Below are 222677 nucleotides of genomic sequence, written 5' to 3' on the forward strand. Positions count from 1 at the left end.
ATTTTCTGTCACATTCCACGTGTCTGCGATGTTTCTTCAAGCAAGAGTTCTCGGTTTAAAATGAGTTGTAATTGGATTTTCTGTTTGTTTCTTTTAAGAGAATAATGTTCAGTTATTTATGTCATGCGTCGTTGTTGAAATTTTTATGACTTTCAATGACACTCAACACCTTGGAAAATTGGATAGATGGAAAACCTGGGGCTAATATCCTGGGACCAAAACCCACTCAAATGTACAAAATCCTGTTTGCAACTGTCTTCATGTTTGTCCAAAAAAAAAATTAAAGGCTCTCCCGGGGGTAACATTCTCATTATTCACATTCAGTATGCACGAACATTTTGGCCAATGATTTCATTCTCCTCTATCCATATAACTAGTTGTGTTCTGTACCAACAGCAATATATTCACATCAACAATCATGATGGAATAGCGGCTTACACGCTAGAGAGGGAGAGAGTATTCAGCGAGCACTTCAAACTTCAATATGACAGGAGAATGAGTAGGTAAATGATGGATGAGAAATCTCACAGAGAAGTATCAGCTGGTATATTTGCCTCGTGTATGGAGGGGAGGGGGAGGGGGGACAATGTGGGTTCAAAGTGCGCAGGAACCGAGGGACTTTAGGTTCATGAGCACACATCTGGCAAGGAAGAAAGATGTATCGCGAGTAGTGAGCAAAACCCGTGATATTTGATGGGTTGCAAAGAACGAAGTATCGAGTAGGCGGAGAGGTTAGTTCTCAAGCTGGTTAGACCGTAGCAGAATCAGAAAATTGTGAAAGGAGAATATTTTTATGCAGTGAAAGATTCCCCCTATTCGCTCCCTGCAAAGGTGAAGGAAGTGCAGGTAAGCAATGGTTTCAAACCAAAATCACATCACTACCAACGCAGAGGCCTGGACCACATATCCAGACATATTTCAACAGGGAAGGTGTGGAATTATGTTAAGTGTCTAGAATCTTTCAAAAGAAACATCATGGTGTATGATTGATTATTACAAAACAACTGGATCCCAAATATATCCTTCAAGGGGAAAATTGTTGCTGGTCTGGCCTGTACGCGAGCTTGAGCACATTATCGTAATATTGCTACAGTGATAATTGACCATTTGTCCTATCTCCGCAATAAATGAACATTATTTCATAAACGATGCAATGCTGCCACCTACTGTTGCAAGACTGTAGGGCACAGAGACGAACATTTGGGCAATACCAGCATTTACACATCAAGCAGTTTGCATTTGCCTCCCCATAAATGACAAGAACTGTAAATATCCCAAAGGTGCTGTAGATTATATCACTATTTTGGATTGGTTCAGCATCTAAGAGCAAGATAACGGCAGGGGCCACAAAAGATCGTCGAATGCAGCGCCACTTCATGCAGGATGAAAATTTACTCGAAGTTACATCTTGTGTTATTGTAAGCGACCAGACAACTTTATTTTACGATACAAAGATGAGTGTTCCTGTCCACCAGCCCCCGCATTCCTCTGCCAACTGGGCTTCCTTTTGTACAGGTCCCGATCATTTCTGCAGATCCGCTGTCAGCATGTATCACTTGGAGTTATTCAGTAGGGAAACAGCCCTTTGGCCCAACAAGTCCCACCAGCTCGCGGTTGGCGCGTATCCCTCTAAACCTTTCCTATCAATGTACCTGTCCAAGTGTCTTTTAAATGTGTTATAGTACTTGATTGAACTAGCTCTTGTGGCAGCTCGTTCCATACACTGACCAACCTCTATGCGAAAATGTTGCCCCACAGGTGCCTATTAAATCACTCCCCTCTCACCTTAAACTTATTTCCTTTACTCTTTTACCCAGAGTAGGAGAATCAAGAACCAGCGGTTGTGAACTGCGATCCATCCACTTGTGATCAGATAAACATAGGAATTGTTCCCAATTATATTGTTATTTACGAATGATCTGCATTCAAATAAATGCAATTTCATAAACTTTCCAATCATTTATTTACGTAATATTATGTGAGACTTGTACTACCATTTCTTGTGTGAAATTACATCTAACCGGGAATGAGAGATATTTCCCTCTGGGTTTTCTTCCGGAAGACAACCAAATTGCAGAACAAATGATAATTTTCACGAGAGCTCCCAGGTTGTTACACAGACTTATGAGTTGTAAATGCAGTATATGATGGATATAACAACCGGTGAAATTTACAAAAGTACAGCAATGCAATTGAATATATATCACAGTACCTTGCAGTCGAAGCACCTTTAAAAGATGTAGATCTATAAAATGATTCTCGCCTCATTTCATTGAAACCGCCATTATTCATTTCACCAGACTAACTACCTAAATAGGAGGACATTTGTAATAAATAGCTGATCAGACACAAAGAATACATCAAATGGAAAGAGCTGGAGGTCTCAGATTCTGGACCTAAAAGCATCCCTGGCTTTAACTATTTTCACTATTGGCGTCAGTCTTCACCTGGCAAACCCCAAACCTCTGGAAGTTCACCCCAACATATCTTCATCTCACTACTTTGTACTCCTCCTTATAGCTGACCTCAAAAGCCATCTCTGTTGACTAAATTTTAGACCCCTGCTCTTTTTTTTAATTAGGAAGTGACATTTCCTTCTGAAACTGTTGCAGTTTTATACATATATTTCAAATTTACTTATTTTAACGGTCATTTAAAAATGTAGATTATTGGATTCAGGTTTTAATTGGATTCAGGTTACATCATCTGACACCATTGGAAGTGGAACAATTTTAACGTGTAAATTGTCCTTCATGCCTGGTCTGACCAACCTACTTCCACAAACTGCATTGCAATTCCACTGTACCAGAACCAACATAATCTCACCAAATACAGCCGGAACGTAGAAGAGCCTACCATTGATGTGAAAATTAAAACCATTGAACAACGGGATGAGTTTCAGGATCCCGAGAAAGAACCATCGACGGATCTGCCACTGACCAGCACCAATGGTTCTAGAGTAGGGAAGAGATGTCGTTGGCGAGTAGGGGTTCGTGGGGAGGGACTCTCAGCAAGATTATCGTACCTTGTCATTTCTGAGTGTAAATACACCACGTGGCGCCGTGGAACCTGCTGGGCCAAATATCCAAGCTCGTATGGATGTTGAGGAATACTGCGTTGATGAAACACTAAACGCTGACCAGTATTTCCAAAATACCCGTCGCCCATCAAAAGCAAAGGAAGCCTCGCGGGGGTAGGAAAATGGGGACAAAGCATAGATATGTTCGACTTGCAACTGGGTGTAGGATATCAATGTAGATCATCGAAAAGTCTGACAAGAAGCGGATTGAAGAAGTAAATTCGACCAGAGAGGTGGTCATAATACCGGACAAATCCAGCAAAACAAGACTTCGCCATTGGACTCTACATGACTCGCCGGGTCAGGCAACATCTGATTAGAATGGCGAGGCATCATTTCAGGTCGCGACCCTGGAACAGAGGGGGTAAATCTGTATGCAGTGAAAGATTCCTCCTATTCGCTCCCTGCAAAGGTGAAGGAAGTGAAGATAAGCAATGGTTTCAAACCGAAATCACATCACGCAAAGGCCTTGACCACATATCCAGACATATTTCAACAGGGAAGGTGTGGAATCTAAATTATGTTAAGTGTCTGGAATATTTCAAAAGAAACATCAGTTTGTATGATTGATTATTACAAAACAACTGGATCCCAAATATATCCTTCAAGGGGAAAATAATCCAATTATTGCTGATCTGGCCTGTACGTGAGCTCAGACACAATATTGCGTTTGACCCATTTCAGAATTGGCCGTGTTGAGCTTCATCACAGATGTAAGGTACGGCAGTGCCATCTACCGTTATAATCGGAGACTGCATTGGTATATTCTGCCCACGCGGTCAAATGGTCAAATTTTATTTTTTGTCACTTAATTTTTTTGATTTTTAAGAGATATATACAAAACCGAATCAAAATAAAAAATTAGTAGATAGGGGAAAAAAAAGAAGTAAATAAATTAAAAAATTGGAATAAGACCGTGTGGTTCACTTACCAACTTAAAAAAAGAAAAAACATTACATTCAATAGTTATCTGGAGATAATTCAATATTCATACACACATACCATCTAGTTCTATATAACGCAATCTTCCCGTATCTAGCTCGCCATTTATCTCATTGGTGTCATGGCTCAAATAAATGGTCCATTATTGCCAGATCATCTCAAATGAATTCTCCTTGACTCTCAAAGAATATGTCAATTTCTCCATATTAAAGATGTCTCGCACAATTTCTAACCACTGTTCCTGTTTTGGACGTTTTTCATTAAGCCACTGCCTGGTAATGGCCTTCTTACTTGCTGCAAGCAAAACTTTAATCAAATATGTATCTTTTATTTTTACAATATCTTTAATATACCCCAGATACATCACATGGCAGGTATTTGGGATTTTATAACCCAAGATATTGTTTACAGCTGCATTAACATTTTCCCAGTATGGCCTTATCTTTACACAGTTCCAGAAAATATGCGAGTGGTCTGCCTCCGTACTCCCACACAGCCTCCAACTGTGTTGTTGGACAGCAAGTTGGCTGCTTATAAAAAAGCGAGATAGATTCTTCCAGCAAAATTCTTTCCATACTAGTGAGCTTGTGGAAGGACATAGTGTTTCACACATTTGATACCATTCTTCTTCTGTTATCTGAATCTTTAATTCTGCTTCCTATTTCGTTTTTATGTAGTGCGTTGATTCTCCCCCGCTTCCCATCAGAGCTTGGTAGAAAGCAGAGTTGACCCGAGACCCCTTCTATTTGTATGCATCCACAATCACCTTGATCACATTATTTGAAGTTTCATCTAGTTCTGGCCTTATCTCTTTTGTAAAGTAGTCTCTTAATTGCAAGTATCTAAAAAAATCTTTGTTTTCGAGACCAGACTTTGACTTTAAATCTTGGAAGCTCATAAACTCGCCATTTTCTGAAACTGTATACATTGCCATTATACCTTTTTGTGCCCATTCTTTGAATTTTCAATCATACACCCCTGGCTTAAACTTTGAGTCATATGCGAACCACTTCAATGCGTGAACCCCTCTTTTTAATTTGTATTTTTCCACTACAACATTCCATATTTCTAACGTAAATGCTACTATTGGGTCCATAGCATGTCTCAAAGCCCCTCTCATATATTAGTCTCCCACCAAAATCTGGATCTGGTAACCCTGTATCTCCCTTTCAATTTCTTTCCATCGAGATTCATAATCAGGTCTACACCAACATCATTTTATCCCAGGCTATGGATTTATCTTGGGGGACATTAATTGGGAGAGACTGGAATAAATATAGTAGCTTAGGTAGGATATTCATTTTTACCGTTTGTATTCTGGCACTGAAGTCTAGAGGAAGGGTCGACCACCTTTCAACATCCTTTTTGATGTTTTCTTCAATTTAGTTATAATTAGTTTCAAACAAGTTGGAAAGTGTTTTGGTTATAGTTACACCAAGATACTGCATCGTTTTAGAATTCCATTTCAGATTATATGCATCTCTGATTTGTTGGGATGGAGAATAATTGAATGAAATAATTTGTGTTTTTGTTATATTCAGTTTATACCCTGAGTAGTATCCATGTGTTTCAAATAGGTTCATTAGATTTGGGAGACATATATCTGGTCGTTCAAGAAAAATAATAATATCCTCAGCGAAAAGACCAATTATATGTTCTTTCCCCCCTATTTTGACCCCCTGCATGTCTTCTCTCTGCCTTATTGCTTGTGCTAAGGGTTCAATATACAAAACGAAGAGAGTAGGAGAAAGACAGCATCCTTGCCTTGTGCCGCTCTCTAACTGGATCCTTTTTGATATGTTTCCATTTACCTTAATCCTAGCTGTAGGCTCCTGATATATTGTTTTAATACACCGAATTGCATCTTGGGCAATACCAGCATTTTCACATCAAGCAGTTTACATTTGCCTCCCCATAAATGACAAGAACTGTAAATATACCAAAGGTGCTGCAGATTATGTCAATATTTTTGGATTGATTCAGCATCTAAGAGCAAGATAACTGCAGGGACCACAGAACATCGTCGAATGCAGCGCCAATTCATGCAGGATGAACATTTACTCGAAGCTACATCTTGTGTTATTGTGAGCAGCCAGACAACTTTATTTTACGGTACAGAGATGAGTGCTCCTGCCCACCAGCCCCCGCATTCCTCTGCCAACTGGGCTTCTTTTTCCACAGGTCCCGATTATTTCTGCAGATCCGCTGTAAGCATGTATCAGCCATGATCATATTGAATGGTGGTGCAGGCTCGAAGGGCCGAATGGCCTACTCCTGCACCTATTTTCATTGAAAAAAAGTATCACTAGGAGTTATTCAGTAGCGAAATGCCCTTCGGCCCAACAAGTCCCACCTGCCCGCGGTGGCCCGTATCCCTCTAAACCTTTCCTATCAATGTACCTGTCCAAATGTTTATTAAATGTTGTTATAGTACCTGTTTGAACTACCTCTTGTAAATAAACCACGTGGCGCCGTGGAACTTGCTGGGCCAAATATCCAAGCTCGTATGGAGGTTGAGGAATACTGCGTTGATGAAACACTAAACGCTGACCTGTATTTCCAAAATACCCGTCGCCCATCAAAAGCAAAGGAAGCCTCGCGGAGGTAGGAAAATGGGGACAAAGCATGGATATGTTCGACTTGCAACTGGGTGCAGGATATCAATGTAGATCATCGAAAAGTCTGACAAGAAGTGGATTGAACAGGTAAATTCGATCTGAGAGGTGGTCATAATCCCGGACAAATCCAGCAAAACAAGACTTCGCCATTGGACTCTACATGACTCGCCGGGTCAGGCAACATCTGATTAGAATGGCGAGGCATCATTTCAGGTCGAGCCCCTGGAACAGAGGGGGTAAATGTGTAAAATAGATATGAGGTGCGATACAGCTGGCCAAGTGATAGATCGTTGGATACATGTGAGAGGGGGTTGATTAGCAGCTGGGGGCGGGGGGTTAATTGGCAAAGGCTGTGGGTGAAAAGGAACAAGCAATGAAATCAGCCACAAAATAAGGGGGAAAGGGAGTGAATGATAACCGTGGAGGAAGGGATGGGGTAAAAATAGACAGCACACGTCCCCAACCTGTTATTGTACTACTGGAAATTGACATCGTAGTGGAGAATCTCTCCAGATTGGATTTACCCACATCGGAAGCAGATTTCCCCCAGATTTTCACAATTTATTCCCCCTGTTAAACATGTTTTTTTATTCCCAGAGAAGAACATCCAAGCAGTTGCCATATCCCGAAAGCTGTTTATCCCATTTCTGGGAATCGCGAAGTAACTACTTTTACTCCGGTTAATTGTTGTTGCGAATCCCCCCTTCAAGCCCCCCCTAGCGCTCACCCCTACGAGCCTGAAATGTATTCCTCTCGTTATACTGTTTAAATGTATGACCACTTCTGGTGATTAATGTTGAGCTGATTAAAGACCACGGTAATGCCGCGGTTAACTAATCCGTCAACCCACACTTTTCATCGCGTTTTTCATTGTATAAACACTGATATATTGCGATATTTAGTGCGGATCGATTGGACACATTTGGGTACTTCAAGCATATTAGTGTAATGCCAAGACTGCGCTTCCGTATTTCTGGGATATCCAAAATAGGAGACACGGGTCTGCACCTAATTTCTTCAATCTGGGGGGATACCTGCAAGCGGTCCCTTCAGCTGTCCTAACACATGGATCACCATCAATCATGAAAACGCAGTTTATTTGAAATATAACGAAGTTTCACAAAATGCCAGTTTATACACACTGGCATCATCGGACATTATTGTTTTCATTCTATTGAAGGCAAGGACATTTGCACAGAAAATTACAACGATGCATCGTAAATAGAATAATCTGTTTTATTGCATTAAATGTTACATTATTGTTTTTCAGTTCATCGTAAAATACCAACAGCGCATTCACGGCAACAAAATGCACACATGCTGCGTTTGAACAAATCCCCTGTTAAAGCGAACATTCCATATCTGAATATTGGATTAATATACAAAGAAATGGAGAAAATCGGGAATTTGATCCTGTGAATTAGAGGCAACTGGATCTGGCGATGTTGGCCTTAATCGGGGTTGCCTGGGTTTCGTGTTTAACCACACAGGAGTAAAGATCGTGTGAGTTCCAGTAGGCGGCTGGCAGAGTCAGGTAACTGCTCGCACTGAACGAGTTGTCCTTCTCCTGCTGGACCCGGCTGGTCGCAGCGCCGTCACTTCTCGCAGTGCCGTCCACGGTCCACTCAATGTCCACAGCGCCCGGGTTGAACCCGCTCACCAAACACACCAGGGTGGCTGTACTTTTTGCGGTGACTTCACCCATTGATGGCGCCAGAATGGAAACGGTGGGGGAACGCGGACCTGGAAATAAAGAATTGAAATAAAGACAAATGAATTATTTATCAGTTGATTTAAAAGTCAGAATCGATTCAGCTGGAATGACTCCAGGCAAGATATATGCCGACGATGCCAGGTTTCGAACGCCTGAACTATAGCCATAGATTGGATATGCGAGGACGTTAGTCCTTGGAGTGTAGAAGACCTTAGGGTGATCGCATAGCGGTGTACAAAATCGCGAGGGGAATACATAGGGTTAGCACACGGAGTTTTTTCCCCGTAGTAGGAGAATGAAGAATTAGTGGGTTTAGGTTCAGGGCAACATTTGTTCACATAATGCGTTGACTCCATGGAATGAGTTCCCCAGAGAAGTTGATGAGGCAGGTACAATAACACCATTTAAATAAACATTTGAATTAATACTTGGATAAGAAAGGTTCAAAGAGATATGGGCCTGGCACGCGCAAATAGGACCAGCTCAAGTAGGGCAACCCGGTCGGCATGAAATAGGTGGACTGACGGACTGTTCCACCGCTGCATAACTCCGTGGCTCTATGGCCGTGTACTGGACTGGCTTTACAATTACCGTTCATTTATAAACCTCATTTTATACAGCAGAATCATGATACGTTATTTTTTATGGGGGTATATCCGAGGTTTGGTAAAACATATAACATACGGTTTTCTACAGATCATGGAAACGGGCAGAAAAATGGAATTACAACTTATCCTGGCAGAATGAGCAGCATTTCCAAATTAATGCTTGTTTAAATAGTAATCCCAATTCTATCCCGGAATAGTCTTTAGAATGTTACTTATTAGTGAATCTTCCACATCGTCCAGAAAGTCCATGATTCAATGATGGTGGCGGTCAGAAAAATGAAAGGTAAAACTAAAGAAATGTTTTGGTCAGATTCAAATTCCTTCTGACACATGTCCAGACAGCTCTGGGTTTAACATTCAACATATTCGGACTTTAAAAAACATTTCAAGCTAATGCTGAATTTAAAGACGCTGTACTATTTCCTTCCAATCGTACGATTCAAAGCAATTCAGAAATAACCTCGTATACACGTGTGCCCATTTCTGCATTAATTTATCCGAAAATGGCAAAATGATGTCTCGCTCTTTTGAGCTTTGTGACATGTCGGTCTACCAACTGCCTGCCCATAAAAAAAATCAACAATCAGAGGGATCATGTTTAACAGCATAATGAACAGTCTGCGTTTTCTGCTACATCATACACTCGATGGCAATCGGAGAACCAGCATCAAAATCCCTTGTATGTTCTACAAGAGTCAAGGGTACAAAGAGTCTGACGGCATATCCACACAAATGTGATCAGCTACTGTGGCAGTGGCTCGCTGAACGAGAAATGAACCCGAATCCGGTTCTGCTCTTGTTTTTAATTTCGGAGCTGAATCAGACTTGCAACAATCCTCCACACTTTCGCGTAAAGGGAATTGAAATGCTGCCGTGCGAAGCTTTTAAATATTGTTTTTTTTACCTTTTCCCTGACAATTAGTTTTAGCGCTGTTGTAGGGAGCGCGTGTAAACCTGTCTAAACGCCACTTCAGCCTCATGGTATCATTAAAACGATCATAAATCAACTTCACGCAATTTGCCCTAATGGGTATTTGCAATTTCAAAACTATCCCATTTAAATTCACCGACATCCCTTGCCAAATGTTTATTAACTTTCCTTTGGATGCTTCCAATGATTCTATTTGGCCCACTCTCAGAGTTGGTATTCTCCGTGTCCACAATATACTGTAAGCTAATGAAACTTTGAAGCACAGCTGTCAGTCTGTGAAGGCGTTAAATTCCACGATGGTCAAGAAGCCACGGATAGATGAGCGCAGATTTCCCGGAGTGTTGTAGGGATGGAGGTAAAGAATTATATTTTAAAAAAACAAGTTCACGTAGGAGAAACAAGGAACCGCGAATGTTGGCATTTTGAGTACAACACAAAGTGCTAAAGTAATCCAGCGGATCAGACAGCATCTCTGGAGGACAAAGAAAGATGATATTTCCGTTCGGGAAAGTCTCGCAAAGGTTCCGACACAAACCATTGCCCATCTATACGCCTACCGGAGAAGCTGGCTGACCCGTTCTGTCTACTTTGGTTTAATAGGATCTTTCTATCGAGGATTAATGATGGAAAGCAAAACCCAAGTTCAACGATTTGTTGTTTCACACCGTGAATACTTTACTTACTGCTTAGATTCAGTTTGGTTCCTCTCCCGAAGGTGAATTTGTATGTACTAGTGTCACACACAGCACAGTAATAATCGGCCGCGTCCTCCGATTGCACGTTGGTGATGGTTAAATGCATTTGGTTCGTGGATGAGTCCACGGATCCCGTGAATCTGTCTGGAATTCCGGTGCCTCTGGTGGAGCCTTCATACCACACGAAGACAGGGCTGCTGTCCGGCTTCTGCCAGTACCAGCTCGTGTACCAGCTACCGATGCTGCCCCCTGACAATGTACAGGTAATTTTGACGGTTGTTCCCGGCGAGGTTGATATAGATGGGATCTGAGTCAAGGTAGTCTCCGCGTTTATAGCTGATAGAAATAACAGATAAATATACAGAACCATTAGGAAAAAACACAGCAGAATGTAAAACGATACAGCATTAATCATTCTGCGCTCTACTCACAGTGGAAACAGGTCACCAAGGCGAGAACCCAAACCCATTCAGCCATGTTGAAGGTGCTACAGGAATATTTTGCTGCACAAGCGCGGTTTTGAGCCCTTTCCAAGTTTCTCTTTTAAAGTCTTCAGTCACTAATTATTAATTATTCATGCAAATCTTTATCCACGTGACATCGATTCACTGAATTATTGGCTCGGGGTAAAATGATATTTCTGCAGCTCCAGCCCTTTGGGAGAAATAAATATTCATGTTGTATTAAGTGGGAGGAGAATAGCAGACAACGGTGAACTCAACGACGGCGGGGGGAGGGGGAGAGAAGCTTTGAGACTCAGACGGGAACTGTTGTGTGAGAGCAGGCTCTTAGTTACTGAGTAAACGGTGTCAGCTGTGTTAAATGGTGGGACTGTACAGACTTTGCACTAATCACCTTAAGTTCCCAAATAATTATAAAATTATACATTTGCCCTTTTCCTACAAATAATCCGCAGTCGTGTAATATCGCAAGGCACCATTCCACCACTAGCCCCTTCATTGGATTTAAAGTGTCCACTTTAATGGTGAAATTAAACGGCACAGGAGAGCCTGTTAATATGTCTTCATCGCAATGCGAGAGAACGAGTAGATGTTGATCCTTCAGACGGTCGAATTGAAGGACATGGGAAGAACAATACATCATTAATTAAAGTAGGAATGTGAGGGAGTGAGGGAATGCTGTATAGGGGTAAATGCATGCCATGGAACGGAGCCAGCTGAATGTATTGTGTTATTTTTACTTGGATGGCTGCACGGTAACTCAAATATCACTGTACCATAATTGGTGCGTGTATTTGACACTAAATGTGAACTTGAACTTGAAATCATCCAGCAAATTCAATTAAAATATCGGAAATGCCAGATGTAGACGGAAGCTTTCAACGTAATAATTCAAAAGACAGAAACTACACACGTGCCACAAAAAATAAAATCCAAGTGCATGACACATCCAGATTATCTAAACATGTTAAAGACAGCATTAAACTAAGAGCAAAACTAATTCTATGAGCAAAGATGAATGGAAATCAGAAAATTGAACAGCGAATTGTAAAAAAATATGACGAAGCGTTCAATGAGTATATTAAAGTATTGTTGGACGACAGCTAGAAGTGTTAATGCATGATAGTAAGAATTTATGTCATTTTTATTACAACCTACAGACTGGACAATGAAGTAGGGGATCTGGGGTAAAAGTAAAGGGGAATATGGAGATGACAGAAAATGTAAACTGAAAAATGTCCTCGGTCTGCGCTACTACAGAACACGGACAACATCCCAGAAACGGCTGCAGACATGGAAGTGGAAGCAAGGAACAAACTCACAAAAGTTGCAATCATTAGGAAGTTGATAGAGCCACGGGCTGACAGGGTGTTAAGATGTATTGTATTTCATTCTGGAATCTTAATTCATCCCATTGCAGCGCTGAATTAATTGCTTTGAGTTTTTATTTCAAAACTACCATGGACGTTTCTTGGTGAGCATTTACATTCAGAAAGGAGGAGAGACAGAAATATTGCAAGCTGTTACTAAAACGATATAAAGGGTACTGACAAAATGATCAAGAAGGTCATCTCGCAAAAGTCAAAATGTTGTTGAGAAAGAGAGAACATTCAGAAACGAGAGGTGCAAAGGGGCTTGGGAGTGCTGGTGCAGGATTCCCCAAAAGTTAATTTATAAGTCTGTAGTCTGGAAGGCGAATGCAATACTAGCATTTCTTTCGAGAGGGCCAGAACACAAAAACAAAATACAAAACCGGGGTTGTATTGCTGAGCCTTTATGAGGCACTGGTTGGAACGCATTTGGAGTGTTGTGAACGGTGTCGGGCTACAATCTGAGGAAGGGTGAGCTGGCGTTGGAGAGGGTCCAGAGGAGGTTTACGAGGGTGATCCCAGTGATCCCAGGGGCGACAGAACCCTGATTGGACTGATCCAGGTTGGGGAGGAATCTGCCTACAGACAGGAAGTAACACAACTGGCGTCCTGGTGCCTTCGTAACAATCTGGAGCTCAATGTTCTTAAGACGGTGGAATTGATAGTAGACTTAAGGAGAGCGCCTCCTCCCCTCCTGGATGGAGAGGATGTGGAGTAGATGTTTCGACGAGCGGGGGAGTCCAGGACCAAAGGTTATCGCCTCAGAATAAAAGGACGTACATTTACAAAAGGCAATGAGGAGGAATTTCTTTAGTCAGAGGGTGGTGAATCTGTGGAATTCATTGCCACAGAACGCTGTGGAAGCCAAGTCAATTGATATTTTTAAGGTGCAGATTGATTGGTTGTTGATTAGTAAGAGTGTTAAGGGTTATGGGGAGAAGTCAGGCGATTGGGGTTGAGAGGGAGATATAAATCAAGCATGATAGAATGGCCGGGTAGAATTAGTGAGCTGAAAGGCCAAATTCTGGTCCTACAATTTATGAATTTATGAAGGATGTTTCACCAATTTACCGAAAGGCTTTGAAGAAGTACCATGCCAGGCAGATATAATTTCGAGCAGGCATTTGATAAGGTAAGGAATCTTAGGTTGATATGGTAAATAATGTGGTCATATTGGAGGTAGGGTATTGACATGGATGGTGAACTATATGGCAGACAGGAAACAAAGAGTATGAATTAACGGGTCCTTTTCAGAATGGCAGGCAGTGACTAGTGCCGCAAGGCTCAGTGATGGGACCTCAGTTATTAACAATATATATTAACGATTAAGATGAAGGAATTAAATGTAACATCTCCACATTTGCTGCTCACACAAAGCTGAGTGGCAGTGTGAGCTGCGAGGAGGATGCTATGAGGTTGCAGGGTGACTTGGATAGGATGCGTGAGTGGGCAGGTGCATGGCAGATGCAGTATAACGTGGATAAATGTGAGGTTATCCACTTTGGTGGCAAAAACAGGAAGGCAGATTATTATCTGAATGGTGTCAAATTAGGGAAAGGGGAGGTGTAACGAGACCTGGGTGTCCTTGAACATCAGACACTGAAAGAAAGCTTGCAGGTGCAGTCGGCAGTGAAGAAAAGCGAATAGCCTTCATAGCGAAAGGATTTGAGTATAGGAGCAAGGTGGGCCTACGGCAGTTGTACAGGGCCCTAGTGAGACCACACCTGGAGTATTGTGTGCAGTTTTTGTCTCCAAATTTGAGAAAGGACATTCTTGCTATTGAGGGAGTGCAACGTAGGTTCACCAGATTAATTCCCGGGATGGTGGAACTGATATATGGTCGAGTGGGCTTATATGCACTGGAATTTTGAAGGATGAGAGAGGATCTTATAGAAGCATATAACATTCTTAAGGGATTGGATACGCTAGATGCAGGTTTTACTTCGGAGTCACGTGAGTGACTACGTGTAGAACCCTGCCAGGACGCATGCGTGCCATATCGTTACACGCATTGCGAAACGTCAGACGCGGTGGAAGGACGTTCCCCCGCAGCGGCAGTTTAAAAGCCGCAAATTGCAGGTAAGGGTTTACTCTACGATCTTTTTTGTTTCCTTTCCCAAATACAGGTAGGGAAATGGAGAAAACAAAGAAGACAAGGGCTGCGACAAAGCTGGTGAGGGAGGACCGCGGAGCAGCGGGCAGCCAGCAACAGCAGCCGAAGGCACTTGGATCACCCGTAGTGGGATCAGCTGTGCCCGATGTCGCCTCCGCACCGGCCAAATCCACGCGGCCGGGCGGCAAGGCTAGACGGAGGAGTCCGACTTTGAACCACCGTGGGCGGCCAGCGACCGAGAGCGCTGGAGCCGAATGGAGCGGTGTATGGAGCATTTTCTCCAACGTGACAGACTCCGGGAGATGGAGTCGGGTCACTGTGGGCCCTATGATAAACCCACAGCAGTACCTTTTCAAGGGCTGCACAGTGTTTCTACCTCATCGGAGGGGAGCACTGCGGGTCAGTTCTGGGCTGACCTGGAAGAGGGGTCCGCAGAAGAAAAGACAAGTGTGCATGGGGTGCGAGAAAAAGAGAACTTACTGGACATGGTGGCCAATTTTATACAGCCCGAACAGACTGGACAAAATCTGGAGCCAAAGCTTGCTGCCAGTATAGACTACATGTCTCTAAACCAGTTACAAGAGCAGGCTGTACTGGACACCACAGGAAGACACCTGGCACCGGGCAATTGCATATCTCTGAACGTTCCAATAATTAACAACTGTATATGGAAACATATTGGAACAGGAGTCAGGAGTATGGATGTAAAATTGCAAAAAGGACTGAAATTACTGACCGCGGGGATAACAGCATTTGCCCGTAAAGTGGATGACAGGGATATGTCCCAGGACCAACAAGATGCACTGGCACTATTCTGCAACACCCAGCATGAAATAAATAACATCAGGAAAAGTGCCATTCAACCCACACTGAACCCAAAATTCGTGGGACTGTGCAAACCTGGGACCACGAAACCACCCATACTCATGTTCGGAGGCAACCTATCGAAGCAGGTAAAAGAGCTCGATGAGGAAGCCAAAACCTTGGGATTAATAAAAGGAACACCAACAAAAACCCACTACAGCCAAAGACAGCATCCCTACGCACCCACCAGCAGAACTGGTGAAAGCTCGAAGGCACGGTATTTCAAACATGAGTCTTTTTTAGGCCATGGCCCAGGCCGGCCTTCTTGGAAGATGTGGGGAACCCCAACGCCAACCAAACCGAAAAACCAGACACCAGCGCAACAACAACAGCGGAAGAACTACAAAAAGAAGTAAACCTGCCACTGGTAACAATGGAGGTAGGTGGGTCTGGTTTGAATACCTTTATTTGTCATTCAGACCTTTCGGTCTGAACGAAATGCTGTTGCCTGCAGCCATACATGTAATAATAACAAAACACAATAAACACAAATTAACATCCACCACAGTGAGTTCACCAAACACCTCCTCACTGTGATGGAGGCAAAAGTCTTAGAGTTACTGTCTCTTCCCTCCTCTTCTCCCTCTGCGCCGAGGCGATACCCCACCGGGCGATGGCGGCCCGGGGGGTGGTCGAAGCTGCCCGCAGCTGTTGCAACGGGTGCTCCGGAAAACAGGCACCAGCCAGTGACCTGCGAGCTCCCGACATTGTCCTCCACCGGCCCGCGGCCGAGCCCAGGATCCAGGTCGCCGCCGCCTCAGCCGCCGTAGCACCGTCTCCGCTCCGCACCGGGCCGCCCACAAGGCAGCGTCTCAGCCCCGCACCAGGCTGCCCCCACGAGAGCACCTTCCAGCCGGGAGCCGGTCCGCCCACACGGCAGCGTCTCAGCCCCGCACCAGGCTGCCCCCACGGAAGCACCTTCCAGCCGGTAGCCGTGCCGGCCGCACAGGAGTGTCTCAGCTCCGCACCAGGCCGCTCGCTCGGGAGCGCCTTCCAGCCGGTAGCCGTGCCGGCCGCACAGGAGTGTCTCAGCCCCGCACCGTTCCCTAAAATATATGGAGAGCATGGAGGTTGGGTGGAGACTACACTGGTTTTTGAATGCATGGAGCATGTTAACAACCGATACTTACATCTTAAGCAGTATCCAGGGATATACAATAGAGTTTATACACAAGTACAGCCCTCCAGTTTAACATATACCGAACCGAGTGTTCGTGCTCTCTGATAAAGAAAAATCTGAGGCACAAGCTGAACTGGAGCGGTTTTACACAAAAGGTGTAATTGAGATAACTCAACACGAACCATTAGAATTCGTGTCCAATATTTTTACCAAAACCAAAAAAGATGGTGGTTGTCGCATCATCGTCGATCTGACAAAATTGAATACATTTGTACAATATATTCACTTTAAAATGGAAACCTTTGTTACTGCTAAACAATTAATTTCCAAAGGTTACTTCATGGCCAGCATCGATTTAAAAGATGCTTACTATACAGTACCTATACGAGGTGACCACAGATGTTACTTAAAATTCAACTAGAAGGGGCAACACTGGCAGTATAAAGCACTGCCAAATGAACTATCATCAGCCCCCAGGCTGTTCACAAAAATTTTTAAACCAGCCCTAGCATTTCTACGGAAACGTAAACACATGGTTATGGCATATTTAGATGACATACTCATTGTGGGCATAACTTTGGAATTGGCCATACAAACTGTAACAGCCACAAAACAGCTATTTGAAAAACTGGGATTTACCATCCATCCAGTTAAATCTAAACTAACACCGTCCACTACTATGGACTATTTGGGATTCACCATTGACTCAGTTCACATGACGGTGACAACACCTAAGGGAAAGGCTAGAGATTTAATAGAGGCTTGCAATAACCTAATTGACATCAGAAATCCATCCATCAGATTGGTAGCAAAAGTAATTGGTAAAATGGTGGCTGCTTTCCCAGCCACACAATTTGGACCTCTACATTACCAAAACTTACAGAGAGCAAAAATACAAGCGCTCAAAATTAATGAAGGCCACTTTGACAGACCTATGAGACTACCAATCCAAGCCAAAACGGAACTAAAATGGTGGATAGACAACATCTGGCTTTGTTCCAACCCAATCATTGTCAATAACCCTTCCATGGTACTACAAACTGATGCCAGTGCACTTGGGTGGGGAGCCACCAATACCATCACCAGCTGTGGAGGTAGATGGACTGCACAGGAGGCATCTTTCTTACTCACACTGGGCATAAACTACTTGGAAATGTTGGGTGCATTCCGTGGCCTTAAGTCATATTGTACTGGGACATGTCACCAGCATGTTAGACTACAAATAGACAATACCACCGTGGTAGCATACATCAACCACATGGGGGGAAACAAATCGATATCATGTGACAATCTGGCTAATTCAATTTGGCAATGGTGCATCCAGAGAGATATTTGGATATCAGCCACTTACCTACCAGGAAGACTAAATTTAGTGGCAGACACCAGGTCACGCACATTTAATGAAAACACCGAATGGATGTTGAACAAAATAGTATTTGCTGATATTACAGCAAAATATGGAACATCAGATATCGATCTATTCACATCCAGACTAAACAACCAGATACCAAACTATGTTTCATGGGAACCAGACCCTGGGGCAGCAGCGACAGATGCATTTTCGCTGCATTGGGGGAAATTGTTTATTTACGCATTCCCTCCTTTCTGCCTCATCAGTCGGGTATTAAGGAAAATACAACAAGACTCTGCATCTGGTATTTTGGTAGTACCCGATTGGCCTACACAACCATGGTTCCCAGTGGTACAAAACATGGTGTTAGAACCATGTATTACCATCCCACATAGACCAGACTTATTGCTACATCCCGTAACCGGGGATAGCCACCCATGCCATAAATGTTTGAACCTATTAATTTGTAGAGTTTAAAGACACCACTTCCACAACTGGGACTAACGGACCGAACAACGAACATGATCTCAGCGGCCCAAAGACAATCAACTAAAAAAACAGTATCTGGTCTACATCAGGAAGTGGGAAATGTACTGCCATAAGAACAACATCACCAACAGAAACATGAACATCCCGTCTGTTCTGGAATATCTGGCAGGCCTCCACAATGATGAGGGGCTCAGTTACAGTGCCTTCAACAGCGCCAGAAGTGCCCTGTCGACTAACATATGGCAAGGGACAGAGCGTTACACTGTAGGGACTCGCCCTCTGGTAACTAAGCTCATGAGGGGAATTTTTAATACTAATCCCCCAAAAACCAGGTACTCCCAAATTTGGGATGTAAGCATTGTCCTGAAGACGCTCAGGAACTGGTCTCCAGCATCAGCTCTGTCCCTACACAGACTAACTTTAAAAACAGTCATGTTAATGGCATTGGTCACGGCACAGAGGGTTCAGTCACTGCATAAACTTAGACTGGACAACATGACCTCCTCACCTGACAATATTACATTCCACATCTACGAGCTAGTTAAGCAGAACAGACAGGGATCAGCAGGCCTCAATATACAATTTAGGTCATACCCTTCAGATGACCGTCTCTGTATAGTTAGACACCTGTCATTATACATAGAGAAAACAAAAATCCAAAGAGGCAATGAGAAGGGACTTCTGATCAGCCACAAGCAATCTCACAAAAGAGTGACGGTCCAGACCATCTCGAGATGGCTGAAACAGGTGCTTACACAGGCTGGGGTGGATACTAACATTTTTAAATCTCATTCCACCAGGGCTGCAGCTACATCGGCAGCAGTACAATTGGATGTGCCCATGGACCAAGTCCTCGAACCAGCAGGATGGTCAGGGGAAAGAACATTCCAATTATTTTACAATAAACCAGTAATGAAATCTGGAACATTTGCAGAAAAAAATTTAAGTTCTGTAAATTAATTCAACCCATAAAAGGGTTATAATTTGTGTTAATAAATTTTATGATGTCAATGTCGAATTCATGTCCAAATTATGTTAACACTATTCCTCCTACAGTCAAGGCAGACGTGATGCATGGACTCGTTTCCACGGCATGATTTCACAGAGCTTTAAAATCTTCACGTAGTCACTCACGTGACTCCGAAGTAAAATCCTGTTTGCAACTGTCTTCACGTTTGTCCAAAAAAAAAATTAAAGGTTCTCCCGGAGGTAATATTCTCAATATTCACATTCAGTACCCACGGGCATTTTGGCCAATTATTTCATTCTCCTCTATCCCCATACCTAGTAGTGTTCTGTACCAACAGCAATATATTCACATCAACAATCGTGATAGAATAGGGACTTACACGCAGGAGAGGGAGAGAGTATTCAGCGAGCACTTCAAACTTCAATATGACAGTAGAATGAACAGATGAATGATGGATGAAAGTATGAGCTGGTATATTTTGCCTCGTGTGTAGAGGGGGGGGGGGGAGGGGGGGGGCAATGTGGGTTCATAGTGCGAAGGAACCGAGGGACTTTGGGTTCGTGAGCCCACATCTGCCAAGGTAGAAAGATATATCGTGAGAGCAGTGAGCAAAACCCGTGATATATGTGAGGTTTCAAAGAACGAAGTATTGAGTAAGCGGAGAGGTTAGTTCTCAAGCTTTGGTTAGACCGTAGCAGTATCAGAAAACTGTGAAATACGAATATTTTTATGCAGTGAAAGATTCCTCCAATTCGATCCCTGCAAAGGTGAAGGAAGCGCAGATAAGCAATGGTTTCAAACCGAAATCACATCACTACGAACGCAGAGGCCTTGACCACATATCCAGACATATTTCAACAGGGAAGGTGTGGAACTATGCTAAGTGTCTAGAATCTTTCAAAAGAAACATCAGTTTGTATGATTGATTATTACAAAACAACTGGATCCCAAATATATTCTTCAAGGGGGAAATAATCCAATTATTGCTGGTCTGGCCTGTACGTGAGCTCAGACACAATATTGCGTTTGACCCATTTCAGAATTGGCCGAGTTGCTTGGATGTTATTTTGTCCGAACTCTTTTTTTATGACAATGTCACTATGAATTGCACTTACGAGGAAAAATATTTTGTGTTTGTTTCTCCAAGTACATTTGAGCATTCAGTAAGTTTATTGCCTCCGTCTTTTTTTACTGTCATGTGTCAAAAGTTAAAGCCGGTCCACACTTAGTATATTCACATCCACACGCAAATGAGTAGGCATTAGATGGGTTTATGGGCTTGCACATTATCGTAATATTGCTACAGTGATAATTGACCATTTGTCCTATCTACGCAATAAATGAAGTTTATTTCATAACCGATGCGATGCTGCCACATACTGTTGCAAGACTGTACGGCACAGAGACGAACATTTGGGCAATACCAGCATTTTCACATCAAGCAATTTGCATTTGCCTCCCCCTAAATGACAAGAACTGTAAATATCCCAAAGGTGCTGCAGATGATGTCGCTATTTTTGGATTGGTTCAGCATCTAAGAGCAAGATAACTGCAGGGACCACAGAACATCGTCAAATGCAGCGCCACTTCATGCAAGTTGAAAATATACTCGAAGCTACATCTTGTGTTATTGTGAGCGGCCAGACAACTTTACTTTACGATACAGAGATGAGTTCTCCTGCCCACCAGCCCCCGCATTCCTCTGCCAACTGGGCTTATTTTTGTACAGGTCCCGATCATTTCTGCAGATCCGCTGTCAGCATGTATCACTTGGAGGAAATCTGTAGAGAAACAGCCCTTCGGCCCGACAAGTACCACCAGCCCGCGTTTGGCCCGTATCCCTCTAAACCTTTCCTATCAATGTACGTGTCCAAATGTCTTTTAAATGTGTTATAGTACTTGTTTGAACTAGCTCTTGTGGCAGCTCGTTCCATACACTCACCAACCTCTGTGCGAAAATGTTGCCCCTCAGGTGCCTATTAAATCACTCCCCTCTCGCCTTAAACATATTTCCTCTACTCTTTTACCCAGAGTAGCAGAATCAAGAACCAGCGGTTGTGAACTGCGATCCATCCACTTGTGATCGAAAAGCATAGGAATTGTTCCCAATTATATTGTTATTTACGAATGATCTGCATTCAAATAAATGTAATTTCATAAACTTTCCAATCATTTATTTACTTAATATTATGTGAGACTTGTACTACCATTTATTCTGTGAAATTAAATCTAACCGGGAATGAGAGATATTTCCCTCTGGGTTTTCTTCCGGAAAACAACCAAATTGGCGAACAAATGAGAATTTTCACGAGAGATTCCAGGTTGTTACACAGACTTATGAGTTGTAAATGCAGTATATGATGGATATAACAACTGGTGAAATGTACTAAAGTACAGTAATGCAATTGAATATATATCACAGTAGCTTGCAGTCGAAGCACCTTTAAAAGATATAGATCTATAAAATGATTCTCGCCTAATTTCATTGAAACCCCCATTATTCATTTCACCAGACTAACTACCTCAATAGGAGAAAAAATTGTAATAAATAGCTGATCAGACACAAATAATAACTCCCGGTGGCTCAGCATTTCAACTCCCCCTCCCATTCCCAATCCGACCTCTCTGTCCTGGGTCTCCTCCATTGCCAGAGTGAGCAACACCGGATATTGGAGGAACAGCACCTGATATTCCGCCTGGGTAGTTGCGTCCGGATGGCATGAACATTGAATTCTCCCAATTTTGCTAGCCCTTGCTGTCTCCTCCCCTTCCTTAACCCTCGAGCTGTCTCCTCCCCCCCCCCCCCCCCCCCCCCCCCCCTCCCCCCTTTTTCCTTCCTTCTCCCCCCCCCCCCCCCCCCCCCCACCCCCAATCTGAAAAAGGGGTTCGGCCCGAAACGTCACCTATTTCCTTCGCTCCATAGATGCTGCTGCACCCGCTGAGTTTCTCCAGCATTTTTATGTACCTTCGATTTTACAGCATCTGCAGTTCCTTCTTGAACACAAATAATATATCAACTGGAAAGACCATTCTGGACCTAAAAGCATCCATGGCTTTAACTATTTTCATTATTGGTGTCAGTCTTCACCTGGCAAATCCCAAATCTCTGTAATTTCACCCCAACATGTCTTCATCTCACTACTTTGTACTCCTCCTTGTAGCTGACCTCAAAAGCCATCTCTGTTGACCAAATTTTAGACCCCTACTCTTTTTTTTATTAGGAAGTGACATATCCTTCTGAAACTGTTGCAATTTTATACATATATTTCAAATTTATTTATTTTAAAGGTAATTTAAAAATGTGGATTATTGGATTCAGGTTTTCATTGGATTCACCATCTGACACAATTGAAAGTGGTACAATTTTAACATGTAAATTGTCCTTCTTGCCTGGTCTGACCAACCTACTGCCACAAACTGCATTGCAATTCCACTGTACCAGAACCAACATAATCTCACCAAATACAGCCGGAACGTAGAAGAGCCTACCATTGATGTGAACATTAAAACCATGAAACAACGGGATGAGTTTCAGGATCCCGGGTAGAACCATCGACGGATCTGCCACTGGCGAGCACCATTGGTTCTAGAGTAGGGAAGAGATGTCGTTGGCGAATATAGGTTCGTGGGGAGGGACTATCAGCAAGATTATTGTTCCTTGTTCCGTGGAACCTGCTGGGCCAAATATCCAAGCTCGTATGGAGGTTGAGGAATACCGCGTTGATGAAACACTAAACGCCGACCAGTATTTCCAAAATACCCGTCGCCCATCAAAAGCAAAGGAAGCCTCGCGGGGGTAGGAAAATGGGGACAAAGCATGCATATGTTCGACTTGCAACTGGGTGTAGGATATCAATGTAGATCATCGAAAAGTCTTACAAGAAGTGGATTGAAGAGGTAAATTCGATCAGAGAGGCGGTCATAATACCGGACAAATCGAACAAAACAAGACTTCGCCATTGGACTCTACATGACTCGCCGGGTCAGGCAACATCTGATTAGAATGTCGAGGCGTCATTTCAGGTCGCGACCCTGGAACAGAGGGGGTAAATCTGGAAAATAGATATGAGGTGTGATACAGCTGGCCAAGTGATAGATAGGCGGATACATGTGAGAGGGGGTTTGTTAGCAGATGGGGGTGGGGGTTAATTGGCAAAGGCTGGGGGTGAAAAGGAACAAGAAGTGAAATCAGCCACAAAATAAGGGGGAAAGGGAGTGAATGATAACCGTGCAGGAAGGGATGGGGTGAAAATAGAGAGCACACGTCCCCAACCTGTTATTGTACTACTGGAAATTGACATCGTACTGGAGGGTCTCTCCAGATAGGACTTACCCACATCGGATGCAGATTTTCTCCAGCCAGAGTACATCACTTTTCACAATTTATTCCCCCTGTTAAACATTTTTTTGAATTCCAAGATCCAAGCAGTAACCATATCCCGAAAGCTGTTTATCCCATTTCTGGGAATCGCGAAGTAACGACTTTTATTTCGGTTAATTGTTGTTGCGAAGCCCCCCTTCAAGATGTTGTTGCGAAGCCCCCCTAGCGCTCACCCCTACGAGCCTGAACTTTATTCCTCTCGTTATATTGTTTAAATGTATGACCACTTCTGGTGATTAATGTTGAGCTGATTTAAGACTACGGTAATGCCGCGGTTAAGGAATTCGTCAAACCACACTTTTCATCGCGTTTTTCATGGTATAAACACTGATATTTGTGATATTTTATGCGGATCGATTGGACACATTTGGGTACTTCAAGCATATTAGCGTAATGCCAAGACTGCACTTCCGTATTTCTGGGATATCCAAAATAGGAGACACGGATTGGCACCTAATTTCTTCAATCTGGGGTGGGGGGGGGGGGGGGGGGGGTATGTGCAAGCGGTCCCTTCAACTGTCCTAACACATGGATCACCGTCAATCATGAACACGCAGTTTATTTGAAATATAACGAAGTTTCACAAAATGCCAGTTTATACACACTGGCATTATCGGACATTATTGTTTTTATTCTATTGAAGGCAAGGACATTTGCACAGAAAATTACAACGATGCATCGTAAGTAGAATAATCTGTTTTATTGCATTAAATGTTACATTATTGTTTTTCAGTTCACCGTAAAATACGGACAGCGCATTCACGGCAACAAAATGCATACGTGCTGCGTTTGAACAACTACCCGGTTAAAGCGAACATTCCATATCTGAATATTGGATTAATTTACAAAGAAATGTAGCAAATCGGGAATTTGATCCTGTGAATTAGAGGCAACTGGATCTGGCGATGTTGGCCTTAATCGGGATTGCCTGGGTTTCGTGTTTAACCACACAGGAGTAAAGCTCGTGTGAGTTCCAGTAGGCGGCTGGCAGAGTCAGGTAACTGCTCGCACTGAACGAGTTGTCCTTCTCCTGCTGGACCCGGCTGGTCGCAGCGCCGTCACTTCTCCAACTGCCGTCCACGGCCCACTCAATGTCCACAGCGCCCGGATTGAACCCGCTCACCAAACACACAAGGGTGGCGGTACTTTTTGCGGTGACTTCACCCATTGATGGCGCCAGAATGGAAACGGTGGGGGGACGCGGACCTGGAAATAAAGAATTGAAATAAATACAAGTGAATTATTTATCAGTTAGTCCTTGAAGTGTAGAAGACCTTAGGGTGATCGCATAGCGGTGTACAAAATCGCGAGGGGAATACATAGGGTTAGCACACGGAGTCTTTTCCCCGTAGTAGGAGAATGAAGAATTAGTGGGTTTAGGTTCAGGGCAACATTTGTTCACATAATGCGTTGACTCCATGGAATGAGTTCCCCAGAGAAGTTGATGAGGCAGGTACAATAACACCATTTAAATAAACATTTGAATTAATACTTGGATAAGAAAGGTTCAAAGAGATATGGGCCTGGCACGCGCAAATAGGACCAGCTCAAGTAGGGCAACCCGGTCGGCATGAAATAGGTGGGCTGAAGGACTGTTCCACCGCTGCATAACTCCGTGGCTATATGGCCGTGTACTGGACTGGCTTTACAATTACCGTTCATTTATAAACCTCATTTTATACAGCAGAATCATGATACGTTATTTTTTATGGGGGTATATCCGAGGTTTGGTAAAACATATAACATACGATTTTCTACAGATCATGGAAACGGGCAGAAAAATGGAATTACAACTCATCCTGGCAGAATGAGCAGCATTTCCAAATTAATGCTTGTTTAAATAGTAATCCCAATTCTATCCCGGAATAGTCTTTAGAATGTTACTTGTTAGTGAAACTTCCACATCGTCCAGAAAGTCCATGATTCAATGATGGTGGCGGTCAGAAAAATGAAAGGTAAAACTAAAGAAATGTTTTGGTCAGATTCAAATTCCTTCTGACACATGTCCAGACAGCTCTGGGTTTAACATTCAACATATTCGGACTTTAAAAAACATTTCAAGCTAATGCTGAATTTAAAGACGCTGCACTATTTCCTTCCAATCGTACGATTCAAAGCAATTCAGCAATAACCTCGTATACACGTGTGCCCATTTCTGCATTATTTTATCCGAAAATGGCAAAATGATGTCTCGCTCTTTTGAGCTTTGTGACATGTCGGTCTACCAACTGCCTGCCCATAAAAAAAATCAACAATCAGAGGGATCATGTTTAACAGCATAATGAACAGTCTGCGTTTTCTGCTATATCATACACTCCATGGCAATCGGAGAACCAGCATCAAAATCCCTTGTATGTTCTACAAGAGTCAAGGGTACAAAGAGTCTGACGGCATATCCACACAAATGTGATCAGCTAAGGTGGCAATGGCTCGCTGAACGAGAAATGAACCCGAATCCGGTTCTGCTCTTGTTTTTAATTTCGGAGCTGAATCAGACTTGCAACAATCCTCCACACTTTCGCGTAAAGGGAATTGAAATGCTGCCGTGCGAAGCGTTTAAATATTATTTTTTTTACCTTTTCCCTGACAATTAGTTTTAGCGCTGTTGTAGGGAGCGCGTGTAAACCTGTCTAAACGCCACTTCAGCCTCATGGTATCATTAAAACGATCGTAAATCAACTTCACGCAATTTGCCCTAATGGGTATTTGCAATTTTAAAACCATCCCATTTAAATTCACCGACATCCCTTGTCAAATGTTTATTAACTTTCCTTTGGATGCTTCCAATGATTCTATTTGGCCCACTCTCAGAGTTGGTATTCTCCGTGTCCATAAAATACTGTAAGCTAATGAAACTTTGAAGAACCGCTGTCAGTCTGTGAAGGCGTTAAATTCCACGATGATCAAGAAGCCACGGATAGATGAGCGCAGATTTCCCGGAGTGTTGTAGGGATGGAGGTAAAGAATTATATTTAAAAAAACAAGTTCACGTAGGAGAAACAAGGAACCGCGAATGTTGGCAGCTTGAGTACAACACAAAGTGCTGAAGTAATCCAGCGGATCAGACAGCATCTCTGGAGGACAAAGATAGATTATATTTCCGTTCGGGAAAGTCTCGCAAAGGTTCCGACACAAACCATTGCCCATCTATAAGTCTACCGGAGATGCTGGCTGACCCGTTCTGTCTACTTTGGTTTAATAGGATCTTTCTACCGAGGATTTATGATGGAAAGCAAAACCCAAGTTCAACGATTTGTTGTTTCACACCGTGAATACTTTACTTACTGCTTAGATTCAGTTTGGTTCCTCTCCCGAAGGTGAATTTGTATTTACTGTTGTCCCACACACCACAGTAATAATCGGCCGCGTCCTCCGATTGCACGTTGGTGATGGTTAAATGCATTTGGTTCGTGGATGAGTCCACGGATCCCGTGAATCTGTCTGGAATACCGGTGCCTCTGGTGGAGCTTCCATACCACACGAGGACAGGGCTGCTGTCCGGCTTCTGCCAGTACCAGCTCGTGTAGCTACCGATGCTGCCCCCTGACCGTGTACAGGTGATTTTGACGGTTGTTCCCGGCGATTTTGATATAGACGGGATCTGAGTCAAGGTAGTCTCCGCGTTTATAGCTGATAGAAATAACAGATAAATATACAGAACCATTAGGAAAAAAAACACAGCAGAATGTAAAACGATACAGCATTAATCATTCTGCCCTCTACTCACAGTGGAAACAGGTCACCAAGGCGAGAACCCAAACTCCTTCAGCCATGTTGAAGGTGATACAGGAATATTTTGCTGCACAAGCGCGGTTTTGAGTCCTTTCCAAGTTTCTCTTTTAAAGTCTTCAATCACTAATTATTAATTATTCATGCAAATCTTTATCCACGTGACATCGATTCACTGAATTATTGGCTCGGGGTAAAATGATATTTCTGCAGCTCCAGCCCTTTGGGAGAAAGAAATATTCACGTTGTATTAAGTGGGAGGAGAATAGCAGACAACGGTGAACTCAACGGCGGCGGGGGGAGGGGGAGAGAAGCTTTGAGACTCAGACGGGAACTGTTGTGTGAGAGCAGGCTCTTATTTACTGAGTAAAAGGTGTCAGCTGTGTTGAATTATGAATGTAGAGACTTTACACTAATCCCCTTAAGCTCCCAAATAATTATAAAATAATACATTTGTCCTTTTCCTACAAATAATTCGCAGTCGTGTAATATCGCAAGGCACCATTCCATCACTAGCCCCTTCATTGGATTTAAAGTGTCCACTTTAATGGTGACATTAAACGGTACAGGAGAGTCTGTTAATATGACTTCATCGCAATGCGAGAGAACGAGTAGATGTTGACCCTTCAGACGGTCGAATTGAAGGGCATGGGAAGAACAATACATCATTAATTAAAGTAGAAATGTGAGGGTGAGGGAATGCTGTATAGGGGTAAATGCATGCCATGGAACGGAGCCAGCTGAATGTATTGTGTTATTTTTACTTGTATGGCAAGCACGGTAACTCAAATATCACTGTACCATAATCGGTGCGTGTATGTGACACTAAATGTGAACTTGAACTTGAAATCCTCCAGCAAATTCAATTAAAATATCAGAAATGCCAGATGTAGACGGAAGCTTTCAAAGTAATCATTCAAAAGACAGAAACTACACACGTACCACAAGAAATAAAAATCCAAGTGCATGACACATCCACGATTATCTAAACATGTTAAAGTAAACTAAGAGCAAAAAACATTTCTATGAGCAAAGTTGGATGAAAATCAGAAAATTGAACCGCGAATTGTAAAAAAATATGATGAATGATTCAATGAGTATATTAAAGCATTGTTGGACGTCAGCTAGAAGTGTTAATGCATGATAATAAGAATTTCTGTCATTTTTATTACACCCTACAGAGTGAAAATGAAGTAGGGGATCTGGGGTAAAAGTAAAGGGGAATATGGAGATGACAGATAATGTAGACTGTTATTTTTCATCGGTCTGCACTACTACAGAACACGGACAACATCCCAGAAACGGCTGCAGACATGGAAGTGGAAGCAAGGAACAAACTCACAAAAGTTGCAATCATTAGGAAGTTGATAGAGCCACGGGCTGACAGGGTGTTAAGATGTATTGTATTTCATTCTAGCATCTTAATTCATCTCATTGCAGCGTTGAATTCATTGCTTTGAGTTGTTATTTCAAAACTACCATGGACGTTCCTTGGTGATCATTTACATTCAGAAAGGAAGAGAGACAGAAATATTGCAAGCTGTTACTAAAACGATATAAAGGGTACTGACAAAATGATCAATAAGGTCATCTCGCAAAAATCAAAATGTTGTTGAGAAAGCGAGAACATTCAGAAACGAGAGGTGCAAAGGGGCTTGGGAGTGCTGGTGCAGGATTCCCCAAAAGTTAATTTACAAGTCTGTAGTCGGGAAGGCGAATGCAATGCTAGCATTTCTTTCGAGAGGGCCAGAACACAAAAACAAAATACAAAACCAGGGATGTAATGCTGAGCCTTTATCAGGCACTGGTCAGACCGCATTTGGAGTGTTGTGAACGGTGTCGGGCTCCAATCTGAGGAAGGGTGAGCTGGCGTTGGAGAGGGTCCAGAGGAGGTTTACGAGGGTGTTCCCAGGGATCCCAGGGGCGACACAACCCTGATTGGACTGATCCAGGTTGGGGAGGAATCTGCCTACAGACAGGAAGTAACACAGCTGGCGTCCTTCGTAACATTCTGGAGCTCAATGTTCTTAAGACGGTGGAATTGATACTTTAGGAGAGCGCCCCCTCCCCTCCTGGATGGAGAGAATGTGGAGTGGATGTTTCGACGAGCGGGGGAGTCAAAGACCAAAGGTTATAGCCTCAAAATAAAAGGACGTACATTTACAAAAGGTGATGAGGAGGAATTCCTTTAGTCAGAGGGTGGTGAATCTGTGGAATCCATTGCTTCAGAACGCTGTGGAAGCCAACTCAATGGATATTTTTAAGGTGCAGATTGATTGGTTGTTGATTAGTAAGAATGTTAAGGGTTACGGGGAGAAGTCAGGAGAATGGGGCTGAGAGGGAGAGATAAATCAAGCGTGATAGAATGGCCGGGTAGAATTAGTGAGCTGAAAGGCCTAATTCTGGTCCTACAATTTATGAATTGATGAAGGACGTTTCACCAATTTACCGAAAGGCTTTGAAAAGTACCATGCCAGGCAGATAGAATTTCGAGCAGGCATTTGATAAGTCAAGTAAAGTCAAGTCAAGTTTATTTGTCACATACACATACGAGATGTGCAGTGAAATGAAAGTGGCAATGCTCGCGGACTTTTGTGCAAAAGACAAACAACCAAACAACCAAACAAACTATAAACGCAATCATAACACACATATTCTTTTACATAATAAATAATGGAAGGAAAAACGTTCAGTAGAGTTAGTCCCTGGTGAGATAGGCGTTTACAGTCCGAATGGCCTCTGGGAAGAAACTCCTTCTCAACCTCTCCGTTCTCACCGCATGGCAACGGAGGCGTTTGCCTGATCGTAGCAGCTGGAACAGTCCGTTGCAGGGGTGGAAGGGGTCTCTCATGATATTGTTGGCTCTGGAGTTGCACCTCCTGGTGTAAAGTTCCTGCAGGGGGGCAAGTGAAGTTCCCATAGTGCGTTCGGCCGAACGCACTACTCTCTGCAGAGCCTTCTTGTCCTTGGCAGAGCAAGACTCCGAGGGAGGAGCGGCGCCCAGTCGGGGCGGCCCAGCCCGAGGGAGAAGTGGTGCCCAGTCGGGGCGGCCCAGCCCGAGGGAGGAGCGGCGCCCATGTCGGGGCTGCCCGGCCCAGCCCGAGGGAGAAGCGGTGCCCAGTCGGGGCGGCCCAGCCCGAGGGAGGAGCGGCGCCCGGTCGTGGCGGACCAGCCCGAGGGAGAAGCGGTGCCCAGTCGGGGCGGCCTGGCGCGAGGCTGAGACAGTAACGGCACTCACGTGAGGGCGATCCGGCTCGGGGCTGGAACGGTGCTCCGGTGGCTGGGACGGCAGTTCTGGTGGCGGTGACCTACGTCCGGGGTTCGGCCGCGAGCCAGCGGCTGCGTCGGCGGGACTGGTGGACGGCAGCTTCGACCACCCCGGGCCGCGGTGATTGAGCCGCGGGAATGTTTTTAACATCGCCCGGTGGGGTATCGCCTCAGCGCAGAGGGAGAAGAGGAGGGAAGAGACTGCAGCCCTAAGACTTTTGCCTCCATCACAGCGAGGAGGTGCTAGGTGGACTCGCTGTGGTGGATGTTAATATGTGTTTATTGCTGTTTTTTATTGTATTGCATATATGACTGCAGGCACGAAATTTCGTTCAGACTTCGGTCTGAATGACAATAAAGGAAACCCTGTAACCCTGTAATTCCCAAACCAGATGGTAATGTTCCCGGAGAAGATGCTTTCCACCGCCGCTGCGTAGAAGCACTGGAGGATCCTCAGAGACACTCTGAATTTCCTCAATTGCCTGTGGTGGCATAGGCGCTGCCTTGCCTTACTCACGAGTGCTGAGGCATGTGATGCCCATGTCATATCCTCGGAGATGTGGACTCCCAGATATTTAAAACAGTTCACCCTATCCACAGGATCCCCATTTATCCTCAATGGAGTGTACGTCCTCGGATGATGTGCCCTCCTAAAGTCCATGATCAGCTCCTTCGTTTTTTTGATGTTCAAGAGGAGGCTGTTATCCTGGCACCAGAGTGCTAGACCAGCCACCTCCTCCAAGTTGGCCTTCTCGTCGTTGTCTGAGATCAGGCCCACCACCACAGTGTCATCAGGTGAGGAATCTAAGGTTGATCTGGTAAATAATGTGGTAATATTGGGGGTAGGGTATTGACATGGATGGTGAACTATATGGCAGACAGGAAGCGAAGAGTAGGAATTAACGGGTCCTTTTCAGAATGGCAGGCAGTGACTAGTGCCGCAATGCTCAGTGTTGGGACCTCAGTTATTAACTATATATATTAACGATTAAGATGAAGGAATTAAATGCAACATCTCCAAGTTTGTTGATCACACAAAGCTGGGTGACAGTGTGAGCTGCATGGAGGATGCTATATGAGGCTGCAGGGTGACTAGGATAGGATGGGTGAGTGGGCAGTTGCATGGCAGATGCAGTATAACATGGATAAATGTGAGGTTATCCACTTTGGTGGCAAAAACAGGAAGGCAGATTATTATCTGAATGGTGTCAAATTTGGGAAAGGGGAGGAAATAGGCAAAATTCGGGTTGGAAAGATGCAAAAACTGATGTGCCTCATAGATCACTGCTGGAGCCACAATTTCCAAAAATGCTAAAAAAAATGTTGGCTGTTGAATTTGTTAATGACATGAAGAACGAAACAAGGCCACCGTGGATGTGGATGTGGATGGTTCCAGTGAATGGGCAAAGGCCTGGTAAATGCGGGATGTGGGAACATGTGAAATGTCACTTTTGGCAGGGTAAGTGATACAAAAGAATGTTCTTTACAATATAGACACAAAAAGTTGGGGTAACTCAGAGGGACAGGCAGCATCTCTGGAGAGAAGGTATGGTTAACGTTTCGGGTCGAGGCCCTTCATATTTACATTTTGACAATTTTCAGTGTTTTGAGATGCAGAATTATTTCGATTTGTTGGTGAGGATTCGCCACAGGCTAGAAAGAGGTACAACAACTACCTAGGAAAGGTAACAGTGTTAGCATCTAACGCCAGAAAAACCGAATACAAAAGAGAAAGGGTCTTAGTGTTTCAGTTATACTTCATCGCAGAATCGAGCAGAGTATTGAAATGTAAATGCCTTTGAAGCAATTCAGAAAATTATTACTAGTAGACCCATATCTGCTACGAGTGAGTTGTTTAATGAAGAATTGCTCGACGATTAGAAGCGTGAGCGGTGCTTTAATTGAAGCACATATGATTATGCGGGGTCTTAACAGCATGTGAAGGGAGAGGACAATTCGTCTGGGGTAATCTAAAACTAAACGTCACCGGTTACACAAAAATAAACGCCTACTTCAAAAAGTGAAGAAACAAAACACATCTCTCAGAATGGAGAAAGCCTCATCAATTACGTTTCTGAAAATGTGGTAGAAGCAGTCTTTATTATTTTCCAAATGTAGAAATATTGCTAATAAACAAGGTGGGGTAGTTACCAGAGTTACCATATGTTACCAGAGGTGCATGGGACTGCAGATCAGAGGTTACAATCAGAGAAGTCACCATTTTATTGTTTGGTGAAGTGTTCAAGTAACCGAGTGCGGATGTGGAACATCATCTCTTCTCCATTGACCAGCAACACAGTGCATTCCAATGCTGCGCGCTTTACACCCTGTTCTACTTCCTGTACAGACATGGAATGAAGCACAGCTCCAAAGTCATCTATTGATCCACCCCCAACTCCATTCTATTTGGATGAATCACTGATGGTGCTGCGTCAACATAGAGAAGAGAGACGGAACACTTGGTTGAGTGGTGTCAGAACAACAACCTTTCGCTCCAAAGCAACAAGACGGAACTGGTCGCTGACTTCAGAAAGAGGAAGTCCGGGGACCTCAGGCCAGTTAGTTTTTGATGGAGCAGTGGTGGAGAGAGTTATCAGCTTTAAATTCTAAGCATTAACATTGTGGATGACGTGTCCCGGGCCCAGCAAACAGCTGCATCCGCGAAGGAGCGTCAATGCCTCTACTTTCAAAGAATTTTAAAGAAATACCTTTTGTCTCCAAATACTCCAGCAAACTTTTACAGATTACTACAGAAAGTACATCACCCGGTACAAGAACAGTTACTTGCCTACAGCTATCCAGCTTTTGGAAGGATCTACATAACCCTAATCTTGCCTCGCCAGCGGGACACTATGCCCCAAAACTTGTACACTATCGACATGTTTTATTATTATTATGTTTTTGGCCGCAATCTTGTTTCTTTCTTTCTGATGTACATGTATAATGTATGTATCATTTATTCCTGTGTATTTTCTGTCACAGTCCACGTGTCTGCGATGTTTCCTCAAGCAAGAGTTCTCGGTTTAAAATGAGTTGTAATTGGATTTTCTGTTTGTTTCTTTTAAGAGAACAATGTTCAGTTATTTATGTCATGCGTCGTTGTTTAAATCTTTATGACTTTCATTGACACTCAACACCTTGGCAAATTGGATAGATGGAAAACCTGGGTAACATTCTCATTATTCACATTCAGTATGCATTTTGGCCAATGATTTAATTCTCCTCTATCCCCATAACTAGTTGTGTTCTGTACCAACAGCAATATATTCACATCAACAATCATGATGGAATAGCGGCTTACACGCGGGAGAGAGAGAGAGTACTCAGCGAGCACTTCAAACTTCAATATGACAGGAGAATGAGTAGGTAAATGATGGCTGAAATCTATCACAGAGAAGTATGAGCTTGTATAGTTTGCCTCGTGTGTGGAGGGGAGGGGGAGGGGGAGGCAATGTGGGTTCATAGTGCGCAGGAACCGAGGGACTTTGGGTTCGTGAGCACACATCTGCCAAGGTAAAAATATATATCGCGAGAGTAGACAATAGACTACAGACAATAGGTGCAGGAGGAGACCATTCGGCCCTTCGCGCCAGCACCGCCATTCAATGGCTGATCATCCCCAATCAGTGCCCCATTCCCGCCTTCTCCTCATATCCCCTGACTCCGCTATTTTTAAGAGCCCTATCTAACTCTCTCTTGAAAGCATCCAGAGAACCTGCCTCCATCGCCCTCTGAGGCAGAGAATTCCACAGACTCACCACTCTCTGTGAGAAAAAGTATTTCCTCGTCTCCGTTCTAAATGGCTTACTCCTTATTCTTAAACAGTGGTCCCTGGTTCTTGACTCCTCCAACATCGGGAACATGTTTCTTGCCTCTAGCGTGTCCAAACCCTTAATAATCTTATGTTTCAATGAGATACCCTTTCATCCGTCTAAACTACAGAGTGTACAAGCCCAGCTGCTCCATTCTCTCAGCATATGACAGAGTAGTGAGCAAAAACCTGTGATATATGTGGGGTTTCAAAGAACGAAGTATCGAGTAAGCGGAGAGGTTACCTCTCAAGCTTTGGTTAAACCGTGGCTGAATCGGAAAACTGTGAAAGAATAATATTTTTATGCAGTGAAAGATTCCTCGTATTCGCTCCCTGCAAAGGTGACGGAAGTGAAGATAAGCAATGGTTTCAAACCGAAATCACATCACGCAAAGGCCTTGACCACATATCCAGACATATTTCAACAGGGAAGGTGTGGAATCTAAATTCTGTTAAGTGTCTGGAATATTTCAAAAGAAACATCACGGTGTATGATTGATTATTACAAAACAACTGGATCCCAAATATATCCTTCAAGGGGAAAATAATCCAATTATTGCTGGTCTGGCCTGTACGTGAGCTCAGACACAATATTGCGTTTGACCCATTTCAGAATTGGCCGTGTTGAGCTTCAGCACAGATGTAAGGTACTGCAGCGCCATCTACCGTTATAATCGGAGACTGCATCAGTATCTTCTGCCCACGCGGTCAAATGGTCGATTTCTATTCCCGCCTTTACCCAGTGCGAGACGCTTGGATGTTATTTTGTCCGAACTATTTTTTTAAGACAATGTCACTATGAATTGCACTTACGAGGAAAAATATTTTGTGTTTGTTTCTCCAAGTACATTTGAGCATTCAGTAAGTTTATTGCCTCCGTCTTTTTTACTGTCATGTGTCAAAAGTTAAAGCCGGTCCACACTTAGTATATTCACATCCACACGCAAATGAGTAGGCATTAGATGGGTTTATGGGCTTGCACATTATCGTAATATTGCTACAGTGATAATTGACCATTTGTCCTATCAACGCAATAAATGAAGATTATTTCATAACCGATGCAATGCTGCCACCTACTGTTGCAAGACTGTACGGCACAGAGACGAACATTTGGGCAATACCAGCATTTACACATCAAGCAGTTTGCATTTGCCTCCCCATAAATGACAAGAACTGTAAATATCCCAAAGGTGCTGCAGATGATGTCACTATTTTTGGATTGGTTCAGCATCTAAGAGCAAGATAACGGCAGGGACCACAGAAGTTCGTCGAATGCAGCGCCACTCCATGCAGGATGAAAATTTACTCGAAGCTACATCTTGTGTTATTGTGAGCGGCCAGACAACTTTAATTTACGATACAGAGATGAGTGCTCCTGCCCACCAGCCCCCGCATTCCTCTGCCAACTGGGCTTCTTTTTGTACAGATCTCGGTCATTTCTGCAGATCCGCTGTCAGCATGTATCACTTGGAGTCATTCAGTAGGGAAACAGCCCTTCGGCCCAACAAGTCACACCAGCCCGCGTTTGGCGCGTATCCCTCTAAACCTTTCCTATCAATGTACCTGTCCAAATGTTTATTAAATATTGTTATAGTACCTGTTTGAACTACCTCTTGTGGCAGCTCGTTCAATACACTCACCAACCTCTGTGCGAAAATGTTGCCCCACAGGTGCCTATTAATTTATTCCCCTCTCACCTTGAACCTACGTCCTCTACTCTTTTACCCAGAGTAGCAGAATCAAGAACCAGCGGTTGTGAACTGCGATCCTTCCACTTGTGATCATATAAGCATAGGAATTGTTCCCAATAATATTGTTATTTACGAATGATCTGCATTCAAATAAATGCAATTTCATAAACTTTCCAATCATTTATTTACGTAATATTATGTGAGACTTGTACTACCATTTCTTATGTGAAATTAAGTCTAACCGGGAATGAGAGATATTTCCCTCTGGGATTTCTTCCGGAAGACAACCAAATTGCAGAACAAATGAGAAATTTCACGAGAGCTCCCAGGTTGTTACGCAGACTTATAAGTTATAAATACAGTATATGATGGATATAACAACTGGTGAAATGTACCATAATATAGTAATGGAATTGAATATATAGCACAGTGGCTTGCAGTCGAAGCAACTTTAAAAAATATAGTTGTATATATAATTTGATTCTCGCCTAATTTCATGGATACCCCCATTTTTCATTTCACCAGACTACCTACCTCAATAGGAGGAAAAATTGTAATAAATAGTTTATCAGACACAATAAATATATCAACTGGTATGTGCAGAAGGACTCAAATTCTTGACCTAAAAGCATCCCAGGCTTTAACTATTTTTTTTATTATTGGCGTCAGTCTTCACCTGGCAAATCCCAAATCTCTGGAATTTCACCCCAACATATCTTCATCTCATTACTTTGTATTTCTCCTTGTGGCTGACCTCAAAAGCCAGCTCTGTTGACCAAATTTTAGACTCCTGCTCTTTTTTTAAATTAGGAAGTGAAATTTCCTTCTCAAACTGTTGAAGTTTTCTACATGTGGATATGTACATAATTTAAAATGTGGATTATAGGACTCAGGTTACAGATTTAATTTGACACCATTGGAATTGGTGTTTTACATTTTTAACGTGTAAATTGTTTGGTCTGACCAACCTACTTCCACAAACCGCATTGCAATTTCACTGTACCAGAACCAACATAATCTCACCAAATACATCCGGAACGCAGAAGAGCCTATCATTGATGTGAACATTAAAACCATTGAACAACGGGATGAGTTTCAGGATTCCAGGAAAGAACCATCGACGGATCTGCCACTGGCGAGCACCAATGGCTCTAGAGTAGGGAAGAGATGTCGTTGGCAAATAGAGGTTTGTGGGGAGGGCATTTTAATTCAGAACAAATGACAGTTGATGAGGATATTTATAGGCAACGACGCATGCTGTATGTACAGGCAAATATTATTTTGGGTAAATTTGGTGCGTGTGCAGATGTGGTGAAGATGTCGCTAATTGGAGCATACTGCACACCACTCTGCACTGCGCATCTGTGGTCCAACTATGGAAAGACAAGTTTGCAGAGACTAAAGGTGGCATATAACGATGCCATGAGAACACTGCTAAGGAAACCTAGATGGTGTAGTGCCAGTAATATGTTTGTGGCTGCAGGAGTCAGTACTTTAGAAGCTATCCTAAGAAATCATATGTATAAATTCATTTGCAGGATAAATGAGTCTAAAAATGTAATTATTGTTGCCTTGTCAAACATAAGGGTTAGCACTACACGCTACGAATCCCAGCTGTGGAGACACTGGTATCGTTGTCTCGTTGTAGGACATTGATCATTCTTTTAATCTGGATTTTTAATTCATGTATTGTGGGGTTTTTTGGGGAGTTTTTAATATATAATTTATGATGCTTTTATAAGTGATATACTAAGATTTTATATGTACTGTATGATATTTTTTAATATGCAATGCATTTTTATGTAATGTTGCCCCTTGTCTGGACCTCGAGTCCGTAATAAAGTTTATTATTATTATTATTATTATTATTATTATTAGCAAGATTATTGTTCCTTGTCATTTCTGAGTGTACGTAAATAAACCACGTGGCGCCACGGAGATGTGACGGTAGGAGCTTGCTGGGCCAAATATCCAAGCTCGTCTGGAGGTTGAGGAATACCGCGTTGATGAAACACTAAACGCTGACCAGTATTTCCAAAATACCCGTCGCCCATCAAACGCAAACGAAGCCTCGCGGAGGAAGGGAAAATGGGGACAAAGCAAGGATATGTTCGACTTGCAACTGGGTGTAGGATATCAATGTAGATCTTCGAAACATCATATATTTTTCTCTTTATGGTAAATGGGACTGGTCTGGTTGTAGACCGGGAATTAATTCTGAGGTACTGACATGCATCAAGAAGACCACTATCACCTCGATGCCAAAGAAAATCGAAACCTCATGCCTTAATGACTACCGTCCACATGTCTTGACATCCACCGTTAGGCATTGCTTCTAGAGCAGCCAGATTAAGCCTACCAAGCAGCCTTGATCCAGTGCGGATGCCATCTCTCTTGTCCCTAGAACATCTGGATGAGACGAGCACCTACAGTGGCTTGCAAAAGTTTTCATACCCCTTGAACTTTTCCACATTTTGTCACGTTACAACCACAAACGTAAATGTATTTTATTGTGATTTTATGTGATAGACCAACACAAAGTGGCGCATAATTGTGAAGTGGAAGGAAAATTATACATGGTTTTCAAATTTTTTTACAAATAAAAAACTGAAAAGTGTGGCGTGCAAAAGTATTCAGCCCCCTTTACTCTGATACCCCTAAATAAAATCCAGTGCAACCAATTGCCTTCAGAAGTCACCTAATTAGTAAATAGAGTCCACTTGTGTGTAATCTAATCTCAGTATAAATACAACTGTTCTGTGAAGGCCTCAGAGGTTTGTTAGAGAACATTAGTGAACAAACAGCATCATGAAGCCCAAGGAACACACCAGACAGGTCAGGGATAAAGTTGTGGAGAAGTTTAAAGCAGGGTTAGGTTATAAAAAAATATCCCAAGCTTTGAACATCTCACGGAGCACTGTTCAATCCATCATCCGAAAATGGAAAGAGTATGGCACAACTGCAAACCTACCAAGACATGGCCGTCCACCTATACTGACAGACCGGGCAAGGAGAGCATTGATCAGAGAAACAGCCAAAAGGCCCATGGTAACTCTGGAGGAGCTGCAGAGATCCACCGCTCAGGTGGGAGAATCTGTCCACAGGACAACTATTAGTCGTGCACTTCACAAATCGGGCCTTTATGGAAGAGTGGCAAGAAGAAAGCCATTGTTGAAAAAAAGCCATAAGAAGTCCCGTTTGCAGTTTGCCACAAGCCATGTGGGGGACACAACAAACACGTGGAGGAAGGTGCTCTGGTCAGATGAGACCAAAATTGAAGTTTTTGGCCTAAATGCAAAACGCTGTGTGTGGCGGAAAACTAACACTGCACATCACCCTGAACACACCATCCCCACTGTGAAACATGGTGGTGGCAGCATCATGATGTGAGGATGCTTTTCTTCAGGGAAGCTGGGTCAGAGTTGATGGGAAGATGGATGGAGCCAAATACAGGGCAATCTTGGAAGAAAACCTGTTAGAGTCTGCAAAAAACTTGAGACTGGGGCAGAGGTTCACCTTCCAGCAGGGCAACTACCCTAAACATACAGCCAGAGCTACAATGGAATGGTTTAGATCAAAGCATATTCATGTGTTAGAATGGCCCAGTCAAAGTCCAGACCTAAATCCAATTGAGAATCTCTGGCAAGACTTGAAAATTGCTGTTCACAGAAGCTCTCCATCCAATCTGACTGACCTTGAGCTATTTTGCAAAGAAGAATGGGCAAAAATTTAAGTCTCTAGATGTGCAAAGCTGGTAGAGACATACCACAAAAGACTTGCAGCTGTAATTGCAGCGAAAGGTGGTTCTACAAAGTATTGACTCAGGGGGGCTGAATATTTTTGCACGCCACACTTTTCAGTTTTTTATTTGTAAAAAAATTTGAAAACCATGTATCATTTTCTTTCCACTTCACAATTATGCATCAATTTGTGTTGGTCTATCACATAAAATCCCAATAACCATTTACGATTGTGGTTGTAACGTGACAAAATGTGGAAAAGTTCAAGGGGTATGAAAACTTTTGCAAGCCACTGTACATCAGACTCCTATTCATATACTAGATCCCTACTTTCAATACCATTATCATAAGCAAGCTCATCTCCAAACTATTGGAACGGAATAAGCACTCCCCACTTCAATCGGGTCTTCGACTTCCTGACCAACAGACCACAATCTGTGAGGATAGGTGACCAATCATCCACTACCATAATCCTCAACACAGATGCCCCATAAGGATGCGTTCTCAGCCCCCTACAACACTACACTACACTACACCACACTACACTACACTGCACAGCCAAACACAAATCTAACTCAATTTACAATTGCGCTGTCATTACCACCATAGTGGACCGGATATCAAATAATGACCAGACGGAGTACAGGAAGGAGATTGAGAACATTGTAACCTGGTGCCAAGGCAATAATGTTTCCCTCGATGTCAGCAAGATAAAGGAGATTGTGATTGACTTTAGGAAGCGAAGAAGCACACACACACACCAGTATACACTGACAGCGCCGAAGTAGAGATGGTTCCAAGCTTCAAGTTTATAGGAATAAATATCACCAGCAATGTGTGCTGGACCAGTCACATCGAAGCTATGCCCACGAAAGCACGCCAACGCTTCAACTTCCTTAGAAGGCTTTAGGAGGTTCGGCATGTCCCCAACCACCCCAAAGACCAGTCTCACCCCGGACAACCCCTCTTCCCGTCTCTCTCATCAGGCAAGACGTACACACGTGTGAAAACGCATACCTCCAGATGCAGGGACTGTTTCTTCCTGGAACACCGGGATCAGAAGGACACTACTTCAGAGAGACACAAAATGCTGGAGTAACTCAGCGGAACAGGCAGCATCTCTGCCCCGCTGAGTTACTCCAGCAGTTTCTGTCTATCTTCTGTTTAAACCAGCAATGCAGTTCCCTCCGACACTACGACTGAATTGGATTTGATCAAATTAAGATTTGTTCGCTGATCACTGGTAGCCTTTGTTTCGCTGAATTCATTTTACACATTTAACTTATTAGATTTTCTCCTCTTATTTTCAGCGTAGGCTGGTTTGAAGAAAATCACACCTTAAATGTCAAGCGCAGCAATGCTCGAGTTAAGGTATTGGTTTTCGGCGCAGAGGCGAGGCGTTCTGATAACACTTGGTTCTGCGTTTCTGCTTCTATTGGGCGACAGCTATTTTCAGAACCCACAGCGGCATGGCTCTGCAGAGCGTCGAGTTCTGCACACCCCACATCCGGCCGAACTGTGAAAGGGGAACAGTAACCGGTCGCTTCAACCTCTTGTCCTCCAGAGATGTTGCCTGACCCACTGAGTTACTCCAACACTCTGTGACTTTTTTTGTAAACTAGCATCTTCAGTTCCTTGTGTCTGCAAAAAACTATGGTAGGTACACAAAAATGCTGGAGAAACTCAGCGGGTGCAGCAGCATCTATGGAACGAAGGAAATAGGCAACGTTTCGGGCCGGAACCCTTCTTCAGACTTCAGTCTTCAAACTCTGGTAGCTCTGGCAAACCACTGCTAATGCAAACCTGTCTGCCCGCAGTAGCGTCTCGTAAACATGAAAATCGAAACATTTATATATTTTTATATGTGGACTTTCTGCACTGCCTGGTCACTGATTGTTACTGACGAAATGCTGGTTTACCAGACTCCTAGTAAACTCACAGTGTCTGAAGGAGGAACAGCGAAGCTGAACTGTGCCGTTTCAATTGATAAAATCTACGACTTGGTAATCAATTGGTTTCGTGAATCAAGCAATGCAAGTAATGAGACCTACGTAATTTACATGAACAAATCCAAAGTACTCCGTTCCTTCGGGCTAGAATTTACTAGGGGCCAACATTTATACAGAAGCCAATTATCGATAAATAATCTTCAGCAAGAAGACAGCGGAACATATTACTGTGAATTGATTACCTTGAATCCGCCCTCCACTCGAGGTTTCAACGGCAACGGAAGCCTATTGATGGTAACAGGTAGGATTATGCAATTATTCATAATTAAATTCAAATTAAATCAATTGAACAGCAGCCTTCAGTTCCGGATCCTAGCAAAAGAAACTGGACAGGGATGCCACTGGGCAACAGCAGCGGCTCGCGATTTAGTGTGGGGGGGGGGGGGGGGGGGGGGGGGTTGAGTGTCAGCGGGATTGTTGCTCCCGAATTACCTAGTTACTGAATTTCGTGAAATTAACTCTCTTGGGCGTTGTGAGTCCCGAATGTGGGAAGGTGTAGGTGGGATTGTCCTGGGCCAAAAACAAAACGGGGATTCCTCGAGGGTGAAATGTACTGGTGCACATTAAACACTAAGCAGCATTTGCAAAATAGATGTCCCCACAAAAAGAAATATAGGCTTCGAAGGAGATGGAAAGAAAAAATTGGAAACAACATGTGGAAATGTTCGACTTGCAACTGGTTTAGTAGATCAATGTAGATAATCTCAAAATATTCTGCTTCACGTCGACTTCATTTGATAGTTGGCATTTGTGTAATTGTACACCTGAGTATGGTTAAACGCATCATTTTGTAACCTAAATATTGTTACCTGATCGGTAGATATACAAACGGGTGAGCAACGTCTCTATGATAGTTATATTGAATTAGAGTTTGGCATCATCTTTTTGATCAGTGTGAGAATTCAGAAGTATTAAAGCTGCTCTGTTTGTGCTGTGAGAGGGGAAAGTTTAAAGTTGATGTGAGCGGTAAAAAAAAAGTTACAGGGGGCGGGGAGTGCCTGGAACCACGGGTGCCGGAGGCAGATACGATAACGGCATTTACAAATTGTGCGGAAAGGCACAAGGATAAGCATGGAAAGGAGGGATATGGATTATGTGCAAGCAAATAAGGGTCGGTGTCATGTTCGGCACATACGATGTAGGCCGAGGGGGCTGTTCAGGTCCTGTATTGTCCTGTTTTAAATAAAATTAACGATGTTGGTGATTGCAGATCAGACCACATCTATATATCTGTAACTTGGATTAACATGGTTCCCGACCCGAGATCATTTGTTATCGTGAATGAGAATCTTCAATTCTCTATAAAAAAAATAAAACACAGTATAGTTGAACCATTTTGATTTTACTCGGATTGTTGCAATTGAATTTTTGATTTTCAGAAAGTCACTGCACAGTTTATTCAAGAAAAGTAATGCAACCGCAAAAGTTATGCCCCTGTCCCACTTAGGAATCCTGAACGGAAACCTCTGGAGACTTTGTGCCCACGCAAGGTTTCCGTGCGGTTCCCGGAGGTTGCAGGTGGTTGCCGGAGGTTGCAGGTAGTGGAAGCAGTTAGGGAGACTGACAAAAACCTCCGGGAACCGTTCCGTTCAGGTTTCCTAAGTGGGACAGGGGCATTAGTAATTACACAAATCGGGTGATCTTGCCCTATGATAATTTTGTGCAAAATATTGCAGATGCAGAAAATCTGAAATATGTTGGAAATGCTCAGCAGGTCAGGAAGCAACTTTGGCTAAATTCTACACGTTTTGATTCACAATTCACCTGAATTCCATAACTGGTGCATTGTAAAATATTGTCAACTTCTAGTTCCACGTGAAGACTCCGAACCTTCGGCAGCCAATTTTACATCGGCGAGAACTCCTAGTTTTAAACACTGACGGCCAAACGTGTTTTGCGATATCAGTTGATCAGTTTTCTACTTCAGGAGATTCATCTTTCCGCTGTCTTTAAAAAATATATTAACTTTTGTAATTTAAACGGAAAGCACCCGCCGAGAAGCGAAATTCGGCCGAATATAACGAGAAAAGACTAAACCTCGGCATTTAAAGTTTTTACATATATAATATTGTAAAGGATATCAAAACGATGCAGGTGTAGTGGGTCAACTCTCCGCGAGCGCACAATGATACATAGTACTCCTTTACTTTTCAGTAAAACGTGCCAATTATAGTTTCCTATAAATATTAACCTTGATATTTGCACACTTCTTTCAAAGGTCCTGTTAACCGGAAGGAACTACATCCGTGGCTTTATCCGCTGATTTGCCTCCTGATATTTGTCATTATTTTCATAGCGGTAAGCTGTTGGAAGGTAAAACGTGAGTATTAAGCTTTCACCGCCAACGTGAGAGGCATACGTCAATTTTCCGCTGTAAATAACGAATATGCTCTGAATATATAATATTCATCAACAAATTATTAAGGTAAAATTGACAGTGTTGGCGATCAATTTCAAACAGGGAAAATGAATCATAGAATCATACAGCAAAAAGTTGTACACAATGTGCTCAAATATGGCAACTAAAATGCGTGAAAGTGTGTATAATGCCCCTGTTCCACTTAGGAAACCGGAACGGAAACCTCTGGACACTTTTCGCCCCACCCAGGTTTCCGTGCGGTTCCCGGAGGTTGCAGGTGGTTGCCGGAGGTTGCAGGTAGTGGAAGCAAATAGGGAGACTGATAAAAACCTCCGGGAACCGCACGGCAACCTTGGGTGGGACACAAAATCTCCAGAGGTTTCCGTTCAGGTTTTCTAAGTGGGACAGGGGCATTCCTGTTGCAAAGATTTCAAAGTAGCAAAAACAAAAATAAGTTCTCAGAAAATCTCAGTTTACTCTCCCTTCCACATCTTACTAATCCTAAAACAAACTGTTATAATAATTCCTTTATGTATTTATATCGCAGGACTTAATGTCTTCACTCCAATAATCAAGTCGTCCCCTCCTCTGCAATATTTGCAATCTATATAAAATAATCAGATGTTTGTGCTAAAAGGGCACAACGTGATGGAGTAACTCAGTGGATCAAAGCAGCATCTCTGAAGAACATGGATAGGTGACGTTTCGGGTTGGGACCTTTCTTCACACTGACTGTAGGAGAGGGGGAAGCAGGAAGAGAGGGGAGACGGGGCAAAGCATTGCAGGTAATCAGTGGAGGCACGGTTTGATACTTGGTAGGAACAAAGGCCGGGGATTAGATTAGAAAGTGTGAGTAGAACAGATTGAAGAGTTGCGAATTGTGAAGACAGAGGAAATAATGTACAACAAGGGGAAGGGGGAGGAGAAAAATAGATGTGGGACCAGGTGGGGTACAGTTGAGGTGTGGGAAGAGAAGGGGGGAGGCGGCTCTGACCTCCCTACCATCGAGGGGATCTATCGCAGTCGCTGCCTCAAAAAGGCTGGCAGCATCATCAAGGACCCACGTCATCCTGGCCACACACTCATCTCCCCGCTACCGTCGGGTAGAAGGTACAGGAGTCTGAAGACTGCAACGTCCAGATTCAGAAACAGCTCCTACCCACATCCAACAGGCTATTGAAATCAACTCAAACAAAACTCTGAACATTCATAGCCCATTATCTGTTTATTTGCACTTTATCGGTTTTATTTATTCATGTGTGTATATATTTATACAATGGTATAGGGACACACTGATCTGTTCTGTATTCATGCCTTCTATATTCTGTTGTGCTGAAGCAAAGCAAGAATTTCATTGTCCTATCTGGGACACATGACAATAAACTATATTGAATCTTGAAAGGGTAATTACATTGGATAATTCTATGTTCATTGTGTTCTCCAGGGATGTTGCTTGACCCGCTGAATTAGTCCAGCAGTTTGTGTCATTTTGTGTAAAACAGCACCTGTAGTTCCTTGTGATTATATTTACAGCCTTGACACAATGATAACATGTCACTTGAAATAATGCTTGGTTATTTTGTAATTATAGAAAAACGGTTAATGGTGCACAGTGATTCGACTCCTGGAACAGTACTGGAGGTAGTGTAACTGCACAATTTACGTCCCTTTACGCACCATATGTTATTAGTGCAAACAAATTACGTATTTTCCAAAAGGTGTTTAATCGTTGTTTTTCCCCCCACTGTTTTAGTTGTTCTCCATAATTTTTAGGAACATGACACTATGATTCAAAGTAGTGTCATGTTCAAGTCAAATTCAAAGCATCCACTGCTTATCGCTGCGCCTTGCGAAGTTCCATGGTCAGCGATCACATCTGATTAGAGAAAAGGCCATTGAAAAATCAGACAAGCAACTAGACTGGGCAAGCCATATTAGCGACATTAGTATTGGAAAAAATAAATGTTGAGGATCCAACGAGGTGTTAGAATATATTCGACCTAGATTAGTGCAAAGAGAAAAGAGTAATTGATATTCTGGTAATTAAGGTATTTAGGGGAAAGCAGCGATAAAATGGCAGAAATTTACATACGGATTGAAAATAATTGTTCCTTTTGATATCATGATATTATATTTAAACAAAGAAAACTGCGAAGGTACGAGTTGTAACTTTTCCCTCATAGATTGTGGACAATTTATCTTGATTCAGCATTTATCTTGGTTCTCCAGAACAAGGGGGTCACGGTTTAAGGATAAGGGGGAAATCTTTTAGGACCGAGATGAGAAAAACATTTTTCACACAGAGTGGTGAATCTCTGGAATTCTCTGCCACAGAAGGTAGTTCATTGGCTATATTTAAGAGGGAGTTAGATGTGGCCCTTGTGGCTAAAGGGATCAGGGGGTATGGAGATCAGCCATGATCATATTGAATGGCGGTGCAGGCTCGAAGGGCCGAATGACCTATTCCTGCACCTATTTTCTATGTTTCTATGTAGTTATTGAGTTTCGTGAAGTTAACTCTCTTGTTTCCCAAAGGATATTTCAGGACCTGGTGTATGTACGAATACGTCTTCTAGAACACACGCGGAAACCCGTCAGATTGCAGATTCACAGGTCGTTTATTCCGATCTTGCGATGGTAAAGGCCACCAATAATTCTACAGAGCAGGTATGCTGTAAAAACAAAACAAAAAAAGTGCATTTCAAACTACATGACAATGTATTCAGGCAGACATCCAACGACACGGGCTTTACTTGAAAACAAACAATTAAAGATAATTGTCCCAAGGGAAGTCCTAGTCCAACCCAGTGGCTCCATTCAAGAGAGTCGCTGCCTCGCGGCTCCAGCAACTCCGGTGCAACTGCAGAAGGGTCTCGACGCGAAACGTCACCCATTCCTTCTCTCCAGAGATGCTGTCTGTCCCGCTGAGTTACTCCAGCTTTTTGTGTCTAACTCCTGAGCAACACTGCTGTCCACGCTGTATGTGAGGACTTTTCCCCATTCTCCCCAAGAAGGCACGGGATTCCCCCAGGTGCTCCCACCCAGATCCCAAGGATTCCAGTGCCGCTGTAGATTCCCCCCAGTTTGCAGGTGAGTGGTAGAATCTGGGAGGGAGGGATGTTGATTGGAATGTGGGAAGCAAATGCCACTGAGAAATTAGCGGTGGGATGGGTTTCCTCAGTGAGCCCCCATCTTCTCGATGAACTGAAATATGTCGTTGTGAAATATGATATATAATGAATGAGGAAAGGGCAGACCTATTTTAAAGCTAACATTGACATAAAGTTAACATTGTTTGAAATCATGCTTACCGCAACATTACAGGTTAAAGTCACGTGAATTTACTGCAAATTGTAATGACTAATATAATAAATGTAAACATTCTTCTCGCAAAATATCGTATATAATACGGCAAAATAAAGACAAGTAACAGCTATCTACGTTTCCTATATTTCCAGGTACAATATTCAATTCTGAAATTTTGCAAAGCCAGCCCCCAAACACAGAGTTGCGATGGAGAGCAAGTATCTGTCGTTTATTCTCAGCCGCAGCTTAAAGGAAAAATCTAGGCGGGTTGTGACAACCTGCATCCAGTAACTGTAAATCGCAGTCACTGTGACTGTTGGTCACTGTCTCCGACAAAACTTTCACCACCGAAGCAAAATAGTATGGATGCCGAAATCTGCAGTTAGAAATAGCTGAAGGCGGGTAGCGGATTAGTTGGAACCTGTGGGTTTAGAAATTGAACCTCGCTGTCAGTTACCTTGCTGTGTGCGCCGTCATGTTCAGGACATCCTCAGCCAATCTCTGCGAATATTTTGCTGTTTCCCGTCGCCGTTATTTTGATCTGTAATTCTTAAATCTGCCTTTCAGTTTGATAAAAGATCAAAAGCTTCAGTTTTCCTGTTGTGTGTCTCATTCTGCAAATATTGTGATTGACTTGGAACATGTCCAGTATTTTCTGTTATTTTTTTATTAAATCTGTAACGTGGCTCACATTGGTCCGGGAAACCACTGATCAGGTTTGCACGACCAGTTCTCAGCGACATGACTGGCGCTCAAACGTTGGAACGAACATAGAAACATAGAAAATAGGTGCAGGATTAAGCCATTCGGCCCTTCGAGCCTGCACCGCCATTCAATATGATCATGGCTAATCATCCTACCCAGTATGCCTTCTCTCCATACCCCCTGATCCCTTTAGCCACAATGGCCACATCTAACACCCTCTTAAATATAGCCAATGAACTGGCCTCAACGACATTCTGTGGCAGAGAATTCCAGAGATTCACCACTCTCTGTGTTAAAAATGTTTTTCTCATCTCGGTCGGTCCTAAAAGATTTCCCCCTTATCCTTAAACTGTGACCCCTTGTTCTGGACTTCCCCAACACCGGGAACGATTTTCCTGCATCTAGTCTGTCCAACATCTGAGGAACTTGAGGTGCCGAGACTAAAGTTCCGCTGAGAGAGAGACTTCTATCGACTGTGGCCGCGCTTCTACACGGAGGCATTGCTGTCTTGTAATTGACCCCATGGCTTCACGTTAACTTGGCCCGAATCAAAGAGCAACAACATTAGTGTAAATTAAACATCACCTTGCCCTTCGGAGAGTAAGCTCTGAGCTGACGCTATAGTTGAGCTCCCAATTGAGAGATAATTTTTTTTTTAAACACCTGCAGATGCTGCCAATCTGAAACAAAAACAGAATCTCGTGCGGGGTAAAAAAATCGTAGTCTGTAGAAAGAAAAATCTTCCAGGTTTGCGATCCTTCGCCAGAACTAGGGAAGAGGGAGATGCAAGTTAGTTTTCACTAGAAGAGCAGCCGAGGGGATGGGGAGTAGGGGGGGTCCAGACCCGAAATATCACCCATCCTTTATCTCCAGAGATGCTGCTTGACCCGCTGAGTTAATGCAGCAGGAGGATAGCGAGTCCTTCTGAAGGCTGGTCTGGAAATGCAGTCTACTCCAAAGATCCTATAGCGATAGGATCCTCCGCTATGGGATCTTTGGTCTACTCCCCGCCTTAAATGGTAAAATGAAAGGGCGCGTACCATTGCCATCCTCTCCTGATGACTGACCCACACATCCACCAACGTTACAGTTTTAGCCTCAGCAGGACCAACAACCCGAGACAGAAATGCGCCGGCACCTACTGAGACAGATGAAGCCCAACGAGCCGCGACACCTCTTTCGCCGTGAAACTGCTGCAGGATCACCGTCAGTTTGAACACTATTCGCGTCTCCACCACTCCTAGCTTTTCAGACGCCGATGCCCTCCGATTACTTTCACATTAACACCACACTCTCACGCTGGCACGCCTGCAGAAAGGAACATTCAAGGAGTAATTTAAGTGATGATGCATATTCAGCCTCTGTGTTGTTGGCGTACAGACAACAACACTTGTAATTGGGCTTCTTCTGTCTCAGTAGGTGCATCATCCTCCGTTACAGGCCACACAGCTGCCCACACAGTCTACCGCGCAACGCCTACGAATGGTTTCTCACTGCACGGTTATAGCGCCTCTCGTCTCTGACGCTGAATAAATCAATTGTTTTCCTTATGCACGGCGGAATTGGCTCCACTCCTGATCTTGGATCGTGTGAGTATCCTCCGGGTGCTCGGGTTCCCTCCCACATTCCCAAAGACGTGTAAATTGGTGGATTAATTTGGCTACTCTAAATGGTCCCTAGTGAGCATATGGAATCTGGGAGGGGTGTGGTCGGTGATATGAGAATGTAGGGAAAACAAAAAAAGTTGTCTTATTATAGGACCAGGGGAAGACTATTAACTGGACATTATCACGTTGCACACAAAGGAGAGTGTAAAGGACGTTCTCTCAGATTATTATCTAAGTGGTGTCAAATTGGGAAAAGGGGAAGTACAACGGGATCTGGGTGTCCTTGTTCATCAGTCAATGAAAGTAAGCATGCATGTACAGGAGGCAGTGAAGAAAGCGAATGGCATGTTGGCCTTCATAACAAGAGAAGTTGAGGATAGGAGCAAAGAGGTCCTTCTGCAGTTGTACAGGACCCTAGTGAGACCACACCTGGAGTATTGTGTGCAGTTTTGGTCCCCTAATTTGAGGAAGGACATTCTTGCTATTGAGGGAGTGCCGCGTAGATGTACAAGGTTAATTCCAGGGGTGGCGGGACTGTCATCTGCTGAGAGAATGGAACGGCTTGGCATGTATACTCCGAATTCCAAATTTAAATACCAAAAAGGTTGAGAGGGGATCTCATTAAACCATATAAGATTATTAAGGGTTTGGACACGCTAGAGGCAGGAAACATGTTCCCGATGTTGGGGGAGTCCAGAACCAGGGGCCACAGTTTAAGAATAAGGGGTAAGGCAATTAGAACGGAAATGAGGAAACACTTTTTTCACACAGAAACTTGTGAGTGTGGAATTCTCTGCCTGTGGAGCCGGTTCTCTGGATACTTTCAAGAGAGAGCTTGATCGGGCTCTTAAAGATGGCGGAGCCTGGGGATATGGGGAGAAGGCAGAAACGGGGTACTGATTGTGGATGATCAGCCATGATCACATTCAATGGCGGTGCTGGCTCGAAGGGCCGAATGGCCTACTCCTGCACCTATTGTCTATTGTCAGCATCAACTATTTTCAGCTGATTCAACTTACTCTTCTCCACCAAAATGTCAGCTGTGGATATGTTTACTGATTACCCTGCAATGTTCAGTTTCATTCACAGCTTGTCAGAAAATATAGGATACTGTTCCCATGTGTGGCAAGAACTCAACGGCTTTCAGTTTACACAGACAAGTGTTCATGTCATATCAGTACTAGTCAGTAACCAAATCCATCAACAGAGATTCTAATCACCTCTTCTTCAAATTTATTTCCTGTATCATTGCTTAGCTCACCTCGCCCCATCATAAAATTTCCTGTCTGTCACCATTTACAAGAAAAATAAGCTATTCTCAGGAAAACAATGTAGCTGCTTCTGGGTTGTTATGTAGGCCATAGGCTGGATATGCTGTGGGAAGTAACTTATCTTCTGACTCATCAAAACATTCACATCATATACAAATCGCAAAATTCACATCATATACAGACCGCTATGTGATTCTATTATATTTTTCCATTGCTGATGAGTCCAACTCCATGAGATCTGAAGTGGGGGGGGGGGGTGGTGGCAAAGGAACAACTTCACAGACTGGGAAATGTTCAGGGACCTGAATGAATACGCCACAGTCGCTACAGACTTCATAAAGAAATTTGTGGAAGACTGCATCCTAACAAAAACTTTCCGAGTGTTTCCTAACCAGAAGCCTTGGATGAACCATGAGATCCGCACTCTTCTGAAGACCAGATCCCGGGCATTCAGGTTAGGAGATACAGAGGTCTACAAGAAGTCCAGATACGATCTTGGTAAGGCCATCAAAAGGGCCAAAAGGGACTTCTGCTCCAAGCTGGGGGATGAGGTGGATGTTCGGTAACTGTGGCAGGGCTTGAATGCAATCACCTCCTACAAGGCGAAATCAGGAGGCAGCTCAAATGTCAGCGAAGGATCACTCCCTGACGAGCTCAATGCATTTTACGCACGCTTTGATAGGGAGACCACTGATGTGCCTTCCCGAGCCCCCATTCGCCGTGATGGTATTTCAGTCAGTCACAGAGGCCAACGTCAGAAGATCCTTCAGAGGAGTGAACCCTCGGAAAGTGCCTGGACCAGATGGTATACCCGGGCATGTTTTAAAAACCTGTGCAGACCAACTGGCTGGAGTTTTTACGGATATTTTCACCCCTCACTTCTGAGGTCTGAGGTTCCCACCTGCTTTAAAAGGGCATCAATAATACTGGTGCCCAAGAAGAGCAAGGTGAGGTGCCTCAATGACTGTCGACCAATTGTTCAAGCGCTTTTGATTGCAACATGCGCCTTAATTTAGTTCAACAAAGAAACTGACAAGTTACTAAAGAACCTAACATCTGTGGTGATGAAGTGCTTTGAGAGGCTGATCATGGTGCAAATCAACTCATACCTCAACAATAACCTGGACCCACTTATGCTTACCGCCACAACAGGTAGAAGGTACAGGAGCCTGAAATCTGCAACATCCAGGTTCAGGAACAGCTTCTTCCCACAGCTATCAGACTATTAAACACAACTTCAAACAAACTCTGAGCAGCCTATTGCACTTTATCTGTTTATTTATGTGTGTGTATTTATGTATTCTATGCTATATGTACACACTGATCTGATCTGTATTTATGCCTACAATATTCAGTTGTGGTGCAGCAAGCATGAATTTAATTGTCCTATCTGGGACACATGACAATAAACTCTCTTGACTTGACTAGCCTCCCACCCCTCAATTCTCCCCAGTCTCTCTTTTGCATCTTCCAACACTGCCTGGAGCAAATTTGAGGTTTATATATTAATTGGTTGTGTTAAATCATTCCCAGTGATTTTATCAGACAAATTAATATAAAAACTGCTGGCGTCAAGGCGGAGGATTTGAGATAGAAGCTACCGGCGACACAAAAGGGAACAAGTTGTACCTGCGGCGACCGAGAGCGATTAGCCAGCGACCCCTCTGATCCGACTATCCTCTGAGCGGCTGTTGGGCCAGACTTTTCAACCAATGTATGTGTCCAGGTTGGCAAGTAAATTATTATTGATCAGAAAAAGACTGAAAAAAATAGAAAATAGAATTTATTAAATGGGCAAAATGCCGAACGGTGGAGGGGATGATTGAATGAGACGTGAGATCAATGCAAGGAATAAATCTCATTATTATTCATGTAATGTCAGAACAACTCTTAAACGTATATGCATAGCAATCTGTGGTGTGAATTTGTGGAATGGTCTGGAACAGGAGATAAAACTTAGCACAAGCATAATTCAGTTTAAAAAGATGTACAAAAACACTTGTTTAAAAGGATCTTGGGATAAGGATAGGTGATTGTGAGTGGGATATTTGTTATACTGATTATATTGGGAAGGGTGATTATAGGGCGATGGGTTGTATATATGACTAAGATACTGTATAGTATATGAGGGTTTTTTCTTTTCCTTTTCTTTTTTTGTATGGCTTTGTAAATATTTGTTTAGTATATAAATGTAAAGAATTTGGTGTACATAGCTGCTGGTGTTCATATGGTGTACATATAGCTGCTAACTTTGTATAAGATAATTACAAGCAGTTGAATAAGGGGTGGGAATTAATAAGCTTTGGCTTCTTCCTGCTCCTTTTCGGACACATACGATTTCATTTATTTATAGATATTGTTTATGACACTTTATAAATATTCTTTTGTTTTTTGTATGCTGTTTCACACTTGCTTTTTATTCTTTTATTCTGTTCGTAATAAATAATGAAATAAAATTAAATTAAAATAAAATATAGAAGCACAATAGCTTTTGGCTCATTGTTAAGTAACTGGTGTGTATGTTTCAAAGGTGCGAATTTAACAAGTTTGGTGAAATTTTAGTTTTGTCTTGCGTAGGTGTTACATCAAAGGGGTCTTTGCAATAGCAAAACAAGATAAAGGTCATAATCGTTAAACTGTTTTACACCACCTCTGACTGCAAATATTCTCACCACAGAATACAATACTGTCTGACAACCTGTGAGGCTAGTTTACACCATAGCTAAAATGTGTGAATTTTGCAAACGTAATTGATGGTCATCAACCATCACTTATATATAGATAGATGTTTTTCTCATGCAATAGTACATTTTTGTAATCAACCCAGAGAAATGCTTCAAATCCCATTCAATTCCGCAATTATAAAGTTGCCACTTCCAGCTCTTTTCTCAAACCATCGGATACCAATTCTCTCAGTATTTACTTTATTAATGAAGATAGAAACAAAGTGCTGGTGTAATTCAGCAAGTCAGGCAGCATCTCTGGAGAAAAAGGATTGGCGAGTTTCAGGTCGAGACCCTGTCATCTTTAATATATACCAGCATCTGCAGTTCCTTTCTACACCCTTGATTTTATTATTTCCCAATTCGATAGTTCTGTTGACTGTCTGGTCAGATTCCCACCTTCCTACACTTAGTTAAAAAGACTGAAAAAAATAGGAAATAGAAGTGGGCAAAATGGCGAACGAGCACGCGTGGGTTAACGGTAGGGGAATGATTGAAAGATATGTGAGATCAATGCAAGGAATAAATCTCATTATTATTCATGCAATATAGAAGCAGAATAACTTTAGGCTCGTTGTTAGGAACTGGTGTATGTTTCAAAGGTGTGAATTTAACAAATTTGGTTCAGCACGTGCTTTGAGTACCAATGCTTGAACTCTGATCATTTGCAGCAGTCCCATTCCTCAATTTATTGGTAAATGGGATGCAAAATAAGGTTGCTGATAGGGTATGGAAGGTAATGGTCAAGGATTGCTTTTTCCATTGGAGCCTGTGACCAGTATGTATGAAGTAATTGGTGCTCAGGCCCTTGATGTTAATTATATACATTACTAATTTGAATGTAAATGTAGGATATGATCAGTAAGTGCACAGTTGACACAAATCATGAAACTGTTGTTGGTCGCGTGAATAGTCTTCATTTACAGAACATTGATATGGTAAGGTAGGCCGTGTAATGATGGGTGTTAATTCTGAAAATTGCAGAGTTCTGCATTTTGGGTACAGTGATAATGTTTATACATAATGACAGTAGGGTCCAAGGAAGCACTGAACAAAGGCATCTTAGTATACTCAAGGCAGCAACAGTTCGATAAGGTGGTTATCATGGTATGTCCTTCCCACCCTCTTGCAAACTGTCCTGCTCCCAATTCCTCCGTCTGTTCCACATGACCAACAAAAAGTCAGGTATAGCTGGGGCCCATGCCAGTTTGCATGGCTGCACCTTTAACTTGGAGAAAGTGAGAGGAATCAAAGTGGTTGTTGAGGACAACTTCCACCAGGCAGAACAGTGAGTTAACAGAAGGAAATTGATTGGGTCTCGGGTTCAGAACCAGACAGCCTTGTGACCTTCCTGGTAGGGGATTGAGGTGCAAGAGGACTGGACATTCATGATAAAGATGCAATCTGAGAGAAACTAGGAAACATATTCACAACTCTGCAATTTCTTGCAGATCTGGGCAGAACTTTTGCTAAACCAAGTTGTGATGCTTTCGACTGAGCATCCGTAGAAGCTGGAAAGTATTTGGAGATATAGAAACATAGAAAATAGGTGCAGGAGTAGGCCATTCGGCCCTTCGAGCCAGCACCACCATTCAATATGATCATGGCTGATCATCCAACTCAGTATCCTGTACCTGCCTTCTCTCCATACCCCCTGATCCCTTTAGCCACAAGGGCCACATCTAACTCCCTCTTAAATATAGCCAATGAACTGGCCTCAATTACCTTCTGTGGCAGAGAATGTCAGAGATTCACCACTCTGTGTGAAAAATGTTTTCCTCATCTCGGTCCTAAAAGATTTCCCCCTTATCCTTAAACTGTGACCCCTTGTTCTGGACTTCCCCAACATCAGGAACAATCTTCCTGCATCTAGCCTGTCCAACCACTTAAGAATATGCCAAACCTCTTGTTTTTTGAGGAAGTAGATGTTGGCTTGCTTTCTTGGCTGTAGCTTGAACGGGTTTTACAACCTCATTCTCCAGTCGGGCCTCGGGAAGAGTAGTGACTTACAGCTACAGAGCATTTAATTAGGCACAGAACCACTCTGTTTAGTCAATATATTATTAATATCAGAGACAATAAGCCTGATGCCATTGAACGTGTTCTCTATTGCGTTTTAATTTTCATTACCCTGGTTAGTACAACCTCCCTCCATTACCCTGGATAAAGAATTAACTCAGTCAATATTTCAGATAAACATCTAATTATGGCTGTGTCCCACATTACCATTTATTTTACATTGATGTACTTCAATTCTGATAGAACATAATTCATATGAAGTATATTTTCGGCATTGTTTACTTTTATCTAGAAGTTATATCACACCCTAGCCAAATTCCATGTTAATATTTACCTACTCACAAGAGTCTGCAGATGCTAGAATCTTGAGCAAAAAACAGTGCTGGAGAAATTTTGCAGGCCAGGCAGCATTTGTGGAGGGAAATGGAAAGATTTTTCAGGTCAGGACCGTTCCCCAGACTCAAAGGTCTGGACCTGAAACATGCCTATCAATTTCCCTCCACAGATGCTGCCTGGCTTGTTGAATATTTTTGTAGTATTATTTATTTCCAAATTGAACACTAAATGCATTCTGCATTGTACAGCCAGCTTTCATAGAAACATAGTACATAGAAATTAGGTGCAGGAGTAGGCCATTCGGCCCTTCGAGCTTGAAATGCAAACTGGTTATACATCCACATTACTGCTGGGGAAACTCCTGTTCTGAGCACTCAAGCTGAACAGCCTGAGTTTACTGTCAGCAGTGATCACCGCTGCCCGTCACTGATCGACATTTACACCATGTGACAGAAACTGTGATTAAGCAGCTACTTACTAACCAGCTCCCACAAAATAGACTCAAATTGCATAAAAGCCACAAGTTAAAAACAGACCTGAATAAACTAAAAAATGAACACACAAGCTACAGGTTTCCGTAAATAAAATGTTTTATTTTGGTTAGGCTGATCGATTAGCCGTGCTACAATGGGTAGCTGCTTTTTTTTCAGTCAAACAGACCAAAGCCCATGTCGTCATCAGATGCCTCAGACTCTTCCTTCACCGCCTCTTTCACTTCCTCCTTGACAGGAACTGGAGCAGCCTCAACAACAGGAGCAACAAAAGCTGATGGGTCAGCCAAGAAAGCTTTTACCTTAAGGACAAAAACAGATGTGTTACATCTTAAATTAAGTTTTGCCTTAATTGCAGAACAATTCCCGTTATTTCAATCTCAGAGTATTAGCTGCTGACTTGCATTTAGGAAACAGCTTATAATTAGATTACAGTTTGAAGAGAAAGCTTCCCAGGACCACACACGGGATAATGCTCAACACTGAACAAGATATTAATATGACAATTTAAGGTATAGACAAATAGAGGGGTGACATTAAACCGGGGGTGGGGTGAACATTTCCAGAGATTAGAATGTCAGCATTTGAAAGGAATCAGGAAAAGAAACTCAATAGCTACAGCAACAAATCACATCCATTCGAACATCAAACTGCAATCTGTTACGCATAATTTTTAAAAAGGACTCAAGTGTTTTTGCAAATTGCAGAAGTTGAAAATAATAAAAATGCCACCTTCATAAGATTCTACTTCATTACACAGGCTCAAATGAAAACACTGCCCATCATTCAGAACTTAAGAATGCTCTTACTGTTCTCACTTCTATCTGATTTTTAAAAAAATATGTAATTCACAGGCTATGATCACTGGCAGATCCAACTATTACTGAATTGAAGAGGCAATTGTCAAACACATTGGCAGGTCTGATGTCACACTCTAAAACAAGGTTGGCAGACAGTGGTGGCACTAGCTTTAAAATATTCCAGATACTTTTAATTATTTTAATTCATCGGCTACTAATATGGGATGTGAACTATGTCTCTGCACCAATTTTTCAGGGCATTACAAGATAGTCATTTAAGTCAGCTGCGCTAAAGAATTCATCGATTTTTTTTGTAAGACGGAACTGCAGATGCTGGTTTAGACCGAAGATAGACACAAAAAGCTGGAGTAACTCAGCAGGTCAGTCAGTATCGCTGGAGAAAATAAATAGGTGACGTTTCTGGTTGAGACCTTTCTTCAGACTGAGAGACAGAGGAGAGGGAACCGAGCGATATGACAAGGTACATTGGTGCAAAAAAACAGATCAAAGTCTGCAAAGACGATCCAGGAAAGGTGGAGCCCACAATGGTCCATTGTTGGACGTGGCAGGTGATAACGAGTAATGCAAACGGATTGCATAGATAGGCTAATATTTCAGTCATCATCTAGTTCAGGTGTCACCTCGCATAAAAATTCAACTCTCCTACCCCATCAATCTAGTCATGATGAACTATGGGCCATGGTTAAAGTGAAAACAAGATCAAGGAGTGTTATGTTCAGTGGTGAACATCTTCAAATAATGAAGCAGAATGGTGTCAAACAGTAGAGCTCATCTGACAAATGACAATCAGCCCTGTTCAAACATGCAGATAAATATCATGGGCTCAGGACACTAAAATGCAGGTGTCTAATCAACAATCTTACATTCAAAAGCGTTGCCATAACTAGATTCACCAACACCAAAACAGAGGTCATATAATTAATGAGAAACTTGGCAATACACAATTGAACCTGGTAACCTGAAGAGCAAGTAAAGGTCACATGCCAACTATAATGCAGTGAGCCTCTCCACCACTCTCCCCTCCCCCCGTGATGATACCAAAAATAAAGAACTATTTGACAAGTGCCCAGATTCATGTAGCTCAAACACTAAAGAAATATAGAGTGCAGGGCAAAGGACAAAGTAGCCGGTTGGATTAACATTACATTCATTCTCTGCAGCAGTAGCACACTGTAGCTGCAATTTGTATGATATACGAGAGCTGGAGGTTTAGAGATGGAGGAGTGACCCGATCGAAGTATCCAAAATCTTGAAAGCTAGAGATAAAACCAGGGTGCAAACGTCAAATACTAGAGGGCATAGGTTCAAGGTGAGCGAGGGGAAGTTTAAAATATGGGTGTGCCGCAACTTGAGTAAAACACAAAGAGCCAGAAGAACTCAGCAAGCTAGGCAGTATCTGTGGAGGAAATGTACAGGTGACGTTTAGGTTTGAGACTTGTGCTTTAAAATTAAAGAGTTGGTGGTGGCCTGGATCAAGGTGACGGAAGCAGGCAAATTTGTAATATTTAAGAAACATATAGACAGACATACAAACAGGCAGGGAACCACATGGACAGGCAGGCCACAAAGTGATGGATTTGTTTAGATTGGCATAGTGATGAGCAGATATGGTGACCGAAGGGCTTGTTTCCATGCTCTATTTGCCTAAAAAGTTCTGAAAGTACCTACCTAATCCACAAGTTCTACCCAGGGGCACTATAGTCAGAGGTACAAGAGGATAGCATTTGCAAGGTCCCCTTTGAGTCAGAGGGAAACATAAATGCTTTTCATGGTCACCAAGTCTAAATACTGGAATATGTCGGAGTGGCTACAACCGAGGGTCTATTACACCACGACTGCAGCAGCTCTTCATTTTCCACAGGCAATTAATTATAAGGCAAGAAATGTTGACTTCTGCAGCAACATCCACATAAAAGTTATATTCAGAATGGACTGAACAGAACTCCAATTACCACGGTGGTGGCATAAAGAAAAATAGTAACCAATTATGTGCAGCATGGGGGAAATTGCAGTATCACAGAACACAATACCTACAGTGGCTTGCAAAAGTATTCATACCCCTTGTACTTTTCCACATTTTGTCATGTTACAACCACAAACGTAAATGTATTTTATTGGGATTTTATGTGATAGACCAACACAAAGTGGTGCATAATTGTGAAGTGGAAGGAAAATGATACATGGTTTTCAAATTTTTTTACAAATAAAAAACTGAAAAGTGTGGCGTGCAAATGTATTCAGCCCCCCCTGAGTCAATACTTCGTAGAACCACCTTTCGCTGCAATTACAGCTGCAAGTCTTTTGGTGTATGTCTCTACCAGCTTTGCACATCTAGAGACTGAATTGGATTTAGGTCTGGACTTTGACTGGGCCATTCTAACACATGAATATGCTTTGATCTAAACCATTCCACTGTAGCTCTGGCTGTATGTTTAGGGCCGTTGTCCTGCTGGAAGGTGAACCTCCGCCCCAGTCTCAAGTCTTTTGCAGACTCTAACAGGTTTTCTTCCAAGATTGCCCTGTATTTGGCTCCATCCATCTTCCCATCAACTCTGACCAGCTTCCCTGTCCCTGCTGAAGAAAAGCATCCCCACAGCATGATGCTGCCACCACCATGTTTCACAGTGGGGATGGTGTGTTCAGGGTGATGTGCAGTTAGTTTTCCACCACACATAGCGTTTTGCATTTAGGCCAAAAACTTCAATTTTGGTCTCATCTGACCAGAGCACCTTCCTCCACATGTTTGCTGTGTCCCCCACATGGCTTGTGGCAAACAGACTTCTTATAGCTTTTTTTCAACAATGGCTTTCTTCTTGCCACTCTTCCATAAAGGCCCGATTTGTGGAGTGCACGACTAATAGTTGTCCTATGGACAGATTCTCCCACCTGAGCTGTGGATCTCTGCAGCTCCTCCAGAGTTACCATGGGCTTCTTGGCTGCTTCTCTGATCAATGCTCTCCTTGCCCGACCTGTCAGTTTAGGTGGACGGCCATGTCTTGGTAGGTTTGCAGTTGTGCCATACTCTTTCCATTTTCGGATGATGGATTGAACAGTGCTCCGTGAGATGTTCAAAGCTTGGGATATTTTTTTATAACCTAACCCTGCTTTAAACTTCTCCACAACTTTATCCCTGACCTGTCTGGTGTGTTCCTTGGGCTTCATGATGCTGTTTGGTCACTAATGTTCTCTAACAAACCTCTGAGGCCTTCACAGAACAGCTGTATTTATACTGAGATTAGATTACACACAAGTGGACTCTATTTACTAATTAGGTGACTTCTGAAGGCAATTGGTTGCACTGGATTTTATTTAGGGGTATCAGAGTAAAGGGGGCTGAATACTTTTGCACGCCACACTTTTCAGTTTTTTATTTGTAAAAAAATTTGAAAACCATGTATAATTTTCCTTCCACTTCACAATTATGCGCCACTTTGTGTTGGTCTATCACATAAAATCCCAATAAAATACGTTTGTGGTTGTAACGTGACAAAATGTGGAAAAGTTCAAGGGTTTTGAATACTTTTGCAAGCCACTGTATATTGGGTTGAATGAGCTTACTCATCCATAATAATCCATAATCAAGAATCAGCAACATCCAAATCAATTCATCTCTTTACATTTGAACAGCTGGAATTCAACACAAAGACTTGTCCACCATTACCTTATCAGCTAATGGGAAGGAGTAGTCTGTCTCCACAGCGATGGCCAGCACCCTCTTGTAACCATTAATGATAGAATGTGGTATCGAGGCTATGGTTGGATAACCAATTTGCAGACACACACTGGCCACATTGCGGACTCCCTGTGAAAACATTTGAGGTCAAGAATGTTTAATTGCCATAGGCACTGTCAACAGAACAATTACATTCTTACTTGCGACAACATAACATGCCTGTGACACAATACACAAATATCTAATGCACAACATTCAGTAAACTAACAACCCAAATACTAGTGTGTAAAAGAAAAATCCCAAGTACTTAGTGCAAGCAAAGATAGTCCATTGATTAGTGTTGTGCAGTGTTCAAGAGCTGGATTGTTGTTGGGGAGAAGCTATTCATGAACCTTGTGGTCATGGCTTTCAGACTCCTATACCTTTTTCCAATGGTAGAAGTGAGAGAGCACGGCCTGGGTTTTTGATGATACTAGTACCCTTTTTGGCAACAATTACTTTGATGTTAACCAAAAGACTGTATTTATCAACAAGTATAATCACAGTAAGCATGAGGAAACCAAGCTTCAACCTTCTGAAAGAGTACAAAATAAAGCTCCAGTGCAAAATTCCAGGCAGTCCATTTCCTGCTTGTTCAAGGTCCTACATTGCCATTTGAACATTTAAAAAAAAAGTCCATGACAAATTCAAACAATGTTATAGCATTTAACAGTACAATAGGAACCAGCATTTTGCAATGTCAGCTCACAAGACCCTAAATTTGTTTATAAAACAGCCAAATCCTTTAAGGCTGAGACCGTCATAACGTTACAAAATCTCTAGCAAGAAGCCCGAGCAATGTAATTTGGCATACCTCCAGGAAACATTTCTGCAGAGTTTCTTCTGTGATGTCCAGGACCTCAGGCTCATATACACTGCCATTGTCATAAACCTGCCTGATCACCAAGCCGTAGGAGAAGGGAGAGATATTCAACATGTTCAGCAGAGTGGCTTCACTGGCTCCCACCTTGTCACCAATCTTGATGAGATATACATCGTTCTAAGGGAAGATAATTAGTTGTCAGGGAAGAACAGCAACTTTACACCATACTAAGGTTATAACAAGTGAGGACAATTATTTCAAGGATAATTACACAGTGACAATTTTATAAGCACCATTTAGAAAGCGTCAAAATATCACCATAAAATGAATCCCAGCCTGCAGTTAAGGTCACAGAACTTTAATTTTTCGTGTAAAACAATGTAATAATTCAGTGAGAGCAATTACAAAACTGCACAAGGCTTCAGAAAAATCATACGATTAATCCTACTAATTTAAGGGAAGTTGAATTTAAGTGGAGTCACTGCCTCTGTGACAGAGATCCAGGTTTAATCTTGAGCTCAGTTGCTTCCTGTGTAAACTTTGCATATTCTGACAATGTATGGATTTCCTCCAGTCGGCTCGGTTTCCTCCCATGTCCCAAAGACGTGCCAAATGTTTGGTTAATCAGCTACTGTACATTGCCCCTAATAAGCAAATGGTAAAATGGGGTGCTGAGGAGAATGTGCAGAGAATAATAAAAATGGGATTAATGTAGGATTAGCATAAATGGAAGGGCCTGTTTCTGTGCAACATCTCAATGACACCTTAAATAAAGCAGGGCAGCTCTTATGTGCATACTTACTAGAATTTCAATGGTACCTCTGGAGATCTTGGTGGTGATTCCCAAAGCTTGGAAGAAAGATGTCTTCTCAGGTCCCAAACCAGTGTTTTGACCGAACACAGTGACCTCACATGGAGCAATAGCACCAGCACGAGCAGCAGCTGGGACCTGTGGAGATAATTAAAGTAATTCAGCACCGGTGGAACAAAGACAGGCGAGCAGAGCAACATGAGTTGACACTAAACAACAGAAAGCACTCTTAATTAATACAAATACATATCAACCTGAATGCATCTTAACATAAAGACCAGTCAGACTGAGCCAACATTAAAGATGTGCCAATTATTCTCCTCTCATCACCAGCAGTGCAGAGATACTTCATTAAACTAAAGATGTCATATCATAATTGGCAATGAAGATCCCATGCTAAAGTTAATAATCGACTCAAACTTAAACAAACACGAATGGCAATTAATGTCATTGTAGATCAGTGGTTCCCAACCTTTTTTTGGCCATGCCCCACCTAATCACCTCTAAAATCCTGATGCCCCCCCCCCCCCCCCCCCCCATGTGGTGATATATAATTCTTATCATTTAAAAAGTGAACTCCGTTTCAGCTGAAGAAGCTTAAAACGCCAATACCTTGGTTTAAACAAGCTCCAAAAAAATAAAAATCAAAAATTTGGACCCAGACCTCCTCAGTCGCGCTCAATTGCCCCCCTTAAAAATCGTACGTCCCACGTTGGGAACCACTGTTGTAGATGGACATTAGAGTTGGAGATCAAAGCCTTTTACCTTGTTGGACAGCAGCATGTCACGAACTTCACATAAATCCTCCTTGGTGAACACAAAGCCAACGTTGCCACGAATATGTGGTAAGAGCCTGAAGAGAAACAGTAGAAGTAAATAAGTGCATCAATTACATACCGTGATAAACACTTGTAGCTGTACTGCTTTATCATCTCACTCACTTTTCCAAAGCAGGGTTGTTTTCCAGATGACCACGGATAGCCTTGCGCATCATGGTATTCTTGCCCATCAACACGACAGCCTTGCCACGCAGCGATATACGGATCTGCTGCATTTGCTTTGATCCAACATTGTCTGCTCCAACGATGAAGCATTTTGGATAGTCATCCAAAAGTTGCTAAAGAAATTACAGGAATACTTTATGTACAAGAGGACCCAGTTTCATATCTGAAACTAAAACAAACTTATCAAATGTGCACCTGTTGAATCCAGTCTTACACTTAAACATCTTGCAGAACAATCTTTCCACTTTTGAAGCCATGTACATTTTTGTAACACCAGTGCTACTCAGGTCCTAATACAGTTTGGAAGAAATGAACTGAAATGTTGAAGCTGCTTCTCTTCCCATAGATGCAGCCTAATCTGCTGAGTATTTCCAGCATTTGTAGTTGTTTTACTTTCCCTAAGATTTTGTGCCTCACCCCACTTGCTGAGTCTAGTTAAAGGCTTAGTTCAAGGCAAATTACATTCTAACCAACTTTGAACCTTTTGATGAAGTAAGAGAGTAGTCACATGTTATATATGATCTTCCATAAGGTTTGGGATAAAGTGCCACAGAGTACTTTTTTTTCAAATGGGCCTCAATTTTAATAAGAGGTTGAAAACATGGACAGCAAATTTACAAACAGTAACAAAGGTCAATTTTCCAGAACATTAGGGGGACAATGGAGTTTTGCAGGGCTTGATTCTTTACAAGGGCATGATTCCCAAATCAGCATTTGAACACAGTTTGGAGGCATAGTGAACCTACAGGTGGATCGTAAGTGAGCCAGTACCTTCAGCAGTCATGCCCAGGCCATAACACCCCCACCACTGTGTTTCACAGATGAGGTGGTATGTTTTAGACCTTCTCTCCTGCATACTTTGCTCTTGCCATCACTCTGATATAAGTTAATCTTCATCTCATCTGTCCACAAGACCTTTTTCCAGAACTGTGGCTGCTCTTTTAAGTACTTCTTGGCAAACTGTAACCGGGCCATCTTATTTTTGCAGCTAACCAGTGGTATGCATCTTGCAGTGTAGCCTCTGTTTTTCTGATCATGAAGTCTTCTGCAGACAGTGGTCATTGACAAATCCACACCTGACTCCTGAATGTTTCTGTGTTCAAAAGGGAACTGCAGATGCTGGAATATCGAAGGTACACAAAATTGCTGGGGAAACTCAGCGGAATGATAACCTACCTGACCTCCCGGTGGCTCAGCACTTCAACTCCCCCTCCCATTCCCAATCCGACCTCTCTGTCCTGGGTCTCCTCCATTGCCAGAGTGAGCAACAGCGGAAATTGGAGGAACAGCACCTCGTATTCCGTCTGGGGTCCTTGCGTCCTTATGGCATCAACATTGAATTCCCCCAATTTGGCTAGCCCGTGCTGTCTCCTCCCCTTCCTTCACCCTCTAGCTGTCTCCTCCCACCCTCCCATCCGCCCGCCCTCGGGCTCCTCCTCCTCCTCCCTTTTTCCTTCTTTCTTTCCCCACCCCCATCAGTCTGAAGAAGGGTTTCGGCCCGAAACGTCGCCTATTTCCTTCGCTCCATAGATGCTGCTGCACCCGCTGAGTTTCCCCAGCAATTTTGTGTACCTCCTGAATGTTTCTGATCTGTCGGACAGGTGTTTGGGGATTTTTCTTTATTATAGAGAAATCTTCTGTCATCAGCTGTGGAAGTCTTCCTTGGCCTGCCAGTCCCTTTGCGATTAATAAGCTCACCAGTGCTCTCTTTCTTCTTAATGATGTTCCAAACAGTTCATTTTGGTAAGCCTAAGGTTTGGCTGATGTCTCTAACAGTGTTATTCTTGTTTCGCAGTCTCAAAATGGCTTATTTGACTTTCATTGGCACAACTTTGGTCCTTTGATAAACACCAATTACAGTTTCTAAAGGTGATGGAAAGACTGGAGGAAAGACTAGATGCTGAGAGCTCTCTTATACCCCACTTGCTGGGGGGGGGGGGACTATCTATAAACACAGCTGTAAATTCTACATGGTTAAACCAAAATGTATAAAATCTGACAATGTGCACTTTATCCACAGGTGATTTTTTTCTATTACAAATCTTAAATTGTGTGGTACAAAGGCAAATAAATCAATTATGGGTCTTTGTCCCAAACATTAAGGAGAGCACTGTATGCCTTTCCTCCCAAACACCAAACACTGTAATTTAAATGTTAGGTTTATTGCAATTAATGGTTCACATTAGTCCATTATTCAGTCCCAATTGTATCAGGCCGAGACCCATCATGTTAAAAGTCATTCTTTAGTGTGATTAATTATCAGAACCCTTGAGCCGGAAATGATCTAAAAATGACATATTTCCAACATTTTCTTTCTTTTCAACATATTTTGACGTAAACTTGGTTATCTTAAATCGTCTTTCAAATACTTGGGGCAAATCTTAAAGTATTAAAAGTGTGCAGATCCTGACAGCCTGGACTACCAAGAGTGAAGAAGGTCATACTCACGATAATTTTAATAAAATAATTGGACTTCCACGCTGCTCTGTCTTCCCTGGGCATCTTTATGTGCTTCCAAGGATTGCCACAAACTGGTTTAAAGACACGATTTTGCTGCAAGGCAATGAGAAAAAGTGAAATGAGGCTTCCACAATTAAACTAGGAATAGATGTTTCATATAAACAAAAGCACAATTGATAAATACTATCCACCCACTTTTAAAATAATCCCTCTTTCACACAAGTATTTCCTACCTTAAATGCCCAAGGTTACATTTGGTACTCCAGGTGAGGCCTCATCAAAACCATTTCCCATATTTGCATTCAATTCCTCTTGCGATAAAGTCTAACAACCTATTTGCCTTCATAATGACTTGCTACTTCATAAATATTCCCAGATTCTTCAATACAGGATGCTGATCCTCTAGTTTTGTCCATTTAAACCATATTTTATCTTTTATTCTTCCCAGAGTAAGCAAATCCATATCTTAAAATTAAACTAACTTTATTTTACCCACTCTAACTCTTTACTGACCCTGTAATTTCATCTTACTTTACTGATCCATTTTGTACAGCAAATGCGGTTATTGTGGATCAGGAGTTTCCAGATGTCACATTTCCATACCGTCAATTGAGAACTTATATACTTAAAAATCGAAGACAAAGTGTATCTTTCAGCCCAACATGCTAGAGGTTGATGATTTGACTGATAATCTCAGAGACAAGATATTTTAAACTCACTCGTTATTATGGCTTTAGCATGGTTGCACAAAAATAGTGCATGTCTTGGACCATGTAACTGATCTAAAAACTAAAACGAAATAGGGAGCTGCTTTCAACAAGAGGGAAGGTAATAAACATTGAAATGATATTGGCAAAGATACAGGCAAAACAATAATCTCAAAATTAATCCGTATTTGGGCAATGCCATTTGAACATTAGGCATCATCAAATAGGAAATTCAATTAGGTCACAGCAAATCAGTTTAATTTGATCCGTACAATGAAAATTTTGTTGCAGGTTGACAGTATAACGAAAAAGGCTTTTTGCATGCTAGACTTCAGTCACGGAAGTATGTATAGAAGTCGAGACGTTATGTTATAGTTGTACAAGACAATAGTTAGGAATTTTCTTGGTCACCCATTTTGGGGAAAGAAGCCATGGGTGCAGAGAAGTTTGATGAGGATGCTGATAGGAGGGCCTGAGTTATAGGGCAAGATTGTGCAGGCTCAGACTTTATTCTTTGGAACACAGGAGGCTGAGAGGTGATCTTAGAGAAACGAGAAAGGATGCTGGAATTTCAGGTAAAACACCAAGTGCTCAAGCAACACAAAGGGTAGGTAGCATCTGGAGAAACATAGAAATTAGGTGTGGGAGTAGGCCATTCGGCCCTTCAAGCCAGCATCGCCATTCTATATGATCATCCAAAATCAGTATCCCGTTCCTGATTTCTCCCCATATCCCTTGATTCTGTTAGCCCTAAGAGCTAAATCTAACTCTCTCTTGAATACATCCAGTGAATTAGCCTCCAGTGCCTTTGTGGCAGAGAATTCCCCAGATTTACAACTCTCTGGCTGAAAAAGTGTTTCCTCATCAGTCCTAAAAGGCCTACCCATTTAGGATAATGGACTAACAGCATTTCAGTTTGGGACCATTTTTCAGACGAATCTTAGAGGTTTATAAACTCATAATGGGAATAGTTAGGAAATTACACCTTTCCCCCCCCAAAGTTAGAGGAATCACGAACCCGGGGGCATCGGTTTAAGGTGAATGGGGAAAGATTTAATAAGAACCCGAGGGACAACCTTTTCAGAGGGTGGTGGGTATGTGGAACAAGTTGCGAGGTGGCAAGTTAGAAAGTAATAAGAAGGAACTGCAGATGTCGGTTTATATCAAAGATGCTGGAGTAACTCAGCGGGTCAGGCAGCATCTTCAAAGCCAAACCGATAATTCACCTATCCATTTCCTTCAGAGATGCTGCCTGACCAGCTGAGTTACTCCAGGATTTTGTGTGTCCTTCATTGGGCAAGTTAGAAATCCGTGCTGGACTTCAGGCGTGGCACACCATGACAGTCAGATGGGGTGGGGACCAGCAAGGAGCGGGACACGTGTATGAGGCCTGAGGCGGGCACCGCGATCTGAGGCGCCCAGCGGTGCTGAGTCCCAACCACTTGCCGCAGACCGACTCCCACTAAAGTCTGGGTCGCGTGGTGACCTGGCCGCTCGGTTTAATGCCGGGCCCCACATTGGGAGAGCAGCCGCCCGGCCCACACCGCCGCCACAACAACAACAAGCAGCTGCACGGTCCGTCCACTCGCTCACCTCAGAGCCACGGCAAGAAAGAGAGAGAGCGGAAGCTGCGTCTAACCCATAACGCACCGCGCCGCCGGCGAGCCACCAATCACCGGGCTCATTAACATTGTCCAATCAGCTCACACACCCACGGAAATCTGACCAATCCAAACTAAAGCTGTGTCGCAGCCAATCAGAAGGAGGGTTACATAATACATCACTGTGGGCCAATCTTATTGTGGGAAAGGGAATGCAACGTCCCAATGAACGAATCGCTAGGCTAACGTCCAATCACAGCAATGAAGCATAGGTCCACCACCAGTGTTTGGCCAGTGGTTGGTGGCGTATGTAACCAAAGATCCTATAGCGAGCAAGATCAAAGAGATCTTTGAGCAAGATAGTCCACTCCTGCTTAATGCAATTCTGTTCATTCATAATTCTGTTAAATGTTCTTAAAGATTAATATGTTAACAAATTATGATTCTGTTAATTGTATTTTTTAAGGTTTTTTTGAAAAAAAAATCTTTTGAAATGGCTCATGTGCTGTGTTTGAGTTGATTTTTAAAATTACACTTGCACTCTGTAATTCATCTAATCACACTGTTCACAACTGCGGTATTTGGAAAAATAACAGCAATATGAAGATACACAAAAATGCTGGAGAAACTCAGCGGGTGCAGCAGCATCTATGGAGCGAAGGAAATAGGTAACGGTTCGGGCCGAAACCTTTTCTTGAACACTTGAACAATATGAAGATTCCGGTTGCTCTACTCTTGGAATGCTCCTTAATGTTTTTTTGTGTCTATGGAATTGTTTTTCAACAATAAAATGGGTCTGGTGTTCCCAATAGCCAGAGAGTGGAATGAGATCTGTCTGTTATGGTGGGGTCATCTAAATGAAGTATTTAACAAAATAAAAATTGTTTTGAACGAGATTAAAAAACGATGTATAGGGTGGTTGCACGAAAGGTCACTGGGTCATAGGGCTCGACGCACGGAGCCGCTAAATCCAACTGGAAGACATCCGTCCCTTCCGGTATATATTATTAATGCTAGAAACGCGTACTTTCCTACCTGTTAAAAACCGCCAAAATGTTGAAATTTTGCGCTGAAAATTTTTGTGGGAGTCGGGGTAAGTGTGAGAGACATGTACCCAACTTCAGAATTCCAAACGTGAAGCGAAATGAAGATATAGAGAAGCGAGAACTCAAGGGACTACAGCAGCTAAAGTGCTTGGTAAACATTGAAAATATTGGGAATTATCGCGTTTGCTCACTGCATTTCATCAAGTAAGGCATTATTTGTGTTTTTTCTTGATTCCTTTGGCATCTAAAAATTCTCAGAAGTGATAAATCTGGCTGTAAATTTTTCTTCAGATGCGTTTTCATTTTGTATGTAAAAACCCACGAGAACCATGGGCGATTAAAAAAAATTACAGCCAGATTTATCACTTCTGAAACTTTTTAGATGCCAAAGGAATCAAGAAAAAACACAAATAATGCCTTACTGTTGATGAAATGCAGTGAGCAAACGGCCAAAGTTCGCCAAGCACTCTGTCTGTTGTTGTCCCTTCAGCTCTCGCTTCTATCTCCCGTCATTTCTCCTCACTTTTGGAATTCTGAAGTATGCTAAATGTCTCACACGCTTATCCCGATTTCCATAATTATTTACAGCGCAAAAATTGACAATCTCAGCGGGTTTTAACGGGCCTGCTACGCTGGAAACAATGGTAAGTGCCTACCTGCAGTTCATCGCGTGTAATCCATTTGGAGTAGCGTAGCAACGGTACGGGTCATGGGTCGTGACCCGACTGCCGTGAAACCTCCCTATACAAAAATGCTGGAGAAACTCAGCGGGTGAGGCAGCATCTGCGGAGAGAAGGAAGAGGCGACTATTCCTTCTCTCCAATAGATGCTGCCTCACCCGCTTAGATACACACTTGGGTACATTTCACCTGCTTAGCAAAATAAAGCAACTGGAAAGACACCAACTAAGCTACTAGAGGATCTTTGGACACCAACAAAGATACAAAGATACATTTCATTGCTTGTATCTTTGTTGGTGTCCAAAGATCCTCTAGTAGCGCAATCCTCTAGATACAAGCAATGAAAGATACATTTCATTGCTTGTATCTTTGTTGGTGTCCAAAGATCCTCTAGTAGCTTAGTTGGTGTCTTTCCAGTTGCTTTATTTTGCTAAGCAGGTGAAATGTACCCAAGTATGTATCTAAGCGGGTGAGGCAGCATCTATTGGAGAGAAGGAATAGTCGCCTCTTCCTTCTCTCCGCAGATGCTGCCTCACCCGCTGAGTTTCTCCAGCATTTTTGTCTACCTTCGATTTTTCCAGCATCTGCAGTTCTTTCTTAAACGAGGATGTATCTTGTGACTTGTAGAACACCTCTCAATCTACAGACCATCTCAATTTACAAACCATCTCAATTAATCCTTTCTCAAGTAGATTTCAAGGCCACAGTTGAGAGAAATATTAATTCTTGATTAGTAAGGCTGTCAACGGTTACGGGACAAATGCAGGAGAATGGGGTTGAGAACCATGAATGAATGGTGGAGTAGAATTAATGGGACAAATGTCCTAATTCTGATCGTATAATTTATGAATTTAATGACCAGAGGATAGAGATTAGAAAAGGTGAAACAATAAGGCTATTAAAACACACAGATGTGAGTTTATGCGTAGAAGGATCAAATTCTCGTAAAAGAGCATGAGGACATGATGGTATTGGTTTATTATTATCATGAGTTCCGAAATGTTGTGCCAAATTTTGTTTTGCTTGCTATACAAACAGATCAAACAATGCATGAGCGCAATCACCTATTGTTTCTGATGCTGCATTGTTCAAGTTGATAAAACATCTTGGGCAAAAGAAACCACCCGAATAACACGAACTTCACTACAACATCACAACAAAAATAGGAAGGATTATGACGGGCATGCTAGGAAATAACAGCTGCTGTATGTGCTAGACGTGTAACTCCACAATCCGGATGGAAAAAAATCAGCCATATCTAATGCTGGAACAAATCTCTTACTCTACAGCTCCATGGGTTTAACCTTTTTTGACAGTTCTACAGGATCCACACAGATTATGGACTGTGCAGTCCCATTCTAGGACACATCACATACACCTCCCCCTTATAATATGTTGTAAGATATCCTCTAATCGCCCCATTACAGGAAAGATGTGAAGCCTTTGGCGAGGGTACAGTAGAGGTTTACCAGAATGCTGCAAGGATTAGTGTGTATTAGCAAAAAGTGGTTGGACAAACTTGGATAGTTTTCTCTGAAGCGTTGGAGGCTGATGGGAGACCTGATGGAAGAAAATTATGATGAATAGACAGGGTAGATAGTCAGAACCTTCTCCCATGGTGATAAAAGTAAAAGACGAGAAGGCATTAAGATGAGAGGGGTAAAGTTTAAAAGGAAATGACGGGGGAAGGGTTTTTTTTACACAGTGGCTCTCGGCTGCCTGTAATGCTTGCCAGGGTGGTGGTGGAAGCAGATATGATAATGGCAATTAAGAGGCTTTTAGATTGGCATATAGATATGCAGGGAAGGGAGAGGTGGATAAATATGGATCACATGCAGGCAGAGGAGATTAGTTTATCTTGGCATCATGTTCGGCATGGATATTGTGGGGCAAAGGTCCTGCTCCTATGCTGTACAGTTCTATGTTCTACGAATCCTTAAAAGTGTGACATAATTAAAGCATCTTTTATGGTAAATATTACATAATAACGTTATAGTGAAGGGGAAACTGCAGACTGTTTCAGTCCTCATGACAAAGAAATATTGCTATCATTTCATGGTCATCCATATTCCTCATTATATTTTGCTATCCAGGGAACCTTTGAAGTTTGTTTCTCAATGTCAACTCCAGAAAATGCCTTTAATATGTTGCTCACTTCAAAATCCTTCAGTGTTTCAAAACATAATTTATAATATAGAATGATATAGGACTAGAACTGGCCCAATGGCTATAGTGTCTGTGTCGAACATGATATCAAGATAACCTTATCTCATTTGGCTGTACACAATCCAAATCCCTCCATATCCATGTGCTTATCTGGAAATCTCTTAAATGTTCTTCTTGTATTTGTCTTCACCACAACCCCTGGTAGCACATTCCAGGCACCCACCAACTTCTGTGCAAAAACGTTGCCCCGCACATCTCCTTGCCCATCTCACCTTAAAGCTATGCCCTCTAGTCCTTTCCATCCTGGGAACAACATTCTGACAGTTTACTCTATCCTTGCCTCTTATAAAATTACACACTTCTATCAGGTCTCCCCTCAACCTCCAGTGTTCCACAGAAAACATTACAATTTTGTACTGCTCCTTGTAGCTGTAACCCACCAATCCAGGTAACATTATGGTTAACCTCTTTTGCACCCTCTCTAAAGCCTCCACACCCTTCCTGTAACAGGGCGACCTGAACTGCACACGATACTCCAAATACTGCATCATGACTTCCTGACAATGTTCAAAACGGCAACCAATGAAGGCAAGCATACCATATTCATTTACCACTTTCTACTTGTGTTGCCACTTTCAATAAGCTACTGGCCCTGTCCCCAAGATCTCTCTGCACATCAGTGCTGTTAGGTGTTTTGCCATCAACCAGTTTCCCTTTATATCCGATTTCCGAAGGGATACTTTGTCGCACTAGCTCAGATTAAGCTTCATTAACTATTCTGTAGTTGATCTACTGCACATGCCACTGTATACTTCCACAGCCGTATTCACTCTCCGTGATGCCAGCAATCTTGATGTGGCCTGCAAACTTACCAGCCCATCCACATTTATCTCTAAGTCATTTATATCCGTCACCAACAACGGAGGTTTGCAAAAAATGTATTTGTCCTGCCTACAATTGTCATAAAATAATCTGAAATGCATTTGCCTGCTCAATATACATACCTTCCTTGTCCAAAAAATCAATTGTTCTTTAAAACACGCACCTGAGATTGCCATTTGGAAATCATTTGAGCAAGTAATACAAGATTGTTATTAAAATGTTATAATTACAAAGAGTATTACATTTCTATAAAAAATTCCATAAATATCAAATTCATATCAGCTTTCCAAAAAGCATATGAGGTCAATCACAAATATTGGATCCGATTTGCCATGGTGTTGCTGTTATTCATGTGTTACCTTTTTGTATATTCAAATTGATTTTCAAATATTGGAGAAACATTTTATTGCAAATTGCTTAAAATATTATGTATCTTTACATTTCCAACCATTCTGATGCAGAGTATCACGATACCAGGATATGAGCATATGTTTGAAATTATTTATACAACAAGAGACTGTCAAAACAAACTATCTAATCTCCTCATTATCCTCAGATTTGTTCACAGCACTGGCAAACATCACTAATTGCAAAGCATTGTGAGCACTATGGGTAGAAAAATTATGGTGCTCTCCTGATTTTCTGTTATATCTTTCTTCGGCACTAAAATAAAAAAATCTGTAGAAATTCCTGGTGCACTTAGTCTAGAAATGTCTCGTCATTTTGTAGATGGTGGTAAAATAATCAGTTACTCAAGAACTATAAAAGCAGGTAAGATACATTTCAATACCATTAAGTGCAGCGTGGTACAAATTGGAAAATACTCATTTAATAATTGGGAGGTGCCAAACTAGGGATTGGTAACATACACAGCAATTCCGAAAGGCAAATGCCTTTACCCAACCCTTCATTAATCTCCAGATTAATGGCTTGCTCTATCATAATTCAACCCCATCAATACTTTGTTGATGATTTGGCTGATGTCCATTGACTTAATTCAAATTCTGTATCATCCAATGAATGAATCACGATTTCTTGATTTTCATTCCTTTTGATGGGATGCCAGAAATTTTGGTTTTCTTTATTGAAAGCTTCCACAATTAAAACCAACAGTGAAAAATTATAGTGCCCTCCTGATTTTCTGTTATAGTCTTCTTTGGCACTAAAATGTTCAAAAAAATCTGTAGACGTTTCTGGTGCAGTTAGTCTAGAAATGTCTTGTCACTTCGTTGGTAGTGGTAAAATAATCAGCCACTCAAGAACTGCAAAAGCAGGCAAGATACATTTCAATGCCATTAAGTGCAGGGTGCTACAAATTGGAAAATACTCATTTTTAATCATTGGGAATGCTGTAATTAATAAGTGATAATTTCTTACCTTTGATATGGAATTCTGTCAGTTACAGCACAGGAAACTACCATTTATCCTATTGAGTCCATACTATTTATACTTTTAGGTTCCTACCGCTACTCTGCCTTGATGCAAACCCAGTAGCCTGCATCTTGTTAAGTGCTCATCCTGGTACTTTGTAAATCTGTTGAGGATTTCTGCCTCTGCTAAATGTTCGAGGAATTAATTCAAAGGCACCCACCATTCGCTGAATACTATTTTCCCCCCCTCAACTCCCCTCTAATCCTTCTACCAATTCAACTTCTGCTTCTATAGTTAGTGACTTCTTCACCACGTGAAATAGATTCTTCGTTTACCCCATCTGGGTCACAAAACAGTACAGTACAAGAACAGGCATTTCAGCCCACAATATCCATACCAAACATAATACCAAGACCAACACCTATCTGTCTTCACTTAATCCCTCCAAATCCATATACCTATTAAAAATTCTCTTATATGCCACTATCGTTTCAGACTCAACCACCATCCCTGGCAGTGCATTCCAGGCACTCACCATTGTCTGTGTAAAAACCTCCCCGCACATCTCCCTTAAACTTTGTCCCTCTCACTTTAAAGCTACGACATCTAGTATTTGATTTTTTCCATCCTGGGAAAAAGGTTCTGTCTACTCTTACATAATTTTTATACACTTCTATCAGGTTTGCCCGCAACCTCTAGTGTACCAGAAGCCAATTCAAGTCTCCAACCTTTCCCTGTAGCTATTCCAGGCATCATTCTGGCAAACCTCCTCTATACCCTTTCCAAAGACTCCACAGGAGTCCAAAGGAGGATGAGGAGTGATTCTTAGAGAGGTGTATAAAATCATGAGAGGAATAGATCGGGTAGATGCACAGAATCTTTTGCCCAGAATAGGGGAATCATGGACCAGAGGACATAAGTTCAAGGTGAAGGGGAAAAGATTTAATAGGAATCTGAGGGGTAACTTTTTCACACAAAGGGTGGTGGGCGTATGGAACAAGCTACCAGAGGAGGTAGTTGAGGTGGGGACTATCCCAACGTTTAAGAAACAGTGTGACAGGTTCATGGATAGGACAGGCTAGGAGGGATATGGACCAAGTGCAGGCAGGTGGGACTAGTGTAACTGGGACATGTTGGATGGTGTGGGCCAAAGGTCCTGTTTCCACGCTGTATCAATCTATGCACTGGTTCTTTCACTATGTTCCAATACTCTGCAATTCTTCTTTTCATAATTCATCTTTTTTTAGGCATTGCTGGCAACACCAGCATTTATTGCCCAATTACAATTACTCAGGAACTATTGCAGTTCTTCTGGTGAAAGTGATCCCACTGCACTCTTTGGAAAGAAGTACCAGGATCTCATTGTCTCTGTCCAGTCACTTTAGTTTCTATTTTGCAAACTTTTTTTGACAACCATGAATATAACCTTCTCACACTTATTCATTTTCTAACTTGATTCCATTCCCAGGTGTAAAATGTTTTGAGACACTTCACTTACAGCAATGGGCATTCCACAGATGTCTTCGAATAGCTTGGTCCACTTTTTAATGGCAAACATTCCTTTCGTCTCGACATACCTCAGCATTCTAGTATTTCCAAGTGAGTAACAGATCACTGCTCTTCGCTGCGGGGCTGTCTTGCACCGATTTGCATTCATGGGCGAAGATATGAGAAAATGCAAGTGGATTGATTGTTGACCTATATCCCCCTTCCATCCTTCCCTACTCTTTATTACAATTGATTCCAAATTATGCTGCGGTTGATGAACAGTTGATCCTCAGTTATTCTTTTAAGGGCCGTAATACGAAATTAAATGTACTCTTTATATTCTGTATAACATTGATGGCTACATGAACTGCCTCTCATATGATTTCATCAAATCCGATTTGCATAGTGTTTCAATCATTTAGCTCCTTTCTCCCTCATGTACCTACCTACATTATTTTAAATGATCTATGATAAAATATGTATATTCCATTTAGTAGCATGTTCTAAAGCCATCTTTTAGATTAAAATAGTTATTTCTGGATTTGAAATGTCTTTGTTGATAACGGGCTTCATTGCATAGTCTCCCATTGATGTACATTATTAATTATTTTACTTTGCCAAGTTTTTTCTTTTTCAAGCTTGGCCTCGAGATTTACCTCATATTTTCACTGACTTCAAATTTAGTTTAGTTTAGTTTAATTCAGAGATACAGCATGGAAGCAGGCTCTTCGGCTCACCGAATCTGCGCTGACCAGTGCTCCTCGCACATTAACATTAATCCCCACAAACTAGGGACAATTTACAATTATACCACACCCATTAACCTACAAACCTGTATGTCTTTGGAGTGTGGGAAGAAACCGGAGATCCAGGAGAAAACCCACACAGGTCACGGGGAGAACTTACAAACTCCATACCCGTACTCAGGATCTAACCCGGGTCTTTGGCGCAGTAAGGCAGCCACTCTACCGCTGCGCTACCGCGCCGCCCATAATTTGGTAATATCTTACATTACAACCAAATCTTCTTCATCTGGTTCACTCAGTTAAAAAAAGAAAATAATCCATTAGCACCCAGCTGGAGAATTTTAAAATAACATTTGGAAAAACATGGCTAATTTAGATCTTTCAAAAGAAAAAGTCAACCGAAGTCTTAAAATAAAATGAAAAGCACTTTTATTGGCAAAAACCCATGAGATTATATATGAGATTGTATAAGCCATGATTAAAAGATGTACAAAGATGTAGTCAAACACAAGTGATTATTATTGATCAGAGGAAAGAATCAGGACTATTTCCTTAAAACAATTTATCTCATTCTTGAGGAATTCCCTTTGGTTTAATGGCTGACTGGATTCAATGCATTGTAAACACTAGTGAGGCTTCAATTTATCAGAATGTGACCAGTTAAAATGGCACTAAAAAGCTTCTGACCTCAGCTGTTACCACTGTTTTTTCTAAAAACTGAATTACTCTTAGGATGACAGACAAAATATGGCAACACATTATGTGGGAAGACCCAAAAGCTCAACAGCAGGAATTAAGACATATCATATAAAGATAAATTATTGGCAAATTAGGCAAGAGAGTTGATAAAAATACAGCAGGCTCACAATTAAAAATGTTCTGTTCACAGACATTAGGTTAGGACGTGCTCCAAAGATTAAAACCGTTCTTGTGCTATAAAAGTGAACAGGCAGTGTCCCATCTAACAGTCCTTTAAATTTCCATGTAAGAATTAGTCATTAATTTTGTAAGAAAGCACAAAAATTACTTGCATCACCTACATGTGATGTGTGGCTTACAAAAAGTGGTTGTCATGATTTTAAAATCACATAATTCTGACATGAAAGCTCAGAATTATGAACTCTTCAGGTAACTGAAAGTAGAGGATAAAAAGGTTACAGATATGTAAAAGTTCTATCAAATCTACCAAAGGAAACTTCCCTGTGTACCAAACAGGAAGTGCGATTGTGACCATTGCTAAGAAATATTATTGCTTCAGTTAGTCAAAGGCTTTACTAACATCAAGGAGACACTGGTGTGCAACAGAGACATTTCTCATAAAAAATACTTTTGCTTTCCAGCAACATCATCTATGTTTCATATAGTTCTCTGTAGATTTATTGTCAGTTCGACTGTGTTCCTTTAGAGGATTGTTCTGTTGTAGTTTTACCAAGTTAGTTTTACCAAGCCATTCAGGGAATTGTTTAACTGCAATTATATATTCATTGTTTTGTTTACCTCTTCGACAAGGAAAAAGCCTCAATATATATGTACTCTTGGGGTTGGTGTCTGTGAGGTTGCAATATTAAAATGGTCTTTGCAGTTTAAAAAAATATATAATGAAACAAGAACTGAGCTGGATAGAAACCACTGGTAATTTTTCACTGCTGATTTGGGTTCAAGTCATTGAATCTGACAGCTCCTCAACCAGCCTGCCACAGATGGCTATTAGCATGAAGTTAATCACCTGGAGGTTGTGGGGTTGGGATTGAGGAAAATATGGCACTTTCAACACCTCATCTAGAGGAATTTCTCTTTTCGCAGTGACTGTAAGTAAGAGGAGATACACAAATAAATTGTTTGTTATTTAAGTCCAAGATCTGTATTACCCCTAAAAACTGGATAATTTCTGTTCCATTGGGATCATGTGCCTGAATGTGAATTTGTGGAAGTAGAGGAATGATTGAACTGGAGGGGTGGCTGGTGGGATGAATCTAACAGAAGAGCTTGATAAAGCAGTTGTGACAATAGGGCTTGTCATTCTGCTCTTTGAAGGTGCCCTTGTTGAGCTGTTTCAAGCAGAAGGCACAGACAAAATGCTCTGGGTGGAACTTCTTTCCCATAGCAGTGATACAGCGGCCTGTGATAGGCTTCTGACATCCAGAGCACAGTGAGTTGCGACGCTCATGATAATGCATCTCGCAATACGGCTGACCCTCATGTTCAAAAAAGCTGCCATTTATGAATGGGGTGAAACATTCCTGTAAATGAAACAGAAAAAGTAGACTTTACCAAGAAGGATTTATAAATAAATTTCAGATATGCATATCCTCAGTTCATCAGCAATGTCATGTACAAAGTAAGTATACACATGGCAATATTGAGGGTTAGGATATGATTATGTATGAACTGGTCTGAAACTGTCTAACAATTGATCTCCTGGTGTTAGGTGGAGGGAAATCTCACAAATCTTAAAATCTTGTCTCGAGGAGTTTCACTTTTTTCAGTCAGTGTCAGAAATAAACGCTGCAAATGTTTTTATTTCAGTTCAACATCTGTGTCATTTCAAAATGCTTAGAATATAAATTGACATCACAATTCCATGAACAGATTAATACTGCTATGGATGTCTCTTCTCAAAATATTTCTACAAGATATTATGCAACTTGAACATCAGACGTCCACAATATTTATTTAAGTTAAGTTGTCAGAAATCACAACCCAAGTTATTTTTTCCCCCTCCCATTTAGTTTACCCGTAAAAATCAAAGGTTATGTAGATATCAGAGGTTGGATAAAAAAAAAAATGACGAGAATCACTGGTGTTAAATATTGCTCATATTAATACATAAGGAAAACAATATTTTGCATGTACACAAAATGTGATGAAAACCCATCGCGCAGAATAAAATCACAATTAAAACAGCTCACGACTTAGTCACATTGCACAAAAAATTTGAAAATTGGGTAGTCAGCTTGGGAACAACATTCTATAAAATACTTTTCTAAAAGGACCGGACTATTTATGAGCTGCAGTCTCCTTTTGTTGAACTCTTTTGTTGTACTGTATTGTGACAAACTGTGTCTGTTTCTGATTACAAGTACTAATTCTAGTTCTATTTCTAGTAGTAAGGGCATAATATCAGTTCTGGTTTTGTGACTGTTATGTTGGGGAAGATCAGAAATAAAACAAAGTTGAAGCTGCGGAGAGTTTTCAAAGCTTAGGACCAAGACAGGTGGGCATAAGCAATAATGATAGAGCAATGAAATAGATAAAACTTGAGGTATAGAGATTCGCAGGTGGAGGTGTAGCCAAAGGATTTGAAAAACAGACATTAAAATGAATTGTAACCAATTCAGTAATAACATAGGTCATCAACATGTGGGTGGGTAAGTGAAATGAGGTGCAAATTATTATGGGTATAGCGAGGTTAAGTATGCAAAGGTATAAGGCAGGCTTATCAACAGTCCCATAATCAAAAGAAAATTGCCTGCTCAGTATGATTTTCATGTAGATGACAATTTTCCTGGTGAGCCAATAAAGAGGTTAGGGGACAAGGCTGAGCATTTCCAGGCTAGTCCCAACATGCACAAAATAAATATCTAATGGCATAAACAGTTAATTTATGGCAGAGCCAGAAGTGGTGACCAGGACAGCGTGTGGAATGAAGCTGTGACAACATAGTGGAGGTGGAACAAAACAGATTTTGTTATTATTCCTGCCCTATCAGCTGAGGGGATTGTCACATTAGCTCAGATCCTGCTACATCGTAGATGGTACAGGCTTATTTGTCCAAAGTGAGACACCAGGGATAAGTAATCTTTAGCCAGGGCAGGGAAAAATTAACAGATGTGAGGGTATCTTATATACCGGTTCTGTTTTGCAGGAGTCAGATGAGAACAATAATAGGTTAGCCTGCAGATTAAGGCTGATGAATATGCACGTGCATATTCTGGGGGAAAGACCTAACCTGTTTGAACACCCGCCCAAGATATCTAGGAGCATGTGATCTTGAGCTTTTGATGTTAAATATTCTATAACTACAAAATGAATTTCCAACCATGCTCACTGCTTTTTGCAAGATCTGGAGCCTGTTCTTTCCAGCATGCAAGTGGTGATCCGTTCCATGCCAATGCTCACACAATTAATGACGCAGCACCCAGCAGCAGAGATTGTACCCTCCGTTGCAATACAGGCTCAAGCCACCCAATATATGCACAGCAGTGGAAGCTCTAAACTCTGCCACAACAGTTAAGTCAACAATCATTACAGCTCTGGTGTAATGGTGAAAGATGCTTTGAGTTTTCACAGCCTAGCTGATGCTCCATCTCATGAGAATAGGAGTTGCTCGCAAGAGCTAGAACTGTCTCTCTTCTCTCAGAAGAGTTCTGCATTCCTACAATTTTACAGAGTAATATTGTTATTTATAATAACTCATCTCCCTGCTACCTTCAGGTAGAAGGTACAGGAGCCTGAAGACTGCAACAACCAGGTTCAGGAATATCTACTTCCCCACAGCCATCAGGCTATTAAACCTAGCTCGGACAAAACTTTGATTATTAATAACCAATTATCTGTTATTTGCACTTTATCATTTTATTTATTCATGTGTGTATATATTTATATTATAGTATATGGACACATTGATCTGTTTTGTAGCAAATGCCTACTATGTTCTGTGTGCTGAAGCAAAGCAAAAAATTCATTGTCCTATCAGGGACAAATGACAATAAACTCACTTGAACTTGAACTAAGGAGATGACATTTGGTTCTGCAATTTATTTAAATTTTCCCATAGAGAATACCAGTGTTTTTATTTGGCAAGTCTCATGGAACAAGAATATTCATGTAACAGGTAGCTTCCATTTCCCATCGATACTGGATGACTAAGAGTACATTGTAATCTATCTTTGCTCTTGATTGATCATACACATATTTATCATGTTGATTTGTTTGGTTCCAGCTGTTAAGATATGTACAAATGTGGGCACATAGGTCATCAGTAGTCAAGGCATAGTAACAAAGCAGTTTTGGCATCATTGTAATCCAGGTTCCCCTTTACTTGCCCCTTGAGATTAGCAAGCTTTGTTGGCAGACCATAGTAACAAAGAACTGCAGATGCTGGTTTAAACCAATGATGGACACAAAGTGCCTGAGCAACTCAGTGGGTCAGGCAGCATTTCTGAAGGAAAAGGATAGGTGACGTTTCGGGTCCCCTGCTTTCAGTCTTAAGAAAGGCACAACCCAAAATGTCACCTATCCTTTTCCTCCAGAGATGCTGCTTGTCCCGTTGAGTTACTCCAGCACTTTGTATCTATCTCTGGTTGGCAGATCAATGTTTGCGAATTCAATCGTGCAACAATTGGTGGGACTGAGGAGTCACCTTTCTGACCTGCTGTAATGTTTTCCCGAGATAATTCCAAAGATTGTGCTGGCACACACGAGAAAGTGATGAATTTAATATTCCATGTCTAGCTATGGAGCTTTAGAATTCACCTGATGATGAGTTTTTGTTGCTACCCAAATTTGTACCAGCTTTGATGTCAAGTGCTGTCGTGGATTTAAACTACTCTGCAGATTCAATAAACCTCCACACTTTAACAGAATGCATCATCATTCCTGCTATCCTATTAAATACTTAATCTCGGTTCTAACACAACATGATGCTCTATTTCATTGAAAATCTAACATATTTATTAACATATAACATTAAGGACTTAATTACTTTAATGTTTAACAACAATTTCTGAAGCAAACACAGATTAATTGCTTCTCTTACCCGGCACACAAAGCACTCTGGGTGCCACAGTGAATTGAGGGCTGAGATATAGTTTTCTAGAATCGCTCGCGCACAGCCACCGCACTTTGGAGCGAACATGTCAAAGTAATCTTTGCGACAGTAGGCTTTCCCGTCTTTTTCATGGAATCCTGCAAAAGAAGTATGTTACTGTAGTGTGTCCACATCAGCCTAACTTACCATAACCTAGCAAAACATTTGGTGAAATTATCATTATTCCTGAAGACACGCCAACATACACCACGTTGAAAATAAAACTAAGAACGATGATAAAAAATATTATTGTTGGCTGGGACTTACAGAACATGCCAGTGTTATAAGCTGCCATTGTTATGTGCAGAGTTGTGCAAATATGATGCAAAATTACTGCAACTACAGAAGATAAATAATTTTAGTTAATAACAACTAGAGTGACAGTGGACAGTGCAGTCATCGGATGCCAAGGTTCACGCTCATCATTAATACAATATTAATGGTGCAGCTTCAACCAATGTACAGAATGATCTTCATTAGGATAGGTATTGTGGTTGTTACGTTTATTTCCAAAGGACTCAAGTGATGCCTAAGAGCAAGAGAAAGTTGCTACAGTACAGTGTAAACTGTGACGAGCTAATTCTGGGACGATTTTTATTAAGGAAGAAACAATTATATCTTCATTAAATGTCACTTGCGAAAATGTTGCATCAGTTAGATTAGATCAAGTAAAATGAATAAATTCCTTTGGTATTTTATTAGCAGCAATATTGTGAAGTGAAAATAATGAGGAAAATCTCCAACCATGTTGTGAAAACAAAAAAAACATACTTCACGTTCATGGAAAAAATAGGCATTCAGGATTCTCTTATTCCACACGTGCTAAGGAATTGTTAAGCACAAGCTGTTTTAAAATTCTCTTAATTTCTACAATGAATAAAAATATAGCAGCGTTGAGGTAAAGAATAAAAAGATCACTCAAAATCTTTGGCTTGAGATTACAGTAAGGAAGGGAAGTCATAAAGTAATGTTTATTAAACAGTCCAACAATGTTATTATAGTCACCCAATGACCCAGGCCTTTTAATCGAGTGCGTCTAAGAAATGAATTGAAAGTTTCAGAACAATTGTCATAATTTCCCTGTCAAGATTGTCTTTAGTGATTGAGGTAGTTGGCATATGTAGTAATGGACAAATGACCTTTTCCTCGGCTTGATTTACTTTATTGTGTATATTGAGCCTGCAGTGGCAACATCTTCTGCACACAGCATCCTGACCTTGTCTCCAATTTACACTAAGCATATTTGAGATTTTGATGACTTAGAAAGTTTTTTTTTCACATTAAAAATAACTGACATAGAATGAGAACAAACAAAAGTTATACATAAAGGTACAAATGCTCACTTGCTGAAACTATACTTCATTCTTTATTCAGCAACTCTTACCTGTTGATGTGCTTGAATAACGTCAATCTCAATGAAAATCAAGAATTTAAACTGACATAATGCTTAATAGTGGGTAATGATTCTATTCAGCTAAATCTACTTAGGACTCATAACACGCAAGATTAAATATCACAACACGGAACAGAAAATAAGGAGATAATATAATAAAGTGATTGAAATACTTGGCCGTAATGAACAAATAACTATATTGTGCATGGCCCACATACAAGTTCAATATATGTTTCATAGTATATGAGCAGTACCTATTTTTTTTTGTTCCAGTCACACAGAACGTAAAAATGCTGAAAATTGACTAATCAAGATGGCCAAACAACTGCAATGATTTAATGGTATTCTTAGTGCAACACTCTTTAACTATTTCCATTGTATTAAAGGCATTACATGCTGCCTGGCTTGGCCATAACAGGATAAGTCAACACTGGAATCTGGAATACATTGCTAAGTAGTAATTTTATTGAACAATTCGAAAACATAAAATCTGGAATGGCCCAACTATATAAAACATCACACAACAGAGAGAGTATCATACCATCTGGCCCAAAGAAAGCACCACACTGAGCACAGAAGAAGTGTTCCGGATGCCATGTTCGATCCAGTGCAGTCACCACTTTCTGCAAGAAAAGGCAAAAATAAAGAAACCATTAGTGAAAAATGAAGCACTGCAGTTCAGAGTTGACCAGGGACACAATACTATCAATGCTGTATCTAGGTAGCCCAAACATAATTCCACAATATTTGTCTTCAACAAATCTTAAAATCTCATTCCCAGTATCTTCAGGTCTTAATTTACCCTACTCAGTAAAGAAATAATCTTAGAAAGAAATATTTCCAGGACGTACAAAGCTTTATTGTACAGTAAACCCCCATTTTAACGGACCCCTTTATAATGGATTTTGGTTGTAACGGATGGACCTGATGATCCATCCCCGGCCGTTTAGAGCCCCTGCTTCCGACGCCACTCTCGATTTGCAAGGTGCACCAGCGAACCCTTCTTGACCCATCGTACGGTTCGGTGACACGGCTGGTGTTGCGGCTCATGTCGTAGCCCCTGGGGACAGCGGTTTCTTCAGGCCGTCGCCACTAACATGACGTGCTCGGTCACTGTGGACCTCTCTCCCCCTCGCCTGCTGCTGCTTCCACTCCCCACTCGACCATCACCGTCTCTTCTTTCTCCCGTTGCTCTGTCCACTCGGCTTCTTCCCCCCCCTCCACCCACCTCCACCGCCACCTCTTCCCCGGGAGCTGCCAACATACTCCACCTTGGAAGCAGCAGCAGGTGAGAGGGTAGGGAGTCTCAGAGTGATCAAACACGTCTTATTGGCAACAGCCTGAAGAAAGCGCTGCTGACCCAGGGGTACACCCAGGGACACAGGACCTAACAGCCCTCTCACCCGAACCTGCTGTAAGTCATCATAAACGGCTTGCTGGTGCAGACCAGCAACATCGGCGCCTAGTTTCAAGGTGAAACAACACAATGTGCTGAAGTAACTAAGCAAACTGAATCAGTCTGAAGAATGGTCCCGAAGTCACCTATCCACATTCTCCAACAATGCAACCTGACCTGCTGAGTTACTCCAGCTTTTTGTGTCCTTTTGTGTATTAACCACCATCTGTAGTAGTTTGTTTATATACCTTACTCGGTTATAACGGACAAAAATTGGCAATCATGGATCCCCCCCCCCCCCCCCACCCCAATGGCCGGTTAGAGTGAGGTTTTACTGTATATACAAGCTTTGTTTATTCTTATCATTTACATAATTAGTAACCTGTTTTTATCCAACACTGCGGACATCAGAGATACTCACATCCAAAATGGGTCCATTACAATAGTAACAACGGGGTGAGAATAGATTGTGATAGTCCTTCTCACAGTATGGCTGTCCATCTCGCTCAAAGAAATTCCGAGAGCCAATCTCTTCTTGACAATGGGTACACACAAAGTGCTCGGGGTGCCAGGTACGACCCATGGCAGTAACAACCTGACAGAAAATAAGAGTCAAGAGTGTTTTATTGTCATCTGTTCTGTAACGGAACAATGAAATTCTTACTTGCAACAGCACAACTGATATGTGTATATCCATTGGAATAAACACTCTTTTAACGTCTTTCCAAGTGAGAAAAGCAACACACAATCCAACTTCATTAAATATTAACTTAATCACACAATAAGCCTTGTTAATCAAGAGATTATCATGTTTCTAGTAATGATACAACCTGTGCTTTGTACAATTGGATGTTTGAGGTATATAACTCAGACAAGTGGGAAGTGTTGCATTTTGGCAAGTTAAACCAGGGGAGAACTTACACAGTATATGGCACGGCACTGGAGAGTGTTGTAGAACAGGGAGACCTAGGATTACAAGTACAAAGTTCCTTGAAAGTAGCAACACAGTAGACAGGGTACTGAAAAAAAGCATTTGCATGCTTGCCTTTCCTTAGTCAGGGCATTGAGTGCAATGGTCGGGATGTCAAATTATATTGGTAAAGCCATACTTGAAATATTGTATGCAGTTCTGGTCATACTGCTATAGGAAGAATGGCATTAAGCTGGAAAGTATGCAGAGAAGATTCACATTGATATGACCAGGACTGGAGGGCTTGAGTTATAAGATAAACTGAATTGGCTAGGGCCTTTTTTCTCTTGCGCATTGGAGGCTGAGGGGTAGCCTTATGGAGATATATGAAATTACGAGGAGCACTGATAAGATGAATAGTCAATCTTTTCTCAGGGTAGGGGAGTCTAAAACTAGAGAACTTAGGTTTAGGGAAAGTGGGGAAAGATTTCTATGAGACTTATGGGGCAACATTTTCACATAGGGAGGTGGTGGGTATATGGCACGTTGTCGAGTTGAAGTGGTTGGATCAGGTACAATTACAATGTTAAAAAGATATTGGACATGTACATGGATAGGAAAGGTTTAGAGCGATTTGGGCCAAACACAGATAGGCAACTTGGTTGTAATGTACAAGTTGGCCTGAAGGACCTATTTGCCTGCTGTATAACTATGACTCCACGTTTTGTTTTCATAAGGAAATGTGAAAAATACAGTACAAACCTTTCTGATGAAAGGAACAGATATCAAGGTGTCAATAATATGTCTTCTTAACAGCAGGGATACGCTGCATTGTATTTGCATCAATACCCATTAAACATGTTAGAAACATTTATTGTCTTTCATACCCTTCTTTCAATAAAAAAGTATTTCACTATACAAATAGTCTTTATTGAACAGTATTGTTCCATGGAAAAAAATTGGCCCATGAAAATCTATAACATCCAACAAAAACGAGTATCTCAGAAAATTAATAAAGATCACTTTTATTCCTGATAGTTCTCACCTGTCCGGCTATAGGTTTCTTGCAAGCAGCACATACTCCTTTTGCTACAGTCGCAACTCCCAATTTATTCAGCCCAACGTGCAATTCATCCAACATATTATCCAGTTGGCTTCCGGCTTTTTGTGGACCTGCTACAGTGGAAGGCCCTCCTTGCTTTCCTTTGGACCCTGACTGGGTCATCATCTATCAATCAACAAAGAGAGTCGGATTAAATACTCCGCAGCTTGCAGTTCTAACACTAAATGGAGCGTACATCGATAATATTCAGAATTATTTTCTCCCTAGGATATTTAAGTTACTGAATTACAATGCCTTGAGATATATTATTTAGCTTATAATAAGTGGGTTTTTTGTAGACAAAAAGATGCAGAGATGCATATCATTCCATGCTGTGATGTCTATGTCATCCTCGAAGCTACTGTCATCCGAGAAGCTATTTAAGCTGTTGCCTGACCACCAACTTTAATTAATAACATATATTCTTTATACTTTGGTAATCTTGAAATAATATTAAACATTCTTAATTTTGAAAATCTAGTTTAACTTGTTAGGAGGTGCTGGTATGCCTACTGTCACAAAAAACCCCACTAATACCCGTAGACATAACAATATCTGCAAAAACCATTTACGACACAAACTATGATTAACATCTTACCTTTCGTTATTTCATTTTTCATTATACATGGTTAACATGCACATACAAATATATGTTGTCATTTTTTCTAACATTTATATAATAACCACATTTGTTACAAACGTATACTTGGGATAGTTATTGTGCGTGCAGCTTTACAGATCCATAAAATATCGTCTGATATTGAATAAAAAAGTGCTACACAATACCATTGCATCATTAGAGACAACCTATCAAGCTATATCTACTAATGAAGTCTCCCTGTCAATGGGACATGAATCAATTATGATGGACCTTTGCCATCTTGGTCTATCGGTTAACTACCCAGCAGTCATAATTAAATAACGATGGACCTATATACATTTGAAATGTCACTGTACAACAGAGATTGCATCCTCTCATAAATAGCTAATCTATTTAGAATGCGTGGGAATGTGAAGTGTGTGTCTTCTTCCCATCAAATTCTACTGCAACCCCTATCTCGTGATTGCATTGGAATGAATGACCTGAAAGCTGGTGTGAATATTCAATTAATGGCAGCGAAAGGAATACCAAAGCAGTATTTATTTTCACACACCTGCAGGAGACAATTTAATATATATTGTTTCACTCATGTTAGTGAATTGTTAGCAAGTTCTCTAAATAGCAGATAGGCCCTCTGGCTGTGAAATGGCGTTACAGCAGAGAAGCGCCACAATTAATTTGTCAAACACTAAACACAACCAAAAGAGAATGTTGCAAATATTGATGACAAACGCAGCAGATTTTACAAAACTTAGAACAGAAAAGTCACAAGAGTTCCAATTAAAAAAAATACATGCATCAAAAATAGACAAATGTTGTGGTTGTGGATGACAATGACCGAATGAGTATTTGGACACCGTATTGATGTAAAATGCCAGATAAATAAATAAATAAAGGAGATACTTGTACCTTTCTAGTTTAGTAAATGATAACTTCAGTTGTTCAAGTTTTAAACTACTAAAAAATAGTTGTTGGTGCATTATTTTTAATGGTACCAATCATTATAGGCCAGTGAGTCTCACATCACAGTTGCAAAGCCATTGAAGAGGATGCTTTGAGATAGGATTTATTCACACTTGGAAGAGAATGGGATAGTTAGGAACAGTCAGCAAAACTTTATCTGGATCAGATCATGTCTGAGAAACTTGATGAATTTTTTGAGCAGGTAAACAAAGTTAATAATGGATCATATTCTCTACATGTATTTCAGTACATGTAATTCAGTCAAGCATTTGACAGAGGTCCCTCATGGTAGACTGATCCAGATGACGTTGGTTTTGATTCAGTGCTGGCGTAGTCATAGAAAATAGAGGGTGCGGCACGGCAGGTACTTTAAAACTTTGACCGCCGGCCTGCGGCCTTCACCAGCCTGAAGCCGCGGTCTCTGGTTGGGAAGAGCCGATCCTGGACTCACCTTGACTTTGACTTTGTCCCTTACCATCTGGACGCCCGCAGCAACGGCTGTGGAGGGTGGTGGTCCCGACCACGGGGGAAAATGGAGGAGGACTGGCCAAGCTCTGTGCCTTCCACCACAGTGATGAATGCTGTGGATGTTTGTGTAAAATTTTTATTGTGGTTGTGTTCTTTATTATTGTACTGCTGCTGGCAACCCAAATACCACCGACCTTGGTTGTGTGGCAATTAAATTATATCAATTATCAATTAGTGGTGGAAAGAGATAGAAATTATTTTGGTTAGGTGCATTTGAAATATTGTGTGCAGTTCTGGATGTCCCATTGCAGATAGGATGTGGAGGCTTAATCGAGGGTGCAGAAGAGGTTCAGCAGAATGCTGTCTGGATTGATATTAGCTATAAAGAGAAGATAGATTTCTCTGGAGGGACAAAAACCGAGAGGAGACTTCACAGAAGCTTATAAATTAACGAGGGGTTTAGCTGGGGTAGACAGTCAGAATCTTTTTTATCCAGGGTAGAATATCAAATACTAAAGGGCATATACTTGTCAGAGGGAGAAATTTAAAGGATGTTTTTGTGCAGAATGTTATTTTTTGTTTTACACAGAAAGTGGCAGGTGCCAGGAATGCCCTGCCAGGATTGGTGATGGAAGTAGCTAGAAGTGACATTTAAGAAGTTTTTAGGCATGAATGTGCAGGGAAAGGAGTGATATAGATCATGTGCAGGCATAAGGGATTACTTAATTTGACATCACATTCGGCAGAGACATCATGGACTGGGGGACATGTTCCCATGCTGTTCTAGGTTCAAGTAATTGACCCGAGGAGAGGGTGAATCTTGGAAACCAATAAAAGAAAAATTGCCACAACATAAATTAAGAGGAAGAAAACGAAGTGGCAAGAACTACAAAAACAGATTGTAAGAGCTTCAACATAAAAAATAAGAGAATGGCAAAGTCAAATTGATTGGTTAGGGAAATTAATAATGGGGAATAAGGAAATGGCTGAGATTTAAACAAATCTTGGGTCTGCCTTCACAGTGGGAGACATCAAAATCATACTATTAATCATACGTAGTCAAAGACAAAAGGGAGTTATGAACTTAAATTAATTCACATCAGCAAAGATAAGAAGCAATGATGAAGCACTAAAGCCTGACAAATCCTCTGGACCTGATGCGTTCTCTGGACACTGCTTCAAAACAAAAAAGAACTGTAGAAATTATGGACACACTGATTGTAATCTTCCAATATTCCAAGCATTCTGAAAAGATTACAGCAGAGGGATAACAACAAATGTAACAATGCTATTCATGAGTGGGAGAGATAAAATATGGAACTAGATGCTAGTTAATTAAAACCAGTTGATGAGCAAATACTGGAATCTATCTTTTAAGTAGTAATAACAAAGTACTTCTAAAAGCACATGTTTTTATGAAGGATAAATAATATTTTATATATTCATTCAATTTATTTGAGAATGTAACCAGCAGGATAAATAAAGAGCAATCAGTGAATGCCCTTTAGTTGAGTTTCCAATGGGTATTCATGGTATCATTTACAAGATTATATGGGGCTTGCAGGATTCAGGGTAAAGTTAGGGAGGGTATCTTCAAGCTTGCGAGCTTTGGATAGTTATGAAGCCTCGGGAATCACCCGCCAGAGCTATATCTTAAATAAACAATTGGAATTTTTCACTTTGAGGAATTACCCAGTTTTCAAAAGGAATATAGATAGGCAAGTGACCAGGCAGAATAATGGCAAATGGAGTGAACATGTGCCCGTGTGAAGTAACGCACTTTGGTAATATGAATGAAAAAGTATGGTATTATTTAAGTGTGCAAGCTTATTAAATGTTGGTGTTCAGAGAAATCTGGGGTTATTTTGCTTGCTAGAAGAATAAGCAGCGATTTCATAAAACAAATGATTCTGAGGAAACTATTTAGGATAGGAATTGTGGGGATGTTCTCATGGTGAGGGTACTTCAGAACCAATTTGTGCAACCTCAGAGTTACGGTGTTGATTCTCAAAGGGCTGCACATCTTTGTAATTCTCTGCTCTAGAGAGTTGTGGATGCCAAATTATTATGTACATTCAAGGGGTAAAAATATTTCTGGTCTACTGGGAGAATTGAATATTGAGAGAATGGGACAGCAAAGTGGAATTGAGGGTAAAGGTCAGATGCTGACCTCATTAAATGGTGGAGTAGGTTTGACAGGCTGCCTTGGTTTACTCCTGCTTTCTTTGTTTTGCTTCATTTTGTTAGAAATAAATTAAGAAACTATTATATAATAGAAAAATTCAAGCTATCCTACTGCAACCAAACAAAATACTTGTAATGAGATTACTGCAGGGCAAAATAATAAAAACTTAATTGTGATTCATTTACTTGACATCCAAATATCGAACCCAATTTTTTTTCTCCTAAAATCACACAGTATTAACAATTGAGAACAAAGAAAATTGACAGATTATTACACCACACTTATGTAATTACTGTTATTATCAGTCTATTACATAAAAAAGGCAATCGTAGAGAACATATGAAATATTAAACTATGTGGATAACAGCTTTCATTTACTGTTTCAATTTGAAAGATTGGTTCATTCATATACACACATTTGCTTTTAGTTTTTGTTGTTGTCCATAAAATGAAGGAGGGAGTGGGCACGGCAGTGGGGGAAGGGCAAATGGATCTACCAGTCCCAGATGATCGCCTTTATGCAATGAGGAACCCAGCAGTTTGGTAGCACGACCTGGGCTGATTGGCTAAAAATAATTCAACAGGAGAGACAAATGTAATAAACAGAATGAAAAAAAGTTTGAGAAAAGTATAGAAACAGGTAGAGTAAAAAAAAAATCAAACATGCAAAACATATTGAAGGGAACAGGAGCACATCTATAATACAAGGAATGTGTAAGAAGGAACTGCAGATGCTGGTTTAAACTGAAGATAGATACAAAAAACTGGAGTAACAGGCAGCATATCTGGAGAGAAGGAATGTGTGACGTTTCGGGTCGAGACTATCTACAATACAAGGAAATTGTATAACATACTCCCATGTAGCTCCGAATTAACTGAAAATTAGTTTTTATATGTTACCCAAGATTGTCAAAGTAAAGGTAATTAGTTCTTTGGTGGTAGTATTTAACATTTCCAATTGCAGTTAGTGACAAAGTTCTGCCCTAACATTTTTAAAAACGGCATTCTCTTTGCTTGGGCTTACGACGGATAAATTAACGAGCATCCCACACCGGTTAACATTCAGCACATTTTAATGATAAATCCTTTGGTTGAACAGACATGTCATTAGCACTCGTGGGCTATATGTCCAACCACCAGCTGTACAGTCACGTGACCTCACTGAAATGGAACTTAAGACCGAGTTTGTTCCATGCTGATGACTTTGCCAGTTCGGTACTTAAAACACACAAATTTGATTCACAGAGAATTAAATACCAAGCAGTGTACATAATTCAACATGGTTCATTCTTACTGTGGCTGGAATCAGAAAGAAACAAACCCCACAATATAATGATCAAATTCTCATCTTCTTGTTAGGTTTTGTACATCCTACTTCTCCTACTCAGCTACCACCATCTTTCCCAACTTTAATCTTCTAACCTCTGCTCATTTGAAATTTGTCATTCACACAGGTTGCTACTCATTCCATTCCTAATCATTCCCTTTCCCCCAATAATATTCAAAAGCTTTCAACTAATTTGATGCAACCAATATGATACTTCAAAGTTAACATTAATTTACCTTTAAATCTTTTACGGATTTTTTGCTGTTGGTAAAAAAATTACCATAGCTTCTGAAGTAGTACACATTTAATTTCTGGCTGATCTCAAATCAACCTACAAGAAAAGCAATATAATTTTCTCAATATCTTTCAATAATTCAAGTATAATATATAAATACAAAACAAAACCCAAAATAACAACTTCATGCATCGGATAAAACTGTAAAAAATCTGCATCCAATACTTGCTGCTCTTAGGAATTTGATCACCTCTTTCCCTCTGCCCTTCAGAATTATTTAATCAATGAGTGGTCTCCCAGACTATTACCTAGATGTACCAAATTATCATGTAATGACTTAGACACAAAATGCTGGAATAACTCAGCGGGACAGGCAGCATCTCTGGAAAGAAAGAATGGGTGATTTCGGGTCGCGCCCTTTTTTAGGCTGGAGCGACTGAAGATTGGTCTCGACCAGAAACGTCACCCATTTCTTCTCTCCAGAGATGCTGCCTGTCCTGCTGAGTTACTCCAGCATTTCTGTCTATCTTCAATTTAAACCAGCAACTGCAGGTCTTTCCTGCACATGTAATTACTTATTTTTGATACTTATTTGATTGTGTAGGTAGTTATGATATAGTAACTCAAAACAAATCAGTAACCATTGTAATCTTCATTCCAAGCAACATCTGCATTGCATCTTTTTGCAGATAAATCTGCAAGGGCATTCTATGGCATATACAGGCTTCCAAAACTTGAAGCACGTTCCATTTCAAGTTCATTTTTAATATTAAATAGGAAAGATTATGGTTTTCAAGCAATAAACAGAATGAATGAAGAAAGATTTGAGACTGCGAATGGTCCATTCTATTGATCGCCAGGTCCACATCCAAGAAATTAAGTTCTGTACTGTACAAGGTCCACTTCCAAGAAATTAAGTAATAGTACAGCTATTACTGTACTAATCGCTGACTCTAGTTTGACAACTGAAGCAGCATGCAGAGAACAATGAGTACCTGACTTCTTGAAAGACGGATAAGCACCGCACATACCTCAAGAGAAAATGGAAATTGCAACAAACGCGCAACTTCTGTGTACAAACAGACATATGATCTTTTAAGAAGAAAACTATGCGCCCATTTACAGAAATCTACAGTATTAAATATCAACATGCAGCAGTTAAATTGTGAGGAAAGTACTTGATAAAACAAATAGCTTGATAATGTAATTTTAAATCAAACAAAATAATACTAAGTGTACCCTACTAAGTGTATTTAATGCATTTAACAATTTTTTAATGTAATTGTTCCATGCACAAAATCATTAATTTCAGATGCTGGGTACTTTTTTCCTCAGGAATGGCAAACATAAAAATGTGTTATTAAAAAATGATTATATTGATCCTTATATCTGATAACTACCAGCAGCTGTGCCTTTACTAACTGACACTTGTAGTTAAAGATTATTAGAGCCAATATGTACCTTCATGTAACATCTTAAATGAATACCTAGTGAAATAACTTCAAAGTTGACTAACATTTGAATCTAATATATAGATGTAAATCAGAAACTCAAGAATCAGCCTGGGCCTCTCATTGTTGCGAGTATATTACTATGTAATACGATGCAATTTATTGGGCAATCAAGGAATCCAACTCAAGCAAATTCTATTCTGACCTTCAAAAATATATATAACTATATTCTTTATTGGCATATTTAGACTGAAAGCAGCCAGCTCCCTTTTACACATAAGCAATATGTAAATTTCCTGCCAACAAGTGAACATCAAAATAGGTCAATAGTTTCATGCTGCAATTATAGTTAAACATAGAGAAATGTCCTTCTGCAACAATTTTACATGTCAGGATACTTACAAGTATTTTCTTATTAAAAAAGATTATGCAGTTCCAAACTGCACAAAGTACACAAAGGATATGAAAGTGAAGATGAAACTTCAGGATTATTTTATAAATGAAATAGATTTCAAAAATTATAAATATTAAAGATAGAATACTCCATGCCTGTGATCGAACAAGTTGAGTGCCTTCATCACAGACTTCACCATCGGTTTGACAAGCTATTGACATCATGACTCTGGGAGATGCAGATAGAGATGGCAGAGGTACGACAGGTAGAGAGGAGGAACGTGGATGGTGTTCTCGGAGCGAAGTGTATTCTAATGGGGTCACAGGGGCAAGAACTGCTGTTGGAAGGACGGGCAGTTTTTCATTTTTATCAGATGAAATATTCCACCGAGGTGCAGAATGAGATCCTAGGCGAATGGAAGATAATGGGGAGGAAGCAGTTGATGAGGAGGGCAGAAGTAGAGGTGGTGGGGAAGGTAGAGAGGGAGGAGGGAGGGAAGGCTCAGGGAGAGGCGGCAGAGAAGGCTTAGAGAGAGGGGCTGGGGAAGGTCCGGGGAGAGGAGGTGGGAAAGGCACAGGAAGGGGAGGTGGAGAAGGTACAGCAAGTGAGGGTGGGAAACGCTCAGGTGGAGGTGGTGTGAGCGTGACTTCTATCAGTCCATTTTTTTTTTGTTCATGGCACTGTTTTATAGGGGGAGAGGGTGAAGGAGGACAGGGTGATGGAGTAGAACCCTTTGAAGAAGGAGGTTCTGGAGTGATTATTATCTGGAGAGAAACATACAGCAGCTTTAGTTTTAAGAAGCTAACATATTTAAGGGATTTTAAAAAATTTATACAGGCCAAAGTGCATCATGCTTTAAGCTTTTGGGCAAACGGTTTGATGGGGGGGGGGGGGGGGAATCATAGCTCAGCAACACTCAAGGAATGTGCAATGTACAATCAGAGAAATCTTAAAGCTTACTGCAATCTTCAAACACAAGTTATAATTGATAGCGCAAGGGCAGTCAGTTCTTACGGACCATTTAGCTGCGTCATTTGCAAACAAAGGTTAGTTTTAGCTTTCCAGCCAATGGCAAAACCTTGGCATGTCATAGATTGACAGAACAAAACGTAAAATCTAATTATTGCTATGGAAAATGATGGATGCATAATCACCAATTTAATGCCACATATATCCAATATGTGGACATTAGCTGCAAACAATTACGCAGAGCTAATGTCTCCAAAATAACAAAATAATTGAGATATGCATGCAGACCACGCAACAATACAAATAAACTGGACAACCTTTAAGCAAACCCACAAAATATCACAAAGTGTCACAATCCCCTAAAAACATGCTCCAAAACTTGTTATGCACTATTGCAAAATGAGAAACTTAAACTCGTGAGAGCAATGAGTAGCACATAGTGACGAGAAACATCTGCAATTCGCCCCAACTGCAGTCTACATACATCCATGGGTGAGCACAACTACACAATCCAAGTGTAGCTACAAAGACACAGCACGATTACCATCAAATCAAGCACAACATTCTCTACTTTCTATCTTTCTGAAGCAAATAATCACATAGTAGCCATTATCTCAGCTCAATTGCAATGGGCTCATTCCTGTTCAAGCTAGAGCATTGCCAACTGAACCTAAAGATCAGATTCATAAAAAAGTGTTAAACAATCCATGCCGTAGTTATTAAGATAGGTTTTCTTTTTGCATCAAATCTTCATGCAATTCTTTGTAACAACAGTTCATGCTTTCCCCTAGCTACCTTCTCAACAATATGACCTCCTTCCTGATGTTTCCTGACAGGCATTGAGGTGATGATCAACCCCTCTGTCAGCCAGTCATCTACTTTTTTATTCTTTGGCTCCTTCTTCTCAATTCCTAGCTTGCTGTGCAGCTCTTCAATAAGTCTATCTTGTGACACGTTTTTGTTAAATATGACAGGTCCAAACGTTCGGCGTGGTAGGTCCTCACGGTACATCGGGTGCACGTTCATAGAATGCTTTGTCCTCTTAATAAGAGATTTCATCTGCACCACAGGGAAGATTGCATAGTGAAACCACAGATCTGAGAGCAAACAAGAAGCACTTACACCGATACACCTTTCACATGCAGTAATTTCACTCAACAAATCAGTTATCATGCAGTCTCAAGTTAAATTGGAAAATTTCCATGTACGATGCTGTACAAGTGTCACAAAAAGGTGCACATTTTTTTGTGTTAATGCACATAAACGTGAGGCAGCTATGAAGGTATTAAGGCCCAGGCAAAAAGGCTCTTATGGTGTAACTCTTCCAATTCTCTTAATATAATGACAACCCTTCTAATCAAGAAAGGTCTGAAGAAGTTCCTGACCCAAAACGCCGTCTGTCCATTCCCTCCGTAGGTGCTGCCTGACCCACTGAACTCCTCCAGCACTTTGTGTTTTACCCTTCTAATCAAATCCTGTTAAAGGCTAGGATGTTATCCACAACATACTGGCTTGGAAACAAATCCAAAAGATGCAATTTGAGTGGAGCCAATGGCATATCAAAGTGATCTCTGGCATGATGTCAATGGGCCTCCTGAGGTCAGATCTTGTGCATTATACAAGGTTTATTATTTGCCTGCTTCCCATAAAGTGCATAATTACAGTCAAATGGTGCCAAATAATTTAACTTGCACTGAGAAATGCTTTTTCCGCCTTTTGAACCATATGTCCTGGTGCCAAGAATATATAAAAGTGTCAGTGTCAAGAGACTTTGCGTTATTAATGAGATTAGAAAGTACTGCAATCACTTCAGTGTTCATCACACCGCAACTTCCACAAAATATCTACCAATAATGCCATTAAAATGGGTATTGTTAGATGTATGAAGCTGGCAACAGTATTTTAAACGTAGTATTTATTGCTCTCCTGACCATGCAAAGGTGTTCATGCAGCAAATCTCTACAAAACATTCAACATTCAAGCTTTCTGCCTGCCTGACGAGAGGCAGAAATCCGTTCCACTGTGAGTATTTGAACTGGAGGCAGATCAAACTTCTCTTCTTCTGCTTTCTCGTTTGTTTGATGATACTTGTAACAACTGTTCACTTTATTTTGTTCCACTGCCATTTCCCTGCCTTGTTCTTGCTGCTGCTGTGTTGTTAGTTGCGCTGCTTTTTCATGCATCTTCTTCGGACTAGATAATTCTGTTGAATTTTCTCCCCGAGGCTTGGCTGCTTGTTTAATATTCTGTTTCTCATTTGTTTCCAATTGCAAGGAGGAAAGCTCTGTCGTAGGAAAACACACTGATGGTTTCTCCACAGATGCCACTTTCGATTCAAGGACATGTTGCTTGGTGTCCAGGTGCTCAACTAGCTCAGCCTCAGGGTAAAAGGACAGCAGCTTATCTAAGGCTTCATTGATCCCAGAAAAGTCTGTAATCAGGGATTTATCAACATCCTCCAATTCACGACTTGAGGTCAGTGTGGATTTAGAATCTTTTTTTGCGGTATTTAAAGCATTTGACAGCATTTCACTGTCAATAGATTCTTTTTTATTTCCAGTTTTCTGCACGTCCCTGTGCATGGTGAAATATGGCTCTGGAGATTTAAAATAGGGTGACATTCCTGCCAGAGGAACATTGGTGTCTAGTTTTGAATTTACATTGACAGATGGATGCACCACTGGATGGTGAAGTGATGAATTTGCAAGGTTAGATAATGCAGATAGATATGGTTGTGCTGTACCAGGCTCTTCGTCAATGTGCAGCAGTTCCAGAGGACTGGGGGTTCTTGGTAGTGGAGAGGGCAAGCCTGTACCTTTAGGAATAATCTGGGAATTGTAAGGCACAGATAAGAGCATCTGAGATGTTGGTGGAGATATGGGAGATTGGGTAAAAACAGACACTAGCAGAGTATTTGGAGTAGATGTTTTCTGCTTTTCATCTGATTCAAAACTTATAGGACTTATAGTACCAGCCTAAATTGAGGAAGGGAAAGTGACAGAAAGAATAGAAAAAATGATAAAAACAAATAAGGTAGGAAATAAATAAAGATTTATATTATTTATTTCAGTTTCATACCAATGCCATTTATCTTATTATTCAATATCCTTGCCTTGCCTGACCAACAACCAAATTTCTCTAATATTCATCATCCATCCTGCACAGGATTCTCAGCTACTCTCACGTATTCATTCCTCCAACACCCAACGCTATCCCATTCCATCCAAACTGGCAATAACATGTGGTTAATCAATATCTCATACATGATCACTGTATGTCTGTTTTCCCCACAGCTCACATCCCATGCTACAACACACAACTCCAATGTCACAAGTATATTTATCTCACCTCAAGTTTACACCTCTTGATATGCATTTTCCATCCAATCTGTATTTGCATTATTGGTATCCCTCTATACTATTTGCTCACCTGTGTTACCCCCGTTATCTAAAAAAGTGATCTGTACAAAAAGTACAGCACAATTTCCCATACAAATACTTTTAATAGTTCATCTGATTTCAAGCCAGATAGTAATCTTGAAAAGCACTGATATAAAGATAGTAACCAAAACCCAATACATTGACTACTTTTCCAATGCGAACTCCAGATATAACACAATGAGTAATTGTATGAAGCTTCTGCTTCCAACATATTCTCTTCATAGCAAGGTAAAATATTCCTGACTATTTTCCAACAGGGAGATCTAGATGGTGCATTTTTCGTATGGTATTTTAGTAACACTTTGCTTCAGTAAATAACCACACAAGACTAATTTCAGATATTTTCTCCAAGATTATTTTCCTGACCACTTTTCCATTTCTTTGACAAGAAGCATTTCCTGCTTGTTACACCACCTTAGCAGCATAGATAAATTCACAGGAGTGGCCAATGAGGCAAATGCTTTCATCGGGCTCGTGATTTCAATTAATGGGCTCAGAAAAAGGCAAAAATCTGATTGCACTCACATTGCCGTGAACCTTGAACTCAGAGAGTGATTCCATTAATTCATCAAGTTCACGAGTTGCTGAGGATGCAGATATGCGCGCCTGTTGTTGGTTTGGAGTACTGCGCTGAGAGGTAAGCCCACACACTGGAGACGCAGCAGATGCAGGACTGAAAAGGAGACCAAACTGGTCAGCATTACACAGGACTGCAACAAACCACAAAACACTCGAAACAGAGTTCAATGCCCACAATCAAATTTAGAATGTAACTACTTTAAAATTAAAGTTCACAAACAAGTCCTGTAGCGCTGATACATTTCAAGTCATAACAGTGCGAGATTTACCCATACATTTGCTCCTGAGGCAAGTTGTAATGAGGATATCATAACTTTTCAATGAGATATGGTTATAGCGGACCCAGTTGGTGGACCCAGTTCTTTGTGGTGGACCCAGTTCTTTGTTTCACGCAGTGACCACTAGGTGGATGGAGCGATCCTTGGTTTAGTATAGTTGTAGAGATACAGGTGCTGTACATTGATGCTCCTCTGTTTCTTCTACTGTCCTTATTACTGTACTAATAAAAGCATTTTGAATACTTTGGAGAATTATACATTTCAATAGTGTTTTGTGATCTATTTTAGCTTAGAGATACAGAATGGAAACACTGAGTCAACGGCGACCAGCAATCACCCCGTATATTAACTCTATCCTACACACTAGGAACAATTCAGTGTGTATTATAGAACTACAGCAGTGGTTCTAGCAGTGATCTCCAATGCACTAGTTCTATGCTACACACCCGGGTGTGTAGGTTAAAACTACCACTGTGTGTAGGTTAGAACTACAACAGTGCTTCTATCTTTCCTCCCACATTTTGAACACAAAGACATTTGAACAGCATGGTTTTCCCCCGAATGTTGGGCCATGCCCCCATCCCACTACAAAAATGCGCAGACCTGCAGCCCAATTGGCCTCTGAGAACCGTCAGCAGAGCCGCCCCCCACAGCACCAGAGACTCGGGCCCGAAAGTGCACACACACTATCATCAAATACCGCATATCTGAAAAATCATATGCAATCCCATTGATTGCAGTTATTGGCCAGAAGGAAAATTACAGAATGACAAGCAAAGCTATGTACGTGGCAAATTATTATTTTTCAGCATTAGAGAACAGTCCTGATTCTGCTGACTACTGACGTGCTGACTACTGACACCACATGCAAGAATTGATTAAAATAGCAACACGTGCATACCTTGGACTGGGAACTGAGCTCTCCAGTTCATCTAATAAGCTTTCCACACTTGGCCGTACATCGTCAATTCCTCGGCCTCCATTTCTTTTCGGTTTTTCTTTCGTTGGGGGAGGCACTTTTTTCCCCATCTGAGTTCCATTTTCTTGACCTGTGTACTGGGAGCCACTGCCAGGAGCAGAATGGGGGCTGCGGTTGGACTCATCTGAGGAAGGACAGCAGTGAGGTTCGTCACAAAAAAAAGTTTGAATACTTTACATTTTTGAATCAAAATTTACCAATGCTCCGTTAATCATAATTCAGTTATTCCCCTTGGAGTTCTTGCTTATTTGTCATGTAACACAGGAACTTGCAGATGGAGCAGGTCGCTTATCAAATGGTACATTGGACTTAATGCAGGGGGTTTGGAATTCAGAAATTGGAAGATTTTGTTGCAATTATATAGAATTTCAGAATTCTATCCACAGTGTTGGCCCCTTACAAACGAAATGCTGCAATGGGATTAGAGGCAATTCAAAAGAAATCACCAGGTAATTCCTGGGGTGAAGGGATTTCCATCAACAAACATGTTGGGCTTGTATTCTTCGGAGTTTAGAAGAATGAGAAGTGATGTTATTAAAACATATAACATCCTAAGGAGTGTGGCAAGGTAGATGTTAAAATGTTTTCAGTAATGGATTAATTTTAAACAAAGAATATAATTTCAAGTCAAGCGGCCAGCAAGGGAAAAATATCGAGTGCAATTTTCTATTAAGATTGACTATAGATAAGCTCCTGGTCTAGTATCCAGATCCAAAGCCATGAGCTCAAATCCCACCATACACCTGGGGAAAAAATAGATAATTAATCAATATTAAAAAGCTTGTAATGATGGCCAACGGACACCAGATTGCTGTATGCCCCACAGAGACATCTCCTGCCCTGGCCTAATCTCATCTACATGTCACTCCAGACCAACAAAGATGCTTGACTCTTAATTGCCCTCTGCAGTGGTCCAGCAAGCCTCTTGGCTCCAGCATGAGCTTGAAACACTGATTCAACCAACGACACCCACATAGTGGAAGGGAATATATATATTTTTTTTTAAACTCCCAAATGCAGAGCAGGACACTGGTGGAAAAAAACTAGTTTTCTGATGCAGTGTGTAAAAGTGTAGATCCTCATCAACTCAGTTACTCACATGTCAACTTCTGCTCTGTTTGAGAGGAAATTTCAATCTGAAGCAAGACATTTCCTTTTTGATAGCTTTTATGTTTCATTCAGTCATTAAATCTGTTCAGCACTGGGAGAATTCTGGAAACCAGCTATCTGACCTATCCCTTTCACATGAGGAGGATAAGCAAGGAAGAAAACAAATCTGATGTGTTGACATGTTCATTTCAGAAATATTATCTTATAAGTTTTAGATCCATATTGCTTCAGCAATGCCCAAAAACAAATAACGAGATTAAATCCAAACACAGACTGGGGGCTACACTAAATTTTCGAACATTTATTTCAATTCCTCATGGATTTCAGAAGGTTCAGTCCCACAAGTAAATCACACAAGAATATAAATGTACCTGTTAAATTCTAAAAGTGGCCTTTTAAATCTGCACTCTCTCCATTCTTAGTTTAGAGGAATGGAGAAAATGCAAATGAAAAAAATTACTTCCTTTCCTACTGCATTAAAACATGGTTTTTGGAAAGAATTGGATTCTGTTTTGTGGAAGACCGTGTTATATGAAGTACTTGCCTGTTGCAAAGCTGCTAGATGGATTGTGTTGCACCTCATTCAGTTCCAACAAGAGACGATCCAATTCAGAGAGATTACTGCCGAGTGAGGCCGTCATGACGATCGGTGAAGGTTCTGAGGACTTTGTTTTATTGGGGAAGCTGCAGATGTGGCAGAATAAGAGCACATTGTTATCAAAAAGCTCAGCCGTTTGAACCACACCTAGCAGCGGTGGATACCTCACTTAAACATTAACACTGTCCAACTATGCCATCATCATTAGTAAACATAACAGAGATTAATATTGACTGTAATTTGTCCACTAAACCCAGACATTATCATTTGTCCACTAAACCCAGACATCACACTTCCATCAGGCACACAATCATGCACTGTTTTAAAACAACTTCATAAAAACAACCTCATATTTCGCTTGGGCAGTTTGCACCCCAGCAGTATGAACATTGACCTCTAATTTCAGGTAGTCCCTACTTTCTCCTCCCCTTCTCAGCTCTCCCTCAGCCCACTGGCTCCACCTCTTCCTTTCTTCTTCCCGCCCCTCCCCACCCTCACATCAGTCTGAAGAAAGGTTTTGACCTGAAACGTTGCCTATTTCCTTCGCTCCATAGATGCTGCCTCACCCGCTGAGTTTCTCCAGGATTTTTGTCTACCTTCATAAAATCAACACATGGTTACTGATGACATTGAAAGGAGGGCAACTATTGTTCTTGGTGAGGATGAATGTCCCTTAACCTTAAACAATGAAGATATCATTTACTAACCAGCAATCTTCGAATATCAAAGGCAACCATGAGTAAAACCAATGTCTTACTGGGTTGTGTATCATTGCATTGTATTTACACCTTCCTTCTGCTCTAATGTGCAGACTGTCCTGTGCATTTTCCCCAGTCCCATGGTTGACCTCAGGATTTTCAATCCTGACAGTTGTCAATCCTGCTCTTCAAAACGAAAAACACAAAACCTTATCCAACTGTGCCTTTAATCACCCCTGCTAATTTGCTAATGACACATTGTCTTCTTACTATCCTCAGCAGATCACTTTAGAATTTTATTACATTGTTCCTGTCAAATAAATGGAAGTTAAGGCTACACAGCTGCATTGATAAGAACATTTTAATAACCTCATATGGTCAGTCAGTAATTATTTACAAATGGTACAATATGTTTAACGTTAGAAATTGAGCAAGGCAATGTTCGTAAAGTAGTATGATAAATATTTCCATTTACGAGACGGAGGCTATCGACAAATCTATAAAGACCGACTGCTCATCCATTATGTACTCAGCTCCATTTTAGGAGACATTATCTGGGAAAGGATCTGTTTTAGCTGTCACCGTCACTCAGTTTAAAAAGGCAGTCTTTGTTCAGCTGTCAATGAAACTTCTTTCAAGGCAGTCATAAATTATCACATTCATTCATTCAAACAACCACTACTTGTTCAAGAAAATCAGTCTATTGCGTTAACAAAGAGAGCAGCCTCAAGATACCATAATACCAAATACCATAATTTTACTTATGATGGTGGGTCATGTTTGTATCTTCCTTGGAGAAGAGACCATAATCATTATTCCACCTACAATATGATTCATCTGAATTAAGCACTTATTCACTCACTGAAGAGTTACATCAAAGGAAATTACTCTCTGCCACCCCATCTAAAAGAGCAACTTGCCCCGGTGAGTACCTGTAAACATGGTCTTCCTCAGAAGAACGTGGAGCAGGAGGACTGATGGAATCTTGAGAGAAGGAACTTTTCACATTTGTGGAGTAAGTCTGCTGCTGTGGCTGAAATAAGGAACATCTGATACTCAGCAATGGGAAAGGTAATAATGATCTTCAGATCTTGAATATAAACCGTGAGAACTAAAAACAAACCACAACACTAAATTGGCTACAGTTTAGTGTTGCTACTTTAGAGAACTAGTAACATCCAGCTTCTGCCAAGTACTGTAAAAATGATATTTCAAGTTATTTTTTACTCTTAAATTAAGAAATTAATTTAGAAGAATGAATCAGTGATTTAATCTGAATACTGCCGCTCCTTCCAAACAAACTGCACCAAGGTCATTATTTATTCATCCTGCACATCTACTGGCAAGGTGTGGCTTAAAATCACAGCCAAAGAATTTCAATCTGTATGGAACAGCAAGCCTCAATTTTAAACCAGAACATCCTAAGACTTTAACCCTGGAATTAACTAATTTCTGCTCGATTTCACTTTTGGATTGGAACTACTTTTAATTAGCTTCCTTTCAGCAGTTATTTAAGATACAAATGCCCTGAATATTGAAGGGTATAAATCAGACTTAAAATTCTGACTAAAGAAATTAATTAAGTAGCTTTTTATGATCCTGCAGCTGCAGTTATTGTCTCGCTAGGGTGGAGACAACAGTGACCGTTTAAATATATTTTTTGTGGGGGGGAGGGGGAATTAAGAAAATTTAATCGACTCAAATAGACAGAAAATCTTAGTTGTGGGATTAGGTCATAAGTGATAGGAGCAGAATTAGGTCATTCGGCCCATCAAGACTACTCCACCATTCAATCGTGTCTGATCTATCTCTCTCTCCGAACCCCATTCTACTGCCTTCTCCCCATAATGGACATGAATGGAGAGAGAGGACAGAGCAGCAAAAGTTTAGATGGAGAACAGTGCCGGGAAGAAGCAGTGAATTGTCACCACTCTAGAAATAAAAAACAAATAATTTTAATGGTCAGAAAATCTCAGTTCTCTCATGGATACATGACATTCAAAGCTGTACCTGGGGAGAGCTGGTGATTCCAACTGAAGGCGAGATCTCCTCTTGGTGACCCTACACAACCAAGGGGAAAAAAGTGTTAATTATGCATGTCTATATGTTCATTGATTTAAAAAAAATTAAATACAATAGTAAGCAATTCTAACTTCACTAATGCTAGAGCTAATTACTCGCCTGTAGTTATCCACTGTAATCCAAAGTCTCTGTACCTATTTTACCATAAAAGTACTTATTCCTCCTCCTCTTAAATGCAATGACAGGCTTGACTTCAACAGGCACCATCCTAAAATACTCCAGTTCTAGTTATCATACATACATGAAAAATCTGCAAGTTCCAGATTTTTCCAAGAACTTGGAACAAACAAAAACTAGGAAACATACTGAAGAAGGACCTCGACCCTAAACGTCACCCATTCCTTGTATCCAGAGACGCTGCCTGTCCCGCTGAGTTACTCCAACATTTTGTGTCTATCTTTGGTGTAAACCAACATCTGCAGTTCCTTCTAACATAGGATTTTACCTGGCATCTTTACAGAGGTGATAAGTTTTCACTTTTCTGGAGAATGGCTACTCTGAAAATGTCAATGTATCTATTTTCACTCATGCTGAAGATCTTTCTGCTCTCATTCCACGTTCTAATAACCCACCATGCAAAAAATAGCCCCTAAATTGCTTCTCTGCTCTTGTCATCTAATTGTGTTTCAATGTTAACAGCCTTTTTTCCCCTCACATTTTCCCTCTCAGCTGCGTTGATGGCATTAAAAATATAAATAGACCCATCCTAAAGAGTATCATAACAATTTTTCAAACTTTCTCAAGTAACCCAAAGTCTATGAAAATTTGCTGCTGTGCTGTTTCTATGATTATATTATTCTTCTCAGAGGATTTAAGGAAAATAAACCTGTACTATTCAATCTTGTGGCTGCAAACATACTTAAATACTTCCCATTATATATTCCTTTTGTGTGTGTCTTAAACAGAGAAGTTTAATTGTTATTGTTTTATCACCATCACTTCTATGTTTAAAAGTCTGTCTGAAATCCCAGATTTTTTTGCCTTTGTACTCAGTAAGAACATTATTGTTTATGCGTATTTATTTTAGCCAATAGACAATAGGTGCAGGAGTAGGCCATTCGGACCATCAAGCCAGCACCACCATTCAATGTGATCATGGCTGATCATCCACAATCAGTACCCCATTCCTGCCTTCTCCCCGTATCCCCTGACTCTGCTATCTTCAAGAGCCCTATCTAGCTTTCTCTTGAAAGTATCCAGAGAACTGGCCTCCACCGCCCTCTGAGGCAGAGAATTTCACAGACTCACAACTCTCTGTGTGAAAAAGTGTTTCCTCATCTCCGTTCTAAATGGCTTACCCCTTATTCTTAAACTGTGGCACCTGGTTCTGGACTCCCCCAACATTGGGAACATGTTTCCTGCCTCTAGCGTGTCCAATCCTTAATAATTTTATATGTTTCAATTTTGTGCTCTTTTACACTATAATATTGCATAAGGAACCTATCCATACCCATGTGAATTCTATAATTCTATCTAACCTCCTATACATTGAAAACTGCTATCAAAAAGCTTCAACATCTCACTGTATTCAAATCGATTACATGAACAACGAACAAACAGTCACAGTTCACTGCAGGGCATATATCATTGCCTACTCCAGGGGTCGGCAACCTTGTTCTGCATAGGGGCCAGTACGCATGTCTGTGAGCGGATGGTGGGCCACATCTATCACCTGTACACATGGATCCCGCCCCCATCCCGCCTCGGATGGCAGGCATCAAATCATGTGTTCACAGAAGGTACGCGGCAGTGCCGGCGGCTTTGCGCAGGATGCGGTACAGCCAGAGCTCGGCCGCACTCGGCGGGCATGATGATTACGGGGGAAAAAATCCACCTGCGGGCCGGATGAGTTCGGGTAATGGGCCGCATTAGAATATACTCCTTTAGAATATGAAAAAAATATTCTCACAGCCTCAAGATTATGTTCTTTTGTCCGAAGGGCCTCGACCCGAAACGTCACCCATTCTTTCTCTCCATAGATGCTGCCTGTCCCGCTGAGTTACTCCAGCATTTTGAGTCTATTGACGTTCTTTTAAATGTTATTTGCCTCAACTTTTTATAATGTCTTATTTGCCGCCCTTATCAACTACCTTCTAGGAATTAATCCACATAATATTCACTGTCTTCTCTTTATTACTGAAAAAAAAGATTTCAGAGGCATCTCTCAAGATTTTAGAAGCCAGACTAATCAGCAAAAAAATCCCCTTCGACTCTTGGCAGTACTTTCACGTTCGATTTTGCTTACATCCCTTCCCCCATTCACAAAGACTCAAGTTGACACACGGTTCAGAAGATCCAAAAACTTATCACTGCTTTCAATTACAATGGAAGTTGTGCTCAAAATCCCTCTGCTGCAAATTATTTCATTTCAGGGAATTTAGTTGGAGATCACTCATTCATTGTAGCAATGCATCAATTTATTTATTTCGTTTGCCAACAAAATATATTCTTGGGTGCATCACATGCCCAGAAGGAAACATTTGACAGCCCTGCCAGAATTCCACTCTAGGGAATTAAAGTATAATTTCAAAGGAGGAATGTTCTTCCTGGATACTGGCAATAATGCCAAGTTGTTTTGAGTTCAACTCTGTTCTATAATGGAACTAAGCTGTTCTGAATGACTCAGTGGAAAATAATACTAAATTCAGAGATACAAACTGGCAGATGATTCAGTATATTCAGCATGCTTTCAATCTGTTAAGATTCTGTTCAGAATTCAAAGTCTCTTAAATGCCATTTATGGCCAAATGAGCCATGATTAGCCCTATAACACACTAAGTCATATTCCCAGATGCGTCATAGTGGGACCACAATAATTTAAAATTGCACAACATTCAATGTACTCCCATTATTTTGTGTGCAAAATATCAGTTACGTTTTATCATGACTGCAAGACATTAAAGAAAAAATCTCCACCTCATGACCCAATTTAAGAAATACTTCTAGATGACACAAAAGAGCATATGTGCCAAAAACATTTTTTTTTTTAATTTTACAGAAACTAAGGGAACCTCAGCTACATCAAGAAAAGTTTCAAGAAACACTTTCAAATAAATTGTGGTAGATAGTAGCTCTTGACTAATACCTATTTTGAGAATGAAATCTACCCACCAGTACGCTTCATGCTCTGGAAGGAATAAGAAACATTAGAATCTGGTATTGACAGACAGTGGAGAGGGAAGGGAAAATGGCAAGATTGGCAGTGTTTAGGAAGGGTCAGGAAGCTAACATATTGTGGGGGGGGGGGGGGGGGGGGGGGGGGGGGAAGAGTAAAGAGGGTGAGCTTCTGGGCGGGGATTGCAATAGTGTTGGAGGTCTGGAGATTCATAGGTGCAGCATAAATTCGGAAGCACGTGGGCAAGTTTTCACTTATCTGGCCTACATGTTATGCTGAGAAGCACAAGCTGCCCCAGCTGTGCTCACTAATGGGTACTCCTGTTACAATATACTCTGATTTTTTTACAATGCTTCTACAATAGCATTGCAATGGGAATGAAGTCATCCCATGCGTCCCATGGGTTAAAATCACATCATTGGCACAAAGGTGACTCATGCCTGGTCAAATCCAATCCAAGGGAAAAGTGTTCAATTTCAAAATGTTGAAGAAAAATAACGTACTGTGCAACTAACTTTCTAGACAACTGTTTTTCCATTATACTGTCATAAACTGTTTATTGAAGAATGAGAGCTGAACTTAATTACTTGATGAGAGAGGTCAATGGGAACGGGGCAATCTGAGTTTGTGATAACTTTATTATGTTAATTCCATTAATAGTCTAAAAGTGGAAGAAATAAAGCAGCATCAAGAAATGTGGACTGTTCAAATTTGGTGTAGAAAATCACTTTAGTGTCATAAGGAATTAAAATGGGGGAGAAATTGAGGGGGGGGGGCAAGGAGGAGCCATAGAACAATAATTGCATGGACAAAGGATAGCTCACACCTACCTTCTGGTGCTGATATCGTGAAACAGAGGGTTGCCTTTGTTCAACTGAGTCGATGATTACCCCATTCAAAGCATCAGCTGAGGGAGGTGGTGGCACTGGTGGGGGAATGGATACTTCCTGGCTAACATGGCTTCCTGTTGGATAGGAGTACGGGGTTTCCTCTGGGATAAAAATGGGTCTTTTTGAAATCTGTGAAGTTGTTGATTCTAGGTCAGCTAGCAGAGCATCTAAAAGAAAAAGTAAGGATAAATATGTTATAGAGATGTAATTGTTATTACATTGCAATGTTGTGCAAAACAAAATGCCCTTTATCCTATTAATCATATCAGCTCTCTGAAACAGCTATCTGTAGTCTTATTTTCCACAGAATCTTTAAGATACATTATTTTTTCAAACATTTACCACTTCACATAATAACATTGTGAATCCATGCCTCAGAGGGCATTAATACTCTAATAAGCCACTGCATGAAATAAAGATGAAAATGCTGGAAACACTGATGAATTAATTTATTACAACCACTCAATCGAAAAATGTTGATATTTCATTTTAACTTATTTTCCCGATAGAAAGAATCTTATTATAATAAAGTTCCTCATCCTAATTAGAATATTAGTGAATATCCTCTCCAAAACTTTAAATTGCTTTTCGAAGAAAAGCATCCAAAACTAAATATAACATTCCACTGTTTTAACTTGTACTCTCTCTCTTTAATAAGAAACTTTAGGATGCATAAGCGTTTTGTTTCACAGATCCTACATCTCTCTGGTCCATTAATCCCATTAAAATGTCAGTTATTTAATAACAAATAAATATTCTCATTTGATGACACCTTACAAATAAAATTCTCACGCCTTTTTTTTGCCTAAAACTCTTCTTTTTTTTCATGACACCAGGCCTAAGAAGGGTGAATAATTAGTTTTTGGAAAATATGCCACTCGTCAGAACAGAAATGCAGCAACTCACTACAAATATTCATCATACCACCTAACCTGAATTTACTGCAGCCTTCAGCAAGCAATTAACACTCTGTTATTACTTCAACATTTATGTGGGGATCCAATGGAAATTCTAAATTCAATGTAACAGTAGAATCCTTAATCCCAGTGAGAAAATCTATCTAGAATGCGAGTATTAATAATTATCATCGGTCCGAAGGATGAATCTTGCCCTTTCTTGTGTCATAGCACACAAGGAACAGCTTTGACCAATCTACTAACGTTCATTAATACCTCCCACGTAATTATATTATTCCCAATGCAAAATAAGCAGGCATGAGGCAAGCAATGGTCATTATAAACTTAAATTAACTCAACCTATTGTGAAATCTCGCAGTGCTGCCATGGTATAGAAACTCTCAATATATTCCTTCGCCGCTCCTCTATTCCCATAATTTCAATTCATTTAGGTAATAAAACGTGATAAAACAACATAAATGAACTGGAAAAAAGATGTGATTAGAGAGACATTAGACAATTCAATTCGACCTCTCGAAATGGAAATAATATATTAAACTCAGAATGGAGAAACAAGGAACTGCAGGTGCTGGTTTATTTTTTAAAAAGGCACAAAAATGCTGGAGTAACTCCGTGAGTCAAGCAGCATCTCTGGAGCATCTTCGACAGAAATGCTGCCAGACTCTCTGAGTTACTGCAGCACTTTGTCTTTTTTTTATATTAAATTTTGTACTCTGGCCAACTATTGACTATTTTAACTAAAAGATCTCTTGGAATTTTCCAGGTATATTATATATAGTAATTTGCATAAATAAGCATGGCCTTTTGCAGTATATCCGTGATGGCCCATTACAGAACTCCTCTTGGGTAAAACTTTCTTGTTTTGCTGTATAACTATACTGGGCTCGATCTCACTAAACAAGTTCAAGAAATAAAGTGGAATTAGAAATACAAAAGGAAGCTTGACTGATTTCCTAAATGCTTTCAGCTCAAATTGTGCTGAGATGGAATGTGCTGATGCAGAGTAACCTAGGGTATTCCAAATTAGTTAGATGTGTTTCTGCACCTTTGGCTGAAATATATTTTGCTTTGCAACTGCTGAAACTGCAAACTGCTAATTGCAGAGAGGACAACAAAGCATCTGGATCCTCAGTGAACAGTGAGACCAAGAATGTATCCTATGTGGTACAAAGATGGAAAAATATACCAGAACTCCCAAGGAGGGTGATAAAAGAGGCATATTTCAACAATCATGCCTCTCGTCAGCAGCGGCCTCTGCAGTCCGTCTGTGTTTTATTATTTTTTGTCTCGTTTTTATGTAGTTTTTGTTATTTTTTTTGTTGGGGTATGTGTGTGGGGGGGGGGTGGGGGTGGTGTGGGGGGGAGGGGGTAACTTTAAAATCTTTCCCCTGCACGGGAGACCCGACCTTTTCTTTGTCGGGTCTCCGTTGTCGTTGGGGCTGCAACGTGGAGCGGCCTCCAACAGGAACGACCTGGGGTTCCAGCTACGGAGCTGCCGACTACTCACCGTCACGGGGCTGGCCGAGTCCAGAGCGGGTGGAGCTGTGGTGAGCACTGCTGCCACCCGACCTCCGGAGCTTCGGAGGCTGCAACTGCGGGTTTGGCGGACGGCGGCACCGGGAGCCCGCGGGTCCCTGCTGGGAGACCGCTTTTCGGGGCTTCCGCAACGGCGACTTCTCCCGCCCGAGTTGCGGGGTTGAAGATTACCTGAGCGGGGCCTTACACCATCGCCCCGCGCGGCTTGGAATGGCCGCGGGACTCTGCGAGCGTATGCCGGGGGCTCTAACACCAAGACCTGGTGCGCGACCTTGCATCACCCGGCGTGGCTTTAATGGCCGCGGGACAATCGCCATCGCCAGCCGGGGGCTTTGACTTTGACTCTGACTCTGACATGGGGGGGAGAGTGCAGTGGAGAGATAAGTTTTTTTTTGCCTTCCATCACAACGATGTGATGGATGTTTGTGTAAACTGTGTTGTGTCTCGGGTCTTTTTGTTTTGTAATGTATGGCTGCAGAAACGACATTTCGTTTGGACCTCAAGGGGTCCAAATGACAATAAATTGAATTGTATTGTATTGTTTAAAAACACGAAATCCTTTTTAAAAACATTTTAAACATTGTACTTTAAAAAAAAACTCCGGCAGATTCTGAATTAATAAGACCCAAGGCTTTTAATTCCTTTACTGGACCAGAGGTTGAGTGATAGTCATTGACAATAAATCACAACTTTAAGAAGGTGCATACAACATCAACCTCTAGACAAAAATGTCTGTAAAGAGATTAAAGGGCAATTCACTGTGAGGATCTGGGCAAGTTGCCATCTTCCCAAAATAGCTGACATACTGTCAAGCAGCCTGTGGTAATTCACAATTCACGAGGTATTTTTTTACATTGATGTAGGTTGCTGGCTCACTTGCACATTATCAAGTATAAGATAATCCTCGACATTTTCGCCATCTCCAACGGGATCTCACCACTGGCCACATTTTCCCATCTCCTCCCCTTTCGGCTTTCTGCAGAGACCGCTCCCTCTGTAACTCCCTGGTCAATTCGTCCCTTCCCACCCCCTCCCCGGTACTTTCCCTTGCTACACTTGTCGCTTTACCTCCCCCCTCGACCCCATCCAAGGACCCAAGTAGTCTTTCCAGGTGAGGCAGAGGTTCACCTGCACCTCCTCCAACCTCATCTATTGCATCCGCTGTTCTAGGTGTCCACTGCTCTACAGCTGTGAGACCAAGCGCAGGCTTGGCGATCGCTTCACCCAACACCTCCCCTCAGTTCGCATTAGCCAACCTGATCTCCCGGTGGCTCAGCACTTCAACTCCTCCTCCCATTCCGAATCCAACCTTTCTGCCCTGGGCCTCCTCCATGGTCAGAGTGAGTCCCACCGCGAATTGGAGGAGCAGCATCTCATATTTCACTTGGGCAGTTTACACCCCAGTGGTATGAACATTGACTTCTCCAATTTCAGGTAGCCCTTGCTTTCAAAGATCTTAGAGCAGAGCAAGATGGGCTACTCCTGCAAAATACAATGGGCTGACGTGTAGTACGCTACGGAGGGGATCCTGGGCATTTTCCCCCGCCCATTTTAGTAACCGGAGCCTACCTGACCTGACCCGACTCGCAGTGTATGTTTTTTAAATCATTTCTTTTTAAATGGCTCACAAGCAGTGTTTGAGTTGATTTTGTAGTAACCGGAACCGACCCGACTCGCAGGGTAATTGACATTGCGGGGGAAGTTTTTGTGTGTGATATAGGGTTAGATTCATAATTCTGTTAGTTCATAATTCTGTTAATGTTTATAAACACACATACATGAATGTGATATAAATGTATATAATCATATAACACACACAATTATATTTCTTCTGATCCAATGATGAACTTTATTTCAGACTAGACAAGGGACATTAAATAAGAAACATTGTAAACCTCCCCGCAACTTCACACACACTAGGCCTTATCCACACCCCTCAACTCTCTCCCCCCCCGCGACACTCCCTCGCCTGCCCCCACACTACAATGTCTCCCCCCCTCCTATGCCCCTCTCCCCGCTGCCCCGGGCCGCTCACTCCCTCACCCCGCTGCCCCGGGCCGCTCACCCCCTCACCCCGCTGCCCCGGGCCGCTCACCCCCTCTCCCCGCTGCCCCGTACCCCCTCTCCCCGCTGCCCCGCACCCCCTCTCCCCGCTGCCCCGGGCCGCGCACCCCCTCTCCCCGCTGCCCCGGGCCGCGCACCCCCTCTCCCCGCTGCCCCGGGCCCCACACTCCCTCTCCCCGCTGCCCCGGGCCCCACACTCCCTCTCCCCGCTGCCCCGGGCCGCTCACTCCCTCTCCCCGCTGCCCCGGGCCGCGCACTCCCTCTCCCCGCTGCCCCGGGCCGCGCACTCCCTCTCCCCGCTGCCCCGGGCGCCTCACTCACTTCCCGTGCCCTGGGCAGCGCACACCCTCTCCCGCTGCCCCGGGCCGCGCACCCAATCCCCCACTGCCCCCCCCGGGCCCCCACTCCCTCTCCCGCTGCCCCGGGCCCCACACTCCTCTCCCCGCTGACCCCGGGCCGCGCACTCCCTCTCCCCGCTGCCGCGGCCGCTCACTCCCTCTCCCCCGTACCCCTCTCCCCGCTTTTGCCCCCGGGCCGCGGCAACCCCATTCCCCCGCTGCCCCGGGCCCCACACTCCCTCTCCCCGCTGCCCCGGGCCGCTCACTCCCTCTCCCCGCTGTCCCGGGCCGCGCATTCCCTCTCCCCGCTGCCCCGGGCCGCTCACTCCTTCTCCACGCTGCGGAAACAAAGATCCGATCTTTGGCCGGAAGCAAGATGGCGGAGCAAGATGGCGGAACAAGATGGCGGGGACTGGTCGCTAAAATGGGTCCTATAATCACCCATGAATCCGCCCATGAGCGTACTACACGTTTGCGTGAGAGTAACCCATCTTGCTCTGCTCTAAGATCTTTGCACATCAGTCTGAAGAAGGGTCTCGATCTGAAACGTCACCTATTCCTTCGCTCCATAGATGCTGCCTCACCCGCTGAGTTTCTCCAGCATTTTTGTCTACCATCAAGTATGCACTGTTCGCATCACATTAACTTTCCAGCAAAATCTGGCATGTTATTACAACACACAACCTGAGAAACAATTGACAATAAACCACATGACGAGAGATTAGGAAGACACCCTGGTCATAAAGGTAGTGTCAATGAGGGAGAGAGATTTTTAGACTGGAAATTGCAGAGCTTAGTGACATGCTAGTTGAAGATAGACAAAAATGCTGGAGAAACTCAATGGTTGAGGCAGCATCTATGGAGCGAAGGAATAGGTGATGTTTCGGGTCGAGACCCTTCTTAGATGTGGAGGTGGGGGCGGGGGGTAAGAAGAGGCGGAGACAGTAGGCTGTGGGAGAGCTGGGAAGGGGAGGGGAAGGAGGGAGAAAGCAAGGACTACCTGAAATTGGAGAAGTCAATTGCTAGTTGAAGATACAGTAAAACAATAAAAATCAGGGAATGCAAGAAAATTGGTAATGCAAAGATATCTGGAAGGTTTAAAAGGTTGAAAGAAGTTGTAAGAACTGTTCTGAGGGATGGCAGGGTCAAATCTACTGAGGTAACACATTGATCAGAATTTAAAAAATCAAGGCATTCTTGGAATGCAGCTCAATTTAGGCTTGCTGACACAAGCATTATGGGTGAATGAGAGACAACAACAAAACAAAGGCTGCCGTGTTTTGGATCAATACATGTCAATGTAGGCTAACGGGAGATTGGCGAGGACAACTTTGGAACAGTGGTAACAAAGGCATGGATGAAGGTCTCAGCAGCACGAGTTGAGGCAATGGCAGAACTGAAAATGTTGAAAACCAGTGTACACAGTTTTAGTGTAATTTGTATAAATAAACATAGTAGTGTACACAGTTAACAACTCAGTTCCATTAAATAATATCTAGCCTCTAAACCACCTGGCTAAGTTTCAGATGGTGTCCAATGATATGGTGAAGGAAATGGAGTTTGTGCAAGGGTTCAAAGACTAAGGACATTTTATATTTATTGGTATCGGTTAGATTAAAATCTGCAACAAGTCTGAGATAGTGGAGCTGTAAAGCTATCACCTGCATACAATTGGAACATGATCTGTCCAGGAAAGATTGCTCAGCGTAGCAATGTAGATGAGAACTAAAAGGGTTGGAGAGTGACGGAGTGAAGAAATTGACCGTGGGAATGTCGCAGAGATCTTTTCCTAGAAGTGAGAATAGAAACAAAAGTAGACCATTTTTTTACTACAAATATATGAACACTGGAATGGGAATTTTTTACTCTAGCACTCCCCAGCAACCTCTTCCTACTCTACAGTATGTCCATTGTATCCTGAGACTGTGAGTAGGCACGTTCGGTTAAATTAAATTCAACTCTTTCTGTGGTATTATTCTTCTCACCTTTGACTCTTAAAGTGAGTTGGCATCTCTCTGTAAAAGTTCAAGCATGAAATTTCAGTGACACAATGCAGTACGGAGGGACTGCTGCACCGTTGACTATGGAGTCTTTCAGAGAGACGTTAAGCTAGGACCCTTCTGATATCTCAGGTGGATGTAAAAAGTATTTTACACGGTAATATGGATAATATCCCTGGTATCCTTGCCAAAATAGCTCCCATAACCAACATCATTAAAACCAACATCATTAAACCTGATCGTTATCACTTTGCCGGTTGTTGTATCTTGCTAAATGATTGCCACAAAGCTTAAATTACCGTACCAAATAGGCAAGGTTTTTGAGCTAGCAGCTTCTGTTCCATTCTGCTGCTAAAATATACTAATGGCCCATCCATTAACCTTGCTTAATATCTTCCTTCTTATCCTTCCACTTAACCAAGCATGATCAATTTCGCTATTCCATGGTTTATATCATCTCCAAACTATGTCAGTATCTTCCTTTTGCACCTGCAAACGAAAAAGAGGGCTTTATCTTGCCTATTACTCCTTGCTTTCTGTAAGATTTTGAGCAATCTTCTCTATCACACTATCATTTGGACAAATCATCGTCACCTCAAATCTACACACCACGGTAACATTTTGCTTTTCTCATTTCAGCTGCAAGAGACCTTGAACATGCAGCACAGAAACAGGCCCTTCAGCCCAACTTGCCCATGTCGACAATGATGCCTATCTATACTAGTCCCACGTGCCCATATAACTCTAAACCTTTGCTGTCCATGTATCTGTCTAAATGATTTCGAATTTTTTTAATTGTACCTGTGTCAACTACTTCCACTGGTAGTTCATTCCATGTACCAACATCCTCTGTGTGAAAAAGGTTGCCCCTCAGGTTTCTATTAAATCTATCCCTCTCTCACTTTAATCTTATGTCCTCTGGTTCTTGATTCCTACTCTGGGTTAATGACTATGGATCCACCCTATCTATTCCTCTTATGATCTTATACACCTCTACACTGTATCCCTCATCTCCTGTGCGCCAAAGAATAGAGTCCAAACTCCCTCTATATATAGCTCAGGCCTCCCAAGTTCTGGCAACATCATCCTAAAACTTCTCTGCACTCTTTCCACCTTAACAACATCCTTCCTCAGGTATTTCCCAAGGCTATATTTCCAAAACACCCTGCCCTGGTAACAGTTCATTGGGTATTCAAGGCTGAGATACAGATTCTACTTTTTAAAATGTCTCTGGTAGTCAGATACAAAAAAGCATGTAATTTCTAAAATCAAGCTTCTTTCAAAAATGTTCAAACATTTTATGGTATTCAAAACATAGTAAAATGCCAATAAATAATTACAACTTTTTAAATAATTCACCTGCACTTCCTTTTGCCCACTGGGTCTACAAAGCCATCATTTGCATTTATCTGAAAGCCTGCCCAGATGAAAAGCTGAGAGTAGATGTACTGCATTCAGATGCACACTTTAGCAAATCAGTGTGTCATCAGGTTCACTGGCATCTAACCTTCAGGGCGTCTCAGATTTAACTTAGAAAGACACCCTCGGGCACAAATGGCTCAAAGCCAGCAATTCCTTTTGGATTCACTGGCTGCCTGTCAAAGTGATTCAGCTGGCAGAGGTTTCATCTGATTTAAGCATTTGCTGACAAGAATCGAGACTCCATTTTGTGGTTATTATTTTTATGCGGACGTTTGTTTATAACATTACATTAATAATAGCACAGCTTGAAGTACATCCCTCAGATATGATGAAGGGCAGATGTCAATCTGATCTATTAACAAGCATACAAACGCAGCAGTTATTTTGCACACACCACAAACCAAATTTCTTGTGATCTTGGGCTTATCTTTTCTTAACTTCAGCTCCACATTTATGCATGCTCCCCATAACCTCAAAAAAGAGGTCACAAAATATCTTATTCCAGCAAGGAATAAATTCAATGATGCAGCTCCTGCTGCTCTTTATGGTGTAAAACTGGAGATTCATGATATACTGAAAGTAGCACGTCCTTTTCATTTCAATCTTACAACAGTAACCTTTTATTCTTAAACTATGCCCAGGGCCTAGATTCTCCCCTGAGGGTAAACTCCTTGTCAAGATCGCTCAAAATCTTACATTTTCAATAAAAATCAACATTCATTCTTCTAAACTCCACTGAGCAAGAGCCCAATCTGCTCAAGCTTTCTGTCTAAAACAACACCTTCTTCTGAACCACAATAAATATTTTCTGAACTGCCTTCATTGAAAGTCTGTCCTTCCATCAATAGAAAACAGAATTGTATGAAATAAGTGTTTAAGAAGGAAATGCATTTCGTTGTCTCTGTACTGTACACTGACAATGACAATTAAAATTGAATCTGAATCTGAATCTGAGATGCTGGAAAATCGAAGGTACACAAAAATGCTGGAGAAACTCAGCGGGTGCAGCAGCATCTATGGAGCGAAGGAAATAGGCAACGTTTCGGGCCGAAACGTTGCCTATCTCCTTCGCTCCATAGATGCTGCTGCACCCGCTGAGTTTCTCCAGCATTTTTGTGTACCTTTGAATGAAATAACACGGAATGGCTTCACGAGTGTTCTGTAATGTTGCAGCAAGGCTCCCCCACTTTCAGACTCCATCCCCATTGCAATAAAAGCTAACATTCCATTTGTTTTTATAGTTATTTACTGAACCTGCATGCTAAGCTTTTCTTTCATATTGGAGGACACCAAGATCCTTCTGTACAGTAGTATTCTGCAGGTTCTCTTAATTTAAATAATACAGTAAACATCGTCAGATAAGACTCTCTACCAACCCTCACTTAACCTATCTATATCCCTTTGCAGACTCTTTGCATCTGAATTTGTTTTTCTACCTATGTTTGTACCAGAAGCAAATCAAGCTGTATTTACATTCAATCATTTTATCTGTGTTGTAAATAATGATTGGAAATAGTTAAGGTCCATCATTCACCTCAGTGTACCCTGCTGAACACAGCTTATAAATCTAAAAATATTATCCATTTATTCTGTTTTATGCTAGTTACCTAAACCTCTAATTATGTTAATTATTAACTCAAAGCCACAAGTAATTAATTTTTGATAACCTTGTGTACATCTTCTGGAAATTCAAATGCATCCATTGAAACGTAGACACAAAATGCACAGAAATAGCTCCTTTCAGCTCAACACGTCCATGCAAACCACGATTCCTAACTACACTAATCCCATTTTTCCCACATTAGGTTCCTCTTCACCTGTCCAAACTTTTTTTAAACATTGTAACTATCTGGCTTCATCACCTCCTCTCAGATTTTTTTCAGATATTAATCATCCTATGTGTTTAAACCCTATTTAACAGATCTCATTTTAATTTCACCCTTCTCACCTTAAAGCAGTGCCCACTAGTTCTCGACTCTCTTGGACTGAGCAAAAGATTCTGACCATGTATACTATCTTTATCCTTGATAATTTGATAAACCTCTGTTAGGTCCCTCCACACTTTGCCCCAGAGAGAATAAACCGAGCTTATTCAAGCTCACATTTAACCAAGAAATATATTATCATTGAAAGAACTGCAAATTATGGTTAATACTCAAAAGGACACAAAGTGCTGGAGTAACTCAGCGGGTCAGACAGCATCTCTGGAAAACATGGATAGGCGATAACGGGACGCGTCTTCAGACTGATTCAGTCTGCAGAGTTATTCCAGCACTTTGTGCCATTTCATCTTAAAACTCTGCACCAGCGAGCCCTCCCTCACCAGACGCTGTGGCTGTCGTTGTGATTCATGTTGTAGCCACAGTTGGGCAGCACTTTCCTAAGACTGCTGCCAACATCAGGATGTGCTCGGTCACCGTGGGGCTCCTTCCCCTCTCACCAACTGCCGCTCTTCCTTCGCTTTGTCCGCACCCCATCCCATCGCCTTCTCCTCTCCCACAGTTGCCGAGTACTTCCAAGGTGGAGTATGTTGCAAGTCCGGGGGAGTTGGAGTGGCGGTGGTGGATGGGGTGTGGGGGAAAGAGGCCGAGTGGACAGAAAATGAGAGAAATTGAAAGCGGACAAAGCAAAGGAAGCATCAGCAGTTGGTGAGAGGGGAGGGAGTCCCACAGTAACCGAGTGCATCCGGGTTGTGGCAGTGGCCTAAAGAAAGTGCTCTCTCCATAGGGCTACAATGTTAGCCACAACAATAGCCACTACGATTTGTTTTCTCCTCTCAGAGTAGCAATTGGACTGAAGTTCTCCGAGGGTGGAAAAGTCCTTATTAATGAAATCTTATTTCATTTACTAGGTGCCTGTTAGATTACCTGAAATATTGTAACCAATAAAGCTATTAATGGACACCTGGGAAGTAGGAACAATACAATGAGCACATTTTTGCTGGCACAGAAAAAGGCCCAATGTTCATGTCTACTCCATAATATTTTACAGTTCAATTGTTCTAACCTTGCTAATTCTGGTGGCAGAGGAGTGGGGTGAAGGGATGGAATTTCAAAGAGATTATAAAGCATTTAATTTCTGCACAACCAAATCTTAATTGTTTTGACAGCCAATCTTATTTGTTTTAATCTATGTCTACAGCCACAGAAAAACAGTTTTGAGTTGGCTGAATTGCTTTCAAGACTGGATATTCTTCATACATAAAGCAATGGAATGAGCCCCCAGCATGTCTGCTCAGACAGACTGTGGTGTTTAACAGCGACTCATCCATCGATTCACGGGAAGAAACAATCTAGTTTCAAACCCTCACAAGTACAATTCAAATTAATTGTAAATATCTTGGGAGCAGCAGCTCTGGATAAAATACCACTGCTTTCGTAAGATTTACCACGGTTTTAAAAGACCAACCAGTCTGGACAACTAGTTCATTGACAATTATTTGATTTTCTAATTTATAAAGAAAGTACCGTAGTTCAGAAAGCTTTGTATTGATGTCTGAACTTTATTTTTCCTTTTAAAACACTTAATTGTTTAAAATTGTATATGTCTATTTGAAATGCTGATGCTTTCCAAAAGATTTGGTCTCCATTTGTCGACTTATTACAAGTATAGGGTGCAACATAACTTTGAAAATAAATGGTTTCAGGACCTGGTGAGGGGTGTGTAAAGATACGAAGTAGGTATATCCCTTTTATCTTATTTTACTTTCTTATATCTTCTGTTCTCTATTTTTCTCTTTCTTTTTCTTTGGTTTTCTTTTTAACTCTTTTTCGTGTTTTACGTTTCTATGGGTCTCTCTTGATCACTCTTTCACGCACTTACTATCCTATCTAACTCTCTTTACTTTCCTTCTTTTTAAAGTTTAAAACAAGAAGTGGTACAGGAAATGTATTATGTTATTTTTGGCTTATATCACTGTAATGTACATTACTTCTAATAAATAAAATATTTAAATAAATAAATAAAAAATGCTGATGCTTTCCCAGATCAGGTGGACATCATAGAAGGTTTTGTCATAGGCAATACAATTCATTTCAGAATTGAGAGTAAAAGCATTGCAATATTTGAACTATTCAACCATAATGGGGCTACACATCGAAGAGTTCCACAGCTAATAAACAAACCAGCAACCGCAATGTGAAATACAGTAACTTGAAATATTGCAAAGATAGACACAAAATGCTGGAGTAACTCAGCGGGACAGGCAGCAACGCTGGATCGAGACCCTTCTCCAGACTCTGAAATATTGCAATACCTCCTACCACCATGTGAAGGAGCTCCATTTTTACATACCTAATATGCTTGGTTCCTCTTTTGGACAAAAGCCAAGTACAGCAGCAGGCCAGTTGAAAGACTTGAAGATCACTTCTGATTTTGCAACCAGAAACTGCTGTATTGTTATTTTATGATTGCTGAGCATATTTCAACTAAAGCTGGTTAAGTACCAAGTAAAGTCTCTGAACCAAGTTTTAACCAAATCCTAACATTAATATCAATACTGCTTCCTTGAGATAGGAAGTGAGGGTTGACACTGATCTCCACAATAGAGATCACATTCATGTGAATTGAAAACATCTGTTGATGAATTTCAAAAAAGTGCAGCATAGACGCTCGACCACTTTAGTCAATTTTTATCCTCGCCAACATAATAAAACAATCCATACTTGATCCAGAACATTTGACCACATTACCCATTGTTGCTTGCGGCAGATAGCATGCAGTCCATAAATTAGTTACATGTTTTTCCATTTACAAAAAAGTGATAACACTTTAAAAAAGTACCACTTTGATGGTAAGATGGCTTGGGATTTAACTAGTTTGAACCTTTCTTACTCTTAAAACTTGTACTGCAATCAAATTAGCTATTCTCGTTTTTTTTTTGACATAGCTGTGGAATCCAGACTTCAAAAGTGATTCAGAATCTTGAAACATTTTGAGCAAACGGATACTGGACAAAACCAAGTTATTTGCTTATCAATCAAAAACAGAACTTCCTCTGGCCAACTGCCTGCTACTTAACACCCTCAGTTTTGACACTTTTCTTATTTAAGTGTACAGTACAGACCCAAGCTTAACACACAGTATTTCCATGTCAGGGCAAATGAAGTATAAACCACGTCATAATTTCTAAATAACAATGAAATTATTACATTTCATCTCTTTTACTCAGCAAAAGCACTTGGCTAAAACGGTTACCACACAATTGTGCAAGTAGATAGCTTTCATCAAGCAGTCTATGAGTTACAACATCAGTACTTTACAGTAAAATTGGCCAACATTAACAAAGCCAAATAGAAGCCATTCTCAACATGTCTTTTGAAAAACATACATTCTTGAATGTAAGCAATTGCATTAGATGGTTAGGATGAATGTAAACCTTGTATCACCAGAGATCCCGCCTCAGATATGGATCAATAGTAAATTGAGAGAAACTAAATACCAATGCAATGATGATGGAATCTCTTGTCGAAGCAGTGGAGGATTCAATATGGGGTGCACCAATGAGTGACAAGTCCAGCTCCTAATTTTTCAGGTATAGCTTCACACACAGAATTTGTGTTGAAGCATGTTGTTTCATGTGCCACATCTCATGATCGCTGAAAGTCACCATGCAAATATTCTCCCATTGTCAGCTATTCAGATTCAGATTATTTAATGACCACAGTCAAGCTGGTGGAATTCATGTTCAGTACAGGATGTTACACAATAGGCTGATTCCCGTCAAACATAACATAAAACACAACAACATACAGTATACAGTACATGCACGAGGTGGCTATGTGATGTTGTCATAGAGTGTTCAGAGTTCGAATTGCATGTGGGTAGAAACTGTTTTTAAATCGTGATGTTTAGGCGGGCAGTGAGCTGTAGCGCCTTCCTGACGGCAGCAGGTGGAAGATGTGGTGAGCTGGGTGGGAGGGATCAGAAATGATTTTCTTCACCCTTGACACGGACCGTTTGAGATTGAGTGATTCTATTGATGGGAGGGGAGTGCTGATGATTTTGGATGCTTTGTTGACAATGCGCTGTAGTTTATTACGGGAGTGAGTGTCTAAACTGCTGTACCAAACTGTTATTGATAAAGTGAGCATGCTTTGGATGATGGCTGTGTAAAATCGGATTAGGAGATGTTTCCTCACTCTGAACTTCTTGAGCTGACGGAGAAAGAAAAGTCTTTGGTTGGCTTTTTTATAAATGTGATCTGAATTGATTTTCCATTTGAGGTTATTGCTTATGTGAGTGCCAAGAAATTTGAATGAGTCAGTGGTGGATATGGGTTCGCCTGAGATGAGTAGGGGGGTCTTGGGTTGTGCCTTACGTCTGAGATCAATGATAAGTTCATGTGTTTTTGATGTGTTGAGTAGGAGGTTATTATCTGTGCACCAAGTGACTGCTTTGTGTGTTTGAGTGCGGTATTCTGTTTCGTTGTTGTTAGAGATGAGACCTATGATGGTTGTGTCATCTGCGTATTTATATATTTTAACTGAACTATACTGGGATGTGAGTTGATTTGTGATCCTTCCAACCTAGCTGTTGAGTTCATACGGGAACCTTTTAGGAAGGCCTTTACTCTGTCTTTAAAGAGTCTCATCTGCCTACCCTTATTACATCCAGTCTTAGTGTGACCAATCTCAGGGGGGAAATTACATAAACGTATCACACAACTGGACCTTTATGATAGTACCTGAATTCTAGTAATTTTGCTGTAAATTGGATAAGGATAGATATCTTGCATACCTCCTGGAATGCCAAATTGGTCTCCATACGTGCAGTTGCAGGCTCCTAGCTCCTGTTCATATGGTTCAGTTTAGTTCATTGTCAAGTGTACCAAGGAACAGTAAAATGCTTGTTGTTGTGTACTAACCATTCACAGTGTGCAGATAAATGGAATAACGTTTAGTGCAAGTCCAGTAAAGTCTAATTAAAGATAGTCTGAGGTAGTTAGTAGTTCAATACCGCTCTCTAGTTGTTGATAGGATGGTTCAGTTGCTTGATAACAGCTGGGAAGAAATTGTCCCTGAATCTGGAGGTATGCATTTTCACACTCCTGTACCTCTTGCCTAATGGGACGTGGGAGCAAAGGGTGTGACCATGGTGAGACTCTGTTTGTAAGAGAACCATTACAAAGTCTAGAGTGAACCATCAGTCTTTTATTACGATTTCAAGAAGAGAGCATCAAACACAGCCGTGCATATCAGATCAGCTTGCGTTCTAAACTGCAGTAAATAACGACAGGCTGTCAAGGGTACAGTACTCATGATGCCCAAAACCCGGACTGGATTACTAAGGTGGAATGTGCGGCATGCATAATATGTGTAGTGGAGATTATATAGGCATGGATTAATATGGTTAATCTACATCCTTCCTCTTAAAGAAGCAATGCATAATAAAAAAACACGGCAGAATATAATGTAAAACACCAGTATAAGGTGAGTGCACTTTACTTATACGTCGTGCAAGAGCGTAAAAGCAGGTCGTGCACAGTTCAGACATAGCCGGTGAATTTTCCAATTCACGTCCTGCATGTGTACGGTAGTACCCTCATCTTCCTTCACTGGGGATTGAACAGGAGAAGGTATTGGTCTCGCCGGCGTTGGGGGCGAAAGCAGGGACTGTAATGGCAGCGGCTGGAGTAGTGAGGCATAGCCGACAGGTCACGGACCCTTATCGTCTTGTAGGCAGGCAGCACCCAGCCTGGGAGGCATCGCAAGACAGGCTACACGACTTTGAAGCATGTGAGGGTGGGAGCGCAAGACATTTGTTGTTTGAGGGTGTCGAACGCTCTCTGTTGGTGCTCGTGCCAGGACCAGTGCGCGTCCTTGTGAGTTAGCTGCCGCAGCGGGTCTGAGAGTTTGCTGAAGTTGGGATGAACTTTCCCATGTAGTTTGCCATGCCCAGAAATCATTGCAGAGCAGTTAAGTCTGTGGGTGTTGGCATCTCGCTGATGCAATGGTCTTGGAAGGGTCCTTGTACTGTGAGAGTAGTTGTTGAGTAGGACTCTGGATGGTGGACAGCTGGTGCACAGCTTTACCGAAGGTGACCGGGCCCATATCATGGCATGCACCGATGCCCAGGAGGGCACTTCCCCTCGGACAATGAAAAAATCCAGGTTGTAGACCTGGGACGCTAGGGCAAGGACGCTACAGCAAGCTCCAATTGGCCTCCAATTGGAGGCGTGGGTTCGAATCCCACTTCTATCCCCATGTTTGTAAGAGATCCATTACAGTCGAGAGTGAACCATCAGCCTTTTATTACGATTTCAAGGAGAGAGCCTCATACACAGCATATCAGATCAGCTTACGTTCTAAACTGAAGTAACATAACATAGAAACATAGAAAATAGGTGCAGGAGTAGGCCATTCGGCCCTTCGAGCCTGCACCGCCATTCAATATGATCATGGCTGATCATCCAACTCAGTATCCTGTACCTGCCTTCTCTCCATACCCCCTGCTCCCTTTAGCCACAAGGGCCACATCTAATTCCCTCTTAATTATAGCCAATGAACTGGCCTCAACTACCTTCTGCGGGAGAGAATTCCACAGATTCACCACTCTCTGTGTGAAAAAAAGTTTTCCTCATCTCGGTCCTAAAAGATTTCCCCTTTATCCTTAAACTGTGACCCCTTGTTCTGTACTTCCCCAACATCGGGAACAATCTTCCTGCATCTAGCCTGTCCAACCCCTTAAGAATTTTGTACGTTTCTATAAGATCCCCCCTCAATCTTCTAAATTCTAGCGAGTACAAACCGAGTCTATCCAATCTTTCTTCATATGAAAGTCCTGACATCCCAGGAATCAGTCTGGTGAACCTTCTCTGTACTCCCTCTATGGCAAGAATGTCTTTCCTCAGATTAGGAGACCAAAACTGTACGCAATACTCCAGGTGTGGTCTCACCAAGACCCTGTACAACTGCAGTAGAACCTCCCTGCTCCTATACTCAAATCCTTTTGCTATGAACAACATAACAACAGGCTATCAAGGGTAAGGTACTCATGATGCCCAAAACCCAGACTGGATTACTAGGTAGAATGTGTGGCATGCATGCAGGGGACTGTAATGGCACCTTCTGCAGCTTGTAGTCAGCAAACCAACTTATTTGTGTGGCATGACAAATGGGACAGATGAGGATAAATGCCAATGTTTTAAAATGCAGTGCTTTGAGGTTCTGCAGACCATCAGCTGGAATGTACATCATCACAATATGTAACCTCTATTGCACTTCACTCTTTTGCTATAATCAAGCCAAGGGGTTAACCCTGGTTCAATGAGGAATGGGCAATAACAAGCATGCACAAACTGAGATGCAAATCGAGTGAAGCTTAAACACAGGGCTAAATAGCTAAGCAATCCTACAATTGACAAATCAAATCTTCCTGAATCGTGGTGAACATTTAGACAGCTTTGGAACAGCTTCACCGTAAACATTCCTTTTCTCAACAATGGCAGAGCATCCAAATGTTAAAGACGTAGCTGAAGCATTCATAATTATGCTCAGCGACAAGTGCAAAGTAGATGACTACCTCAGCTTCCTTTTGAGAGCTTTTCAAAAGACTGGCTGAAGCCAGCCTGTTGTACTCCACATGATATCAGTCAGCAACCCTGTTGTACTCCACATGATATCAACGAACGACTGAGCAATAGATACAGCTAAACTATAGTTACCCACTCTGAATCATCAACCAAGTGTTGGAAAATATCAACAGCTCTCTAAGCAGTTCTTATCATAACCTGCTCAGTGATGCCAAGTTTGTACTTCACCAAGACCACTTCTCCTCAGACGCCATCAAAGCCTTTGTCCAAACAAATAAATAATTATTTATGAAAGTATTATGAATCAAATAATACTTTGAAAGTGGTACATTTAGATAGCCCAGATGATATACATGCCAAAATGTTAAATGTGCCTGGTAGAATCCTGAAACTTCATGACTGAAAATATTAGAGATGTTACCTTTCATCTCATTTAAAAAGAACGTGTACTTGATGGCCTGTGACCTGATGCTGGAAGGTGGCATTAATCTGGGTAGCAATATTTCAACAGACATAAACATGATCCAGTGAATAACCTCTTTCCGTGTCATTTTACAAATGTTACTATGCTCCTGTGAAGGTTGAAATGTGCAGCCTCAAGCTAGTTGAGTAATGATGAAGAATTGGAATTTGTGCCCAGAGGAGCAGGCAAAATTAACATGGAAATTTGACTAAACAGGTCAATAGTGGAGAACTAGCCATATCAAACAGGATCTTAGGCAAGGAGCTGATAGGAAAATATGTAAATGCATTCCAAGCTTCTAACTGCAAGCGACTGACTTTAATCACAGAGTGAAGCAGAAACCGATAACAATGATAGGTTTAATGATTAGCAAAAAGTTGTCCAAGAGATAAATATCAGAGGTAGCCATTCAACACTAACCAGACTCCAGAGTTCAAAGTCATGCATAAAGTACTTTCATCATGAAAGCCAGATCTCCTGTATCAATTACAGCCTGAAACATGTAGGCTGCCATTTATTATTATTATATCTGGTTCACTCAGAAGACCAAAGGGCAACGCCTTACTGCTAAAATAAAAGGGTTACACAGTCTCATTTGATTGCTGATTCCCCTTTGATGTTCATAAAAATATAAAAACTGATTGAGCAGAGTTAAGTTACACGTTGTCCATTCCCCAGTTTTATTATGATTAATAAAATAAAGCACAATGTTTCAGAATACAAGAATCAGCAAACTGTCAAAAACGACCGGACACAAAGCTTTAAATTCCACTGCCCACGGCCTAGTTGCCACCCACCAGCCACCTGCAATTCACGCAAGGGTCACAGACTGCAAACTCCATCACAGGCCAACCTACGCACTTCAGCAGGCAAGTGAAGCCTTGGGATTATTGCTGGGGGATCTGGTTACTGCTGCAACCAGAGTTCTGCAAGGATGAACCTTTGTCCCATTCCTCTTCCTTACTATATGTCGCACTTTGTTGACCTTCTCTTTCGTTTGTACTCAGTGGCGGCGCTGCCTTAGCAGCTGCGGCTCGCCTGCAGTCTGTCTGTTTTTTCTTTTTTTTGTTGCTTTCTTGTCCTGTTTTGGTTAGTTAATTTTAGTTATTAGGTTGTGTATGTGTGAGGGGGGTGGGAGAAACGTGTTTTAGTCTCTTCCTTCTGGGGAATGCGACCTTTTCTTGTCGTATCCCCCGTCTTCGCTGAGGCCTAATGGTGGAGCTGGCGGCCTCCAACTGGGACCGACCTCGAGGCTCCGGAGGCAGAGCCAGCCAGGACATGCCAGTGCGAGGCTGGCCGACTCCGGGGCTGTGGCGGCGTTCCGGCGGCCTGTCTTCGGGGCTGTGGCGGCGTTCCGGCGGCGGCGGCCCGACTTCGGGGCTGGGGCAGCGTTCCGGCGATGGCGGCCCAACTTCGGGGCTGGGGCAGCGTTCCGGCGGCGGCGGCCCGACTTCGGGGCTGGGGTGGCGCTCCGGTGGCGACCCGACTTCGGAGCCTCAGCCGCGGGCCAGTGGACGACATCGTCGGGAGCTCGCAGGTCACAGGTTGGTGACCTGTTTTTCCGGAGCTCCCGCAACAACAGCTGCATCCACTGGACTGGAGGGCGGCAGCTTCGACCAACCCGGGAGAGTTTTTGACGAACAAGATTAGTATTCACTTTTTTTCACCAATACACTGTTCTTAACAAAAATCTACCCATCATGTGAAACCTTACAAATAGCAGATATAACTTAGATAACTCCAAGACCGAAATGCATAAACTTTTTTCATAATATACAAATTTTGATCGTTTTCCCACCATTCCCACCAAAAGTGTGATATTAAAAACTCGGCCACATTTTGTCATGAATAATTAATTCATAAATAAACTTCATGTGACCCCTCATACATTTACGTTTTGATAATGGTCTGGGGAAATATCTTCATCAATACTAGGAGAAAAATACAGTAACATAAAGGTAATACAGTACAGTAAAGATCCCGTAACGGTTGTTGCACTTGGTGTCCATTGCCACAACGTCCGTTATTGGGGTCGGTACCTCCGTAAGTTAAACCACAGAGGCTCCAAACCTCTAATGCTTTTCAAACACCCAACAAGATATCATGTGACAGCAGCGATCTTCGGGTGAGTTATTTAAAAACGGAAATTTTTTAAATTAAAAAAAAAAAACATTTTTTTGACATAAATTGGTCATCAAAACTAAGAAACTGAACCAATCTTCAATTTGGCAACACACTGTCTCTTGTTTACCTTTTGTATGGACTAAGTCACTAACTTAATTTCTTCATGTCAACTTCGAGACATTTTACTTACCAAAAAAAATCAGCCTAAATCAAACGATCTGACGAATCATGCTTGGTTTTGCTGGGACACCAAAACAAATGTTTTTTTTAGTATCCGTCGCAACGTGCATTTGTGTGTATGATGTGTAACGCGCGTTGCGGTGTCCACTCAGGTGGATGCAGTATTCTACTACATGATCAGGTAAATGAAGTGGAAGTGTTTGCAATTTTATTGTTCCATGTGATATTCATAAACTTAGAAAGGAATAAGAAATATATGTACTTACTGTGCCAACCAGGTCACTGGTGGACACCACGCAACAACCGTTACACTAAAGGTATTTGTGTATCCTGATGCCATTTTCAGAAACTTGCCATCAATATGCTTTCTTTTCTTATATTTGTTGTTGATACTATGTTAGTCATGAACCCAATAAAATGCTTGTCAACTTTTTTGAAGGAATTTGAAATTTGACCCCATTTGTCACATTTTTGTGTGCTGTATTGTAAAAAGACACACAGATAAACACACACACACACACACACACAACTTTTTTTCTTGTTTAATATACTGTTCAGAGAGTACTATGTTTATATGTATAGGAAGGAACTGCAGATGCTGGTTTAGACCGAAGATAGCCACAGAAAGCTGGAGTAACAGCGGGACATTTCCAGAGATGCTGCCTGTCCCGCTGAGTTACTCCAGCTTTTTGTGATTTTTTAAATATTCTGTCATGCTGCTGCAAGTAAGAATGTCATTGTTCATTGCCAGTAAGATTGTCATCTGGGACATATGATAATAAAATATTCTTGACTTTTGATAAACTATGATTTTATTGAATGGCAAGCATGGACTAGACCCCAAATGGCCAACTCCTGCTTCAACTGTTTGTGTTACATTTTTATTACATCATTCAACAGCATTCCTTTGCTTATCAAAAATCAAATTGTGCCAAGTGAGCCACACCCACAACAGATTCCATAGCTGTACTGTGGCTGAGTTCTCAACATAAAATGCTAGTCAATACATGCAGGACAAATGAATGTGTCCAAAGGCCCTGAGGGTACAGGAGCAAGACAGGGTGAATCACCAGAGGTCCCAAAACAAACATATGTACACATTCCAGTCTAGAAAAAGAGACATAAATGAGTGGGGAAAAATGTCTTGCCGACCAAAGCAGAATATATTTTACTATATCTGTGTGGGCACGCCTCACACCCACAGAACCTGCAATTTGTCCTAAATTTGCCCGTTCTTAACTCAGCTCTTTTGACAGTACCTTAGTAGATTTTATTTTAAAAAGCTACGAACGAAGGTCATCGATTTAATGCATAGCACGGTTTTTGCCAAACCCTGGAAACAATGAGTTGAAAGACAAAAGCTTCCAAGTTTAAGAACCCGAGACACATCACCCACCCAGAGTTCAAGTTTGTGGTATGCTTGCATGTTGATAACAAAGGCCACAATCAAAAATAACAAGTACAAAGTGTTTTCAGAAAAAAAAGCATGAAACTTCCTGTGATCATAACTTAAATGCTCAACACTAGGTTTCAGTTCAATTCTATTAAGTTGTCAAATTCATAAGCAGCCATTAGATTTGATATTTAATCATGTGGTAGAATCAAAATCAAACTGCAAGGCATTACGCTCCTGCTCAGAAATAGTTAAGATTATGCATTTTCTAGCAGTGGAATGAATGTTAAACCTCAGTAAAAGTTCCACTGATCACGTCCAGGCACGACCTGAAATGCTCACGTCCAGGCAGGCCAATCCTCTAAACATACATAGGCTGAGAAAATCAAAATCTCGGAAAAAACCCAGAGAACTGCAGAAAAAAAGCAGATAGATATTAATTCACAACAGCCAATACAGAGCTGCCAAGTTTTGTAAGAACATTTCAGTATTCTAGTACCTGAAAGTCAGTATTTTGCTGATGAAATCAGTATTTTTACACTGTGCCATTTTGCTGAAAAAAATGTTTTTTTTAAAGTGTGGTCATACCCATGTAAGAGTACAAGAATGCATAACTTTGCTATCAATTCACATGTCTTCTATGCACCTTACTCGACAGTGCATACATTGCCATCTCTTTGTATAGGGTGATTTCACGAAAGGTCACTGGAGCGTAGATCTTCACCCACGTGACCGCAAAATGTAACTGGGGTACAAGCGTCACTTCCGGTACATGTTAGTGATGCTGAAAACACGCACTTTCACACCCGTTAAAAACCGCGAAAACGGCCAGTTTTTGACCTGTAAATTACTGTGCCAGTCGGGGTGACCGTGAGGCACAGCTACCTAACTTTACAGTCCAGAAGAAAGATAAAAACTAAGGTAAATTCAAGAGGGAGCTGAAGCTGCAAAAAACAGCGGAAGTGGTCAGCGGACATTTGCCGTGGAGATATAAAGATCGAAAATATCGGGAATTATCGCGTTTGCTCGTTGCATTTCATCAAAAGTAAGGCATTATTGACTTTTTATCTTTGTACCCCAGTTAAATTTTGCGGTCACGTGGGTGAGGATCTACGCTCCAGTGACCTTTCGTGAAATCACCCTATACTGCTGTTTGAACGGTTGCTTCCTGCTTTTAGCACCAGATGATGATGTAGAAGCTATTTTGGAAGCCTCCCTCTCCCTCTCTCCCTTCCTCTTTCCCTCCCTCTCCTTCACACCCCCTCTCTCCCTCTTCCTCGCTCTCCCTCCCTTTCCCACTCACCCTCCCTCTCTCCCCCTCCCTCCCCTAACAGTCTGTGACCCATAGCACTGTGGCCTTAGCGCTATGTGTAAAGCCCATAGCTCTATGTGTAAAGGCAATAGGGCTCCAGCTGGGAGCGCTATTTTTAGAACCCATAGCACTGTTCGTTTAAATTCCCACACGTTAAACTGGCAACGCTGTTTAAACCTGGAGCGGGACAGGCAGATCAAAGCTTCCAGATCTTGAAATTTAAAATACTAATAGATATTAGTTCTGCTATAATTTTTAGAGGTACAGTATGACCATTTTATACCCATGCATTTTTTAAACAAGATGAAATAGGAAGTCGGGCTGATTTTTTAAAAGTCCGTATTTTACAAAGCAAATCCGCACATCCGTATTCTGATCGCATTTCCGTACAAAATACGGAAAATCCGTACTACTTGGCAGCTCTGCCAATAGAGTGAAGCTGTTCACATTTCAGACCATCCATGGCTAATGGAATGACAGTTGGGTCAGATAAAATATCACATCGAATAAAAATTCGAGTCCAGAACCAGGGGCCAGTCTTAGAAGAAAGGGGCGGTCATTTAAGACTGAGGTGAGAAAAAACTTTTTCGCCCAGAGTTGTGAATTTATGGAATTCCCTGCCACAGAGGGCAGTGGAGGCCAAGTCACTGGATGGATTTAAGAGAGAGTTAGATAGAGCTCTAGGGGCTAGTGGAGTCAAGGGATATGGGGAGAAGGCAGTCACGAGTTATTGATAGGGGACGATCAGCCATGATCACAATGAATGGCGGTGCTGGCTCGAAGGGCCGAATGGCCTCCTCCTGCACCTATTTTCTATGTTTCTAAAATGTGCATATCAGGGAAACAAGAAAGATGTTTTCACATATAATGACAAATATAAGGGAAGTAAATCACACATTTATGAGAATTGAAAACAACATTTAACTCCACGGTAGAAGATTTAGAAGAGTGCCTCTGCAGTTTACTCTTGTGCTTTAACATCCATCCTCTGCAGTCCCTTGCGTCTCCAAGTAAATGTCTGTCCCTTGCAGTAATTAATGAGTACAATTATATTATATCTGTTTTCACATTATTTGCCACGGACACAGGCAGTAACCTTAAGGACATCAAGGAGCAAATTGGAGAAAGGAACTTAAAACACGCATTTTTATCATATGATTGTATTGGACAAATTATCACACTAATGGGCCAGAAGTTCCTTGGACAATCGATTGTCTACATCCTTAGATGCTAAAAGTAGTAATTCCAGAGATGCAGTTGTGATAACAACACTTAAGAAACATGTAGATGGCAACAACATGAGAGGATTCTAGATGGACACATAAACTAGCAGGGAATTGAGAGATGCAAGCCATGTATAGGGAGATGGTATTAGTTAGATTTGTTTACTGGTCAGCACAGACACAGTAGGCTGTCGGGGCTTGTTCCTGTGATGTATTGTTTGTTCTCTCTTCTCAATAAAACACGCTACATTTTTAATTACTTTTCTCAACCAGCCTAAGCAATAAAGCACTGGGAAGTAACCAGTTGGGAGATGTGGACTTTAGAGATACAGAAAATCGGCCCTCTGCGTCTGCGCCGACCAGTGATTACCCCATGCACTAGCGCTGTCCTACACACGTGGGACAATTTACAGCTTTACTGAAGCCAATTAAACTACCTATGCGTCTTTGGATTGTGGGAGGATAATGGAGCACCAGGAGAAAACCCATCACGGTCACAGGGAGAACATACAAACTCTGTACAGACAGTAGTCAGGATCGGACCCGGATCTCTAGCGTTGTAAGGCATCAGCGTTGTGCTACTGTGCCTCCCTCTAGGTAGACTGAGACTGACTCTCCTCCCCCCCCTCCCCAATCTTTGCACATCCCCCATCCTTTCCACTCGTCTCTTAATATCATGTATTTTGTGTTTTAAGACTGTTGACAGATCAATTTCCCTCCTGGGAAAAATAAAGTTCTATCATATGTACTTTGACCTTTTTAGGCGTTAGGAATCTCTGCCAGCATCAGACAAGTAGTAACAATGATTGTTATAGCTATTACAACACTTACAGTACAATAAATTCCAGATGGCATATGTAAGCCGGCATTTATGTCTCCCATCTTTTATTGGTTGCAGTGACGCGACTGAAATGTATTGTACATTGCACAGTCGGTATTCATTCAAAACCTGCTGTCTTTATTATTTTATTTGACCAGTAATAGCAAGTACTCATTGTAAGGCCTGCTTGTCTTCTTGACTCATATTTTATGCTGTTACGGAAATAGAAAATTAGTCTTGTTTTCATAGTGAATAACTTATTTTAATGAACCTTCCCAAGACACCCCAAGGAAACTATCTGGTCAACGGCTTTGAAATTCAAGTGCCCAATTTTGAGAAATATACTTGATTTAATTAATAGATTAATTTATAACATCAAACCCAGAACTTTATTTTCAATTGGTACATACCAGAGGAGGATATTTCATGGTATTTTGTCAGAAGGAATCATGCCAAGAGAGGAGTAACTCTCAAAATCACTGCTACTCAAAAAACAGAAAAAAAAATTGCACGTCTAAACCTGAAAGAAATAGTGGCAGACTCAGTATGGCAACAAGAAATTGAGTATTGAACTCAAATATATATGTTGTCATCAGCGAGCTGCACACAATCTGTTTTGTGGGGAGAGGTGCGGGTAGAAACAGCAAGATATCAGCAGAATACAATGCCTCATAATGGTTTGGATTTATAAGTACCTGTACTACTGACAGTCATGAAGAAACATTACAAAAAAAATAAGGGGGTGGAAAATAAAGGCATTTATCATATTCAAAAAAGGTTTGGTGCTTTATGGCACAACAAATAGTGAACAACATCAAACATTTTTGGGGAATAATTAGTTGAATATTTCATACTATTGGTTTATTATTGCCATTATCACGAGATAGTGAAAAGCTTTGCTTGTGTATTATCAAATCATACAATACACCAGTACAATTAAAACATACACAAGTAGAAGAGGTAATGCAGAGAAAAATGCCAGAGTGCAGAATATGGTGTTACAGCATAATAGCGTTAGTTACAGAAAAAGTGCAGATAAAATAAAGTTCAACGTTCACAATGAGAGAGGTTGGAGGATTGGGACTGCACCCTAGTTAGTGAGAGCACTGTTCGGTTGACTGATAACAGCAGGAAGAAGTTGTTCGTGAATCTGATGGTACGGTGCTGCGTGCTTCCAAGCTTTTGTATCTTCTGCCTAATGGAAGAGGGGATAGAGGGAATGACAGGGGTGAAAATGCTCCTGCATTATGTTCTCTGCAGCATAAAGTGTAGGTTGTTGACGGGGGGGGAAGATGACTGGTCTGTATGATGGACTGAGTTACATCGACAACTCACTTTGCAATTTCTTACTTCCTGGTTGTAATGCATCCTGATAGGATGCTTTTTACTCTGCATCTGTAGAAGTTGGTAAGAGTCATGGTGTACATGCTGAATTTCCTTAGTCTTCTGAGCAATTAGAGGCAAAGGTGTGCTTTCTTGGCCGTAGATTCAAAGTGCCTGGACCAGTACAAATTATTGGCTATATTTATGCCTAGAAACTTGACGCTCTCGACCATCTCCACTTCGGTACCACTGATGCTGATTTTCCTAGGGGATGTACACCACCTGGTTTCTTGAGGACAATGACTAGATCCTTCATCTGGCTGACATTGGGAGAGAGGCTGTCCTGATACTAAGTGACTAAGAACTCTACCTCCTTCCTGTACTCCATCTCTGCATTGTTCAAGATCTGGCCCAATGCAGTAGTGCAACCTGACATCAGTCTGAAGAAGGGTCTCGACCCGAAATGTCGCCAATTCCTTCTCTCCATAGATGCTGCCTCGCCCGCTGAGTTACTCCAGCATTTGGTGTCTGCCTACAAACTTGTAAATTGAGTTAGAATAGCTTTGGCTGCACAGTAATGAGTTTATAAGGATTATGTTATGAGGCTGAGAATGCATGGTTGTGGGGCATTGATATGTTGAATTATTGTGGAAGATATATTGTCACCTATTATCCTCAGCGTTTGTGGGCTATGAGTCATGAAGTCAAGGATTCAGTTGCTGAGGGAAATGCTGACTTTTGGAACCAGGGGTTTAGAAATAGGTTTGGTTGGGATTATAGTGTTGAAAGTAGGGGCATGGTCAATAAATAAGAGTTTGACGTAAACATATACTGGGATTATATATAGGTAACTCTCAAATAGTAGTTGAAATGGACCACTGAAGCAGAAAGTTTATGTATTGCACAGACCTTTTATCCTGTTTCTAAACAAATTTACCATCCTTTTAAGAGTTTCCCTTTTAATTTAATTACAAGAATAGTGGCAGAGAGCCAAAAGGTGTACATTCCTGCAAGCTGCCTATTATTGTCTTACAACATATCAACGCACAGGAACTTTTTTTTAAAGGAATGTGCACATCTTCAATTTGAGGCAAGAAAATGCCTACACTTCTGATATGCGGCACAACAAAAATGGAACACAGAAATATAAAGAATTCAGCAATCTAACTTGTTTCTGATTTTTAATCTTCCAGTGTTCAAAAAGCAAACTGCCTGCATTAAAAATCAGGAACTCAGAGTAACATTTATATCAGATCCTCCCATGCAGTCTTAATGCAGCAAGATGACAGATGGTGATTGGTAGCCATGACGAAACAGACCTTTGTTGAAGAGGGAATACCATAAAAGGGAAAGTGGGCATCATCCAACTTTAAATACAGCCTACACATCAGATGAAGACATTTTATGCTGTGTCAGATTCCTGATTTCCTGAAGAAATATCCAAGACAGCAGCAGACTTGGATTTCGTCCAAGTTCACCATCCTTAAGACAGTTAGATAAAGCACATCTGTGATTAGTTGAGGCTTGCTGGTCAGTATATTCTCTCCAAATCACTTTACTACTGACACAAATCTTAATGTGTTCATTCCATGTACATTCCAGCACTCGGGGCCAGTACCAACTCGATGACACTCAATGTTTCATTTACAGCCAGTAAGATCCAGCTGGCTCCACTTCCATTCTGGTAAAGCTTCATAACTACCCTGTTGTTTTCTAATGCCTGACTCTGCTGAAACTTTGAGTATAGAAGTTGGGAGGTCATGTTGAAGTTTTATAAGACGTTGGTGAGACCACATTTGGAATATTGTGTGGAGTTCTGGGCACCCTGTTGTAGGAAAGATATCGTCAAGCTTGAAAGGGTTCAGAAAAGATTTACGAGGATGTAGCCAGGACTAGAGGGTGTGAGCTATAGGGAGAGGTTGAGTAGGCTGGGCCTCTATTCCACGGAGCGTAGGAGGATGAGGGGAGATCTTATACAGGTATACAAAACCATGAGAGGAATAGATCGGGTAGATGCACAGAGTAGGGGAATCAAGGACCAGAGAACATACACTGTAGGTTCAAGGTGAAGGGGAAAAGATTTAATAGGAATCCGAGGGGTAGCTTTTTCACACAGAGGGTGGTGGGTGTATGGAACAAGCTGCCAGAGGAGGTAGTTGAGGCTGGGACTATCCCATCGTTTAAGAAACAGTTGGACAGGTACATGTATAGGGCAGGTTTGGAGGGTTATGGACCAAGCGCAGGCAAGTGGGACTAGGGTAGATGGGACATTGTTGGCCGGTGTGGGCGAGTTGGGCCGACGGGCCTGTTTCCACACTGTATTACTCTATGACTCTCCATCTCCCAAGAGCAAAACTAATAGCATTAAATACTAACATTTCTCACAGTAATGACATTAAAGAACTAAATTCAGGAACAGATAAAAGACTAAATAAAAAATAGAGTAGACAGTAAAACATGCGTAGCATTACTGATATAAGCCTGCGCCGGCAATATTCCTTGCCCAACAATATGCTGATATCATTTAACACTGCAACTAAAATGAAATCAATAAATCTGTGGCTCAGTAACACATCAACATAAATTGCTTGAATGCCCATAGTTAGTGGATATAATGCAAATTTTTCTTGAAGACAGTGAGAAAGTACATTGGGAAAAATTCTTCATAGAATTAGCCTTATCTACACAGTGTACAAATTCCCAATCCAAACCAGCTCCTAATCTGGGCACAGCAAGGTCCCAATGCAATGTGTTGATGTCCAACTAAACTATTAATGACATTAAGATGAACACTGGACACATTGCTCTTCTTCAAAATGTTTTACGATTTACTTGGTATATTACTTATAATGTTACCTATTTATAAAATGTGTTTGCTTCTAATATCTCATCCTAAATATGAAAACCTTGTCAGTGCAGCAGCTGGTGCATCACGCTTGTTTGTCCCAGGGTGAGACTTCAACCATCAAACTCCGATTCAGGAGATACGGTGTTACTAAGTTGTGTCTTGACAAACCTGTTTATTACTGGTTAATTTAAAAAGGTCCAGCTGAATATTACTTCACAGCTTTCCAAAGTTAAATAAATCATATGAAGTTTAGCAAGATCCCAATAAGCCAAAATGCTATTGGTTTGATATCTGGGCTTCTGAGAATCTTTTAAATAATTGGCATACACAGTCCACACAAGATTACTGATAACAACATCTTTCTCACAGGCTCTTTGTTCTTTGCTACTGGATCCAAAGAAAATATTGGACAAAGTAAAAATACAAAAGGAACATCTGAATTAACAGAAGGTACACAAAAATGCTGGAGAAACTCAGCGGGTGCAGCAGCATCTATGGAGCGAAGGAAATAGGTGACGGTTCGGGCCGAAACCCTTCTTCAGACACATCACCTATCAGACACGTCACCTCAGCCCGAAACGTCACCTATTTCCTTCGCTCCATAGATGCTGCTGCACCCGCTGAGTTTCTCCAGCATTTTTGTGTACCTTCGATTTTCCAGCATCTGCAGTTCCTTCTTGAACACATCTGAATTAACAGATTAGCTCATACTCTACTTGAAGAAATAAAAATCTCTACATCTACAATTAACATTTCTTCTGTCTAAAATCTACCTTTCTTCTGTCTAAAATGTATCTGCATTCAGATCCTATTTCCACAAGATGGGTTTTCAAGATTCCTTTGAGTGATATCAAGATTTACCAGATAATGTTCTTTGCCAGCAGAAGAAAATTAAATGTTATTGGTATTCTCTTACGTGAAAATTGTCGTTTAAATAGTAGGAAAATCAGCAGAGATATCTGTCGAATTTAAAATCACTCCCTGCACTCAACTTGCTTAATATCAGCTCCTGCAATCTTTTGACAAATCAGGTTCAAAACATAATTAAAACTGCCTAATTGCTTTCTTTCAGATTCTTCTATAGAATCATGTGAAATAGCCCTGAATATCTAAACTATACACAGTAAATCTCTCATCCACTGATGTAAATTATATCCTAAAGAAATGGTAGTACATCTGTAAAGGGTTTCCTATTGCTTCTAAATTAGCCATGTTGCTACTTTAAATATTTTATGTTTACTCCTATCCTATAATGGCTTGCCATCTTATTTCTTCTGTGGCATAACATGATGGATTTAAGCACACAATTCCAATTGGGATTCACTTCCTCTAAGATCAGGTGGATGCAGATTTCAAGATGATCTGTGCCTTCTGCTACTTATGCAGGGCCTCTGTGTGTTCCTCGTGCGTGTACATTGCCTTCCACACCATCCTGAATATTCCTTTTCCACACTGAGATATTATGGATCAGTGATTCTCAGGAGTCAATGGGATGATACATTTCCTCAAGGAAATTTTAAGCACATCCTTGAATCATTTCCTCTCTCCACCCAGTAACCTCTTCCGGTGGCAGAGCTCAGAAAACAGCTTCTGATTCAGTAGTCAAGCATGCAGCTGACAACCTGCCCAACATAGCTGACTGTGATTAGGATTTGAATGTCGGGTATGTTGGCCTGGGAGAGTTCATTATTGCTGGTTTGCTTATCCATTCAGTGAATTTTGAAGATCTTGTAGACACTGTCAGAGGGGGAGGGGGGGGGGGGATTATTCTGGTGCTTTGAGGTGCCAACTGTGTATAACCTGGATGCTATATGTATATGAGGACAGAGTTTTTATTGAGAACTTTGACTTCATATGGGGCACATAGAAATGCATCAACTCACAAACCACCCACTGGCACACTTCTTCTGTGTTCGAGTGAGTGGATTGGATGAAGGAAGGCTTTCACCTAGGTGACTAAAGTTCGGGAGGTTTAAAAAGAGCACCAAGAGTCAGCCCAGGGGAATTACCTGGAAGATCACCGAGCAGCAGCAGCCAGATCAGTGAGTGAGTGCATTGGCTGAAGGAAGGCTTTCTTCCAGGATGTGGGAAGTCAGGGGCACTGCTGGTGTCACTGACCACTACACCTGTGGGAACTGTGTCCAGATGCAGCTCCTCAAAGACAGAGTTAGGGAACTGGAGCAGCAGCTAGATGGCCTGCGGTCAATCCGGGACGACAAAAGCTTCTTGAACAGGACCTACAGTCAGTTCATCAGTCCAAGAGTGCAGGATGCGATGGTAGAGACGGAAAGAAAGGGGATGAAGCAAGTGTAGGAGACCTCGGTGGAGAACAGGTACACCATCTTGGGAGCTGTTTGGGCAGATGACGCTTCCAGTCTGATCGGCGGACAGGTTTGTTACTCGAATCCTAGCACTGAGACACGACCGGCGAGACCGACGTCAGGCAGAGCCATAATGGTGGGTGACTCCATTGCCCGAGGTGCGGACAGGAGATTCTGTGGTGACAGGCGAGATTCGAGGATGGTGTGTTGCCTCCCTGGTGCCAGGGTCAAAGACGTCTCAGACTGACTTCAGAATATCCTCGAGAGGGAAGGTGAGCAGCCGGACGTAGTTATGTATGTAGCCACAAATGGCGTGGGTGAGAAGAGGAAGGAGGCTCTGCAACGTGAGTATAGAGAACTAGGTAGGAGCCTGAAAATCAGGACTTCTAGGGTGGTTATCTCTGGGTTGTTCCAGTGCATCATGCTAGTGAGGGCAGGTACAGGAAGATAGGGGATCTGAATGTGTGGCTGAGAAGTTGGTGCAGGGGGCAGGGATTTAGATTTCTAGATCACTGGAATCTCTTCTGGGGCAGGGGTGGCCTGTACAAAAGAGATGGGTTGCACCTTAATGGGAAGGGGACCGACATTCTGGCAGGCAGGTTTGCTAGTGCTACAAGGATGGGTTTAAACTAAAAAGTGGGGGGGGGGGGGGGGGGGGGGGGGGGAGTCAACAACGTGGACACGTATCCGTACAGCTAACGGGAAAGAGAGTGTAGGAAAGTTCACGTTTACATGAACAGGGAAGGAGGGTGGGACCCAATGCAAGGAGACAGAGGGCCATAAAAGGGGGACAGAAGAAAAAGGTAGAAAGGAGATAAGAAAAACTAATGAGACTTAATGAGAAGAGCATTCGAAATAAGGTGGATGAAATGAATGCGCAGTTAGTAGGGATATGATATAGTTGGAAATGCGGAGACATGGCTCCAGGGAGACCAAGGTTGGGAGCTAAATATGCAAGGGTATTCGATATCCAGGAAGGATAGACAGAAAGGAAGAGGAGGTGGGGTGGCATTGCTGGTTAAAGAGGAGATTAATGCAATAGCAAGGAGAGACATTAGCTTGGATGCTGTAGAATCGGTATGGGTAGAACTGCGAAATAGCCAAGGGCAAAACAGCTTGTGGAGTGGTATACAGACCACCAAACAAACAGCAGTACAGAGGTTGGGGATAGCATCAAGCAGGAAATTAGGGATGCAAAGGTACAGTAGTTATCATGGGTGACTTTAATCTACATATAGATTGGGCCAATCAAATTGTTAACAGTGCTGAGGAGGATTTCCTGGAATGTATACGGAATGTGTTTTTAAACCAATATGACAGGAACCGACTAGAGGGCAGGCCATCCAAGACTGGGTATTGTGTAATGAGGAAGGATTAGTAAGTGATCTTGTTGTGCAAAACCCCTTGGGCAACAGTGAGCATAATATGGTGGAATTCTGCATTAGGATGAAGAATGACACAGTTAATTCAGAGACTAGGGTCCTGAACTTGAATAAAGGAGATTTTGAAGGTATGAGATGGGAATTGGTTAGGATAGACTGGAATATTATACTTAAAGGGTTGACAGTGGAGATGCAATGGCAAAGATTGAAAGACCGCATGGATGAACTCCAGAAATTGTTCATCCCTGTCTGGCAAAAAAATAAAACTGGGAAGGCAGCTCCATCGTGGCAGAAGAGGGAATTCAAGGATAGTGTTAGTTAAGGAAAAGGCATATAAATTGGCCAGAAGAAGCGGCAAACCAGAGGACTGGGAGAAATTTAGAACAACAGAAGAGGACAAAGGAGTTAATTAAGGGGGGGGGGGGGGGGGGGGGGGGGGGAAAGAGCATGAAAGAAAGCTTGCGGGGATTATAAAAACTGACTGTAAAGGTTTCTGTAGGTATGTAAAAAGGAAAAAATTAGTGAAGACGAAAGTAGGTCCCTTACAGTCAGCGGGAGGTGAATTTGTAAGAGGAAACAAGGAAATGGCAGAACAGTTAAACGAGTACTTTGATTCTGTTTAAGAAAGAATTGCAAATGCTGGAAAAATCGAAGGGAGACAATAATGCTGGAGAAACTCAGCGGGTGAGGCAGCACCTATGGAGAGAAGGAATAGGTGACGTTTCAGGTCGAGACTCTTCTCTTAGTGATTCTGTCTTCACTAAGGAAGACACAAACAATCTCCCGGAAATACTAGGGGACCAAGGATCTAGGGAGGGAGGAACTGGAATCCACATTTGTCAAAAAATGGTGTTAGATAAATGAGACGAGGAAAAACTTTTCCACCCAGAGATTGTGAATCTGTGGAATTCTCTGCCACAGGAGGCAGTGGAGGCCAATTCACTGAATGTTTTCAAGAAAGAGTTAGATTTAGCTCTTAGGGCTAAGGGAATCAACCATTATCATATTGAATGGTGCTGGCTCGAACGGCCGAATGGCCTACTCCTGCACCTGTTTTCTATGTTTTTATGTCCCATCAGGGAAAGAGTCTGCAATTTTCACATTATTGTCATCTGTCAACTCGGAACACAGGATAAAGTCATCCCCAATCCTGTTGACTGCCTGAGAAAGTTTTGGCAAAAGTCTGAACTGAAGGCCAAACTGAACTGACAGAAAATTGGTAGTTCTGTAGAGAACTGCCTGCAGTAAGATTTCAGCAGGTACATTTGACTCTCAATCTGCTCTGGGTTCACACCCCCCATAACCTACTGATCCCAGGGATAGATACATCATATCTGTCCCTCTGCTTTACCCCAAGTAAAGTTGGCATGCCAACCATGGTCCCATTAATTTAAATGTGTTGTTTACCTTCATCAAAAATGCAAGGCAGGCTATGTTTGTGTCTGTTATTTCTTTATGTCGCTTTACATTCCATTTTTCTTTCTATTTATTCCATTTATAGCGCACAATGCCCCGGCAAGGATAGCAGCATAATCAAGGACTACTTGCACCCTGACCACTCTGTTCCCCTCTCCCATCAGGCAAAAGGTATAGAAGTTTGAAAATGCACAACTCCAGGTTCATGGACAGTTTCTTCCCAGCTGTTATCAGGCAACTGAATCATCCTACTTCAATTAGAGAGTAGTGCTCAGCGGGACAGGCAGCATCTCCGGAGAGAAGGAATGGGTAACGTTTCAGGTCGAGACCCTTCTTCAGATTCTTCTTCTTTCCTACACACAGTGCTGAACTACTCTCTACCTCATTGCTGATGCTCGAACTATCCTTGATCAGACTTTGCTGGCTTTACCTTGCACTAAACGTTTTCCCATATCATGGATTTATACACATATAATGACTCGATTGTAATTATGTTTTGTCTTTCTGCTGACAGGTTCGCACGCAACAAAAGCTTTTCACTGTAGCTCAGTACGTGTGACAATAAACTGAACTGAACTCATATTCCTTTTGTTTTAATTAATTGATTAACATGCCCTTTCAATAAATAATTCTGTATTTTATTTTTAAGGCTTATTTTATTTTTTGTGCATCAATTACAACTGTTTACAAATATCTGATGACCATTCAAAGACAGCCTTTGACAGCACACATTATTGAAGGTCATCGGTGTGACGGTGAAGGGGGTGGGGAATGGTCTCAGAACATATTATCCAGGTGCCTAGTCAGATAACAATTAGCCTAACCACAGGGTGATTATTGCAAATCAAGTGTGTGTGGTGGGTTGGCTGGAGCACAACCAAGTACATAAAATATTTCTTGGCAGGGAAAGGGAGCATTTAACATCTCCTGACTAATTTTATCAGTAGTAGCAAATACTGGCAGTGCAGCTCAATGCCATTTATACAAACCTAGCTAAATGTGGCTGTGTTTGCCTTTACTACATTTTTTCTATCTGTATCTGATTTTCATCTCAAGATTTTCCTCAGTGTCAGAGTTCAATTGGTAATTCCCTCAATTCACAATGCATTCATTCCCTGAAAGTTGTACCAATAGTGGGCACAATCTTTCAATTCATGCATGCTCATTAAAAAAAAAAAATCTTCTTTATCTTGATATGTTTAAACAGTCCTTTTCTTGCATTCATTTCTGTACTTGGTATGGGTCTATGACTCCATAAACAACGTTAAGTTGTTGAAAATTTGTTTGCCTTACTCATTGATAAAGACCAATGTAAACAATTACATTTATCAAAACTACTGCATTTCAAGCCATAATACTAATAATTAAAATATTGTTTTCCAATTACTCTGGATATTAGGAAACTTTTGATCTCTCTAACTCAACTGCTTTGTCTTATCTTTCAAATGTTTATTTTAATTACTGATTTAGCTATTACTTTATATTCCAATGTATTTTTATTCATAATTACATGGATATTACAACACAGAAACGGCCCATTGATCCTAATCAGCCCACACTGCTATTTAACCTCCATGAATAGTGATGTCTTTCTCATTTGTCAGACTGCCTATATTTGTTTCTTCATTTTTACCTCACCATCAATCACTCTTATAGCTGTTAAATAATGGCATGATCTCCAATTGAATTACTAACCCAGATGGTTCATTCAACAGTTTCATATCCTTCACTGTAAGTATTTTGCCTGGTGAATCTCCTGTGCTTATTATTGCATCCAAATTCCTTCTTTTCACTCTTTTCCCCCCAGTCATTTAAAAGAGTCTTGGGTTCTGTTCCATTCACTACAAATTTTAATATAATTATCCTCAAATCTTCTCCCCCTTGAAAACAGCCTCTGGAACAGATCCTGTTCACATTTCTCATTGATTACATTCTTCTACCCATACCGATTCTACAGCATCCAAGCTAATGTCTCTCCTTGCTATTGCATTAATCTCCTCTCATTGATTGCATCCAACTATTCCATTTGATTTGCTCTGTATCTTTTCTATTACCGCAATTTTCTTAAAATTATCAAGTCCACTTGTGTACAAAGAACATAAACAGTACAGTTGCTACGGACATGGTCTTGTGATAGGAGAAGAATTAGGCCATTCAGCCCATTAAGTCTACTGCACCATTCAATCATGGCTGATCTATTTCATGTCGATTCACATTTAATTCATAGCTTTAATTCATATGAACAACTCAATTTTATCTTGACTAAGAATTTGACTTGAACAGTATTCAAGGTTGAATACAGTACACACCCAAAATAAAATGATTAATATTCACATCAGTCTCATCTCAGATCAGCTAAAAACAGTAAACGGTAGAAAAATCTGAAATCCACAACTTTACACCTTTCCATCTCAAATGAGATTATAATTCAGTGATCTGATCTAATAATACGTATTGGGTGAAGATTAGATTAGACCCGGCTGCAGTTTCTTCCACTGTAAATACCCTGCTGACACCTGCCTGTGTGAGGAAGGGAAGTGGAAATTTTCAATTTATAGCCATCAAAGCCTGGTCCTTGATGTGTAAGATATTATCCTATTTTCACTTCTCCTAATAGTTATTTTAAGCTTTTCAAGTTTGTTACCTAGAAAAGTTTGGTTGTCTCATTGGTGGTAAAATAATAAACATAGTAACTCAAGACAGGGCAAACGTAGCCATCGGTTTTCCTAAGACTACTATGGCATGCAGATAAAAGTTTGAACTCTCTGACCTAGGTTTTCAAATGGAACATGGTTAACCTGAGCAAAGCACCAGGAGAATGCCAGCACCCACAGAATCATAGCATTACATAGATTATCTCTACAGTACAAGGAAGATTGTGTGTTATAACATTAAGGTAGACCATTCCCACACCTGTAACTCAGTCGGTGTTAAGATTAGTGCTTGAATTGAGTGACAAGAGTGCATATATTTGCATAAAGATATAATATGAAGGTTTCGAAGACCTACATGCTATATGTTATTATTAACCTTTGCAAAAAATGTATTCTTGCTATTTCATCAGATGTTGAATTTTCCTCAGCCAATTTTACGATATGAATCAAATCTCATTCCTGCTTGCCCAGACTCTTGATTTCCCTCCCTAACTCCACCAGTGCCTCAGTGCTAGTTTAAAAACTAAAATATATTTCCATTATAAACAAGACGTTTTATAATTAACAATATGTGAAGAAACACAATGGGGTAGACTCTTTTAAACTAGGCACCCACCAAGATTCATTGCCAATGGGAGACCCATGCTCCAACTTAAACCAATCTAACAACACTTTCCTCAAAGTAGCACTGTGATCCCATAGTGACTGGGCCTCCGATAATGAAATGTGGGCTCCAATCCAACAAAATTAACAACAGCTGGCTGGTTGCAAAACTGAGGAATCCATTTGCCAGCTGTGAACGATGTCATTGCTTTAAATTGAGTGATAACGTCAGAAATTTGTAGTATGGAGCACGGAAGCAGTCCTTTCGGCCCACAAAGTCTGTACTGATGATTTACTCAGATTCAGCATTAATCCCGCTTATTACAAAAATCTCCCCATTTCCTCATCAACTCTCCCCAGATTATATAATTCACCGACACACTAGGGGCCATTAAGAGCGGCCAATTAACCTACCAACCTGCACATTTTCGGTACACGTTTATTTAGCTTATTCTAGTTAGTTTAAAGATATAGCATAGAAATAGGCCCTTCGGCCCACAGCGTCTATGCAAGCAATCGATCACTCGTTCACACCAGTTCTATTATCAAACTTTCTCATCGACTACCTACACATTGCATGAGGCGATTTACAGCAGCTAATTAACTCACACATCTTTGGGATGTGAGGGAAAACAGGAACACCCAGAGGAATCCCATCCGGTCACAAGGAGAACATGCATACTCCACACAGGCAGCACTCGGGGTCAGGATCAAACCCGGGCATTTGGCACTGTGCTCCACCAGCTGCGTCCCTGTGCTGCCGTCTCCCAAACACTCCACGTAGTCACAGGAAGAATATGCAAGTTAAATAGTCAGCACCCAAAGAATGATTGAAGCTCGTCTCTGGCGCTGGAGGGCAGCATTCAACTAGCTGCTTCACTGAGCTACCCCTCAAAGTAGAGATATTTTAAAATTTCTATGTGAAGTAAAGTCAAATAAATAAAATAAATGGACAGATGTAATCTATTAATTGCAAATATTAGATGTTATTTGTGCTTTAATAAAAGGATAAAATGAACCAAAAAACGCACAAAAGCACAAAATAGTTAAAAATATTATGGAAGAGCCATTGGGGTATGTTTAAATGGAGTTGGCAGCTGAAAGGGGATCGGAGTAGATGGAGAGGTACATTTTCTGGAGGAGAACAAGTTAGTAAGTCCTGTAGGAAGCGAGGAAGGTAAATACACCCGAGGGGAATACCAATGCTAAATTACATCTGTTTTAATGCATGGAGCCTAACTAACTACGGAGGTAATTGAATTTAAGGCTTTAATTGACACGTGGGACTATGATATTGTTGTCATTACTGAGGCATGGTTGAAGGATGAATGACTGGCAATTCAGTACACAAGGGTATAGCATTTTCAGGCAATACAGAAGGGGATGCAAAATAGGAAGTGGCATTGCACTGTTAGTCAAATAAGGCATTTCTTCAATATTTAGGGAAGATGTCTCCAAAGGCTCCTCCGTTATGGGCAGAGATTAGAGATTATTAATCTGCTAGAAATGTTTTACAGACCACCTAACGGTCAACAAGAGATAGAGACACAGATAGATTTGGAAATAGCAGATAGATGTGTTATTAGGTTATTTAAATTTCCCAAATCTCAACTGGAATTGCCTTACCAGAAAAGGCTCAGAGAGGGTGGAATATTTGAGGCGTGTGCAGGAGAGCTCGTTGACATATTTTGGAGATAAATCAATGAGAAACTGAGCATTACTGGACTTTGTCTTGGGGGATGTAACCAAGCAGGCATAGAAGTGGTAGTGGGAGAGCATTTAGGGATGGTAACCATAACTCAATATATTTCAAAGTGGTTACGGGAAAAATACGGAGAGGCTAGAATTAAAAGCATTAAATTAAGGGAAGGCTAATTCCTTTGGAAAGGCAAGGACAAATCAAAGATAATGGTAAGAATGGTTTTGTCAAGGATAGATTCTGTCTGACCGATCTGACATTTTGTGAGGAGTTAAAGTGTATTGGCATGGACAATACAGTAGATGTGGTTAACATAGACTTCAGTAAGCTCCTACATGGGAGACTAGTCCAAATGGCTAGGGCCCATGGAATCCAGGACGTTGGCAAACTGTATCCAAAATTGGCGTGGTAACAGGGGACAGATATTTCTAGTAAAAGTTGTTTCTGTGATTTGATGCCAGTGATGTTCCACAGGGATCAATACTGGGATTCTTTTTTTTATAATATATGCGAATGATTTGGATGTGTGCATAGGGGGGGGCATGATCAATACTTTTGCAGGGGACATGAAGATTGGTGGAGTAGTTGAGTAGAGTACTCAGGAGTACGGAGAGTAGTCTTGGACTCCAGGATATTGCTGTGTTGGTGAAATGGAATGAGACATGGCCATTGGTATTTAATCCTGATAAATGCACTATAGAAAGCACACTGTCAGATTGTGTCACATCTTGGTTTGAGAACAGCTCTGCCCAAGACCACAAGAAATTGCAGAGAGTTGTGGATGTAGCTCGGTCAAACACGCAGCCCAGAGAGAGGTTAGACTCCAACTTCATAAAACTTTGGTCAAACCTCAGCTGCAGTGCTACATGTAGTTCTTGTCATCACAATATAGGAAGGATGTGATTAGAACTGAAGATAGCGCAGAAAAGATTCACCAGATGTTTCTTGGGACTGAAGAGGCCAGATCTGGTTTCCCTGGACTGAAGGTGATTAGTAAGGAAAATGATCAAGGTGTATAAACCTATGAGGGGTACAGATGGGAGTACATGAATCTTTTCCCCTCAGAAAGAATAAAATGAAAGACATAGATTTAGGGTAAGGAATAGGAGTTTTAGAGGGGTCTGAGGGAGATTTTTTTTTTTTTTTACCCAGAGTGTGCCGGAGAGAGTGGTAAAAGCAAAGTTCCTATTAGAATTTAAGATGTTTTGAGACAAGCTCTTGAATCACTTCAGCAGTGAAGGCTGTAGGCCAAATGCTGAAAGATTGGATTAACACACAGGGGTGCCCCTGATGAGTATGGACATACAATACAATACAATTTATTGTCATTTGAGCCTCAGTGAGGCTCAAACGAAATTCCGTTTCCACAGCCATACAAACAAAGACAATTCCTAGACATACACACAATTTAGTTCACACAAACATCCATCACAGTGAACCTACTGTGATGGAAGGCAAAGTCTTTTCTCTCCCCTGTCCTCCATGTCTCTCCCGATGTCCAAGCCCCAGGCGGGCGATGATAAGTCCCACGGCCATTTTAGTCCGTGCCGGGCGATGATAAGTCCCACGGCCATTTTAGGCCGTGCCGGGCGATTTACGGCCCCGCTCCCGGTCTAAAAGTCACAAAGTTGGAGCCCCCGGCGGGCGCTGGAATGTCCCACGGCCATTAAGCCGTGCTGGGCGATGTACGACCCCGCTCCAGGTCGTTCCAACCCCGCGACACAGGCTGGAGAAGTCGCGTTGCGGGAGCTCCGGGAAGCGGTCTCTCTCTCCCCCCGGACCCGTGAGCTCCCGATGTCCCAGTCCACCGGACCTGCGGCTGCGTTGCTGGAGCCTCCGAGCCCCAGGAGTCGAGTCGAGTCGCAGCAGCGAGTCACCACCGCTCCCCACGTTCCGAGGCCGGCCAGCCCCACGATGGTGAGTAGTCCGCAGCGCAGTCTCCCGAGCCCCCGGGTCGTTCAGGTTGGAGGCCGCTCCACGGTGCTAGGCCCCAACGACAACGGAGACCCGACAGGGAAAAGGTCGGGTCTCCCGGACAGGGAAGAGATTTTAAACAGTTTCCCCCGCCCCCCACATATACACATTTAAAACCAATATTAAAAAACACCAACACTACATTTAACTAGACAAAAAAAAAAAAAAAGGCAGACAGGCTGCAACGGGTGAGTCGCGCCGCCAATAATGCTGGGCCAAATGGCCTGCTTTCATGCTGTGTGGCTTTATAGCAAAATAATTTGTAATGACTTACTTTCTTTCCCTTTTACTTCTCAAGATGTAGACTTACAATTCCTATTGAAATCAAAGTTACATGGAGTTGGGACGGAACAATATGTGACCCGAAATTGAGACGCCAAGAGCAGAACTGATCAAATAATGTTAACACAGCACATGAACTTTTTCTCACTTTTAGACATTGTATTCTGTCAACTTCTTTATTGAAAGACACAAAAAGCTGGAGTAAATCAGCGGGACAGGCAGCATCTCTGGAGAGAAGGAAAAGGGTGACGTTTCATGTCGAGACCCTTCTTCAGACTCTCCGGAGAGAAGGAATGGGTGACATTTCGGGTCAAGACCTTTCTTCAGACTCTTTTGAAGCAGTAAAATGTCCCAAAGCACCTTGTGCCGCACCAGTACGTTCAATTGTGGATATCAAATAATCATAATGAAATCTAAAATGTATTCAAGACATTTTCTGCAGAACTCTATATTGTGTGAATCAATGTCTGCTAGACAACATGAGCCATCATGGTAAAGGTAGATAAGTGGTTAAAAAAAGATGCTACTCAATGGTGGAACCCAAGCCATAAGGAAGGGGAAAATGGTAAACCAGCATAATTGGGTAGAGTTAGTGAAGCAAGAGCAGATAGCTTAAGTCACCTTATTCTGAACAGATATGAGTATTTCTCCAAGCCTTATGACTCACATCCGCTATTCATAATACTGAAATTCCAAAGATTGAAAACATGATGCATGCATGAACTAGTTATACTTTAAAGCTCATACAAAAGCACATTAATTTTGCCTGCTCCATGCATGAACAGCGGGCCATTGCTACACAGAGTTCTTTACCTTCCCTATTAATTCTGATCACTCAATCATCTATGTGTAGGAAAGAGCTACAGTTGCTGGTTTAAATCGGAGGTAGGCACAAAATGCTGGAGTAACTCAACGGGACAGGCAGCATCTCTGGAAAGAAGGAATGGGTGGCGTTGTCACGACTTCATTGCAATGGATATCAGTTTACTGATTTTTGCCTATAGTGGTCAGCATTGACTCTTTAGCCATATTTATGCCATAGAGTCAAACGCTTGTATAATTAGATTTACTCCATAAATGTGAGTGCAAAAATCAAGGCCAGTGTCCTTTGCAGCACTGTCGGAAAATGGATTATGCAGGGATGCAGTCTGCAGAACAGAGAATTAAAGGGAATGCCATCTGCTTCAAAGTAGTTATAAATTAAAACAGATGCATTTTCCTGATTGTTTTGCCAATTTGTATACCATATTCACATAGCTAAAATACATTATGTAGTCATTGTCACATGGAAAAGTTTCTGAAAAACAGCTGTGAAAAAATTGCCCAAAATATTTCCTATGATACAAAATAATTTAATTGACTGGAAAACTTTATAATATTGAAGCCATTGAAAGAATGTTTACCACTTTAGTTTTTCTCTTTGATTTCCCACTCTGACACTGTAATTTTCAAACTTTTCAAATTTTACAGGATATTTTAATTAAATATTATAATTCAACTGTTAAAATACATTAGTTTTCCATTGGTTGAATAATCTGATGTTCACATACACCATTTTCCTCAAAATATTGTGCTTAAGAGCATGATTCAATTTAATTGTATAATCATACAACTCATAACACTCTGATCTTGGATGTGTGTGTGTCTTTTCATATGTGATTCACATCTCCTCGAAAACCCGACATGGTAACGGTGAAATCTTTACATGTTCCAGTAGAGATTTACCTCATGATTTCAAAAATCCCCTCATCCGAATTAGCAGTTCTCTCCTGAAACTTGTCTGCATCTTAGAAATAATGGGCCTGTCCCACTTAAGCAACGTTTTAGATGGCTGCAGGAGACTATGCAGTCGCCACATGTTCGCAGGTGGCTGCCGGGGAGTCGCCTTCATGGTCGTGAGGAGTTCTCGCATTCTAGGAACTAGTAGCGGCCACATTATGGTCGCTGTGAATTTTTCAACATGTGTGTGTCTGTGTGCGCATCTGTCTGTCTGTGCATGCGTGCCTGTGTGCGTCTCTGTGCCTGTAAGTCAGCACGCATTTTTTTGTGCAGAAATTAAATTGACCTTTTCCAGTAGGTCACTATCTATTTCAATTTCAATAGCACCAACTTCTATTTTTGATGTAAAAACCTAATGCACAACCAACATTATTAGCAAGAAGCTATTAACTGTTGTGCTGAGACTTTTAGTGCAAAAGGAAAGGCAGGGACATATCCTATAAATTACTCTTTCCACTTAATTCCATAACAAATAGTTGAGCTTAATATTACAGATTGTCAAATTCAGGAAATGCTGCACAGTCAAAGGTGTTATTTGTGGCTGAGATGTTAAACTACGGACATTCATTTGGTTCAGAAATGCAGAGTTTATTGAAATGCAGGGGATTTAACCCCCCACCAAAAAAGTCCTTGCTCTATCTCTAAACTAAACCTAAAATCAAATGAAAACAAAGCGCTGCCAAGGAAGAAACGAAAGAAAAACTGCTTGAAAAACTCAGCATATCCTGTTGCATCTGGAGAGAGAATAGATGAGTTAATGCTTCATTGATTAGAAATTTTAATTGTTTTTCTCCCCAGATACTGCTGAACCTCCTAATATTTCCAGCATTTTCTACCATAAATAACACTGGTCATCACAGCACAAACTAATACATTGACTGTAATATGCTTTACATATCCTGGGGTCATAAAAGATGATGTTTTCATATGGAAGGAAACGCCCTGAAAATCCTCCACCAAGAAAGAAGATGAACCTGCTTTCCCACAAATATACTGCCCATTAAATAAATAATATCTTGGAGCTGGCTTCACTAAATAAAATGCTGCCAATGTTGCTTTGAAAAAGCAATTTGTGATATTGAGCAGTAACAGAAAGTGCGAGTGAAATTAAAAATCCTTTTAAGCAACAGTTTTTTTTCTCTTTAGTTTCATTTAAAATAATTGAAGTTACTCAAAAGGTTGGCATTCAGAGAAGTAGAAAGGTAAGCACGGTCGCAAGGTCTGAAGAAGGGTCTCGACCAGAGACGTCGCCAATTCCATTTCTCCAGAGATGATGCTTCATCCCGCTGAGTTACTGCAGCATTTTGTTTCTACCTTAGAAAAGTTAGCAGATCGATTGGCATCTATCAAAGGAAACTGTGGTTGAAAAATGCAGAAGTTCTGGTCACCCCTCTTAGATATGAAGAACGAAACAAATGCTATACCGTCTAAAAAAAGCGGCTGGGAGATAAAGCCAGCAACTATACACCAGCCAGCCATACGTGGTTGAGAAACCTAGAGAGATAATAATCCATGCCAAAATTACCAGCATGGGCCAATAAAGGAATGCCAGCATGGATTTATTGAAGGAAAATCCTGCTTGGTTAACTTAAGCAAGTTTTTTGTTGAAGTAATATAGAAGGTTAATGTTAATGTGGCTGATGCAGTTAACAAAAGTGACAACTTGCAATTAGAGGAACTCTGCTGCATGTAAACTGCTAAAATACGAGTTGATATGCTTAAATCATTGTAATGATTGAAATTAAGGAAATAAAAAATAAGTATGTGGACTTTCAGAGTACTGGTACCTGTGTTACATAGAGGTTTCATTAAATGGAAGCCATCTGTATCTTGATTTTCTGCAATGCCATTAGATCCCATTTTATAAATGGAAATGCATCTCTGCTGGAAGTTTTTCTCCATGGAAGTGCAAGGGAATACTGATTGTATATTCAATTCTGATTGTATTGTACTTTTCCTGAGGAGAAAGGGTTGCTGTTTTAATTAAGTAGAAATGGATGTTACATTGTTTGATAAATTATCAAAGCACGTGTTTCAATTGAAGAGTTTGCCATGTCAGTTTCCAAAACAAGTCTCTTCAGTGACCTTCTTCAGCTAACCGGCAGCTGACAATCGCTGTCCTTGGTGAACTAGTTTAGTTCTCTGTATACATTTTGCATTTATTTGTTTTCCATATTGTTTCCCGTCGTAACCCGGGACTACACTGTATTTGACACTGCATCTCAATGAACATCATAGCAAAATTAAATCCCTGAAGTTAAAGAAACAGCAGCAGTTGATTTAAATCAGCTGAGGATGAAAAACAAATTGGTTTATCATCAGTAAGGTGTCCTTTTACTATGTAAGGTGTCCTTGAGATGTATGAAAGGCGCCCATTAAATAAAATTTATTATTATTATTATTAACAAACAATCTGCTGGAGGAACTCAGAGGTCAAACAGCATCTATGGGACTAAATGAATTGTCAACATTTCAAGTCAAAATCTTGCATCAGGACAGAAACCCTGCACAAATCTTGGTGCAATGTTTTGACCTGAAACATTGATAATTAATTTCCCTCTGCAGATGCTGCTCGATCTGATAAATTCCTCCAGTAGATTGTTTTTTTAACCCCAGAATTCTGTCTGCAGATTCTTGGGTCTCTGGTTTATTATCCAAATAAGGTGGCAGTGTAGAAGGTTGTTCCCAAAGTTTGTGTACAAAACAAAACTTAGAAATTAGGTAAAATGGGGGGGATGATGATTAACTATAGTCTTAGGTTAACTTGAGAAATCAGCAGACATGTTGCAGATGAAGTTCCATATAGACAAAGGTGAAATAATGCATATTGGTCAGGTGGTCAAGGAAAGACAAAATAATCTAAATGATACAACATTAAATGGCATCAAATTCATAATCCAGAGTAACTGACAATGTTTTTAAGTTATACAAATCTAATCATAGAAAGAGCAAGCATAAAGCTTCCTGATTATTGTAAAATCTCACCCAACTTCGAGTGCCTCTCTTGGAAGTAAAACTCTGCCTTAGTTGGAGAGGACACTATGGTTTGTTTCCACAGCTCTGCTTCAGTTTAATTGAAAACATATTTTCAGACTCAAGCTAACAACAGTTAAATGCTCAATAAATAACTCCCCTGTTACTAACAATATTAATAGACAATAGACAATAGGTGCAGGAGTAGGCCATTCGGCCCTTCGAGCCAGCACCGCCATTCAATGTGATCATGGCTGATCATCCCCAATCAGTACCCCGTTCCTGCCTTCTCCCCATATCCCCTGATTCCGCTATTTTTAAGAGCCCTATCTAGCTCTCTCTTGAAAGCATCCAGAGAACCTGCCTCCACCGCCCTCTGAGGCAGAGAATTCCACAGACTCACCACTCTCAGTGAGAAAAAGTGTTTCCTCATCTCCGTTCTAAATGGCTTACTCCTTATTTTTAAACTGTGGCCCCTGGTTCTGGACTCCCCAACATCAGAAACATGTTTCCTGCCTCTAGTGTGTCCAAGCCCTTAACAATCTTATATGTTTCAATGAGATACCCTCTCATCCTTCTAAACTCCAGAGTGTACAAGCCCAGCTGCTCCATTCTCTCAGCATATGACAGTCCCGCCATCCCGGGAATTAACCTTGTAAACCTACGCTGCACACCCTCAATAGCAAGAATGTCCTTCCTCAAATTAGGGGACCAAAACTGCACACAATACTCCAGGTGTGGTCTCACTAGGGCTCTGTACAACTGCAGAAGGACCTCTATCTTCACACAAGAAACTATTAGTTTAGCTCAATGAACCCTCTGCCCGCATAACAGCAAGCTGTATTTAGGGAACTTGGTGCCCAATCAAGCCTGGATATACAGACTGATTAAAACAATTTCCAGAATGTAACATAAGTAGTTGATTTCAACAAAACCACTTAAGATTGAATTTAACACAAAAAAACAGATATGGGGAGAATTTGTCATTAGATTTGTCCGATTTCTAACTCCCTATCCCACCCCTGAGACAACAGTAGGAGATAACTTAATTCTATACACTTTGAGATTCACTATCTGAAGTTTCTGCTTCAAAATTGCACTGGACACAGCCCATTGTACTCTCAAATAGTGAGACTGACCAGTTGTGCTATTTCGACAAACAGCATTGATTCAATGTGTGATGCAGCTATTGACTTTCCTTCAAAAGTCTCACATCTTAAGAGGTGAAAAATGTTTAGCATTAGCCCTCCAGCTCCCTTTTGTAAGAGTCTCAGATGGATAGTAAGACATCTGCACAAGCTATTTGCACAGAGATAGAGTAACAGATATCCAGTAGTCAATTATAGAGATTGAATGAAAGATACACAAGACCTGGTCATACAGTGACAGTAATAGCTATCCAGAAGCTAGTTATAGAGATGCAAAATAATAAATACTGAAAACCAGTTACCCTTGAAAGAAACACCTCCCCTGGATCCAGTGACAAAGAAGAAATGTGCTGTTATTTATACCAGAACTCGTTGAGATTCAAATCTGATGACTTATGGGCCTGTCCCACTTAGGCGATTTTTTAGGCAACTGCCAGCGACTAGGGCAATGGAATTCACTGAAGTCAGCACCGCCGACAACCTACGTTAACCTGCCGTCAATCTACGTTAACCTGGCGACAACCTACGACAGCACCTACGAAAGCCCAAATTGTCGCCACTGTCGCTGCAAATTTTTCAACATGTTGAAAATTTTTCAGCTGTCGCCTGTAGTCGCCTAAATATCGCCTAAGTGGGACAGGCCCATTAGTGTTTAGCAGATCCTGGCATTGTTATTCCAATAGGCTCACTTAATTAAGCAGCAGGATAGGTTTCATTGAATTTAGTTCAGACATACAGCACAAAATCAGCCCACTGAGTCCACACAACCATCGATCAGCTGTTCACACGTGTTCTCTGTAATTCCACTTTCTCATCCACCCCCTAAACATTAGGGGCAATTTTAGAAGCCAAAATAACCAACAATTCCACATATCTTTGGGATGTGGGAGGAAACTGGAGCATCACCACTCTCAGGGAGAACATGCAAACTGCACATGGACACCACCCAAGTTTGATCCTGACCCATGGTCTCTGGCCCTGTGGGACGGCAGCTCTAAGAGTTGGGCTGCTGTGTCATCCTTGAGGAATTAAGTTGTTTGTAAATCTGGAATTCTACGTACAGGAAAGGGGTGAGTTTTAGTACAGACTTGAGCTGCAACAAATTCCAATATTTTTCATGCCATAAAGCAGCAATGTAAAAATGAATTAGCATTCATATAAAAGCAATGCACAGAAACATGTAGCCAATACAATGGAGTACAGAGGTAACAGTAGATACTTGAGAACTAATTATACAGGCAGTTGAAAAGAGTAACGCAGAGACCGTTAAAGAAACAGATAAGTGAACATTCAGGTATTAATTAACAGTGACAATTAGTGAGTGCAACCACAGTTAGGACATCAATTTCTTCACTGAAGGACTAGGTTCAAATCTCATCTAGCTTTGTTCGGGAAATTAAAAAACATCAGCCAGCTGAAACGACCCTTTGATACCAACTTGACAATGAAAAATCATAATGACAGCCTATGAAGTTGAAAGAATAGTGCTGTATTGAAGTAATACTGAAGCAGTGCTTAAGGAACAATATGAGAATAAATAGTAGGCATGTAGTCTCTTGAGCTTTCTCCAGCATGGAATGACATCATGGCTAATTTGACCTTGGCTTCAACTCCACTCTCTTGCCTGTTCTCCATAAGTTGCCAATGCCCCCATAGACTGAAAACCTTTCATCCCTCAAAATACACAATGATTCAGCCACCAGAGATCTCCGGGCAAAACCCTTTGAGAAAGGAAATTCATCCTTATCTTTGTCTTAAAAGTACAATCTCTTATTGTAAAAAAATTGTCTTTTGATCTAGACCCCCCCCCCCCCCACTCCCCAACTAGGGGAAGCAAGAGGAATACCCTTGCAAATCCCTTGGAATTCTATATCTCTGAAATATTATCTTTCCTTCCTCTCAATTACCAACCTGTGAGCATATCGGAGTTAAATCCAAATTTAATTTCACAATGATCTTGACTACAGGAATCAATATGAGCATACTTTCATTTAATTGGATAGCACGCAAACACAAGCTTTTCACTGTATCTCGGTACACGTGACAATAATAAACCAATACCAATTCTAGCACGAGTCAACCAATCACCTATGCTGAGACTTAATTTACAACAGCCAATTTACCTACCAATTTATCTTTGCAAGGCAAGGAACTGCAGTTGCTAGTTTCCAAAAAAAAATCAAAGTGCTGGAGTAACTCAGCAGGTCAAGCAGCATCTCTGGAAGATATGGATAGGGTTTGTTTCAGAATAGGATATGGGAAGAAACTGAAGCACCTGGGGGAAGGGCTCACTTAATTGTATGTGGTCCACACAGTTGCCACCCAAAGCATTAGTATACTATGTTATTGATGTACAGAATTAATGGCTGTACAGTTAGTCAATTTTTAACTTTACCCAACTCTGCTGAGCAGGCCGAATGCAGCTTGCCAATTACAAGATGCAATAAATGAAAATGACATCAAACTGTAAAATCAATGAACACGGCACAAAGCCCTTCGGCCAAGAATGGATCACCTTCCCACTATTAGTGTTTTTTATCGCAACCTGCAAAGTCCTATATACAGAAATCTATTCATTCTGCCCAATTGCAAATTCACTGTACTTGTACAACATCCTGTACCGCATCCTGTACTGCATTAGTGAGAAGCACTTCCCACTGAGTAAATAACAAAATAAGTGGCAATTAGAAACAGTTTTGAGACTATGTTCATGTTTGTCAGGAGCAGGGTGTAAGTTGGATCTTTGTAACCTTGGAAGCTTTCATGCCAAGAACCAAGGATTTCATTATTGATTTAACAAACTCCTGACTACTTTTGTGTTTTCCTCATTCTCTTCCAATGAACTGCTTTGCATCATCTTGCGATGAACAATTAATAAAAACGTAAAAAATAGAGTGGTGTATTTATTATAGGCATGAGCATCACGGTGGCACAGCAGTTGTGCTGCTGCCTCGCGATTCCAATAACCCAGGTTCAATCCCGACTTCTGGTGCTACCATATGGGTTAAGTGAGCTGTCCCCCGGGTGCTCTGGTTTCCTCCCACATCGCAAAGACATGTTGGTAGGTCAATTTACTATTTTAAATTTTGCCTTAGCATTGTTGAATGGTAGAATTATAAGAGAGTGTTAATAGATAAATGAGAAATAATGGATAACGGGTATAACTTGTAATAATCATAATGGACTGAATGGATTATAAGAAACTTTATTATATTTGAAGCCACAGAGGAAAGTCTAACCCCCACACCTTCTATCCATTTCTCAATTAGTGACATTTTTTTTCACCATCTAGATATTTTTGGTCTTATCAGATCAGTTTTTGATCTCCCAGTGAAACGAGCTGCAACAATGGGTGCAATGTAAACCAGCTTGTCTACTCCAGAAACCATATGATCACATGCAGGTGCATATAACAGCACCACTACTTTTAACACAAATGCAGTGTCCGAAGTCAAGTTGTTTTTCTTCTATCCTTCAACCCAAACAGTTCCTTTAAAGCCAATGAGAATAACACAAGCAGTCAGGAGTTGGTTAAATCAACAAATGAAATACCATACAGTCAATTGATTGCTCATACGGTGCAAAACATATTCAGCGGATGTTCTGGACAAAAGCATATTCCCATCACGGCCACTGTTTTCCTGTGCTTTGTACATCCATCCTATAAAAGGTCAAGGGTGATTGTGCACCAATTCCAAAAACAATGGAAAGGCTGAACTGCATGATTGTTGTTAGTCTGATAACTCTACATTAGCAACTTGCAGTATAATATGCCCGTCCCACTTAGGAAACCTGAACGGAAACCTCTGGACTTTGTGCCCATCCAAGGTTTTCGTGCGGTTCCCGGAGGTTGCAGGTGGTTGCCGGAGGTTGCAGGTAGGGAGACTGACAAAAACCTCCGGGAACATCCGGGAACCGCACGGAAACCTTGGGTGGGGCGTAAATCTCCAGAGGTTTCCGCTCAGGTTTCCTAAGTGGGACAGTAGGAACTGCCATACTTTGGAGCCAAAAGTGGCTATGATTTTGGGGTTCTCTTCCAGAGCTTCAAAAGAAAAAGAGCACTTTTTCATTATTCATTGTTTAATGAAGTGTGCCCTATAAGCACTAATTACTGGCATTTGTGCCTCAGCAGTTTTCATTTACAGAGTACTTTTACTTTTAAAACATTCAAACCGCTTGTTGGAGAAGAGTAATATTGATTTTAAAAAACATTAATCATTTCAATTGAGAATCATCAAAAGATAAGTTTTGGAAAAAGTTTTCAAGATTGAGCCATAAATGGAGAGGTAATTGAGTTAGCTGAAGTTCCTGTTGGCAAAGATTGACAAAGAGAGAGCATATACACAACATGCCTTTTAAGGAAGAATGCGCACTAATCATAACACACTAGACGAGGAAATAAAAACAGGTTGAGATGTAACTATAGTGGGTAAGAAAAGGGATTTGAATTTAGTAAATTCTGGGACACAGAACTGTAAGCTGAGTGAAGTGGGAATTAACTCGGGGTAGGATATTATCCATGATTTTTAGACATACAAGTTTATGGAGGGTAGTTGATTGGAAGGTAGCAAGAAGAGTGTCGTAGATATTGTCTCATGTAAACTCAAGGTAAGAGATTCCCCAGTGATGCTGATGAGAAAGACGGCAGACAACAGGTATAAGTGGTTTTGGCAATAGGGATCAAATCTAAGCTCTTGGTTCAATAAGTCTTCACAGATTCAACTGAAAGTTATTAGGGAGGAGCATACAAGCAAAGGCAAAACTATTACACTTTACAAACAAGGAATAAACAATAGCTTCTTGTTCAATTTGTCATTATTTTCTAAAAGGCAGGTAACATGATGAAACTTGGTCCAGGGAAATGGTTAAGACATACTACAAAATAATTATGGACACTGACCCATAGGTTTGGGATGTAGGTGACAGAAAGATTTGTGTGTGGGGGGGTGGGGGGGGGGGGGGGGGGGGGGTGGGGGGGGCTAAGTAAGCATAACTTGTGATTCTATGAAGTAAAGAAAATGAGCCATTGCTGGTCACATTCAAAAAGGAGTCGAACCTCCTGTGAGTGGACAGTAGAACTGCAGGAAGCTGCCATGACCAACAATGTCAAATGTAGATGTCAAGCAACAGAAACACGGAAAACACCATTAGAACAGGGAACTGCAATTAAAAATCTACAATTAACCCTATGGCTAGAATGGCATTGTGCATTGTAATATGAACAAGTTTTTGATACTTTGACCTACACACCAGTCGCTCATTTTTAAGCACTTATCGCTACACTGTCTGTTCCAGGAGTCTGTTCCAGGAAACGGGTAGCATTATTCATGCTGAGTTACATTGTAGGTATTTAGGTGAAGCAACTGGTACAGGAGATAGCATTGCAGCAACCAATAAATCGTGCCAATCTCAACAAATCTAACAACGAACAGCAGCAAAATGTATTCTCTTACTTTCCAAGAGTTAAACCCCTGTCCCATTTTCACGACCTAATTGGCGACCTCTGCCGAGTTTGCCCTTGACTCATACGCGCAGCATGGTCGCCACGAGGTCGTAGGAGGTCTTCGTAACTCTTCCTCATTCCCGTGAGTGGTCTCTGCGTACTCGTGACCTCAAGTAGGTCGCGCCGTTTTTTTCAGCCTGATAAAAAGTGTCCACGAGTAAAAAAAAGGTTGGCATGGAAAAAATTGATACCTTTTACTCGTAGGTAAGTCGTAGTGGGTCGTGATGGTAGTCGTAGGTAGCCGTAGATAGTCGTAGGTCGGTAACTAGCCCGAGAAAAATAATGCAAACATGACATCATTTTATCATGTGATCATTTTCCACTCGTAGCTAGTCGTAGTTGGTCTTAGGTGTGGAAGACTGAGGTCAAGGGGGGTCGTAGACATAGTCGTAGGCGGTCGTAGATATAGTCATAGGAGGTCTTTTACTTTGGCAAGTCAACACGACCTTGACATTTTTTTCAACTCGTGGTCCTCTAAACTCGTGGATTAGGTCGTCCAAGTGGAACAGGCCCTTTAGGGGTTAATTTATCATGGTTATGCAGTTCTGGCACATGCACTGTTATTAATGCTCTCCACCTTACTAAACCACAAGAGTACGTTAAACATTCAAACACATAATTGTTACAATGAAATTCTATAGCCACAGTGGTTCAGCATGTAGATTGCTGTTTCTTTTGCAATGTTATTCAAAGTTTAGGCGGTTTCATGCAATACACAGCCATCATCAGGAGTCAAGGCAAAGGCCTAAGTATAACAGTACGTAAATCACATTATTGCATCTGATCACATTTGATCTCTGCCTCGCTGCTTTTAATACATGAGATGAAGGATGATCAACTGAGAGACCAAGCAGGAGAGCAGAGAATCTGATTGTCATTCTAGTACATGCCTCAACTTGCTCCTCTGGCACTTTTTTCCCCATATACCCACCACCCTCTGTCTGAAAAAGTTGCCCCTCAGTTTACTATTAAATCTTTCCCCTCTCACTTTAAACCTACGTCCTCTAGTTTTCGATTCCCCTACTCTGGGTAAAAGATTCTGTGCATCTTCTCTGTTTATAATCTTATACACCTCCACAAGATCTCCACTCATCCACACTCATAAAGTCCTTGCCTACTCAACCTCTCCCTATAGCTCAAGCCCTAACAACATCCTTGTAAATCTTCTCCGCACTCTTTCCAACTTACTGTAACTACAGCCTTCCCATAGCAGAATGATGAAACTAACACAATACTCCAAATGTGGCCTCACCAATGTCTTGAACAACTGTAACATAACATTCCAACTTCTATATTCAATAAGCTGACTGATGAAGGCCAGTGTACCAAAAGCTTTCTTGACCACCCTGTCTACATGTGACGCTACTTTCAAGGAATCGTGTTCTAGCACTCTTACATTCCTCTGCTCTACAAAACTCCCCTAAGCTCTGCCATTCACTATAAAGGTCCAATGACAGAACTTTGACTTCCCAAAATGCAATACCTTGCACTTATTAGCATTAAACACCATTAACCATTCCACAGCCACTTGCCCAGCTGATTAAGATCCTGCTCTAATATTTTATAACTATCTTCACTATCTACACCACCAACTTTAGTGTCATCTGCAAATTTTTTAATCCTGCCTTGTACATTCTCACCAAATCATTAATCGTCCAAATCTTAAGCTCTTTTCTCAATTTAACGTCACCTTTCAGTTTTTTTTTCTGCTCCATTTCTGTCGACCAAGATTCTAATTTTACCTGCTCCTCGAGCATCATCTGACTTAGCTATTATATTCCATTGTTTTATATCAGAAATTAGCCTGAATCCACAGTCACCTTGAAAATTCCTTTGTGGAGCTAATCTCTACACAAAGAAGGTGGCAACATTCGTAGGAAATCAATGCAGCATATTGTAATACTTGCTTAACCAGAGAGTGTGGTGATAATACATTCTTGTTTAGAGGTACATTATATTGCTATTGCAATATATTGATCAGATTGATGTCACTTCTTTACATAATACTTAGGAACACAGGAAGACAGGTAGATAAAGAAGTTAACCCTTAAATTCAATTGTAATTCAATCATCACTTTTTATTATATTTTATAGGAAATGGTGTCGTAAATGCAAAGCCAGAACCGTCTTTTCTCAAAAAATATTATGCATAAAACTTGTTTGGTTGGATTTTCTTTGTAAAGTACACTAGTGAAGTGCCCTTACTTGAATATAATAGGTAAGCCCAAGAGAGTCATATTTTCAATCCTTTGCTTCAGCTGCACATCTATTTTCAGATTAAAAAGGAAAGAAAAATTGAAATGCTGGAAAAAACATGTCAAGCAACGCAACATCTGTGAAAAAAGAGATGGTCGACATTTCAGGTTGAACCTTGCCTCAGGATTAAGAGCGTAGAGGGAAGATAGCCAGAACGTAGAAGTGGGAGTAAGGGTTGAGATAGAGGATGGTGGAGGATAAGTGAAGCCAGATGAGGAGAGGATGATTGGCAACAGGAGCAAGGCGAGCGAGGGGAGTGCGGAGACAAAGGTTGGTCGTTGATAGGTGGAAACAGTTAAGAGATGATGGGCAGATGGAACGAGATGGGCCATGGAATAGGAAAGAGGAACCAAGGGAGAAGAAACTTGGGTAGTCAGGTTTGTGAATGATGAGCAGATAAAACCAGGCAGAGAAAGGTGATGTGTAGATGATGCAAGAGGAGGGTTAGAAAAGGTGAAGAATGAGAGAGAGACCTGAATAGACCAGAAGGAATAGGGTAACTGAAATTTTTTAAGATTTAGTATTCATAGGAGGCCTCTCAAATTCCACTTGAGTATCCCTTAGCCCAATAGTATGAACATTGAATTTCTCAATATCAGACAACCAACTTGTCACACACTTGCCAGGGTCCTTCTTGCTTTGTTCACCTTTCCCATTCCAGATCCCTCAATTCCTCAGCATCCTCCCCACCCAGCTCCATCTGTCCATCAACCCTCCATTATTATCTGCTTCCACCTATAATCTACAAGCCTCTACCCTTCCCCTCTGTCCTTTACTTCAGTCTAATTTTTTCTTATGTTTCCACCTATCAGCTACCAACCTGTTTCAGTATTTCCCTTCACAGTTCCACCAACCCATCGTCCCTTCACAGCCCCGCCTGTCTATCTTCCCCCTGCCTCATCTGTTTCTACCTATCACCTACCAGCCTTTCTCACCTCTGCCTTTCACTTCAATATACCATTTCCCCCCCTTCATTCCCAATCCTAATTCTGTGTCTCAATCCAAAAATGTTGACCATTCCTTTGACACCACTTGACCTGCTGAGTTCTTCCAGCAAATATTTTTTTGCTCTAGATTTCGGCATCTGCAGTCCCTTGTGTCTCCAGGTTGCTTTGGTAACCTAGTTAAATAGATAAGTAAGAAAGGATTATTGCTCCTTTCACCCTGCAAACTTCATTTATTCTGCAAAAATGTGCTTGATGCCAACATTGGAAGGGATTGCTAAATGTTACAAAATTAAATCTTTTTCTTTTAACACAAAGAATGGCATTGGTTTGGAATGCACTGCCAGCAGTAGTAGAGGAGGCAGGTTCAAATAAAGCTTTCAAACGGGGGTTGAACAAGTATCTGCTGGGGTAGAATTCACAAGGTTACATGAGAAGATACAAGATACATTTATTTGTCACATGTACCAATTGGTACAGTGAAATGTGTGGTCGCCATACAGCCATACGAATAATAAAGCACAGAACACGATCGTCTTTAACACAGACATCCCCACTCAGCGGGATCAAAGTTTCCCACTGTGAGGGAAGGCTCCAGTGAGACTAGAAAGCTCATTGGTATCGGCAGTAGGGACTCGATAGGGTGATTAGGCCTCCTCCTGTCTGTAACCATTGAGTAATTCTATGAATGCAAAGCACTGAGGATGCTAGCAATGCAAAATTTAAAAAACGAAAATGCAAGAAATACTGCGCATGTCAGCTGAGAACTGTGGTGAAATATTGGACATTTCCAATCAATGACCCTTACTCTCCCTCCCAGAACCACAATAGGATTCTTCTTTGTCCTTGCATTCCACCCACAGCCATTACATAAAACAGATTACCCATCTGTATTTCTAAACCCCCAACATTATGCCAACACTAAACACATCTTCCTTTACAGAATTTCAAATGGAATGTTCCTTCCATGATATTCTGGCTAACTCCTCCACTTCCGCCATTACCTTCCCCACTTCCCATCGCAGCTTCACATGCAACCCAGGAGATGCAAAAATACTTATTTTACGCCATCCAAGCCTCCAAACACATTTTCCAGGTGAAAGTAAGATTTTTTGTGCTATTTTTAATTTACTGTGCCATTTTCCCTCTTCACAATATACTTTCATCTACAATGGAGTAACCAAACATAGATCAGTGAACATTTTGCAGAAACATATCTGAAAATTTTGCAAGTCTAACTGAGCTTTTGCCACATTGTCACATGTGACTAAGCACAGTAGTATTCTATGCTTGCATACACAATGTATACAAATAGCAGCCACCGACAGCGTTGACAAAGTTACAAAGCACGCCGGCTCCTCCTTTTGTCCCCCCACCACCACAGCAGTTCCCCCACACCAGGTCCCCATTGCCCTTTGCCCCCCCCCTCCCCCCATTGTCCAATGTTCTTGAAGTGATTATTCATCCCCTCCGACCTTCTGTCTTCACCTTCCTACACTTCCAATGACACTCGATGTAAGCTTGAGGCACAGCACCTCATTGAGTTGACTGCCATTTGCATTCAGCATTGAGTTCAACAATTTCAAATTATTAGGATTTATAAACATTTAAGCTATTTTTACTGGAGTTTTAATTCCACACAGAACAGCTGGCATTTTCCTACGTGATTATTGGAAAGTTTGAGACTCGTGCACAAACAACTACGATTACCATCAATTTCCCTCCTGCACTGCAATTTTGGCAACTCAATACTGAAGTGCAGTTTTCTATCCAGTGGTAGAAAACCTCCAGCAAATCTTCATGCTGGGATATCTGCCCACTGAACCCAACCCATTTCGACCAGGTTCATTCAGCAAACATGTAATTCAGTGGAAAGGAGTGGTTGCAAGGAAAATAATCAAGCTTCAAATAATTACTTTTGAATTAATCAAGTTCAAAAGTATGTGTTGTCTTAGGTTTTTTTTTTAAGTAACATGTTTTTTAAATTAGTTTTAAATATTTTCAAATGTCACAAAATTCCAAATACAATCAATTGTTTAATAGTTTTGACGACTAGAGGTGTAACATAGCTGGTTATCAAAGACCCTTTTAGCATTAGAGGAGTAATGGTCCTTCAAGCAACACGTCAAGAAGGTGGAGCCAGGCACTTAAAATTCCATTCATAATATATGTGGATGTAACAACAACAAAATTCCATGTCCATGATTATGTTCTCCTATTTAGGCTTTAAGTCCAATCTTTTCTTTCTATATTTGATCCAGAACCATTCTTTTTCATCATTATTCTGTCACTTTATCTCTTCATCCAGTCTACCACAGACCACCTCTTTCTCATTTCCCCATTCCCTTTTCTCTGCACCGTAAAACCTTTCTGACCTGAAATGTTAACTTTTTTTTCCCCTCCACATATACTGACTGACATTTGCTGAATGCTTCCAACATTTTATAAAGGTCAACACAAAATACTGGAGTAACTCAGCGGGACAGACATCATCTCTGGAGAGAAGGAATGGGTGACGTTTCCTGATCATTACCCTGAAATGTTAACTCCATACAGATGCTGTCTCATCTGCTGAGTATGTCTAGTACTTTCTATTTATACTCACCTTGGCAATTAAGGCATCTCCAAAATTGAATACAATTTTTTTTTTAAACTTTAATTTGGCTTGTATAAACAAAGGCCAAGTCAAAGATTAAAAATTAAATCAAAAGTGTCTCTCTCCTGCATTCCATGCTATGAGGTTTTATTTCAGTAGGCTAATGTCACACAAGACCAAACACTGATAACCACATGCAGAATTTGTCCAACGTAAGCCAAAGTTTAACTCGGTTAACATTGAACAATTGTAGTTTTGTGAAAACCAAAAACTTACTTAGACAGACCCATTCTAAGCAGGGTAGTAATTGTATAGCAGTGACTTTTAAAGTGAGTGGAATGCAATTGATTCTGTACCTTTGTCACTAAAATGATCTTAGTATGGGTAACATTCACTAATGGGGAGAAAAAAGCATTTTTGAATTATATAATGTAATTTTGACCTCTCAGTGACACAACAGGCTGCCATCACACAGCCAGTGACGTAGATTCAACCCTGATCTTGGGTGCCATTTGTGAGCAATTTGCATGTATTCTTTATGACCAGGTGGGTTTCCCATGGGTGCTCTGGCTTTCTTCCACATTCAAGAGATGCAGGTAGATCAAGTGGTTACTGTACATTGCTCCGAGTATTCATGGGTGGCAGAAGAATTGGGAGTCAACAGGCAAGAGAGAATATATTTCTGGGAGGTAAGAAGGGAATGGGACTGAGGGGAATTCTCAGACCCGGTACAGATCTTATGAGCTAAACAACATCCTTAAAGCTGCAAGAAAATACGAAAAATGTTGAAATGTGAGAAAAGTCCATTTTAGTTTCCTTCCATATAGCAAGCACCAAAGGCATATTAACAAAATGGCAGCACAAGATTAATCAGTAAATTCTAAATGGGAATTAGATGCATGATTTCTTTTTAGTTTCAGGCTTACTGGGGCAGGCCAATAAAGTGGAATTAATTGTATGGGTTTGTCAAGAAACAGTAAACACTCTGGGCCATATCTCTGTGCGAATTTAGAACTGTTCTGAACAATTTAATAAGTGTCAGTAACAAAAGCCGATGATAAGAACGAACACGTTTCCTTTAAAACAGCAATCCTGCAATAAAACAGCAACCCTTCAATACAAGCTAAACATTTTACTCTCAATACCAAACGCATAAAAACATAACCACTGCAACTGATGGTGATCTAAAAATCCAATGTACTTTTGATTTGATTCGACAATTTGAATGTTTATAATAAATAATTTCACAGAGACAGTCCATTCAAAAGGACACGAAAACTCTTTGAAATCAAGAGTTTTGAAAAAACAGCTTAAGAATTTACACAAATTTGATATGGGACCTAAATCTGAATCATCACTATTGGTACCAAGTAGGTGGATTTCAAATCTCAATTTGCAAAATGCTCAGTTTGTTGCATACATCATCTTGCTAATATGTGGAAGAGGAAGCTGGAAAATAGTATCTTCTGCCATCTCTCTCAAGTCTCATGGGAAATGAAAGAAGAAATTAGGGTGGTACCATCCTATACTAAATTAACCAAAATGTACAAATAGTGGGTGAAATATAAAAAATGGACGAATAAAGTACTATTCTTATACAAACCAATGCACCTTGTGCACAATACAACAGCTTTTATCACTGATCATTTTATGGAGTTAGACAGACAAGTATCTTGCGCTGGTTCAAAATGCTATTCTATTTGAAATTAAAAGAGATGAATAACTGCAGATTGAAAGGGATACAAGCTAAATGAAACAGTGGCCATTTCGTCGTATCTTAAGTATCTATGTTAATTATTTAATTTTAATTATTTTACTTGCACTGAAAAATGTAAAAAAGTTTCCAGTCTGTACTTCAATCTCCCATAGCTCAATCCATACTTTGAGGTGGCAGTTAACAGTCTTTTATTGCCAGAACATAAATATCTTAGCCCTTGGTGTAAAATTAAGAGGTCTATGAACAGCAACATGAGGCAGCTATTAAAGCTTTTAATAAGGATAGTTTTGTCTCGGGAAAGAGAGATTTATGACCTTACAACTATGTGGCATTTGAATTTATAAATAACTTATGTCATACAATTCCAAGATGTGCAGACAATTCTAAACAGCATTGAGCAAAGCAATCTGATAACAAGGAGCAGTTAATCTGTTCACAATAATCAATAGCTGTTCTCATCAAATGGAAATTGTCCAATTTTAAAGTTTTTATTCAATTTTGGAAATAAACAGCAGAGCTTAATTAACAACACGCAGTTCTGCTGTGGATTAAACAATTGCTTAGAATACAGTAGCCTCTCTTAAGTAACCTGCACTTTATAACAAACAGTACAGAACAAATTAACATAAGTAACTGATTAACTTGATGTTGTGGAGTTGTAAGAAATTAATAATAGGTGGATCTTGATTACCTAAATGAATTTGAGTTTTGAGGACAACTATTAACAGTATCAAAAAAAGGTTTCCTCAATTTGCAATGCTTTGGAATTTATGCGTGATTAAGTACAGGAAGGTTCCTAGCCTTCTTTGGCAGGCTGTCAGATTACAATCTGTGGAGTAATTCACTGAGAATTTAAAGATTGAAATTGCAATAAATTTGTCCTGTGAGCTTTTGTTTTTAACTGGAACAAGTAATTGCTAAACAGGACTTAGCTTTTTGCATACCCTGAAAGGCAAGGACAGCTGAAAGCGCCTTAACATGAGGCATACATTAGATACAGCTTTGTTTCAATGTGATAACATATGATTGAATAGCTTTAGAGAAATGATGATATATTGCATTTGATTCATTTAAACATGTCCTTCATTGTAACATTTCAAAATGACAATGTTTAAAAATTATATAAACTGTGGGAAGTCAATGTTTATTTCCAATCATGAATTAGCTAACTTATATTTTGATAGCCAGCGGCTATGGAAGGAGAAATTCATTTGGCCGGGATTAATTAGCATTAAAAACATAAATATTGCTATTATCTTTATTACTCCATTGAAACAAAGTGTTTCAAAATTCAATTTTATAAATGTACATAACTAGAAATTAAAAACTAACCCAGTTTAAATAGGTTATTTCTCTTAGGGTTAGTACAGATTGGTGATGCATAACTCCCTCAGATAGACCAAAATGAACCACAATTTGCTGCAATCTTAAGTCTTCTGGGCATGCACCACATTAAGTTTGCTGGCTTGGAAAGTAAACTAATACTACAAATCTATCGGATTTGTCCCTTGCTTAATACCAATCCTTGTGCAGGAATCAACAACCATTCCAGTTCTAAATGTTGATCTCAGCATTGAAGCATTAACACAAGGAGCATTTTCAGATGTCATCAAACCTGATATTTAACATAGTGATCTAATACTCTTCTGATGGAATATTTTGTCCTTCTGCACTATTTCATTTTCTTTGACTTCATCAATATAGCAGCAGATGCCACTAGAAACTTGAATTAGGTAGTACGAAGCAATGCCATCTGGGTCAGAAGATGAAAAATGTGCTCCAGTATAAGTACAGAGCAGGTTCATCCTCATTAAGAGATATATATATAAATCTAAACTCTGAGTAATCTCATCCTAATTTGCAGCACTGTGTTCACAGCTAAATTCAGAGCTTTCACGAAAGGTGCCGTTAGTCCCAACTGTACAATTAGACAGAGGGCACTCAAGATTTATTTTTACCTATAAATACTAATGAAACCAATTAATTTTAAATGGAAATCCTAATAACATTCATATATGTATGATAAAAGTTTCAAAAGGGCATTCAAAGAATATCTAATTCCATTTGTTACACTTGAACGACCTCACCATACAAATATGCACTGCATTAATTTTGGGTTCCAAACTGATAAAATAAATCAGCACCTTCCCTGCAAGCCCATTTATAAAGAAATCAGTTTTTCTTCCCACCAACAAATCTCAATGGTGGCAATATAGAATCTACATTTTCATTCATTTTACTTTGCAAACATTTTTTGGTTAAATGCATATACAGGCTACCAATTGATCCCATTTTTTTTTATCAGATATGATAATCAATGGCATTACGGTGGTAACGATGGCAGTAAATTTTAAGCAATAATTTATTTGAATATCCGTGCTTTGTTATAATTTCTAATTTCAATTTAGTTGCACTTTAGAAGCCAAAGTCAGTACAATTCTTGACTGTTATTTCATATAACCTAAAAATGCTCATTTTGCTAAACAGCAAAAAAAGCCTGTAGTCAAATCAAAAGTAAAAGCTGAAAAATTAAAGCCATACAGAGCAACATATTTTCAGGGTAGTAGATATCTGCAAAACTATGGAATGTGACCCTTTGTGTGGGGTTTTGCAAATAATTCCAGGAATACAAGGAGGTTTATGTTCCTCACTAATGATGCCAGTGATTAATTTCTAAACCACCTTTATCTCTTTCCCAATTAGAAATATGTGAATAAGCACAACATGGAAAACACACTTCCATTTTTTTTTTGTTCTTGTAGGACCTCTTTTATCCAAGAGAACAATATTATAAATGCATACTGCTGAAGATGTGATACGTTAAAGAGGGAGAGAAACAGTTGGTGACACTTATTCTTTTGATCCAGAGGACCAGGAGAGCTGGTGCCTCACAGTGCCTGTGATTTGAATTCAATCCTGCACTCTGGTGCTGTTTGTGTGGTTACAATTTGACATTTGAAATTTACTTGAACAAATACCTAGATATCTAGGTTTAGAGGGATATAGGCCAGGCAAGTGGGAGTAACCTGGTTAGACAGGTTGGTCAGCATGGACAGGTTAGGCTTATGAATCTGTTTCTGTGTTGTATTCCATGTGTGAAATTGTCTCCCCTTGACCACATAGGTTTCCTCCAATTCCTCCTATTCTCACAAAGAGCTAGTTGGTAGGCTTTTGTAAATTATCCCTGGTGCAAGTCGCTGTTGGGAGAATCAGGGAAGTTCAGCAAGAGAGAAATGGTTACTGGAAATTAAGTAGGGGAAAGGGAATTGTTCCATGAGCCAGCATAAAAGCCAGCACCGGAAGTGGCGGCGCTGGGAACGGCTGCGGCTCGCCTGCAGTCCGTTTGTCTTTTACTTTTTTGTGTTGTTTTTTCGTTTTGTCTAGTTACGTTTTTGGTTTTTAGGTCGTGTTTAAATGGGGGGGGGGGAGGGTGGGCGGTGAAACGGGGCTTGCTGTCTCTCCCTTCGGGGGAATACGACCTTTTTGTCGTATCCCCCTTCTCTGCCTCCGTCTACGCTGAGGCCTAATGGCAGAGCTGGCGACCTTGGGACTCTGGAGGCAGCTGACAGGACTCGCCCTGAGCTCCCGTGAGGGTGGCCCAGCCCGGGGCTGGAACTGCGCTCTCGTGAGAGCGGCCTGGCGAGGGGCTGAGAGACTTTCCCGTGAGGGGCTGTGGCCCGTCGGAGATGGCCCAGCCCGAGGGTGGAACGGCACTCCCGTCGGAGTGGCCCAGCCCGAGGGTGGAACGGCACTCCCGTCGGAGTGGCCCAGCCCGAGGGTGGAACGGCACTCCCGTCGGAGTGGCCCAGCCCAAGGGAGAACGGTACTCCCGTCGGAGTGGCCCAGCCCGAGGGTGGAACGGCACTCCCGTCGGAGTGGCCCAGCCCGAGGGTGGAACGGCACTCCCGTCGGAGTGGCCCAGCCCGAGGGTGGAACGGCACGCCCGTCGGAGTGGCCCAGCCCGAGGGTGGAGCGGCACTCCCGTTGGAGTGGCCCAGCCCGAGGGTGGAACGGCACTCCCGTCGGAGTCGCCCAGCCCAAGGGAGAACGGTACTCACGTGAGGGCGATCCGGCTCGGGGCTGGAACGGTGCTCCGGTGGCTGGGACGGCGTTCTGAGGCGGTGACCTGAGTCTGGGGTTGAGCCGCGGGCCAGCGGCTGTGTGTGCTGGACTGGAGGGCGGCAGCTTCGACCACCCCCGGGCCGCGGTGTTTGAACCGGCCCGTTTGCGGGGTTCGGTGAGCCGCGGGACTGTTGTGCCATCGCCCGGTGGGGAATCGCCTCAGCGCAGAGGGAGAAGAGGAGGGAAGAGACAGTAACCCTAAGATTTTTGCCTCCACCACAGTGAGGAGGTGCTTGGAGGATACACTGTGGTGGATGTTAATTTGTGTTTATTGTTGTTTATTATTGTATGATTGTATGTATGACTGCAGGCACGAAATTTCGTTCAGACCGTAAGGTCTGAATGACAATAAAGGTATTCAATTCAATTATTCAATTCAATAAATGTGGTGGGTTACATATCTCCTTTTATGTTCAAAGAAAATATGAAATAAAGGAATAGTGGTTAGCATGTTTTTATTTGCTGCCTTTGAACTGGTCAAACAGATGTCTCAATCAATGCAGTGTCATATATAGGATGAGGTCGGGCAGCCAGAGATGCTTCATCATGAATGGACACATTTTATGATGGTTCCCAATGTAGAACTAGACATTCAACCTTTTATCATTTATCACATGGAGGTGGTGTAGTGGCAGATGATAAATATTCTGTTTTTTGCTTATGCTTTGCTTACCAAGTCTTGATGCCACATTAAAACATCTGCTGTGGCTTATGAATGCCAGCCATGCCCCCCGGAAAAGACCCAATGGTTAGTCTTTGGCCTTCATTGCTGTTTTGATAACTAGATCCCAAATTGAGTTTCATTAGTGCAAACGCCCAATTCACAAACTGTTTAGGTCTGTCTATCTATACAATGCACCAAAGGTCAAGTACTGATTCCAGGGGAAGGCAAGGTCTTTGTCCAGGATGTTGTTTTTCCATTAAGATCTCCATTGTTCCTTTGCTATTAATCAATATCTATCTAAAGTGGTGGTTCCTTGATTTGAGCTTCCATCTTATCTTCCCTTCCACTCAGTTGGCAATTCGAAATAGCAGGCTCACCAAGATCAATCAGTAAAGCCGCTACAGAAAAATCCCCGAATATTTTGAAGTAACGTTCACCATTGTTGAGAACAGGTTAACAACCTCTCATTTATTATTGGAATCATACATATTCCTCTGTGTAATTCTACATCCATTGCCCTTATACGGCACCTCATAACACAGAGTAATACGTAACACACAGTAGAATATACCAGGGCCAAGCTAGATATTTATAAACTCATTGCACCTTCACCACATGATTTCCATGTTTCTGCTGAATGCTTTTATTTCTGATATGTTCTGGGAAGCTGCAAGTTGAAAAAGCATTAGAACAGCTTACCATAACTAGGTGAGGGAGAATTTTTCAGAAATAGCCACTTGTGCATGTATGCAGAAGTCATGCAAGACATCTCATTTGTGGGTGTGAGAACAGTTTAAAAAAAATAGAAAACCATCTCATCAGTACTAAGTTACAATGTCCACTCAAGACTGCAAAAAAATTGCAGAGTTGCGGACATAGTCCAAACCATCACGCAAACCAACCTCCCTTCCATTGACTCCATCTACACTTCACGCTGCCTTGGCAAGGCCATCAGCATAATCAAGGACCAGCCTTACCCTGGTCGCTCCCTCTTCTCCCCCCATCCCATCAGGCAACGTATGAAAACGCATTCTTCTAGGTTATGGGACAGTTTCTTCCCAGCTGTTATCAGGCAACTGAACATTCATCTCACCAGCTGGAGTGCGGTCCTGACCTCCCATCTACCTCATTCCAAACCTTTGAACTATCTTTAATCGGACTATCAGACTTTATCAACATTATCAACGTAATGTTGTACCCTTTACCTGTACACAGTGGACGGTTTGATCATATATAGTCTTTTCTTTAACTAGTTAGCAAGCCACAAAAAGCTTTTCACTGTACCTTGGTACATGTGGCAATAATAAACTAAACAAAAATAGTAGTTGATAATAGTATCAAAAGTCTTCTCAGAAAGAGATTTGGCAAAATATGCTGTTGAGGGATAAGGAAAATAGGTCAGTCAGAAGGATCTATTCCCAGCACTACATTCATTTTAATCTACAGGACTCTTTCCCTGATTTCAATCATCAGCTAACCACCTAATCACATTCCAGACACCTTCTAAGCTAAATTTCCTTTAGTGAAAATTAACATTATTGCCATTTCATCTAGTCGAACAATCCATATGCTAGATGCAAGAACAATCCATATGCAATAACCCACAATGAGATATCAAATAAAAGTTGGAACGAAAAATGTAAGTATAACCAAACTAGACATGAATAATGAGATGAAGCACATTTTCATGTTTGCTATCAAGAGTTGATACTAAAATAATTCTATAGCATTTTGAAAACAAATAATTGAATAGTGCATCAAACACAAAGCATAAACAGGGGGATAGCCAAGAACAGATTCTGTCTCGCTCAATGTTATAATTTTAAAGATGCGTTTGAGAACAAAATAAAAAACAGTAAATTCCTTATGCAAAAAATAAACTGCTGTAAGAACTTGGAGGATCAAGCAACCTATATATGACGCAAAAGGAGATCAACAGTCAGGTGAAGGCCTTGCATTCTGATTGAGAATGTAGTGGGAAGGTAGCCTGTATTTAGCAGCGAGAGGCAGTGGCGAGACAGAGGCTGGCAACCAAAGTGTTGAGAATGAGGTTTGTAAGTAATAGGTGGAAGCAGACAAGGAGGTCCTTTCAGCTTTCTGCAGATAACCATTCTCTCCATGACTCCCTGGACTGAACCGAGCTAGTTATGTGAATCAACATGTTTTCCTACATCATAACATTGACAATATTACTTGTAAAGTGACAGAGGGCATCTTAAATTTATAAAAGGTGATTTAAAAATACAACATATTTTTAAACACATTTTTTTCAACGTACATTTAGCACTAAATCCTAAGAACAGGCATTAACCTTTACCCCAATTTTTCTAGATCATGCTAAGAGGATTCCCAATCCAAGATGTTTTAATTATCTTTTCTACTGATGTCACAATAGCCGAACACCTTCATGACTGCAGGTCATAAAATCTGCTATTTTGTACCATCGTTTGCAGAGTAAGTACAGGAGTGATCAGAAGCCAAATTGGTCACCTTCATAAAACAAGTAACCAATCATATTTAAAAAGGAAACAATGTCCCTTTGCCTTTCGATTTAACCTGGGTTGTTTTATGTTGTTAAAATCATTTTCAACTGTGCTTTCCATTTACTTTTGTTTCCATCTTCTCTTTGTCGGGAAGTCCTCTTGCATCTTAATACAAAGATTCCTTCACCATCAACAAACTAAATAGGGCACACAGCTCTCTGTTAAATCAACAAAGAACTACTCATATTCACTGGGTTCCGGTGTAGAATTCATGTTCGTGAATCAAAGAAATGGCTGTAAATATGAATGAAGAGAAATGTGGCATCCAATCTATAAGTGGAAAGTGGTTACTAAGTGCTCTGGAAAGAGAATATGCTTTTTTTAAATATAAAGAGTGGAAAGGGCTGTCACTGCAAATGTTTCTGCTATAAACAGACGGGTATCTGCTGCACCCAGAAATCAATCTTTAGCCCACGACATTTTGCTTTCTATCCCTTACATCAAAGTCACGAAAATAGATTGGTGAAGGAATATCATCCTGCACATTCTGCTCTGAGGTACGGTCCACTCATCCATAATGTACTACTGTGGAAAATGTTCACTGAGAGCTTGATATATTCTACTGCACTGTTCTCCATTGCTTCCTTCCTTCCTTCATCTCTCGCTTCATTGATCATCCTTCATTCCCTCTGACTAGAAATACCACTTTATTGACCCTTCATGAATCCAGAAGTGGCTTTGCTAGCCAATCAATTGTTACAAACCAGCAGGTTTTCAGAAGAACACCATTAAAACTTATGATAATAAATGTAGTCTTGTGGAGGCGTGTCAAGGCACAGATTGAAAGATGGCTGCCCATTACTAAATGCATTTTGTTTTACTGGGACCTGTAAAGTTTGTTTATTTATGCTTTCTATTAAAATACACAGCAGAAGGGCCATTTGAGCCCCTGAGACTGCTCTACCCTCTGGAGTAAAGCATGCCAAAAATACACCATCTCCTAAGCTTAAATGAAGAATTTCTCCTCATCTAATCCTTCAATGACCTAACTCTTATTCTGAGATTGTGATCCTTGGAGTCCTAGACTTCTCAGCTAGGGGCAACATCCTCCCTGTAAGAATTTTGAGAGTTTTACTGCGATCTCCTCTCATAAAGTTAGTCGAGACAATCTCTCTTTGTAGAACAAACCCACCCGTCCTTGGCACCAATCTTGTAAAGTATTGTGCACTCCTCCTATAAAAGGCCGGTTATCTCTTGGGTAAGGAATCATAATACTTAAGGTGTGGTCTCACCAAGGCCCTATACAATTGCAGAATGACATCTTTACCTCTACATTTACATAATCTCATATAAAAGTTCAACATACTATTTGCCTTATTGTTTGAATATCAGCTTTGCCCAATGTCTTACCATTAAAAATAAACATTTGTTTTATGTTTGTGCATGGATAACTTTACATTTTTCCACAGTATATTCCTTTCTCATTCTATCGAAGCCCCAATTCTTAATTTGGGTCAGTATATTAGCCACAAATTAATGTGCTTTAATGCCAGTGACAAACCTCTTGCATAGAGACCTCAACAAAAAGTCCAAATTTTCCACGCACTGATAATATCATCTGATGGGCTGAGCCACAAATACACAGACCTAAAATAACTTCACTATAGTACATATACGATAAGTTTTAGTGAAAAGCCAATTGATAAATTAGTTAAGTTGTCATACAAGGCCAAACGAAAGCCTTCTCAATGAGCCTTTTCAAGGGAACTGTTACTATCTTCAAATTTAATTGTGACATCAATGAACACAGTAACAGGGCCCATTTTAAAAATAGTACCAACAACGACAAATCTTGGATTAAACAGATCAGTTATAGTCTGTTGGTTTTTATTAATTAGAAGGTCAACAATTAGATTATATCCTAAGCATTCCAGTAGCAATTTCCACAATTTTCCATTTTCTCTCTCCTTTATTAAATAGCAAGGCCACATTTGCTTTTCCCTAATTCAGCTAAGAGCATGTCCAGAATGTATAGAATTTTGGCTGATGCTAACTGGAGCTTTGACCATTTCTCATGGCACTTCTTTCAAAACTCCTGGATGCAGATCATAGGTTTCTTGGGGTCTATCAACTTTTAGTCTTGTCAACTTCTCATGTACTTTGTTTTTTTTTAAAGTAACAATTAATTCTTTCCTTCAGCATTTCATTCTCAATAGACACCTGATTCTGTGGTATTTCTGGCAATTTTTTTAGCCTCTTCCATGGCAAACACATAATCGATGTCACCAAAACTGATTATCCAGTTACAAATTCACTAAGCAACAATTGTGCATAAATGTTTTCTCTTTATTGCACGAGTAATCAACTTCCATAATTGGCTGCAAAGCATTTTCAATGCTGTGCACTTTTATATTAAAAAGGTAAATAATTTTGTGTTTAGCTCATGATAAAATTATTGTTTTTCCCATAAAAGTTGAACCAAGCTGTGAACTTTGAATGAAAGGCCTGTATCAAACCTGTGCCACTGCAGCTTCAAATAAGATTGGACCAGAAAAAGGAACTGAAAATCAGATAAGGTTTGGAATCTGACCATTGCTGCTTTTTGGAAGGAAATTATGAAGTCAACATTAGGCAGAGAAAGCATTTCCATCTGCACACATCCATAACAAAAATGTTTGTTGACTTAATCCCAAGGGAATGCATACATGAAATTAACTCTTTCTAAATAAATTCCAATTCAGGGTCTCTTTTCAGTACATTTTAGATATCACTGATTGAAGTTCAGAAGATCACTCGAGCGACTCAAAAGGCTTCACTGAACTCAAAATGTTCCCTTACTCAGTTGTCCATGCCATTGCCATTAAATTCACAAAAGAACAATACCATTATTACATTGCAATTATTGTAAGCTGATTTCAGAACCGAACTCCACATTCAGTTGATGTCTGTGCTGAACAGATCAACGGGTTATCAAACTAACCGTGACATGCCACAAAATAGATTTTGTAGAACCACAAAGTGGTTACTGGACAATAGGAGGCAATTTAGCTGATCACACTGATGTCAGCAATCTGCAAGAGCAAACAATTTAATTCCACGCTCCCCCCAAAGTTCTGCATTTTTCCTCCTCCATCAAGCACTTATCCAGTTCTCCTTTGAACACAATGATTCAATCTTCCTGCACTCCTACTCCTAGCAGTGCAGTTCAGACACCATCTACTCATTTTGGGGTCTTATACCAATTATCTTTGTTTTATATCCACTGTCTCTCTTGGCTCTTCCTCCAGTGGGAATAAATAGTTTTATGCTATCTATGACCATTCATGATTTCAAGTATCTTTATCAGATTATCCTTCAAATAAAACAACACCACATTGTCCATATACTTGAAGTCTGCCATGTGTAGAAACATTCCAGTATTTTGTGTACTTAAGATTCCATTGGTGTCTTGCACATTGTCTGATTTGGAGGTTCTAATGTATTATGTACACCACAAAAACTATACTTTGCATTTCTCTTTCTGGGCTGCACTCTAAAGTAAAATTATCTGTTCCTATCTTTAAAACATCTCCTTCCAGGAGGCAAAAGGAATGGCTGGTATGAAATAGCAATAAATTTGATGCCTGGAGACATGTGTAATAATCACCATAGCTGGTTACACATTAATCAAGTGTGCTGTACACCCTAATACTAACATATATCCCAAAACAAATACTGGCTTGTCACATGGAGAGTTGTACACATTAAGGAAATAAACTGTCTGTGGAAATGTAGACACCAAAGGAATCTGCCCACGCCTTTCTGAAAAAAATGAGATTATGGAAAAATTACACCAGCGGCTATGGATACTGCTTATCTTTGAAAACTATGCCGTTTTGCATTGCTTCATTCCTCCCGAACTGAAATATCAAAATTCACATATATCAAATCAAACGGCTAAACCTCACGATTATCGATGAAATCGAATCGTTACTAGCAACCCCCAACTATCAAATCCCCACTGATTAGTCACCATATAAAATCTCTATTTCTTCTGATTTGCGCCCCTCTCGCAACCACGAAATCAACCCAGTCGTTTCCTGGTGGTCCTGGGGATAGTTATTCAAAGTGTGTTTGTAGTGGGCAAGTAATCAAATTATGACTCCCCGATAAAGCAGAGAGCAACAAATCATACTGCTAATCCCAACAACACCACGGACACCACGGGACTGACAACTTTACCACGAGCCCCCACAGCCCGAAAGGATTGCCTTTCCTCGCAGGGATCTCTAGTCCATACTTATTTCCATGTTGCTGCACGAATCCCCATCCTAAAAAGGGATAATTATCCCCACAATCCAGGAGTTAATCGGATCACCACAGCCCGCCCGGGCGGAGCTTCTGAGACTGGGAAAGTTTGTTGCCCAGACTCCGGGTCCCTTGTGATCAAACAAATCCTTTCAGCTCCAGTGGTTCCGAACAAACAGGAAACTTTTCAGATCTTTCACACAAACTTCCAGCGGCACTGCCCCGGGACGAGGAGCGGTGGCTGAGCCCGGCGAGCTCGCCGCCGCCGCCCGTCCCCTGTCTGTCTCCCGGCAGAGCCCCTCACGCACAGACCGCAGCCACTCGCCGGCCTCCTCTGCCCGACAGGCCGGCCTGCCAGGCACCGGTAACCAGGGCCACCTTCGCGGCCTGCCCGCCCGCCTGCCCGTCTGCCGTTGCTGGTGCTCGAGTGGGTATCCGGCCCGGTTCGTTTGGGTCCGGTCCCGGTCCCGGCCCCCCTCCTCTCTCTCTCCGTGTCGGCATCTCTTACCCAAGTCGTCCATGTTCCGGCTGCGAGTGGCAGAGCCCCAGCAGCCGACGAGCTGGTGAGACCGGCGAGGACACTCCGACAGCCAGCGGCCGAGTGAGGCGGCCCGGAGCTCGTGCTGGTGGGGGGGGTGGTGATTGAGGGGGGACTTGCAGCCACGCGCGGGCACGGCCGGGGCGGGGAGCGCACGCGCCAATAACCGCCCCCTCCCGGCTGGGGGGGATGGATTAGGCGGGGAGAGAGGGCAGCTCGCAATATGTTCTCCTCACCTCCCTTCCCCGGCCCGTGGCCTCGACGTTTCTCCTCCCATCTTCCAAAGGCCGGGACACCGGGCACCCTCGCTCTACTTCACCGCATGGCCACGGCAGCTTTGGCGTTAAATAACCGATCGCTTGGAGCATCGCCGAATCCATCGTCCCGTCTCAGGGAACACATCGATCTACTCTTCACTGTGGGCATCTGAGCCACCATTTCCCTCGGGCATCAATCACATCGTTCACTGACCAAGGGCTTCATAGGCACCAGTCAGTAAATTATCATAGACACATCACAAAAAACATGCCCTTTGGCTCTTTTCACTTGGACCATCTCGCTCCTTTCTTGATCTCTGAGTCTCCATCACTGGAGATAGACTACAGACTGACGTCTATTACAAACCCACTGACTCCCACAACTATCTTGACTACATCTCTTCCCACCCTGCTTCCTGCAAAGACTCTATCACCTACTACCAATTCCTCCGTCTACGCCGCAACTGCGCCCAAGATGAGTTGTTCCATACCAGGACATTCGAGATGTCCTCATCTACCATCATAGATGGGGTCATCACACGTGGCTCCTCAGTACCCCGTAGTTCCGCCCTTGCTCCCTCTCGCCGCAACAAGGACAGAGTCCCCCTAGTCCTTATCTTTCACCCCATCAGCCGTTGCATACAACACATAATCCTCTTACATTTTTGCCACCTCCAACGGGATCCCACTGCTAGTCATATCTTCCCATCTCCACCCCTTCATGCCTTCCGCAGAGACGGTTCCCTCCACTACTCCCTGATTAGCTCATCCCTTCCCATTCAAACCACCCCCTCCTCAGGTACCATGCCCTGTAACCGCAGATACAACACCTGTCCCTATACCGCCTCCATAGACTGTCCAGGGACCCCACCAGTTCTTTCAGGTTAGGCAGAGGTTCACTTGCACCTCCTCCAAACTCATCTACTGCATCCGTTGTTCAAGATGTGGACATATATTGGTGAGACCAAACGTAGACTGGGCGATCGTTTTGCTGAACACCTTCGCTCTGTCTGTCTGGACCTACCTAATCTCTGTGTTGCCAAATACTTTAATTCCCCTTCCCATTCCCACACTGACCTTTCTGTCCTAGGCCTCTTTCATTGTCAGAGTGATGCTAAACGCAAATTGGAGGAACAGCATCTCTTATTTCACTTGGCCAACTTACAACCCAGTGGTATGAATATTGATTTCTCTAACTTCATGTAATCCCTGCATTCCCTCTCCACCCAAGTCGCATCAGCTTCTCGTTCTAACTTAGCAAACAGCTAATGGCCTGTTTAATTTATCGTCGTTACTTTTTTGCATATCTTTCATTAATTTGTTCTATATCTCTCAACATCACTCATTTCCCTTTCCCGTGAGTCTCAGTCTGAAGAAGGGTCTTGCTATGAAATGTCACCCATTCCTTCGCTCCAGAGCTGCTTCCTGTACTGCTGAGTTACTCCAGCATTTTAAGTCCTTTTTCGGTTTAAACCAGTATCCTCAGTTCCTTCCGATACACGCCCTTTGGCCCATCGGGTCTGTACCCATCATCAACGGCCCATTTTACAGTCACATTAATCCTACCTTAGTCCCATTTTTAAATTGTCCACCCATTCTAATCAACTCTTCCCAGATCCCACCACTCACCTACACACTGGAGACACAGGGGATTAACCAACCAACCTGCACATGCTTGTGAGAATGTGCAAAACTCCACACAGTTTAACACCCTTTGACATCAACATCACAGAGACAGCTCACCACAGGATTCAAATCCATCAGTCACTAAGGCACTATTTGTACACCTTACACCTCCAGTAAAGGAATCATATCTATCAAGGTTTGGAGGGATATGGACCAAACGCAGGTAGGTGGGACTAGTGTAGCTGGGTGTGGGCAAGTTGGGCCGAAGAGCCTGTTTCCATGCTATATCACTCTATGACTCTGACCAAGTACCAGATGTATTACATCCACTTCATTGTGGTCATCACATCCGTCATACACAATCATCCTTCGCATCAATAATTCATCATGTACATTCACAATGGTATCAGACCGGGTACATCATCTAGTTACTTGAACAGACACTGAACATCAGTAATTAGCAATGTAAATCATCAGTACTTTTAGCAAAGTGCATATCACTTCCTCCATTCAGTGTGCTTTAAACTTCGCAACGGCATTACATTTGTATTCAGAATGGACTTTATATAAACCCTTCACCAATTTGCAGATTAATTAGCCTCTGTAAAATGCTGTTAATTTGTACCCAAACAGTAATGTATCAACATTTCACGATATGCATTACGTAGACCATTCTCTGCAGGCATATATCCACCATTTCCCTCAAGAATCCACTTACCAAATCTCGTGTGCTCCTCTGCACCTTGTAGACCCGGAAAATTGGACTTACTTTGCTTTTTTCTTATGCATCTTGTCCCTGTGTTCTCGACTCAGGTCTATTCAGATCTCTGGCCTGGGCACATGGCATTGAAAGAATTCTGGGTTAGGCTTGGTGACAGAGGACAATGGCAAAAAAGATACTGGTTCCAGACTCACATGTACCTCAGGGCCCTGGCGGACATCTGGACGTGGGGTTTAGGGCAAAGGTGGATTGGGGTTTGGGTTCTACTTTGCATCTTCAGACATAACCTTACTGATTTCCCGGTATTTCCCCTGAGGATGCCCTGGAATCCTCAGGGTCTTGTCAACAAGCCTAGAACAGGTCAGGGCTAGTATTTACAAACAGTGGGAGAGGACAGAAATGGGATAACGAAAACAGCGAGATGGATCCATCCCTCAAACCAGATGTGTCCTACAGACCATGTGTTACATATCACAGCATTAAATAGATATCAGGATCTCATTAATTTTGCCAGTAAAAGCAGCTTTACTTACATTTGCAAAACAACTTATTATGAGCTCTGTCATTAATTTCCCCTTAATGCTGATCCAAATTGGAGTATTCCCCTAGCCTCTGCTAAAAGCTGAGCATCATAAATAATTCTTCTGCATATCGCATTTAAAGTTGCATAGCTATAGAATACCTTTAAACTAGGATTAGATTTTCAATAATAGCATTGATAATAAAGTGAATGTGGAGTAAGGAGATTGGAATTTAACCATATGGGCCATATAGAGAAAACACATTTAATGAGCCAAATGTACTGTTTCTATGTGTTAACATTTTATGACTTTTTTGATCTGGAAGAGAACCGGGCAACATATTATTTGTTTCCCTGCAAACCACTTGGTTTCCATTGTTGAATACATTGCATGATTCAATGCATTATTGGTGTCCTCTCATACACCAATCTGAGTAGCACTCTGCACAGTCAGTATGCATTCCGCAGTCCCAATGCGTTGCCAGTAATCTCCGCATCTTACTTCACTGGAATGTCCTTGTATGATACTGGTTCATGGGATATCAAATTCTCTTATGCACACCTTTTCCCTCACATTCAAGATTCTCTGGTTCCATTCACTCTGTGGCTCAGCAGGTAAGTTTAGTTTAGTTTATTATTGTCATATATACCAAGGTAATTGAAAATCTTTTGTTGGCGGCTATCCAGTCAAAGAAATGAATACATGCTTACAATCAAGCTGTCCGCAGTGTAGATAAAGGGTAAAGGGTACAACATTTAGTGCAATATAAAATCTGATTAAATATGGTTCAAACGTTTCCAATTAGATAGATGGGAGGTCAGGATTGCAATCTAGCTGACGAGAGGACCGTTCAATTACCTGTTAACAGCTGCAAAGAAACTGTTGCTGAATCCTGAAGTATGCGTTTTTAAACTTCTGTACCTCTTGCCTGATGGGAGAGGGGAGAAGAGGGAGTGATTGAGGTGAGACTAGTCCTTGATTATGCTGGTGGCCTTGACAAGGCGTGAAGTGTGGATGGAGTCAATGGAATGGGGGATGGTTTGCATGATGATCTGGTCTCTGCAATTATCTTGCGGTCTTGGATGGTGCTGCTCCCAAACCAGGATGTGATGCATCTCAATAAAATGCTTCCTACGGCGCATCTGTAGAAGTTGGTGAGAATTGTTGGTCAATGTATACATACTGTAGGTGTATGTATACGTTAGTGTCTGTGTACTGCTTCAGTTCCTAAAGTCAATCACCGTCTCCTTTGCTTGCTGACATTGATGGAGAGGTTCTCGTCTTGGCAACAGGTTTCAAGGTTTTCAATCTCCTTTCTGTACTCCATCTCGTCATTAAAATAAACCCTCATTTTAACAGACCTCTTCATTTAAGTTATAGCGGATTGACCTACCAATAGCTGCCGCCCCACACCTGGCTCGCACCACCTTCCCGGCATCTTAAGTTGCTGAGTCGCTGACATCCTCCACAAGGTGCACCAACGGGCCCTTCCTCAACAGCTGCCGCACTGTGCGGTTGACATGGCATTTGTTGCGGCTCACATTGTAGGCCCTGGTCGACAGCGCTTTCTTCAGGCCACTGCCACCGACTAGGATGTGCTAGGTCACCGTGAGGCTCCCCCTCCCTCTCACCAGCTACCGCTTCTTCCAGCCTGTCATCACTTTGTCTTCGCCCCTCCCCCCCCACCCCACCAACGTCGCCTCCTCCTCTGGAGTCACCCACATACTCTCCTTTGGAGATATGGTGCAGAGAAGCAGCACGGCACCTATTTTTTAAGATGAAACAACACAGTGCAGGAGTAACTCAGCACACTGAATCAGTCTGAAGAAAATTCCCGACCTGAGAGGTCACCTATCCATGTTCTCCCGAGATGCTGCCTGACCCACTGAGTTACTCCAGCACATTGTGTTCCTTTGTGTATTAACCAGCATCTACGGTTCCTTGTTTCTACTACATACAATGATAATCCCTTACTTGATTATGGCGGACAATCGGCAACAACAGACACCATTCACCCCCACTATGGCCCGTTAAAACAAGGGTTTACTGTATTTGATATCCAGCCCACTATGGTCGTGTTGTCTGTGAATTTGTAAATTGAGTTAGATTGGTATTTGGTTGCACAGTCGAGTGTATAAGTAAGTTGATTGTTTAACATTATCACAGAGAAACAGGTAAATTGCTCATGAAGCCTTTCTTGCTACATGAGTCACCTCATCAAATATGAAGAAATTTGTATGCAGGAAACTCCCAAGTGCATCAGAGTGATTATTGCAAACAATTTGTTGTAGTGATTTTGATTGAGAAATAAACATTGGCTCGGCATCCTTCCTGAAAAAGATGCCATTAGACCTCTTCCGTTCAAGTGTAATGATTGATCTAAAAATTGTCAGCAGGGCCTGGATATTTAACAATTGTTTGAAATAGTAACGTGTCAGTTTGATTAAGACCCTTACCTTGAGATGTTTCCAATTAGGACATCTCTAAGTTGGTTTGTCAGTGACTGCAGGATATTGTTGTGGGTTCTTACTGAGAAAGTACTGCAGTGACTACATAATGTTAGGAATAATCAGTGAAGCCATCTCCCTTCGCATTTAATAGAGTTAGACATCTTTCATATAAGTAGCCATGACAGACTATTTGTTCAGGGTGATGCCTATGCAAATAATTGAAGCATTGAGAAAGAGGAAGTAGTATAATGGGTTAATAGCTGCAGTGACATGACCTGCTTCTGGGAAAACAGTGTTAGTGATAAGAATTTATTTTTGAAACACCGCAGATCATGATAAATTCCAAACAACAACTGTCGACCGAGCCAGTTAGAATGAGAGAATGCTGCATGCCTATTTGAAATACGCACCTTCAGCATTCTTCTCAGGAGTTTATGTCCATTTATCCACCACTGCAAAGTCTGCCAAATGAATTTTCACAGAAACATGTATCCAACTCAGATTCGGATTAGATTGTCGTATCGAGTTGGGTGCAGTGAAACACCTTGTTCCCATGAAAATCACCGAGTAAACAGCATACATATGGTATTGATAAACACAACAATAAATATTCGGACAAATGCAAAACAGCAGCATGATTATCGTGCAAAATCCGACAAGTACAAAATAATAATAAACTGCAACAACAGAATAAACGAATGAGATTATTCTGTAAGCAATTCTACAGTATTTGGATATAAAACACAGAACAATAGAACATATGAATAGGCCCATTGGCACATAATGTTTGTGCCAAAATAAACCAATCTCATATGCCTGCATATGATCTATGTCCCTCTATTCACTGCAAATCCATGTGCCATTCTAAAAACCTCTTAAATGCCACCATCCTATCTGCCTCTACCATCTGACAGCATGATCCAGACACTCACCACCCCGTGTGTAAAAAAAAACAACTTGCCCTGGACATTTTCTTGTTGCTCTCATCTTAAAACTATGCCCTCCAGTCTTAACATTTCCACCCTGGGAAAGTTTTGACTTTATAGCCCATCGATGCCTTTCATAATTTTACATACTTGTATAAGGTCTCCTCTCAACCTCCAGAGAAAACAAACCAAGTTTGTCCAACCTCTCTTTGAAGCTAAGACCCCCTTAAGCAGGCAGCTTTCTGGTAAACCTCTTCTGCACCCTCTCCAAAGCCACTGCTCCTTCTTGTAATGGGGCAACCAGAACTGTATGTCATAAGAAAAAAAAGTTAACTTTGGATCATTAATTTCAATTTATAGTCATCTTTGGATCATTAATTCCAATCTGGATTTGGTGAATGCATTCTTTTCCGTCCTTTACATTAAATAAACCCACAATTCTTCCCGCATTCAATCCTCTTGTTTCATTCATGCAATAACCTATCATTTGCTTTCTTACTTTGATTGCACATCCTCCAACAACACAAATATAGAAACATGATCATATTGAATGGCGGTGCAGGCTCGAAGGGCCGAATGGCCTACTCCTGCACCTATTTTCTATGTTTCTATGTTTCAAAGAAATTAGAGTAGACTCAGTGGCTACGAGTTCATTTTGCCAAACACATACTCCGTCTGTCAAGGCCTGCTGGATCTCCTAGTTGCTAACTATTTTAAATCCTCGTCCCATTCCCATACTGACATTTCTTTCCTTGGCCTCCTCCATTGCCGGAGTGAGGCCACATGCAAACTGGGGGAACACCTCATATTCCGCTTGGTTGGCTTACAACCCAATGATAAAAAAACATTGAATTCTCTCATTTTAAACTACATAATCCTCCCCCTCCTTCCCCCATATAAACCTTTCCCCTTCCCTTCCTCCCTGCCCTCTCCACTGTGCCCCACCTGAACTTGCACCTATTTCTCCCCTCCGCCTCTCATTCTTTCCTCCAGTTTAACAATTTGCAACACTTCAATCGTTTGTCTCACACCTTCTGTCTTTTCATTTCGGGCCTTTATCCAACCATCTGCTTATCAAAAACCCTCTTCACATATATCAACCTATTACCTGCCAGTCTTTGTACTGCCTCTCTTCCATGATCACTTCACTATAGGAACCCTTGATCTCGGGAGTTAGTCAGCCAGGCCAGGGTGAGGCAACTACAATCAGCAACAGAGATTCAGGACTGGAAAGGTCTGGATGGGCTGTACTGGTTTTTGACCCAACTGTTGTTAAATAAGGTCAACATATCTGCCTGCATATTTGTTTGAATATCCAGTATAAATTGTGACTGAAGCAGACTACAATGCTTCACGTTCGCACATCAAAACAGCTTGTTCAACAAAATACCAGTTCACAACCAGCAATCTTAGAGCTATTCCACAATGAGTCTTCATCTTCCAAAGGATTACTGAAAACAAAAGTCATTCCTTTTTGGCCATAAGGATCTTGTATGAAAGACATTGAGCTCATTTCAAGTTTTTCACAAATACCAATAGAATTCTATTGAAATTTCGAATTATTTTCTTACAAGAAGCATCCACTGTTACCGAGTCTTGATCCAAGTAGCCACTGCACTGATGGGGGATGGAATAATTCTAAACTGTTTTCTTTTAGATTGCCCAGCTTTAGAAATATTCTATCATGCTACAGACTCGGTTTAAGCCATATACCCTGTTGTAGTCTACTTTTTTTCAAATGTTAATCTGATGCATAGTGCATTAGGGTATTTACATTTGTTCTTGTTACTAGAACTGTCAGTAGTCTGTGAACCATCTGCAATACAATAATCATAATCATACTTTATTAGCCAAGTATGTTTTGCAACATACGAGGAATTTAATTTGCCATAGTCATACCATTAAAAAGCAAGACACACAAAATACATTTTAACATGAACATCCACCACAGTGACTCCTCCACATTCCTCACTGTGATGGAAGACGAAAAAAAGTTCAATCTCTTCCCTTCTTTGTTCTCCCACGGTCGGGGGCTTCGAGCCTTGACGGGACGATCTTGGCTCCCGTAGCCGGCAGTCGGGCTCTCCGCGATCAGGGCGATCAAGCTCCTGCATTGGGGAGATGTCAGCTCCCCGCACCGGCCGATCTGACCCCGGGTCGGGGCTGGTTGAACCTTCTGCATCGTTGGAGCTTCCCGACATCGGTCTCTACCCGAGACTGCAAGCTCATCGATGGTGAAATCCGCAGGCAAGGAATCAGCTCCATTAATAATGCTTTGAAAGCAACATGCCCATAATTCCATACCACATAAAAAACCTGGCCTCACCTGTGACTTAAAGGCTTAACGTACCTGTCTTGACTTGTTATCAAATCACCTGGAGATGCATTCCAGAACTAGATGCATCTTGCAAACAATTACTTTATATTTAAAATATTTGAATCTACTCCAAATTTTTTTTTTCCAGCTTTTTTAAAGATGTTAAATCATCATGTAAATAGGTTTCTTGGTTGCAGTACAATGTATCTAGCCTTGTAATGTTTCAATTCAATCTAAGCTGGCCAATTCATATTGAGCATTTACGTTTTCTCTGCCTTGTTTTCAGGATATAATCGTGTAATTAATAAAAGAACAATCATTCTTGAAACACCCCATTCCATATTATGAACAGTAAAGTTCCAAAATATTGCACCAAGCATTACCTGTCAAAGAGTCTAGTATATTTTTTTAATGAATTCTAAATCAATATGCATTTGACATCAGTTTAAACATTTTAAATATGAGAATATTAATATAGAACATTAGAAAATAACTTCTAACTAGCCTACCACATATAGGTTATCCGCTCCCGACATCAAATACTTGTTAAGTGAGGTCAACGTATCTGTCTGAATATCCAGTGTCGGTGGCGCAGCGGTAGAGTTGCTGCCTTACAACACCAGAGACCTGGGTTCGATCCTGACTACGGGTGCTGATTGTATGGAGATTTCATTTTCACCAATGTTATAATCCAATGAATAATGGCAGATCGTTTTTTTTAGATAGCAGGATTACAAGGGTATTGCAGAATATTAGAGTGCAAACCTATTACTTATACTTGTTGAAGCCTTGCCCATTTCCTGAATAACTATGAATTAAATGAAGTATATTGTGTTGTTCAAAGCCCTTTAGTCACAATGCTTCTGACTAAGTGACGAGTCATTCGGTCATTATGGAACTAAAGGAACTCTATTTTTAAGAAACTCATTTTTCAGCAATGTCAAATGAAAATTTTGACCAATGGCTATTGTAACACGACCCACTTGAAATGTGAATTGATATGACTGAAGAGGGGCTTTGTATATTGCCACTCATGAATAATCAGACTATGGAGGATTCAATGTTCTGATATAATCTGACACAAAACTCCTGATAATTTTGTAAAAGTCATTATCAGCCATGACAAGTATTGCTTGCTGTGAATTTGGCTGATATTTATTTTTGAGCCAGGCTCAGACCTTTCCATCAACTAATTATGATGAAAGGATTTTGCACAGGGAAAGTGTTTCCATAGTCTTTCCTGAATATCCAACTGCTATCAACAGTTTGTGTTTTTTTGTAGCAAGTACACAAAGTTAACTATGCATCTCACAAACACATCAACAGTTAACCACGTGCAATCCCATGCTCTTCATTCAAGACGGTCCCTTTTTACACTTACAACTAAACATCTAAGATTTCAAGTTCTGCTCAGGTTTCACGTGCATTCACATGACCAAGCTGCTGCCCGTCTGAATCATAACAGTCTTGCCTAACTGAAAGCTGTGCATACGACTGGACACAGACAGAGCCCTCTGCTAACAGTTGAAAATATAAATCTTTCAGAGAGCTTTGAAGACTTGTCGTGTGCCTGGGGGTAAAGTGGATTTGCACACAATGTTAAACAATGTGAGATCTGTTTTTGTGAGGACTTTCAACATTCACCCTGGAGTGAGCTCAGCCCCTTTACAAATTTGGTATCACAGAGCATCTGAAATTGGTTTATCATGTTATGAATGCCCCTTTAAACACTATCCCGAGGCAATCTATTTAAAGCGTCATAATAAGAAAGAGGCCATTTGGCCCACCGAGTCAGTTTACCATCAAAAACCCATTTACATTAATCCTACATGAACACCATTTCATTCGGCCCATTCTCCTCGGATTCTACTACTCAGCTATAGACACTAGGGCCAATTAACCTCAGGCTATGTGGGAGGAAACTGGAGAAACCCACATAGTCTTGCAGAATCTCACATAGTAACAGGAAGAACACGCAAACTCCACACCGACAGCAACAGTGTTGGAAATCGGGATTAAATCTGGGTCACTGGAACTGTGTAACAGCAGCTCTATTAGTTGTGCGGCCATGCTGCTCAAGGTTCCAGTTTCGGTCACAGAAATGGGATGATGGTTGTATATTTATCCTTCTCTTTGTGCCAAGACATTTGGCTTTTGATCTAGTGTAAAGCAATATATTTCTTCACTGCCAACCTCTTCCACCTACCTCGCCCCACCGCCTCCTTCCTTATCTTTCTTCTGGCTCCCTTGCCAAGGTTAATTTATAACATCCTCTCTAATCCTGCTTGTCCTAAATATTTCCCTGTATCTCAATTTCAAATATGTCATGTCATAGGTGAATAACAGTTATTTCTGATAATAAAGTCACCCTATGAACACGGGCATGCCAAAATTTGAGAGACTGTAGAGATACATACATACAAGGTCAGACTGGCTGTCTAATTGTTTTTATAGATATAACATATTCAATTTGGTTCATAGATTCTAAACAATGCACAGACCTGTATTATCCATGTATCCACCATCATCAGCATTTCCCAACACTGAATGTTTTCTTATGTACTGAGAAGTTTGGAAACAAAAGAATAACATGAGAAGGCAGTCGAGCAGACCACTTTTCGGGGCTTCTGCAACTGCGACTTCTTCCGCCCGAGTTGTGGGGTTGAAAATTACCTGGAGCAGGGCCTTACATCGCCCGGCACGGCTTTAAATGGCCGCGGGACTTGTTAGCGCCCGCCGGGGGCTCCAACACCAAGACCCGGAGCGTGGCCTTGCATCACCCGGCGCGGGTTTAATGGCCGCGGGACACTTACCATCGCCCGCCGGGGGCTTTGACTCTGACATCGGGAGAATGAGGAGTGCAGGGGAGAGATAAGACTTTGCCTTCCATCACAGTGAGGAGGAGATTCACTGTGATGGATGTTTGTGTAAATTGTGTTGTGTCTTCGTTCTTTTTCTTGTGTGTATGACTGCAGAAACCAAATTTCGTTTGAACCTCAATGAGGTTCAAATGACACAAATAAATTGTATTGTATTGAGCAGTGAACAACTTCATTGAAAAAGGCATTTTGTTTTTCTCCTCAATAGAAATTGAAAGTTAGACCTGATCACGAGTTCCATTCTGGCTGATGGGACTTGGAACCTACATTGGTTTATCACACTTTGTACTGCACCGAGAGTGAAGTTACACCACATAACAAGCTTGGGCTCAATCTAAATATGACACTAAACCTCAAAGTCTTATTTAGGCAGTCAAACTATTCTTACTATTCCACTAAGAGTTAAGCAGAAAAAGTTTGAGTGAAGTACAAATGGCAGCATAGACTAGTTGAGCCAAGAAGCCTAATTTTGTGCTAAGTATTCCAGATATAATTCAAGGAATCTCACCAAATGGTGTACAGATAGACGTGTTATGCATCATACTGCCCCCTGCTGATCATGGCAGAAAAGTTCAGAAAAGGAAAGTACTGTACACAAAGTTGATCCACTAGCTCCTGACCATATTATTATTCAACCCACCATGTCTGGAGGGCAGCTAATTGCAATTCAGTTGTTTTTGACATGTGAATTTAGTTTACCAGTCATTTATAAACCTCAGACTTTGGGAGGAGAGCAGAAGCACTTAACTGCAATGCAGACAGAAACAAGGAACTACTGTACACTTGCCATGGCAGGCAGAAGCCAAACAGGTCAGGACTTCCCAATGTTAAGGCAGCGGAAAATATGAAGAAAACTACAAGTTGGCATGCAACAACTGACTGAGACCAGAATCAAGTTACTGAACAGGCTGTGGTGTAATACAAGAAACTTCATTCCTTCTACATTCCACCTGAAATTAGCACCTCATGTGCAGTATGGCATGTCTAAATATGGCATATCAGTAAAGATCTCATATTCATACCCTTCATATTCTGCTTGACTAGCTTACAATCCAGTGGTATGAACATTGCATTTCTCAATTTCAGGTAATAATCCCCCTACCCCAGTGCACACACATTTCTCCCATCACCTCAGTCATCCTGAAGGTAGACATGTAGCGCTGCAGTAGCTCAGCGGGTCAGGCATTTGGAGAAAAGGGATGGGTGATGTTTCGACTCGTAACATGTTCCAGAGATACTGCCTAACCCATTGGGTTACTCCAGCACCATATGTCTATTTTTGGTATAAACCAGCATCTGCAATTCCTTTCTACACTACTCAGTCATCCTGATCCTCTCCCCATACACTCCATACACTCATTTCCCAGCCCGTGTCATATTTCCATTTTATCCCCCCTCATCCATGTACCCTTCGACCCACATCCCTCCCTGTGGCTTGACATTTCACTCCTCTTAGCTGACACACTTTTTGTCTTCTTTCCACCTCTAACCTTTGTCAATCATTTGATAATCACTCATCTCCACTGTATCCACCTATCACTTGCCAGGCTTTGCCCCATCCCTACCTCTCCTTTTCAGCTTTCACCCTCTTATGCAATCAGACTGAAGAGGGACCCGACCCAAAACGTTGTCCATCCATTCCCTCCGAAGATGCTGCCTGAAGCGCCAAGTTCCTCAAGCATTTTGCTTTTTGCTCAAGTTCAGACAGGAGCTGGTTCCCCTTTCTCTAAACCTGGCATCTATTCTAATTGCACTGAAAGTGTTGATAATTAGTACAGAACAACAGCCTTGAACACAGTTTGACTTTCACGCTGCCTAAGGCGCTAATTACTGTAGCAGTATCAGTTTGCAAACATTGATGGTTCTGCAAAATTCCAGAAAGACTTCATGAAAGTGAATTTCTTTGTAAACACACATTATGGTATAGAAAAAGCATTATATCACAGTACTGTGAGTAGTTTTATATTTTAATGCAAACTGGGAATTAATAATTAAATGAAAATAAATATTTTTGGAGAATGTAAAACAGCAAAAGGGGATAATAAAGTATGATATTAAAATATGAGGTACAAGGTAGACCGGAACAGTGCAGAAAGAGAACACAAGCCAAAAGAGACTGTGAAGAAACAAAAAAACTCAAATGCGAACAAGGCAGATAAAATGTGAGATATAATGCACATTGTACAATCCCTGTGAGCATCTTTCATTTTGCTCCTCTTTCCTACATTTTCCAACGACATTGGTCCCTCCAATTTACAGTACAAATCATAAGAAGTTTTTATATGCTGCAAGGCAATCTTAAATTTTCTGCACCAACAAACCATTTACGACAGCTGCCTAGCCCACGACGGAAGATTCCAATTGACTGTAGAACAGGAACTCATCTGGAGGGGGAAGCTGCCGAGAGCGGCTCCTGCTCTTCCCATAAACTGGAGGAGGGTGGAGGGCGCTATAACAAACGGCTTGTAAGAAACCAGGGTTTTATCTTCTTGAGGTCCTGCCCTCAATGTTGGCCGTAGGAGGCGCCCACAGGGCACACAGGCTGAAGGTGGCCGGGCGAGGAGAGGGTCAACGGTTCGCTGGACAATGTGGATGGAGGCCTTTATGGCCAGCTGCAGCTTGGACTTTGAAAATGGCACCAAAACCTGATGGGTCTCGCAAAATTGAAAGGCTACCCGCCGGGCCGCGTGGCAGAAGGCTTTCCGCCAGGCCGTGGACTGGGAATGCGGGCGGCCTTTATTGTGCTCCGTGGTCTCGATGCATCCCAGATGGTCGTGGAGACGACCGGGTCGGAGGATCCTTGCGGGTCAGAGCCCGGATCGGCAAGCGGCCGACAGAGCCTGTGGCTGGCACCTGGGAGCTGATGCAGTGGGGGTGGGGTGGAATTTGTGACTTTGTAAGCGCCCTTCATGGGCGACCACTGCATACCTTGGCACACAAAGAATTTCATTGTGACTTGTCACATGTGACAATAAAGTATTCATTCATATGGACTCTGGGCTGCTTCTACACATTTTGTACTTAATCTGGGATTGCATTTATGTATGGCAATAATCTTACTGAACTGTGCATAAAAATAACTTCTTTGTACCTTGGTACATGTAAAATAAACTATTGATATTATCCTTTATATTAACTAATTATTACCCAGCAAATGGCAACCATGTTGGTGAGGCATAAGACTAAACTTAAGTTCCAGTTGGGATTTCAGCACAAAACTAGAAGTAGAAATTCAAGTGCAGTCCAATGGCAGGGGTACTGTTGGGCAAGGTCCTGCCTACTGTACAGGTGGATGCAAAATAAACACAGATAGCAACACATGTACATGGAGTGGAAAAGAAATAATTGGCATAGAAAGGATAGACAGTCAAAGCCTTTTTATTAAGTTGGAAATGTCAAAGACGAGAGGGCATAGCTTTTAGGTGAGAGTGGCAAACTTTAAAGAAAATGTGCGGGGCAAGTTAGTTACACAGATTTGTGGATGCCTGGAACGCACTGTCCGGGCTGGTGGTGGAGGCAGAAACAAGAGTGGTATTGAAGAGGATTTTGGATAGCCATGTGGATATGTGAGGAATGGAGAGATATGAATGTAGGCAACAATTTATTTAACGTGCTATCATGTTCGGTATGTATATTACTTAGAAAGTGCCTAGCAGCATCGTCTGAGGAGCTAAATACCAAGGTATTTGAAAGGTATATTCTGGACAAGAGGAGAACAGAAAGAGTAAACGCAAAAGGGGCAATATTTGCATTAAGCCACAGCACGTGGGTAAGATTCTTAGTTGAGAACTAGTGCTACTAAAGATATTGTAGTTGGAGGTTTCAGTTGGGATAGTGAAATTCTAGAACACTTTAAAATTAAAAAGTAGTTATCTTAGCAGGCATACGCATGAATAAATCCCCAGGGCATAATGAGGTGTATTCCGGGGGACAAGGGAAGTTATGACTTTCTTTCGACAGGTGAAAGCTGCGCTGAATGCACTTAAATCATCAAGGCATCAAAAACTCTGACCCAATGTGGGTAAATGGGATTAGTTTAGATGGATGCAATAATGGGCAAGGATAATTTGGTACAACATAATTTAAAAAAACCTGCAAAAAAAACCAGAATAAATCTATTCCATCTCAATTGTAAATCATCTTCCATTTCCCATCCATCTCTACTGCTGAACTTTCTGAAGGAGCTTGTAATTTATATACCAAGCAGTGCAGAAATATTATGGGAAAATAAGCTATAGGGCTTTATACCATTATGGCAAGTAATATGTTTGCTGAAATTGCAATTGTAGCTCTAGTTGTAGTATCAGCTGATTAGTTAGTACAGTATAGCTTTGATGTTGATGTATGTGTAGTACAGTTTGAAATACCGTGCATAAATATAGGACGCACACAACGCCATTTATTAAATTACTTTTTATTAAAATAAGTCCAGATGTTAATGTGTATAAATATAAAACTAAATAGATTGACTCTGTACCAAGTTAAACATGTTTAATGTATAACCACACCAGGCTGCATTGCCAAAGCAGTACAGCGCAGACATCATTGTAAACCATTTACCTCAATCATCACAAAACCCTCAAATATCTTTTAGACTGAGAGGCTAAAATATTGTAAATAAATTATTTTTACTAAAACAGATACTATTTTAAAATCATTGGACTTACTTATCTGGTCAAGAACATGGTTCTGACCTTACGTTTGTGGGTATGTTCAAGTATGGATGGACTGGAGAATTAACTGAAGAAACTCCTCCATACTCATTTCTGCCAAGTACAATTCCCAGTGTTTAAAAACAGAAAGAGCCAGAATGAATACATGTTATTGAAAGTTATGAGTACTTTTAGGTACCAAGTAGGTAGAACAGCCACCAATGTGCTAAGCTGTGTAGCCTAAAATAAAAACAGCAGAAACAGTTATCATGTTAGGCAGCATTGTTAGAAATGAATAAAATAATATTTGAAGTCAAAGATCTTTTTATCAGAACTGGAAAAGTGCAAAAATAATTCAGTTTAAATTTGCAGAGCGTAGGAAAGGGATTAATAGCTGATTGGACAAGGACACTGTTGCGCTGGAGATAGTCTTGGTTAAATCTGTTTCTGTTTTCCCACAAGTTGCCTGACCTGCATCATTTTTTTCAACATTTTACTATTTCAGATTTTCAGCAACTGCTGGGTTTTTTTAAATTTTCAGTAAATAGTCTGGGCTGACTAGAACTCAGATTTATGTGTCTCCCACACACAGCAGCCGTATCCAAATCAATTAAAAACATACCATAGGAAGGATATCACTGAATCATACAGCATGGAAACAGGCCCTTTGGCCCAACTTGCCCACATCGGCCAACATGTCCCACCTACACTAGTCCCATCTGCCTGCGTTTGGCCCATATCCCTCTAAACAGATTCTAGCATGAAGCACTCCAGATAACAGCAATTTGTTGCTCTTTTTCTCTGGGCATTCTTTCCCCGTCCAACTACAAAGTTTATATTTCCAATTATGAGAAAATCTGACGAACTCTGCCTAATTGAGCCAAATTAGTTGTGTTCTTTCACAAAATGGGAAGAATACAGAAATATCAAGGTTATAATGCACTCTTCCTCTCGAAGAAGAAATTTCATCACATTTGCTGTGTTTGTTTTTGCTTCCTATAATTACATTAAAGCTTGTGAATATAAAGACATGATAAACTCTTTTAAATAACATGGTGCAAATTATAAATTACCCATCTTTAACTATTGTACATGACCTTCATCTAATATACTCAAAAATCTTAGTGCTTTCCCAAAAAAATCAGTATTATAATTCTATAGAAAAGAAACAACCAGAATGGTGCTGGACCCTCACCTCCAGATTCCATCTGTTAAATATGAATCCAAATGTTGCAATGACAAGAGGATATCCTTTCCATTTTACTTAAACATTTGGAATTTTACTTCATGGTATTGCTTCGTTGGCAGAAGTCAACATGATAAAAGGATTGTTTGAGCAATACGATACAGTTTAATCAAAGCACCTTAGTCTTAAATTGGCCAGTTGATATGTTAAAGCAGCTTCAGTCAGATACACATTCAGAAATCAACTGCTCTTAATTTCTTCATCTCTGCCTCAGTGAGTGGTTCCTTATTTAGCAATCGATTATGGAATTTTGCATTCTTGCCGATACCGAGTTTAGGAAGTCCACGGTTCAGTCCCTCCAACAAAACGCAAGCCTTGCAGAGTCCTTGGCTAGAAATGTAACCACACCGTGTGCACGTGCCTTGTGTGGGCATCTTCACATCCTCCTTCACAGAGAGGTTTTCACCAGAGTGAATCACATCCATAATAGCACTTGGTCGTATTGACTCCAAGTCTTTCAGGAAAGCACGCGCATAGCCCCTGTATGCATTAGGGGAATACACACATTCAGTGGAGAAGTAGTCCAGCTTTTTGAAGTAAGCATACAGCACTATTTCTTTCTCATAAGCATACTTGAGAGGTTTGCAACGAGGAATTGCCCCTTCACTATCCGTGGTAATTGCTGTACAGCGGCGCAGTCGAGCAATGTCTCCACGCAGGAAATTCATCAAGACTGTCTCAGCAATATCATCTGCATTGTGACCTGAGCATGAAAGGAATAAAAGGAAGGTGCAGTTAATCGTTTGAACACACTGGTACACTTGTTCCTGGATGGATGCATTTCATCTACACGGCAGTTCACCTCTAGCTGGTCTTCAAAGTAAAAATAGTCAGATTATTAAGCCATCAGAGTACATAGAATTTTGGGAAAGCAGTGTTGGTGTGAAGTACTGGATTAGTTGAGGTTCAGCCATATAATATGATCCCTGCCAGATTAAGACTACACAACTAACATAATTTTAAAAAAATCTCAAAAGCCTATCTGCACAAATATTTTTGGTGCCCATGTCTAAAATTAATTGTGAAAACAAGCTTTGAGCATTCCATTATTTGATTATTTTCTATTTCTGTCCTTTAATGCAGAAATATTTCCAAAGCTTTATTTTATCCCATTTATGCCAATGACATTTTACATTATTTAATCCAGATTTAACTGTAATTTAATGTAATGAATGATTCTGGGAAGATTCCCCAATGTTAAAGCAACTGCAAAATACTGTTGCTAAAACAGTGTAATTATCACAAAGTGGATCTATACCAGTAAATTTCCAGTTAGCCGGTTTGCTTCCATGTTTGTGGGGGAAATAACAAGTAAAGTGGACGACAAAGGATGAGAAAGATTAACATATTCCAATGGGTTTGATTTGGGGAGGGGAGGGTGGAGATATCAAATAATTCTACACATTTAATAGCTAGCATAATATGGAAACTGGCATAAATATAGAATCAAATGACATTTAGAAAAGAGAGAAGAAAATGTTACAGTAAGACAACTATTCTTAAATTGAATCTACTCAAATAAAAGAGATGGGGTTGTTCAAAATCTCATTAAAAAGATTAGAGGGGTAGATAGGAGAAATATATTTATTCAATGGAACTGGATCAAAGTCCCAGCGAATATTTTGAAACCGCTCAAAATGCATGCTTGTAGGAATGTAGGAAGTTATCAATGCCTTACCTGTGCAGACCTTGTCTACTTTCAGCATCATGGCCCCACGATCAAGAGCTTGCCGTCTGAAGACACCACAAAATGTGCAATTGTTCTTCAAACCAACTTTCCTCACAATCTGGTCCATTGTCCAGCCGTATAACTCTTCATAGGAAATAATCTTCAGTGGCAGATCATACTGTTGCTGGTTTCTCTTTACTGTCTCCAAGGAATCATCACGATAACCACTGATGCCTTCGTCCACAGAAAGCAGCATCAGATTCAAGCCATAATTATATCGATCATTTAAGACTTTCAAAACATGAGCTAGAACAGTTGAGTCTTTCCCACCAGAAGCCCCAATTCCAATGGTCTCTCCCTTCTGGAAAAGCTTGGCAGATACGATCATCTGATGCGTCTCCTCTTCGAAAGCCCAGAAAAAGCACTCTTTGCAGAGGGTGTGCCCTGTTTTGGGACGCCTGAGAACTGCTGCATTCTTGTCACAGCAGCTGCAGTGAACCGGCATGTCGAAGATAATCTGGAAAGACAATCAAAATGACTTGTTATGCGAGGCACAACAAAGTAAAACGGAGCTCAATTGGAAATACAAACACTTGGACTTTGTTCATCTTATTAGGAGCTGCACTGCCATGACAACTAGAGTCACAAATCTAGACAGATTGCTATTGTTTTGATGTAATTAGGAGGCAGCCAAGACCCAGGGTGGAAGATTGCAACCTTCACGTGGTCCGCCCTGTTTCGACTAATGCAATCAACTCGACATGCACAAAACGGAAGACAAATAGAACAAGTTGTCCAACAACTTTAGGCTGTGCACGCCACACGAAAGAAGAAGAAGCCAAGATCCCAGGGTCCTCGCTGCCGAGCGACCATAAAACAAAGCGCGCGATTGAGGTCGGATGCCAATTGACCAATGTCAAACGTGCATTGCTTGGAAAATTTGAGGATTTTCTCATATGTTTAAAAAATGTGCAGGTTTTGGTCTTGATGCGTTTCAGGTATAATTTATAATAATTTTACACAATATGTTAAAAATTCCGGTAGTTCCGTGAGTTGGGTCACGAACTTGAACAAAAATGCTCCTCGGTCCACAGCCTATATAGTGGTGTTTTACATAAGCACATAGAAATTCAGGAAATGGAAGGATCTGGATTACATGCAGGCAGAGGAGATTAGTTCAACTTGGCATAAGGCACAGACATTGTGGGGCGAAGGGCCGGTGCCTGTTCTGCTCTCTGTTACGCAATCACAAAGCAAAAAATCTTCAGGTACTGCAGTCTTCTCATGCTCTAAACTAAGCATTTAATCTATGACCCATGAAAGTCTCACGATCATTTGTACATTGTACCTCCACCCTTGCCAAGCACTGCAACCACATGACAATGCACACAAATAGCACAGAAATCCGGTGCCATTCTGCAGTCAGACCAATAATGATCTGGTTGACATTTAACTGCCCTTCAAAATGGCCACTTATTTAAAAAGCTAAAATAAAACTGCACAGACATCTCCATACAAGCCTAGACACCAAATTTGGAAAAGGTGTAGATACTTCTAGCTCAATTTAGACTGACATCTAAATTGGGAGAGCTGTCTCAGTCTGCAAAGGAAGCAGCTTCAAGGCAGCTCTATTATGACCTTTGCGGATATCCTGTCCAACTGCTTGTCAGAATCAAATAAAAGGTGATCATACTGTGTTACATAGTCACAATCAGTAATTTGAGGAATTCTCAACATCAACCATCATGGCTCTCAACCAATGAAGGAGCATTTGATTATGTCAGTCACAGTTAAGGGAATCTTTGCTGATTACCACTGACTGTCATTCCTTAGATGAGACATCAGTACTCCTTCGTGTTATAGGCGGTACTCAAAGTAGCAAAGACAGAATTGACTTTGGGTGTGAGCCTTCAGGTAGTTCAGAGGCACCACCAATGACAACCCTGGCTTGGACCTGACGAACATAGCTGCCTGACATTCACAGGCAGGCAATTTAAAGAAATTGGATGTGTCAGTATTGCAGCTGAGCAAAGGGGGCTACAGAGGCATGAGCTGGCCAACGTTTACTGGAAAGGAACCATAGCAGGGGTGATGGTGGAACAGCTATGGCAGGAATTTCTGGAAATAATCTGCAGGATCTTTTCATTCCAAAGATGAAGAAAGATTCTAGGGGGAGAAAGAGTTGACTGTGGCTGACAAGGGAAGTCAAGGACAGTATAAAACTAAAAGGAAGAGAAGCAAAGATTAGTGGGAAGCTAAAGGATTGGGAAGCTTTTAAAGAACAGAAGGGAACTAAAAAGGCAATACAGAGAGAAAAGATGAAATACGAAATAGCCAGTAATATAAAAGTGGATTGCAAGAGTTTCTTCAGTTACATAAAGAGTAAGAAATAGGCAAGAGTGGAAGCTGGGTCACTGGAGAATGATGCAGGAGAAATGATAATGGGGAATAAAGAAATGGCAGAGGGGTTGAATAACTTGAATAGCATCAGTCTTCATGGTGGAAGACATTTGCAACCTGCCCGAAATTCAAGAGTCAGGGGTGGAAGTTAATGGAGTTGCTATTACTGGGGAGAAGGTGCTTGGGAAGCTGAAAGGGCTGAAGGTGGATAAGTCACCTGGACCAGATGGAATGCACCCTAGGGTTCTGAAAGAGGTGGTTTTAGAGATTGGGATATTTCAAGAAACACTAGAGACAGGAGTGGTCCAAGATGATTGGAAAAAAAAAGGTGGTTTACAAAAATGATCCCAGAAATTAGTAGGTTAACCTGTGATGAGCATTTGTCTGCACTGAACCTGTGCTCCCTGGAGATTGAGGGGAGACCTAATTGAAATATACAGAATTGTGAAAGGCTTGGATAGCGTGGATGTGGAGCGTATGTTTCCACTAGTGGGAGAGTTTAGGACCAGAGGTCATACATGTGACAATAACTAGTGGGAAATTGTTGCCATTACATTGCGGAGGTCCTTCACACTGTACTGTGTTGAATTACTATGATATTAAAGGGAAATGATTCAGAACAGACTTGGCATTTACAAGTCGGTATGGGCCATCAACAGGATAAATATAATCTCAGGGCCTAGCAAAATCCTCAATCTAATATTACTATGTCTTGGTTGAATGTGCAGTGTAAAAGAACACACCAGCAAGGGAAAAGAAGATCAAAAATTTAAGTGACAATCTGGTGGAGCTTCCGCACAAGACCACATGTTCCAAAAAGCAGAACCTGCATGCAGTCAACTGTCATAAAGGATAGATAACTAACGAGTAGATACTTTAGGAACATTTCCACTTCCAGAAGTGATGACCAGCTGATCCATATGCATCTCCTCCTGTGTCACTTCCAACCTCAGACAATTTGATTTCATATCAAGAAACCATTGAGAGCAACAAATATAATGAAATTCATGGACCAGGGAGATATTACAGCTGTAATACTTACCACTTGCACCCAAGATTACCAATCTGTTATATACAGCTATAAAACCAGCATTGATTTGAATGTGCAAAATTGTCCAATTATGTGCTTCTCACCAAAATAAGTTTTAAGAACATATTGCATGGATGAGGAATAAGTCAATCAACTATTTAAATCTGGTCTATCAATCAATAAGTTCATGGCTAATTCATCACGACATCAAGATTATTATGCTGCTCTCCACAGACAAATGCAGATTGGCAAATTACTGTCCCCTCTATTCAGAAATGTTAATAGGGTAGGTCTCTATTGACAGCAATATCAAGCAGTGCTCTCTCACAAGTAACCTGCCCACTGATGCTCTGGCTATCATTGCAGCCTTAGTTCTTATTTATTCATTCACAGAATTTGAATAGTTGTTGCTCAAAATGCTAACATTTGTTCCAAAATGCTCCTAAACTCAAAAAGCAGTTAAAAGTTATACAGGGTTCAGACAAACTAAGAATGGAAGATTTTCTTCCGAGAAGAATGTGAGTGAATCAGGTGTGATTTTATTATAAAATACTCTTCTTTAGGCCACATTGAACCAGACTAGAACACAAATATTCTCTGAATGCAAGAGCAGGACAGAGACTATTTATTCTCCAGAAAACAACTTGCCAGCCGATTCACTGGAATCTTTCCAGACTTCCCAAAAGCACAAGTCTTTGTGATGCAATACTCTCTACTTAAATGAGTAAAATAGTTCCAACAATAGGATTCACCTTACACCATTCATGGCAATCTTTGATAATGTTGGCTGCTTTACAGAAGCAGCATGAAGTACTGCCTGGTAGGTCTCATGAGGTTTGTGCCAAATTTGAGTTTGTGAGCTTCAACCATTATTTTCTTCAACCAGTCATCAACATTTACCTTTGCTATGAGTTGGCACCGAAGATATAGCAAATATCTACAATCTGATCTGGACCTTTATTGTTGGAGGGTGATGCCCCACAGCATGGATACATTGATGGAGGACATTAGTTTTATTAATGTTTGTAACACTCATCCTCTCTTATGCTTCATTGAGTCAAAGATAGAAACATAGAAATTAGGTGCAGGAGTAGGCCATTCAATATGATCATGGCTGATCATCCAACTCAGTATCCCGTACCTGCCTTCTCTCCATACCCTCTGATCCCCTTAGCCACAAGGGCCACATCTAACTCCCTCTTAAATATAGCCAATGAACTGGCCTCGACTACCCTCTGTGGCAGAGAGTTCCAGAGATTCACCACTCCCTGTGTGAAAAAAGTTCTTCTCATCTCGGTTTTAAAGGATTTCCCCCTTATCCTTAAGCTGTGACCCCTTGTCCTGGACTTCCCCAACATCGGGAGCAATCTTCCTGCATCTAGCCTGTCCAACCCCTTAAGAATTTTATAAGTTTCTATAAGATCCCCTCTCAATCTCCTAAATTCTAGAGAGTATAAACCAAGTCTATCCAGTCTTTCTTCATAAGACAGTCCTGACATCCCAGCAATCAGTCTGGTGAACCTTCTCTGCACTCCCTCTATGGCAATAATGTCCTTCCTCAGATTTGGAGACCAAAACTGTACGCAATACTCCAGGTGTGGTCTCACCAAGACCCTGTACAACTGCAATAGAACCTCCCTGCTCCTATACTCAAATCCTTTTGCTATGAAAGCTAACATACCATTCGCTTTCTTCACTGCCTGCTGCACCTGCATGCCTACTTTCAATGACTGGTGTACCATGACACCCAGGTCTCGCTGCATCTCCCCTTTTCCTAGTCGGCCACCATTTAGATAATAGTCTGCTTTCCTGTTTTTGCCACCAAAATGGATAACCTCACATTTATCCACATTATACTGCATCTGCCAAACATTTGCCCACTCACCCAGCCTATCCAAGTCACCTAGCAGTCTCCTAGCATCCTCCTCACAGCTAACACTGCCCCCCAGCTTAGTGTCATCCGCAAACTTGGAGATATTGCCTTCAATTCCCTCATCCAGATCATTAATATATATTGTAAATAGCTGGGGTCCCAGCACTGAACCTTGCGGTACCCCACTAGTCACTGCCTGCCATTGTGAAAAGGACCCGTTTACTCCTACTCTTTGCTTCCTGTTTGCCAGCCAGTTCTCTATCCACATCAATACTGAACCCCCAATGCCGTGTGCTTTAAGTTTGTATACTCATCTCTTATGTGGGACCTTGTCGAAAGCCTTCTGGAAGTCCAGATACACCACATCCACTGGTTCTCCCCTATCCACGCTACTAGTTACATCCTCGAAAAATTCTATAAGATTCGTCTGACATGATTTACCTTTCGTAAATCCATGCTGAGTTTGTCCAATGATTTCACCACTTTCCAAATGTGCTGCTATCCCATCTTTAATAACTGACTCTAGCAGTTTCCCCACTACCGATGTTAGACTAACTGGTCTGTAATTCCCCGTTTTCTCTCTCCCTCCCTTCTTAAAAAGTGGGGTTACGTTTGCTACCCCCCAATCCTCAGGAACTACTCCAGAATCTAAAGAGTTTTGAAAGATTATTACTAATGCATCCACTATTTCTGGAGCTACTTCCTTAAGTACTCTGGGATGCAGCCTATCTGGCCCTGGGGATTTATCGGCCTTTAATCCATTCAATTTACCCAACACCACTTCCCGGCTAACCTGGATTTCACTCAATTCCTCCAACTCCTTTGACCCGCGGTCCCCTGCTATTTCCGGCAGATTATTTATGTCTTCCTTAGTGAAGACGGAACCAAAGTAGTTATTCAATTGGTCCGCCATATCCTTGTTCCCCATGATCAACTCACCTGTTTCTGACTGCAAGGGACCTACATTTGTTTTAACTAATCTCTTTCTTTTCACATATCTATTAAAACTTTTGCAGTCAGTTTTTATGTTCCCTGCCAGTTTTCTTTCATAATCTATTTTTCCTTTCCTAATTAAGCCCTTTGTCCTCCTCTGCTGGTCTCTGAATTTCTCCCAGTCCTGCAAGATGACCTGCAACAAAGATGACCTGCAACAGTCTCAAAATAGATGTATATGCAAGCATCACCTCTGTATATTGCATATGGAGTGTATTTTATACTGGAGAGGATGTTTTGCAAGTTGAGCAGTTTGCTTCAGTCATACAATTAGCTCCATTCTATTCTATAAAATAATTTCGCAGAGGATAGTTACAGGGAGATTATTTTCCCTAGACAAGGAGTTAAGAACGAAAGATCACAGTTTCAAAGGTAAGGGATGGATGAAAAAACATCCTCACTCTATGCTTGGTGAATCTTTGTAATTCTCTACCCCATAATGTTGTCAAGGCCCAAACATAATTACATACAAAGCAAAGTGCAGTCGATTACTGGACACTAAACTCGTTATAGTCAACTAACCTGGATCCCCTCATCATTCTGCTTAAACCCCATTCCCAACTCTTTCTGAAACCATGACTCTCATCACGGGTGTTAATAATGGTCCACTACAGACCGGGCCGGGAGTACACACGTTATCTGCGAGGCGCTCTAGGGGCATCTGCAGGACCGTTTATTAATCGTACTAACATATATAAGCCTTTTCACTGGGTGTTACATCTCCCTTTTAACATTCGCAGTACTTCATAAAGCCAAGTTGACCGAGGTAAAAGGAGGAAGCTTAAAGAGCATCACTTCATAAATATAAACATAAGCCTTCACACACACTTTAACTCACCCAGTGCCGTGTTCCACACGTTATCGTGCCAGGCCCGCGTGGTCAAATGTGCTAAACAGATGCGATCTCTCGCTTCTCCTTTAACCGAAGAGCCACGCCATGCAAGATTGACAAAACCCGACGGCAGATGAACACCTTCACCGGCGATGGCCGACTCTGATCGCCGCCATGCTTGACCGGAACTGATCATCCGTTGGTCGGCGATGCCGCCGACGCCTGATCACGTGGGCCGGGCGGATGGTGGTTTCCGGGCGAGCCGTCCGATAGCGCGGTGCGCGCCGGGAATTGTAGTGTTTGCTCTGTGGCGCCAGTCACCTGTCAGAGGCGGTTGGCGGCGGTGGCGGCGGCTCTGGAAGGTGAGTTGCCGACGGCGGTGGAGAAGGGTCGCGCAACCCCTCGATCTCCAAGCCTTAATTACCGAGATGTTGCGTTTTGGGAAGTCTAACAGTGAATGGTAAGGTTCTGGGGAGTGTTGTAGAGCAGAGGGATCAAGAGGTGCTGGTAGATAGATCCTTTAAAATGGTGTGACAGGTAGATAAGGTGGTCAAAAAAAGGCTTTTGGCACATTTGCCTTCATCAGACAGAGTAATGAGTATAGAAGTTGGGAGGTCATGTTGAGACATTCGTGAGCCCACAACTGAGTATTGTGTTCAGTTTTGGTCACCATGTTGTAGCAATGTTACAAAATTTTGAGATTTTAAAAATCAAGTCTGTAATTTATCCCATCAGATAAAGCATAAAAATAAGTTTAATTTGACATCTAATTCACTTTCATATCTCAAGTATTTAAAAAGTTATGGCCATTTTCATACTCGGAAATGAGCATCTTGTTCCCTATTGATTTTCTATGGACATAACAAAAAAGTTGTGATCGTGAACAGTCAAAAGCCCATAACTTTCTTAAAAATTAAGAGAACTGAATGAAATTTTCAGTTATCATAGATTGAAGCATTCTGAAACAAATATAAAATAATCTTACTTGGATGACCTGAAATTAAAGCATATAATTAGTTAGTTACCTAATTGCAGCTAATTTCAGACTTCAATTACTAGATCTCAACATCTATCCATTTCTTAATAAATGATTAACATTTTTAAATAGCCTAAATGTCCAAATAATATTCACAAATAATTCACAATAAAACATGATTTTAAAATCTCATTTACATTAATTTATAGGCCAAATGGAAGGAATTCAGTGTTCAATTGCTGTAAATAAATGCCCATTTAAATCAGCTTTCTAGCGGGATCCTGTGGAACGCGCTGGTTTAGAACGTTCACATTGCGGTAGATTTGTGCCTCAAATGCCGAGAAAAATACTGCGCGATATAATGGGCCCAAATTGAGCTACTCGCAATATTAAATTTTGTATAAAAGGATCTTTAGAAGCCCTTTTGAATGTAAAAATATACAACCTACCTTCTGCTATTTTCTTTATGAGACTCTGCGGTTGCTGACGGTCGCGGGTTTAAAGATTGATTTTTAAACTACTATAACTATTATTCAAGGCCTTTAAACCTAATAATAGCTTTTGCGACGGGGTCTATCAGCGATTTTTCGTTAATAATTAACTAGGCTGAACATTTTCGATTGGAACAGCTTAGAGAAAATCGCGTTTTAAACCCGCCCCCTCTAAACGGCGCCAAAATCGCGCACAACCTCAGCGGCAGATCTTCAACGACGCTTCAGGTAGGCTTTGCAACATACCTACATGTTGTAGGAAAGATGGTGTCAAGCTGGAGGGGGTTGTGTGGGAGAGGGGGTTGTGGGAGAGGGTTATGTGTGGGAGAGGGGGGCGTGTGGGGGAGGGGGGGGTGTGGGAAGGGGAGGGGTGGTCACAGCAGACACAGCTCGCACTCTGCTCACCCCGCACCTTCAGCTTTCGGCCTCACACAGTAGCTCCCGGTCCCACTCCGATTTCACTCAGAGGCTTCCGGTTCAACTGAACAGCTCCCGGCTCGTCGTGCTGGTCGCTGTAGAAGCAGCCCGCACGCTGCTCTCTGCCCGCACGTTTTATGGACTCAATCAGCACAGCTCATGGACTCAGTTCCGCCTCTGGGAGTTTATTCTCCTTGCCTCAGTGATTGAAAGCGGGTGCCTGAAAGGGCATTATCTTCATGGTGATTGATAGGCGAGAAGACCAATCCGCTGATTTCACGATTTTTTAAACTTTCATAACTTTTGTAATATTCCATTGATCGGAACAAAACTTGGTACGCTTGGAGCAGAGAATGGTGAGTAAGGTGGCAAAAAAATCCTCACTCTCACCCCTTATACAATTATGTTGAAAAATGTCCCTTTTTGATTTTTACCCTGGATTTGTCTGCCTACCACTTTTACTTTTCACCTTTCTACCTATTGCCTCTACCCTCATTTTACACCCCTTTATCTCTCTGCTCACACATTTAAGAAACCCACCACCTCTTATTCTCTGTTTATTATCTTTTTCTTCTTTCCCCCCTACCTGTTGGGTCTGAGTGCTTCCCTTCTCTGCCTCCTGCCTCACACACTGTCTAGTAGCTTTCTCTAATAGAGTCCCTCCCAACCATTCTAGTTTAAATGATGGGTCATTGTTTCAAAAATTATGGAGGATAGTGAATCTTTGATCTGGAGAATAAGGAAAATACTCACTAACCACTGATCAATCCTCATACACAGATCATTTTAATCTATTTCCTGAAGCTGTTGTGTGACCTAATCTCAGGCTCTCTGATTCTAATTTAAAGTTAATGAATTTAATCATTTTAGCTGATATCAGCCGTGATAACTCCAGGTTAAAGCATTTAAAGGAGTAGCACAGGCAAAAAATTTTGCAAAGCAGCATTAAATGTTCCAGAGCTGCAAGTTACTAAGAGGTAAATGTTAGTGATCAATCAACTCTTTCCCATGCACTGTTATCACTCTTTATACAAATGTCACTTGGTTGCTGAGGCATTAACTGATTCGAATCTTAATCCTAATCAAAACTATAAACTCTTATTCTGTTTTTTGAAACATTTACAAGAAAAATCCAGGTCATCGATGGTATCAATGTGAATGTGTTTATTCCTAGATGTGGTTTCTGACTGTTTTGCCAGCCGCTGAGAAATGCCGCTTGCTGAAGCAAATCTGCAGGAACTATTGTTCAGCCATTGCTTCTAATTTCCCATTTGTTCCTTCTTGCCTTCCATTGGACTCCATCGAATTGGAGGATCTTCAGGAATTTCTGTTTCAGTCTAAGAAGCTGTTTGTGCTATCTGGAGCAGGCCTATCAACGGAGTCTGGTATTCCTGATTATCGCTCGGAAGAGGTTGGACTTTATGCTCGGACAACAAGACGACCCGTTCAGCACCATGTGTTTGTCTGCAGTGCCAAGAGTAGGCAGAAATATTGGGCACGAAATTATGTTGGCTGGCCACAATTTAGTTCGCGCCAGGCAAATGAAGCACACAAAGCTCTGAGTAAATGGGAAAAAATAGGGAAGCTGCACTGGCTGGTGACTCAGAATGTGGATGCTTTGCACACAAAGGCAGGAAGCCAGTACTTGACAGAACTTCATGGCTGTACACATAAAGTGATCTGCCTTGGCTGCGAGAAGATAACACCCAGGAGTCACCTTCAAGATGAATTTGCAGCTCTGAATCCTAATTGGTCTGAAGAAACACAAGGAATATTTCCAGATGGAGACGTTTTCCTGACTGATGAACAAATCAAACATTTCAATGTTCCCTCGTGTAAGAATTGTGGTGGTATCCTGAAACCCGATGTCACCTTTTTTGGAGACACAGTAAATAAAGAGAAAGTTAATTTTGTGTATGAACGTTTGACGGAATCTGATGCAGTTCTGGTGGTCGGCTCTTCTCTACAGGTGAGTGGCTGAGATGACCAAAGACTTTTCATTGAATATGTTTGGATAATTTAGATAGATTGAGGAATATTCAGTGGAAGCAAGTTATAACCAAAGTTATTTATATTTGTATTTCCAAAGTATTTAATGGTAAATCAGGATTAAATGTGACCGTTTTTGATACCAAGATTATAAATGCAGATTTTGTACTCTTTTTGCATCTTCTCACTGCAGCCATTAGGTATAGTTAGCTGCTAACCATTGATTTAAGTTACAGTACTGTTGAATTAAGCAAAACTAAATGTCTTTGAATTTACAGGGATTTGTGAAAAGCTTTCACATAGATAAATATCGTTATGAGGAAAAATAAATAACAGTCTTGCTTCCCACTAACCAGCCAATTATAGAACCATTGAAGGCTGAAATAAGGAGGAGTGTTGTGTATCATCAGAACATTGTGTTGAACCACCTTCATGAACCTTAAAGTAAGCATGCAGGTACAGCAGGCAGTGAACATAACTGTGTTCAAGAAGGAACTGCAGATGCTGGAAAATCGAAGGTACACAAAAATGCTGGAGAAACTCAGCGGGTGCAGCAGCATCTATGGAGCGAAGGAAATAGGTGACGTTTCGGGCCGAAACCCTTCTTCAGACTGATGAACATAACTAATGGCATGTTGGCCTTCATTGCGAGAGGATTTGAGTTTAGGAGCAAGGAGGTCCTACTGCAATTGTACATGGCCCTGGTGAGACCACACCTGGAGTATTGTGTGTAATGTTGGTCTCCTAATTTGATGAGAGGCATTATTGCTATTGAGGGAGGGCAGCGCAGGTTCACCAGGTTAATTCCGGGATGGCGGGACCAACATATGATGAAAGAATGGATCAACTGGGCTTGTATTCACTGGAATTTAGGAGGATGAGAGGATATCTTATAGAAACATAATTAACTTTTTATGTTCTTCGTTAATAGGTATATTCTGGATATAGGTTCATCATTGCAGCCTTTGAGAAGAGACTGCCTATTGCAATACTAAATATTGGGGCTACCAGAGCAGATAAACTGTCCACTCTGAAAATCAGTGCTCGGTGTGGAGAGGTCCTGCCATACGTTCTTCCCTTTTGACACTGTCAAGCTGTACAACAGGAAAACTCCTCAATTCTGGTAATATTACAAAAATTTGGAACAAAATTCTATGAAAAATAATCCATATAGATTAGTAATAGCAATTTCTCACTCAGTGGTATCTTTATATACAGGCTGCATTTTGTGTATATGAAGATCGAAAGATTTGAGAAATGATATCTTCAACAATTTCCTGAGAAATGGATTGCAACCATTACCAAGTTCTTGCAAAGTTTCCTATAAAAACATACAAAATTATGTTTCATGAAATCTATTGTTTCAACAAATCACATTATTAATTTATGGTCTCAGCCTTTTTTAATTGTATAATGTTGTTGAATAATCTTAAACATTTTTTCAAAGAGGAAAATGTATAGATTTCTTATTGGTCCCCAAAGGTAAATCAGAATCCAAGGCTTATTTGATTACAACGTCATATTTCACATATCACATTTGGATGGAGCTAAACCAACAAAACTCATTGGAGGATATCGACTATAGGCTCCTAAACAGCGGTACGGTAGGGGGATGGCGTAACTTAGGAAATTAGAAACTCGTCCAGAAGGAATCAAACAATAATCATGAAGGACTTTCATCTACCTAGAGATTGGGCAACCTAATTATCAATAGTAGTGTAGGCTGTATTCATGTAGAAAATATAGTTTTATAGATCGAAAATTAGGTGGTGGACTATTTTATGCATAGCAAATGGCAAAATGCATTAAAAGATATTTAATGTTTATTGTTTACTTGCAAACACAGCTGTAAAAAAAAATCACAAGACAATTACAATATAAAATTTATTCTGAAGAGTTAAAGCAGTTTAAATTGCATGGAAGTATAGTTTTACAACAAGAGAAACTATATTTTAATGATAAGGATTCACGTTTCATGAGGTTGTTTACACAAACCCACTAGACCCAATAAAGCTACAATCCAGCAAAAAGTTAAATTTTATTAAGATTGTTCTTGCAGTATGTAAAAAGGAATTAATGAATATTTAGCTCCGAGGACAAACTGTGTGCCAGTCTGTTATGTCTCTATTTTCTGGGCATAGAAATTGAAGGCCAAGAAAGAAAGTTTCAAAAAAGTAATAACTTTTGAAAATCAAAGTAACCTTAAATGAAGAAAGCACATTCATTCACCTATCCATTGTTGAAAGAACAAATTAAAAGCTCCAATGGGTGTACAAAAAAAGCCATATATTTTCCCATGCTATTATACAGCCCACTGAGTACTGAACCAAATGGGGTAAGGTTATGAAATGTAAAGTAATAAGTTTAGTTTAGAGATACAACACAGCGGAAACAGGCCCACGGAGTCTGCAACGACCAGCGTTCTCCACACATTAACACTATCCTACTATTAGGGACAATTTACACATACACCAAGCCAATTAACCTACATACCTATACATCTTTAGAGTACGGGAGGAAACCCAGGATCTCAGAGAAAGCCCACGCGGTCACGGGGAGAGCATACAAACTCTGTACAGACAGCACCCGTAGTTGGGATCGAACCCGGGTCTCCAGCGTTCAAGCGCTGTAAGGCAGCAATTCCACTGCTGCGCCACCGTAAAGCACATCTGAACGAGGACCAATAACTTACAACTACAACTAAGTAGAAGCTTAAGTTATCGTATACAGTAAACAAAGTCTCAATCAGTGGAGTCATTCAATATTTTAAATGTTTTAAAGCTCAAGATGACCAATGGAATTTCTTCCAAAAATCACCCCAAATTTGCAGATGTTACTTAGCAGATTGACATTCCAGTGATGAACAAATGCAATGGTATAAAGGAATGCACCTACATTTCAGTATTGACATCAAATTTCACACGGATTCTGGTACAAATTATTGCAAGATTTGAAGATTTCACATAAATAAAATTACCACGTTCTACTTTTCTAAAATTGAACAAAAATTGCAATCTTCTAACCATAGAATCTGACTTGCATTTATATAGTAATTTACTGTTATTTTCCAAATATGTAATAACTAGTCAGTGCATGGCAAAGATTCACAAACATGGATGAAAGATTTCACATAAATAAAATGTTCTACTTTTCTAAAATTGAACAAAAATCGTAATCTTCTAACCATAGAATTTGACTTGCATTTATATTGTAATTTACTGTTATTTTGCAAGCAAATATGTAAAAACTAATAGGTGCATGGCAAAGATTCAAACAACAAATGACCTACTGCTTTGATTTAGGTGTTAAAGATTAAAACTGTCAAAGGCAACTGCAGAATCCTACAATTAAAAAAAACACCACCATGAGCATATTTCACATTCACCTCAATAAGTAGAAGGGAATATGTGGGTGGGAGGAAGGAGGAGGTGGGAATGGAGGCTCATTCTAACATCTCGTCTGAAAAACAATTTCATAGAAATTGGTTACACAGAAGGAAGCCATTTTCCTCTCAAGCTTCCTTAATTTTAAGTATTATAATTTGATTCACCTGAGATTTCTCTTTCTCATATTTTCTATTTCAAATACTTATTCAGATATGCTCAAGATATCATTAGAACTTTTGCATCAATAGCCATTTGTGCTTTGAGTTCTACATGCATTAAATTGCTTAATATTTTCTCAGACCCTTTTCCAATAGTTATCCTCCATTTTCTTGCTATTGATGAAAAAGTATTTCATGCTTCCAGAAACCTGAATAATTGGAAAACCTGAGATCACTACGAAGTTTTAATGTCCCCAAATCGACATATAAATATCTACTGTTTCCTTATTCATTTTAGAACCTTGAATAGTTCAGTACTCATCTAAACATGATGGAATGCTAGCCAAATACACGTAACCTGTGCTAATAATTTGATCCCGTCAACATTCTGGTGTATCTGCGCTATATTCTTCCTAAGGCCAATATATATCGTCTGTGTTCAATAACCAAAGAAAACATACCAGCCTGACCAAGGACTTGAACAACTGAGAGCTTACAAGAAGACCACTGAAACATCTACATGCATTTGTCTATGTATTTTAATTCAAAACTAAATTTTATTCCCTCAATCCAAATTATAAAGTTTTTTAATAATTCCAATTAATCTGTTGCTACTGACTATGAGATTAAGTGGGATGAATTAAATCAGAGCTGACATTAATGAATTTTGGGCTCCGTCACATTTGGATTTTTTTTGTGAGAAGTGCAGGACATGCCTGCACAGAAACAATACTTAAACTGAAGACCTGCTTCATCAAATGTGATCAGAATAATATACTTGCATGAAGAGTAATCTTCATTATTCTTGGGTGGGGTGAATGTTCTTTCTTTGTGGTGCAATACTTATCTCACCCCTACCCAAACTGTTCCCGCAGGCGCCACTTTATATTGTCATTAATAAATGACTGAATAACCAGGAATAGTACAGCAGGTGGACTCAATTTACTGCTCCTCCGCTCCATGATGGCAGCATCTAATAATGCATTCACACCCCCTGAACAACCCATCTTAGAATAGAGATTGGTCATTAAATAACCAATTAAATAACCACTTGATGGCACTATAGAAAAGCATAAAAAATACAATTTTAAAGTCTACTGACCAATAACTTTGGAATCCAAGAATTGTAGACAGAAACAAAATAACAATACAAACTATAGCAATTGAAAATGAGATACGTCTCCAATACCCTGATAGTTGGAAGACGGAATATATATGTAAACTAAACTTGTATATTCACGAACAGGAGTCTCAGGAATAAATTGACACAAATATAGCAGTGCTGTAATGTCAAGAACACTGGTAATTAAGTTGTAAAGAAAAGGAAAATCCAGTTTTTGGCACATTCATCTTTGTTATCGTGCTGACTTTTCCAGTTTTAATTAAACTTACTGTTTACAAATGTTTAGAAGGGGATACAGGTGCTTTAATATATTGCAGATAATTTAGGGTTTCCATTAAAAAAAAAAGACGTTACAAACAGCTGCCTATAGACATTAGACACTATGCATGCTAAATGTACGATATACACAGTGCTAATGCTAAACCAGAATTCACAAAAGTGATTTGCAAGATTGTGACATTCTTGATACAGCTTTCTCCCCTTTCTGAGCATTAAAGTTAACCTTTGTATTTCAGGAAGCAATGGCTTGCTTGCTGAAATTGGGTCAGAGCTTTTAAAGAGATCTCTCTGCCGCGGGCATCCCCAACAAACCCCAGCTCTGCAGCAGGATCAGGTCTGCAGATCGAGTGATCCATGTATGATATTTTCCAGTACACAGAAGCTGGATTTTACATTAAAAATGGATGTGCTAATGGTGGGGTATCACTTGAAATCATGTATAGTTCATTTTCAAGATGAATGAATGCCTTGTTTAATCATAAGTTGTAAACATGGATCATAAGTTGATACTTATTGAGCATTAATTTAAATGGCCACTAACAGTTCACATTATAACTTGTATGAGATACTGTTGGGAAATGACACCAGTGGAGGGCAAATTTCAACCGGAATTGTCTGGTCCAATTTCCCTACTTGTAGGAACACATAATTCCAAACAAGTGCAAAACAATCTGTATGCATACTTAGTGCATAAAGAATATGTGCATTTGGTCCATTTCCTACATTGCATACATCACTGCAAGGCAACGGAGCGAGATATTCACTACACACTTGAAATTTAGAAGAAAGGATTCATGAGGGTGCTAAATCATCATATAGTAAAGTTAGAAAATCATTACGTTAGTTTTTGGAAATCCTTGTTATAAGATAACAATGATGGGAATGGCTTTTGACAGATGAGTTTTACACAGGGCTCGTACGGTCCTTGAAAGACCTGGAATTTGAAACAGTTTTTCCAAGACCTTGAAAGTACTTGGATTTATCATAGAAAAGATTTTTTAATGATAAGTATTCATTCATGCAGAGTAATGTGGCGTATTTTCATCAAGTTTATAATGCACATTTTAAATTAAAAGTCGGGAAACATTGTTAGATATGTTTGCCTTTGTCGCCTATTTACCTATTTTTTTGCCTGCTTTGTCGCTGGGGGAATAAAGACATTGAAGAAGCAGGAATGTGTGTCTTGTCTGGTATTCATTTACGAACATGATGAGCTTGAATTACGGGCGCACACAGAAAGATCAAAGGAACTGCCAATTGACAAACCTCGTTTTTTCTCCCAAACTTTCAGAACAGCTGACATGAGAACTACCCACAGACTCCCCAAGTATCATACAGTAATGAGGAGTAAAATCTGAGCTTCAAGCTCATGCAGGTGGTTCCAATAAATAGGGGGTGTGGCTTCAACTGTCTGGAGTTTTCTGGGTGTACAGAAAGCATTAACTGCACTGCTGCAGCACTTCTCTCTCTCCCTCTCTGAGTGTGTGAAAGCTGCATGCATGCACCATGGAGCTAGAAATGTCTAGCACTGTACTGTGTGCATGCACTATGTACGCGTGTATGTATGTCTATGAACACCGGACAATTTCATTTTCTCTTACAAGGTACAAGAGTAGAGTGATACACTGCTGGTAATATAGGCATGAAAGTACTCTGCTAAACGTTTTCTCTACGAAAATGATGTGGAAATGACATCTTCACTTCCAATAAAATAAGAAAGTAACGACTATAGCAAATCTTATAAAAATCCTCTGGCACATGGAATAAATCTACTCATGCACCCCTCTGCTGAATGTATCAGTCTCTACTGATCTGCAGCTATGGCATACATATTCATAAACTGCCAGATTGCTTGTGTGTATCATACCACATCAAGAACGTTTTTTTTTCTTATGCTGACGCCTAATTACTGATTGGCGAAGGCGAGGAGTCGGAGTGGGAAATGATCATGCAACAAGTCATGACAGCCATGAACGTTCACTCTAGTCATTGACCGAGATTTCAGTAAACAGCAATGCCGGGAAGTTGTGTGCTTAACACCAGATGGATCCATGGTCCAAAGTATTAAGAGTAGATTGCTAAAGGTGACATACATCATGCTAAATGTCAACCCTGTCATAAGACAATAGACTTGACCAGCATGGGTGAATCGGCGCTCACTAGTCATGGAAAAGGAACTAAACACCAAAAGTTATTAGCTAACTTACGTGAAGAAAACCGGAACAAGCATCATTCTTTACAAAAGACTCAAGTAGTAAACCTACTTCAGGCTCAGCCGCACCAGCAACTGCCCATGAACCACCAGATGCACCGTTTTGATCCTCTTCCAACTCGGGGACTACGTCAGCAAGCCCCATGCACAATCACTCCAGCATCATTTGCGAGCAACACGGATACATTAAAAGCCAAATTACTGTGGGTATTGAAACAAGTGACAGCACACAATAGTTAAAAATCATCCGAGGACGCAGGTGAACTGTTCAGGATGATGTTTCCTGATGGCGAGAAATCCTACAGGTTTCAGTGTGGTGAGAAAAGAACCTCCTATTTATCCGTCTTTAATGATTTTTTGACATTGCGTGTAAAAGCACAAGATCATTATGTCCTCTTCGATGAGTCGCTTAACTCCAAAACGCACAAGTAGATGGACATATATGTCAGACTGTGGCATGGCGACAGAATTGTTTCCCTTTTCCTAGGATCCTGGGGTGGAAGATTGCAACCTTCACGTGGTCTGCCCGGTTTCGACCAATGCAATCAACCCGGCGTGCACAATCAAATAGAACAAGTTGTCCTACAACTTTAGGCTGTGCATGCCATACGCAAGAAGACCTAGGATCCCAGTTTATGGGGCATGGATCATCTGAAATCATGCTGGGTCTCGGTGATTTGCCATCGAGGAATCTAGTGCAAATCTCTATGGATGGACCAAATGTCAACTGGAAGTTTCACCGCCTGTTACAAGCAGAGGTAGGCTAGGTCTTGTTTATAATTTTTCATAATTATTTCATATTGGTCTAGATCAGTGGTTCTTAACCTGGGGGTCGTGACCCCACATGGGGGTCGTTTGGGGTTTTTCTGGGGGTCATGAAGGGGTTGTAAATATTGTTGAGCCCATGTTTAGGAACCTAACAAAGGTACATACCACACACAGTATTTTGTTCTAATCTGTGCGTATGTATACACAGGGCCTATGAGAGGTGGGTGCAGAGGTACAACGTACCCGGACCCGAAGTCCAAAAGGGGGCCCGGGAATTTCCTGAAATCTCAGAAAATGTTTGCATATATTTTGTGAAGACTAATATTCATATTTTATGTAAGCCTACATAGTTTTATACAGGCACGGTAATGGCTATCAAATCATGGGGGGGGGGGGGGGGACACACAATTTCTTGGTGGCCATGCGCGCGCATGAGCACACACGTGAGGCTTCGGCCGTGGGCCCTGTGGACGGTAACATCGGGAGCTGGCCAGGTTGGTGACCGACTCCGAACTCCAGCAACAGCAGCTTCGTCCGCCCCGAATCATGGGGCTTGAATCGGCCCATTCGCGGGGCCTTTCATCGGCCGGCGGGGGCTTCAACATCGGGAGCCTCGATGCAGCAGTTTGATTTTAACCCCGCTGGGCGCTGAAAAGCCCCGCGAACGGGCTGATTCAGCCCTTAGAAAGCGTCTGATAAAGTCCACATTACAAAACATGGGTGGGATTGCCCCCTCGCCCCCCCCCCCTCAGGATTACCGCCCATGGTTTTATACATCGTAATTCGTAGAAATTGTGATCTATAATAAAGCAGGGAATTTTAACAAGTGGGTGTGTGGTCGGGGTAACCTGATTAAAAGAGGGAAAAAGGGAAGACCCATCACTGCTGAGGTTCCCTGTAGGAGGGGAGCGCTAGGACCCAACAGAGTCAGACCACGTGCTGTAATCATGGTGGAGGTTGTGGGCCAGTGCTGCGTCTGGAGCTCTGGTGAGGTGACGGCTCAGGCCCGCTGGTGGCTGGTGGTGAGGCGAGGGTCGGTGGAGTCGCAGGCCCGTGGTGAGCCGAAGTAGAGATACATGGCCAGGCCACTGTAGAACGTGGCTTTTCAATCAATCGTTAAGTGGAAACTGACAACCTCAGTGAGGACTCACATGCTGCACAGCGTATTATCTGTGACCATGCAGCATCGGTCGTACAAGAACATAGAACTGACAAAATCAGTGCTTCTTTCAGCTTCCAGTGCACACCACAGATATATGGCACACCTTGATGATAAGAAAAAAAGAAATGCTTTGATGGCAGAACTAGATCAGATGAAATGCAAGAAGAGGTGTTTGGAAGAAGACATCAGGGCATTAACAGAGAGTGCTGATACATATGCTGAGAAGGCAGAAACATCAAGAAGCTTCACCATGATCACCAAGTCCAACAGCATGTGCAGATCTGCCAGTGAAAATAGTGTTGAGCTGAAAAAAGTGCAACAAAACATAGAAGACAACTCACTGAAATAAAAAACTTCTAAATAAGAAGAGCTTGATAAATGAAATAGCAAAGTTTTCCATTATCATGGTTTCAGATTGAACAACTAAG

The 222677-nt window shown here is 41.3% G+C and overlaps 6 protein-coding genes across 13 annotated transcripts; 1 reads left to right on the forward strand and 5 right to left on the reverse strand.

The window, feature by feature from the left end:
• Positions 1 to 7813: 7813 nt before the first annotated feature.
• On the reverse strand, positions 7814 to 11064 carry LOC116987169 (immunoglobulin lambda-1 light chain-like). Its single transcript, XM_033043045.1, has 3 exons — positions 11019 to 11064; positions 10576 to 10923; positions 7814 to 8382 (listed from the first exon to the last, which is right to left on the reverse strand). Exons 1-3 carry the CDS (start codon positions 11062 to 11064, stop codon positions 8060 to 8062), a joined length of 717 nt encoding a protein of 238 aa, XP_032898936.1. The 3' UTR covers positions 7814 to 8059.
• Positions 11065 to 24326: 13262 nt separating this feature from the next.
• Positions 24327 to 27500, reverse strand: LOC116987510 (immunoglobulin lambda-1 light chain-like). The gene is made up of 3 exons (XM_033043579.1): positions 27434 to 27500; positions 26992 to 27336; positions 24327 to 24912 (listed from the first exon to the last, which is right to left on the reverse strand). The coding sequence occupies exons 1-3, from the start codon at positions 27477 to 27479 to the stop codon at positions 24590 to 24592; spliced, it is 714 nt and encodes a 237-aa protein (XP_032899470.1). The 5' UTR covers positions 27480 to 27500; the 3' UTR covers positions 24327 to 24589.
• Positions 27501 to 56851: 29351 nt separating this feature from the next.
• Positions 56852 to 68746, reverse strand: rplp0 (ribosomal protein lateral stalk subunit P0). The gene is made up of 8 exons (XM_033043580.1): positions 68702 to 68746; positions 66390 to 66494; positions 63879 to 64054; positions 63703 to 63790; positions 62929 to 63075; positions 62118 to 62303; positions 61253 to 61393; positions 56852 to 57072 (listed from the first exon to the last, which is right to left on the reverse strand). Exons 2-8 carry the CDS (start codon positions 66441 to 66443, stop codon positions 56926 to 56928), a joined length of 939 nt encoding a protein of 312 aa, XP_032899471.1. The 5' UTR covers positions 66444 to 66494; positions 68702 to 68746; the 3' UTR covers positions 56852 to 56925.
• Positions 68747 to 77500: 8754 nt separating this feature from the next.
• pxn (paxillin) lies at positions 77501 to 209514 on the reverse strand. Of its 7 annotated transcripts, none has more exons than XM_033043581.1 (16): positions 209295 to 209514; positions 110001 to 110227; positions 105984 to 106034; positions 104906 to 105006; positions 103222 to 103361; positions 101490 to 101691; positions 100257 to 100404; positions 98286 to 99266; positions 97087 to 97350; positions 95478 to 96086; positions 92332 to 92481; positions 87642 to 87824; positions 86108 to 86281; positions 84832 to 84913; positions 82847 to 82995; positions 77501 to 79328 (listed from the first exon to the last, which is right to left on the reverse strand). In XM_033043581.1, exons 1-16 carry the CDS (start codon positions 209482 to 209484, stop codon positions 79062 to 79064), a joined length of 3918 nt encoding a protein of 1305 aa, XP_032899472.1. In that variant the 5' UTR covers positions 209485 to 209514; the 3' UTR covers positions 77501 to 79061. The 7 variants fall into 7 exon arrangements, with proteins under 7 accessions (XP_032899472.1, XP_032899473.1, XP_032899474.1 ...); XM_033043582.1 differs by lacking the exon at positions 209295 to 209514 and adding an exon at positions 182867 to 183128; XM_033043583.1 differs by lacking the exon at positions 209295 to 209514 and adding an exon at positions 182351 to 182373.
• On the reverse strand, positions 198992 to 209430 carry ctu1 (cytosolic thiouridylase subunit 1). The gene is made up of 3 exons (XM_033043591.1): positions 209295 to 209430; positions 202170 to 202677; positions 198992 to 201194 (listed from the first exon to the last, which is right to left on the reverse strand). The coding sequence occupies exons 2-3, from the start codon at positions 202663 to 202665 to the stop codon at positions 200665 to 200667; spliced, it is 1026 nt and encodes a 341-aa protein (XP_032899482.1). The 5' UTR covers positions 202666 to 202677; positions 209295 to 209430; the 3' UTR covers positions 198992 to 200664.
• Positions 209483 to 219364, forward strand: sirt4 (sirtuin 4). Of its 2 annotated transcripts, none has more exons than XM_033043589.1 (4): positions 209483 to 209650; positions 212347 to 213141; positions 214093 to 214284; positions 218344 to 219364. In XM_033043589.1, the coding sequence occupies exons 1-3, from the start codon at positions 209498 to 209500 to the stop codon at positions 214243 to 214245; spliced, it is 1101 nt and encodes a 366-aa protein (XP_032899480.1). In that variant the 5' UTR covers positions 209483 to 209497; the 3' UTR covers positions 214246 to 214284; positions 218344 to 219364. The 2 variants fall into 2 exon arrangements, with proteins under 2 accessions (XP_032899480.1, XP_032899481.1); XM_033043590.1 differs by lacking the exon at positions 218344 to 219364 and adding an exon at positions 214380 to 214544.
• The last annotated feature ends 3313 nt before the right edge of the window (positions 219365 to 222677 follow it).

This window comes from Amblyraja radiata, chromosome 25 (assembly GCF_010909765.2).
Source record: "Amblyraja radiata isolate CabotCenter1 chromosome 25, sAmbRad1.1.pri, whole genome shotgun sequence".
Taxonomy (NCBI): Eukaryota; Metazoa; Chordata; class Chondrichthyes; order Rajiformes; family Rajidae; genus Amblyraja; species Amblyraja radiata.

Excerpts from the sequence above, each read along its gene's own strand:
- LOC116987169 (XM_033043045.1), bottom strand. The coding sequence starts at position 11,064 with ATGGCTGAATGGGTTTGGGTTCTCGCCTTGGTGACCTGTTTCCACT. Across the intron at positions 10,924-11,018 it reads CTTGGTGACCTGTTTCCACT|CTATAAACGCGGAGACTACC; the intron begins GTGAGTAGAGCG and ends TATTTCTATCAG. Across the intron at positions 8,383-10,575 it reads AACCAAACTGAATCTAAGCA|GTCCGCGTTCCCCCACCGTT; the intron begins GTAAGTAAAGTA and ends CTTTATTTCCAG.
- LOC116987510 (XM_033043579.1), bottom strand. The coding sequence starts at position 27,479 with ATGGCTGAAGGAGTTTGGGTTCTCGCCTTGGTGACCTGTTTCCACT. Across the intron at positions 27,337-27,433 it reads CTTGGTGACCTGTTTCCACT|CTATAAACGCGGAGACTACC; the intron begins GTGAGTAGAGGG and ends TATTTCTATCAG. Across the intron at positions 24,913-26,991 it reads AACCAAACTGAATCTAAGCA|GTCCGCGTCCCCCCACCGTT; the intron begins GTAAGTAAAGTA and ends CTTTATTTCCAG.
- rplp0 (XM_033043580.1), bottom strand. The coding sequence starts at position 66,443 with ATGCCCAGGGAAGACAGAGCAGCGTGGAAGTCCAATTATTTTATTAAA. Across the intron at positions 64,055-66,389 it reads ATTATTTTATTAAAATTATC|CAACTTTTGGATGACTATCC; the intron begins GTGAGTATGACC and ends TAATTTCTTTAG. Across the intron at positions 61,394-62,117 it reads TGCAGAAATGTTTCCTGGAG|GGAGTCCGCAATGTGGCCAG; the intron begins GTATGCCAAATT and ends ATGTTTTCACAG.
- ctu1 (XM_033043591.1), bottom strand. The coding sequence starts at position 202,665 with ATGCCGGTTCACTGCAGCTGCTGTGACAAGAATGCAGCAGTTCTCAGG. Across the intron at positions 201,195-202,169 it reads AGTAGACAAGGTCTGCACAG|GTCACAATGCAGATGATATT; the intron begins GTAAGGCATTGA and ends TTTCATGCTCAG.
- pxn (XM_033043581.1), bottom strand. The coding sequence starts at position 209,484 with ATGATCAGTTCCGGTCAAGCATGGCGGCGATCAGAGTCGGCCATCGCC. Across the intron at positions 106,035-110,000 it reads CACGATATCAGCACCAGAAG|GGTCACCAAGAGGAGATCTC; the intron begins GTAGGTGTGAGC and ends TTGGTTGTGTAG. Across the intron at positions 87,825-92,331 it reads AACAAAAACTAAAAGCAAAT|ATGATGACCCAGTCAGGGTC; the intron begins GTGTGTATATGA and ends GTTGATTGATAG.
- sirt4 (XM_033043589.1), top strand. The coding sequence starts at position 209,498 with ATGCCGCCGACGCCTGATCACGTGGGCCGGGCGGATGGTGGTTTCCGG. Across the intron at positions 209,651-212,346 it reads GGTGGCGGCGGCTCTGGAAG|ATGTGGTTTCTGACTGTTTT; the intron begins GTGAGTTGCCGA and ends GTTTATTCCTAG. Across the intron at positions 213,142-214,092 it reads TGGTCGGCTCTTCTCTACAG|GTATATTCTGGATATAGGTT; the intron begins GTGAGTGGCTGA and ends CTTCGTTAATAG.